Source organism: Hippocampus guttulatus, chromosome 10, assembly GCF_054856545.1.
Source record: "Hippocampus guttulatus isolate MCC_2025c chromosome 10, RoL_Hgut_1.0, whole genome shotgun sequence".
Classification (NCBI taxonomy): Eukaryota; Metazoa; Chordata; class Actinopteri; order Syngnathiformes; family Syngnathidae; genus Hippocampus; species Hippocampus guttulatus.
The window spans coordinates 13377868-13588291 of record NC_141270.1 but is presented as its reverse complement, the minus strand read 5'-3'; the positions used below and the strand labels follow the sequence as shown (position 1 = coordinate 13588291).

The 210424-nt window shown below is 42.4% G+C and overlaps 6 protein-coding genes across 18 annotated transcripts; 2 read left to right on the top strand and 4 right to left on the bottom strand.

Moving 5' to 3' along the window:
- Positions 1 to 13122: 13122 nt before the first annotated feature.
- On the bottom strand, positions 13123 to 19032 carry npas4l (neuronal PAS domain protein 4 like). The gene is made up of 8 exons (XM_086122404.1): positions 18855 to 19032; positions 18642 to 18787; positions 18446 to 18551; positions 17418 to 17676; positions 17214 to 17323; positions 16253 to 16394; positions 13958 to 15126; positions 13123 to 13872 (listed from the first exon to the last, which is right to left on the bottom strand). Exons 1-8 carry the CDS (start codon positions 19030 to 19032, stop codon positions 13844 to 13846), a joined length of 2139 nt encoding a protein of 712 aa, XP_085978530.1. The 3' UTR covers positions 13123 to 13843.
- A 4202-nt stretch (positions 19033 to 23234) lies between these two features.
- On the bottom strand, positions 23235 to 50292 carry klhdc3 (kelch domain containing 3). 2 transcript variants are annotated; one of them, XM_086122202.1, is made up of 11 exons: positions 50204 to 50292; positions 46198 to 46418; positions 45007 to 45183; positions 42900 to 43015; positions 42682 to 42753; positions 42006 to 42219; positions 41794 to 41880; positions 39390 to 39498; positions 29662 to 29735; positions 27483 to 27561; positions 23235 to 25868 (listed from the first exon to the last, which is right to left on the bottom strand). In XM_086122202.1, exons 2-11 carry the CDS (start codon positions 46349 to 46351, stop codon positions 25802 to 25804), a joined length of 1149 nt encoding a protein of 382 aa, XP_085978328.1. In that variant the 5' UTR covers positions 46352 to 46418; positions 50204 to 50292; the 3' UTR covers positions 23235 to 25801. The 2 variants fall into 2 exon arrangements, with proteins under 2 accessions (XP_085978328.1, XP_085978330.1); XM_086122204.1 differs by lacking the exon at positions 27483 to 27561.
- A 13893-nt stretch (positions 50293 to 64185) lies between these two features.
- Positions 64186 to 92181, top strand: mymx (myomixer). 8 transcript variants are annotated; one of them, XM_086122341.1, is made up of 35 exons: positions 64186 to 64412; positions 64495 to 65006; positions 65378 to 65461; positions 66917 to 67033; positions 69923 to 70069; positions 70822 to 71013; positions 72058 to 72141; positions 72641 to 72759; positions 72838 to 72952; positions 73032 to 73109; positions 73205 to 73320; positions 73973 to 74135; positions 76689 to 76813; positions 76900 to 76996; positions 77385 to 77534; positions 77640 to 77789; positions 78079 to 78335; positions 79213 to 79345; positions 79875 to 80060; positions 80368 to 80520; positions 81162 to 81379; positions 81662 to 81842; positions 81972 to 82124; positions 82254 to 82619; positions 82794 to 82904; positions 84349 to 86220; positions 87293 to 87397; positions 87488 to 87562; positions 87653 to 87739; positions 87817 to 87908; positions 88035 to 88120; positions 88193 to 88256; positions 88344 to 88555; positions 90588 to 90746; positions 90833 to 92181. In XM_086122341.1, exons 1-35 carry the CDS (start codon positions 64307 to 64309, stop codon positions 91066 to 91068), a joined length of 7101 nt encoding a protein of 2366 aa, XP_085978467.1. In that variant the 5' UTR covers positions 64186 to 64306; the 3' UTR covers positions 91069 to 92181. The 8 variants fall into 8 exon arrangements, with proteins under 8 accessions (XP_085978467.1, XP_085978462.1, XP_085978466.1 ...); XM_086122336.1 differs by lacking the exon at positions 87293 to 87397 and having other exon boundaries at positions 64376 to 65006; positions 82254 to 82428; positions 82540 to 82619; XM_086122340.1 differs by having other exon boundaries at positions 64376 to 65006.
- A 4706-nt stretch (positions 92182 to 96887) lies between these two features.
- Positions 96888 to 101320, bottom strand: ntpcr (nucleoside-triphosphatase, cancer-related). 2 transcript variants are annotated; one of them, XM_086122507.1, is made up of 5 exons: positions 101170 to 101320; positions 100216 to 100378; positions 100037 to 100139; positions 97858 to 98088; positions 96888 to 97367 (listed from the first exon to the last, which is right to left on the bottom strand). In XM_086122507.1, exons 1-5 carry the CDS (start codon positions 101201 to 101203, stop codon positions 97299 to 97301), a joined length of 600 nt encoding a protein of 199 aa, XP_085978633.1. In that variant the 5' UTR covers positions 101204 to 101320; the 3' UTR covers positions 96888 to 97298. The 2 variants fall into 2 exon arrangements, with proteins under 2 accessions (XP_085978633.1, XP_085978634.1); XM_086122508.1 differs by having other exon boundaries at positions 97858 to 98067.
- A 1021-nt stretch (positions 101321 to 102341) lies between these two features.
- On the bottom strand, positions 102342 to 104840 carry map10 (microtubule associated protein 10). The gene has a single exon (XM_086122506.1). The coding sequence runs from the start codon at positions 104717 to 104719 to the stop codon at positions 102461 to 102463; it is 2259 nt and encodes a 752-aa protein (XP_085978632.1). The 5' UTR covers positions 104720 to 104840; the 3' UTR covers positions 102342 to 102460.
- Positions 104841 to 105883: 1043 nt separating this feature from the next.
- On the top strand, positions 105884 to 194726 carry sipa1l2a (signal-induced proliferation-associated 1like 2, genome duplicate a). 4 transcript variants are annotated; one of them, XM_086121871.1, is made up of 22 exons: positions 105884 to 106045; positions 137424 to 139188; positions 142494 to 142627; positions 146505 to 146693; positions 153113 to 153287; positions 153658 to 153761; positions 154476 to 154633; positions 155173 to 155749; positions 160979 to 161253; positions 166547 to 166801; positions 167693 to 167839; positions 169216 to 169319; positions 169400 to 169488; positions 170352 to 170725; positions 173347 to 173625; positions 174428 to 174481; positions 175684 to 175822; positions 186279 to 186498; positions 187770 to 187901; positions 189906 to 190023; positions 190725 to 190800; positions 193160 to 194726. In XM_086121871.1, the coding sequence occupies exons 2-22, from the start codon at positions 137688 to 137690 to the stop codon at positions 193304 to 193306; spliced, it is 5247 nt and encodes a 1748-aa protein (XP_085977997.1). In that variant the 5' UTR covers positions 105884 to 106045; positions 137424 to 137687; the 3' UTR covers positions 193307 to 194726. The 4 variants fall into 4 exon arrangements, with proteins under 4 accessions (XP_085977997.1, XP_085978001.1, XP_085977998.1 ...); XM_086121872.1 differs by lacking the exon at positions 174428 to 174481 and having other exon boundaries at positions 105885 to 106045; XM_086121874.1 differs by lacking the exon at positions 187770 to 187901 and having other exon boundaries at positions 105885 to 106045.
- The last annotated feature ends 15698 nt before the right edge of the window (positions 194727 to 210424 follow it).

Genomic DNA, 210424 nt, shown 5'->3' with positions numbered 1-210424 from the left:
GGGTTCGGTGAATGTGCATATGAACCGGTTGGGTTCGGTACCTCTCACAAGGTTAAGAACCACTGCTCTAAACTATCCATTGAGGTGTGAAGGGCTGTCTCTACAAGTACCCTTCCACTTATTCCAGGATGTAGCATAATCATTAAAGACAATGAATGGATGAATATAAAGATACAATTGTCATTATCAGGATCAGTTTTCTGGAGAAGCACAAATTACATTGCTTGGTGGTATTTATAAAGCATATTTTCTCCACTGCTCCAACCTGCACATGAATGAATGAACACATTATTATCCCATGAGCAGCTACTGTATGCAAAGTTTTCACCTGGTCTGCTCGACTGCACAACCCTCTCGTTTGTATTCCAAGAGCAGAATTTTCCTATTAGGGGCAGTTAATAAGATGCTAAGTCTTTGAAATTTCAACCTCAGCAAAAGGACGTTGAGCATTTTAAACGCATTAACATGCCCCGTGTGAAGCCTGCGAGCGCTTGGAGTGCAGTTGTCTCATTTTTGAGCCTTGCTACTCTCTTCTATAATCTGCAGACTTTGATTAAGTATAATTAATACATTACCCCTCGTGCCAAGTAGAGGGAACAACATAATCTCCTCAAAGTTCCGACAAGACTGCAAGGAGATGAACTCAGCTGAAGCCATTTTCTTTAAAGGGATGAGATCAATTGTAATTCCCCAGATCAAGTGTCACCGCTGATTTCATGCCTCCCAAGTGCAAGCCACCGCTGGTGTTCATTCACTATGACACTAGAGGCATAAAACGAGCCTGTGACTTTTCCGCTGGACATATACAGCATGTTCTAACTGGAGCTGATCGATAGCAGAGGAAAATGCTCAAAGTACTGAGGGTGACTGGATGTCTTGCTCCGGGACACGCACACGCCATACAGCCCTCTCAACCTGTCAATCACTTTGTAGATTCACGACACGGTGTCGAAATGAACATCACAACTTGACTTGATGCCTCGAAGAAAAAAATTCCACAGTAGTGTTCTGAACTGTTGATATATTGAGACAAGCATTGACTTTAATGCTGTTATGTGTTGAAACTGTCTCCGAATTTAGCAATAACGCCACTAATGGCCTCATTGTGTCAGTCTGGTGAGACAAAGTTGAAAGACAAACGTACTCTTTTATTGCGGTTATTAGGCAACAATTTGACTATTCACCCCATTGTGCCAAAATTGACACAAGCGTTTTTTTAAAAATATATACAGCGGTGTTTGCCTCCTTCCTCTTTTCTCATTTTTGGAGCTAGCATTTTGTGTTATCTTTGACAAATACCGGTAATTCATTTGTTTGATGATCTCAAACATTTAAGATAAGATAAGAAATCCTTTATTTGTCCCACGATGGAGAAATTCCCAAGTTACAGCTGCAAAAATATAAAAGGGAGAAGTGTGACAAACAAGCAAAAAAATAATAAGAAGAGAGGAAGGGGCAAACACTTTTTCACACCACTGTATAAGTGCCATGTTGTGAAATCGCAAAAGATGTAGCTATTGTGTTGTATTGTATTGCATGTCTTTGCAGTAGAATTGGAGGATGCATTTCTCCAGCAGCTGCCTGTGTTGTTGGGATAATACCGAATAGAAAGTCTCCTATCTCTCTCGTCACAACTCACCGACTCCAATAAACGACCTCAGACTCTGTTGTCATCATCATAATGACCATGTCAAACCGAAAAATAAATACACCCACAGTGGCCATGCTATGGAAGCAATTTGCTGTCACGCTACGTGAAAAGTTTACGTGAGGACTCTGGGCTTGTGGTGGGTCGAATTGCAGAGACTGGAGAAGATTGACAAATACAACGAGGAATTTTTTTGAACCAAAGGCGGTGGGGGTTGAGTTGGGAAAAAGTGGTTGTTCTGTGGCCACGATGACGCTTTTCCATTAGCCCCAAACTGTCCCACACCACACCACACCGCTTGACCTGGCACCACATCACGCTGCTTTTCCAAAAGCACTGAGACGGGGTGGGATCAACTGAAGCGTGCAAACTGCACATCCACACAAAATGAGGCCCCCCCACAGAGGATGGAGCCCCACACACATGCCGTGTTCTAAATCTAGGGAAGGGCAGATGAATGAGATCAGGGGATATCGTGTGTTGTGTACGTTATGATCTCTTTTTACATTGTACAAAGCAGCCAGGACAAAAGCATGTAAAAGTTCGATTTTTTTTGATCACCATCACACTTTGCCTCTTTGCTGTTAACCTTTTGGAGTGTGGTGGCATCTCAAAATAATTACCGATAAATACATAACTAATAGCAACAAATTGAAAGAAGAAAGCATTTTCTTGAAAATGTTGAACTCCAAAACAGACCACGTGATGACAATTTGACTTTGGAGGTCTCACTGGCTTGTCAACCAACTTTTACACATTTCTGAAAATTACGCAATTTACAGCATCTAACTGCTGAGACAAAAATACACTTCTCCCTTTTCTTCGACAGCGCACATCCTAATAATAAGCCCTAAATCGATCATGTTGCGTAGTCAGAATGCACGCTGGAAGAAAAGAACATAACGATAGGCCCACACTCATCTGTCCTCCAAGCGCTTCATTAGTGCGGCGAGTCACCGTCAGTGCACAAACTGAGTGAATGTAAATGTGGTAGAAGGCATCTCTCTTGGTGGCACAGCCCAAGAACACTCCGGGGAGGAAGCTACTATAAATCACGATACGTCACTACCTCAGCATTTATCATGGGAACTCCCAACAGGATTCATTAACTAGCAGTTAGAACTAACCCTTGAGAAATAAAAAATATAGAGGGTCAATCAGTGGGAGGATGGAACATTGTGAAGCCTCCTGAGTCGATTAATTTGCAGCTTTTTTACCTTTTATCCCTCTGTATGAGCATCTGACGGTCAATTTGTGGCCATCGGATCTATTATATATTAAATGAAGCAACAACAACAAAAAGAAAATCTATGTCTACACTCTGTTTTATAAGAGGGTCCACAGATTTGTTTTTGTAACAAAGTTGTGCAAAACTCCAAGAGACAATATATCTCAATACAAATCGTAACAAAGGGGCAGGGGTGAAAGTAAGTTACATTACGTGCAAGACGTAAGTCTTAAGTTGCAACCTATAAGTCTCAAGTAAGTCCCAAATCACTGTGGGAAAAAAATAAATAAAGTCGAGTTGCCACCAAATTTCATGTGCGGCATGTTGCATTCATTACTTGGTTCAACCAAGTCCTGACTCGTAAGTCAAATCGCAGAATGTTGCTCAGTCACAACTTTTGTATAGTAAAATATATACATACTGCATTGGCCCCAATATAAGACGGCCCCGATTATAAGACGACCCCCCCTCTTTTATTTTATTTTATTTATATCTTTAATTTGTATACAAAAAATAATTACAGTACATCTGAAACAAATGATTATAACAATATATTTGAGAGAAAAAGCATGTTATTTTGCCTCATTCAAATCTAAAGTGCAATCCCATTCGTAAATGAATGGCTTCTGTTTTTTGAAATGTAAATGACATCATAACTTGTCCTCAGCTGCCGGTTAACCTGGCCGATCTTCGACCCACTTTTCTCCAGATTGTCACTACGGTTCTCCATTTTCTGTTACCTCTTCTATTATTTTCTTCTCTTTTCCTTCTTACCGCTATTTTTCATTTTTCTTCTTCGTGCTACGGCTATTTTTATTTTTATTCTTCGTGGCAGGGGTTCACTTTGGCCTGGGGAGTCAAGTTCAGCATTCGCTTCAATGATATCTGGCACCATCTAGCATCGTAAATGGGTATAATGTCTGGACCCCGAGTATATGACGACCCCCACTTTTTCAGTCTTATTTCAATGCAAAAACACAGTCTTATATTCGGGCCAATACGGTATTTTCCACGTTTCCACATTTTTTTTCCCATTGTCTCAAAACAATTGATTAAAAAAACTGGAAACGCCTGAATGGTTTGGACAGTTTTTCCAAAACGCCCCACCCCAAGTTCTGTTTCTTACTTGTCCTTGAATGTTCAGAATTCGCATTTTTTACCGGTCTCAAAACAAGTGTTAGTATCCGTGACCTGAACTAAACTGTGACGTTCGCCTACCTTTCTGTGGGTTTTGTAATGACAAATGAAGTTACAAGTTGTCGTTGTGTCTTCATTCCGAAACTTATTCGACATTGTTGCAAAATCTTTGCACTTTGACATCAACAAAATTCGGAAACCACAGAACCTACAGTACATGGGGAACCCTTTCATGCCCTCTGATACCTGATAACATGAGAAGCTGTCCACTGTTGTAACCGCTGTCCCTGAAAGGGTTAAAGCAGAATTGCTCAATACTGCACTTAGTGGATATAAGCCCAGTGATTTCGCTAGTGACCAGTTTGGAGTGTACCGAGATCCACTCAAATTCAGATGGGATAGTCTCAAGCTCAGCCAAGTTCTGTAGCTCAAAGCTCTACACAGTGACACAAGCAATTAACCAATGATCATCAATTCATGAGCTGTGTTTTTTCACACCTCTTATTGCAATTCATCATATATTGTATAACTAGTGTTTTGACCCAAACACTGATAAACAGTTCGAGCCACTAAAATGTACGCACGAAAGATATATATCTTTGGTATCGCCCCACTATTCCCTTTACAAAGTTCTAGTCGTGATTTGCAAAAGAAAAAAAAGGCATGTCATTGAAGCGTGCAGTGACATTCTCGTGTCGCACGTCATTCATCATTTCACATCCTCATCCTCCAAACAGCAACTGGGTCATCCTCAGGGTGACCCCATCAGGCTGAGTGTTTCACCCGACTCGAACGTCTCTCAGAGTGACATGTTTGTCTTTGAAGTACACGGTGCCACAGCACCTACGGTAGCTGCCATTCCACATCATCCATATGAGACGGATGTACTCAGAAGTATTTAAATCATCATCTAGATATACGTAAAAACAATACGATATGTTTTCGTTTCACACGTTTGAATCATGTGCAACCAAAAATCAAGAACTTTTTTTTTTTTCAGCAGAATCCTCGATCAATTTGTTGGGTATATGTTGTAATTTGATGAGACAATTATACATCGATATGGTTTCACAGTCATAACGGTCCTTTGAGGGAAACCATAACTACAATGTGGCCTGCAGCAAAAAAAAACGAGTTTGACACCCCTGGAATCACAACGCCATGTGTACAGCAGTTTGCAGCGACAGATCTGTCTGCTACAGAGTGCCATTAAATTAATTAATCAAATGAACATTTTCTCCCTCTTGTGATTGTTTCTCATCATTTATCAACGGGACATTTTCAAGTTGCATTCAGCTGCTGAGCTGTTTTTTTGCAAAATTGGATGGTGAAATTGACTGTCAAATTCGGCTAATTTGATAACTCTTAATTTGTTCTTTTATGAGCCCTTTAAAGTGGACTGGGGAAATCAGTTTTTCTCTTGAGGCCCAACTGGGTTTGTGTTCTTCCATTATGACCGAAATGTTTCTGTGCATGTGATTGTGCGGAACTGATGAGGTCACTAAGTTCTCCTGCTAATATGCATCGTATGTATGCATGAGCTTCCACATTGGAGTCATGTTTAAACACCCAGACCAATATCGCCATATTAGTGTAGAACGTTGACGCATGCGTAATTTTGATTGTACATGTGAAATGCAGTCGTATGTATCCATGACGGCGCAGTGATCAAGAGTCGTTTCCTCACAACCAGTGGGGGATTGTGAAAAGTAATAAAAAAGATGTTGTTTCCGTCAGCAAAGCCGAATTAAGTCTGTTTGAGAAAGAACTTGTTTGTGGGGTGTCATGGAAGGGAAGTCAACCACCGGCCATGATAAAGAGAAGTTTGCTCAGTGATCTCTGGCCTCTCACTTGTTCAAAGGTCTCCATCTGAGACCAGTGATGTCAACAGCTTTGGAATGAGTTTATCGATCCTTTTGGTGTCCCTGACATTGATGCTGCTCTCCCAGCAGGCAACAGCATAGTAGAAGGCACTTGCTAAAACATATGCAACATCTTGCTCCACACACTGAAGGACATGAGCTTCCTTGGGAAATATAGTTTGCTGATTCTCCTAAACAGTGTCCATGTTGGTGCACCATTAAGTGTACTTTCAAGTTGAGGTAAGATCGGGCCAAAACATCCAGCCCGACCTGACCCGGCCCGCGGGTATTAAAACCCGACCCGGCCCGAGCCCGACCAATTAACTTGATTTGCAGGCCGGAGCCCGAAGCAAACCCGAAAATTCATATTTTATTTGTGAGGACTCGGGAGGAGGAGGGGGTGATTTATGATAACAGATTAAAGCCTGTCTTTAGTAAAGAAATCTAAGTTAAACAAAACTATATAAACATTTACATCTTTTATATTTCTTTTTCTGCAGAGGGTACATTAACCGACAATTTTCCATCATTGGCGGATTTTTTTAAGAATTGACGGGGAAAATTTAACGCCGTCGGCCATTTTGACGGGTTGAAAATTGGGCCATTTACCACAGTAGCAGTACATCCTTAAGAATCTAGCGCGGCACTTTAAGAGAGAGAAGAGAGACAAAGAAGAACAATGACGGGTGGATCATAGACAGAGACAGGATGGAGTTCTTTGAATTGTCATTGCAAGAGTTTAGTACAGTACGTGTTGTGATGAGGCGACTTCTGTTTTGTTTTTGTTTTTTTGCGAACCGCGGTCTCTCGTGGCCAAAACTATTCACGGCCTTGAAACGCCTCAGTGCACTGTGTGATGTTTGGGTAGCAACATCACAGTGCATTGTTATATGTTTATTTTAAAAAAGTCAGCGAGTGAGAAGCCCGGCCCGACCCGAAGCAATGATTGACATTTTAGGCCCGGCCCGACCCGAAGCAATGATTGACATTTTAGGCCCGACCCGACCCGAATTTTGGGTCGGGTCGGGCTCAGGCTTCAGAGCTTACCTCTACTTCCAAGTAATCCCATTGACCTCCCCACGACAGTGGTCCTGGTCCTCTTAAAGTCCACAACCAGTGTCTATAGTTTTACTAGTGTTCCAGCTGAAATCCCTTTCTTTGGGATTGGTACAAGGGAGGAGGCTTTTTATTTCATAAAGCTTAGGTGTATTTTCTCCAGCTGTTTTCTCACCTGGACATCTGTCGCTGTGAGGGTTTGCCACTCTGGTGGAGGGGGAGTGAGATGGGGATGCTCAAGGATGGTGTAATGGTTACTTTGGAGACTGGGGGAGGAGGGATGAAGGTAATGTGTGTGTGTGTGGGGGGCACATGAACAGCAGGGGAGCCAAACTATTGAAAGTAATTCAACCGATTAGCCCTCTCCAGAGTGCTTCCCTGCTGCAGCTGGCCTTTACAATCACAGTAATGCATTCACCCCTGGAGGTGAAAATTAAAGAAGATAGGATGTATTTTTGGGACTCATGGATCAACAATTACACAACACTTTACGCACTCTATTTCTTGTTTTTCTGTCCTTTTTATGAAACCATCGTGTTTCAAGGGGTCAGCCTTGTCACCCGCAACTAAACCAGACCTCATTCCGCCACGTATGCTGTTGTTTCTAATGGCAAGTCCAGCTTTCATTTCCATTAGGCTCAGAGACAGAGGCAGAGTTTTACGACAGCTGAGGTGTTGCAGGCTGCCTCGAGTCATCTTGCCAGCGAATGTATTTCTGACAGTGGTCTGTATTTTGCCCAAAAAAATGTCTGTATTTTGGTCCCCTCTACCTCGTCACCCAACAAGCTGGCTCCCACCGGCATGTGTGCGCTGCGGCTCACTGCCTCTACTTGTGGAAGCAGAGGCCAATGTGTGTATTCACACTTGATGGGTGGGCAGGCATTCCAGAGAGACCTAAATATTTTTGTTTAAACGATAAAAAGTTTAATGCCCATCATGTCGCCTTAAAATAAACACTACATGGACACATTGGCAAAGAGCAGTAGCCGAAGCATTTTCAGCGCATGAATTCAACGCCGACTCCTGATGTCTCTCACTAGGGCACGCCCATTCCAAGCGCTCATCCAATAAACGAAAACTACACTGAGTATATGAATGACATTTTATAAAATGAGTTTGTTCATTATAATTCACTTTAATAGTTTTATTGTTTTAATGTAGTACAGTGGTGAGATAGGAGTTTAATTTGTTCCGTGACCACGCTTATAAATTAAGACTTTTATCTCAAATTGTAACGCTTAATGTCAATAACCTGTTCCGACCTCCCCCCAATAAACAATCAAAATGTTTTTCACTCTATCATATTGTAGATGAAATAATTATTGTGACAGAACATATATTTTATGAAAAGCTTTTGCATCGAGCTGCGTGCCCGCGATACACATCAAACATTGATGTGCAGGTAAGAAGCACTCTAGGGCTGTTTGTTTTCATCTCCCTCCCGCAAACGGGAAGTGTTGACTCTGCACGACTGGAATCCGGTGTTAAATGGGAGCTGCGCTTTCAGGCATGGTGACAAGAGGAACTCGCAGGATCCTGCAGGAAGAGGCTGTAGCCTATTTTGGGTCTTTGTGTTTAACCCAATTAGAGCGTCTACATGCACCGGCTGAATCGACAGCAGCCACGCGACTTGAGAAGTGGGACAGAAGCATAATAGGCACGGTTACGTGATTGAGCCAAGACAATGGCTTGTTGTTTGTGGAAACACATGCGCCGACTGTTGTCTTATGAGAAGCGCGAAGAGGCAAGTCGTGCAATAACACCAAGGGATGGCATGCCGTACTGCGCCGCGACCTTGGCGTCACGCGTCCTACAATCCCACAGCAATTCCCTTTTGCAGCAAAGCTGTCAATAAGGCCCGCAGGCTTTGATGAAACCCCAATAAAAAACATGAAGCCGCTAAATAAACGAAGCGACGCGAAGGAACACCTGGGGCACTGCTGCGTGGGAGCTTGTCCAAACACAATAAAGAAAGTACACCTTTGTGAACGGACAGCAGGGAGGCGGCAGATCGAAACTGGACTGATTTTAGTAAAGAAAACTCATTCGTTGAGCACCTCTGTTTTAAGTCAGTGTAAAGTGAAATCATGGATTTGTATAATAATACATTTTGCATACTTACTGAAAACTATGTAGGAGTGAATTGTGGAAATATAGGCTTAAACAGCATGAGTCGACCCTTCCCTGCTAAAGACGAGCTAGAGGTGCCCAGTGACGTCGTTGGTCAACCAGTCAGCAGTCAAACTGTCCCAACGAATGAGTGCACGGTGACTTGCATGTTTATTTTATTGACTATCTTCCACAGAAACTATTCAATGTTGAATCCTTGTGTGATCATCTTTTAAGCTACAATCGTTACCAAATTGCATGCTTACACTGCTATTTACAGTAGTATCACAGTGAAGTTAGCAAGATTTGTGTTTATGAACAATTTGAGTTACGCACAAATTTTCCATAAAAAAAAAAACTACTGTATCTTGCTAAGTGCTAGTTTTGGGGTCTATTTGTGGAAGGAAGAAGAATGATCATCTCTTCGGGTCTTATCTTAAGCTTTTTTGAGTGGTTGCCCTGTGGTGGTCCTGTCAGAATTGTTACAGGCCCCGTATAGTCATGATATAATGAGTATTACATTTCATATTTTGTGTATTTGTCATTCAAAACAATGATAGGGGATAGTGGCAAAAGTTAACAAAAGAAATATTTTTCCTGCTTTCAGTCGACCAACCCCATACATTCAACACATTCGGTGGAACATGTACGTGCTTGTACTGCATGTCCAGTACATTTAAAAAGTGTAAATCATTGACATGAAACACAGGGTTTGAAATGAATGGTGGCCTCTGCCAACAAACACACGTGAAACATGCGCTGCGCATTTCTGTCAGTCGTCAGCGAAACGGAAGTCCGCCAGTGATGGACTCAGAAGGTCCGTCGATACCAACCCGGTTAGTGACAATTACAGTGACAGACACTTCCGCCGGTGCTTGGGCCGTTACTTTTTCATAGTTTCCCGTCATTTGTCATTTTTGCCAGCAAAACGGGCAGCCGTCAATGACGGATTGATGGACCTTTTGTCAAAACCTACGGAATGCCCAACTCTGTTGAATACATCTCTGGCAGTATCAGTCATAAGTGAGCAGAATGTTTGATGCACTTCTTGAATTCGTTTGATCTTCTCTGTTTTTCAGAATTTTCGATCAAACCACTGCCCACACTATCCAAAACTAATGCAGCCGCACTCGTCTTTTCATGCCAGTTTAGCGGGAAAACAAACACCATGGAGACACACGGTAATGCCAGCTGTAATTTTCATCCTAGTATCTTTTCTTTTGTGGTGTCTAATCTTAAACCTGGCAGGTGGAGAGAGCGCGTGTGTGAGATGATGTGTGTATATGCATACCTGTCAACTTTTCGTAGCGCCAACCTGTATAAACTACCAAAAGAATCCTTATAAAGAGCAAAAAATCCTTATAACATACCAAAGCATTTTATGTCAAAATAACGGCAGAAAAAAACCCACGAAATTTTCAATTGTATTTATTGTAGATCTCCATAACGCAATGTCTAATCATCATTCTACTTAGTGGCATTACTGTGTTCAGAGTTGTATTCCTGCGTTACTTTTTTCACCAACTCCAAATCATTTGGAGTTGATGAAAAAAAAAACGGAAATTTTCAGAATCCGTATGATTTGTGCGATACGGCCATATACGTAAGATTCACCACAAAATCTGTATGAACTATGGCTAAACCGTATGAGTTGACAGGTATGTATATGCGTGTGTGCCGAGCTGCGTCGATTAAGAGTGAGTCCCGGTGCCTCAGAGGAATCCCTGCAGTGACTGAAGCAACAGATGTGGATGCTCGTTGGGAAGTTTATTTGCTATTTTACCCTTCACAGAACATCACTCCTAATTAGCTCTCCATGGATGCGAGTGGGCTGCTGGACTGTTGCCTCATCAATTGACTCAATGGCGTGCCTTCATGCGGAATGCTCATCCACACACACTATAAACACACCCAAAATCAGATGTGAGCGGCTTCAGCTCAAACATGACCCCAATGAGGAAAAGCAGTCGGCCTAAAGCAAATGGATGACATATTTCAATGGCACCCTCATAAATGGTAAGCTGAAGACAGATTCACCATTAAACTAAATTTTTGGCACTTTACGCCATCTGGTGGTCATTTCATCTTGACTCATGGGGGAAGTCCTTGTTTTCTTATCGATGTCTGGCCAATTCCTGCTTTTGTTTGACCTTGTGTTGCTAACCGAGGGGTAAATCATGCTGCCAAGTCAACTGAGGCTGCTTTATTGTCATGGCTGCTTTAGGTGTTTTGTTGGAAAACTGCACACTCTCTTAAATTTAATCTAACGTGCTTGTTCGTTGAATTTTGGAGGAAGCCATAGCATCCAGAGAAAACCCACAGAAGCACAGGAAGAACTTGCAAACTCCATACAGGAAGGCCTGAGCCTAGATTGCAAACCCTAATCACAGAAGTGTGTGGAAGATGCATGCTAATCTCTCTTCCATTCTCATTAAATCCATGCCTCTGAGACTGCGGGCTGATAAAAAAAAATAATAAAAAAAGCCCAGAGGTTGTGTTGACGTCTTCTTTTTCATGATTCCAAAATGTTTCCTACTCGGGGTTTCTTTCCTCATAACATTTTTTTTTAATTATTGCATTGTAAATAAAGCTTTTCTCCTTCTATGCTGACAAATGAGTCTTATTGTGTGTTTACTCCTGTCAGGTGTCCGTAAAGAATCCGGACAGAACAAGGATTCCACAAGCATACACGGAGATAAGAGGCTTTGAACAAAAATATCTTTATAAAAACGCAAGACCGACAAAATACAACTAAGGACGCTGGTAACAAAGAACGAGGAAAGGGTGAGAACAAACCAAAAATGCTTGAGCAAGAAAAACGTAAATTGATTGTGAACTCAAAGGACAAGAAATCCAATACACAGAGAACATACATCAAGAATACATAACGAGAAAAATACAACAACAAAAAAATATTGGCAAGAACATCATTCACACTTGGCAACAGATTCATGGGCAAGGCAATAATCCAACTGTTGACTGTCAGTGAAGCTGGCTTTTTAAAGGCAGTCGATAACGACGCCTGACGTCGGACAGGTGTGACTTGTATGACGCCTTCACTCCAATTGAAGACTGAAAAAAACCCCAAAACAAGGTAGAAGTATGTCAACTCCTCTGTCATGACAGCACTCTGCTCAGTTTGTTGATCGTGGATACAATTGGATACGATATAACTGCTGCGTAGAACCACTGTGCCATCATTTTGACAAATGTCCCGTTTGCTGATCCTGATTCAAAATCAGTGCCGTTAAATGGGACTTTGTTCCTCCAACCACACCTCTTTTGTTGCAGTCAAACACCGCATAGCAACTCATCATTCTTTTGGGCTCAGATATAGGTCATCTATTCAAACACTCAATAAGCCCCCGAACAAAACCATGCATAGATTGAACGCACTGCGGCTGCGGCCATGTACAGAGGTGTGTGATGTCATGGGAAAACAATCATGAGGGGATTGTTTCACAACTCTCTGCAGCATTTCTACAGTTTCTTACCTTCTGACCCACACCAAACAGGAATGAAGAGCTGTCAAAACAAATCAGGGACAAGACTGTAGAACCATCAGCAAAAGATTTTCTGAAAAGTTGAAAATGATTGTCTCCATATCCTCAAAGTACGAAGCAGGAACTTGTAAATGAGCTGAAGGCAATTGAGATGTCAGCCTCCGGGAAAACAGGAACAGAAACACACTCCTCCGTATTGGACAGAAATATTTCAGTGGCTGCAAAGAACAAGAAGGCACATGGACAGATGTGCCTTAAATTTGCTAGTGAACCTCTAAATTACTTAGAGAAGACTCGGGCGAAAAAATTGTGGTCAAAGCAACCCCTTAGCATCAATTTGCCCGAATTTTCGTGTTTTTCAAAAAAAGGATTTAAAAAAGATCGTGATCATCACGGTCATATTGTCTCGATCTTCGTTAAAACCGTGACTTATTATAAGTTTGACTTCACTGCTTTTTTGGTCACTGCGTGACCAAAAAGCAAAGAGACCATGTAAATGAAACACCCATAACTACCTGTACTTCAGAAAAGAAATCAAAAGAGTCGTAGAACAATGACATTTGTTTTCGTCTTGTTTTATTTACATTTAAAAATATGAAGCACGAACAAAGGGTGAGCATTTATTTACAGTACCATTTAAGATGTGAAACATGATACACCACTCACAGTTTGGTTTGCCTTAAACAGTTAAGGGGTTCAACTAAATGAATACAATTCATTTTTTGGGAAATCCAGAATTGGAATGCGTGTTGAGACGTACCGCTGAGGTAGGTTGTAGAAACAATCGTTATTTTGATCACGGCATGAAAAATGAAAGGTATTATTATCTCCCAGTTTCACACAAACATAATGACAATAAATGCTCGCCGCTAAAAGGTTCAATATAAAAATAAATTTAAAAATCCATCGAAATGAGCACTGTTTTCTTTCGAACCCTCTTGTGGCAATGACAGTGATAAAGTGCTCAATAGTGAAGCGTGGCCACTTAGGAGAAAATATTTCCATTCTGATGTTTTGTTTTCACTGTGGTCAGACATTTTAAAGTACCTTTTTCATAAAAAATTAAAATAAAATAAAGACATTAGCTGGAAGAGAAAGAAGACAGCATTTTGCAGAAATTAAGACAAATCTCAAACTGTGGAGATACTTGACATTCAGACATGGACATTGGGGAAAAATGATATTTTAGTACAACATGTCCTTTAAACATCTTTGCGGTGCTTTTCTACGAATCCGCCGAAGGACAATTTTCCTGACAATATGTCATACAAAGGGCAGCGTCCCAAGTCACAGACTTATTTCAGTACAGGTTTTCCTCAGCAAGTCTGTCTGAAATAAAAAAAAAAAGAAGGTAGAAAACAACATTAGCCAAGATTAACAATGAGTCTTCATGAGTGCCCCTGACAGAACTTACCTTGCTGCAGGTTACTCTGCAATGAGCGGTTGAGTTGATGCAACTCAGTGTTTTGGTCATGACATCCCAACTGCAAAGTGAAAGGATCTAAAGCGACGTTTGGAGCCAGTGAGTTCTCTGAGGTCGTCGGGCTGGGACCTCGCGGATCAAAGTGTTGTGAGGCGCACGCGGTTTCCTGATGGCAGTTGAAGTCGGGAATAGCAGAGCCTATCTTTGCGACCATATCCAGATCATCGAGGAGGCTCTCTAAAACGCCGTCATTCAGCAATTTGGTATGTAGGGTAGAGGGGATAGCAGCCTGAATGGGCCACTGATGTGAGCAGGAAGAGGAGGAGGAGGAAGAGGATGGCAGGCAGTCAGCGCTTTGGATCAGATCGAGGGGACCAACCATGTCAAAAGTAGAAGCCAACGAGGAGATCTGCTGAGCCAGAATGCTGATCTCCGCCTGCTCCATCTGGCTGTACTGCTCAGATGTCATGGATAGAGGGGACTGGCTGGGGGTTGGAAGACTGGCAGGTAACATGTACTGGGGAACAAGGTGCACTTGTTGGAGGCTGCCCTCTTGTGGCTGCTCCAATAGGCTGAAGTCATCTTGATGCAGTGCGCAATCCCCGGAGCTCTCACTCATGTCTGACGTTGCCAAGCCGTCTGGAACTAATCTGGCATCGGATGCACAAGCCGGGAAATCATAGCCTGCGGATGAGGGGGAGGCCGGAGACAGAGGATTGAAAGTGAGGAAGACTCCCTGATCAAAGGTGTGCTGCGAGGGGAGGGAGCGGTGAGGTGAAAGGTGACAGGCAAGTGCAGCTTCCGGGTAAGAGTAGGAGGAAGGGGAAGCCTCCGGGCAGGACAGCAGCTGATCGGCGTATGTGTGCACATCCATGTGGAAGACGAGGTTCAGTTCCTCCAGCTGCACAGGAGAGCTCGAGGACGCGGGGCTGTACGGAGGGGTGAAGAACGCAGGGCTGCCCCCTAAAGGAAGGCGTGAAATATCGCCATGGTGGATGTCTTCATCAGACTCCACCCTGACTTTCAAACACGTCTCCTGGCTTTTGCTGTTGGGAGAGCCCTGCTTCTTACAGCTTCCGGGAGGATAACTGTCTGTTGGGGATGATGGCCTTAAAGCATCGTCACTCATTCTCCTCTGCAGAAATTTGGCCTCTGTTTCACTAAAAGATGACAGGATGAATTTTAGAAAAACAACTAACAAAAGAACGTTAAAAGACATTGCGACACAATTACAAAAGACAAACAAACCAGGGAAGAATAGCACCGAACTTCATCTGATTTTGTTGCGACGCACTGTAGAAAATCCTTTCCTAATGTCACATCTGCATGAAAACACTATTCAAGTTCCCTGCGGTCTTGCAGAATCGAAATTCCAGTGCCACTATCACTGTTATGTGAAACGACCACAAGGCCGCAGCAATTTGAACGTATAATTGTGCTGTTCGTTGACTGTTCTATTTTATTTTATTTTCTGTCAATTTATTAATGTATTGCATATACGTTCAATAAAACAAACAAACAATTAATTTAGGGTCAGTGTGCAATTTGTCTTTTCGATTGATATGAGTAGTTCTTGGCTTCCTCAATGACGTTTTAGAGTTAGCCTTTAAATTTGTCTTCCCCCTTGTATTTGGTCCCTCGGGCTAAAGAAAATGGCACTAAATTGGTTTAACATGGTATGAATGATAAAGGCCTATTCTGATCTCCTACATGCGACAGAACATGGAAAACATTTTCATGCAAACCACAGAATGGATGCCGGTTAATTACTCCAACTATATTCAAAGACGTTGTATGTCATGTATTTTCCGTTTGTGTTTGCACAGGTATTTTCAATGAAGTTAGCAGACACTTGAAGCTAGTTTGCGTAGCAGTTTGAACACCCTAGGCCAGGCATGTCCAGCTCCGGGCCTGGAGGGCCACCGTCCTGCCTGTTTTCCAGCTCTCCCGGCTGCAACACACCTGATTCAGATGATCAGGTCATCAGCCAGCTCTGAAGCAGCATGTGAACGTTCTTGATTATTTGAATCAGGTGTGTTGCTCTTGGGAGAGCTGGAAAACAGGCAGGACAGCGGCCCTTGAGGACCGACTTTGGACACCCCTGCCCTAGGTCAAAAGAATTCAAAGTTAGAGACACAAAAATGTTGCAATTGTCACCGGTCCCCTCGATGTCAAAATATTGCTTTACTGGAAGCCAAAGCCCAAAACCAAAAAAAAAAAGGGTCTGAGGACTGTTGTTTTTAACAACACATGGACTTTTAATAACAGTGGAAACATTTGCCACACCTGATGATGAAGTTAGTGCAGCAGATATGTGCAGTCTGGCACTGAGACTCTTTGGTAGCACAAATGTAGCTCCAGGCCCATGAAAGATCTTTGCACTGAAGTCTAATAACCATCTGCACCTTCAGGCTCTCGTCTGCTTGTACTGGAAAAAAAAAAAAAAAGCATATACAGTATACTGTATTTATTATCGTGCACAGTCACAAACACAAATCTGCTCCAAATCACAATTGAGGCGTTTGGATGAAGGACGCAAGAGCCTAGCAGGCAAACTCGACATAATTCCATCACTTATCCAAAACAAATTAAATCTGAATTCATTCTTTAAGTGTTTGACAAGTATGTAACAATGCTTTGTCACGTAGACTCGAAAGGGAGTACCGTGCAAAAGTACATTGCTCTATTCCTAATGGACACATATGCTGTCGCAGGGATTCTAAATTGTGGCTCGTCGAAAAACAACCAAATCAGAAATTTTGTAACCCAAGTACCCACTGGTGTTGATGCACTTACAGTATGTGCATCACTTTTTAGCAAAACCATTGAATTTGATTTCAAGAATATATGAAAGTACATTGTTGCATTTTTTTTAATGTCATGTTTTTTTTTTACATGTTTTCAGGAATAAATGTACAGGTGTACCTCACTACATATACATATTGGGAATTTATTATTATTATTATTATTTTACTACATATAGAGTGAAATATTTTTCTTTCTTTTTTTTAAGATAATTTTGATGATTATAGTGTTAGAATATTTTATGTGACTAATGAAAGCAACGCAGCCTCTGATTGTCTTTGATTAGCTTACATTCCTGCCGGGCCAAAACTGTTGGAGAAATACAGATTTCAAATAGGACCCTAACGCAAAGCACTGTTTGCTGAACAAGAATGCTGACACTGTTTTCCTCCTTAGAGCATGATGAATAATTAATAATAACGCATTGGGCCTTGTCACTTACATAAACGTCTGTGATGGTTCACACTTAAAGATAGATCTTCAGGGTGGACTAGGCTGTACCATGAGCGGCCAACCATTTCTTCCGCCGAGTACCCCATAAAATACAAAACACTGAAAGAAATAAGCACAATATTTTTTAGTAAAAAAATAAAAATATCATGACTTGATATTATTCATTCTCCGAATAGACGTGGCCCGCTTGTACCTGTCTGACAGCCGAGTGAAGCTCATATCAAGTTCATGCACACTGTGGAAACTGGGGCACAAGTGTGACTCAACACCCCCGAGGCGGTCCACTGTGGGGGTGCACAGGGCCAGAAAGAGGGTCTTGCCAGCGGTACTGATGGAGGAGAATGGACAAGGCTCCGGAAAGGACTGGAAGCTGCCTCGAACCAGCATTGAGCAGCTGCTTTGCTGCTGCTTGAAGGTCTTGGAGGTCTGCATGCTGCATACAAAACTCCTCTCTATGGGAATAAGTAGACCAGTTGGAAGTAATAGTGCGCAGTATTTGCTACACAATGTTACTTTTTTTCTTTTTATGACCTTTTAGCTGTTTTTCCTCCGCAAATTGTGGCTATTTTATATTGGGGGGGGGGGGGGTACATGATAAGTCATACCATTGCTGTTAAATCAAAAACATATAAAGTGGATTTGAAAATGTCTTTACACCCCTGTTCAAATGCCAGGATTTTACGATATTAAAAATAAGATCCAAAAATACAGTTTGTGGTTACTTTGTTGTTTGCTTCAGACTTTTTGTTGTAGGGTTCAGAGAGTGGCACTTTTATCCAAACATTGAGAAATACTTAATGAAAAATGTAATATGGTAGGAGCACTTATGCATGCATTATGTCCCTATTTGAAGTGGCATTTTTGTCATTCATCTGGTTCAGAAGTGGGTGGTCCTATGTGCCCCCCCCCCCAGTAGCACTGATGAAAAATTGTGGCCGAATTCAGCATTAAAGTTGGTCCTCCGCAATGTCCATTTTTGATATTCATCAAAAAGCAACATTGATAAGTAGGCTTCATGTTAAAATGTAATTAAAATGTAAACTGCATAGTTACATTACATCTTTCAATTATCTGGATGTGGAGTCTTGAGTCATTTTTTGGGTCCATAGTGGTATTGCGAGCATTGTTATACACACGCAAAATGTGAACGTCGTAAATATCCGTGTTAGGCATGTACACGAATTTCTCTGGTGGACTAGGAGTTCAGTTTTCCTCAATTACCTGATGATGACATCTTTTCATCGTGTCCCTTCAGGATGGGCTCAATAATATCAATGTCCTCACGTTCCACCATGTCGTATATGGTGTCTCCTTGAAGCACGTCGACCTGAGAATAGAATGAAAGGTTTTACCAATTCAGGAATAAAAGGGAACCTTTCTGTTTATAACACGACGCCATATTGAAGCTCAGACTCACCATGGAAAGGCCCAGATATTCCGATACATTTTCCGACACGTAGACCAGCCTCCCTTGGACAGTAGTGACGAGGATGAAACCATGCAAGGCTCGGAGAAAGGCCTCATAAGCGAACGAGCAGGGGAGGGCATCTCCGCTGGGAAGCCCTAAAGGAAGAAACATCTGAGTTCATCCTCAACACTTTCTGAAAAAAGGGAGCTCTTCTCCACTCACCCTGCAAGAGAACCGACTTCCTGATGTAAGTGCACACGGCAGCCATTGAGTGCAGGTAGGAGAGGCGCTTCTGGTCTACCAAGGGGATGGGGAGCAGGGCTCGCATATTCCTGATCTCATGATTGATGTGGTCCCGCCGTGCTTTGGATGCGCCTTTGGTGGATCTGTGAGGAACCATGCTGGCCAAGTTGAAGGAAACTAAAATGGGCAAACTCACCAGTGCCTCCCTTGCATCCCAAAAATGATGTGAGCGTTCATCATTGGCTTGCGTCAAAAGAGAAAAAGACCACCAATTGCCTCAACCAACCCACTTTTAAAAAAGACGCAAGCTGAGTGAGAGTGCACGGGTCTCTTTTCCCTCCATACGACGGCAGAGTTTGAACACGAATGGTTCCTATGGAAACTACGGTGATGAGAAGCTGTCGCGTCTGTAGTGGAGGATGAGGGCTCTCAGCGGACTTGGTGCGTGTGTTGTGTGTGCGTGTGATCGGTATCTGTCCTGAGCCTTTTTATAGCTGCCAAGGCCCTTCAGTGTGGGGGCGTCACACTCAAAAGTGGAGGCTGGGCTTGTGCTGTACCAAGTGGCCACAATGGGGAGAGGGCACCCCGCGTCACGAGGATACGTACAAAAAGGAGAATCATGTTTTGTTTGTTTTTTTTTTAATCCGACGGCTCATGATAAAGAGAGAAATAATTACTTAATTCATGGCAAATTGCGTGAGGATGCATTGTATAAGGAACAGGATAATGGCTGTTTTATGCACTGTACTCCACAGTATGCCTTGAATGGATTATTTTTCATTTGGCGGGATGCCCGAGATTTCTTGAATAAATGAATGAAATGAACTAATCAATGCTGTCGATAATGTCCACTCTCACACCTCATAATCTCATCAATTGCGATCCGGGGCTGTCAAATACACCTTTAGAAAGTGAAAGAAAAGAACGCTCAGTTTTGAATGATACTTTCATTTAACAATGTGTTTATGGTTTATTTGTAAATGTGTAGCGCAACATACTGAGCGCTATTCACAATATTTTTTTCAGTCTCTCGTGTCGCTATTTTGTACCACTTGGAATACATAACACGGCTCTCATGACGATGCAACGCCAACAGCAAAAAACAACAAACGAAATAACTGAGCACTAGCAACTTTGTTAATGTGAACATTTGATACAGTTTCATATTATGGAAGTCATTACCGGTATATTGCAAGCAGTAAAGAAAATGGATGGCTGGTTGGGGTATATTCATCATAATGCTTGAATTAGAACTGGCCTGCACCACATGGAGAACTGTTTTCGACTATTTTGGATGCCTCATTTAACTACGAGAGGTGAGTAAAATAGCAACTCGCTTCTATCACTACTTTTCTATTGTCAAGCACAATTAAATGAATTCATATTGGACATGATCAGATTCTGCGGGTGTAAATAACAAAGTCAACAAACGTGCAGACGTGTCGTTTTGTGAACATCTTTTAACAACCAAAAAAATCATTACGTTGTATTCAGTGTTTGGGTAACAATACAAGCTGTTTGGTAGCAAGTCAAATGAATGTTATTGTTGTTCCGCCAATTTGCAACACAAGTTATCTCAAGACACTTTCCATAGGGAGCAGATACAAGTAGGATCGTGCTCCCCACACTTTGAAGGAGCCCAGCTGAAGACTACCTCAGCAAGTACTTTGGAGACAATGAAAAACTTCCCTTGACAGGAAGAACGGAAATAGAGGAGAAACCCTTTTTTCCAAGATTTAATAAACCACTATAAGTCATTTGAGAAAAACAACAAGACTCACCTCCTGCCTGCCAAATAGTGAGTGCGCAATTGAGTTTGTCTTTGTTAAAACTGTTGTACCTGCACAAATCATACCGAGGGCCAACTACAGCCGATCCCTTTTGCCATTTATAGTATAATTGGTAGATGTTCATCGTGATAACAGTCAGGCGTGGCGGAAACCAATATATTGACTTACAAATTGTTTATTGAGAATTCATAAGGGTATCGGAGATTTACGAGCACTTTTCTAAAGTCGTACCAGTATTTGCCTGAGCCTGACTCCTTTAAAGTTGTTTATTTTCAACCCTCTGTCATCATATTCTACATTAAATCATTGTCATACGCGATATACCTTTTTGGTGTTGGACTAAAATAAAAGTGTTTGAAATAGTCCAGCAATACTGTATTGTTGAAGAGTCTGCAGTACACAGCGCGTGTATGCATCACTGATTTGTGAGGAGTCGTGTCAGCCAATCAGCTGTTTCAGTTTGGCTTCAGAGGGTGCATTAGTCACTCAATTAATCCCCCGATGCAAGCTAACGGTTTTGAAACCGGAACACACCGAGCCTAGTTACTTTAAATGAGATCCTTTAGCAGATGAAGAGATTATGGGCATCACACCCCATGGCAATAGGACTAAAGCACCTTCACACGCAGGAAGCATGTTGTTCTCGACATTTAAATGTGCTCTCTATCAACTGCAGCCATGGCAGTACATGTGGCCCTTCCTTGAAATGTCAGATGTTTTTTCAGGCTCCAGCTTCTATCCCCTTGGGGCTCTTTAAATGCCTCTTTTCACAAATCCCCCAATTTAGCGGCCGCGGGCCGAAAACTAGAACTTGAGTGATGGAATCGGAGCGGGACGCGGCGAGACAAGACAAAACAAACCACTCTGAACAAATCCTCAGTCTGATTCTCAAGGACCGATGGGATCGTCTGAGTCCTAAAGGGAAATTAGAGAGTCATTTGGCCGAGGCTTTCCCCGCATTAACGCCTGCGTCGTGGAGCGAGGAGGGCTCCGGGGCCAGACAAGGGACCCGGCGTTGTCCCGCTTCCTGTGTTCTGTGGGGCCAGGCGGGACAGGGTGTCTCTACTGCCTCACTTTGAGCTCACCCTGCGTCTGTGGCCCGCACTTAACTGTGGAGATAACAGTGACTTTATAGCTGAGGGCTGGTGACAGACAGGAACACACTGCCAGGACACTCCTACTGGTGGCGGAGGCAACGACTGCAGCTGGGTTTCACGCACTCATGACGGGGACGCCCCAGTGCAGCCGCACGCGTCCCAATGAAAGTCGTTTGGCGTGTGAGGTTGGGGGTGCTCGATGTTGTAGACATTGAGGGCTATCAGACAGGGTGACTGGGGGAAGATACAACGCTCCCAAGTTGAACAGGAAACATTAAATTGAGAGGCCAGGGCTTCAACGTCTCAAAGTGATACAAATGGAGTTGAAACAGGAATAGCCAGTCATGAGTTAAAGCTTCCACAAGACGTGAGGTTCATTACCTAAATGGAAGTGATGTATATTTTCAAAATTGTTAAGCTGTGATGTGTTCCATTAGTGTAACCTTGACAGTGACAATAACTGCTGGAAATTATATTCAAGAGCGCAACTGGGAATTTTCAGGCAATTTCCAGTTTGGCAGTGAATACAGGAAGTGTATGGGCCAACATTTCTGCCAGTACATGAACAAAATCTGACCGCATTATACATACACCTGTATATACTGTACATATGCAGGAAATTAAGGAAAAATAGAAAAAGACCCAATGACATCAGTGAAACATGCTTCAAATGGTATGTAGCGTTCCATTGTGCACTCATGCACTGAGCTTATGTAAATAATATGTTATACTTTTATAAATTTCTACGGAGTAGCTGTCATACAATATTTGAAAAGGTTTGAAATTAGTTCATTGCATCAGAAAAGTGTAATACTTTAACACTGGTGTGATCTCCTTATACTGTAACCGGGTTACAGTATATATGATTTTTTGTTGGTGCTAAAGGGTTACTGTAACCTTCTTCCTCCTTATACTGTAACCGGTTACAGTAACCCTTCAGCACCAACAAAAAATCATACCTGTCAACTCATACGGTTTAGCCATAGTTCATACGGATTTTGTGGTGAATCTTACGTATACAGCCGTATCGCACAAATCATACGGATTCTGAAAATTTCCGGGTTTTTTTTCACCAACTCCAAATGATTTGGAGTTGGTGAAAAAGTAATGCAGGAATACAACTATGAACACAGTAATGCCACTAAGTAGAATTAATCATTAATCAGACATTGTATTATAGAGATCTACAATAAATATCATTGAACATTTCGTGGGGTTTTTTCTGCCGTTATTTTGACATATAAAATGCTTTGGTATGTTATAAGGATTTTTTGCTCTTTATAAGGATTTTTTTGGTAGTTTATACAGGTTGGCGCTCCGAAAGGTTGACAGGTATGAAAAATGTTTGTAAGGCTTTTGTAGAAAGTGAGAGGAGCTATTGTCATTGTGATACGGTATTTAGGTCGCATTGCTATTTTCAAGTAAAGTGAGAGAGGTGCAATTTTTCTCCCCCCACAAAAACACAACTGGAGTCAAATTGTATCAGATTTATTACTAAATCATATTGCACAGTAAGTCCTGACCAAATTTTACAATCTCCCCTCAAACAGTAATACCCCCCAAAAAACAAAAGAAAAAGGTGAGCATGTACGTGGATAATTGAACATTGAATACACTTTGCTCAGTTATCTTAGAAGGTTGAATAAGTAACAAATTGATACAATAAACTACAATACCATGTCACTGGCCACAATACAGTCGCTGGTACCACAGTCTGACAGCGTTAGCCATTTGGGAAAGCAAGGCACACCCCTTTATCGTCTTTTCAAACTATACCTTAAAGGGTGGGTGAAATCACAGCCATTAAAAAAGATTAGGTCAAAATATTCAAATGAACACACCTGTAGCATCATTAGCGTTGCCTTACTGGAGGTGTAAGCATCATTATCAGAGAAAATGTGTTGCCCGACAGTGTCCTTAACGATGTGTTTTTGTCCCTGAAGAGTTTCATCACCCATAGTCTTTTACACACACACACAAAAAAAAAGGAAAAACACCATCGCCGTGCAATAGAGTTAGAAATAATATCGAATCACCGATGGCCATTTGGTGTGACATCAGTTTGACATGCTTTCAGTGGCTGGTGTGCACGGATTGGGTGAGTATTGTGCGTGACTTGTCCATGTGAGTGTGTGTGTGAATGTGTGTGTGTGTGCTCAGTGGTCTTTCCTTCAGCGTAGATCAGCACGTTGTCTCCTCTCTGACTGTCCTGATATGCTTTAGTGCCGTAGTCTGTCGTCTTGAACCTGCAATTTAACATACTACGCTCATTTGTAAACATTTACGGTGCAGGCCAGTTAAGTCTGCACTGCGAGGGCCCAGGTTGCCGCAGGTTCTATTTTGTTGCCGTTATTTCTTCTTATAAAGAAAACAACACAAAGATCAATATCAAGATCCTATTGCCCTTGCCGCAAAAGCCTCACAGCACTTCTTGCCCGCCATTCAAAGGTAACACAGTGAGTTGAGGCTGTAAATATAGACCTGACAACTGAAAATAGTCTTCAATAAATGTATTTTAGTCCAAATTAGGTGACACAAAAAGGACAGTGAGGCAGTGATCCTCTTCCTTAATACATACAGTACTGTGCCAAAGTCTTTGTAATGACAATCACGCATGAAAAGAAGTCTGTGCTTGGCCATGTTTGCTTAAAATGTGTTACAATAACTACTTCCTGTTAGGGGGTAGATCACATAGCCAGGAGGTCCCATTGTAATTCATAACATCATAGTAAATAACATAATAATAATTATGACGTAATAAAAACCACACCAAAAGCACCACCCTTTTATATTTCCTTTTTAATGGAAATGGGGTTTGTGGTATTCATGTAATCATTCTAAATGTAACTGTCTCACTATTTACAATGTCAAAATGAGCGCTGTGACAAAGGTTTGTGATCAAGCAAAGTGAGTGACAGCCCAAGATATTTGTCCTGTATATCTTGAGAACAAATAGGCTTGGGACTTCTGTGAGTTATTATTTACTTATTTTTAAAAGAGCAGCTGTTTAATGATTTCAAGTGACTTGTTAAAACATAAAGGGTATTAGAATATAAACCTACTATTAAACATGAAGAAAGTTTGTTCAAGAAAGTGGAAATTTAAGGCAGCCCTTATGCATTTGTATCCGGTCACTCGTAATGGCGCAGAAGACGTGCACGCATGCTCTCCTGGAGTCAATAAGCAAGTCTTGACACCACGTGGATTGTCTAAAAGAGCAGGAGCTTGGTGATGCATATTCAACAAAAGTGTCTGTGGATGACAAATTATGCAATGATACATTTTTTGCATTTGGCACAACAAAGCACACTGGCGGTTGGGGGCGGGGAGGCTAGTTCTTCAGGTGAGCAACAGCACAGTCACAGAATTTCATGTAGTAAGATGGGAAAGTCTTATTCCAAACATTGAGACAAACTATGGGGGAGGGAGATGGACAAAGTGATCACAACTGCCTAGTACAGAAGCGGTGAGTCACTGTAGGGCACTGGGGTGCGCCTTGGGTGGTGATGAAGCAAGATCAAAAAGTTAAGCGTCTCAAAAAGTCTTTTTTTAAGCCAGTACAGCACCCAATAATCAATGTTCCTGAACACCAAAATGTAAAGTCTATTGACCCATTAGCTGCAAATGGACATGGTATGCGTCTACATAAATGTACATTCTATTTCGAGATTGTGTTCAGATTTGTCTCTTAAAGCTTAGTTGTGTTTGATTACATCAACATCAGCTTTTGTTTTTTTCCCCTCTTGTTCGTCCTGTGCTTCAAAGTCTATGATTATCATAGGCTGATTGAAATTTCAACAAAAAAAAAAAAATCATAATAATAATACAGAGAGGGTGAGCGGGTCGAACCCATTTTTCTTTTCCTCGTGTGAAACACCCTGAGCATGAGAAAGTCCACTGAGTCCAAACAAGTCCTTTGTGGGACATTTTAGATAAATGAGATTAAATCCAGCACAGATTTGTATTTGACAAAACAGTCCCTCCATGCTCAGCTGGATCTGGCAGAAAAAAAAAAATCTGCTTCATATTTAGCTATATGTCAGCCATGGGGCGAGACGATAGGCCTGCTGATGTTGCTGTTGGTGGTCATGGCAGACAGTTCCCACCTGGACGGAAGAGGAAGAGAGTTGAATGGTTCTATCATCATCATGAAAGTTTGAATACATCTTTTAAAAATCTTATTATACAGCAGTTTTACTTTAACATGTTTACAGTTGAGCAGTTAAACATGAGCCTGTAAAATTCCTAAAGGTTTTGTTTTTACTTTATTTGGAAGAAATTGATTTTATTTACTTATTTTTAGAATTAAAACAGGTTCGACGTCAACCAGCGTCACAGAAAGGATGTTTACACTGTATTCAACAGATTACAATCCAAGTCACTTTTCATCCAACCTGACACATTTGACCGCCACACTCTTTTCCACATTTTATGTTTCAATGAGACCACATAACGTTCCCAAAAATATTGAACTCATGTGTCATCCCTCAATCAAGAAACGGTGTGACATAAGCGAGATGAGGATGAGGGGAAGGCTGTGATGTAACTTGAGAACCAGGAGCAGGGGCTGACAACGGGGTCTAGTACTGACCTGATGACAGGTCAGAGGTTGAGCTCCAGATTGTTATCACTGGCTCTGGTTTCAACACTCAGTCCCTCTCAATGGCTTTGTTCGTTTTTTTGTGTAGTGAGTACGTGTGTGCTGCAGAGCGGAGATTGGCACAGCGACAGAAGATGCCAGCGAAGGCTAACGGGAGTTAACCAGACTCTTGTGACTTCACAATTTCTCTCCCTCTCACCCACATGTACACGCAAAACACTTGATAGGTTATAAACACAACTCAAAACACTAAAAGGGATCTGATGCAAGGTGGCAGTGATGATTCGAGACAAATGAGGCTCATTGTCAAGTTACACATAATTGCAAAAATCATTTCTATTTATGTAGTGTTATGAAAAATAGGATTTGAAAGATGTGCCATGAAAATTATGGATGGTTATTTTACTGTATCAAATACATCAGCCACAACATGAACAATTTCCAATGCAAGAGCTGCCAATGTATTTATATATCAGAGTCATAAAGATGTGGTTAACAATGTTGCGAGTTGCTCCAATGTTTTCTGTATTTTTAAGCAATTTTTGGCTCTTTGTGGGCCAGGCTGGTCCGTAAGAAGTTGTAATTAACACTTGACTAAATTGATTTGATAGAACGCTCCACCTTTTGATCGGATTGATTTTCACTCGCAGTTGGGTTCCAAAATCCTGATCGTGTAAAGCCGAGTGATTACCCACAGCTGACCCAAAATGAAAGGCTCACCCAGAGTTTTTTTTCTGTTTTATTAACATTCATGTAACTCCACCATTCTCTTTCTCAACACTTTTGTCAACTTGTAACTAATGCCTCTTAATTAGTCGCTCGGGGAAAAAGATCATAGCTTTAATTCATGGATCGTTCAACAGACAAGTATTCTTGGATTAATTATTTCCATCATTCAAATTGAGAAGAGCTTCAAGACAACAGTGACAGAAAAACTTGGGCAAAACCTTGAGAACCCACAGGAGATGTCACTATTTTTGGAAGTCCCTACGATGAAATAGTGCTAAAAGCACAGAACAACAGCATGGACAACTTTATCTCAATTCAATGAACACACACACACACACACACACACACACAAAAACAGAGCCCATGTTTTCGAAAAGGATGTTTGTCAGACCTGATATCATGTGGAAGGCCCGACTGCTCCAGACGGTACTGAATTACAGCTATTTTGCATAATGTCTTCAAATTAGGACCTGAAATAAAGAAAGTGGGTGACTCATAGGGATAGGGACATTAGTGAATCACATTTACAACAGAGCCACGTCACAAAATGAAAAGCAGTCACATTTACCTGTATGTCATGAAAATCACCATATTCAAGTGCCACTATAAACATAATATGAGGCTTCTGTGACTGAATGATTCATTAACATGATAAAAACGTACCTATCTACACAGAAATCGCCCACACCATCCATTCTCGAAAGATTTGCATCGGAGCTGAATTTGTTGCGATATTTAACCAAAAACGATCATGACCAATGACACAACTGAACTGAATGGATCAATGAGCGCTATCGTTATTGAATTTAATCAAAGCCTCTCACCTGGGAACTGGAAGAAATTATTACTATAGCTTTGTTTTTCATTCTAAGAGCACAAGGTCGGGTGAAGCATTTTCCTCATTATGTACAGACAGAACTTTCCTCAATTTGATATTCGTTGGAGAATCCTTCAAATGTACTGAGAGGTCCCAGGTGATCAAAGCCTTCATCTGACACTATAATATCGAATATATCAACGCCCAATCTACAGTCTGGCGAAGACCAGCAAACAACTGCGTAGTGGTTTCTTGTGGAACTCTCTACTTGGTTATAAAAAGATATTACGCCGAGACATCTAACCACTTCGAAAACAATCTCAAGTCTCAAGTCAACTTTATTGTCAAATGTGCTCAATGTGCAACATACAGCACAGATGAAATTTCTTTCCTCTCAAACACAGGAGAGAGAGAGGAGCCGCTGCAGGTGCCCGCGCCGCCATCAACAGAACAGTTAACATAAAGTGACAAAATAATACGACACAACATATAAGACACAGACAGTCGTGCAATCTTAACCACCTTTTCTGCATACATGTTGTTGTTTGAAGCAGTTATAGATGAAAGAGTTGGGCAAACGTCCAATTTTATATCGGTGCTGCCCCGCAAACTAGCATTTACTCCGGAGTAAATTTTTAAACCACCTCCTGAGCAGGGTTAAATTTGCTCCTGTTTAAGCTGTTTTCAGGTTCTACACCGGTATAACGTACGTGTGACCGCTCTACGGGGGCAGCCTCGGTACTACACCGGAGTAAAAGTTGCCGTGTGCACACCCTTATAGACATAAACAACCATTCACGCATACACTCACACCTAGGGACAATTTAGAGTGTCCGATCAACCTACCATGATGTTTTTGGACTGTGGGAGGCAACCGGAGTACTCGGAGAAAACGTGCAAAGTCCACACAGGAAGTCCGGATCCTGCACCTCTGCACTGTGAGTCGGACGTGCTAAGCAGTCAACCACAAGTCAACTGCATGTGTATAATGTAATAATGTATGGCATAGAAGCCTCTATTCTTAACATTTTAAGACATAACCCCCTTTTTGTATTCAATATCTTGTATGTATTTTTTGAAATGTCTTCTATGGAGATCCGACAATGTTATGAGAAAATAAGTTGAAGAATCAAGGCAAAGTCTCAATCAAAATGAATCACCAAATGGAATCAGATTGTTCCACCCAATTGAGAAATGGGATCAGTTTACAGTTGTTGCCTTGGAAATTGTCTTGCATGATTTCACCATCAAAACTTTAAATCCATAGCCATTCGCTCTACAGTTCACCAATTTGAGTGACAGCGTAAAAGCATAAGCAATCGGCACGTGGCAATGTAAGCCACACGGGACTCCAATGGGCATTGCCAGATGCCAGGGAAATATAAATGGCTTGTGTCCCACTACAGACCAAAGTTTTGTCCCCCGACTAGGTTTCTCTTTCACACTGCGACTGCCTGGGCAAATTCGGACTGAGAATCCCTGGCAAGCACATCCTTGCTCTCGTCACATTTGCTCATCTGGTCTCCCTGCATTCTGTTAAGGCCATCCTGTTTTGTTCAAGGTGGCCCAATACATGAGTGCAGAGGAATGTAAACACAGCAGACGGTGTTGTTTTAAGGATGGTCTTAAGACTACATTCATCAGCCATCATTTCTGCTAATAGCCAGACAATGCCCATGTACAGTTGTTACAATATTACATGTTATTTGCAATTATTTCATAAAAACAGATAATTGAGCTCAGGGATACTCACTAAAATCCAAGATGTAGAGGTCCGAATGATCCATGAGGTCAAATTCATCACCCATCCCTTGCTCAGGACAGGGACTGCAAAAAAAAAAAGAACAAAGACAAGAGTTGGTAGTTATCAAAAAAAAAATAAGAAAATAACATAGTTCAACATCCTCTCCTGCTTTATATCTCAACAAGCCTGAACTACAAACACCAGATTTTAACATCATTAATCCCCATGTTATCCAAAAAAAGCACAACTGATTAAAAAAATAATAATGAAAAAAAAACTACAAAAAATAAGAAAAAGCGTGCCAGTCACACAACATCATTCAGCTCTCCTTATCACGGCCAACTTGATTTAAGCCCACAGGAAGTCGAGCAGTGCAGTAAGACAAGCTGGCCCATACAGATAGCCACCCAGACATGTGCTGCCGTTTATATCACTTCACATCTGTTTCCTGCCATGGAAAGATGCACACACACAAGAACAGGCAGAGACACCTGTGACACATGATTTATTGAATTAAAAGTTAGCATTCCCTGGTGCTATTAAAATAGTCCAACCCCCAAAAATAATACTGCTGATATTTTTAATGAAAACAGCACAACTGGCTTTTCAGGTGCGTTTTCAGTGATTCGTTTAAATAACTGCGTATATGACTTGATTAGCATATTCTGATTCTGTTTTTAACCGCAAAAAAAAAGAAAGCAAGTGCATTCATTTCAATTTATCAGATCTCAGAAGTCAAACTTAACATTCAGCCATTTCCTATCATTTTTTTCTGTAATACAAATGAGCCCAAATGTGAATAGCAATCGCTCACTTCTTCAAGAACACATAAATTAAGCGGATTTGCAAACATTTCACAGAGGTCTTTTCCGTTTTGTGTTGGTGCTGATCGCAGGTCTATAATTTGAGCATTTTCATCACACAGAATAGTAAACATGGAGGGAGGGAGATAAATCATGCACAAAGAGGTAATCAACATGCAGGACTGCAATTGGCTGGTAGGGTCCAAGTTTTTACCTTTGGGCAAAGTCATGCCTTCTATTGAATGTACTGTTTTTACCGCACACCCCAACATTGAAGTGTGTGTATTGCGATAGAAAAAGTGGAATGCCTGTATCCCTACTTGGGAGTTGATGAAATTGTTTCAGGATCCCCCCCACCCCTTCTACTCATCAATCTCTATTTCTCTTTCCCGCTGTCTCCACCATCGAGTCTCCCTCTCGCTGCGTGTTCAGGATGTTGTAAGGGGTTTACGTTGCTAATCTTCCCCAAACAAACATGTTTGAGTCTTAAAGCGGCCAGGAGATGTGCAGAGCACGAGCACGGTCGTCCCAGAGGGCCAGCTGTGGAAGTCATTACGCCCCCTGCCCCCAGGAGGTGATCCACCCGGGCTTATAGGGAGCTGTCAACCGAATACCCTCAACCACCCAGTACCATCATCGGAAGACCGGTGACTCTTATCTCTGCTTCCCGTCCTTCATATAGGCCTACTGGCAGTGCCATCACTCAAAGTCATGCATAAAACGTTGAGGGCTGGGTGGAATGTTAGTGTAGACAATGGCACGGAAAACTAGATTGAGGGAATGCATGTTGACACACCGAAACCAAGTCAGGGAAATATTTGGCATACTTGTTGCCCTAATAATTGTTATACTTTTAATTAGATTTAGAGTAGACAGAGTAAAATGGAAACTGCTTCTTTTGCCAGTTAGCGCAGTGAGGCATGTAACACGTGCAGTGAGGCATGCAACAAGCAAAATTTGCAACAAGTGACAAATTTCACAAGGAATGTTAGAAGGGAGTCTACTTTTTTTTAAAAATGGGTCACAACAATGCATCAACAATGCTGATATGGCCACTATGGAACACTTAAGCATGCAACACACAAATAAATAAATAAATAAAGTGCATACATGATACATAAAACACAAACTTGGTATTGTGTCGATGTAACAATAAACATCAACCTACTTTTTTATGCATCTATTTGCAGTGTACCCCTGAAATGTGCCAAGTTAAGACACCACAGAACTAATATAAAGTCCATAAGCCACTCGCCACATATTGTGCAGAGAAATCTATATTTCAATAGGTCTCCTGCTACTGTCTGTCAAATCCACCTTTATTTTCTTCTTGGTCATATGCTCTTGTGTTGTTTCACCATTCACCACTTGCCTCGTTGCAAAGAAACTCTCCAAATACATCTTTTACTCATTTTGCTAGCTTGTGGGTTCAATATTAGCGCTATGCGATCAAGATTTGACATGCGTCAAGAGTCTTATATGGATGCAACAGAGAGAATCCGGTAGCTTTTCCAATTAAAATATGATTCAGTCTCGGCTAATAAATCACAGTACTGTCAGTGATTTATTTAGACCACTGCCCTAATCATACATGCCCTATGGTAGAAAACAGAAGGGCCCAATCTATAGCCTGTTTAACTTTAAAGGGTACACTAAGTCTATCCTTGAGGGTACTGCCCCAGTGACAAGCCACAGGACGCTTAAAGATATAGATTTATCACCCTTTTTATGACAATGTATCCAGGATTCAAGAGCTGCAGAGAGAAGTGAAGGAAGTGGAATAGGTCAAAAAACAAAAGACATATTTGAGCCAGCAACCTTAGCTTTCAGCAGATCAGGAAGCAAAACCAATTAATGTGACATAATCCTCATATGTGCTCTTGGCACTTTCTTTCTAACCATCAACTTCATGTCTTTAATTCTTACCACTGCCTCAAATCTGTTGCTGAAGGTTATGAAAAGTTGAATTCGTGGGAATAACAGCATTAGAAGTAACACCGCTATCTTGAGAACACAATGCAGTACGGTAGCTGTCAACAACTCACACGGCGAGAGTCTCGGCCTTGGATGCTGATGCGAGAAAAAGCTAGAGATAAGGGGATGCTTTGAGGAGAGCAGCAAGAGAAATGACAATTTTCTCGCATACTCATGGACAATATTAGCCTGGGTGTGAAATCCAGCAGCACATTAATGTTTTATTGGTCTTTGTAAAACGAGCCGAAAAAGATCTTAGAAGCAGGGGAAGGAAAAGGGGGGTTGATGGAAGCGGGAAAGTCACAGTGTTTGACTTTATGTGGCGTCCTGGTGTTTGATGGTTCACTTTGTCACTCGATGAGCAAAGTATCACTACGTGTGAAAGAGGTTCCCCCAACCCTGCAGCTTTGGTGGTTCCCAATCTAAAAGAAGCCCGAGTGATACTCCCCCACTAAAAAAAACAGTGCTTGCTATTTCAAACAACACTCAATGAAGGTGTCTAATCACCCCATTGCCGCCCTCTCTAGTAATGCACTGACTTTTCCCCCTAATTAGCTTTCAAAGTAGGCCGCTGAAACAGTAGAAAATCAACTACTGTCCTAAAACTAATGAGGGAAACCCCGAGAGCCGAGGAGCAGACCAAATTGGGAATTCGCATGTGAACACCAAAACATTCAGCAAATGCACCAGCAAGACAAGCAAGTGTTCAGTAGGAAAGTTACAGATGATGTTCTTAGAAATGTTGTGAGCAGTGGACATATCAATCGGTGCGTTTTGAGTAACTTCATTGGTGATATCCTCATTCTTGGAGTGAGACGATCTGCATCCTGTTCCTTTCGCTGCATCCTATTGAACTTTGCTCCTTCAGGACCATCTACCTCACAGGAACTTATCACACACTACAACTTCCTGTAAAAGACCTTATCATATTGAGCAGAAACATTTAATTATTTTTGTTTGCTTTTCAGGGAAGGCAAAAACAGAAAACGAATTGAATCGACCGGGCAAACGGACAACTCGAGCAAAAAACCATGGGGGGGATTATTTCAATCAAAACACAATCTGGATTACATATTCCGCCATAAAGTATAAAACTACATTTTGAGCCTCACTTTATAACATCTATGCACGGCATCCTGGCGGCAAGTACAACCTTGTGCGTGCGAACCCGTATTCAAATGCTATATTCAATGGCCTACTGGACTTTTGAGCAACGGTTAGTGAAGGTATTAAAAGATTCCTTTACTTACCTATTTAAAATGGCATACTGGATTGTTAACAATCCATTTGTTATCACTGCTTCTCAGATTCTCGTCCATTCTTTTTTCTGCCTTAATCTTTTCTGTCTCACCTAGTCTAACCAACATATCTGTGCCCCCTCCTGAGCGGTGGCTGGAAGGTGGATTAAGGCCTGCAGCCCCATGATGAGAGTGAGACACCAATTTCTGCTGGCTCCTGAAGATGCCCGTCTTCAGATTAGACTAAAATACCAGGTGCTAATTAAACCTAAATCTCAAATTCCAAGCCTTTCGTACAAAAAGTAATTCACATCGGTAATGGAACTAAGGCATAAATTGGCACTTATACATACAGTATATATTCTGATAATTTTGCAGTTTTTCTTTTTTTTAAATAATATTACGCTGACACAAAGCTAGAGCTGATGAAAAGAAGGAAGACGTGAATTAGTGTTGTGGGCCTTGAACACAGCTGGCTAACATCTATAGGAGGCAAGAGAGATGGCATATTAAAATGTAAAAAACTGTTGCCACACTCGCCAGCTGCACTTCATAAAATGGTTGTCAAGGCCTAATGCGTTGGACACTCAATGATGATAGTGTAAGACTGAATAATGCACAGCGGTAACAAGCTGTTCTTTTCATGGTTCTTATCACTAACCATATTATGGTATGTCTTTAAACCCCGACTTTTATAAAGTCACAATCGGTTAAAAACAAAATTTGTCAATATGTAATACATTAAGCATTGTTCTTGAGACCGCATCTAGAATCCCCCCGCAATTAAATTCTTGCCCCGCCTGTGACAAGGACATGAAATCAAATGCTGGACTTCTATTTCACGCGAATTTTTACTAGAACAACTTTACAAGGTGTCACCTATGCAGGGTGTTTATTTGAGCTGCCGTGGAGCACTCACCCCTATGACACCAGAATGTATACAGGCTGTTGGTGGGTTAAGGAGGGTTAAGATGCAGATTAAATACTAGCATGCTAATGTCTTTGAAGGGTAAATCACAGAGTTGCTGTGATGTCCAAAGGTCTCGTGCCGCACGCGCGAGATGCCCCAAATCCATCTCAGGTCACCTCGCTGTTTGACAAGTTTTATCTCAGACATATGAAACACACACACAAGCGGAGTGACAATTCTGAAAAGGAAACCTCTGCAACCTACCCTTTGACACCAATGACAACATGTGCATAACTGAAGACTTGATAATTGTGTTTGCATGGAGCCAAGTGTCTCCGGCAACATCTCTTAAAACAGCAAGCAACAAGTGCAGCTGGAATGGCCAATCATGTAGTTTGACCATCAAGTCAAAGTTAAATTTTACGGCAAGTCTTTTGCGTTTCATTAAATACATTGGGAAAGGAAAACCAAAAAGGGCTCGATAGTCGACTGACTGAATGCCATGTTGTGTTTAGTCTAAAAATTGAACTATCGGGTTCAATGGTGATAAGATACGCTTTGGCCAGCTGGACTATCATAACAGCAGCCCCTTCAGCCATTGATAAGGTGCTAAATGGCATTATACGTGATATCGAGGCACCAGGCTTTTGACCTCCTGATCAGCAAAACAAGATCACTGGACAAGACAGAAAATCACTGGCTGAGCAAATTGCTATTTTAAATTCATTAGTAAAATTCCAGCCAGATTAAATATCAGGGTGAGATTTGGGTGGAATAAACAAGAGGTTTTGTGCTGGGATGTTTTGGCTACCAGTGAGATTACCTGCTATGTGGTCTCCCTTGAGCTGAGTCTGAAGCAACCATATAGTCTCTCAAACTGGAAGCATGGGCCAACAACTTGAAAACCATGTACATGATCAAAGATCTTGGTTCTGTTTTACTGCTTGCCCTATGACATGACGACAATTAATTGCTTTAAGAATAAATATAATACGTCGAAATCTGTTTGAAATCTATTCTTGTTCTCATCCGACAATTAAAGGCTCTGTTAGTTAAGCCCCTGTCCGACTGAGGGGTGAACAATTGCAACTATTGGTGAAGGTAGCAAAATATGCGCTCTGTGCTATGTCAGATTGCACCAGGGTTCATTCAAGGTTGCAAATGTTTGCTAACAGTTTTAGCGGGGGGGGGGGGGGGGGGTCTTGTCACATGGGGATGTTGAATATGTTCAGACCTCTCTTGCAACAAGAAAAATACAGGCAAATGCCTTGCGACCGTTTGGCGAACATTTGTGACCTTGAAAAAATCTTGATGAGAACGCAGCATCGGCTGCCTTTATAAAAACTCACAATTGTTCACCGCCAGGATCAGGACTTTGGAATGCAATTCATCAGTGCGCACCACCAAGGTGTAGAGACAAAGAGCATAAAATCGTAACTTACCACACTTGGGATGAGTCACGTCTTAAAGTTAAATAAGACACAAGATATATTTTTATTTCACTTCAATAATGATTATTGCAATATTGAAGGCATTAATTGCACTAATAATAATTTATATTTGATGTCAACCAAACTCATAATATTTATGGCACCAGATTCTCCTTCACAGCTTGGAATCTGTCTGCTCACAGCATGCCAATCTGCCATGCCCTTTTCCCACTGTACCCCACAGATGATGCCCAATTCTCAGCCTTAAAATAATTTGCAATTCAGCCATACCATAACATGTGGTTCGTTCATCTTAGCTGTGACACTCAAAAGTCCAGCAAGATATCGATATAAAGCTGGACTACGTACATTAATTCGCATGGATGTCGATTTTTTTTTTTTTAATGGATGTTTTAGTTTGCAGGGTATGCGGTTAATTGCTTTCGTAGGTGAAGGTCAGTGCAGGTGGAGTTAGTCATGCATGGGTCGTCCTTCGTGGGGCAATGAGCAGGTCTCAGCAAATGAGTGTAACAGAGGTGGAGAGGGCAGATCAAATTGCACTCCGTGAGAAAGAATACTCCCTCAGGTCATAAATCAGAGATGGGGCAGAATTACGCGCCTCTCTGGAGCTCAGCATGCCTGTTTACACTGACGTAAGTGGCACTCAATATAATACCACGAATAACTGGCCAATCAGTTCACTCACAGACAAACTGCACATTTTCCCCAAAGTAATGTGTACCGGTACACCCCATTTATGAAGCATGCTCTAAATTGGGTCAATTCTTGTGTAAAAATTGCAATCAGAGTAACCTGAATTGAGGATTACTTTTTTTTTGGTCTAAAACTTTTGTTTTCTTCTTATTAATATTATTGAAAGCCTAGTGAGGATCAAGCGGTTCGGAAAATGGATGGATGGATATATATATATGTAGTTACTCTCCTGCTGCATTTAGGGCAAACTGATCATTTCACACATTAAAATGCCTTTGAAAGCTGGGCAATTTGGAAGTTTCTGAGTTTTATTGTAGCTCACGGAAGTAATAAATTATGCCCACACAAATCTAGGACTGAGAATAAATATCAACAGAAGGGTTCTGTTTAAGATCAGTGTGAAAGGACAACCAACCCAGGAAAACAAAATGTGTGCCATAAATTTGAACACAATTTCCTTGGGCCGACCTACCAAATGAGCAGACTCCCAAAAAACACAAGCAAGTGTCAATAATTCATGGGGCCTGTGCAAGCATTCGTCAGCAGCGTAGAGACAGATCCCAATAACTTTTTAGGCCTGTTAACTGCCCTCCTGTTGTTAGGTCGTGTTAAAACAAACACACGGTCCAAGTTGCTTGAAAATAGATTGGTCTTAAACAGAAAAGGACCTTTTCATTACCATGTAGTACAAATTAAAAAAAAAAAAATGATGGTAGTAATAAGGGAAAGAAAACAAATGGATGACTTCGAAGCCACTTAGTGTTCATTTGTGCGTCTTACTACGTGTACGCTCGTACTTATGGAGTTCCTGTGCGTAAGAAGCTTACAGGCACCCATTTAAACAAACATTCAATGCCAGTCAATAGAACTGTGTGGTCAACTTGTTTCCGGATTTGTTGAGATCACACTCATTTGTACAGTAACAACAACAACAACAACTTGGGCCAGACATTAGATCGAGTAAATGTGGACCAAAATGAGAAGGTTCCTGATTTGAAGACAAAATTAATAATGATTTAATTCACTTATAATTGTGGTGTTTGATCGCTTTCCAGGCTCGATCAACATCTTTGATTGTTCAGGTGATTCCAACCACATTGACCAACAAATTGTGACCCATCCAAGCCCTATCTGGTCTCGACAGGAAATAAACACTCTTGTGAAATCCAACTTGGGCTAATCCAAAGGGACATGGACATCCAGGGGAATCAAAACAGTGCTTAACCATTTTCTACAACACAAATTGCAGGCTTGCATTTCTAACTTCGCAAGATGCAAGACCACAATTGATTATCTCTGGTCAAATGTCTTACAGTGGTGATCAGTATTTCTCGTTCAATTAAAAGTTATATTGCTGTGATACACGTCTTCACTGTTATTACAGCACGGCTTTATATCAATTTAACACGCTCCATTACACTCACTGGTAGTTCATTTAATTGTGCACTTGCGAAAGTTACTGTAAAAAAAATGGATGTGTGAAGTGCATCAAAGACGTGATTACATCCTACACACTTGCTATTAAAGTTAAGTCTTTTACTGTTGAATAAAGCATAAAAGTAAAATGGTGACCTTATTTGTAGACTTGCATCACCATTAATAATATGAAAATGTTTTTCCAAACATGGCCTGTACAGTTAATATAATTTTTGTCATGGACAGTTTAACTCTCCATTCACTCTTTTACAGTTAAAGGAAAATGTTTGATTGCAGGGATTGCCGCAAAAAGTTGCGCAACGACATATGAAGTCAAGGGTGCTATCACCATTTTTTCCAAGTATTGAACCACAATTCAAAAGAAATGTCTCATTTTCATTTGTTAATTTTAACTAAATTTATAGTTTCAAGTTAATTATGTGACAATTATGGGATTTTAACAAGAGGGTTCCCAACAATTTTATCCATGTATGTAGGTGATGTACTGTAAGTTGTACCGTAATTAAAGCGATGACACTACGGCAATCTAGACGGAGTTATCATGATTTGAAGTCTGAAGGACTTTGGGCCTGTAGACGTAGTGGGCCTGAGAGGACTCTTATCCACAACCTTCCCATCTGCACTATCAAGTTATCCCAGTGGGGTTCTAACTGATAACTCAGCCTCGTGATAACAATAGCCCAGGTCCCGACTACGCTGGGCCATCTAAAAGCCGTTAGCTACCTCGTTACTCCACTGGCTACTGGCCTACATAAGGCACAGTGGCACCTTAGCAGGCACCAGTTATCATTACTGCCTTATGGCCACCAATGAAATTATCCCAGGCTACCGTCTACAGGAGCCAGACCGTCACGTTGGCATGTCGAGCGGAGAGAGCAGTCATTCCCCCCAGAAAAGAAGAAAAAAAAAACCCCTATTCAAACACACTTCACAAATATCCAATGAAAATATTCTTATTCTTCATACAGTATTTAACAAGTATTTTGATGACTGTGTAGAACAGCGACTTCTGGCAATGTTCCCTCTCTTAATTGTATTGCCGTTACGCACCCTCTACTCCCACTAAATGGGATAAAATTTAAATTAGAAATGAATCTACCGGTAATCTATACATCACGTGAAAATAATAAGAGGGTGAGTAATTGTATATCCAGGCATGATTAGTCATAACTAACAGTGAAAAGCTGTATCGACTGTACGGAGCAAAATATTTCAATATTTTTTGCTTTACCTGGTTCCTCCAAAGAGGATGATTCGATCCCCAACCATGCAGCAGCACTGTCGTCTTCGAGGACATGGACCTTTCCCCTTGGGTTCTACTTTCGTCCATGAAAAGGCTTCTGTACAGTTTAAATGTAACAAACAGAACACACTGATGATGATGTTAATTATTTGGGAATACAACATGTACAATACGGTATTGACACATTACACATGCAAACCCGAAGACTGAGCTTCACTGCTTTCTGCACTAGATTAATCATGAAGAGTTGACTTTCTTTGATGCAACTTCCAACATTTACTTCGATGTACAGGTACACCGATTAATCATCAACTAATGGATTATCAAATTAAACAATAGTTCGTTTGATAATCAAATAAACATTTAGATGAGTTAATTTAAAAGTGTCCGAATTCTCTGAATTTTAGCCTCTCAGCGGTAAATATCAGATTTCTGAAGTCTTCCGTGGAACCAGACTGCAACCAGCTTACATTTGTGTTTTTTCAAACCAAGACATTTTACTTTGGAAAACAACGACATCCAGATTCCTCAATTAATAATCGACAGATGAGTCCATTATTGAACTATTTATTACTTGTTCTACTTAGGTGTCCAAAGATAAAAATAAATAAAGAAATACAAATATCACCAGGCGTACCCACAAGTCAGCCCTTTGAATTGCAAAATTCTATACAAAAGTGAGAGGGGTGTTCAGAATTCATTCGAAATCGGTTCCCTTTGATTTAGAGGATAGTTATAGTTAAGAGGCATTATGAATAAATCAAAATATGTCCATAAATATATTCTTAAGTTTGTTTGAAGTGTCTTTTTTATTGAATATTTTAACATATTTAATATATTACCCCCTACACTGCCCGCAAACATTTCACCATCCTGGTACATAGGGATGAAATAATTCCCGCGGGAGACTGTGCTTTGAGAGATAGAACATACACACATGCTCAGCAAAGCATCCGATTAGTTTACTGCATTAAGTATCTTAACATGCAGACTTTTAACACAACTTGACATCGAAATAAAATAAAACAAGAACATAGGCCCTCGCCTTAATAGCACCACACTCTGCCCCATGTTTCCGGTGCTTGGTTGTGTCTGTGTTGTGCAATATTTTCTCCACTTTATAATGAGTGTCTTCACTGTGTTACATGGTATATTTAATGCAAGGTAAATTCTTTGACACCCTTCTCCTGAGTGATACCTCTGAACAATGAGCTGACCCCGATGCTGTGGAAGCGCTCTCCGGACCATGACTTGTGCTATAAGATGTGACTATAAAAATGTCAGGAAAAGACCACTACAGTAGCCCTACTTTATTTGGGATTAATGAGAGACACTTTAAAGGGTTCCAGGCATCTGTAACATCTGTTTAAAGGTGGTCGGTTTATTCTGAACATAGTAACATCCATAGACATAAGAGGGTGAGCACACTTGTAAAACCACATGAGCCTCAGTTATGTGTATTTTTATGTTTCTAGACTTTCTAGACTTTTTCTGTTTGTTTTTGTTTTCTCCAAATGAGTTGTAGATGTGATAGTTTACATTGGCGGTGGAAAAGGTTTTGAAATTATTTAGCTTGGTCTCATTTTTCATAACATAGACACCTGGCATTTGAACAGGGGTGTGAAGTCTTAATATGCACTGTAAGGTTGCGCATGTCAAACAAATGCACTGAACGGTATCATGCTATGGTAACAGGCCCTTAAAACCTGCTGAGAGAATTGGGATTGGAACTAAGATGATGCCATCTAGCGGCTATGACTGCCAAAGCAGACTTGTAATTCAGCCGACAAAGTTGGTTAGCGGTTTTATTCATACTGTACAGCCCGACCGCCAGTGTATGTAGTACAGCACATCGAATATGACCTTTTGTGCATTGCACAGCTAAGTGCAATGAAATTATTGGTTTAATATGAAGGAGAGGCTTGAAGAAATAAGAAAGTTGGTTAATACGATCTTAAAGGCTCAAATCAAGCATTTTCTTTACAACAATAAGTTATATACACCCCCACTAGCCCAGCATGGTATTCAAATTAGTGTTGCATTTGTGGAATATGAATTAAACATCAGCATGTACTTGTTTTTATCCATCCCAAGGTGAAGATAACTAATGTCATTTTCAGTTAATAAAAAGTGATGAAATGGCTGCCCCCTGAGATGGGTGGATTTTGCTGCTTGATTCATTTTCCACACATGCAACATTAATCAGAATATTGTGTTTAGTATAGCGGAGGTGCATAGAGCATAATATTGTAGAGAACATTTTTGACTTCACACTTTCAAGTGACACTGTTGAACGCCATCACTGAAAATGGGTCACAATTATATAGAACTACAGGAAATGCAAACATGACCCCAAGTGAAAAAAAGCAACAGAGATACGAAAAAGCATCACCTGGAGTGAATTTCCAGAGATCATTGAAGTGCTGGTCCAAATCTGCGTTGTAGCCTCCAAATATGTACAGCTCCCCCTTGTAGCAAACTACACGTTCACGGAGACAAGAGAGAGACATTTACATTAATAACATAACACCCCGCCGAGATGAACTTCAAGAATTGTAGCTAAACAGCAGTACAAGTGCTCGGCAAGTTGAAAGAGTTCCTTACAAGCTGAGTGACTCCTGCGTCCATCGGGTAAGAGCTGTGTTGCTGGAGAGCTCAACCAGGTATTGGTCTGTGTATCAAACACTTCTATTTTGTTGCAGTAGATCTCATTGTTGGAGTGGAATGGACCAAAGTGGTCCCCCCGTCCTCCAAATACAAACATTTTTGTCCCGATGATGGTTGCTGAGTGGAAGTCCCGCCAGCTTGCTGGAATGCCCTGAAAGGCAAAAATATATATATAGCGCATTTGTTCAAAATAAAATAATCATTTAATAGGGACAAATTTGATTTCCTATCTTTGAACACCACATCACAGTTAATTGGCCTCGACACTGAGATGAAACTTGAAGGGAAATTGTGCCACCTAGTGGACATTATTAAAGGAAACCAAACCTGCATAACGAGACTTAAAAAAAAAAATATCTGACGGCGCGACTGTTGTGAACTACAAAAAGGTGGTGTAGCTTGAGAAGGGCATAACTGAGGCGCGCAAACATTGCACCTCATGAGCCAGAGGGTGGAGTTTGTGCCTTGCTCAAGTGCATCTCAAAAGTAGTCAGGAAGAAGACTAGTATCACTCCAACATTTATTTATATTTTCTTTCTGCGGCAGGACTTGATCCATGAAACTGCTGATTTTCAATTACTGATCGAAAAATAGAAACTTTTTTTAAACTCACCATGACATCAATTAAAGACCAATGCATGGTAGTGGTGTCCAGCTTGTGGATGTCATTAGAGAAGCAGTCAGCCTAGAGCGCAGCAGAGGAAATGAATTAAATACTTTAATTTTCACGTGTGACAGTGTGGTTACCCAAAATTCATACTGAACTCAATTTGCCAACTTTCACAACAGATATATTTCCATGACTGAAAAGGAAGCTAGTCAAAGACTTACCAGCTGCTCGTATCCTCCAAATATATACATTGCCTTGAACAGAACGCAGGCTGAGTGACCATCTCTTGCCCCTGGAACTGTCCCAGAAATTCTTGGTGTGAACCATCTGTGGGTATCTGCAGCGCAAGGAGAGCTTACATTAATTCCCACCATTATGCGTCAAACTGCTGGTAACAAGTAAGCAGATATTCAGTGAGCGTTTTACACTATGACATTATGACATTGGTCCGTTTATGTACAGGCAGCCAAAATGTCTCTATTTGCGTAAAATAGTTTATCCGACTAAAGGGTACCGTACAAAACGTTTGTTTTACAAACAGCACAACTCAACATTGACAAAACACGCAAACTCCATCCATACGTCCATTTTCTGTAATGCTTACCGGTCGTCCCATGAGGATCGAGGGCGAGATGAACACTACTCCTGCCGTTTTATTTTGATACAACATAATCAGTCTGCTTCCATGGAGGGCTACAGAAATCTGAGAATATTTACTGTTGAGAAGCTGAAATTCCGGGGATTTCTACAACGATCGATTTAACATCTGGTTCATTGTTGACCAATTGTTGCACCTCTAAATTATTTGTTTTTAACATTTGTCAAAGAAAACTTCCTGTGCCAAATAAATGAAAAGCATGTTCACAGCATTGACTCTTCTTACAACCACAACCTTACCTAGTTTTAACCTCAGACTGTCAGAATCATGTGTCACTTTGAAGTCAAGATGGCGCCCGAGTAGGCAGCCGTCAGCAAGTGCTCTCATGAGCCTTGCTTTTTTTGTTGTTTTTGTGTTTGTTTTGTCACTTTGTGTTTGTTGTTACGTCGTGTGGACCTGATGTGGACTTTTTTCAGCATTTTTTGGCCACGACATTCATCAAGGAGGAGGCTCTGTGCTTGGTGGTTGCGCCTTCTCGGCAGCATGGGTATACCAGCACTGTTTTTGACTGGGAGGAATGTCGGCGCCATTTGACTGTCGTTGCTGGACAGTCCCGGGGCGCTTGTGTCTTGCGCCTGGAATGGGCAGCATTTTTCATAGCCCCGCTTTGTTCTGCGGAGAGATCGGTGCTGTTGAACGGTCTGCGTCTGGATGGATGTAAGTCTTGAGGAGCCGACGATGAGAAGAAAGGAGCGTTAACGCGGAGCGCCGATGCGGATTTGGAACTGGGAGTCGCGGCTTGGAGTTTGAAGCGGATTACGTGGGACAGTAGACGTGAACTAATCTCTTTTCGTCAATGGACGCTACAGCTTCGTGTTTGCTTTCAAAACTTAGCTTGTAGCAGACGTGTGCACATTTTCAGCATGACGTCTCTGATCCACTGGTGAAAGGACACTTTGATCCTCTCCTCTTTCATCTATAACTGCTTCAGACAACAAAGTGTATGCAGAAAAGTGGTGAAGATTGCACGACTGTCTGTGTCCTATGTGTTGTGTTGTGTTATTTTTGTTATTTTGACTTCAAAATGGCGCCGCGAGAGTGGCTGCCTTTCCAGCAGCTCCTGTATTTTGTTGTTCTACTTCTTCCTTTGATAACTTTGCTGCTGTGAATTGGGAATTTCTCCATTGCGAGACTAATAAATGTTTTCTTATCTTATCTTATCTTATCTTATTTCAGACTGCCTCTTAGTTTTAATTTTAACCTGCCCATACAAGAAATAATTCATTTTCCTCACAGTCAACATAGACCGAACCCAATTAAAAACTGTGCTATGAAATAAACTGGGGATTTTCTGAACCGCGCCACCCCTAAGTCATAGCTATGGACAATTTGGAGTGTTCAAATCAACCAATATACTACATCTCGAGAGAGAGAGAGAGAGAGAGAGAGAGAGAGAGAGAGAGAGAGAGAGAGAGAGAGAGAGAGAGAGAGAGAGAGAGAGAGAGAGAGAGATGGATGGATGGATGGATGGATGGATGGATGGATGGATGGGTGGATGGGTGGGTGGATGGGTGGGTGGATGGGTGGGTGGATGGATGGATGGATGGATGGATGGATAGATGGTAAAAGGAAACTGCTAAGATTTGTGATCATCATTATTACCCTGATGGAAGTTGCATTACATTCCCTATGGACAGTTCGCAGACATATTGTGAGTGGTATCTACTTACTGACATCGAAGGCGTACAGCACATTGCAGGCTCCTTCAGTGTCATTGCGTCCCCCCCACAAGTAGATGGTCTCATCCAGTAGCACTGCCGTGTGACCATAACGCATGTATGGCACTTCTCGAGCACGCTCATGTCCAACGGGCCTCACCGGGGGCAAGTTCATCCAGCGCATTGACACTATGGCATAAAATGGTAGAGAAATGAATAATATCGTAAAACAGTGTGGGAGAGTTTAGACTTCCCTTGTGCTCCAAGATGATGAAGTTGATACATTTTACTAAAATGTGTTTTTTATGTTTGCACTGCTGTTTCATTCTTGTATAATATTTTACCAATTACTGTACTCATTTGCAGATGTCTACGACAGAAGGTGGAAACACATTTTAAAAATCAATCACAAGGTAGAGCGGTGTGACAGCAGGCAATGCTGCAGAACAGACATCAAAGGGAAGAATTACAGAGCAAGCAACCTGATGAAATAATGAAACAATAGCTGAGAGGCTCTCATTTCCATTTCAAATGAGCCAACTGCATCTTCATAAAGGTTTGCTTGCGCCGCACACACCAAACAAGAAGGCTCAAATTACTCAACCCACAGATGATATTGGACAAGTATTGTGGAAAGACTTCATTAATAGTGAAGCAATTTGGAATTCAAACCAAAACAGGCTTTCAAGAAAAAAAAATGGAGGTCACAAAGTCTTGAGACTTGAGTAAATCTTGCAAGACCTCACCAAACAACTGCTATTGTTAGCTGTCAGTGAATCACTGACTGGCTCGCTGCACTCACCATTGCCACGAGTTATTTTTACCTTATTTACACAATTGTTTAGCTATTAATAAGTTATGTATGCAAAATATTGCCTGTGCAGTTAAAAGAACATATCATATCAATTTATTATTTAGGGGGAAACTGTTTAGAAATCCCAACTGCATTTACACTCAGCACTTTAATTAAATAGACATTTTTTTAAAAATGGAGAACATATGTAAATTTTCATCAAGCACATTCTTGAGTATGACTTTTGACTCTTCAGCCGGGCTTTTTTCGAATTGGCTTTAAAAGTCAAGAGAAGCTTCCATATAGCAGCAACAGTAGACATTTCAAATACAATTTGACAACTTGGAAAAAAAAAATCAAAGTGCAACCCATGGAAACCCTGAGTGTATGGTTAATCCATTCTAATTTACCAGTGTTGAAAACATGCACGTCAATCTGTCGTAGCGTCTCATAGTCCTCCCCGGAGCAGTAGCCCCCAAAGGTGTACACCTTGTGCCCCACGGCCACAGCGGCATGATTGACTCTCCGTGGCCCTCCTTCAAGGTGGACAGACCAACGCAACATTCCACTTGGCTGCACCTCTGCAGAGTTGATCACTTCGCCTCCATTAGGCAAATTTCCAGCATTTAACCTGTGAACACAATAAGAGGAGTTAAGAAAAAAACAACAACAAAAAAAAGACTCCTGGCAACGGCGGTGATGACGAAAGAACTGGTCCTGGACTAGCTTAGCCTTGCTGACAAGAACGAGAACATAAAAAGAGCAAGAAAAAATTCTGAAGTGGGCATCATGTCCTGCAGTGTGAACGTGACCCATCTGATCGCCACAACCAGCTGCCGGAATTAAAACTAAATGTGAATGTAAAATTCTCACCCTTATCTCTGCGGACTGCTTTCAATTCCGCTGAGAGCTTTGAAATCTGCGGCAAATTCCGCGATCGGGGGATCACAAATTCATCTTTGAGGTTCCTCTGTATATACATAAAAACCTGGACAAAATTGAAGGTTGCCTTCCAAAGAAAGAAAATAGCCACAACTGATATAACTGGAATTTGACTAAATGTATGACAAGCCACAATGCTTGTGAAAAAAATGTTGCTTTTTGGTCACATCAGCTCTAATGTATGTTTACAGACACAAAACTGTGGCACACAAAGAAACTAACACAATACTGTAAACCATGGAGGCGGCCCGATTATGTTGGACTGGGTCTAGCATTGGGGGCCTTGGATCGGTGAAGGCTAAAATGAAATGTGGAGATCAACTGGAGCTGGACATTATATGTAGTACCCCCTAAAAAAAATCACAACTATTTTTTTTTCATATCCTCTGATCTACAATATCATGATTTTTTTTCAAAATGTTTTTTAATTGCCAGTTTGAAAGCATCTGTATTATATTTGAAAACTATATGCAAAAGATGAACACAGAAAAAAATGAAAACATTTTTACTCAACAGAACAACAAATGTTGAACAATATAAAATAACAGAGTGAACTAGTTTACAGTCTTGTGTGTTTTAGCAGGTTGGCAAGACCCAAAATAAACAATGTGCCCCTGCGGGAGTACCGGTAATAAAGACGTAGGCGAAAGTCAATTAATTGGCTATTGTAGCAAACATTTCCACCGGGTTGGACAAAGGGAATTTGCTTGCAGTGATTTCCGTAATCATTCTGAAACTGATCACGGTCTCAAATCTTGATCATATCATTGCCCAGTTCTACTATCAAAACAATCAAAAGCAAAGCATCCTGCCCAGTGTCAGAAAGCTTTGTCTCAGTCTCAGTTTGTGGGTTATTCAACAACATAATGACCCAAAATACACAGCTAAAAACACCCACGTATAGCAAAGAACACAGAGGAACACATCAGACTATTCTGAAGTGACTTCCTATGAGCCCACATCTAAATCTTACTGAACGTCTGTGGAAGGTGCCGAAAGTTGCAGTCAGGAAAAGACACCCTTCAAATGTTTGCTCATGAGAAGTGGGGCAAAACACGACTCAAATTGCAAGTCTCCGTGAGTTACAGAACCCGTTTGATCGCAGTGTTTGGCTGAAAAGGCTTGCAGTGTTTTTCTGAAAATCAAAATATTAAGATAAGGGTAATATCATTTTTGTCCAGATCAGTTTCATTGGTGTGTTTTTGACCCATTATTCACAATTTAAAACAGTTACCATGTTCCTCAACAGGTCTCTGACAGTCTTTGGTGTCAATACACAAACGACAAAGGATTGCATCAACCCTAACTGGTAACGCCACCCTGGGTGAATGGTTTTGGGGTGGAGTTGGATCTCATGCAAATGAGGCACGGCACATTCCACCTGCCTGTACGATTCCTTGGTCAGAATGCCATTGGGAGGCAGAGCTAGAGAGTGACGACTGGGTGACAGGCTCAATGTTCTCAAGTGCGCATAAACCTCGCATCAAGATTTTCATTAGTGGTGGAAGCACTTCATCATCAAGCAGTCAAATCACACAACTGATGTGTCAATTCATGCGTGTGTTACACGGATTGATAAACACAACTACCAAAACCCACAAGCAACACCTTGACAACTTCACCAAATATTTGAGTATGTGCCAGTTATTAGAAGTTGATGCTGATCCTGCTCTTGAGCTACTAGTAATAAGTGGTAACGCGACATTTTGCTTATTATACAAGAAACCTTCTGTGTACACCCGGTATTTTGGTGGCTGGATTCTGACCATCTCTTGACAATGGCAGAAATATCAATCCAAAGGTCAAATCAAACTTCTTCCACCTAGTGGAAAATGGGAAAGTCAACCCACCCCCCCAAAATTTGTTACAATAAATTGTATGCAACCCTATTAGTTTAAAAACTGCATTCTGATTGATTCTGATCTGTTCAGACTAGTGAAAGCACATCAAACATATTACTGTAAAAAAATTGAGGGGTTGACTTCCCCTTTAAAATTGCATTATCCATATACTGGAATGGAGAGTATGATTTTTTTTAAGTGGCTGCCTTGATTGCCTGTACTTACGTGCATTTTGGCGACAGAGAGTACAGGCTTCACTATTTCATCCACATGTCGGCCTGTTCTAGCAGGGCGACCAAAACTTAGCATGTCCGCCACCACCCAAAAAAGCTTAATGTGGGACCCTGCTCTAGGTGCAATGCAATGCCTTTCTACCCCACTGTAAACAACAACCACCAAAAAAAAAAGAATTAATATTGACTTCTTACTAATCCAAGGAGGAACCATCCATTCATCCATCCTTTCACTACCACTTGGGTCGCAAATGTGTTGGAGCCTATCTCAGCTGACCAGAGACAGCGACACCCTGGACTGGTCGACATTTGCAAGGCACAAACAGAGATTTCCACTCACATTTATGGACGATTTGGAGTTGAACAACAAGGACAGTTTTGGAATGTTGGAGGCAACTGGAGTACCAGGAGAAAACCCACACACGCAGAACATGCAAACGCTACACAGGAAGGCCTTAGCCAGGATTCGAACCCCCTCCATCAGAACTGTAGGGCATTCCACTCCAAGGGGAGACCCAGTTACAGCAAAACAGTTTGCATCCCCCACGCTCCCCATTCTATTCAATGACCCACTTTCTTGTTGACCTCCAACCTTTGTTTGCACTTAAAAATACATCCCCAAGGGACCTCATCTATTTTGAGGGGAGCACCAGATCTTGGCGACGATTCTTTTATTTCATCACACATACTGTTTATGCGTGCCTGTGTACAATGCACATCCACCTTTGCACAAAGTACAATACAATACATGCTGATTTATATAGCGCTTTCACAACAGCGGCAGCTGTAACAAAGCGCTTAACAAAACAGTTAACATAAAATAAAATAATAAACACAACACATAACATAAAACATAAACAGAAAGTAGAAGCAAGTCAAGGCAATATCGGGTTTGCACAACAGCATGTGTAAACTATGTGTCGTCACCTTCAGTATGTTTATGTACAACGACCTCTTGAGATGCGGTGAAAAAGATCCACATACCAAGGTGTCATAGGAGATCATGTGTCCGATTTAGGAACATGAACATTCTTAGCTAATTAGACTCATTGGAACAGAGCAAAAAGCAGCAACACCTTCCCACAGCCTCGTCCTGCACCTCGTTAGCTTTAACAGTACCTTTTCACTGTCGTGTCTGTGAAGGACAGTTAGGTGGTCACAAACAACTTAGACGAGGTTATCGTTATCTTGTTCCACATTCATGCGATAGTGTGGGACTCTTGCCGACTCGGCTAGGCTAAAGCTAAACTACGCTACCATAGTGAGCGCATGGCCCTAAACCGACAATAAAATGACACGATTTACAACAGCGACATTTATTTGCATATGAGGCAAGGCTGGTCAGTGGACACCGCAACAACCTTTGTGTTCACAGTGTTAATAAGTATCGTATAGCTTACCTTGGAGCAGAGACGTAGGCGGTTCTCTGATGTTTTTGGACGCAGGCAGGCAGACAGGGACGTTGTGACGTGTCGGTAGGTGAGGGAGCGCGCCCCCTAGCGCCCGAGTCACGACAAATCTGTCACGCGCATCTCATAGGAGTCATGTGACAGACACTGCAAGAAACTGCCTACTTACTGTTCCGGTTTTACAGTTCAGTATTCTGGTCCAGCCACTGAGAATGATAATTGTTCAGAGTCAACCTGCATTGCCGGACAAACTTGATCACTTTCTCAGAAGGGGAAACAGGCCGTCTACTGCTTGCCCGTGTGGATAACGTCGTCAGGCCTCATGTTTGTATACAATATGGATATGTCCAAGTCATCAGGGGTCCCCCTACACGGAAGATTTTTATTCCTAATTAAACATTACCACTCGCAGGTCTCTGGGTTGTGCAGTGCATGTAATTTAATTACTTTTGGATTACCTCAATACCAGATGGTAGAAGGATAAAAAATGAACTATATACAGTTATAGGGCGGCCCGGTGATCGAGTGGCTAGCGCGTTGACCTCACAGTGCTGAGGCTGTGGGTTCGATCGTTTGCATGTTCTCCCCGTGCCTGTGTGGGTTTTCCTCGGGTTCTCTGGTTTCCTCCCACATTCCAAAAACATGCATGACAGAATCAGAATCAGAATCATCTTTATTGGCCAAGTATGTACAACACACAAGGAATTTGTCTCCGGTATAACACGCTGCATTAGTATCATTAGTAACAGGCTGATTGAACACTCAAAATTGTCCCTAGGTGTTAGTGTGCACAGATGGTTGTTTGTCAATGTGTGCCCTGCCTACTGCCCGCAGACATCTGGGATAGGCTCCAGCACCCGCCATGACCCTTGTGAGGATAAAGCGGATCAAAAATATATTTATATACATTATATTTGTCAGAGGGTGGCACGGTGTCGACTGATTAGCACGTCTGACTCACATTGCAGACGGATAGGGTTCAATTCCAGCTCCGGCCTTCCTTTGTGGGGTTTGTATGTTTTCCTTGTGTCTGTGAGGGCTTTCTCTGGGTACCCCGGTTTCCTCCCACGTTCCAAAAACATGCATGTCAGTTTAATAGAACACTCAAAATTGTCCCTAGGTGTGATTGTGAGCGTGAATAGTTGTTCGTCTATGTGTGCCTTGCGGTTGGCTGCCGGAAGACAGCTGGGATAGTCTCCAGCACGCCCACAACCCTTGAGAACAGAGATGGGCATTCATAATTGCACCATATAATTTTATTCAAAATTGCACCATATAATTGCTGATGCAAATGAAGGTGCTCAAATTCTTATACAGTATAATAGGGAAGTGTCGACTCAGAACAGATTCCAAAATAGCGAAGCACAAAAAAATTAGGAAAACTGAAATGATGAAAAACCTTTTCATATGTCACCACAAATGAGTTGTACATATTTCTCAGTCTTTGCAAATCTTTTCAGAAATTATCTTCAAACATGTACTGTATAATGCATTTATAAACTATTTGTGAATTCACTTTACAGGGTCTTTAATACAAAGATGATGCACTTGAATAAACTGTAATTCTAAAAAAAAAAGCTTGTATTTGGATAGTCAAATAATTATGAAAAAGTGACAAAAAGTGTTGGGGAGAAGAAGTGGTCTCTCATTACCATCAACAGAGGGCGCCCACCAATTCATCCTTGCGCCTAGGTTTGCAGAAGAGCAACACTTCAACCGTTACCGAGTCAATGTAACATAACACCTCATCTAGTTTTGGGCAAATAACATGAGCAGAAGCTCCAGTTGGCTCGCATACACTTTTGAGCATTCCAATTTAACTATTCATTTTAAAAAATAAATAAATAAATAAATTCCTGGAATAAAAATTATGCCAGGCATAAATCATGACGCTGTCAGGAATAGAGCACAGTTCATTCTAGACTTTACAACCATTTGATAACCTCAAAGAAGGTTCATATTAGATGTGCTGCATTTATTCCCCTCTGTGTGGTAGCTTTTTCTAACACTGCTCTCAATGTGTAGCATTACATCATACATTTTCCTTTCTCTAATGGCTACGGTAATTAAATGAACAACTGACTTTATTAGGTTTGGTATTCATATCTGCCTTTTTTTTTTTTTTTTTTGCTTGTGGTTTAAGGAATTCATCATAATTAACACTTAGGAAACAGTTTTATTGACCATTAACATGGTTTTATGCATTAAAACATTAAAATCACCTGAGAACCTGAAACATACATGACCCACCCTACATTCAGGATGATTCGCGCTTTAATTTTACAAAGCATGACATTGCCAAGGGGTTGGGTTGGTTGAAGGCAGATCATCCTGGTTTCAAATGCAGGGAAGTAGAGACTTGTCCAAGGATTGTGGCACTGAGAAAACATATTACAGCTGCCATGGGACTGCCTGCATCACTATTCAGTTTGATCCTCTGTCGCGGCGCTTTGATTGATACGTTGTGTGCAGGCATTTTGTCCCCATGCCAGCTGCATGTCACGGACAATAGCCACACTGCAAAGCCACGGTTGCCAAAAGCTGCTCCTTTAAACTCTTTATAGGTGATTACATACAAAAGATGGACATGAGCGAAAAAGCTGGAGACCCGCAAAGATCTTAGGTGGATGAGACTGAGTCCGCATAAATAAAGAGGCTTCTCAAGCCTGACGGCTAAAATACACACAAAGAAGCTTATGCAAACCGTGATCACTCAAACTTTCCAAAACCTGTCCACACAGCAGAACTTTTCACACTGTTGATATTACACAATTGCAGTTAGATGATGTTATTGTCTGGAAGACGTCCCGAAAATTTGGGGATGTGGCAAGTACAACAATCTCGTCTGGGTCGATTGCTTTGCGTTTGAGCTGTTACATGTAAGCCTCATTTATCTTCATGATACGGGAAATGATACTGAGGTGTTCACACGCAGTTATCGTTAACATTCATCTTAAGTGTGTTAAGAACCTAGGAAGGGTCATGGAGAACCACAATGTATTCCTGCAGACATTGTAACCCCAATTTTGAGTGTTTCTCTTTGTTGTATTTTTGAATGGCTGTATTTGTTTTCTTCTCATGCATCCTTGCTTTGAAAGGGACAAATGCTTTTTGACCAATTACATATGCATGGACAACAGCAAATTTTAGTCAGAGATGCCTTGATGTGTCCCGAAATGTATTTTTGACAATGATTTTAAAAATGCCTCTACTTATTTCCTTGCACATCAGGATTTTGAGATAATTATTGTTTTGTGTGTTTAAGTGTGAATTGCAAAATACAGATTTGACCATGTGTTCTAAGCTATGCCATTGTGGTATAGAAAATGGATGCTGGCTTTTTGATTGATAAAATGTCACACTTTTTCTATTGTACTATCTCAAAAAAAGACAATGTCAAGAATGCCTCAGTAAGTTCTTCTTGAGGTGCTCAGCGAATGTTTTGTTTCGGTCTGTGGTGCCTCCTTTTTTAAAGGGCTAGCCTGATCGTCACACCTGTCAGCGTTTGCGCACATTGCGTCATGCATCTGATCCCGCAGTGTCCACATTTGCTTAGTGGTGTGTTTCACGGCTTTAATAGCCAGCACATGTGGTGTCTGTCTGTTGTTGGGACTGACACGGAGAACAGGAGTTGTCCAACTGCAGAATGACTCTGCGTTAACAACAACTGCTACAAACCAACTGCTGTTAGGTATTTTGTGGGCAGGAATAGCGATGGAAGAGCTTTGCGATGTTTGTCTGCCGTGAAATCTATAGCACGTAGCCGTTTTCCTTATCGCTAAACATCAAAACCGTCCATCTGTTGAGATGACAAGCAGCACAACCGCCATTGTACAAAATGAACTACTAAGTGAAAGGAGAAGTGCGTGTTGGCGTTCTGTTGAAATATCAAGTACAACTTTATTGTCAAATGTCAAATGAAATTTCTTCCCTCACAAGACAACATACAAGGGGAGCCACTGCGGGTGCCTGCGTCGCCATCAAACTGTACGCACAGTAGAATTGCTGGAATGAGGCACACTCTTGCATTTGATTGATCTCCAAATTCTGCATTATTATTGACCCTCTCCAGAAATGACTCTCCAACATGCAGGCTTTCCATTGCATAATCTCAAAATAAAGTAAGCAGTCCTGCCGTGGAACACAGTCAGGCTTGTATCAGTCAAGGCCACGATCTGTTTATACGATCACACGAAAGGACAAGGAGCTGCAGAATGTGAATGTGCAGACATATTCCCAGGATGTTAAATACTCTGATTTGACTTCCGCAATAGCTGGATAAAGTCAACAGCTACATGCAGTCCAGCATGATGTCATAGAACATGATCTAATTCTGCGGCCAGATGATTGAATCATGCATTTTCCTTTAATTCGTTGCTTATTTAATGAACAGAGCTCTTTGTGAGTTTCTTAAGATGAAGATTGGTATGCACATGTGCTCATTTTCTTGCTTGTGGTTCACTGAAATAGCGCAGCATTAAGAGAAATTAGGACTTGTATAGCAGCTTTTATTGACCAATTACGTGTGAACCAACAAGCGATGCTTTGTAAGGAAAGTCTTTCAGCGGGGGTATGGATTGAACAAAAATTAGTAATTCCACATCTTGCTTATTGGGTATAAAAAGTTGGGATCAGACTGGATGAAAGCTACCGGTACCAAATTCAATTTTAAAATATTACGCGGTATTTGGACTGAGACTGAAAGCTTAGTTCAGTGAAAACAAAAACTAATGGACCAAGACCAAGCTCCAGGCACTCGTCCCCAAAATGTCCCTGTCAGTGTATGAATACAGTATGTGTGACGTAACATTGTAAGGCATTCAAAAGCACCGCTGTGGTGAAAATAGACTTCATAAATGCAGTCTATTTACTATTAACCATACAAATGCAGCTCTGTGGTTTGTCATCTTTGTAGTTTATTCCTAGTGCCTTTAATGCACATACTCGGGAGCAGTTGTTTAGTGTATGCGGTGCGTTTGTGGCTTTGTGTGTCAATTGGCCTTGTGTGTCCATTTCAATGAGCACATGTGTCCAGGAAAGTGCTTCGAAGTTAAGTTAAAGATAATGTGTGCATTATCAATATGCTGGACTCATTATGCTTTCTTTCAGGCCGTGACACCTTTTTTTCCGTGTAGTAATCTTTTTTACATTTCCCGTACTTTTCAAGCGCCATTTAATTTTTACAATCCTAATATACACCGCATAGCGTATGTGTAAAGCCCAGTGTGTACAAGTCTCGCCCGAGTCGCTCAGATTGACTGCAACAGGAGAGACAACTGGTAGCATTTTGTCCTGAATGACTTTAATTATGTGGCTTACTTTCTATTTTTGCCGAAAGGCAGCCGCACTTCTCCCTCCTTCCCCTAAAACAGTTGGGACATTGCTTCGTGATTGCATGACAACTGTTTGAAAGCCAATTGTTTTTTCACGTGCGGTCCAACGACACTTGCCTATAAACACGCGTATTATGCTCCGTCTCTATATGTGTCATACTTTATCTCTCCAGTGTTATATGCACTGCTTATTCGTGCGCTGACTCATCCAACTGCCTTTCCTTGACTGGTAACATTTATGATCAACAACACACACCTGTTGTTGGCGATATTGCATCTTGCCATCTAATCACCAGGAAATATTCTGATACAGTCAATAGTTAGGTGCATCCACATTCCCTTCAATTATACTGTACATATTCGCAATTAGTGGAAGTAGTGCTTTAAAATAGCTTGTAACTGCATTCCATTGCCTGTACTGTACTTGTACACTACAAAAAAAAGTGATCCTAATCTCTTTAACTCGATTTGTCATGATGTTGCTAAACAATGAACTCGTTGTTGAAACACTAGCAAAAAAGGTAAACTATAAAATGTTGGCATAGCCTCCTGACTACCAAATTTGTCCTCTGTAGAGGACATTTTTTAACCTAAATATCTCCCCCCAGTGCCTCCAATCGCATTAACTCCTTTTGTTACTCTAAAGAGGACATTCATTGCTTTCCGATGATACCAAATTTGTAGGGGTTTGAAAAAGTCAGAAAATGACTTCCCTCAGTGCAAGCACTTTTTATGGGAAGAGGAAAAGTAATACTTTTTATCAAACACATTTTGTCTTGAAATGCTGTTGGCACTTTAATTATAAGACTCTTATGAACACGTTAAAGTGTTGTTTGAAGTGTATTTGAGCCTGTTTAAAAAATGTAGTGGGATTTCAAAAATTTATTTTGGAGTAGTCCAATTACTTCACATAGATTGGGGAATTTCAAAATAAATGTGATTGGACAACATTTTTTTCCCTGGTAGTCAGGAGGATAGGCTAATTAGGCTAACTTATAACCCTTTCCCACTGCCGCAAAACCACGGGTAAACACGCATTTTTGGGCAGCGGGAAAGGCTCACTGGCCAGTGTCGATCCGTGTCCACCAGCACACCATGGGAGGCGGGTGGTGATCGCCTCCGCTCCGTATCGCTTGCAGTTTAAAAGCCTGACACGGTAGCTGCCCGGTAATTACGTGATGACATAGGGCGGTACGTGATGCGTCATAACATCGCGCGCCATCGGCCTCGTATATAGCACGCACCCCCGCAATTTCGGCCAAAAATTCACGTCGTCTACGTTGTCTCAGTAGTAGCAAAGAGTTGATCCTCCGCTGCTTTTCGACCATTTTGAGGACGGTAAAAAGCATGATAAGAGAAAGAACACTCGCTTCCATGTTAGTTGTTTACCACCAAGAAATCTGCCGCACTCTCATCTACGCAATCAAAGCGTGGTGACGTAACCAGACACAGAGTGGTGGAGGGGGGCGCAGAATTGCCTTCTGTTGGTCAATGGGAAAGGGACAATATGCCAATTGGTTGCGTGTCGCCACGGATCACTACTATCCACTAGTTTGAGGGAAAAGGGTTCCTATGACGTTAACCAGTAATTTTTTTCATTGCACTTGCACTCATTAGATGAGCTGACTCTGGACCTGTCAATCACAGGGCACATAGACAAACCACCATTCGCACTGACATTCACGCAGAATTGTAATAATTAGCATGTTGGCATGTGGGTGGAAGCGAGTGTACCTGGAGAAAACCCACTCTCGGCAGGGGAGAATATCAAAACTTCACAAAGGTACCGAGATTCAAATGCTAAAACTCGAACCTTTAAGTGCGAACCACATGCTGCCCTCATGGGATAAATGTGAATGTTTATTCGTTGAAATTCTAAACAAGTTAAAACTCAATGTGCTTTGTCACATTTTTGTCACAGTGACAACCTATTTGTCATCTTATTGTCATCTGAGGTTACGCATCGACAAGCACGCATTGCTCAGCGTGTTGTCAACAATGAGCTCATCCATTCCTCTAACGGGAGGTGACATGAGTGAGACGAACAATAAAGCCCAACTCTCAGGTGGGTCCAAGGTGTTACGTAATGCCCCTGAGGCTACTTTGTATTTTAAAGGAGAAACCATTTATTTGCCTGTCTTCAATTAAACCCATGCTGTGATGAGATATCAAGTGTTGACCAAAGTTCATTTCAAAAGGGTCTGCTAATTATTGCTCATTTCTTATTCACCCCATGCACAGAAGATGACAGGGAAGAATGACCTCATCTAAAACATTAAGCTAATGTTGAAAATGAAGTCAAGATGTAGATTGTCTCACTTATAATCTTACTCTTGCAGAAAGCAAATTCACATGAAAGTTATTTTTAACAGAGATGTCATGATTACAGAGCAGCCCCAAGTATGTAAATGTACAAATGCTTGTCAATGTAAATGTATTCAACTTCAAACCTTCCTTATTTGTTTCTGTATGTTTTTTGCATTAAAAATGCTCTATCCTTGGGAAAGTGGAGTGACTCAGATGTGCAGTAATGCGCCCCAGGCAGACCGCAGCACCAGATTAGAGTCTGTTCATGTGATTAATTCATCGCACTACACCGGGTCAACACAACTTCCACAATAAGACTCGAAGGCAGCCAACCTTCCGCTGGAATGACATCACAGGTTAAAGGTTAAGACTCTCTCGAGGTGATTGATACCTTTAGGGGAGTAAAAATAAGACACACGACATTTTCTGTTATACGGGCCTTTGATATGACTAGATTGCTTCCTGCTGCTGTTGCACCATCACCATGGGAACCAACGCTGTTATACATGACGGTGTGACCTCATCCCGCCAGCCTAACTGCCACCTGAGGGTTTCTTGGAACCAAACTCAAAGAAAAGTATGTGCGTGCCCCTGATCTGAACACTGATTTGCAACACCAGCACCAACCATAGTTTTGCACCAAAAACAAAACATTAGTTCCTTTGATGTTTCAACCTACAAATTACTTTTGGGCAACAAATTAAGGACATAAAAGGAACGATTCATCTTACAGTAACAAGAAAAAAAACAAGATGACAGCCTGCTCATTTAATATTCATTTCGCGAACAATTTTGCAGTCAAAGATGGTGGAATGGTTGCCTTCCACTGACTACAGTGCAGGCAGCATGAGTTCAGTTCCCTCTCAGTGACGGTGTCAACGTGAGTGTAAATTTTTTTCATGTGTCCTGTGCCTGACTGATGAGCTGTAGTCTGCCTTTCACCCCAAATCAACTGGGATAGGCTCCAACTCCCCTGAACAGTATAAACACTAATAGAATGAATAGATGGAAGTCCATGAGCACTATGGGAACGGTTGAACGTCAACTATCGTAACCCGTGTTGAGTTGCGTATTAACTCTAAGTCATCATAGGATTATATTTTTACATTTGCCTCAGGAGAACAGGTTAGATGTATGCATCAGGGCGAAATATTGCATTGTCGCTGCTTGCCTTTTTCTGCTATGTGAGGATCCTGGCAGTCTTCCTTTCAAAACAGTGACTAACTTGGTATTTAATTTCATATGATGTCATTCAACACTTGAGTCTTTGTGTGATAAGAATGGACGTGTTTTTAAGAAATGTGAATCAGGACTCAGACGATAATCAAAGTACCGCTGGTGTTAGTGTGCATAGGTGTGTGCGTGCGTGTGCGTGCGTGCGTGCGTGCGTGCGTGCGTGTGTGTGTGTGTGTGTGCGTGTGTGTGTGTGTGTGTGTGTGCATGAACGTCAACTGATAAGCATGTAGTCTCATTAGGGCAAATATAGCCACAGGCATGCATAAATGGTGAACGTTGAAATTATCACAATTTTTGAGTATTGACGAAATAGGATTATTTTTTCTGGGGGGGTGGGGAGGGGGCTGACATGCCTTTAGGCTGCATATTATCTTTATCTAAGACTAGAACGAAGTTAGGTCATCAGCAAAGTTATTTGAGGTGGGCAAGAAAGAAAGGTGATCATGTTGTAAAACGTGGCTTTTGTAATGACTTTTTATTCCCCCTTTTCCATAAAATGCAGCTGTTGTTATGCCATAAAAATGATTAAAATTATTGTATAAAAACGTACAGCATGTTGTAAATGTCTGAGCTGAATTACAACCGCCTGCAGGCAACCTGTGTGAAAGGTCATTGTTAAGATGCGGATGCAGATGTGTGAGCTCAGAATTAAGGAATTTTAAGATGTTGAGACACACTGATAAGCAAAGGAACAAATGTATTACTTCACATTTGAGATGCACCGTTGTTTCCATTATCACGGTTAGAAAACAACCGTCTTTCCACGTAAGTCTTTTTTTTTTTTCAGGGGATACACTTCAGCAGCATAGTGGAACACATCTGGATTTGAATCTTGGCTGGAGTTTGCATGTTCTTCTTATGCTTGTATGTGTTTTCTCTAGGTACTCCAGCTTTGTCCCACATACCAAACAAGGTCAAGGTGTTCCACTACGAGATTTTAAAATACAAACAAAAAAATAACATTTGAACAGGTTAAAAATGAAAGTGCAGAAGCAAAGATTCTTAAATTAAGCCCTCCCACAATACTACTGTGCTATGTATGGAAAAGAAGCCATTGTATTTATTCATGAGTAAATAAATAAATAGACACTTTAATGACCAACAAACATTTGGCTTGTTCTCTAATTGCATAATACAATACTCAATTTTTAATACTATGCATAATACTAACATTTTTTGTTGCATTATTTCATGGTTTATTGTGTCAAATGCTTTTTTAAGATCAATAAATATTCCCACTGCAAATACATTTTTTTTCATTGTTATAAGAAATTTCTTCTGTTAACACAAGAACTGCTGTGGAACACATGCACGCAAGGTGAATAGAAGAATTTCATTTTTCTATATGTGCCCTGTGTTTGACCGGTGACTCGTCCCGGATGTGGAATAGGCTCGACCTTGCCGGTGAACTCAGTAAAAACGAGCAGTATAGAAAACGGATGGATGGAAGGAGTGCATTAGAATAAAAAAACAGCCAATAGCAAATTTGAGTTAAGTCTTTAGATGCTCACTGAACTGAGGTCTCACATGATACGCAGGACAAGCCGCAAATGTAGGCTGACTTCTGAGTTGCCTGACAAATGTACCGAGGTATTACTGTCCATTGTCTTTTTATTCAATTTATTTTACAACCACTTCTATTCTCGTCAAGACTTCAAACAAATCTAGCCTAGGCTAATTGTGATCCGAGGCCCAACTTCCTATCTGTGATGAAATTTGACCAGAGGGCCGATCATGCCTTTGGGATGACATAGAGCAAGTGGAAAAGTACAAACCTCGTCTCTAGCGCCATTGCATGTTCTCCCCTCAGCCACAGTACAGTTATCGCTCTCTTTTCATGCGGGCAGTCCTGGTGACATCACCCCCGGACACATCTTCCAAGTCGTACTTAGTGGCTCGAGGAAAATGGAAGTAAATCTCACAAGGCCTGTGGTGGGAACGCATCAGGACTTTATTATCAACTTGGGCGGCAGTGATATCAGCCATCAGACTACAGGCACATGACTGCTAAACTGAAAGCATCAAAGCTCCAAATGAAGAAAGATGGCACCTTTACAGAAGTTTCAGATCAGATCACAGGTTTAAATTATTATTCACGAATTTAGGCCGCAGAGTTCTACATAAGACTAAGATCTGTGGCGAGGGAAGACTTCCAGAGTAAACAACATAAGGAAGGTGTTACGGTAGCCTAATCGGAATTGGTGGAGAGAGATAGCACACCTGGTTCAAATTTTATCTGACAGTGTCTCTGCAAGCAAAGAACTTCCCATCCTCTATAAATATTTACAGGCCCGAATAGACAACATGCAATGCAATAAAATAAGGAAATGTCATGACGTCTACTTAAAAGTCTTGAACGTGAATTGGCTTAAAGGTGTATTTCATACATGGAAAAAAATGCGAACCAGGAGAAAAAAGTTAACTAGAATTAGAATTCCATATATATTTGAATTTTTTTTCCCACGTAACGTGGAAGAGTGTGTGCAATTTTGCAATTATAATTTAAAAAATCATAATATGTACTTCGATTGTCTGGCAACCAGTTCAAGGTTTACCCCGCCTATTGCCCGAAGACAGTTGGGATAGGCCCCAGCATGCCCAGGAACCTTGTGAGGATAAGCGGATTCGAAAATAGATTGGTGGATAATTAAAAAAAAAAAACATCACTGAAGAAAAAGCAAAATGTCAACTTATTGTTGACAATCGGTTCCACACGTTTTAAGAGGGCGGCCCGGTGATCCAGTGGTTAGCGCGTCAACCTCATAGTGCAAAGGTGCAGGGTTTGATTCCGGCTCCGGCCTCCCTGTGTGGAGTTTGCATGTTCTCCCCGGGCCTGCGTGGGTTTTCTCCGGGTACTCCGGTTTCCTATTCCAAAAGCATGCATGGCAGGTTAATGGAACACTCTAAATTGTCCCAAGGTGTGAGTGTGAGCGTGGATGGTTGTTCGTCTGTGTGTGTACGCTGCGATTGGCTGGCAACCGGTTCAGGGTGTCCCCCTGCCTACTGCCTGAAGACGGCTGGGATAGGCTCTAGCTCCCCCCCTGCGACCATTGTGAGGATAAAGTGGATGGGAAAATGGATGGATGGATGGATGGGCATTTTAAGAGCTCCACCATAAGTACACTTTATACATGTTCTTGTATAATTTACATGAAAGTATGGGGAAGTTTCTTTCTTTCTTTGCTAAGGGAATGGCTGTCACATTGGTAGCAGAACCCAGTGATTTCCCTCAGCAAATCATAGGAAAGGTAATGCAAATTACATTTAGTATGTATACTTCACACAGGGCCTAAGGCAATTGCCTGCTTTTGCCTAATGATTCGTCCGCTATCGCTAATTTGAATCTGCCATAAAGTCAAAGCTTTCCAAGATGACTTCACAGTGAAACCAGATCGCTTTGAAAAGCATCAGTTAACATGTCGACTCCAGAGCAGTCAAGACTACAACAGTCGCTCTGCTGAGTGACTGCTGTAATACTTGATATTCATTAATGTATCATGGGGGTTTATGTTTGAGCCTTACAAACAGTCAATTTTCTTTGTAATTTGCTAACCAAAAGCAGACTAGATTTTTAGACAACCTAAAAGCAGGTATAACTTGGTGGTGTAGCACAATTTTGATGGATATAAACGAAGCACAGGCAGACGGATTCTGAGATCCATTTGACGTGTCTGATGTATGTCATCATATTTCATTCCACTGAATCAGTGAGATAAATAAATTCATTGAATGAATTATTAACATTATCATAAGACTATTTTCATAGCACCCCACTGATCGTGCGGCACAACAATGACAGGTGGAGGAGGGGGACGAAATGGAAGCACAAAGTAGGGTGCAAGGTGGTCTCCAATTGCGCATTTCACATATATGACTGCACCATGCGAAAGGGAAGATATTGCAGTTTACATTTATATATATAAATGCCTGTACAAACACATTTTGTGCGGGCCAATCTCATACACATACCCCCAGCGAGTCCGTTTCTGCTTGCGCAATGTGAAGGGCTATGTGCACCTCGGGAAGAAGCCAGTGTTCCCGAGGAAGCACAACACAAGCACAGGGGAGAACATGCAAACTCCACACAAGAAGATTCGAACCTCTTTAAAACAGACATGTTAAATTCTTTGCCACTGTGCTACCTGAAGTAAAACAATCAAATGAAATAATGGTTGTGTTGTCTAAAATGAGGTGTGTGGCATCGCTCTTTGTTTGCTGAATGACAGCCTCCTAATTATTGAGAAGATGACCTCCTGACTAAGTGCTGTTGTCAAGTCAGAGGTCAGGGGAGCCGAAAGTGAGTGTTCCTTTTTTGGGAAAGTTTTCATCAGCTGCAGGACTATCTCTTTTCCTCCCCGCAAATATTTTCTCTGCCCTCCTCAGTAATCTCCCGCTGTTTAGACATAAGCACCCCAGCCCTAACATTCCAATCCGTCAACCGAACATGTGCGCTGCCATGGGAGTGGTAGTCGGGGGGTCAGCATCTGCTTGGCCGCTATTGGCCTCGCACGTGTGCAACTGCCAGCCGCTCAGAGGCTCAAGGAGATGAGTGACAGAAGGTTGTGTTCCGTGCTGCTCAAGAACCTGCGTGACAACTGTTTCCTGCAGATGGAGGAAGAATAAGGCTGGTGCCTGTGGACTTTACTCTCACTTCTGGGCAGTCGGAGCTCACTGGAGCATCGGATACTCTCTTCTGAAGAGGCTTGTCGACACCCAGATTCTGTTCCTCAAACAGAAACAGAGTAGGTGTGTGTGATTAAGCTGAGGAGGATATTAGCTCATACTGGAGGGGCTCTGAAGAGTATTCTAACTTTTAATTCTTTGTCTCTTTTCAACTGGTTCTTATTTTTGTCTGGAGTTTTGACACCCAAAGGCTTCTCAGACTCCTCCAAGCTCCTGACAGCGAGAAAAAAAAAGAGAGAATGGAGAGCTGGTGACTTCATCCTCTCTTGAACCAACCCTCTGCTCTCCCCCTCCTTCCCGGAGACTTTTTTTTTTCACTCCGAGCAGAAAGTCATTCAGGCAGCATGCCAGCAGTTTTCATCCTGCTGCGGTCCCTGGTTATCAGGCTCCTCAGTAGCAGTCTGGTTGGCTCACTGGTCCAGTCCCTCAGGAGAAGCCTCTCTTCAGCCGTCACACACCTCGGCACAGCTCTGCGCCACGTCTGGGAACGTGTGAGCTCCCAAGAGTCCAAGGAAGCCATCGTAGGCTGTGTGCTATGCATTCTCAACATGCACAAGAAGGTGGACAACTGAGCTCCCCCTTCACTTGCAGTTCAACCTTCCACTTGTCAGCAGCACAGAGACTGGACAAGCAGACGCAGTGAGTGAGGACAGTGTACAGAGGAATGTGAGGGACTTTTCTTTTCAATGTGAATTTGGTCTACAGATTTTTTTTTTCTCATCCGGACACTTACCATGTCTGAGAGCATCGTCAGGAAGATACAGCCCTTCACAATCGGGACTAAGCTGTCAGTCCCCGCCGTGCCCAAATGCCAGGATTTTACAGAGACTTATCTGCACTGTCAGAACCTTGATAACTGCACACTGCAGCAGAACCTGAACTCGCTCTACCTCAGTCGACAGCAGGTCTGCGCACATGGCCCCTGCCTGATCGTGCCCACCGGCCAGCAGGTCACCCCCGTGAAACAGAAAGAGCCCGATATGACCGCAGAAGACCACCTCAACCAGAACGTTGCGCCTTCCTCTGCTGTTTCCAGATCCATCAAGAAGATCACAATCTCTGGGAATAAGAAAAGCCCAGAGAACGCAATTTCAGCCGGACTAAAACAGCGATCCGTTTTGGGATCCACATCCAAAAACCACAACAACAACAACAACATCGGCGGCACATGTCATTCCAACCTTCCGCGGATTGTGGGAGTCGACTGTGACAATAAACCTAACTCTCCGTTCAAGGTACAAGACACAGTCGAGATATAAATAGCATTTAAATGTCAATTTATACTGTTGTATTTAGATGTGCGCCTCTTACAATACTTAGCTATCCATGATTTTATGATTCCAAATGTTTTTCTTTCTTTCTTTCTATCTTTTTAAGCTAAAGCCACGAAATGCTTTTTGAGTATTAGTTGGCTCACTCTATAAATGTATTGGAATCTATTTTCAGGTCGTTAGCCTTAGATTTTACAACCAAGCCCATGCCCCCTGAGGCTATATTACACCTTTCATTGAAACACATTTATGCTAGCTTTGTCATGCTCACAAGCATCCTTACCTTTGCTTTATATTTATCGATACCAACATTTTAATTTGTGTCCAAATTTTAGGTTTTAGTGACTACAAACAATGGCGAGGATTATCCAGCGATGCAAGAGCAAACCAAATCGAAAAGACAGAAGTCCATACAACAGGTAATAAGCTTTGCTCAATTTGATTGTTAAGTCAGCTATTACTCGTGTGTGTGTGTGTGTGTGTGTGTGTGTGTGTGTGTTTTAAATGAGTAAAATTCCATGACTTTTTTCCTTTTTTTAACACGTTTTTTAAACTTTTCTTCTTCATGTCTCAACTGTTTTATTGGTGTTTTGTTTTATTTACAGTATGTGGTTTGCCCTCTACGTTTTCTAATATGGCACATTTGTGGGGCAGTGAATTCAAGGGCAGTGTGAGTCCTTGCGTTTCCTCTTATTTGGCTGTCACGAAATGTAAAAAGTCACCGGTCAGCAGAATAACCCAATCCACTGCACTGTATGTAGTGTGTTGCATGACATTGGGCAAAACGTATTGTTATGTTTGGCCAGGCCCTCGTTGAAGTCATCTCTGTATTCCTGTGTGTGTGTGTGTGTGTGTGTGTGTGTGTGTGTGTGTGTGTGTGGTGCTCTGTTACAGCACACCCTTCAGAGGCAGTGCTCACTGGAAAACATGAGGTCAGGGAAGATGTTAACAAAAGAAAAGACATTGTAAAGTCCACATGGAGGCCGGTAATAATAACACGCTAACACAGCGTTTGCCTTCCTCGTACTTTTAGGTCATTCGACTGGATAACAAATCTTCATTGGCTCGCACACTAGTAACTGAAACAGCATGTTTTCTTGTCTCATTTCAAATAAATAGGTAAAAATCAATTAAAGAAGCAGATGTAAAGTACAAAAAGAAAAGTGTAACCAAAAAGATCAGAACAAAAATCAATTAATGATACCAGAAGTAAAATTCAGGTGTGACCGCCGTAATCTGCAGTGTTAAGAAACATTTTATACAGCAGCATTTTTGAATGATAAAATGGCACAATGTTTAATTTTAGCATAAAAACAGACCAACAGATAAAAACAGGCGTTGAAACTGTGTCTAAAGGCAGAAATTCAAGTATCTGCCAATTTCCACTTCCTCCATGTACCCAGGTGCTTCCCGACTGCAGGAAAGCTTGTCGAGTGGGAGCATTGTGTTCTTTTTAAAAATTTTATATAATGCCGATATGGATGCAGTTTATTTTTTTTATTTTTTTTGTAAAGAGTGGCCTTGGGAAGTTTCCAAGGTCTGACTGACACAAACAACAATGTTGAAATTGTGGGCACTGACGATGTACTGGTTTCAAACAAGCAGGATGATCCCATTTCCTTGTACCCAGTGACCTTGTAAAGTGATTTGTCTGTCTTCATACTGTATTCACTGTGTGATTGACTGGTGACGAATCCAGGCTGGAGTCTGCCATCCACCCGAAGTCTGCTGGGATATGCTCCAGCTCACTGTCCTTCTGAATGGATGGGTGAATGTTGCGATCATGACATTTCTCTTTTTCACAAATCCTGAAGACTAGAGGTATTTGCTTAATTCCAAATTGACATTTAAACTTCCCATTTTCTGAATGGCAGGACAAAGATGCTCAAAGATGTCAGCATCACACACAGAATGAAGAGCCATCAGATGTTACATCCAAGAGTGACTTCTATACTCAGCACACATCTTTCTTCAACAAGGAAGTACTGCAGGTAAATATATAGTACGTAGTGCAAATTGCCTGAAGACATTTCATGTGTTCATTAAAAAGAAAAAAGAGAAAAAAGTGGTGTGGCAACTACTTGTGCATAACATTCCCTTGTGCTTGAACAATAGCAGGAAACTTGGCTGCCTCTGTTAAATGCAAATGAAATACAAATAGAATTGTAATTAATGTCACGGTTAACATCCATCAGCTTTGGGTCCTGTTATTTCCTGCTCTGAAAAGACCATGAAATGACTTTCCACATAATACCGGTTTTTGAAACTACGGTGGAACCTCCGAGCACCCTGAAAGTGGTCCGATTTGATAAATCCAAATTTTGGGGAAAAATATGCCTCATCGAGCCTGACTTCACCAACTCTCCGTACACTTCGGCTAAGGATCCAAAGGCTCAACTTCACTAAATACAGTTGAGATCCGCTATTTGTGCGGAATAGGAACCGGGTCAGTCCACAACGAAAATCCTCGTATATTTGATGCGCTTTGATAAGCATTTGGTGAATCCATCCATTATCAGAACCAGTTATACTCACAAGGGTTGCGGGCATGCGGGAGCCTATCCCAGCTGTCTTTGAGCAGTAAGCCTCTCAAAGGTGCAATTTTTAAAATTTTATTTATATATTGTGGTTAACTTCACCTTTTACTCAAATGTTATCTTCAAAATATAACCTTTTCAGGAAAAAAAGTATTTATTATTATGAGGAAATTGTTTCAGACTTGACGCTGTTTTCTATTTAAAAAGCTTTTGAACTTAGAACAACTTGGAAGACAACTCTGGAGTGTACTGTTCAGTATCCCCTTGCATTTTAAAATTTTATGACCACAGATGTAAAAAGAAGCAAGACTGTGTTTAATTTATTAGCCGTATATTATCCCTTAAATTGGAATCAGGCAAAATATGTACTGCTGCTTATTTTGTCCCAAGAAGTTGAATGAGCGGTGTTCGGAAAAGGGGAGACAAGGAGGGAAAAGCGCCACAAGTGAAGCAATTATTTAGGGATGAGATCATTGTTTGGCTCTATCTCTTCACGCCTATGGCCCTGCAAGGCTTTATGAGCTGCAGAACGGGTCACGTTATTTCATCCCTACTGACAGGCTGGTGGACCTGCAAGTTTGGCAGAAGGACATTTTGTCCAGTCAATCTGTCCAAACATGAATCCATTGATTTGTAGTAATAAGAACTATTGGATGTCGCAAGCTCTGGAAGTGTTTGTCTGAAAAGCAACGCATTCCTGTAGAATATTGTTCATGCTAGCAAATTTAGTTGCTTTTAGCTAAATTTAGTGATTGATGTTAATAGACATTGTGACAATGTGCTGAAATGATGTTTGCGGATGTGTGTTAAGCAGTCCTAGATTTAGATACCTCAGAACATGTCGGGTTTATAAGGAGTTAATCGATCAAGCCGAAAAATTTTAGGTTATTTATCTATTTTTTTATTTTAGAGATAGGGATTTCAAAAAGGCGTAATGCTTGATGCTAAGGTCGCAAAGCCGGTCAGCACATGGAGAAATGCACCATCTGTCTCGAAGGCTGTTCTGCAAAACTTCACAACATTCATCAGCATTTTTCCATGACAAAGTATAGAAACCTGCACTCCCACAGTTGTTTTCAGGGCCAAGCCGCATACCTAGAGCAGCGTAAAATGTGGCTGAAGGGTCAGTACTTTACAATGTGTAAAAATGTACATGCGTTCTTGTTTTTACCTTCAATTGCTAAAATTCAACTTTAGGACTAAAAGGCTGTCTGAAAGAGAGCCATTTTGCTTTCTAAATATATTGACCCAAAGGATGACATCATCAGCAGCTCTGTTTTCAATGTAGTAACAGATTTTTCGTATCATAGAAGCAGCCATACAATCTAAACTGCTAATATCGGCGCTCTTCTTTTTTTTTAGCTTGACTAAGGCCCAATTGTATGTTGGGACCAGTAAGCCATTGTTGTGCAGAGTGGACAGGAAGAAACAAGGGAATCATAGACTTCCTGGATGAGGTCATTGCGAGCCATGAGATCCTTCCAAGATTGAAGCGATAGCAGCAGGCACATTTTGTCAAGCTCTTTTCCTTCTGTTCTACACATAAATACCTCGGATGCCTCAAGGGGCCCGTAAACATAACACAAACCTTTCTGAAGCCAAGTGACATCACACATTTTACTCTTGGGCAAAGTCTTGTTTAGTGGCCACGTCACATGTGGTTGAGATGTTTAATGCAGATGAGGAAGGGAGTTTTTAATATTTATTATGTAGTATTACTCACTTTATATTCCTTTAGGTTCAAAGTGTTGGCATTGTAATGGCTTACTTGTGCACCGAACTGTAATTTGGCGTTCGACGAAATACATAAGAGAAGCTCTGTGGAAAATAAAAGCTTTGCTTATTTCTGGATGCCCCAACGAGGTTCTTTTTTTTCGTACAGGCATAACAAATAAATTATGCATTTTCAAACGATTGGGGCTGTTGTCACCTGCTTTGAGGCCTCACTCTTGACATCATCGGACAGAAAAGTCAGCTCTGCATAAAGCCTTATGCAATCGTGTCCTGGCAGTGACCATGGGAAACGTCTGCTTTGCATAATATAACATTAAGAACAAAAATGTTTCTTGATGTGCCTGAAGCCCTGTAAGCCAAAGCCTCTCTTACCTCCTTATCAGCAGAAATAGCACTGTATTTACAAACATTATACTACCACTTTGTCTTGAGAGGCAAGTAACACATCTGATGTCATGCAAACAGCAGGCGTGGACACTTCTTTAACAGAGGTTGTGCAGTTCAATTCTGTGGGCTTGTATGGAAGAAAATTCCAGAGACTTGGGTTTACTTGTAGAAAATAATAACGCAGATTATAATGAACTGACTCAGAGGAAATGGGCTTTGTAGGCTGAGACATGGAGCAAAAGCAAACTTCGAGACCTGAAGGATGACTCCAAAATTCAGGGCTGCCCCCTGCAGGACTGGGATGAAGCCTCACAGATACTTCAGCGAGATTTTAAGGACTTTGACAACACCCTAATTCAACTCAACCAGGTAGCTATTTTTTCTGCTGTAGTATAGGGAATCCTTACCAGGACAATACAATGCAAAGTTGCTTGTTACGTTCAACGTTTAAGACATTGAAAATTTGAACGCATTCATTAATCACAGTTAAACAGACAGTTTATAATTTTCATCCTCTGAAGACATTTTTTTGAAAATGATAGATTGCAGATGATTAACCTACCTTGGGATTCAGAAACAGACTGCCCGGTAGTCCAGTGGTTAGCACGTCGGCTTCACAGTGCAGAGGTACCGGGTTCGATTCCAGCTCCGGCCTCCCTGTGTGGAGTTTGCATGTTCTCCTCGGGCCTGCGTGGGTTTTCTCCGGGTGCTCCGGTTTCCTCCCACATTCCAAAAACATGCATGTCAGGCTGATTGGACGCTCTGAATTGTCCCTAGGTGTGAGTGTGGGCGTGGATGGTTGTTCGTCTCTGTGTGCCCTGCGATTGGCTGGCAACTGATTCAGGGTGTCCCCCGCCTACTGCCCGGAGATGGCTGGGATAGGCTCCAGCACCCCCCGCGACCCTAGTGAGGATCAAGCGGTTCGGAAAATGGATGGATGGATGGATGGGATTCAGAAACCAACAGAGGGGGATAACCAAGAATTGTAGATTCATTTTTTCCCCCCATGGTTATATCCAAAGGATTTTAGTTGAAATTTAGAAGACCCACGAGCATATCATTATGCTTCCGATGACACGTTTGGTGAACAATGCCATTTTTGTTGGCCTCCATTTCAAAAGACAGGTGATCAGCTGATCTGCAAGCTGAACCCCTCTTCCGATCTTGTGAAGAATCAGCTCAGCCATCTGAAAGACCAATGGAATATTCTGAAACAAACAGCTGCCAGCCAATCCAGGGTCCTGGGAGGTTCCAAAAACCTGCAGGAGTTCAACAAAAAAGTGGACAAGCTCGAGACATGGATTAAAGAGAAGGTCAAGTACAGCGATTCAGTCCTAGAGCAACATGAAGTTTGGCCTGTTTTTACCATATTTTGTATGCAGTATGTCATAGGTGTCAAACTCCGGTCCTGGAGGGCCGCTGTCCTGCATGTTTTCCAAGTCTCCCTGTTGCAACACACCTGATTCAAATGAACAGGTTCAATGTCAGGCTTCCGCAGAGCTTGCTGATGATCGGATCATTTGAATCAGGTGTGTTGCAACAGGGAGACTTGGAAAACATGCAGGACAGCGGCCCTCCATTTTGACAACACTAAATTACAAATGACCAACTAGCAACCACAAATATAAACTACCGGAAATCAAATATTAACTGACAAATTATTCACGAGTGCTCTCATTATCTTCATTTAAATGTCTAAGTCAACATAATTATTCATCTATCAATTCCTACTTTGTGATCTGATCGTATCAACCATTCTTCGAATTGGATTGCAAACACCAAAAAACAGCAGCTCTGCAAATAGCAGTGGTGACAATAGCTCAAGTGACCAAAATGAATGACGCACAATAAAACTTAGAAATGAATGTCTTGGCTCCAAACAGCAATAGGTCTGTGAATAATGTAAACAAAATATAACATAAAAAGTAGGAGTCCTCTGCTAATTCCAATCACCTATGAGTGATATCGGCAGATAGCGATTCCAGTACCGATCATGTGGATGAGCTACACATTTTTTTAATTACAAATTTCAAACTGACAGTGCAGAAAATGCAAACATGTATATAATGATTTAGTTACTGGTTTTGTCTGTAATGTGCAGTGTTAACAAAAGGGGGAGGAGACACTGCACTGCACACAGGTTGGTGTCTAGATGGCTGCGGGTTATCAGTATTTGTGATCGGCAACGATCACTGATTGACATGACAATCACATACTTTTCTAAGCTGTAGGCTATTTCTGTTCATGTCCTTCCTTGATGGTGGGTGTATTGTGGTATTTCTCTGGTGCCTCTAAAAAAATAGCTGGTGTCCAAACTAATGGAGGCTATAAACTCGTACTTTTATGTGTGCCAACAGGAAGCGGAGCAGTCTCTTGTTAATGTCCTGGTTACAAACGCTGACAAACTGCAGCTAACCAGAAGAATTTTAGATTTGAAACAGGTGAGCGTTAGCAATAATTGAGAACAGTGACATGTATATGTAAACAGTGGCACGGTAGTCGACTGGTTAGCACGTCGGCCTCACAGTGCAGAGGTGCAGGGTTCGATTCCAGCTCTGTGTGTGTGAGAGAGAGAGCGCAGATGGTTGTTCGTCTATGTGTGCTACGCAATTGGCTGGCAACCAATTCAGGGTGTACTGCCCGATGACAGCTGGAATCGGCTCCAGCACACCCTTGTGAGGATAAGTGGATTAGAAAATGAATGGCTGGATATATAAACAAAGCATTAACAAACTAACATTCCATATCAAAGTTAATTGTAAATTTGAATACAACAAGGTTAAACAATTTACAGTACGTTTTGGGTATTTTCTGGTGCTTATCCTTATTATTTCACTTTAGGCAAACTTTCCGAGCCATCAATAGTCCAAGGTGCAAAATGAACTTTTATACATTTCTGACTGAATTATATACTTGTTTTGTTTTGCTTCTTTACTGTAGGATGAGCAGCTATACAGAACTCTGCATGAAGAGATCAATCACATGGCTCTAAAACTGGAGAAACAAGGGAAATCAGATAGTAAAAGCATCTCAAGCAGGAGAAAAAATATCAATAAAATGTGAGTGTCCCTCAGGATGAACCAGAATACTAATGGAGTAATAACTACATTTTAACATTTTTATTGTGTAATGTACAGGTGGCTGAAGGTGCAGTCTCATCTGAAAAAACACCAAGACAATCTTCAACTTGCACTGGAAGTGTCTTCATTTTACCAGCAGGCTGACAACACATTATTTGCTATTAATAACATGGTATTCTAATTTATTGTCCTTATTTTTTCACTGTCCAACACATGGAATAACATCATTGGAACATCTGCTTTCATGTCAGATGAAAAGCACATCTGCCTCAAAACAGCCAGGCCTCCTCGGAGAGAGAGAAATCCGTGACATCGCCAGTCAAATCATGGTAGGAATTATTTTTCCCCCCAAATAAAACAGTATTTCTAGACCTAAAGGTGTTTTGCAGACACCCTCTCGACCTAACATATATACGTGTGCTAGATGTTAGATGTGAGTATGTCCCAGCTGTCAAATCTCCACCCTGCCTTGGCTGCCGGTGTAAAACAGAAGCAGAGTGAGGTCAAGGACTGCTGGGTTTCTCTTCAGCGGGTTTTCAGGTAAGTTAGTCGGTCAAGATAAGAAAACTGTGGTAGTCCCGTGAACACAGGTGTCGCTGTGTTTGTCTGTTTCCGGTCAAGGCAAATATAGGTACGGGTACATTTTAAGGAGTTACCAGTCTCAATGGCTGGGGAACCATCAGTGGGCACGGAATTTGTTTAAATCAGTCTCGTGTCCAAAAAAAAAAAGAAGCTAATTTCAAGGTAGACATTGATGTAACAAGTTCGATGCGTTATATCCAGGATGCCAAATTAGTAGGAAAGCCTGATGTATTCAGAACAAGGTTAGGACTTCTACAGTCACCACATCTTAGCCTGAGAGAACACCCATGGAGATTTTGGAGCAACATGAGACAGTGCTCTCCACCACCATCATCAACACAGCAAAGGAGGAAATATCTCTGGGAAGAATCATGCTCAACCCTGCCCAACCATGAAAACTCTTTCAGGCTTACAGAATGTCCTACTGGGGGACTATCTTCAGTTCCCGAAATGACGTAACCGCTGTCGTTTAAGCTGTGTGCCTCGGCTATTTAAATCCAAAATACACAAACACTGGCAGAACATTCACAACCATAATTGGACTTTATTGTAGACTTCGAAAGCCCTGCTGTCAGCACCACAGCAATCTCTTGCTCCGCTTGTCCTGCAGGAGTGACCGGAGAGACCTCCCTCTCATGGGCTCAACATTCACCAGGGAAGACGCTGACCCCTTGACACCAACCCAAGAGCTCCCATGCAACATGGGAACAGAGGCTCAAACGACCAAGGGAAAGCAGGGTGCAGAATGGCAAATTCATGCTGAAGACAACATGGTAAGCAGTGAAGGTATTAAGTTCTGTTAGCATGACCACACTGTGGCTCTTAGCTAGTAGGGGAAATATGTCATCAGTGCCAGCAACATCTGTGGCCACCGCACAGAAAGTGTCAGATGGTTGGGAAAACGCCTTACTTATAGTTTGGGAAGGCTCTTCCTGTATCTGGGGTTAGATGTGAGCACTGATTCCCGATTGACACCCAGCAGGCATGTTTTCATTTCTACTTGTCGGTAATACGCTGCAGTACATTGCCAGATTTCCCAGTTGTAAGGTGGTCCCCAAATAAATGATTTTATACCACACCTTCCTGAAATACTACGGTTATCCCTTTGTAGCAACCACAAGAAGACCCGTCTTAATAATTTCATAAGGTTCTACGAAAAATGTCAAACTCTGACTGTGCAACCATGCTGACAGCCGGGCCAGAGAAAACACACTTTTACGCTCACCTGAAAGTCAAGTGACATAGCCTTTCACTTTATGACAGAATATCCTGACTCAACCTCCTGAACAAAGTACAGCCTTTGTTGTGTTACTAGATGCTGGGTCAATCCATGGTGACTGGATCATGAGCAGAAATTATATTCTGGCAGCCATGTAAGAAATTATCGAGAACTTTATCTGAATCAGGCACGGCCCCGGGGTTTTTTTTCTCTCCTCGGGCTAAAGGGGGTTTGACCATCTGTGTGTGGGCAGGGCTGAGAAAAAAATACAATATTCTCATGACTTCCCTTACTTGAGAGGTCCTCTTGTTTTGTTTTGTTTTTTTGATAAAAGAATAATACACACTAGTGGTGCACGGTTGTAGATGCGTATTCAATGACGTTTAAATTAAAAAACATAACGCGCTAAATAAGATAAGATATCTTATATGACTGTAATTAATTAATCGCAATTAATGCGATAATTTGACACCTTTAGTTTGAATATGCCCAAAAGTAGAGTTTTGGACCTGACCGTCAATGGCGGTATTTGACAGAAAAGACCAAATAGCATACCCGCATCACCTCGCTGTTTTTGCACTTGTCTTCTTTACCCCAGTGAGAAACTGGCAGATTTTTTGCAGGAAAATATAGGTCTGTTTTTTATTTTTATCACAAAGGTGCTGAGATGGACTACAAGCTAAGTCATTCAAAACGATAGGCGCGTTCAGAACTATGTGCACTACTCTGAGAATGGGTGTGTTAAAGAAGGCACGCTCCACTCTCATGACTTTTCGGACGCAGCCAGCACTGGCGCACCGTGTCACCGGTCGGGGCGCTATATAAAAGACTCACCCCATCCCTCCCAAACAGACACAGGGTATAGCTGCAGCACAAACAACGAAAACGATGAGAAAATTGAGAATAATGATTGGCTCTTTCCATTCTAGTTGTTTTCCCCTGCTCTTGTTCCCAGCCTTTGACAGGCCCATTGTAAATGACAAGGGCTATTGGGCATAATGGGCTGGGAATAATGGATGTCTTCTCGTCCTGAGCCGTCACAGCTGTGAGTGTTGACTGCATTGAACTGAACCTTGTGAGTTTGCTTGTTGCTCATCTGCGGCAGCTTCACTCGCTACTCTTTATAGTGCAATTAATAAGACCATTTAACCAAAGCCCAAAAGACCAAATGGCAGCCAAGACAAAGCCAGTCACAACCACCAATAGTTGAAGTCATTTGTCACTTACTTTGTAGCATTTTACCTCAAGGCGCTTGTGTGTGCATAAGCGATTGCAGATGACAGCAGACAGACCTTGGTGTGCAAATACTGTTGATAATGTGCGTTGTTTACAACTATGTCCAATTAGTAAATAGTATTTTTGTTGCCTGTGTGTTCATCGTCATCTGTATGCCGGTGCTTGTGACTCACAAATAGAAGATTCGGGGTAGATGCCAGTAGTACGGTCTCTTTATTGCTGGAGGTAAACACAAGCATCATTTGTTTCTATGGCTAAGTGTAGCCAGATGCTAGGCCTGAAGACCAGATGGACTCAGTGCTAAGTGATAGTTTTTGGCTGACATCACTTCTTAGGAAGACACTCAAGAGGGGATCAGTCAGAAACAGATGAGGTTCAACACTACTGTGGGATCAGTGTCTTGCGAAAAGAGATGGTTGGATGAGGCTTGAAAAGCAGATTACCACTTGAAAAGATTTACTTGCACGATCTGACATCATCTCATTCATAATCTTTGGATGTTGGGCACACTTCACGGGTTGTTTATATGACAAAGGAGGTAGAACAGAAGCAAATGTGTAAGGGAATAGATGTCGACTCCATTCATCCCGCTTGTATTGGGATGTGGGATTTAAATCAGGGGTTACATTTGTGACCGTTTTGGATGTCCATCTTGTTCTGTATTTGTTGACTGAAAACAGTTACGGTTCACTTTTTTGTGGTAGTGGGATTCATGTGAGAAATATTTTTCTGTTTATCCTTGGTCTTGTCATGTTTATTTTCGCGGAGTGTGTCATTCATAAAACATTTGGCAAGCGTCTAAATATTCCTGCTTCCAGCTATGTTGCTAATACGTTTTATCTTGCTTTTGATCATTTATTTTTTTCACCAGAGTACATCTGAATGTTGTGGGAGTACTAAGCAAAGCCAGGCACAGCAAAGTGTGAACCACACCTCTTCACCCATGGGAGATGGGCCTGATGATGTCATCATCAGTCATCAGTCCAGGAGGGAAAGGTAATTTCAGCGGACCTTCACTCCCTCTCTCTTATGTAATATGAGGTCCTTATGTAAGTCATTATATGAGTTGCATGTCTTTCCAGCGGTAAGCTTAGAGGTGAGCCCAAGCCTGCCACTGCCCCGAGAGCCCACCCACGGCTTCATATTCAACTCCAGAGGTTCACTGTGTCAGCTGACAAGGTACACTGACCTCTGCAAGCGACACCAAAAATCAGTTTTTAAAGCTCAAGTCTTTTTATTTTTTAATCCGCTGCATTTCATTCAAGTCATCGCTCAAAGTCTGCACGACATTTGTGCACGCTGTAACAGACATGAGGTCATGTTTCATAATGAGCAGATCTTCAAGTGTTCACTTGAAATGCTCCAGTGTAGCAGGAAATGTCAAGGCTCATTTGTACTCATACAAAGTAGTTTTGTGAGGTCAGGAGCGGAAACACACCTAATTTTCAGTACAGTAGCTGTATTGCTTGTTGCTTAGCCAAATTACAGTGTTCTTTTTCTGTGAACACCTATTCTTCTAAATTAACTTTCCATGTCTTTAACCTGATTGCTTTTCATGTTTTTTTAGACTCTGTCCTGGCTGAAGGAAAATGTTTCCATGGCCACACAAGTGTGCTCAATAGCCACTTTCGAAGGAATAGAGGCAGCCAGGGGGTGCCAGCACGCAGTGCAACAAGAAATCTTCACCAACAAAGACCGGATCGAGGTGGTCAAAAAAGTAAGCGAGAGTTTCTTTCTGAATGACTTTGTGCAACGGATACAATGAGCTAATTTGCATTAACTGATGGTATACATTCAAGTTATCTGAATGACCCATTTTCAGGAGGGACACAGTTTGGTCCGCGCTGAGCACCCAGGCAGCACCAAGATAGAGCAGTTCCTCAGCCAGCTGGAGATGCTTTGGGAAGAGCTGCAGAGGAGGCACCAGAGAAATGCTGTCTTCCTGCAGGCCTCAGAAGACTTGAGCGTGAGGGTAACATTCATCGCATAACCTGTACTCTCAGAAATTATTTTCTTGACCCGAATGGAGTTATGCTAGATGATTGTTTCCGTTTTCGCTTTGAAAGAAACTGAACGTCCAGAGTGTGAGCTGATCTTTTAAGAGTCTGAAGATCACTTCGTATGATTTACATTGTTATTACGTGAATATGAGTTTCTTATATTATAAGGGGCACATTTTTATTGCTCATACTGACCAAAGTTACTCGCAATGAAAAGAACCCCTCTCACAAACTATGACGTTCTGCTTCTTTGCTATAAAGGTTTTTAAAGTACGACAGGCACTTGGAAGCCTGGAGTCTTGGCTGGAGTCTGTGGAGCTTTCCATGAAGGAGTCCTCGCTAGCCCGTGACCCTGAAACAATGTCAGTTGCAGAGCAAGTGAACTGTCGGCTCGGGAAAGAAATAGCCATTCGTTCCCAGGAGCTCGGTGCTCTCAGACAAGAGGTGGAGCGCCTGCAGGGCCACAGTCACCCACACGCACGTGGCTTGCCATCACGTATGGAAGAGGTGGACACAAAGTAAGATGAAGTGTCCTTTCTTTGAGATCTCATTCAATTCAAACGTTGAAGTTGGGGGCATTACTTAATGCGCCGCTGGGGCAGTCAGACTAAATGTTTTCAGTGTTTCCACAATGTTATGCTTGCCAGTTCTAATTTCAATATTTCATTTATTTTGAAGTTATTATTAGGACAATCAAGAAAACTTATTATAATACACATTTTTTTCACAATGTGTTTACCCGTTGAAGCTTTGGCCTCGGTCATTTCTGAATCATAAAGCACATGATGTCTGATCCTTCGTCATGACATCTACTTCCCTACCACACAATGAATGTCAGACTCACCCTTTCCATGCTTCTCACTTTGGTTGACTAATAGCATGAAAAGATGTTGCCATGGGCACTGAGTACAATTTGGGATTCAACTGTATTATTAGATGTACCTATACTCATCAAAAAAGACTGCAAAGAACACAAACTGACTAAAGAAAACAAAGAGTGGTAAAGGTTTCCATTTAGGTTTTTCAGAGTAGGTAATGAGCAGGGCCTGGAATAGGCCCGTCAAGAAAGCTCTCACTAACCCACAGTTGGGCTGGTGTCATTTATTAACCCTGAACGCAAGCAACTTCAAAACCGTTTAATGTGGAAAGATATCATTTCGAATGGTTCCTTTTCACATCTCAAAAGTAAATTCTCCACACATGTGGATATAACCGTACTCTGCTGTAGAAATGTTTATGTGACACATGATTACATCAAAACCTCATTCTTGCAGAGTAAAATAAACTCAGATAATATACGCAATGTGTACAATATGGTTGCTGAAAGGCGCTCGAGTGTGAACGCCTGTGATGAATAAGGTGTGCCTGATTTTCCAGTGTTGCAAATGTTTCCAGGTACCAACGTGTTTTAAGTGCCCTGACTCAGCAGAGCTCCAAGCTGCAGGACAAGCACATGCGGACTGAGTCCTTGAAGCAAGTGGAGCTGGACAAGAGTCAGGAGCCTGACAGTACTCCATGCTTAGTTCAGGTGAGACATATCGAGGAAAAATATTTTTTTTATATATATATATATATCCCCCCCATCCATCCATCCATCCATTTTCTATTCCGCTTTATCCTCACGAGGGTCACGGGCATGCTGAAGCCTGGCCCAGCTTTCTTTGGGCAGTAGGCGGCGGACACCGTGAACTGCTTGCCAGTCAATCACCTGGGCACACATAGACGAACAACCAACAACCATTTGCGCTCACACTCACACCTAGGGACAATTTAGAGTGTTCCATTAACTGCCACGCATGTTTTTTGGAATGTGGGAGGAAACCGGACTACCCGGAGAAAACCCACCCATATGTATATATACCTGTGTATGTATATATATATATATATATATATTTGTCTAACTGTTAACGCTTTGAGTATGACAAGCTCTTTTTGGACGGTATAAAGAATATTTTACGGCACACATAAAACCAACACTCAAAGTAAATACATACCTCATGGGTGTGGGAAAGTTTCTTTTATGAAGTACATAAAGTATAATAGATATTTGTGTATAGCCTCTCCACAGTAAGAGCTCATCAAATCCTGACTTGCTGGGACTTCAAAGCAGTGGTGAGGGTGAGCTAAGCATGGGGGGCTCTGTGGCGGAACTGAGAGAAGCTGCGGGGATGCAGAATGACACCGCAAGGGAAAGAGGACCATCGCAAAGTCACGAGGAGTCCATACAGGAGCTATTGAGCAAGGTGAGAAAGGAAAAGGATAAGTAGAGAAACCCATGGGTTATTAGGTACAAAGTATTTCTGTCGCAACAGCTGGGCAAATAAATATAGCAGCATCTGGTTTGATTTGTGTGCTATGGATTTAAAAGGCCACAAATGAGCATCTTGCGGCGTTTTCTTTTCAGTAATGTGATTTATGCAGTTCACGTCAGGATAGCACATAAACATGCCTGAGGAGACGCCACGTCACCTCCTAACATTTGCAATGTTTATCTCACTGAAGAATAATGAGTTTCATCAAGTTCTCATGATGATTTATGTGCAACCCTAGCAAGCCAGACTGTCTGTGTGCTTGGAGGAGTGTCTCTGCTGCTGCAATGACCTTAACCTGGACGTCCTTGAGAAGGAGACAGATATGGCAGTCCAGTGTGAGCCAGATCACTGTGACTTGGAGACTCTGCAGGAGAGGACCACCCAGCTCGAGGTGACAAGAATATTGTAACTATGTGATGTTCCAAATTCAGAATTGCACCAAAGCTAATATTTGAACAGACCTAATTTGATCTATGAATTTGTGTCTGTTTTCTGCCAGATTGTGTCCCTTCTTAAAAAGGGCCACCCAAACTCACTATTAAGCTGTCTGTGGGTGTTTGTGTGTGTGGGTGTGTCACATCCGAAGGGTACAGGATGAAAAGTGCGCTTTCACACCAAAGATCTGTGGGAGTCATGTGCGCACACGCACGCAAAGCTCTCTGGACCTGATAACATTGTAGCAGAAATGACCTCATCCCACAAACTGAAATAAATGTACCGTCAGCAGACAGGAATCCTATCTCACTGTTCTTGAGGCTCACTGTTGCAGACGGACGCAATAAAGTATTGCTCCCAGAGAACCTTTAACGCGAATAATTACTGCCTTGTCAAAAGAAAGAAAAAGGTGGATCCGATGGCTACTTCACTATTGCGTGATCAAACATATGTGGACCATATGTTTTTCTGCGGTAGACTACACACAAAGCTACGGCGATGAAGCCATGGGCAACGTTACAACTAGTACATGCTTACACAACAGTGCCAAAAATGATGCTAAAATCATCTTTTATTGTGATTCTGCGATCCTCACAGATTGACTATGAGGTTCTCACTGATGAAGTGAAGGAGATGGAGAGCCAGGCTTGTCGTTTGAAGGAGCTCTGCACAGAGAGCATACCGGTACTTGGGACAAAGATTCGGGCAATACTGAAGGTCTGGATGGAGCTGGGGAAAAGAGTGATGGAGCTCAAATCACGTCTGCAAGAATTCTTGCATCTCCAAGACTTCTTCAGGAGCTACCTTTCAATGATGTAAGAAAACTGGAGGGATATGCCAGGTTTTAGGGACAGATGTTCTTGCCATCTTTACGTTTGTGTGAACATCTATAAAGAGTAAAGAACAAAGTTCTTGTGCTTGAAAAGTAATGTGTTCAGGAAGTTGCCACACATTTCCTGCAAGTTGGACATCCTCACTTATGTCCTTTTAGGGTGGAGATCTGGTCATTCTCATATTTTATGAATGACTTTTTCTCACAACTCTGTTCCTTGTCTCTTCCAACACCTCTTACCTTTCTCCCCCACTTGCTTGGATAGCTCATGGACAGAAGACACTCGGTCATGCATCTTCTCAGAAGCCTTGCATCTGAGATCAGATGGACAGAGCCTACAGTCCACAGAGCTTGATGTACAAATTGAGCAGAAGTTTGAGGAGTTTGACGAGCTGGCGGCATCTGGGAGAAATATTTTAGACAAAGAACATCATCTCACTCAGATGGTGAGCTGGGTTTTGTGTGTGTGTGTGTGTGTGTGTGTGTGTGTGTGTGTGTGTGTGTGTGTGTACACCGGTATATATATATAATTGGAATATCATTTTTAATACTGACATCTTAGTAATGGGTTTCAGGTAGGAGAGCGCTTGGAAGAACTACGCAGTATGCTTGGGTGGATTTCTGTGCACTGGAGAGCAAAGAAACAAGAGTGGGTTCTCAAGAAGAGGACGCAGGAGTCCTCAATCGATAACATTTACTCTGAGGCCACATTGTACTCTCCTTCAGAGGTAGATTTGAACAAGTCGCCTGAAATGACAAACATTTTCAACCAAGCTTGTTCAAGAAATACATCTTCGTAGCACACGCGGTGTTAAACAAATAGTACCTAATACTTCTCTCTATGGCTTTTTTAATAGACTACAGAATCCTATGAGTTCTGTCAGTCTCTGAATCTCATCTCAGAAGGAAGAAAACCCAAGGCTGGAGGAGACAGCCAGAACCCGGAACAGTTTCATGGACATGCTCAGCAGCCAGAGGAGAAGCAGTTAGAGGATGGCTACGAGGTGATGAAAAGTATCACACAATGGGACGGTGAGGCCCCCCGATCAGAGTCTCCCACACAATCACTCACGGTCATTCGGGAGCCCAGCAGTTCCTCTTTAGGGGGCATGGTCAACCTCATCCTCCGCTTTGGTAACGCAGGGAACAGCCATGTTCAGATGGTGGACCAATCTGTTTCGAATGATGAGGTTGTTGAGGAGACTTCTGAGCCTCTCCACAGGGTGAGCACACATACTTGATGTTTTTGCTTAACTCACCAAAATGGCTCCACACTGATATGTTGGTCCGCAACTGCATCCACAGGATCTCTTTCTTTGAATATCTGCTGTTGGTTCATTTCTCATTCTGCTTTGGCTTTTTCATTCTGTCTTTTTTTCCCCCACTTTCTCCTTTAGCCGACTCTGCCAGCCTGTAAAAACTTTTGGAAGCGCTGCCAGGGGCTTTTGGAAAATGCTTTGGGTAGTTTGAAGCGAAAGAAAAAGATTTATCGGCAGAGTGCAAATGAGGTAAATTGCAGGGTGTGAATTAAACAACGCATGCTGCGCTTTCAAGTGTGCTGGAACTGCATGCTGTGTGTAGTTATTTACTATGGCCAAACCGTAGTTGGTCCTGCAACTTGCTTCCCTGTCTTGTGATCCATTTTCCAAGCCGAGAGCTGCGAGGAAATATTTGAAGTCCAAAAACCTGAATGCTGACAACGCATTATTATTTTACTCACACCACTGCTACATCATTGTGTCAGTTACGAAGTGTGAAAATATAATTTAATGTTAATACTCAGAATTTTCCACTCACAGAAGTCATAAATGCAAACAAGGACCCAATAAATTCTGCTTTTATGATGCACATTAACTGGAGTGCTATTTTAGCAGAGGACAATAGAGGTGTGTTACTTTTACCATCTAACCATGTACTAGGTGGTGTGACTTCAGATTTTATTGAGGTCATCAATGTGAGCTGGCTGACGGATCGTTCGCTGTCATGTCAACATATTTTCAGCCGAGGAAAAAAAATCCTCTCACATAGTCTGCTTATTGTCGCCCACCGTATAACATATTACATTTGTATGCACCAGACAGCAGCATTGAATACACAGTTAGGTCAACAAAAAAAATATCACTTATTTGTCTTTATTCTGATGGACACTATTTCACCAACATATTTCTTGTCATTATTATGTGTAATAAACACCAATGGTGTTGCGCTGACAGAGTCAGGAAACTTTGCTGGACTTTGGTACAGGACCTCTTTATAAATGGTTTTCACTTTCACACTTTATTGCTTTTGCTCTCTTTCCCAGACTTAACTACAGGATTCAAAGTAGGTTACTTTCATGTCAGGCTCCATTTTTAGTTGTTTTTTTTTCTCCACATTTCCAGATGTCCCTAACACTGTGTTTGTCACTCTAGGACAGTTTTGATTTACAGTACATCAGTAATTATCAATGGTTTTCTTGGTGTGATTGCACCTTAGTCTTCCAAAAGATACTATTTCAGGAATTTGGAAAAGAAGGATAACGGTTACAAATGGGATATGTACCAGAAAACCCGATTACTTTTTTAGTAAAACAGTACAACCAAAGGCTTTTGGAAGGGATCTGGTACCAAATTACCAAGAAGGGACGACAGACTTTCAAAGTCGAAAAGGGAAACAATATGGGACTATTTTAACTGTATCCGACAAATGCTTATTTACTGTCATCTTATTCTATTACCCTTTCACTTTTTTCCTTTCTTTCACCTAGTTATTTTCATGGTAATCTGAAGTTTTTATGTTCCTATGCCGTCATTCATCCTTAGCACATGAAACGGATCATGTTCTTTGCTGTCTGCAAAATGACACCACATACATCTCGGGGAATAAAAATCATTACGTCAAGCATTTTGAGATTCTGAGGGGGAAAAAACTCACATTTTGAATGGCTCTCTCCCTCTCTCCATCTCTCCCTAGGTGAGTACTTACTTACATGTCAAGGATAACAACTCAGCTGTGGCCCCAGTGTATGAGAGCATCACTCTCCCGCCCCAAAAGAACCGGTTGACATCTTCAGCCTCCCTTACTTCCTCCTCATCCTCCTCTTCACCACCCTTGACAGTGCAAGCACCTCAGACTAGCGTATCCTTCCACCCTTTGAATGTCAACAGCTCCATATTCTGCAGCCTCAAGAGAATGGGCAAGAAAAGAAAGAGAAAGAGAGACACTCGCAGGCATACCATCCAAAAAGTCATGGGGGTGGACGAGGAAACAGATGAGCCTCTTTACGCCTGTGAGACAGTCACTTATGACACTCATACCTGGCCACTCAAAGATGGTCGAAGGAAGAAAGGTTCGCCACAGTGCGGAGATGAAATTGATGCTATGTCTGACATAAAGAATCCCCTACTGAGAGACATTGAGTTAGAATGCACTGGAGAGGACACGATTACTCCATACGCTGTTTCAGAGGGACGGGCCACCTCCAACCAAGGGACAGGCCGGTGCAAATTTCTTTCCTTGGGCTCCGTGTTGAGCTTTGACTTACCAAAGGACATGACTCTCATCCCCAGCATTCAGGAAATCATAACAATAGCTCCTCCGGAATCCAATAAGGCAACTGGGACTGATCCAGACCCCAACTTCCAACGGCACACAGCAATGAGTTCATTCAAACAAACTCGACCCTCGCTGGACAACACAGTTAACAGAGCGGAAGTCAGCTCTCAGATACAGACGTCTACAGTTGCTGCCAAAGATTTGGCTGATAATGACGCCATTCTCAACACAACTCCTCCCCCGGCAAAAGACGAGGATCAGATGGGACCTTGTAATGGTTTGTCCAAAAGTCAGTTAAACGTGCAGGATGATGCAGAGCAGGAGTGGGACGAAATGTCATCAGTACTCAAAACTGGAAATGATTACACCTGCAAGCTTTCCCAACCGATTTATGTGAATCAAGCCACTGTGGCCATTAACTCCGCGGCTCATAAAAACCAGTGCCCAAATGTTCGTACACTTATTCGGGACCTCAATGGACACAAGTACCATAAAAGTGCAATACATGCACATGATGAGAACACAGGACAGTGTCTCCACCAAGCTTCTCACATGTTTGTCAATCTCAAGTCAACTGTGAAAGTTCGACAAGACTCTGTGGACTCAGGCATCTCCAGCTCCAGCAGTATCAAACTATATCCTGAGGGGTCATGTGCAGACAATCCCCAGATTACTGGGATGGTGGGAAAGCTCATGTCCCTTCAAGTGGGACGCATTGACTCCATGAAGACGACAGAAAATGTGGGCTTATCAAAACACAGCGAAGACCCACAACAGGAACCTGTCCGCCTGGACCGTCAGCAGTTTGAGGAGGAGGAAGAAGAGCTGGAGGGCATCTGGAAGCAAACTACCAACTTCAGGCAGAGTATCTGTTCAGACATAATGTATCAGCCTAACCAAGAGGAGTCCATCTCATTGGATCAACCGAGTAAGGCCATTCCCAGCTCATCCCCCAGCCAAGTTGCAGCTATGCACTATCGAAACCTGGCGACAGCATCGGAACCCAACCTCCTCGTGGCCGACTTCAGGCTGCCATCGAACACCCAGAGCCTCCTGTGTGGCGACAAGGAGCCGCTACAGATCGTCAAAGACAGAAGGTCCTGGGCAGCCTTTCCAAACAGGGACCAAATTGGCAAGACCTTTGTGGCTGTGAACGAAACAGCCGCAGATCAGTTGAAACTGCCAGATATTGTTGACAATCACAACTATATCTACCAATACAAAGATGGGGAAGAGGAGGAAGAGTCAAAAGGTGGTGAGGAGATGGGCAAACGCACACCTAGTTCAAAGGTGAGGTCATTAATTGATTAACTGCCAGCACAGGAGACTGCCCTAAATTGTAGAGCCAATTCATCTCACTGCCGAGAATGTGACTTTGTTTTATTTTGCCTCACTCGCCCACATTTTCCCAGCGTGAAAGCCAAAACCAATGTGAAAAAAAAGAACAAAAACAAACTTGTTTTCTTTGGCACTACCAAGTAAATCAGCTCCCAAATTTAATAGTTTTTAATAGTCTTTAGCTGATGCAGCACTACTCATTCAATGTTGGTTGTAATTAGCATGAAAGCTATTTCCAAAATACTGACCGCCACAACGTTCTTTGTCCGCTACGTAATCACCAACCACTTTAAGTAGGAGTACTTTCTACTTTTTCAATCTCTTATTTAAGTACAGTGCAGTGAGAAAGGATTTGATGCCTTCTCAACGTATTATTTTTTTCATTGTTTCCCCACTTTAATGTCTAAGACAGGGGTGTCCAAAGTGGGTCCTCAAGGGCCGCTGTCCTGCCTGTTTTCCAGCTCTCCCAGGAGCAACACACCTGATTCAAATCATCACGATTGTTCTAATGCTGCTTCAGAGCTGGCTGATGAGCTGATCATCGGAATCAGGTGTGTTGCAGGCGGGAGAGCTGGAAAACAGGAGCTGGACATGCCTGGTCTAAGTTCATCGAATATAGATATCAGACAAAGATAACCCAAGTAAACATAAAATACCATTTTTAAATGGTGAAAAAGTACTTGCTCCTCCAAGCCCAACTAAATCATGATTATACTGTGGCTAATCACATTGTTCAGTTCATTTGCACTGACCACCACAAAGCCTGATTACCCTAAGACTCATCCAGTAGATCACAAAGGACCAAAGAATGCATAATACAATGCAATTTAATACTAATCATCATAGAATAATCGCCATTTCAGTTAAACCTTAACAACGCATCTTGTTTCAAGAAAGAAAAAGTGAAGACTTTACATTGTCCATAGGGGGATGTCATGGCTGTTCTTGTGTTAAAAAAAGTTGCACAGTCAAATCTTTCATAACACAAACAAAAGAAAATCAAATCAAATCTTCTTCTCAACATGGCCAATCAAATGGCTTCTGTTACCAAGGAAATGATGTTCAAAACCTGGACACCATGGATATGCAGGATGAGTCAATGGCCACAAGATGGCGCTGCGGTACCCTAGTGAGCTTGAAAGCATCGTTTGCATCAGCAATAGGGCTGTTTTGATTGAGAGCAGGGATGAACCTGAATCATTTCATAACCCCTTTTTAGAATGAAAATCCGGAGATGCAAACAATGGAGGGAACTCTCGAAAGGAAGCAAAAATGTCAACTTGGAGGAAAGAAAGTAAGAAAGCTTCTATTTGTTTTTCAAGTGAGCACGGTCAGCAAGTGTCAAGTCCCCCGTCAGCAGCGTGCTCATATCTTATTTTCACAGGCTGCCTCCAGAGGCTGGAACTCGTACCATACTGTTTTATATCGACACACCTTATGCTTCTATCAGGATAAGAAGGACACACTAAGAGTAAGTACAGTAGCCATGAATAATTAAAGCAGACGGTAATAAGCGGTCAGTGGTGGTCAGCCTTTGCTGCCTTACAGACCTCCACATGTGGCTTGCCGCTGAACCTCACTGGAGCTGAATGTTCACCTGCACCAGAGTACACCAAGAAACCAAACTGCTTCCGTTTGAGGTAAGAACGGAAAATATAATGCGATAATTACAATGGTTGACGATCCCAGAGTTAATCAAGGAGGTTAGCTGTGCGCACGTAGTGGATAATTGAGTTGATCTGGAACCTTTGTTTTGTGGCCTTCAGGCTGCGTGATGGCTCCGAATATCTCTTCAATGCCTCCTCACGCTTTTTGATGAATAAATGGATGAACAAAATACAAGTCAACACAGGTAAGTAAATAAATAGATGTTAACATGACTGTTAGTGAGGTGGCAATGTCATTTCAGTCTTTGTCTTAAAAGGTGGAAGTCAGTCTGTGTCTTCGCTATCAAGCAACCCAGTAGATCGAGACATCCCCATTTCCTTGTAAGAAATGATCCTGCCCAACCTAACACTGCTGCTTCTTCAACTAATAGTCTATAATGGAAAGAAAACATCTGTCCCTCCCAACAGAAGCCCCCCTCTGTGCTCAGGCTGCTACGGTCTGGCCAAATGCTACTGCTCCTCCCAGCATGATCTCACCTCCACGTTTCCCAGATGGAAACCCCCGAACCGAGCCAAAGACATGGTTGTCCTCTCCAGAGAGTTCATGCGCATGCCACAGAGTCACCGAAGATGTTTGGGGGAACATTCGACCATTTCATCCACACACGGACACTCCTGCAGTAAGCCCCTCTGTCCCTCTACATGCTAAACACTCAACTCCAAAAGTATAGGAACAGGGATTCATCTATTTTTGCAATCGACTGAATGCTAAACATACATATGAGACCAGAGGTCAGAATTTCAGCTTTCAGTTTCAGGTATTTCAATCTGGATCTGCTCGACAACTTCGAAGATGGCATTATGTAAAATGGAACACTCCACTTTTAGTGGAGCAAAATTATTGGGACAGAAATAAAGCAAAAATAAAGGAATTGGCATCACTCTCATCGTATTTTAGTCATCATGTAGTTTTGTTCCTGCATTGTGCTTCGTTCTTTTTAATATTATGAGCCTCAAGTTAGCTAATCATAAACACCTCCCTTTTAGTCTGATGTAGTGATGTTCTACCCCAAGGAAGGCTCCAACCACAGCATTTCTCTGACAGCGTCAGTCAAAGTCAGCATTTTGAAATCCTTGTGTGGGTGGTACCAAGCGCTCCAAAAATGTGCTTCATTTTGTCTTTTTTTTGTATAAGTAACGCTGAACACGAGCATATTCCTTATCATTTAACACAGCTGGTACTTTAAAAGGACATTTAAATGGATAATCCTTCTTTTGTTGTGGTTTAGATGGCTATAATAGGTCTAGTCACTGCAGATATGTAGTTCTACAGTAGGGGGAGCCCAAATATTGTTTTACTGCTGGTTCAGTGGTTCTCCAATTGAACCACTGAAAGGGCTTGGTGACGAGTTTTAACACCGGCCATGTCATAATACTGTATTAGAATCATTTTTATTTTTATAATTGTTATTGTTGGGATTGTTACGGAAAAGTGCAGATGCAAAAGTAGATATTGATAAGTAAATGTATAAGTATATATTCGGTACATTGTTTATTCTTAAAAATTAATACATTTTTTATTAATCATTCTTGTATTAATCACATCTTGGTATAAGATGCACAACGACGTATTTATCAGTATGGTTACTGAATTGGATAGTACGTATATGGCATTTGATATATTGTGCGCTGTATATGTAAATATCGTATGTTCTAGAAATAGCAGAGAAAATTAACAAAATATTTGACATTTTAATCATATAATGGAGATTTAAGGGGCAAGAACAGATAATAATAATAATAATAATAATAATAGATTTTATTTATAAGCGCCTTTCAAGACACCCAAGGACACTACAATAACAAAAAACACAAAACAATACGGGTTGAGCAGCACATACATTTAGACTTCTTCCTACTCCTTTCCAAACACTTTTGTGTAAGTGCGTAATTCATGTCTGAGTAGATCGTTGTGTAACATTCTCTTGGGTTGCTTCCATTGATGCTTTGTTTCTGTTGTATGTTTTGAAGTTTTTTTGCCCTCACAAGTGAACTCATATTAACAGTATGTTCTTTATGCTTACAATTTCATACATGTTCAAGAAAAACAAGATTCAATTCAAATGGATCGTACATAGATGTAAAACAAAATTACTTTGCAACTAAATGTTTGAAAAGCACGTTGGTTGTACTTAAAAATTAAATAAAACCAAACTGTGCTTCACAACTGTAGAGTAGTGGAATGTAAAAACTATTGCTGTAAATCAATGTGACGTGATGCAATTTGAGCAATTCATTAAGTGATTCTTTGACATACCACAAGAGGGAGCCTGCGCACCGCTACCACACTGAGAATCCGTATCTCAGTTCAATGTGATTTGTCAAGTCAAGTCAGCTTTTATTGTCAAATATGCTCTATGTGGAACATACAGCACAGATGAAATTACTTTCCTCTCTCAACCACAGTGCAAACATGTAATGCTAAAATTTACGTTAAAATTCCATAAGACATAAATATATAAATATGTTAAATAAAAATAAATAAACAAATAGCAAAAACAGACAACCAAGGGCACTGAACCAAGTGATTATCGTATATTCATCGTTACTTGTGTTAAGTGCAATAATCGGATGTCAGATGCTGGGGGAGGGACTACTGCACATTTGCTTCTTCTCTGACTTTACTGTTATTTGCTGCTTGTTCTTCCACAGAAGAACAAGATGATGTTGATAATGATGACTGTAAGCAGATGATGACTCACAGACTTCAGGGAGGGAGCGGAGACAGCACCTCTTCCCCCCATTGGTCCCCCCCACGCAGCAATCAGGACTGGCTGAGCAGCAAGTGTCGCTCCCACTCCTTCACTTCTGGTTAGTTTTCGCCTATTAACCTCAATGACCCTGATAACGCGTCGTCTGCGCCTTTCTTGACGATTGCGTTCTGTGTGGTCTCCTAGCAACCTATCAGAAGATCAAGCCGACGCAGCAGACCTGCAGAGGCCCGGAGAAAGGGTCTAACTATAGTGTGACGCTAGTGCTGGGAGACAAGTCATCGGACAGAAAGATCGGTGGCGCTTCGGTATCGGTGGCTGGATGGCAGCAGGACAATTGCCCTCCGATGAGTTACACCGGCCTGGCTCGGTCTCGCAACAAATCCGTCTTTAAGAAGCTCTGTGGCAAAATCGACCTGTGACTTTTCACCAGAGTGGCCCTCATGTGCAGTGCACATGGTTTTTTAATGAGTATTATCTACTACTGACTGTATTTATATCCAGAGTTGCTACCGCAGTTTTATTTGAATGTGTGAGATTGTATTTGTGTGTGTGTGTGTGTGTGTGTGTGTGTATTATTTTAATTGCACGATGTAGTTAGAGTGTATGTTACATTTGTGTTGTTTGTATGGGACAACACGGTAAATAGTGGAGTTTGCATGTTATTTCTGTGCTTCTGTGGGTTTTCTGCAGGTACTCTGGCTTCCTCCCACAGAAAAACAAAACAAAACATGATGTTGGGTTCACTGAATGCTCTAAATCAGGGTTACCAACATGGTACCACATAGCCAGCCCCCGAGGACCGCATGAGTGGCTTATATGGGCCTGTTCCAAAAATTTCTCACTTGGGTCATTGTGATTCCCTAGGAAGGATGTAGAAGTGATAATTTCAAAATGAACACATTTGAGATTCGTACAGTAGAAATAAACTGTTGCATATTGCTGATCATTTTTGTGAGAAATCATTAACATGATCAGTGTCCTCATATACATAATAAGCATGAATTATTCATGACATAATGAAAGGCACATTGGGTAAATTTGATATTTCAGAAGTCTTTATAAAACTGGCAGCCCTTGACATAAATCAGCACCCAAGAGGTACCGGTAACTCAGTTTCACGAAGGATGGTGACCCCTGCTTCAAATGTTCTATTGAGTGTGAGTGTGTTGAAATGTGCTCTATGATTAGCTGGCAACTACTCCAAGGTGTTCTCCACCTCTCACCCAAAATCAGATGGAATTGGCTCCAGCTCTCCTAATGAAGTTTACTGGGAAAAAAAGATGGACAAATAGATGTGTTGCTTGTATTTTATCAGTGTGCGTACATAACAGCACTGCAGGAGGTCCATTTTGAAAGAACATTTGCATACAAGTGATAACACTTAATACATTACAGTAGTGCCCACCATAATTGTTTCCCTCCTGTGTGTTTTGCACTAATTAACACTTTTTTTTCATACAGTTACACAGTTTGATACTGCTTGTTGTTGGTTTGTCGCAATGAAATTTCATTATAAAACAACTTAATGATAATGATTTGGTGCGGTTCAGTCTGTTGTTATTTTTATTATTATTATGAATATAAGAATTATTCATCATTATTAGTATGCAGAGATATTTATGAATTGTTCAGAAAATCCTCAATCCTTTAACCTCTTCAAGATAAGAAACAATTGTTTTAAGACAATTTTGACAGATTTGAAGAAAAATCTCCTCTGATATCTCACATCTGGCCTTATGGTGCATAACAGCTGCTCCAAAACATTTTCTCAACAGCTAATACAGATGTTTTGGCCCAACAACTGATTCACCTGTCATTTGCAAAAGATTTGGCACTTAGACATGCATTCGCACATGCACACAGCCACTACAGTAACAGCGGAATGGAGACAGACTGCAAAAGATCCGTATTTGCGGTCCAAATTTGCCAAATTCATCTAGCGAGAGCATCCATCATTGCAAGTCAGTAATCTGTGAACCATTATCAAGTCTCACTGTGCTGACTGCAGCATGACTCACAAAATACAATACAATACAATACAATACATGCTGATTTATATAGCGCTTTCACAACAGCGGCAGCTGTAACAAAGCGCTTAACAAAACAGTTAATATAAAGTAAAATAATAAACACAACACATAACACATAAAACACGGACAGTCATGCAGTTCTAACCACTTTTCCATCACACGCTTTGTTGTTTGAAGCAGTTTGAGATGAAAGAGGAGAGAATCAAAGTGTCCTTTAACCAGTGGATCAGAGACGTCATGCTCAAAATGTGCACACGTCGGCTACAAGCTAAGTTTCAAAGTCAACAAGAAGCTGTAGCATCCATTGACGAAAAAAGAGATTGGTTCACTTCTCCTGTCCCATGGAAATCCATTTCAATTCCAAGCGGCGACTCACGGTTCCAAATACGCATCAGCGCTCTGCGCCAACGCTCCTCTCTCCACATCCTCAACTTCAGCAGCCATCCATCCAGCCGCACCAACGCCGACTGTCCAACAGCGCCGACATAGCCACTGAACAAAACGGGGTTGTGAAAAATGCTGCCCATTACAGGCGCAAAAAACACAAGCGCCCCAGGTCTGTCCAGCACCGACAGTCAATGGCGCCGACATTCCTCCCAATCAAAATCTGTGCTGGTACAGGCGTGCTGCCGAGAAGGCGCAACCACCAAGCACAGATACTTCTCCTTTGACGAATGTCGTGGCCAAAAAACGCTGAAAACAGTCCATATCAGGTCCACACGATGAAACAACAAACATGTGACAAAACAAAAGACAAAAACTGCAAAAAAGAACAAAAAAGCAAGGCTCTTGAAGAGCACTTGCCGAAGGCTGCCTAGTCGGGCGCCATCTTGGAAAAAAAATGTACATGTGATTCAACATGTCCATGCGTCAAATCAATGTACACAATGTGTAAAGAAAAAAAAGAAAGGGAAACCAGGCTTTTTTTGCTGAAAACTGAAAACAGAAGAAGGTATGGACTCGGTTCTCCCTTTTGCAGCTTCTTTCGACAGCATCTATGATAGCAGCTTGTTGCATTTTGATGCCTACGGGTATGTCTGCATGAAATTCTTCAACTCACTGAAAAAAAACATGCCGATCTAATCACAATGAAAACGATCTGGCACCTTTTGTCTGTTTTAAATGACAACCACATTCTCTGCAAACCTCAGGGACAAAAGGCCATCGATTGATCATCTTGCCCTCGATCTTTGTACCCTGACCGTGAACTCTGGCCTTTGCGTCATCTGCTGACAACTTCCATTGCTTCAGCCATTGCTGCAAGGGCTTAACCCCCTTTTCCCTTGCTCACATTATAATGTGCGCTGTGTCACCGCCACAGGCGCCACTTGTCGCTGGATTAAAGGCTCAGGGGTAAGGTGCGGGATAAATGCGGCATATAATATAACAATCTTCCTTGCATACTTCAGCATCATGACAGATGTCGTTTGCCCTCTTTGAGTGAAGGATAAAATCACTTGTGTTTAGATTAATAGCTGCTTGCTATATTTATATTTTATGAATTAAGCGGGAGAGGCTGCGCTATTCCACACTGCTTTGAACTCAACCTCAAAAGGTGGAGTTGGATTTGAAAGTCAACGCTATCTGCACCCGCTATATGCCAATACCTTTGGTAATATCTGTGGCCCCGTCTGGTTTCAAATCGAGAGGCTTCATAAAACGAGGTGGGGGGGGGGGGGGGGGGGTGAATAAGCTAAAGAGCTTTTTTCTTTAGCCTGGCTCTGGTGATTGACACAATTGGATGATGCCGTCTAATATGCCTTAGCATATTCCACAAGTTTCCATGGACATACCGCACAACTGTCCAACAATGCCCAGTGTCCTTGTCCGATACACCACTCGCACTCCAACTGTGTTGTTCTTCACATGGTTGCTTGCACCGAACTGTAACCTCCGAACGGAGGCGGTTTGGGATGGACCCCTAATAGATGCATTGTTGTCACGGTTTGCATGATAGTGGAGTAGTTGGAGGACCCCAAAAAGCAGGGAGGCAGGTAGGAGCAGGGTGGATTGACCAAAATGTATTTAACAAAATGCTGAGAAAACTAAATCCAAAACAAAGTCCTGAACACAAAAAGAGTCTAAAGTATCAAACAAAAACCATGGCTGAAGTAAAAAACGAACAGTAACAGACACAGCAACAGAAACCGTGCTGTGGTCATGCTGGGAGTCCTTTTAAAAGAGACCACTAATGACACAATGACCAACAGGTGTGCAGCTGCAGGTGGAGCCCTACACCTGTTGGCCACAAACAGAACCATGACAATCGTATTGGATTGTATAGATAGATACATGATTCCCTTGGTAACATGAGTTAAGCCTGGTGTTCACCCACTTTGCACAGATGAGGTAAGGGGAAAGTGGTTTCAAGACTGGGTAATCCAGTTTCAACTATAGCGCGTTAAACACCGGACATCTGCCCAACTATTTTCTGACTTCTTGCTGGTTCATTGTGACTGGGCGTTATGTACCAATGCAGAGTCCAGATCACGCACTGTGCCCCCTCCCATTGGAGCATAGGTTGGGAGTTGCTTTTTCCACCCCTCTTCCTACCCCTTGCTCTCGTCAAAGAAATCTGAGCGCCGTTTGGCGACTCATCCCTCTTCCCGCTCCTGTTTCCCTTTGTTCGTGTCATTGTCTTTTCATGTTCCTTTGATGTCCAAAAATATGAGATGTTTTATTTTAAATGGAAAAATGTTCAAACTGTATTGTAAATAGTCTGAAGATTTTCAAATACAAGTATTAAATAAGAATTGGGCACTTGGAGATTAAATGCAAATCCAACGTGTCACCCCCCACTCCCCCAAAAAAAAATCAATCATCATCATCCAATGTACAGCATGGCATCTAATCATATCATAACACATTAAAAATATCCAGACAGCATTTGTAGGATAAACCTGGCAAAGGTCTGTATCACTCTGACATAATCCCCCTGCTACCATGCAGCAGGGTACTGACAATCACATGCCAATCAGGAGCGGTGCCTCCCACCGCACCGTGGACTCCAATTGCCCACTATGTATGTGCCAAAATGACACACACTATCATACCGCAATGGAAGATGAGAAGCGGCACCATTGCAATGTTGTTTTGGAGTGCCAACTATCGGAGAGATGTGAGAGGTGGTCAAAGAGCAGATGCTGGCGCAGCAGCATGTCTGACGCACATCACAGCGGGCTGCTCTCACTGCAGCTGGCCTGACAGCTTACATCACTTATGCAAGCGATATTAAAAATAAGCCAAAAGTCTAGTTTCACTTTGAAATGACCGGGCACTCTTTGGAGAAGAGGCCAATATTCTTGCTAGATTTCTATTTCAAAAACGTCAATCCACTTGACAGATTAAAAGCTCACACGAGAGTGAGGTTTTTCGGATTCAGAAATTAACTTGATATATGCTCTTGATATGTGCCTCTGTATCTGCTACTGTCGATTTGAAAGTATGAACTCTAACAGCCAAGAGGATAGGGCCTACATATACTGTATATATGCACATATATACTTCCATTTTCTAATCCGTTTATCCTCACGAGGGTCACAGGCATGCTGGAGCCTATCCCAGCTGTCTTCAGGCAGTAAGTGGGGTACACCCTAAACTGGTTGCCAGCCAATCGCAGGGCACACATAATAAACAAGCATTCACTCATACCTCGGGGCGATTTAAGAGTGTTCAATTTACCATGCACATTTTTGGAATGCGGGAAGAAACTGGAGTACCCGGAGAAAACCCACACAGGTATGGGGAGAACATGTCAACACCACACAGGAAGGCCAGAGCCTGGAATCAAACCCAGAGCTTCTGCACTGGGAGGCGGACGTGCCAACCAGTCGAACACACGCGCCCACACACACACACGCACACACACTTATGCACCCTTCCTTCAGTACCAACGAATGATCATGATTTAAGTTTCAAAATTCTGTATTTGCAATTATGAGTGAAAAAAAAATCACGGTGGAAAAGATGATGCATTTTTGTTTCATCGCACTTTCAACCCAAGGACAAAAATGACATGAATCTTTGTCCAATGTTGCCCTCTCAGGTGTCGTTATAAACAAACACAATCCGAACACAGTGTCATAAAATTGTTAACTGTGTTCTGCAGTACCCCCATTTTTTTTAATCCAGCATACATGCATCGGACAGCAATCACACTAATGTATAGGAACCAATTATGGAAATTGCAACGAAAACCACAAAGCAGCTAAGAACAAAAACATTTATTTTCCTGCTTTCCAACTGATAAAGCATACATGTTAAATATTGTACAGTATGTTGGGTGAATTTTAATGAGCACATCCTCAAAGTGACCTGAAAACAAAAACCTGCTGTCTATAATTGGGAAAATTCAAAATCATTACATGTGTCTGCATTGTGAAGACCAGCAATTTGATAACACAAGGCAAGGTGCTATATGATCTATCAATTTTTCAGCAGAGAAACCATTTTGAGGGAGCATAATACAAAACTAAATTGTGTACTCATTGAACGGCTGGGTGATCAGGTCACAAACCTGTTCTGCTACATGGAAGCATACTTTAACAACAAAATGAGGTCTCAATTGCATGTAATTGCATGTTTATCTTTCAAGAGTTGTTATCCTCGTGTTAGCTTTGCTATTTTAAACACTCCTGAAGAGCTGATAGAATATCTTGCAGAATGGCGTTTCTGTTTTCCCTCGTCACCTGGGCAGAAGAACAAACAAATACAATGTTACTTTGAGAAGTTATAAACAGGCGCTACTTGATGTTAAACGCAAAGTATACAATGCAGGATTATCATGCTCAAAGGTGGAAATACTGTACGTGACCTTTGTGTGAGAGAAACAGTGAGTCATAAAGTACATAACGCCTTACTGTAACCTTGTGCAGGATAAGTATAAGTACTGGTACTTAACATGACAATATCCGTAACGGAGTGTCCCTCCATGATAAATTATCTGGACATTTCAGCGAAGCCTTTGTTGTTTAATCAGTCACGCATGATTTGCTGTTAATCCTTGTCGGACCTCAACAATGCAATGCGTGGCTCGGTGCAACACACCATAGACTGTCGCATAAGACCTTGTGTAAACATGGTCCTATCGCTTCTAAAAGCTCTTAAAACTGACCTACATATCCTGCTCTCCCCCACCCCTTTTCCTAGCGAGTGTACACTATTTGTGTTTGTACTCACAGTGAAGACTTTGACATCGCTCCTAATCCGCACCTCTTCCACCAGGCCAAGCGGTTTCCCCTTGGGAATGGGGATGGTGCCCAAGACTGTGCAGGAAGAGCAGTCTAGTGTCTGTCTCACCGCCTTGATGAACGGCTGGCTAAAGAGTTCCATTTTGCCAATCTCATCAATGACAAACACCTTCTTGCCAGTCCCGTCTTCCAAGGCAACCTGGACACAGGACAGCACTGACTGTAGGGAAAATTAACGACTAATTATTCACTTATTGTAGAGCCGGGGTGCCAAAACCTTTTGGACCGAAGATCAACTTTTGATCAACCAACCTCCCGGGATCGCCCCTTACCGCGCATGCGCACGCACACACACGCATGCACGCCATGATGAGAAACAGCCTGACACGGAGGCATGCGATGCACTTTTGCAGCCTGTTCACTATCGTAGCTCACACGTACCATTTTAAAGTGCTTCCCTGGGCCCTCTAGATTCCTATTCTTTGCCTGTGCCCTTAGTGAATTGTACACGAAGCAAACTCTGAATGAGAATCATGACGATAAAAGATATAGCACAACAGCTCCGATCACAAGTTGCAATTGCAGACTGCTGAGCGCTAACAACTTCCGTTGACGTAATCACGCGCCACTGTAGGTTCAAGATTGACCTGCTTTATTTTATTTATTTATTTTGTGAAAATGAGACTGATATGATGATTAGGGTGCAGTGTACATTAACACAAAAAATATATTACTAAAACGTACAAAGACACACAAATGGTTGGGTTGTTTTGTTTTTTTTCCTCATCTACACCCATCTGATCGACTTGGGACCAGTCCTCGATCTACCGGTCGATCAGGATCGACGTAATGGGCACCCCTGTTGTAGAGTAACAGCCTGGAACTAGTTCCTACGGCATACACTTGGAACAGCGATTTTGCACTTTTGGCCTGTGTGACCGGGAATTGTGCCAAGTTGGGACAGGATTATAAAGTTTAGCACCCGATGCTTACGTCTCCGCCCTGTTGTGTTGAAAGCAGTTGTTGCTGTCTGACATCGCCACAAATGTGCAGGTAGTACACAAAACTGCGGGATGCCAGATTGGAATGCAGGAACACTAATGTGCCATCTTTGCTGGTCAGTGTAAACTGACAATTTAATTTGCATCAGTCAAGTCAAGTCAAGTCGGCTTGCAATAAAAGAATGGGAGGAGCACTGGCTGAAATTTCAACATTCTATTTTTCCATGCCAGTATTGCACATCTGTCCATTTTCTATATCGCTCATCCTCAATAAAATGGTGGACAAGCTGGAGCCTATCCCAGTTGACTTGGGTCAAGAGGCGGGGTACACCATAGGCTGGCCGCCAGTTAATCACAGGGCACATACATTCAAACAACCGTTCACACTCACATTCAAGGCTATGGAAAATTTTGAGTCCGAAATTAACAAAACATGCATGTTTCTGGAAGGTGAGAGGAAGCTGTATTCCCTGGAAAGAACCCACGCAATAACTGGGAGAACACGCACATGCAGGAGGGCTTGAGCCCACTTTTGAATCCAGAACATTAGAATAGTGAGACAGATGTGTTTTATGGAAGCATTGTTTTATGGACTGGAGGGGTTGTTGTGTAGTAGTAGATATCTGGGGAGGATTCCAGAAAGATGGTTCAACAATAGTCTAAACACGAGCAAGAAGGTTAAACAGCAGTCTAAACCTGCGATCTGAGTTGAACGAATTAGGGCATTTACATGGAAAACCCGTCTCGACTTACAATATTTTCTAGTTAAGAAATTTCTTCCAGAACCAATTAATTTCATAAGTAGAGGTACCACTGTATGTGAGTTAGGCTGTGAGCACACAGAAAATGGTCTGCTGTGATAATACAGAAACATTGACAAGAGATAAGAGGAGAAGGCAGCACCATGACACCTTCCTTTAAAGCTAATGTGTAGGCGGCACAACGGGCTCACTTTACAAGCAGGATATTCATGGTCAGTGACAGCCAGACGGCACCACTGCTCCTAAAAATGTCACTCTGGAATTTATGTGTTTGCAGGCTTCCAATTATGCACTCTGGTTTGCGAAAATCAAAAGGTTTGATGATTTGTTAAGCAGGAATAAAAGGCAGTGTTCTATGATCTGTTGACGAGGGTAATTATAACAGGCACGCCAGTGTGTGGTGTACCTTCTTTAAGAGGGGGAGTGCCAGGCGTTCAAATGAAGGTAAATCCACAATATACTGTCCTACTGTGTACTGCCGTCTGCCGTGAGACTCACCAGCGATGTCACTGTTGGGTGAAATGCGTCCTGGGGTTAATCAAACACAACATCAAAAAAGAGCAGCTTGTCTGACATTCCTGCTACCTGATTCTGGACAAGCGGCCTCTTTCTCCACTCGCTGTGACCACATCAAACCCCACTCTGCGGCCTCCTTCTCTGACCTCTTCCGTGTAAAAGCCTTCCACCGAGTGGCCCAAGGACACAAGCTCATCACACACCTTCTGGACCAGAGTGGTTTTACCCACACCTGCAGCAAAAATATTGGTCAACTTACTGATATATTGATATATGGGTCCTCACTATTCAGTATGATGGAGTCTTGTTCCTATGGCAGTGACATAACCGGAAAGGCCCAGATTTCCCACCAAGGCATTTTGTGAGTAAACTGAAACAAGAACGTCATTACATTTTTATGATATTCTTGTCTAATGGTGTGCAATGAGATTTTGTCTTTAGATATGGCTGGATGTATGGATGGAAAAGGGTGCCATGGCTCAATAAAGGTTGAGAAACACATTGAAAGACTTATGCAGTAATTAAGTTTAATTAAAATAAATATTGATATTGGAAACACTTGTCCATGACTTTAAAACAATCAAACAAATAGCTGTAGCTTTGAGTGTTTTTTGTACCATGTAGTGACGTATATTTGTTACAATAGGTCGTAACCTCTAAATTCGATACCGTCGTAATCGTAAAACGAGGGCACCTGAATTCCGCTGACAACATTGTTAATGCATTTTTTCACTTAACACATCGGTATGATGTGGCAATTAGCACATTGTCAGGGAAAGACTGACTACCAAACTCGCTCTGTTGATCAATTTCCTTTTATTTTGTGTATTTTATTGACGCGATGGGAGGGGGGTTAACGTAATTAATTACTGGACCAGTCACTCGTAGAATCTGATTTGATTTAAAAAAAAAACGACTGTATTGGCCCCCATTTAAATTATGTTTTCGTGAAATAGTGGCGAACACGAATCTCAGTCAGTAAGTTTCCAGAGAGTGGAGTGAGTGCAATGCCTTAATAGTTACCTGGCGGGCCAGTCAAGAAAACGTGCCTGAGCATTTGATCAACGGCTTTTGCCACGCCGCTTCACTTCCGTAAACAAACTTTGCGCATGCGCAGAAGGTTCACGAAGACGTTTTAAAACGCACACAAAACATTGTACGTGTTAAAAGTAAATACCGTAATTATTTTTGCGAAGTCAATTTATTTTCTCAATATATCAGATATTTTTGACATTCGAGCAGTTTTCATTCAATTGTCTATTTCAAACTTCGTTTGAGGTGAAACATGAAAACAATGGGATTGTGCCTAAAAAGGAAAATACATTACTGGTATATAGTTTCGCTCACGAAATACATAATAGGAAGAAGTTATGTCCTTAGATATGTACTAGCAATGCAAATGGATTAAAAAAAACAAAACAATCTAAAGCACTTAATATACGTGCCATATTACTTGCCATATAAAATTAAATATGGATTTTACAGATTGGACTGTATGCCAAAAGCAGTAATTAACTAAACTTCATCTGAGAGCATTCACTGCTGTGCATTATTTTATGGGATGTAATCACCATTTTACACGACTAACAAAATGTTAGGAATATCCGGTTTAAGGTCAAATTTAGGATCAAATTCGGCTTACGGTAAAATTTAGGATCACCCTAAAATTGACCCTAACTTTTGCAGGAGAACTTTATTCAACCTCCTCTGAACTTCTGAATGTGGGCTACACGTCCAACCCTCCAGTGTTTCTTTACTTGCATAACACACTTCTCCAATAAAGAGGTGACCAAAACACACTTGATCCATGAATATGCCAACTGGTTGAACTAAAAATGGTACAAAGTTTTTAAAGTCTTCTTCATTATGCTGTTCACATTTTGACATAATGACACCAAGATGACCCGTAACATTTACTCAACATTACCTTGCCATTGCAAGGCTTCAAATTTCAAACACAAATGTCTTCTTTTTTTTTTTTAATCGCAGCAAAAGAAGTGACAGACTGCCGGCCACTCATTAGTGGTCAACCCCGCACACTGTGAGACAGTTCAGTTGTTTTCAGCCGTGTTGCTGTAGGTGCAGTGGGCCTCCAAGAACAACAGGTTGTACAAAAAGCACAGTACCATTGAACAGTTGGGTATGTGTTTAGAGGTCAAAGTGAGCCCACCTGAAAAATATTTGAAGAAATTGAGCCTTTTTCTACATTGTCTTTATTTCAAATACAAATGTACACATCATGTGTAATCAATACTACGTGCAATCCTAGAAGCCCATTAGCCCTGTGTCCATATATGTAGTAGAGACATTGTGTTTACAGTGTGTAACCGGGAAGTTTGAAGGCCACAAGCTCAGATATATGTTGATACTCTTTTCTGAAGTCCAAAGATCCAAGGTCGTCTTTCAGTTCTTCAGCCTCCAGTGGGTCACAGCATATAGAATCTGAAGAACCTCGCCAAACGAGGCTGCTGTTCTCACTTTTTTGGCCCCTTGCTGACGTAGCTTCAGAACTGTCATCATTTGCCTGTTTCTTGGTGCATCGCATTTGCACAGAGGCCGCTCCATTCTCATCAGAAGAGCAGCTGAGTGCAGAGTCTCTTGTTCGAGGCTGGATGAGGTGTGTGCCTCTCAATACCCGCTGTACGGGGCTGTGACCTCTCATTGGTGAGGGGAGGAGGGGTTTCTCCTTAAAGGGTTCAGAGTCCAAATCTGAAGTGTGGAATCCATGGGGAAAATGAGGCTTGGATTGGGCAGGTTTGGGACTAGTGGTTGTGTCTGCATCACTGGCCTCAAAACTGTTAAAGTCATCTGCGTAGTCCTCTTCTTTGTCGGTGTCTGACAGTAAAGACCTGCGGCTACTATGTCTACTACTTTTACAAGAGCCCAGTTTAACATCTTGGTTCTTTGATTTAGTCCATGTCAGGATCATTTCGGGAAGCTTGTTGATTGTGGCATCATCATCATCATCATTGACACGAGGGGGGGAGATGGATGCAGTTATTCTGTCTTGCTCCGGATTTTCCAACTTCGATCCATCATCATGTTTTACCTTTGGTGTACCCTGCACTGCAGTGACAACTTGCATGTTTTGTGTCTTTTTCATATTTTCTTTGGGAATAAAACCATTACGCTTAGCTGATTTCTTCCCTTTACTTGTACTTGACTGTGTTTCATTGGCTGTGTGTGATGCCATACAGTCACGATGCTTCACCGCTGTGCAGTTTTTCTGCCGCCTTAAATTGTACGTTTTTGTAGTTTTGTACACTAGCTTTTTCCTGTGTTCTTTACTCTCAAATAAGTTATCACTTTGCTTCTTTTGCAGTGGTCCTTCATGTTCAGCATTCATATTTTTGGGAGAAACTATTCCCGGGCAATGTAAATGCTTTGAATGAAGACTGTGGTCCACCTTGCTTTCTTGCACTGGCCTTGTTTTTGGTGTGATCACTTGTCCATCTGAAGCTCCAAGAGAATCTCTTTTATTAATCCAATCCAAGTCTGGATGATTCAACACAGACTGCTGGTGCAGGTTATGGACATTTAACTGTGACAGTTCAAAAAAAAGAGCATTAAGGAGAGGCAGCGGTCTCAGAGCTTCCTCAAGTACTTTTGGAACCACACTTTCTGATGTTTTAGGTGTATTTTGCAATAACAGGTCCATCTCTAAGGAATTTTCATTTTCAGAGAATGTGTCTTTTTGCGTTAGCACTGTTGAGTCAGGTTCAACTAACTTGTACTCATTTTCTTGGGTGTTATGTTTTTCCTTGCCAGAATTGCAATAGTAAAGACATGGGGGACAAAACACAGTTAGGTCCTCCTCAAAACTCCTCTGTTCTTGGACTGTGTGAAGAATGTGACTTATTGGGACACGTTCAGTCTGAGTGGATGCAGCATGTTTATCCATATCAACTCCACCATCATCAGAACTGTCCTGCGTGGGCAACTGGAATCTCATACAGTCAGAATTGTTTATTTTATTTGCTCTCTTCTTTATGATGCCTTCTTGAGGACACTGTTCTCTGGAAATCGGGATCTTTTTCGTCACACGAAGCGGTAGGCTGACTCCCACAGATAGCAGTTTATAACTCAGAGAAATGACTCCAACCGGCTCCTCTGCAAGGTTGTTTACACGCACAAAGCCCCTCTCTCCATATGATGAGCAACTAGTAACATCGTGTTCCATGGAGTCATGTCTGATTCTGTCCATGATAGAAGCCAACGAGATGAGGGACGTCCCGAATAATTTCGGTATCTCGTCTTTCACATCGAGAATCATAACATAGACAGGTGTGTTGGTGAGTTGCGTATGCAGGGAGTCTAGATTCATTTCGAAGAAACACGACTTGCCTCTGTTAAACGAATATACCAATCGCTTGTTATTGTCGTGCTGAAGTGTATCATCTCCTCTCAGTTCAGGGGGATAAATCAGCAGCGTTGGGAAGTCCAGCAGTCGTATTCCAACAGCAAGCTCGTCAGAGATTTTCTTTTCACAGTCAATACAAATATATTCCACCAAAAGCTCAAATGAAAAGAGAGTCTGTTGTTTCGGGTTTCCATCTGGTTGTTTTGACATCATAGCAGCGACGTGGATACAACACACAGTACAATAAAATCAGCGACGATTCCAGTGAGCATACTCGCTAGCTGCTAGCTAATGTAGCGTTCAAGTCGTCGGAGTTTTGCATGCTCTCTGCCGGAAAGAAAGCACTGGGCTACCTCATCACCGCGGATATCCGGTCATTCCTAACATTTCAATAAATTGTTGCTAAAGGTTGACAAAAAGAGTCAATACTCCCTGAGGGGTGTTACCCACAGTGTGAGTTGTATAAATATGCCACCTCAAAGAAAAATAAATCAAGGGCGTTAGATATTACTTTAACAATGTTTATTATTGTGGCGACTTCCGACTACCTCGTAACTAACTGAGCAAAAAAAAAAAAACAGAACGGTATTAATAAAACTACATAATAACAAGTGTGCAAAACGTATAAAACATGAAACTAAAATGAAATACTGCAAACAGATGACGGGGGTGTACTAATTTTAATAAATCTCTATTCTCGTTTATACTGTAGCCATGACACACTATTTTAAATGATCAAAATGGGGTATGTTTTAAAGCTAGTGATATTGTATGTTTTGTGTTCTGCCAAAAAACAAATAAGGATTTTATAAATGTATGCGTGATTTGCATTGAGAATGAATTATAGTAGATCATGAGTAAAATAGCAACCGCTACAATTGACCAAAGGCGGACTACAACTGTCGCAAGATTATTCATTTGTGGGGACTCAATGAGAAAAGAAGTTTAACGGACCATAATTTGCTGAGTAGTTACGACTACGAGGAGGAATTAATTGTTTTCAAAGGAATTTGAAGGAATGCTACAAATAAAAACAAAATGTAAATGTTTTAAAGTTACATTATGATTAACAGCACATATACACTATCTAGGTGAATATTTATTCCGATTTTGAAAGCGCTCATGGTGTTATTTAGTCAGACGGTGTCACTGTGGGATCAACAGAATTTCTGGCCGGCGAAAATAAATTTAAGGAGTATTGGTAATAATTAGGTCAGTTTACGCATTAATACAACCGTCTTGAGATTAATATGTAAGCGAGTCCACATTGGTTTCGCTTCGGCACACGCACACAATAGGCGTCAGCGCGCACGCACAAAACATAAACCACTTCACCAACCGACACATAGGGCAGCAGGAGTGCCGGTGGGCGGGGACTTTCTCCCGGCGTGCTGTCATCGCCAAGCGAAGTGCTGCTGGATGTCTGAGCTCGCGTCAGTCTGGAGGCTCAGGCTGTAAGAGAAAGAAAGGTACGAACTCGTTTGGCGCTTGGCCGATAAGGATACTTTGTTGGTGATCTGGTGACGTTCTCGATGTAAGGTAAGACAAGGAGGTTTCCCCCTTTAAATGGATCACGTTCTGAGCATATATGGTTCATATACTATACACGGAGAAAGTGGTGATGCAGCTGAAAAGTGTGGAGTGCTTGCGAGATCGAAACGGTAGAGAAACTCAACCTTTTAGTGCGGGAATTGTAGCCAAATGGACTTTTCGGCGTTTTAATTGTCAAATGAATGGTTTGTATCTCTTGCACAAATTTCTGCCTAGAAATAAAATGTTTCCCCTGTATTTCATGTACAGAATATAGTTATTCTGACAAATAATGTTACATTGAAATCATATTTAGCATAGTTGTTGGTGGTGCCGGGAAAGAATGTTTTACTCCTTGGAAGAGAAAAAAAAAGAAACAAATAGATGTGCCTTGAAATATTTGTGAATGGGGTTTGTTTCGTGGAGTCAGTTCTTGCTTTAAACGTTAGAGGGCGACAAAGATTTCATTGCCCGTTTGTTATTCCAGCCTTTAAACTCCCACTATTGAAAGACAATTTGACAGTTAAATCATGTTTTTTTAGTTATTCCGTAAAAGTTAACTTGGGCTGGGCTGTGTTTCCCTTTCTTTACTTTGGAGTATAGCCAGTATTGTCTGTCAAGGAACCATCATCAAGTTGATTCGCCCATGAATATAATCTGTCAATTGCCCGTGCACAATGCATGTCTCATTGCTGAATGGCTCTGTGCCCTCTGTCCCCCGAGAAACTCAACAAGTCCAGTCATGTTTGTGTTCAATCAACCATACTCGATGATGTCTTCCTCGAAGAAATGAAAGCTCTACAAGATCTAAATTCCTAATAAAGATCTTCAAACAGTAAACTGAAGTTGAAATGCAAATTATCGTTGCATAATTTAATGTTTTCTGATTTATCTCTCTCTGGTTTAGCAGTCTCCATCTCAGCTCTTCAGGCAAACAAGCATATTTTTCCTTGTTTCCTACTTACTGCTTTCATTAAAGCACGATGCATGTCATAGTTTGATGTCTAATAAGTATTATTTTGGTTGTTTACCTCAGACATCTCCAATATATTACATGGCCTTACTAATGAGTTGGGGTTCTTGCATACGCTCATGTGCAATTTTACTTGAACGTTTGTCTTGGAATGCCTACATTTTATACACTTTTGGAGGATAAAAAAAACTGCCTTAACTGACTGCCACAAGCACACACGCGCTACCTTTGAGATGCCGTTGTACAGTCAGCATGGGGTGTAGTCTTTTCAGTTTGATTTAAGATATGTTCCAATAGCGGGAAGAACAAGGCCTTGAAGTGGAATTGTGTTCATATCTATTTCTAAAAACACCTTCTGCATGAATAAACAGAAATTGATAATTGAAGCAGATAGATATGCCTTAAAAAGAAAAAGAAGTTATGTGCAAAATGTGTGCTCAGGTGAACAATAAGACACCTGTCAGGTTCGGCAGAGAGACGGCTTTCTGTGACATGCCTCCGGGACATTTCAAGTTATCATTGTAGGGCTGTTTAGGACTGGGTGCGGCCTTAGGCGTTGGAAACGCCCCTCTAGTGTTACACTGCTTGTGGGTTTGAGACACACTATTTCCCTATTAAGATGTTACCATAACGCAGAACTGTTTAGGGAGGGTTTTGTTGTTGGAAAGTACCTGACAGGTATGTCTTCTTGTGAAACCACACTTCCTGAAGCACCTGGCACCTAAGCTTGGTCCTGTACTCCCTTTGTTAGTTTGTTTTCCCCTGCTGCTGTGCTGACTCATCATGTTTTTTAAATAAAGCTCTATTGAGGTATATTGGTGTAACATAACGCCCCACCCCCCTCAAAATTCTCCTGCACCCTGCACACGTGATGAGGATCAGGAACCTTAGCCTGTTCGTGGCCAACAGACCGGCTGGCTGGCAGAGAGTCACAATAGGGCCTCCCCAACCAAATCTTGTTGATTTAAAAACCAACCAACCAGGAGCCGCTGATCACATGCTCCCTGCTCCTGTAGTGAGAGCCAGACGTTCTCCTCATCTTTTTGTCAGCTTTTGTTTATATTGCAGTCTGGAATTATGGAAGATTTAAAGCCCAGTTATCACTGTCAAGGAAAACAGATGCTGTCATTGGGTTGTGTTGTGCTATGTACTGGCTTTGTGTTCCACCTGGAGTCAGCATGTGAAACAATGTGGATGTTTTACACTCTGCAAAACTAGAAAAATGTGCTGTGGCTCTTTAGAAATCAGACTTTTAATACAGATAATCATTTATCCATCCACCGATGTTCAAATGCTACATATCCTCATGAGGGTCGCGGGTGACCTGGAGCATATCATATCTCAGCTGACTTTCGGTGGGAGGTGGCGGGGACTCTGGACTGGCCACCAATCTATCTCAGAGCACCCTCACATTCACACACCTACGGGCAATTCTCTTGACTGTGAGGCAGACGCACTGATGATCATTTTCTTCATTAATTTATCATATGAAGCAGCACTTGGAGATAGTTGTGCTTTGAGATGAAGGCTGACTGACAATACTATGGCATCACAAAATGGCCATGCTGATATCACTATCAAATGTTGTCATGTACCCGTGCGGATGTCAATCAGTATAATGGTTCTAAATGTGTAGTTTAGCAGCTTGTGCATTAAGTCTCTATTTGAGCACTTTATGTGACAGGTATAAATTGCAATACATTATGCATCGCTTCGGGACATAGTGTGTGTGTCGTTATATGGCGCATGACGTCTCTGATCCACTGGTTAAAGGACACTTTGATTCTCTCCTCTTTCATCTCAAACTGCTTCAAACAACAAAGCGTGTGACGGAAAAGTGGTTAGGACTGCACGACTGTCCGTGTTTTATGTTATGTGTTGTGTTTATTATTTTACTTTGTTAACTGTTTTGTGAAGCGCTTTGTTACAGCTGTCGCTGTTGTGAAAGCGCTATATAAATCAGCATGTATTGTATTGTATTGTATGCTGGTTTATTTGTGTACAGTAAGCGTTGGTTAATCTGGTTCTGCTGATATGGTTAAGCCTCAAAGAGGATTTTTAAGAAGAGTTAATTTAGGGGTGGCAGGAGCTCATCTGGGGGGGACTTGTGCCTTTGGAACCAGAGGATAGCTACTAGACCGTTGAGGTGCCCTATCACGCAATGAACAAAACTCAATTCCAGAGTGCAAAATCTGTAAGAGTACTACAGAAACAGAAGGGATCAATCTCAGGTAAAGACAGTCATCAAAAGCCTGCTAAAGAATTACTTCTTTTATTGTGACGGTGAATTGGATCATTCATTGACCACATTGAGATGCAGTTAATAACTCTTTCAAAAAACGAATATCGGCAATATTTGAAAGGCCATGTAAACATGTGCAAAAAACAGCATATGTTCATACTCAGAGTTTTAAAATCCAGAATAAGAACCCTGATTTACCCCTTCTCTAACCCGAATATTTGCTCATATAAACGCAATCGGAATACCTCCATTGAAAGGAACACTGGTTTGTGTTCTCTGAAAGCCCCATCTGTAAAGAATCTTTTGAGTTCAAGCAAGCACTGTACTTGTACACGCCGGCGATGTCATCTTACGTTACCACTCACAAAGCGAGCCTAACTTGAACACATTGATTTCTCTGCAGCATTTTTACATTATTTTCTGTCTCCACAGCAACAATTACCCAGTGTGTATACAACCGCACATAAATGTGAGTATATAAGTCTGTGCGTCTGGTGCGCAACTCACCAAAAATACACAAGCAGGGGTGAATGAATGAATTAGCATGGCCAAAGTCAGACCAAGTACAGATAAACGCTTTTGGAGGGAGGAGGAATCATGAAGATAATGTGTTTTATTGACGGTATAATGTCAGAAATGCCATCTATTTGCATTGTGAGATTATCCGTATGCCGCCGTTTATAATTGATCGCAATTCACATGTATAATGTTAATTGCACGTTAATTACACGTAACTATGTCTGCTCACATATGTAAAAGGGTTATTCTGAATGTTTCAGAAACCAGAATTTCCCCCTCAACCCGAATGTTGAAGTCATGTAAACATCTTATTCCTGGCTACCTGGGCTGTGTCTTATAACTAGCTGCTGTCTTTGAATTGAAGCTTCTAGTTGAAATTTTGCCAGTCAACCAGAGGCTTATTTCTGTTCCAGGCACAAGCCGCGCAATGGCCAGAGGGAAAGTATTGCTTGATGTAGCAGATGGTATAATGACAAATGTCAAGTGGTGATCATGCCATCCATGGTGAGGAGCCTGTCAACCTCTAGCGATGCACTGTAGGGATTCAGCGAGACGAAGGAGACGTTGGGAAGCGACGTCAAAGGGGAGGTTAAAGGTTTGAGCCCCCTGCCATCCCTGCCTGCTCATGCAAGGGATGACTGCAGAGGAGAGAGAAAAAAAATATGGCTTCTCATGTTTACAGCCAGAGCTCTACATTCATGTTGGAGTTGATCCTGCTGACAACGAAAACTGTATTTCTTCACACAGTGACAATACCAGGAAAGAGTACTAGATCGCTATTTAAAAACAAGGTGTCAATGTGAGAGGAGGCCTTTTATGCTTGAGTTAGAGGCAAACTAAACATCCTGTCACCCTTTGCTTGATCAGCAGAGAATTGTTTCTTGCGTGTTAAATAGGAATGGCATGTATAATTGTCTCAAATTAACAGTTTCTATTTGTTTGTCATTTTATTCACACTACCTATCAATATTGAAGTGCAGTTGTGGGTGGAACTTAAGTTTCCACAGGTCACGTCATACAGATGCACCTGCTGATACGGTGCAACAGAAGCAGACAAGCATGAGAGCTCTTGACACATTTATAACTTGGATGCTGTAAATTCAGGTAACTGGTGGCCTGAAGTGTTTTTTTTTATTTGCTGAGAAGAAAAATGAGGACTTTAATGGGAGGAGTTTATTTGTTCAAGTCGGCAACACACCCAGCGATTAACACTCAGTCTATTTGAGCATAGGCTACGATTTGAGGATGTACAGTAAGGACCAACATATCGATTTGCAACTTTGTGTTCTTACTTTTTGCCATCTTGCCAAAGCAATCAGCTCAAATCTTTATTTTTTTTATAGCGCAATCTTTTTAAAAAAATTTTGAATCCAAACTCAATCATGCAACAGATGGCACCATGATATAATGCTGGCAAGCGCATTACTTATCATAAACAAAGGTGAACATAAGGTCATCTGAGGGCCTCTTTACTGCTGGACAAACCCGTAACAGCTTCTAATTCTGCAGTCCTGCAAAACCAACAAAAGCACCAAATGCCATCTACTGGGTCAGTGGCTAAATTGCCACGAGTCCGAATTTTTGAGGATTCTTTGTATTCCATGTCAGTATTTTCACAATGTCACTCCAAAAGATGCCACACTTATGCATTACGGATTTACGAACGTGGAAGAAAGTGTGTCCTGCCAAGATTAATTACCTACACGTCTGCGTCCCTTAGGGACTCATTAATGTCCGTATCAGGAATGTTGGAGGAGGGAAAGGCCGCTGGAAGTTGCTGACCCTCCCAACATGTTTTGTCTTTATGTCTATTCCGCAACAACAATAGAGTGAATAAGCCCTGACTAGTCATTAACCTGGAGGCTGCAGAGTCCAAGGACCAGTCATGAATCTTTGGGTTAACATGAGTCTGTGTTTCAACCGGCTCAGATAATGTGGCCAGCCTTCACCGAGGGACAAGAGGTGATTTGATGTGCATACCTCCTCCCCACTGTTGCGAAAAAGGGTTTTGTGATGGAGCTGACAAGACGTCCAATGCCTCTCTGCCTTATCTGTCTGCTCATTGTACACAAGACAACGGCATGAAATGCAATGTGAACATGTTCCTGTCTATGAACATTCAATATACCAATCAACCTAGTCTTGGTCATGGAAACCTTTCTCTCTTCAGCTCACAAGTATGGATGAAACGGTCAATGGTATACTTGGAAACTGCTGTTATTTTCAGACGGTTAATGTTATCATTGGGAGAGGAGGTAGTGAGGCATGCAGAGCAATGGTTGGAGCCAAATGTTATGGTGCTATGTCTGTTTTCTACTGTAAAACACATTGGAAGTAAAAACCAATGAAAGACAGGCTACCAACATGTGCCTGCAAAGAAGGAGGCAAAAATGTGTATGTAAAAAAAAATATATTTATGTGTGCGGTCCGGTGATCTATTGGTTAGCGCATCGACCTCACAGTGCAGAGTTCTTGGGTTCAATCCCCGCTCCGGCCTCCTAGTGTGGAGTTTGCATGTTCTCCCCGGGCCTGCGCGGGTTTTCTCCAGGTACTCCGGTTTCCTCCCACATTCCAAAAACATGCATGCCAGGCTGATTAAACATTCAAAAATTTCCCTAGGTGTGAGTGTGAGCATGGATGGCTGTTCGTCTCTGTGTGCCCTGCGATTGCCTGGCAACTGGTTCAGGGTGTCCCCAGCCTACTGCCCGAAGACGGCTGTGATAGGCTCCAGCACCCCCCGCGACCATGTGAGGATAAAGCGGATCGCAAAATGAATGAATGAATGTTTTCATATACTATACTATACATGCAAAGAAAACATGTCATAGGGCTGTCAATTGTATTTTGATTTTCAAAATAAAAGGGTGAATCCAGTGATATTTATTCAAATTACAGTTTTTAATAAATTAATGAATTGGTTTATTTCAAGGTTTATGTGTTTATGTCAAGACTTATGTGATTGAGTATTTTATCATCTTTACACCTTTGAATCCTCAACATCAGTCGGTAGCCTTTTGCTTCAAACGGAAAGGGGTAAATGGCCATCGGACGACTTATAAAGTGTAAAAAATGCTTTTTTTTTGATGGAGGCTGATTAGCAAGTCCAATGGAGCAAAGCCATGACCGATGTGCCATGAAGCGGTCAGCCGTAGTGCATGTCCGTGTATTTGGATATTGCTGGCATAGACATCTTCACTCAACACCACCAGTGAGTGCATCCATTATATGAACGTCAAAGTACAGTAAATAGAACCAAAATATATTTTACGTGGAAATTCAATCCCCGATGTAGGTGACCCGTTATAAGTGTGCACCTTTATGAAGTGGGCTGCAGTTGAACAGTACTGCTGTTATTTTTTTTGAAAGTTTTTGTGTTGTGCTGTTCTGCTTTGTGTGCAACACTGTTGGGAATGTGGAAAACTTTTTTTGTCACAGGAAGGAATTTTCTCCCTGAACAGCCCTTTATCAATTGTGAGAAAGTGTCTGGTTTTTTTCGTTTGGTCCTTTTATGTTGCCAGCTGCCCGACATGTGACATATTAGCGGTCTGCTTATGGTCTGTAGCCTGTTGTTTGTAAAAGCACTGACGAAACACATTGGTAAGAGGATGTTGTTCCTGTTTGTTTTCACCGAGCCATAAATCAGACGGTGATGGATTTTGTTTTATAAAGACGTGTTTTTCTTCAGGGAACTAAAACAACACAATGGTTATTTATATGTTCATTGTCACACTGTTGTAATAGTCATGGATTCTGTTATTCTATACTGTACTTGAACAGCATGGTAGAATCTGAATTCATAACAACGTTCTTTCATTGTCTGAAGCTGTATTTTCCAAAGTTATTTTTAGTCATTATTTGTGCTGTACCTCACCATTGTGGTTGAAGTTTGACATTACCCAGTCGTGGGCTTTGGCTTTGAGATGTTGTCTTTCACTGGGACATCAATACATTTAACTCAAAATCTATTCACCACAGTATAACAGTGTACAATCGTTATCTAACAACATGCCAAGAAAAAACTTTAAATCACCAATGTTGTATATTATTTGTAGGCAAAGTCAGCCATCTTTTACTGGTCACAGTGTTGAGAGCTACTGTATGTGATTATATGGTCACTGTGAAAGTGACAAATACATCCTTTTGCCATCGCCAAGCCAGCTAGCTTCAAGCATTCTCTGATTTATCCTCACAATGCCCACGTTTTCTTTTTCTTCTTTTTTGGGAAAGTCCACCTTGAAAAATCATTTTCAATCATGTACAGTCATCCGCTCCCGGCTTTATGCAATGAATCCCACACGAGTCACTCTGAACCAATCAATGGACGGAAAAGTGCTGACCTACTCGGAAGGATTCATGCAGGCTCTCCTTTACTGAATCTGAATTCTTAAGGAATAAATACAAATTAGTGTTGTTTCAATTGTATGGGGTGATAGAGCAACACATAGAAGCTGAAGTCTGATTGGACGACAAAGATAACAATACAGCAACCCACAAACGACTTTGAGCTGCGCTGCCAAGACACACGAAATTGAATAAAGACAAAAGACTGTTGGAAATCAATTCATACAATATTTTGACAAATTTCTACAAGATCTTAAATGCAACTCAGCGATTTTGATAATGTTCAGGCCTGCAGAGAAGGCCTTTAAGGCCCTGACGGCACACCACTGCACGCACCGTGAAACCAGCACATTAGTAGCTTAGTATTGAAACAGGAAAATGGCTGTACTTGACTTAGGACTAATGGCATTGGCCTATGAATATGTTTTGTTGTTAGCAAAGGAGCACGAGTCGCATGTATGCACCCGAGACTTATTTTAAAAAAAACGTGGAAGGAAAGGCTAAAAGTGGAGGAGTTGAGCTGACACTGGCAGTCGTCCTGTCCCTCTCTTTGCATGTGAGGCTACAGCAGCATATGTTTGAGAGGCATCGACTCAGCCAAGCGGTGCTAATTCAATGCTTGAGCAGTATATTCCATGTCACTCATTTCTTTTTTATCCCACTTTGCCACACGATTTTGACGAGCAGGAACTTTATGACTGTGGATGGACGAGCATGATTTGGAGTGACAGTGGGATGGTTTTACCACCCTCCACACACACACACAAACACACCTCCAGTTTCTGTCAGTTTGGTCAACAACAACTGTTCTCTGCTTCCCCTCTACTAAGGTGTATTCAAACCTGGTGTGGATATTTGGATGTTTGCCCCAGTGGGTGGGAACCCGGTTGGATGCAGATCCAGGGGGGCAACACATCTGACATCAAATGCTACTTTTTAAATGTTGAACTTGGCTTGAAAGGAGCATCAATGCATTCCGGGGAACTGTCACCAACAATACGATGGGAGCTAGTTTGATCAAAGAGCTACTGAGGGTAGAGTATTTTATTCATTCCAACCACTCATTACAATACTATAGCTTCTGTGTGTTCCGTGCCCAGGCGTTTTTTAAAACTGGTTGCCAGTGGAACCTCGCTGCAATGTAAACAGGACTGAAAGGCCACATGCAGTTCACAATGCCGCATGCTCAGCCAGGTGCTTTGAAAAGGACCACAGGAGCAGCTGTATAACCACATCAAGCTGACAAAGTCTTGGGATCTGCATTTGAGCACAGCATGCAAACATCAGAGGTCAAAGTAAGATGATGGATTTTTTTTTCTCGATTGTGCTGACACTGTCGCAGACTCTTCAAACACACTAAAGCGCAAACTCCTAAATTACTCACTGAAAATATTTCTAAATATGTGACGTTCATCAGGTGCACGTAAACAATCTGATTGTCAGCAGCTCACACACAATGGATGTTCATTTGTGCAAAGTGCTGGAGACTTTGGACTTTGGATGAGGGCAGGGTGTAAAGAGAAGCTTGAGTCTTTGTTAATTATTTCCTGTCATTATGTTTAATTGACATTGAAAGGCACTGTGAGCTTCTCCGTGGGCAAGGTTCAAACCGAGCCCCGGAAAATGCCTTTCTTGACTGCATGAATGGCTGCAATGTCGTGTATATGTTTTCTGTGTGTTTTGTTGTTGATTCAAAATCAAAAACATGTCCTTGTTAAAAAAACAAAACAAAACAGAAAACGCTCATGAACAATTGTTTTGCAACTATTTCAAAAACTCAGAAAAATAAGATCCTGTAGACATTTGCATCAGGAATGTCTTTACTTGGTTTAGTTTTCATTTGTGGTACTTTTCACATTCTTATGGATAATATATAACTATAAAGTTGCAGTGTGGAATTGAAAAAAATGCATGCACCATTCACAACATTATAATGCCCTGCACAATCCAATGATATTCAATAAAGGACTGTATCAAATATTTAGAAAGTGAAAGAGAGGGATTTATTGAACAAAATGTTTAATGATGTCACTACTGGTGTTTGAAGTAGTGTTTTAAGTGTTTCTTTTTAGCTCTCGTGTGACTGATTGAGATAACAGACTCGGATTTCATTATAATAAGAAAACCTTTATTAGTCTAGCAATGGAGAAATTCCCAATTCACAGCAGCAAAGTTATGAAAGGAAGAAGTAGAACAACAAAATATAGGAGCTGCTGGAAAGCCAGCCACTCTCGCGGCGCCATTTTGAAGTCAAAAATAACACAACACAACATATAGGACACAGACAGGAAGTACAATTCCACAACACTGCAAAACTACAACCACAGTAATAAACATATTGTTCGATGCGTACTTTTCTGACAGTGAATCAAAACATTACCTTTCTAATGGCAGAATATGGGATACATCTTTTGTATTGGATATCACTTCATTGTTCAAATGATCCAAATATTGTGCTGGTTGGGTTGAATGTGATGGCAAATATTGCCCATGTCAACTAAGTTCTTGACAAATATTATAACCCTTGACGTATTCAGCAAACACACAAATGTTTCAATGTTAATTTTGCTGATAACCGGGAGAGGCAGCTGACCTGCGTCCAATGTCTTTTGTACGTGCTACATTTTTTTCCAAAGAAAGAAAGGAGTGCTTCTTAGGAATGCTTTTGTTAAACAAATAAAAGAAATAATTAGGGCCCCTCTTTTCATCTTTTTCTCGTGCAAGGTCACGTCCACTCAATGATCCCAGACTGCCCATCAAACACAATTCTTAACTGCATGAATTTTCCACGAGTGAGGTCTCCTTGGGGAAACAAGACTGACGAACCCTACTGTAGGGAGGTGTCTTGTGAAAAGAGACGTTTGGATGGAATAGAGCCATGCCTTTCACAACTGTTCCAGGGGGGGGGGGGGGGGGTCGCCCCCCGCCCCCTAAACCCTGTTTTTTTTATTTTTTATATATCCTCAATTTATATTGCTTCCCTCCCGAGCTCACATATTATCCTCATCAGATCGGTGGTTTTGGTCAGTTCTCAAGGTTAGAGGTCACTCAATCACTTGGGGGGGGGCCCTCACGTCAGCTCACATCATTGCACTTGGCTTTTTGTGGACAGATTGAATCCATCTGCACTTATCTCTCGAGACACTTTACCCATTTAAACTTTCAGGAAGAGGAGGATGGGGACGTGCATTGTGTTGACCGGGGAAAAAAAAAAGAACAAGCACATTCACATGACTTCCTCTCCGATGCACTTTTTATGGGTTTGTGGTCTTGTCTAGCTGTCGATTTCTCCAGTAATAGCTGCTTCTCAAGATACAAATCCACACAAATGTACATACAGTTGTTGAACTCATTTATTTTACTCGGGTCAATAATGTGTTTCCAAACTTCCAAAGGCAAGTGGAGAGAACATAATAAGGTACTGTACTCGAATTCTGTGAGCATTGTTGACAATTGGTGAAAAACAGAATACAGCACTTTGCTACAGCCAGCAGAGGTGCTGTTTAAATCGATTTCAATTAGTTTGTGATCTGTAGAAGAACATGACATGAGTTATAGGAATTTGAGTTGCATCTCCATTGACCCTCACTTTGATACCATCATTGGGGAAATAATCCGACACAACAGGGCACTGTCAGTGAAGTAGGAGTTCAGAACATTCACATGGAATGTGCCACTCCATAAAAAACAAATCAGTTAGTTATGAGTTAGTCCAAGGAAAGTAAATTCTATAGTATAGTATTTTTCTTGACTGGTGTCTAGTGTGATTAGTGTGTAGTCTGGAGGTACAATGCACATTAATGGGGTCCTGTTTGCATATCGTCACCGAATAACATAACTGCCTCACTCATCTTATGTCATTGATCTGTTTTTTTTTCCAACATCTGCACTGGACTATGGACAAGTCATTTCCTGCAAAAATCTGACTGACAAATAATCGAGTTAGACAGTTACAGCTAACATATTAGGTGGTGCACTAACTTGGATTGGCCCATCATCAAGACTCATGACGCAAAGTTCTACTTTTGTCAGTGGTGTGAAAGCATATTGAACATTTTCGAGAGGTGCAGGACATGGAAAAGGTGTGAAAGCTGAATTTCCCCTTCAAAGAATCTGGAATATACTGTACAGTAGGTTGTTGTTGGTCCGATGCACATTGTAATTCGGAACTTGTTGGTGCGATCGCTTGAGAGCCTTTGGTGTGTACTTATGCGTAGGTGTGGGTGGCTCCCAGTGGGGGATTAGTCTTTGACACCCTTTCAGAAGCCAAACCTCACTTTAACACACCCACCGCATGCCATGCCAGCTGCAGCTGTTGGGCCTCATTGCTCGAGATGTAGAGAATTCCTCACACTCTGCAATTAGAGCTGCAGATTGCTGAATAGCGCACATTGCGATGTCCTAAAATGGTACTTGGTCCCCATTCTGCCACTAGAGAACAGAGAGTAAATAGGAATTGATGAGAGCCAATCATGGCAAACTGGGCCAGTCTGTCTCAAGACTGACAGATTGCGTTCTGTGCAAGCTGCTCCTTGCGCTGTGCTGTTAACACCGGCTAAAGAAACCGAAGTGTGGGAAAAGGCCTCATTGATGGGGTGGGTTTCTCACGCCTGACTGAGAATGTTCGCTTGCCATCGAGTCAAGTGGTGCATTGTGATCTCCACCAAAGAAATGCAAATATCTCGGGAACAGATGTACTACTTCTTTTTGCCGGTATGTCAGCAGAGTAATCCCTCACGGCGATGAGGACTGTGTTGTGTGGACTCTGGATGCTATATTTAAGTGTTAACAAGGGAAAAGCCATGTCACCTTGGCATATGTAATGGTTGCTCGCCATTCACGGCCCTTTTTTCAATAAGGCTGGATGCTCTCGGCGGAGATAAATGGAGGCTTTTGTGGCCTTTGCCAGAAGGAGAGCTCAACAATGCAGGACACACACAGAGCATGGTCTTTTCAAGAGAAAACTGCTCAAAGGAGTATTTCTTTAGCCACTCCTTCCTTTTTCACCCACACTCTTCTTTACTTACTTCTGCTTCTTACTCACTTGCCAAATCGTTATCCCCCTCCATGAGAATCGAGGCTCACTCCCATAATGTTTCCATAAACAGTCCGGGGGAATGGAAATAACTCTGGCCATTTCCTTCCATCCACTCTTCCCTATCTCCATTTAGCCCTTCAGTCATTATTGGTGAGCTCTGGACAGTACATGTGCTCAATGCCCCTGATAATGGCACTGTGGTTCATACGTCTCCAAGTGCACTTTTAGATGTATAGTCTACTTAAAAAAGGATCTTGATCTAGATGATTTTATTGTGTGCAACCACCTGATGAAATAAAATGGAGTCAATTCAACATACCATTTATTTTTCAGTGTATGAGAGGGAGTACTTTGCCAAAGCAAGGAAGGAATTTGTAATCACGACAGTGCAATTTCCAGACTGGCAGGTGAATGTTCCAATAATTACAGTCCCATTACAAGCGTGCACTCGCATACCTCCCGTAACTAATTTATTTTATTTTATCTCTCAACAGAACATATATAATGAGCAATAAATTCTTTCATGTCATCATGTCTTAATTCAAGACCAGAGTCTTTAAATCCCAAGTCCAGGTCAAAGCCTCAAGTGTTTTAGATGTAAAATCACAAGTTGTTAAAACAGTGACTCTAGTTGACTCAAGTCCAAGACTATGTTCTCTTTGCACGATATGACGTAGAATTCAGATTCTTTCGTCAAGTCTGATCTTTTAATGTAGTCGTTCACGTTACAAAACATCATCTAATGTGAATGCAATGCACCCGTGAAGTGTCACGCATGGACACAACACACGACGTTATGTAGTACGGTGTGTTTACGGAAGTAAGTTTGTCCCCTCATGTCGGTCTCAGTCCAGACACATTTGTGGCAGTTTCACAGATTTCGTGCTGGTACTGACCGGTTCTCCATTCTCCATTTATCAGTTCTACACTATCTTCCTTTAGCCTCTATTTTCGGCTCCATACACGTCTACAGAGTGTCAACCCGAATCTATCTAGCAACCGGCTTTCTTCTTTGGCGTTTGTGTGTTTCTCCGGCTTTCCTCCCACATTCCAAAACCATGCATTGTTGGTTCATTGGACGCTCTAAATTATTCCTAGGTGTGATTGTAAGCGCGAATGGTTGTTTGTCTATGTGTGCCCTGCGATTAGCTCGCAACCTGTTCAGGCTGTACCCCGCCTACTGCCCGAAGACATCTGGGATAGGCTCCAGCACCCCCCGTGACCCTTGTGAGGATAAAGCGGATCGGAAAATGGATGGATGGGTATGTAATCATCTTTACCGATGAAGCATATCATCGATGCTGTTCAAATGTCAGTAAGGATTGCTGTCTGCTAATTCACGATTGATCAAAGTTTGTTTTGGTGACTGCTTTAAGAGCCAGTACCTCTCATGGGGTTTCTACTGGTATCAAATGTGTGTTGAACCGTGAAGCGATGTACACAAGCATATTGGCATGGATGGATCCTGAATGTGGCATTGCAATAACTGCCCAAACCAAGAACAGATGTTTTTTTCTGTAGTCACGTCATGCTGACTGGGACAAACCAGTGTCCACACCTTTTCAACCTCACGCATGGTTATGTGAAAGAAAGTGAAGATAAAGTATTTTTGAATGTGTGTTTTCATTTAGCGATTACTAATTATTTTCCCTTCTGTTCCCCCTCATTTGTAATTTATTTTAAATCATTTTTTGGTCTCTACTTTGTTATTCCACATCTGTGATGGTTGATATGTTCTGCCCTTGCACAACCTGGTGTGTGATTCTCCACAATGGTGTGGCACTTCATTACAAATGAAGATACTTCTTAGTTTCTATTCGGCATTTTACAGTTCAAGGGGGAGGCAATGTATTTGGTAACAATCGTAAATTCACTTCAACACAACTGTAAACTAATATAAGTATAATTGTATGTCTTAAGGTTATGTTTAGACAATGCTCCTATATTAGATCGCATTCGATTGTACAAGTGCACCTATGGTTATGTTCAGTGAGTGCATATGTCCAATCGTACAACTCTGTTCGCATATTCACTGGGCTCCTGCTCCATTCTCTCCTTTCCTTCCTTTTACTTCTGTCTTTGTTCATAAAGGATGTCTGCTGTCACTCATGGCAAAAAAAAAAGTTGCCTAGCAACATGATCGAGGGACTGTTTACCCTCCACCGCTTCACCTCGTGCCCACAGCCCCCTTGCCTTTCATCCTCTCTTGTGCAGAATGCCAGAGTGGAGGAAAGTGGTGGCAGCTTCACTCCCTCCCCTCCTCACCATGATGAATCCAAACAACATTTACAGAGCACACTGAGAAGTGGATGAGGGGATGGACAGGAGTGGCAGTGTCCTGCCTGTTGCTTGCCAGCTGTTCAGCTTCTCTGCTGGAAGAAAATGCCATTTCCCTTAACAGCTCCTCTTCCACTCTGCATAACTAAGGAGAACCGTGTCCTTCCGCAGCATGCTGTTATCAGCAGGACTAAAAATACTAGACGGCAAATACATCACATTCCTGCCTATCGTCACTCATACTCGATGGAGGCGGATACAGGTGTCTTTGGTTCTCTGTAAATCATTAAATGGACCCTAGTGGAAGCCATCAGGCTAAAGTCTTTGTTCCTCACCACATTATGCAGTTCTACTTGTTTAAGTAGTGCAATTACGTAGCAACCCCCAATGACTTCCACACAACCATATTCTGTTTCTTTGACCCCGCTGTCGACAAAGGGATTCATAAATTCTCCAAAACCGCTAAAAGATGAGGGATGGCAACATATTTAAAGATTGTCATTGCTAGTGAATATTCATCATGATGATTATCTTGCTGATAGTAAAGATGTGTGCATTTAAAATAGCATGACTTTTTCTCACTTGCAAGCATTTCCAAACCGACAGCTATAATCATCAATCATCTGTGTTTTTATCACAACTGTTTTTGTAGATGAGAAATTAGAAAGTGTGTGAAAAATGAACCCCATTGGAGCAAGTTCTCTGTGTTAATTAATGTAGCCAGCCCTCAACCTCACAGTAAAAGTATGTCTGTGTAAATACTCTGTTACCCAGGTCATGGTAATCCGCAAAAGTTGAATCATGGCCACTGAGCTTGAGCTTGTTTGTCGACAGGAACAAGAACAACTCCAGTTGCCTTGATTCAACCTTTTTGCAGATCACAGTAAAATGTGCTCCTTTTGAAAAGCCGCCTTTGAATTTGGGTCAGGAAAGTATTCAACAAACCCCTCAACTTCTCTGTTTATTTAAATCGCAGAGCCTTTGTTTCCATTTCTGCAATGACCACCTTTGCTATGTAAATGACCCATCAGTATTCTTGAGTTTGTATGTTCCTACACAGCCTCTGCTGCAAGTGCGCAGGCTGATCAAGAGTTTGTGTGTCTGGTAGGATGCAGTGACAAGAAAATTTAAGTGTTACCTCTTGGGGCTTCCCGCCCCATACATCAAACTCCTTCCTTCGCATTCACTCAAATCAGAGCTGGGAACATGCCTTCGGAGGCTGGATCAAAGCAGAATGTGGCACAAAGATGCGTACTTGCTGCCATTCATTCATTCAACCAGATTAAAGTCTGTCATTTCCTGCTATTATCATGCTCCCGCCTCCAACCAGTCAGAGACGGAGCAAAACAATCATGAGGAAGTAGTTGGAATTTTACTGTTTTTTTTTCCCAGCACACTAAACCCCAATTATGTTTTAGTTTGGCAAATGAGAGATGGATTAGCTGCTGGAAGTGAAAGGCAATTGGGGTTGGGGTTTTCATCCATATCGCAGTGTATCGAAATGTTCCACCACTTACAAGGTTATTGTTCACATAAAATGGCATATGTGGCTTCCTCCATCTTCTATAACTTGAAATGTCAGCTGTCAGAAAGAATTTTGAAGGTCACTGGCATCTTTCCTCAAGAAAACAGTACTTTCTCTCTCCGTCCTTCCTGTCAGGCAGAGGAGCTCTGAATGTCACCACCCTACACTTACACACACACACACACACACACACACACACACACACACACACACACACACGCACACACACACACACACACACGCACACACACATACACACACACACATTTCCAGACAAGGCCAGCAGTATTTCTGCCCCCACACAGGGCAGCCAGCTACTTTCTCTCACATATGCTAATGCTAATGTGTCATTCAGCTGTTGGTGGCTTTGTCACAGAGGGAGGTCGAGACTTGTGTGCATTAAGTTGCAGCTGTATGCAGTTCGCCAAATTGACTTCCTGATGGTTGCCAGACTTGCACTTTAGCCTCCCAAACTTTTGGGACACACTATTTTGTAATAAGCAGACGAGTGCTCCAATCTTTTCTTTTTCTTTGTTTTTTTTACCTGACTTTTGTTTTGCAGATTCCTTTCCCCAGTGTGTTGTTGGGTGGCTTGTACTCAACAAGTGGCTGATGGATTTAATGCAGAGATGAAATCTATATAGGGTGCTGTGTGCTCATTATCTTGGTGGCTTGCAGAGATTTACATCCTCACCTCTAGAGATTTATGGCTTGAGTAAAAAGGACGCTTGTAAGTAAGTGAACATGTCAGCTGTTGGTATCCACTGGTCTTAAATGTAGAGGTTAAATATCCATCTACACTGGCCTCCGTTCAGTGCTCATGTATGTTTATAGGCGAGGCGAGGCAGCTTTATTTACTGGTATATAAATTTATGTTGCACATTTTATACGCGAGGTACCTCGTGTGCATCATTTAATTAGAAGTGTAGCATTTAAAGGTATTTATGAACAAAAGATTTCAAGGCACAAGCAAGCAAAGTAAAGAAATAAAAATAGATGAGTAGGTTAGTCACTTCGTGTTAAACAAGTGTATGTGTTTTGGCAGAGGCAACACAGGAACCTCTTGCGCAGTTAATAAATGTGATTCATCCACATCTGTGCTTACTTGTGTCCACCTCTCTTCCCTTCACATTTTCCGCTTGACTAAACTTACTCTTTTGTCAGTCTTGGAGCTTTCAACTTGTGACCTGAGGGCTGAATTCTATCTCTTAAAGCTGCCAGGTTTACGTCAACAACACCAGGCAAAGTGAGAAAAACACACTTTGAAAAGAAAATTACTTGGCATCATTGTGATTCAGCAGATATAATGTTTTGATATCCCATTACCTTGAATGCATTTTTGTTCTATTGCACATTGCAGACTGACTCTGCAGAATAGACCCTTCTCATTCTTGAGAAAATGTTCGTTCTTGAGCACTTTTTAGTGCTAGTGCTAACTGTTTTCTAGTTTGTAAGGCAATAATCTAAAATCACTGGGCCATGTATAAATGATTGCCTTTTTCAATTTTAATAGTAATACAATAAATTTCAATCTACCTGTGATTAAATGGCAGTGAGATTATTTATTAGGTGCCAGGCATTAGCCTTTGACTAAATTTACATTGCGTGGCTTTGGGGAAAATAATCAGTCACTTCTGAACTACCACATTCATGCCATTGCTTGCGTGGAGCGCAAAAATAATGCACTTGGGTAGTTCCTCTGCTGTATTAGCTCAACATGGCAAACCTGACCTCATGTTTTCCTTCAGACCTCCATCTATTGGCATTGAATGAAGAGAAACAAATACTTTCTTGCACACAATTGACAATATTCTTAATTGATTAATCAGTTATTTTATGTAATAGGTACCCTGGCCCAAGTGCTAAGGATAAATGCATATGTATATTTCAGCCACCTAATGTTCAGCTGATGGCTCACGCAATGCTGCCTTTTCATGCCCCTCCAGTGGTCAACGTTGCCCTTTGGTTTGTGCAGTGCGGGTCAACCAGGGCAGTGCTGTTTAGTTCTGGGTAATTTGCTTCATCAGTTGTGCACCACTTGGCTTGCAAGTGCAGCCACTTTTGTAGCTGAAGAGTAGGGACATAAATCAAATTTATCTGCACCACTCTTATCAACAATACAAAATATAGAACACAGACATAAGTTATAATGCTTAAAGGAATAATTAAACTTTTCACAGTTCTATTGACAGCTTGCCCTATTTGCAAAATGATATTGCCATTCTCACACCATGCATTTCTGTCCTCCTTGTTTTTTTTTGTTTTTTTTCCTCACTCCGTCCCGGGGAGTGCACTGGTGACAGGCTGTCATTATGGAAGTAGCTGGGTGGGCAGCAGGCGGCTGGGGATCAGCAGAAGGGGAGATGTCTGCAGATCGAAATAGATAGTGGTTTTATTCCGGAGACCCACCAGGCCACATCAAAACTTGCATGTCTCTCTCTGTCTTCCCATTGGAGTGAAGGCTGTTGTGGCTAGCCCCCACTTCAGGGGACAGATGGTCCCTTTTGGAGTGGGGCCACAGAGCTGTACTTTCTGTTTACGGGGGCTCTGCTGGAGCAGCCTAAGATGAACATAGTCTCCTTCTGTTGTGAACATACAGGAAGTGCATCCTGCGAGAACTGAATAAACAGGGAGAGTAACAAAAACTATGCATGGGGGTCTTAGTTGTGATACGAAAGCAAAAGTACCTGTCGCAAAGTCTTAACATTCACCAGCGTATGTTTGTGATTCACACCTGGTTTGGTTGTCACAATTATTGTAACCTATCCGTAGTTCCAATAGTTTGTGTTGATTTATTCGAATACTATGGACCTCTCACTACATCGCCCACTGCGGTTCATTAATGGCCCTTGATGTGGCAGCAGTATGCTTTGTCCTCATGTGAATAAACAAGAAAAATCTGTTGTCCTGTCCGTTTTAATTCCCGGCTCCCGCTGAAACAACTATTGAACAATGGCAATGTGCTGCCCGGCAGGCGCTGGGCAGATAGCCAGCTGGCTGGCCAAATGGGCAGGAGACTCCCTTTTTCAATCAGGCCAGGAAGGGGCTTGATGCTCCCCATTGCTCACAGCATCCACTCTTGTGCTAATTTGGAAGACAAACCACAAGCATTTGCCTTTTAAATGCACTCACCTGCCTTATCAACTTGAATCTGACACCCAAATGTGCCTTTGGTTGAATTATGGGTAAAACTTCTGGTAAGAATCGAAATTGCCATTTTGTATGGTTATGAGTCCGTTTTCTATGACAATGTTGGAATGCCACTTGTCGCTGCTTATAAGAGAAAAGATTTCAATCCCAATTTGTAAGTTTGAACTCTGTATTGTAAGCATGTCTCTAGCAAAGAGCCATTTAGGGGTCTAAATATTACCGTAATAACCATACACAAGGCACATCAGATTTTTAAGGCGCGCTGTGAGCTTTGAAGAAAATGGAAGGCTTTTAGTGTGGAAAATACGGTACTTGATGTTTGCAACCACTTGAAAGAAGCAGAGCTTCAGAGATTGAAAAGAGTAGTGGGAATGTAATTTCTGCTCGATAAATACTTACTGTTCCGTGAACCAAATGAAATAGAGTCCAATCACTTGTGACCCGTGTGCTTTAGACTCATCTGAACCAGGCACATTCCAGATTGAGCTGCTGCTGGCTAAAAAGCACCCAGAGGAAACACACACTTGTTCATATCACTCGCTCTATTATAGGGCCTATTTGAAATAACCACCAGTCCAGACCACAAAGTTGAAGCAAAAACAAACGGCTATCTTTTGTTAAGTTTTACGCTTGAGAGCACAACTATTGAACGATGAGGTGTGGCGAGATCCCTGCAGAGGGGATATGGGGGGTGAGGGGCTGGCGTAATGGCAAACTTGGCATTGCGCTACAGCCAACAGGAGTAAATTCCTAACGTGCACCTCCTCATGCTTGTCTTCCAACTGTTACAGTACTTCCATCTGTAGACATCCCAGTAAGTTTTCCATGAGTTTTGGCAGTATTTATACTGAATTCCCGTATCCGCCAATTTCCTTTTTGTGCAAATTCCGGTCTAATCCTCAAGATTTCATTCATTCAAACCATGAATTTTTAGACAGAGCGTGCAAAGTCTTTTTTTGAAGCTCATGCAAGAGGAAAGACTCTCGAAGACGCTTACTGAGTTTGTTTGATGTGTTCTCCCATAAGTCTGTGCACCTGGGGATGGGCATTAGCCAATGTGGGTATTTCCCCACTGTGCATAAGGGAAAGCAGGCATAGGGGGAATTATGAGACAGTCAGTGTATACTCTGTGGTCTGACCTCTTTTTTTTGTTTTGTTTTTTTGGTGTATCTCTTCTGCTTATTGTTCTTTGTCTGTCATGGGGTCGGCCAAGGTCAGTGTGTGCTGCGCTGTAAACAAAAAGTCTCCGGCTCCTGCTGGCTTGCTTTGTTCGGTCCCTCTCTCCCTTTAAATAACCAATTATAAACACGCACATTCCAGAGGGTGTCATCTCATCTCTAGTGATGGGATGATCTCATGATAAGTTTTTGGGTGAGCCATATCAAAATGACAAAAGAGATAATGTCATGTCAGAGAGATTATAGTGGACAGCAGTTTTGCTTGGGCTACAGGAGCAATGATGGTCACGGTGTGCTCATGAATACTGTCAAAGATGAATGACCGTTATTGATGTTTTTTTTAATTTTTTTATTTTTTTATTAATGGTTGCCTTTTATTAGCCGTTTATTAGCATACAGTTGAAACCTTGGAACACAGTCTGACTCAAAATATTTTTAAAAATCATCATGTGTGTGGCTCTGGACATTGCAGAATTCCACAGTTTACCCTAAACTAAATGGTTAATGTATGTTTTATAAGACTGATAAGGTGCAAGATTGCATTGGTTCATATGCGGCACACAATTTAGAAATCGTATGAAAACCTGTAGTTACTGAATTGTATTTAATCAATGCTCAAATATAGCACACAAATAATGTTTACTCTTTTTTTTTTTTTGGTCCTCTTTTTGACATATTCATATAAAAAGGGCCATAAGATTTACGCGCATCATTCCAGTAGCTGAAAAAGATTGTTTTGGGTTTTGCCAGGGATGGATCAATATAATTCTCTTCCTCATTTTCATTGTCTTTGCTTTGAGTGTATCCTTCTTGTTTGTGTGAGGAAGGACATACTACTTGGCACACATTAGCTCTAAACTGTGCCTGACAGAATGCATTTCAAATTAAGTTTAGTGTGTCTCCCTCGGATTGAGATGATGTGATATGTGTCACGGTTTTGCGTGGTGGTAGTTGGAGGACCCCAAAAAGCAGGGAGGAGCACGTTTGACTGTCCAAGATGTATTTAACAAAAATACAAACAGGGGTATACTGGAAAAAACGAACAGAAGTACCCGAACAAAATCCTGAAAATCACAGCAAACCAAAGTAGCAAAAAACCCAAGACAGAAAACAAAACGTGAGCGGAGCATACAGATACTCACATATACACACTCACAATGACCCAACAAAGACTGACAGAACTCAGGGAACGAAATACAAGCAAAGTGCCGAGAAAAAGAGAAACACCTGGTCAAGACACGAAGGGTTGAGAGAGCTGATTGGTTAAACACAAGGGACACTGATGACGAGAACAGGTGGCAACAAAAAGGGCACATGAGGAAAAAAAAAACCAAACGGGACCTAAACAGAAACATAACAATATGAAGGCGATGGATGGATGGATTCGCCTCTAAGATTGGTCCACATCAGTCACATCTATGTATCCTCGTTTGTGGTTTCAAGGTGCCAAACCATATCTTCTATTTAAAATAAATAAATAAATATATATATATATATATATATATATATATATATATATATATATACAGTGTATATATATATATATAAATTATATATACACAACCTTGCCTGACCCCCTTGCCTGGAAGATTTTTGTTTTTAAATAGTAGCACACTGAGACCACCAATTTACTGTATAGACTCAATAAACCCGAAACTAATTTCACTAGCGTCCATACGTCCCTCTAGGCTGTGACACCCATCTCTATTCACACTAGCCTTTATCATCTCCATACTGGTCCCTGGAGGCTATACTAGCTCATTAGGGGTGTTTGGTTGGTGGTCTGCCCATAAAGAGAATCTGGAGTCCGATGATCAGGCTGTTAACCGTTCACACATGCAGTGGGAAAAAAAAGTTAGGGGTTGACCATTATTTGCATGGGCCTAGATTTTTTGCTGTTTCCAGCTACATCAGCTAAATTCAATTTAATTTGTTTATTTTTTTTTCAGGGCGGGGGGGGGGCATCCAATGAAAGGAGAAAATGCATTTTGCGCTTTTCTAGGCCCACATTTTCACTGAATCAGTTTCTGTGAACCAAGATATAAAATACTGAGGCATCTTCTTGTTCATAGACTGTGGGATGATGGTAAATCTGGTTTCTCAGACCAGTGATATGTAGGTTTTACGGTGAGGATTGCCTAATGGACAGCACTTTTTAAAAGGACAAAGCCATGGTAGCTTGTCAAGGGGCTTCTTTTGTGTATTTGAATCTTCTTAGAACAGACGGCTGTCAAAGGATTAACTGACACAAGTTCATCTGAAAAGTACAAACATTGCATTTGGAAAGAGTAATCCAAGTACAAGGAAGCACATTGTGGTCTGAGCTTTTGCTGTCCTGTACCTGAGGTACATTGAAATGTCTCCCACATGTTGGCAAAAACTCCCTCTGCAACTGTAATGTGGGACCATTGCTTGGTTGTCATCTCATTATGGTATGAAATGATATTAATGGAACTTCAAGTAATGTCCATCTTCATGAGGGTCACAGCTGTTGTATGCCGAGATGCTGGGTAAACACTAGTCTTTTTTTTTTTTGGTGCCTTTTTTGAGCATATAAACAACGCACATAATGCCTCCGTCGACATGATCACAGCTGCTTGTCCCACCTCCCCGACGGACTTGCGCCCATGGCCTGAATCTTGACAGAAGCACGCAACGATTGGGCAGGGTCTAGTCGGTGACAGACTTGTAGTGTGACATCTCACCAGGTCCGAGACACAGAACGATATTTAGCTGTTAGTCTGAAAAAAAAAAGTGCATAGTCTGAGAAGGCCATTTGTGTGTCCTCTGAAGTCGATGGTTTTATAACAAATAAGTATTACTGGTAGTTGATCACAAAAACACAAATTACTTGTCTAATGAAGAGAAAACGAAACAGCCTTCACCTGTTACTCTCAGGTAGACACTTAATTTGACCTCATCATTTGAAACTTTACAATCTTAATTCCATTGAGAACTTAAAAAGTGAGCCACCACAGAGTTTTAAATCACCTCCAAGCAGGGTGAAAAATCAACACCCTTTGCGGTGTGAATGTGATCTCATTCAACTGTGGAGTGACTTGGAATGTGGCTCATTGTTTTAATTGTGGGTTTATGGAGGACTCAAATGGTCAGTGAAGCACAAGCAACATGCCCTTGGGTTTGTTTGCTTTGCACTTGGATTTTCCCCTTCCTGGCGGGTTTTGACGAACATTGTGTGACACATCCAAATGTCTGACTCGCCATCGCCTGTCATCATGAAACTTTCAAAGGCCAATAATAAAAGCACAGAACAGCTTGGAATTTGCTTGCCATTGCAGTGCTGCCTGATTCACTATATGATGAAGTCCATGAGGTGGAAAATTGGTGTAATCATCTTGGCCTCTAACCTACATTGCACCTTAATTTGGCTGTGGGAGGAGAGGATGATTGCATCAAGGCTTGACCCCTGCCTCTGGAGGTCAAAACATGTTTGGGACGAGGCCGGCTTCTACTTCCTGCCAGCTTGGAACAGAGGCACGTTTAATACATATAGCTTTATTAAAGAAAATTGGTCATGATCACAGGTCTGTGATGACCTCAAGGTTAAAAGTAGCCACACAGCATATTAGGAGCTAAACAAACATGTTTGACCTTGATCCTTGGGTGAAAGGTACAAGGGAAGATGCTACATCTATAACTGAGAACGTAATTACAGAGAATTGAGCATTTCAAATATTTATCCCCCCCCCTCCCCCCCTCAATTGTAAATTTTACTTGACAGGCAATCTGAAGGCTGTTTCCCTAAGATAACCAAAATACTTTATCACACAAATGTCTCAAACCCAAAATCTATCTTGCAGTCATTATCAGCGTTGACACTTCTAACAGAGAGAAATGCCTGCAAATTGATATCCCGAAATTGGACCTCGTACATCTTTGGATATAATTCAGGTGTAACATTATGATTGCAGTGTAAGCAGACAGCCGTATCGTTGTGACCTAGAAGCCTTCCAAACTTGTAATTTGTGTACACACACACACACACACACACACACACACACACACACACACACACACACGAGCGTGCCTGCGGTCAATGAAAACCACAGGGAAGTAACCACTCGAGTAATGTTGAGGTCACACTTTTGCTTTTGCACCATTGTGTATATGTTTACATGTTGTACGGGTCTCAACACATGTGGGTTGTTCTGTCATTGTCTGTAAGTTGTTATACGTCAGGTCTGGGTCACTTTAAAATAGATATGCTGTGAATAGACGCTCCAAAAATCTGATATATTAGATTCCAGGATTATGACGTGTAGTGTGTATTTCAATATTAAGAAATGTAGATACTCTTGTTCATCCTCAAGGGAAATTCACTTTTCCGGGAGTTTCCACAATGAAAACAGCACAAGACAAAACAAGAATGTATCACTAATAACACTGAAAATGAGAAAGATAAAAACTAGCATCTATCAAAGTCTTTTTTTTTAAATCAAATACAATAAAATAAAAATCAAGTTCATAATTCCCTGCTATGATGTTGTGTGTAATGAATTTTGTATGTGGTTATATATTACATATTTAGTATTTGTTATTTTGGGTGGGTGACTTCTCTTGCTTTGGCATACTGCAAAAGTGATCAATGAGGAGTTTGTCAGCGCTGGCTGACATTATGTTCTGCTGCGGCAAAGAAAAATGGTGCATCACTGACAGATGAATATTAATCTCAGGATTGTGGCGAGAATATGTTAACTTTCGTCACTCTGTTTTATTATGTGCCCAACTTGTAAAGCTACATTGTCGGAGGATTATTTTAAGATCCTGCAGATCAGATGGACTGCGTTCTACCTCAAAATCAATCAAGATATCTGACATCAGAGCATGAAAATGAAATTAGGGACTCTTTTAGGGAGGATTTGATGGCCGCTTTGCTGGCGACAGCAATAATCACAAGTGCAATGATTCGATTCATTGTGTCTGACGACTTACTGCCTCTTTTTGACATTATCATTATTAAAGTAGAAAGGCCGCGAGAAATAGGCTGGGCTGTTAACTTTTATCGTCCTCCCTCAAAACTAAATGATGGAATCAAAGCAATAATGAAAGCTGTTTTTCTTTTTAACGGCTCCTTTTTTTTTGTTGTTGTTGTTTCTTCGTCAGACTACTTTAACCAAAAGATGTTGGTTTTCTGACTTGGCTACTGTTTCAAGCTCCTGCACTGTACAGTGAGTTAGTTACAGTGGACCTCAGGGGTCAAATGCAATCCATTCCTGGATGCTGGACCTCCATTTCACCATCCAGCCCCATGGTTTGCTAGCCCTTGTGTTTTAAACGTCCATAATAACTGTACATTATTTCAGCAATAAGGGCCTGTCATCTGCTGCCTCCTTACAGCACACGCTCACATGACGGCATGAACAGAAAATAGCCACCTACAAGTCACACAATAGACAGATTCTGCTGACCATGGTTCCTGCCGCACACTCCATTAGGTGAGGGTGTGGCGTCTTAGAGGTGGAAGGAGACGCGGTACAACTGTGTCCACGAATCACTGTCAAAGAGAAATAAATTAATAGAATGAGGGGAGGGAAACACAGACCACCATGTTCATTGGTTTATGCCGCCTCGTCTCCCACATGAAATAAAAGCCCTCTCACCCTGTCCTGACCCTCAGTGGCAACATAAACAAGGAGAAGCAGGCAAATTATGACTGCTATTTGCCTGACTACTCTGTGTTCTTTACATCACATTCACTCGCGGGCAGGCGACACTTTCAAGGTGCTTTGCTTTCCAATGAAATAATTATCGATTGACAAGGTCTGTTTTTTTGTGCATTTGCATTCATTATAGGCAAGGCGAGGCAGCTTGATTTATACAGCACGTTTCGTACACAAGGCAACTCAATGTGCTTCGCACAGATAAAGACACGACACCTACAGGCATTTAACAAACCCAACAGTTGACTACATTCAGAAGCAAAGAACCGAAATCAAAAGTAGTTTGCAAAAAAATTACAAACTTCTTTGAAATTTAGCTTGTAGCCGACGTGTGCACATTTTGAGCATGACGTCTCTGATCCACTGGTTAAAGGACACTTTGATTCTCTCCTCTTTCATCTCAAACTGCTTCAAACAACAAAGTGAGTGACGGAAAAGTGGTTAGGACTGCACAACTGCCCGTGTTTTATGTTATGTGTTGTGTTTATTATTTTACTTTATGTTAACTGTTTTGTTAAGCGCTTTGTTACAGCTGCCGCTGTTGTGAAAGCGCTATATAAATCAGCATGTATTGTATTGTATTGTAAAAAGAGTGTTCATTGACAAACACACTCATGCGCAAACACGCATTTAAACACCTGATGAGAAAATTCAAAACATTTGTAAGTACTGGAAAGAAATAAGCATTTCTAAAATAACTAAAAGAAAGAAAAAATGTTTTAAACGTGTTTAGAAGACATTGATCAAAAGTATTGGGTTGGGGTTGGGGGGGGGGGGTGACGGGTGGGGGGGACAACGTGTTTAACATGGATTTAAAAGCACTTACGCTTGTAGCTACTTCACTTCTGTTGGGAATTTATTCCATTTGTGTGCAGCATAGCCGGTAGCTCCACAATATTAACGTTGAACTCTGGACTCCACTAATTGACCCAAATCTGTTGTACTAAATACTGTCTTTTATATTCCCTTGTGACTTTGCTGTTCGGTTATGACAGATTCACTCTGTCATGGATTTTAATTTGTGACCATAAATTCCATGTACAGTATTGGAGTTTTACCTCGCTAATATGTAAGTTGTCTTGCCAATTTTCTTCCTTCTAAGTTGGAACAGTCAGGAAAGGCCTTTTTTGTTTTGTTTTTAATTTGCTTAAAACTGAGACACTCTGACGCCAGCGCATGACTGAGGCCGAGAGAGAGAGAGAGAGAGAGAGAGAGAGAGTGTGTGTGTGTGTGTGTGTTCGTAAAGGCAGTTTTTGGGCAACGTTCCGTCATTCTCGTCTGTTGACAGAGTGCGGAGCATACTCCAATGGCATTACCGTATTTTTCGGATTATACGTCACTCCTGATTATAAATTGCACCAGCCAAAAAATGCATAATTAAGAAGGAAAAAACATATATAAGTTGCACTGGAGTATAAGTCGCATTTTTTGGGGGAAATGTATTTGATAAAATCGAACACCAAAAACATACATGTCATCTCGAAAGACCATTTAAAATTAAAATAACATAGAGAACAACAGGCTGAATAAGTGTACGGTAAACTAACGTTACATGACTGACATGCGTGGTAATGTCAGTAACGACGTACCATATTAAGAGTTATTCAGATAACTCTAGCATAAAGAACATGCTAACAAGTTTACCAAACTATCAGTTTCACTCCAAATCACTAAATCCAATGAAATCTTCATCCTCTGTGTCACTTTTAAACAACTCCCCCAACTTGGGAGGTAGATGATGCCCCGCTTCCTTTTCTACGTCACTTACGTCAGACTCATTGTCGATTTATCAACACAGGCCAAGAGCGCCCTCTTGTGGTTTAATCTGAAATGACATAATCATGTGTTAATAATTTTACACATAAATCGCTCTAGAGTATAAGTCGCACCCCCGGCCAAACTATGAAAAAAAATGCGATTTATAGTCGGGAAAATACGGTAATTCATGACTACATCCTGCTGCTCTGTGTATATATATATATATATATATGTGTGTGTGTGTGTGTGTGTGTGTGTGTGTGTGTGTGTGTGTGTCAGTAAAATGCCTCTGTTGTAGTGTTACCATTGATCTAGGTATTTGTACAGTTCAATGTGTCAGTGTGACACGGCAGTCTTGGGGCAGCTCTGCGTTTCTGTTTTTTTGTTTTGTTGTTGTTGTGTAATAGTAGCATGATCGGTTTTTCTTTTCAGGGTGTGAAAATAGCTCCAGATTTCCTAGAGACTGTGTGTTTGCTGCACAATATGGTGTATTTGTGATTACCGTTCTAATCTTTTACATGTTAGTATTGGAATACATTTGTGTTATTACTGGCTTATTGTGTGACTGTCTTTGACTCTTAAAAAAAAATATTCTTCCAATTTCTATTTTTCTTTTTTTTTTTGTTAAAAAAAACAGTTTAATCACTTCCTCTACCTTAACCAGCGCCTTTGGCATTGTTGACGATGTAGTTTGTCATTCATCAGTTAGCAACAGACAGATTTCCCAGACCAGTCTTTCTTTTTTTTTTTGTGTGTGTCGCAAATTGCTGGCACATGACACACTGCCTGTGTTGAATAGCACCGGCCATTTGGTAATTGTAAAAAAAACCACTTTAAAGCAAGGCAAGCCAATAGAACACATTTGCTTGACTATTTTCTTGTAATTATTTGTTAAACTGGGATCGCACGTCTACGCATTTGGCTAAAGTGGACAGACATGCTTAAATGTTGATTATTCTTAGATCGGAGCCATGTTTTCATTCCAAAACAGTGTCTCTCTACTTAATGGTAGTATGACAGAAAAAACAAACAGTCAAGAAAGCAAAGTAAAGTTTTGGGACCTTGATATCCAGTTACCGGTACTTGAATTATTCAAGGACCCGTGTCACCCTCAAAACCCTTTTAAATGACAGTTTTTGCAGCTCGGAACAAACTCCAAGTTTAAACCCATGAACATAACATCATGTATTTTATCATCTTATCTATTTTGGTTTGTAGTTCTGGAAGAAATAACCCACACAAGCCCCACAGAACAAGACAACATCATTTAGGTCAACATAGAAAGTCTGTGGTGACAAACTGTGTTGGCCTCTTTAAGAACTTTCACTTTGTGCTGTCTGATAAATATTTTCACAGAACGTCCTCCCCTGAGGATTTCTAAAACGCCTGAAGTATAGAAGAATAGACTGAAACTTGTATCTTGTCAAGTGGCTGCCCACAATAGAATCATCTGGATTTCGATACTCTCCATACTTTCAGTAGATGAATACCGTAATTTACCTAAAAGACGTACTGGATCCCAAAGGTTTTATTGTGTGCAACCACTTGCCGAAATAAAGTAAATTCAATACACCATTTTTTCCAGTTTATCAAGGATATAACAGTAAGTGTTGTCAAAGTTCTATTTTTGTCAGCTTTACGTGATTATGCTGTCTCTCTAATTATCCCATTCAGTGGTTCAATGACAAATTACAGATACATATACTGCAGCTTTTGTGTGGGACCATTTGCAGTCTTGTGGAACACAGCTGATGTTCACACAGCTGGTATGGGGTCTGTTCGTTACTCAATGCCTCATTCACAATTGCCTGCAATGTAGTCAGCTGGGATGGGCACCAGCCCCTACAAACAGGATAAGCGGACATAAATGAGCTGGCAAATTGTATTAAGAGGGAGAGCCGTAATGTAATTGCAGCCGATTCACTATTTTACGAGACTGTTTAATTCAAACGTCATTAATGTTCCTTTTGTTTATTCTCTTAGTTAGCTGAAAGAGGAAGGATAGGATAAACTTTTCTTGAAAGTTTACGCTCACACAGGGACATCAGGAATTTTGTCTCATAATATATTTCTGTTTATAAAATTTACCATGTTCAATTTAACTCACGGGGTCTTGTTTTCTTTCAACCAGCAAAACTGGATGAAAACTGTTACAATATGCAAAAACATCCCTGCTGTATAGTTTGCATGTTTGATCCTGCAGGCAGTATCAAATATTTGTACATGTAAACATGTAGCTGAACATCTGACTCCTGGTACTGCAATTCGCTTCATCGCCTCCTGTTACTTATTGGGCAAGACGATATACATCTGTTTAGTTACCGGGCCATAATTGAACCAAGTCCTCTCAAATACTCCAATCAGCTACATTTGGTCCTATACTGTACACTATCAAATTCTAAAAACAATACAGCCCTTGATTTAATCCAATGTTAGCTGTGCAAAAACTTTAGGTCAACGCAGTTAGCTGTATCATAACGAGCAGGATCTACTTTTCTCCTTGTTTTGCACAAAGACGTCCCAATTTAACCCTACGTATTATCCAAACAGAACAGCGTGCAAACACTTTAGGTCCTTATAAGCTGCACCAGAAAAAAACTGGATCTGCTTCACCCCAATTTTTGCTCAATGATGTTAAATATGTGGTAGCACAGAAGCTGTACGTGTTAATATTTCACTCTGTGGTTCTGTCCCCTTTACTTTAGGTCCACTTCTTCCAGCTGTCGTTCTGAGTTGGCGGCAGGCTGTGAGCAAAGGTTCCACTCTGCAGTGCCTCGAAACTCCTCAGACGCTTGTCTTTCACATCCAATTGATGTTTGTCAATTTTTGTGCCAGTGGCCTTTTGAGAGGTATGACAACGGCATCTCAAAAAAGAGGCCCCTCCTCATTCATTCATCATTGAGCACGCCGAGCGATATCATGAAGAAGGGTCCTGGAAGTCCGCTCTTCAAGGAGTCTGCTTGCAAGATATGAGTATTTTGAACCCGGTGACGGATAATAAATCAAACCTGGTGGGAGTCGTGGGAAGCCCAGAAGAATACCACAGAGGCATGCAGTCAGAGGAGTTATTTCGCAGAAAACCTAAAACCCTCAATGGTAGCATGGGACCACCAGGCTCCAACATGCAGGGCAAGCCTGACGGTCCCGGCAAAATAAATGGTAATCCAGCCATGCCTAAAATGGGCGTCAGGGCCAGGGTAACAGAATGGCCACCAAGAAAAGATGGATGGGATGGACGGCCATCACCAAACTATCAGAGTGTGATACCAATATTTCAGAACGGCCAGCAGGACCATACTGTGGAATTAACTGCGCAAGATGAACCAGGGTGTTTGGAGGTAGACTACTCAGATGTGAAGTATACGTTGAGTGACCTCCTTAGCCACTCGCCATTGAAAGGCCTTCACCCTATTCGTCAACGCAGCAACAGCGATGTCACAATCAGCGACATTGATTCTGAAGACGTCGTCGACCAGACAGCTGTCAATCCAAACACCGGCGCCTCTTTACATCGTGAATATGGAAGTACATCCTCTATTGACCGCCAAGGTTTAAGTGGGGACGGCTTTTTCACCATGCTCAAAGGCTACAGAGTGGATACCATGGACCACCGCAGTGTACCACCCCTGGGTTTTCCAGAGTTGTTGCGCTGTGATGCGTCCCTCTCCCCCAGTTTACAGACAGCAGCCCAGATTGCCAGGGGAGAGTTTGTCACAATTCCAGGCTACGACTATATAGACAGCGCTCTCCTCTATAGCAGAGAAAGGGAGAAGTCCTTCATGAGGCGTCTTAAGTCAGAGTCATCCGAAACATCTTTGTTTAGGAAATTGCGGACAATTAAGAGTGAAAGTGATGCTTTGAGACTCTCTCTGGAGGATGATCGAAGACCACTCAGCTTTCAAAAATGCTTTGCTCATTATGACGTTCAGAGCGTTCTTTTTAACATTAGTGAAGCTGTTGCAAGCCGAACTAGCCTGAGCCAGAGGAAAAACACCACGACTGGAGCTTCAGCCGCTTCCGCTGGAGGCTTGTCCAGTGTTGGGGCCAGTGCTCTACCGGGACCAGGACCAGATGCTGGAGTTATGGGGTGTAGTAGTGGAAATTCTGCCTTTTTTGAGTCACCACTAGGCAGCAGGGAAGACTTGAACCCAAAGGAGAACTTGGATGCTGATGAGGGGGACGGAAAGAGCAATAGCCTCGTGTTGGGCTGCCCGCACTTTCGCAACGAGATCGGAGGTGAAGGCGAGAGAAAGATTTCACTTTCCAGAGCCAACAGTGCCAACTACAGCGGACTATCAGAGAGCTGCTCCTTTGAATCCTCGCTGAGTTCCCACTGCACCAATGCCGGCGTCTCTGTACTCGAGGTGCCTCGAGAAAGCCAGCCCATCCATAGAGAGAAGGTCAAGCGCTACATCATTGAGCACATTGACCTTGGTGCTTACTACTACCACAAGTTCTTCTATGGAAAAGGTAAGACATTTTTCTTGACATTTGCCCACCAGTATTGCTACAAGTCTTGTAACACAGTCTATCATTTTACCAGATGCTGTTTTTCTTAACAAAAGCACTTTCCTCCTTTTTTTTCTTTATTGTTCTAAATTGACCATGTATAATATTCTTGCCCTATGAAACTGTGTTTTGAGCTCATAGAATTGTGTTGAAAAACACACACACAGAGGTAGAATTAGGTAAACGGACAAATTCTAGACCAACAATGACCTGACCTGACCTGCAGAGCAAAATACAATTTTGATATTAGTCTGTCAAGTGGCTGCTGGCTCACAGTGAGGTAAAAATTGAGACAATATTCTAAGCAGAGCAAAATACAATTTTGATATTAGTCTGTCAAGTGGCTGCTGGCTCACAGTGAGGTAAAAATTGAGACAATATTCTAAGCATAGCATGCGAGCGACAGATGGCACACTGCCATTTCTGAGGTGGCAGAACTTAGTTTTGCAAGCTAATACCTATTTCAGTATGCTTAATACGCTCTCATGAAAGTCTTTAATTTGACATGATTGTGTTACAGCAAATACAAGTATAGTGATCATTATTCAAAGACTGTGCTGCAACAATAATAGCATTAAAAATAAACAACTCCTTGGAATATATTTCCTTGAGGAAAACACCCATGCAGTGGGAAAGCAAGTTCTCCACTGGAGCAGCCTTAGCTCATCATATCAGATATCTTATAATCTTATATATTAGGACTAGAACAATAGCTGGCTTGTGTTGGGTACATGGAAGTATGTTTCTCTTCCCTGAGAGAGGAGCGGTCATGTCCTCTCTGGACATTGCTAGGTTTTGTCATGTCTGAAGTAAGAGGTGAGTGAGAGCCTGTGTTGCAGCTGTTCCCAAGGGGGGCAGTTGGCTGTGAGGACCCTTCCTATGAAAGTATGGGGTCAGTGAAACCACACCGAGGTCCCCGATGTCCCCATTAAAACACCTGTGAGTATGGCTGTAAATACCCATGCCAGCCCAACCCATCACATCATTATATCCGTATCTGTTTTCCCACTGCCTTAGGGTTGACTGCGCTCGCGGATTGAATTTCCCAACCTTAAGCCACACAGAAAACAGCTGCTTCACCTTTTAACACTGGCAGATGCCTGAATGTCCACAAAAAAGTACTCTGCTTTTCAATTAAACTCAGAGTGTCCGTTTGGAACTTCACTCAAAGCCCTCCTGGCAAGTTTAATAAGACTATTACTGTATGTTTGGCTGTACCATTGAACTTCCTCGGATAATTGTTGACTGTGAAAGGCTCCTTCCGTTCCTCACTCTCCAAATGGTTCTGTTTCGAGTGTTTGACCTCTCTGGTAATTCAGGCCGCCGCATACTGTATAGTGTGTCGAGCTGAAGTAGCACGTGCAGCTGTCACTTTGCTTTTCTTGCCCATCTCTTTTTGTAAAGATGACACTTTTTCACAGTTTGACTGTAGCCCTTGCCCTTTTTATGAGGTGTTTTACTGGAGAGACAAGTCTGTCATCACCTCAGACAGACACACAGTCATGCACAAACAAAGATGCATGACGAGGACTCAATCTGGCTGCTGAACATTGATCTCACTGATTGCTTGAAGCCATATTTGCATCAGCAGGAATGGTATTCCCCAAGACTGCCCGAATGAAAAGTGTTTTTCCATGTAGTCAAAGGCCAGGCTCTCTTTCGGGACCTGGTGGTCACATCTTGTAGAGTGGAAGTCATTAAACGAATAAACTTGTCACGTTTGCGAGGTGGTGGTGGACCCCAAAAAGCAGGCAGGAGGGAGGAGCAGGGTGTACTTGAAGAATTGTATTAAAACAGAAAACTAAATCCAAAACAAACAAAGTCCAAAGTATCAAACAAAAACCCATGACTGAAGCTCAAAACTATCAATAACAGAAACATGACCAAAAACATGACCTAAACATGACTGGCAAACAAACATGACAGCAGCAAGGAGCAACAATGACCCGACAATGAGTGGTTGGGTGACAGTCCTTTTATACAACTAATTACCTAATGACCAAGAGGTGTGCAGCTGCATATATATATATATATATATATATATATATATAGAGAGAGAGAGAGAGAGAGAGAGAGAGAGAGAGAGAGAGAGAGAGAGAGAGAGAGAGAGAGAGAGGCATTTGATGCTGAAGTGGCTTGTGCATTGCATGTGCAAGGTGCCAGGAAGAAGACGAAGACAAACTTGAGGTATTATTTGACATGACAACCCAAGCCATCTATTGTGTAACCTTTGGCATCTTGTCAACAGCAAGTGTTGTGAGCCAGTGACATGTTACGGAAAAGTGTTGACAAAGAAAAAAAAAACTCAGCTGCAGTTGACACCATTAATAATCACATGCGTCTTGGCTTTCTACCAGCATTTGACCTCATGCCTTGCAGACCGTTCCATCCCTAACAAGTGGTAACTCAATACATATGTATTATTCATAATTAAATGTGCAATACAAAAATAATAAGGAGCTGTGCATTTAAGATGCATTTACGCAAACCATCCGAAGGAATCTTATCATGAGCATGGACCACAGAATCCTTCATTTTCTTTTGCTTCATCAATTCCAGAGGTAAAACAATAATATAACCTGGACTCACCAAACTCCTACAGTCTGAAATGAAAATCCATCTAGATCCAGTCCGTTCCAGCTCTATTTTTCATTTTTATTGTTAGTGTTATTGTTTTTTTTTTTTAAACATTAAATTCAAGAGTACCTTTTTTTTTTTTTCAATTTCAATGAATCAATGTTGTCCAATGTTTTAGGTCATTGGTTATGAACCTGGGTTCGATCGAATCGCTCTCAGGGGTTCGACGGAGCCTCTGCCATGGAGGTTAAATTTTATTTACTTTTTTCTGGTTTTAATAAATGCAATTTTTATGTCTTGAATTTGTGGAAAAAAATTCCAATGTTTATTTTTCACTAATGAAGGGTTCGGTGAATATACATTTGAACTGGTTGTACCTCTAACAAGGTTAAGAACCACTCTTTTAGGTGATGTGTCCTGTTGTATAATTGTTTTGTTCTGTGAAGCTCTTTGTTACAGTTGCAGCTTCCGTGAAAGCGCTACATCAACAAAGATGTATTGACTTTTAAAGTTCAAACCTTTTACATCAATAAATATTGTGTCAACGCAAAAACGGAGCTTTTATCTTTTGATCAGCTGCCAAAGAAGTCTTCACAGATACTTGAGAAAGGTCTGGAATACATGTCAATGATGAACTGTTGAGATTATTTTGGTCTTTTTTTTTTTGTTTGTTTTTAATGTGTCTCCAGAGCATCAAAACTATTTTGGTGTCGACGACCATCTGGGACCTGTAGCAGTCAGCATCCGCAGGGAGCGGCTGGATGACGGAAAGGAGAAAGATGGAATGCAGTACAACTATCGAGTCACCTTCCGAACCAGTCAGGTAAACATAATTCTCTGATGTTTGACCTTTCTGTCCTGCTTAGTGTCATAAATCAGTCTCGAACTTTTACAGATCTGTGGTAGAGACACCTATTTCCTGTAAGAGTATTGACTTGTCTTCTGGACATGCTTTTAAATGTTATTCCCCACGTTGCCTTCGGCACACGTTCAAGTCAATGCGATTATTCAGGCGGTACAAGGGTGTTCTCAGATGAAATGAAACCGCTGGTCTACAGAGGTGACACAGAGAGAGTGTAACCGTGTGTGATCAAAGCACCTACCTGAGTTGATACTGCTTTTTTCATATGGTGAATACAATCTTACACAATCAATTTTGGATTCAAAAACTACTGTTGCTGTACTACCTCAATTGAAGACAAAGTGATTTGAATGCTACAAAAAAAAGAAAAAAAAGAAATGCTTGATGAGGATTGCAGCATTGGTTTGTTTATTGTATCCACCCAAACATAAATGACATTTAATAGTTCTGACTTTTTTTTCCATGGCATTGGGGAGAGTTAACAATTTTGGAGCAACATACACCTGATTGGTTAATGGAATTTACGATTTAGTATCACGAACAAGGCAGCCTGGTGGGCGACTGGTTAGCACGTCCACCTGACAGTGCAAAGGTGCAGGCTTCGATTCCGGCTCCGGCTTTCCTATGTCAAGTTTGCATGTTTTCCCCGTGCAGGCGTGGGTTTTCTCCAGGTTCTCTGGTTTCCTCCCACATTCAAAAACACACATAGCAGGTGAATGGAACACTCGAAATTGTCCCTATATGTGAGTGTGAGCGTGAATGGCTGTTCGTCTGTGTGTGCCCTGCGATTGGCTAGTAACCAGTTCAGGGTATACCCCGCCTACTACCCGACGACAGCTGGGATAGGCTCCAGCACGCCCGCCATCCTTGTGAAGATGAGCGGATTAGAAAATGGATGGATGGAGTGTCATAAACAAATGGAGGATGCATCTCCCTTTATCATTAAATGCACATTTTTATGTGAGTCTGTTTTTAGTTCATGATAACCTACCAAAATGTGAATTTTAACACATTGTCAAGATGGCCTTGTTGCCAGCTTCTGCCTATATTATTTTTTTCTCCTTGTTTCTTCAACATAAGAATAGACTGTATTTCATCTTAGAGGCGGGAGTGTGTGGTCTTGAGTAATGATAGTAAGCGGCAGGTCTCTCGGACCGAGCCTCGATGCTGCCATGCCAAACAAACCGGCCGCCTTGCTCGACACCCTTAGTGAGTTATTACGGCTTCCCTTTGTGACAAGGCTGTAAGTGTGCAAAAACGCTTCACTGACCATGAAAAGAAGGGGAAGCTCACGCTCCCCAAATCTACATTAAACACCCAAATGAATCCTTTGGTTCTATGTCTGTCATGGCTCAGTTAGTCCGTCTTGCAGATGCTGTCACTTTGCCACTGGCCTTGCTTGCACGCGCTCCCTCACCCATGCTCACACAATGTCATCAGTCCACAAACTGGAATGCTCTCTCTCATGGTCCCTGGTGGTTCAAGAACTCTCTCACTGATAGATGCTTGGTGGTCTCAGCCGATGAATAATTCAGGTGTAACAGATGTGTCAGGCAAAGAAATGTCACCGATATCCAGGACCAAATTTAGGTTTAGGCGACACTCCCTCGATAAAACAATGTATCTGGGTCATGCGACCCCTGCATGTAGCACGCAGTTTTAACTCCCGAACCAGTGGAGCGTCTATTTGCATGGGATCCTATCATTAAGCCCCGGCGTTCCTTGCTGCTCTGTCCCACTCTCGCTTGCTGTTAAGTACTCTACTTTTCAGCATGCCTCTCTCTCTCAGGCACCCATTGACTGCTGACATCTAAGTCCACAGGCCGTGCAGTTCGGAGCGGGGATTCATAGGTGTAAATGTGTCTGTAATGTTCCAAGCAACAACACGTCGTTACCGGCAGCGCGCTTTAAAGCTGTTTGCTTCAACCATTACCGGCACATTAATGGCCGTACCACTAAAATGCCACTTACTATGCAGTGTTCAGTTAGACTATTTTAATTATTTACAATGGGAGGTGGTAATGCTGCCCATTGGAGCTGGAATGAGCCATTGCCCTGAATAGTACGGCATAACATGAAATTGGATTAGAACCGGATCTCGCAACAGCTCGCATGAGCGTACCCATTTTAATATTGGTACAAAATGTTTCAAGCCATCATCAAATCATTGTGTTCCAGACTTACTGACCTACTTGGAAGGATAGCACACAGAGACCTCATCCTAATAGTTTTCGGGCTTTAGATACACCTGTATGATGATACAGATACAGAGAGCCAATACAAAAATTATGTCTTTAAAAAGATAGTAATGCTCAGTTTTGATTGAAATGGACAACATGGATATTGATTGAAGACTATGGGCCGAATTCACGCATGGATTGCATGGCTTTTGCATGGAGCTAACTGGCAAAAATGGAACAAACGGATTCATTCACCATCTAATTCACAAAGCAGGCGCAGATTGTGGAATGCTACTCTAACGGCGCTGCCAAGCAGAACGTGTCTTGGTGCGCCGGCGGTATGTACATGTATTTAAATGAGATAATATGCATATATTTGGTGGGGAAATTGCTCACCTCAATGCAAATGAGCCTCATTGAGAAGCAACCTCTAATTCACTAACACCAGCTTCACGCAGTTTGAGTGACGCAAATAACCTTGAAAGAAAGCTGGTCGAAACTTTGTTGAAGCCTGATCATGGCAGTAGTAGCACAGAGAAGACATCGTCATACCAGGCAACTCCCCACATGCAGATCATGCATTCTGCATAGTACACCATGCGCCGTGGGTGTTGGGCCTCATTTTGCGCGAGGATACTAATTGCGACCTGCACCATCTGACCAATGTGAAGACCGCTCTGACATGCCGTCCTAAATTCCCTCGTCGACAAAATAATTTCAGACCATGAAAGACGGCTGTTCAGCCCAGGCATCCTTTGCGCGTCACATGCGATCGCTCTGATTTGCTGTTGACTGGTCATCCATTTTCAAATGATCACACCAACATTTTATATTTTATGGACATTAAATTAATCTTCATCACCTTCTTCTCCATTGGCGCTCAGTGCAGCTTAATGTCGCCTCATGGGGGAAAACATTAATGTCCATTACCTCTAAAATATTGAGCCGATACTTTTGATATTTTCAGAGATTTATTTGGGCATAAGCACAGATGTGCATGCCATTTTTGGTGATGACTGCTTACCGTTTTCTGACAGTCCTATTCGCACCTCCTAAGTCAGGACCGCAAGCTCACGTTCTGAAAATGTCATCTTTCTCTTCCTAATTGCCATTGTTCTGCCACAGTGACACAAAGCCAGCAGTTACTTTGTCATGTGTGGCTTATTGCAACCAGGGGGACTTCAGGAGCAGACTACACAGATGTCAAACTTTGTGGGCGTGTTTGCACTGGTATATCATTAGCACAATATCCTTTGTGAGTAGGATGTTTAGGCGGAGCAAACTGCCAGCAACTGAAGTTCAATTCAAGGTGCTATCAGCGGCCACAGTTCATTTTTAAGATAAGATAAGAAAAACTTTATTTGTCTCACAATGGAGAAATTCCAAATTTACAGAAGCAAAATTATGAAAGGGAGAATTAGAAGAACAAAAAGTATATAAATAAATATACATTATAAAATATAGATATAAGCATATTAAAAATGGGTGAGAGGGGGGTTTGGGGTTGCACTTAACAGTAATGTTGAATATAACTTGACTACATCAAAAATACATCTGTTTATATACTATTCCTCCCCTCTTATTGATTAGGTGTCCCCAATATTGTGTCCAGTCTATAGAGTGTAATTGTTGAGCCGTTTCCATCTCTATCCTGACAGTTGACCACCCTTCGAGGAGCCATTCTGGAAGATGCAATCCCATCCACAGCGCGCCATGGGACGGCTCGTGGGTTGCCGCTTAAGGAAGTACTTGAATACGTAATCCCAGAGCTCAATATCCAATGCTTGAGGTTGGCAATCAACTCCCCTAAAGTACCGGAACAGCTGCTCAAGTTGGATGAACAAGGGGTAAGTGCAAACGTGTTTAGTCAGTGATCTCATTCAAGAGAACATGCTTGTATGGAAAGAAGTCTTCCAAATAATTTGATATGTTGGGGAACGTTCTGGGAGCACCTCAGCATTCATTATTAACAACACAGGCACGGAATGTCATAACAGAATGTCGAACCCATAAAACAGAAGCTGGAGTAATGGCCGTGCAGAACGAGGTTAAACTAATGAGAGATGCGATAACATGGCTCTGTTGGAATGCTACTACTCAAGCAACCCTAGTCAGAGAGGTTACATGCAGAGAATGTGGGCTAAATGGTTACTTCAAAACCCACAGTCACGGTTGACCACGAAACAACTAGTAGCTCAGTGTTCCAACATCCACAAACGGCAACTGCTGTCACAACTTGAAATTGATGAGGTACAACACAGGTTCCATGGTGAAGGGCCCCAGGCTGCCAGATCAGAGGAGGAGGTCATACCAGAGATTGGGAGGCAAGCCCCAATGACTGCAGATGATGAGAGAGAGATGCTGAGCGAGGCAGCAACTGACCTGAAAGCTAAGATCATGGCGAGAATGAAAGCTGGGCAACCTAGAAACCGATTACAACGGCTATGTGAAGTACCACCTGAAAGTCTCATGGAAAGTGTGAATGCAGCACTGAGGGCGATCCCTACCGTAACGATCACGGAAACCAATGAGCTGATATACGCTTCAGCATCAGTGATCCTAGAGATGCTTGGCTATAAGAGCAACCATGGAAGCCATGAGATACGTTACCCACCATGGAAAAGACGGTTGGAGGCTAAGATCAAGGCGGCTCGGAAAGATGTGAGTCAATTGACAGAGGCCCAGAGAGGTGTGATGAAAAGGCCGATACCCGAGAGGTACATCCAGATGACCATACCTAAAGCACTCGAAACTGCCAAACAAAGGCTCCAAGCCTTGTTCAACCACCGAAAGCGGTACACGAAAGAGGATGAGGCCAGACGAATAAACACCTGCGAAAGTGTACGCTCAGTGGCAGGGTCCTAACAACAGAGCTGACCCACCAAGACTGGAAACTGAAAGGTACTGGAAAGGCATATGGGAGAAGGAGGTTGCACATAACAGCAGTGCACAATGGCTGGTGACCCTGAGAGAGGAGCACAGCAACCTCCCTGAACAGAACCCAGTTACCATAACAGTGGCAGACATACAGGAAAGAGTCTCAGCACCAGGCCCGGACATGGTCCACACCTACTGGCTAAAGAAACTCACAGCACTCCATGAGCGCCTAGCAGCACAAATGAACCAGCTGCTGAGGGATGGGACTCACCCAGGATGGCTAACTGAAGGGCGAACAATCCTGATCATGAAGGATCCCTCAAAGGGTGCAGTCCCATCCAACTATCGGCCAATAACCTGTCTCTCCACAACATGGAAGCTCATGTCAGGCATCATTGCGGCTAAGATAAGTGGACACATGGATCAATACATGAGCGAAGCACAGAAGGGCATTGGTAGAGATACCAGAGGAGCCAAACATCAGCTCCTGGTTGACAGAACAGTCGCACAAGACTGCAGGTCCCGACATACCAACCTGTGCACAGCCTTTGATTATGACTCGATGCCACATACATGGATCACTGAATGCTTGGAGTTGTATAAGGTGAACAGGACCATAAGAGCCTTCGTTGCGAACTCGATGAGGATGTGGAAAACCACACTTGAAGCCAATGGCAAGCCACTTACCCAAGTGTCCATCAAATGTGGCATATACCAAGGTGATGCACTCTCCCCACTGCTGTTCTGCATAGGACTGAACCACCTAAGCCAAGTAATCACCAAGACAGGCTATGGATACCGCCTCAGAAATGGAGCTACGATCAGTCACCTCCTGTACATGGATGACATAAAGCTGTATGCTAAGAGCGAAAGGGACATAGACTCCCTGATCCACACAACCAGGATCTACAGCAGCGACATCGGGATGTCATTCGGGCTTGAGAAATGTAGTCGGATGGTGACTAAGAGAGGAAAGGTAGTCCACACTGAAGGGGTTTCACTCCAACAATAGCAGACATTGAGGACAGCTACAAGTACCTCGGTATACCACAAGCCAATGGCAACCTCGAAGTGGCAACAAGGAAAGCGGCTGCGGCCAAATACCTCCAGCGAGTGAGGCAAGTCCTAAGAAGCCAGCTCAATGGCAAGAATAAGACCCGGGCAATAAACAGCTATGCCCTGCCAGTGATCAGATACCCTGCAGGAATAATAAGGTGGCCAAAGGAAGAGATTCAGACCACGGACGTTAAGACCCGAAAGCTCCTAACCATGCATGGAGGGTTCCATCCCAAATCCAGTACCCTGAGGCTGTACGCAAGCCGAAAGGAAGGAGGCCGGGGACTAGTGAGTGTGAGAGCCACCGTCCAGGATGAAACATCCAAGCTCCATGAATACATCAAGGAGAAGGCTCCAATGGATGACGTACTCAGAGAATGCCTCAGACAATGGGGAACAGAGGATGAGGTGCTGAAAGAGGGCCCATCATGGGAGGACAAGCCCCTACACGGGATGTGCCACCGGACCATAACTGAAGTGGCTGATCTCAAGACGTCCTATCAGTGGCTAGAGAGGGCTGGCCTGAAGGACAGCACAGAGGCACTCATCCTGGCTGCTCAGGAGCAGGCCCTGAGCACCAGAGCCATTGAGGCCCAGATATACCACACCAGACAAGACCTAAGGTGTAGGTTGTGCAAAGAGGCACCTGAGACGATCCAACATATAACTGCAGGGTGTAAGATGCTGGCAGGGAAAGCCTACATGGAACGCCATAACCAGGTGGCTGGCATAGTCTACCGAAACATCTGTGCGGAGTATGGACTGGAAACCCCAAGGTCAAAATGGGAAACACCTCCGAAGGTGGTGGAGAATGACAGAGCGAAGATCCTGTGGGACTTCCAGATCCAGACTGACAAGATGGTAATGGCGAACCAACTAGATATCGTAATCATAGATAAAGGGCAGAGGAAAGCCGTTGTAGTGGATGTAGCGGTCCCAAGTGATGGAAACATCAGAAAGAAGGAACACGAGAAACTTGAGAAATACCAAGGGCTCAGAGAGGAGCTGGAGAGAGCCTGGAAGGTAAAGGTGACAGTCGTGCCTGTGGTGGTTGGAGCACTCGGGGCAGTGACCCCCAAACTAGATGAGTGGTTGCAACAGATCCCGGGAACAACATCGGACATCTCAGTCCAGAAATGTGCAGTGCTGGGAACAGCAAGGATACTGGGCAGAACCCTCAAGCTTCCTGGCCTCTGGTAGAGGACCCGAGCTGAATGAGGGACGGACACCACCCGAGGGGTGAGACGAGGATTTTTTTTTTTTTTCAAGATGCTGAGATTCTCCTTAGGAGTGACAAGGATGGACAGGATCAGAAATGAGGTCATCAGAGGGACAACTCAGACAGGAAAGTTTGGAGAAAAAGTTAGAGAGGCCAGACTGAGATGGTTTGGACATGTACAGAGGAGGGAGAGTGGATACATTGGTAGGAGAATGTTAGAGATGGAGCTACCAGGTAGGAGACAGAGAGGAAGGCCAAAGAGGAGATTCATGGATGCCGTGAGGGAAGACATGCAGGTCGTTGGAGTCAGAGTAGAGAACAGGGAAAGATGGAAATTAATGACTTGCTGTGGCAACCCCTGAAAAGGGACACGCCGAAAGGAGAAGAAGAAGAAGATGTACAGTATATATATGTATATGTGTTTACGCTGACCCGAACACATGTATTCCTAAAATCCCAATCCACTTGTGCAGTTGACCATATTGGGCTGACAATATTTAGCAATATATTTCATATCAACTGTCAATGCCATTGTTTCCCCAACTCAACTGCCGTTGAGGGAACTTTCAAACATGTTGGAGATCAAAGACGGCAAAGATCACACTTTAAAATAATATAAATCTTAAATGTGTGGTTCCTGCATTGATTATTTTTACTCTGGTTTGAAGTTACACCTTTCATACCATCTGTGCTTGTGATGGGGTATTTTGGAGAAATGGTGCAGGATGTCCCCTGATATTATCAAGATGTGAGTGGTCTTTTAGTGATAAGAACAAGACATGTCTTAGGCACAATGGACAGGAAGAGGTGTGCAGGGATTAAGCAGCATTGCGCTTGTTTGTCTGCCTATTAGAGATATGGCTCCTTATCATTGGAATTACAAATGTTAGCAATAAGCTTTCTTTCCAAATGTCAGGGGACAGCCTCTTAAAATGGCGATGAGAGTGGCATTTCCCTCTCATATATGTTTTCTTTTTCTCGCTAGAGTGTAAACAGGAGTCACTTATAAAATTGACCACTTTTATCTTTAGCATCTTTATTTGTACACACTCCTGCTTTGATCATTAAAATTATCTTTGTGTAAATGTTGAACAAGGTAAGCAAAATGGATTTCAAGCAACTCAGCAATATTACAGGAAAGACTCCAACTTTTACAGTCTTTCATTTTTTTTGTACATTTTGCACAGTGGATTGTGCGGAACTGTTGTTTTTTTTTTTTGGGGGGGGGGTTGTATGTCTATCAGATTCTACTCGGTGTGTTTTGTTTGCCTGGCTCGTGAGAAAAGGCCTTAACGGTATTTATATGTTCAGTCGTGCTGAGAGAAAATCCCTCAAAGCAGCACGTTCAGTTGCCAGGATGAAAAAGGAGATCAAACGTAAATATATTGTACATGTGTGCAGATGGACTGGAAAATGCATTAGCTGTTCGAGATTTTGGGATATGATTTTAGATTGTCCGTCGTAAATTATATTCTAAAGTAAGCTATTCATATAGTCATAAAATATCTGTTGCCTCCATCTGGAAAATGACAAAACCCTTTTATTTTTATGTTACATATACTCAAACAGTGTATATTTAATTTTAAAAAGGACGGGTGGGAACAAGACTGGAACGAGCATCTTGGTGTTACAGAAGAAAATAGAATTCTTGTAATTATTTACTGCCATCTTCGATTCATATCTTTTTGAAATATTTGAACGTCATCTCAAATTCCTTTTTTATCAGATCGATAGCTTCCACTCATCCTTGAGCAGCATCCTGAGATATAATAGACTTAAATGAGATTTGTTCACCGGTTCAACAACGCAATATATCAATTGAGGCTACTATTTTTGCGTTTCCCGCCCCTTAAGAAAATCAAGCACCTGCCATCATATTTAAACATGAGGATTAATAAAACAAATGCCCCCTTATTTGTTCGGCACAAGTCCCTCTGTCGTTTTTAGTGTGTCTAAAAAAATAATGTGTCTTTCTATTTTTGTGGTTGTGTACTGTTGAGAGAGACGGACCTTGGAGATTCATTTTGTCTTACAGTGTTTCATGAGTTGGAACCACTTCAGGAAAATCTATTGGAAAATATAGTGTAGTATTAGCTGGATCCCAAGAGCCTTACCGGTGCGCTTGTGTTTGCACTTTTCAAGCGCTGACCAAATCCCACCACGTGAACGTAATTGTCCTTGCCATCGGCCAATGTCTTAACAAGAGTTAAAGGTGATGTGATCCCAATAAATGTATTTTTCTTTCCCAAAGGCAGGAACTTCATCTTGCCATTGCCACTGCTTGACATGGTATAATAGCCTTCTGTTAGTGCTGCCACTTTAGTGCGCAGCAGATTGCCTGATAGAGAAAATCACCATGACAACGGTGTCAGCAGTACACCAGGAGCCGATGACCTGTAAGGGAGGAGAAAAGCAATTCTACTTTGTTGCCATTACTTTTCACATCCACAACAACCCTTTTCTTTTTTTTTCTTTTTTTTAATGGAAAGAGTGGTTGACCCCGGCAAGTTCAAGTGAAGATGCGGGCAACAGGAGCCAAATACTGAGGCAGGCGGTCATTTATTTTACTTCCCCTTTGACTCTTTGTTTTGGTCAGGTTCAAAGAGCAGTGAGCCATTCAAAAGTGATGCTGGTGGAGAGGGCTCCACATGTCATTTTGACCTGGGCAGTGCCAGTAATAATACCCGCAGTCAACACAAAACTAACTGTAGTCTTATATTTTGACTCTGTCAGAAAGACTTTGCCATTTAAACATGTATTTTACCCAAGCCAAACGGTACCATGAGAATAAATATGACAATACTGTATTAGTCTAAATAAGCTCTCAAGAGGGATCAACTAACTTGAAAGGCATGACACGGTGTAGCTTGAAGTTGTCGTAGTTCAGATTTATGGTCTGCATGTAGCCCGTGTGATGTCATAGCTACCCTTTACAAAGCAGGCATTCAGATCTTTTCTAGGTTATGAAAGCCATCGCATTAGCTGTGACGTGACGAGTGGGCACTCTCGGCCGTTTGAGTGCATCATGCAGAGCATGCACGGGTGTATTGTATGCTACGCAGCCGCAACATGAAGTTCTACTTACTCTCTGAGTGCGTATCCCTCTCTTTCCAGTTAAGTTTCCAGCACAAGGTGGGCGTACTGTATTGTAAGGCGGGCCAAAGCTCAGAAGAAGAGATGTACAACAACGAGAGCGCCGGACCAGCACTGGAGGAGTTCTTGGATCTTTTGGGCCAGAGAGTTCGCCTCAAAGGCTTCGCCAAGTACAGAGCGCAACTCGATAACAAAAGTAAGACAAGGCACTCATGTTGGATGGTGTAAAGAAAGGGTATTTACTTTTATCTGAATTAGGAAGTGGTGTAGCAATCAGATGTTCATCAAGAAGCATTTTAACTGATAAGTGGTGCCGTGATGCAATTGAGGCAAAATGCAGGGTTTGGTTTATTCTTGGGGCAGCTTAATGCTGTTCAACATGGCAGCGGAATTTTCAGAATGTTCAAAGTGAGTTCATTCTCTGGCCAATGATAACATAAAATATGAACATATAGAAATAATCGATGAAGTGAGTCTATTTTACCTCAAGGCCAGAATTCCTGTTTCTAATCTGAATGCAATTCCACTTTTTTTTCAAGACTGAATTGTTTTTGTGTTTGTTTCAGCGGATTCCACAGGCACACATTCTCTCTATACCACCTACAAGGACTACGAGCTAATGTTTCATGTCTCCACCATGCTCCCCTACACACCCAACAACAGACAACAGGTCAGTGGACGCCGCAATCGTCAGTTTGGTGTGTCTATCTTGCCAACCAATTTGACGCTTTAGTCTCTAAGCAGCTTCATGTTTGGATAGCTTCATTCTTCCTCCTGCCAGGCGTTCCCCATTCCCCCCACGAGATCATTTTGCCACACTAACGACCTATCAGTTGAAACTCTCAGTATTGCCATGGCAACGGTACCTCATAGTAGGATTTTAATCAATGCATCCCCAGGAGCAGGACCTGCCCGTCTACACTAACAAGAGAAATTGAATGATTGTGGCCGTTGCTTGACAACCATTGGTGCCATAATTCTACAATCATAAAGGTCCACAAATTGAGTTGTTACACACATTTCTGTGTTGACATTAATACACAGGAAAATGCCTTCAGACACTCGTGATTTTGGTTTCTTATTGTATGTTACAAAGTTGAGTCACTCGATTTAAAGCTCAATTTCAGCTTTATCTAAATTGACTTAATACTGAAAATCGGTTCACAATTCAACGAACGAGGCTGTTTAAATTAGGCTTTGGGAACCGACGTTCTCTATCCTAAAGTCCTCGACTTACTGTGCTAATCCTTTTGTGAATAGAGCTCATATTCGAAGTTTAAAAGAAACTAAAGTCATATGAAGATCGGTAAATAAAGACTGCCTATCTTATTACTGAATGTGTCATCCCCCCTTGTATTAAACTTCCTTGTTATCTTGTCTTTAGTTATTGCGGAAAAGGCACATTGGCAATGATATCGTCACCATCGTGTTCCAGGAGCCCGGGGCCCTTCCTTTTACGCCAAAGAGCATCCGTTCTCATTTCCAGCATGTGTTTGTCATCGTCAAAGTTCACAATCCATGCACTGATAATGTCTGCTACAGGTAAATGAAACAAGCGTGCCTCTGTGCCTCCTTGAAAGCTATCTTTTAAGTGCGCAGTGTGTGCGACAATGTGTCAAATCAACCAATAATTGCAGCGATCGTACTTTGGAATGAGAGGCAATTAAATATCCTCAGGACAAAGTAGCCGTGTTTATCCTTGGATTGGCTTTGCCTGAATGTCTTCATGCCACATTTTCTAATGCCGATTCATTTGTAAGCGTAATGATCATTTTCTACTCGTTGTTCCGTTTCCTGCTGTGGCTTCGTAGTAGCTACTTGACAGTAGAAGAATAATAAGTGAGTCTTTTGATCTGCTCAATAATGATACAGTTGTTATCATGACACCTGGAAATTATGATGAAAAAAAAAAGTCTTCTCTGAGTGATTTTGAAGTTGACATAAAATCTCAGCATTTGTTGACAGAGGAAGATTAAAATGAACTGGACTATGTCTCACAGTGATATCATTTCCACATTTTAAATAGATGCTTTTTATGTTAGCAATTGAGTTAAAGCATTCGTTTCATGTTTGTTTTCCAGTGTTGCCGTGTCCAGGTCAAAAGATGTGCCGCCATTTGGCCCCCCGATTCCGAAGTCTGTGACCTTCCCAAAGTCTGCAGTTTTTAGGGACTTCCTGCTTGCCAAAGTCATAAATGGAGAAAATGCAGCGCATAAGTCAGAGAAATTCCGAGCCATGGCGACCCGTACGCGGCAGGAGTACCTGAAGGACCTGGCGGAAAACTTTGTTAGCACTGCTACGATTGACTCTGCTGTCAAATTCAGCTTCATTAACCTCGGGGCCAAGAAGAAGGAGAAAGTGAAACCCAGGAAGGATGCACATGTGCTCAGTGTTGGAGCCATCACGTGGAGCGTTCGGGCCCGTGACTTTGGCCAGTCGTTGGATGTGGACTGCTTGCTCGGCATATCCAACGAGTTCATTGTGCTCATTGAGGAGGAATCAAAAAATGTCGTTTTCAACTGCTCTTGTCGCGATGTCATTGGATGGACCTCAGGGATTATGAGTATAAAGATCTTCTACGAGCGCGGGGAGTGTGTCATGTTGTCTGCCCATGACAACTGCGGAGAAGACATCCGGGAGATGGTGCAAAGATTAGAGGTAAATCCATCAAAGCCTCAGCTACGATAATTCTTTCAATTTAAAGTCCTTGTTCTTGAAAATCAGTTGCGATGATTTGTTATGCTCCAAATGTTTCCATGGAAGCCAAATTATAATTCGATGGAGAGCTTCGTGTGTGTGTGTGTGTGTGTATGTGAGTGTGTGTGCAGAACACAAGTCACAGAGTGATTTGGATGTCATTCAAATTTTGTGTGTTTGACAACCTTACGACCTGGTTGCTTTGTTGAAACATGTCACACAGTTCATAAATAATTGGATAATTGGAATGTGCCTGCTGTTATACATTATGGTAATCTGTGAGCATGCAAATCTAGGCTTTAAAGAATAAATTAATTTTAAAAAAATCATCAAATGATGCTATCTGAATTATGGGAAAAAGGTCTGCACTGATGTTGCCGCATTATGAGCCAACTGTAGCTTTGTTCTATCCACTCTATAAAAGATTTTTATTCTGGATTTACAAAGATGGAACGCAGTTTATCGCACAACTGTTGTTTGGTGTTGGTTTCCAAATTTGCTAATACTCATTCGGGTTAGTTGCATTGGCAAGCTCACAGTCATTAAAGCCCTTGTTGGCATTTACGAAGATGCTGCTACCACTACATCCATTCAATTTCCATAGTGCTAGTCCTCATCTGGGTTATAAGTGTGCTGGAGCCTGTCCCATCTGATTTTGGATGAGAGGCTCAGAACACCCTGGACCACTCTCCACCCATTCTAGACAAACGATTCTTCACATTCACACCTATGGACGGTTCAGTTTTTAATTAGCCAAACATGCGTGTTTTTGGAATAAATTCATGTGGGAAGAAGCCAGAGTATCTGGAACAAGTACAAAATGATAATGCAATCCCCACCAACGTAGGGTGGCGCTGAGATTTGAACCCCGAACCTCAGCACTGAGAGAGCAGACGTGCTAACAATGCGTCCACTGTGCCACTGCTATTCACACTCATTTGACGTTATGTAAATTTTGTGTGCTGATTTAAGGGTCATGAATGGCACAGTGCAGTCTAAAGAAGTAGCCCTCTGGTACTTGTCATTAGCGTTTCACAATAGCAGGAGGGCAAATCACACAGTGTTACCTTTTGTAGGAGAATCGAATATCTCAAACTAAGAGTCTTTTTGTACCATTCTATGTATTTCTGTGGTAACGCAATTCATTCTGCCAAAATAACTCTGCCATTGTAGGTTCACCGCAATCCCTTTTCCTACGTCTCATATGTTTCGACTCGAACATCATTTTCTTCATTTTATGAGTAATACTTTAGTATCACCCCATTCCTCCATTTTTTAAAAATCTGTTTAGCCTCAAAATGAGCAGCCCAAAGAGGATTTAAACCCTGCGAGTTATTTTTGGCTCAAAGTCATCACTCACATCCAGCTTGGTGCCAATTATTTGGGTCACATATTTAGATGTGTTGCTCTCACCTCAGTGAAATCATTAGGGGAACAAATACATTATTAAATGGAATTGACAATCAATATGGATGAGATTTGGGGCTATTTTTTAATTGATAAATTTATGAGGGATGCATCTTTAACAGGGCACATCCCAGTTTGGGGAGAGGAAATACGGTCACAGCTATTGGATCTGAGAGGCTAACAGTAGACAGCTGTGACTTGTGACTCCTTTTCAGAGTGAAACATTTAGTCTGCCCATCTCCATTCTGTTTATGTTCATTGCTGTGTCATTTGGGGTTTAGACAGTACAACATGCTTTAGTTCTGGCCACAGCATTGATTCCTTCAGTCCAGTATGTTGTAGGAACTGAACACCAGAAGATCTTCTTTTAATTCCCTCAATTCAAACCTGAAATGTATAAACACTAACACAATGATTTGCAAATGTTTTCAATTGATAGTCAGTTGAATATATCAGGCACAAACCTGTGAGCAGAGCTGTGGGGTTCGATCCGGCCTAAAAACATGCACGGCAGGGTAACGGAACACTCAATTGTCCCGAGGTGTGAGTGTGAGCACGCATGGCTGTTCGTCTATGTGTGCCCTGCGATGGGCTGGCAATCGGTTCAGGGTATACCCCGCCTGCTACCCGAAGATAGCTGAAATAGGCTCCAGTACACCCCGCGACCCTTGTGAGATAAGCAGATCCGAAAATGGATGGATGGACAAATGCTGGGGAAAAAAAGATATTTTCCTTTTATTTTCCAGAGAAATTCTTGACCCTAATAGTAGAACAATAGCACAGTTGCGCAGAGATTATAAATGAGAAGGGAGAAGTAAGTGGTAAAAATATGCAGCCTAAGGACGCAGATTTTGCATAATGTTAAGGCCCCAAATGATTGTAAGATTCTGCAAAGTAGTCTCCTGAGTGAGATACATTCATCACATGAAAGAACAGAGAAGGCCAGATTGACATCTCCTCCTCATTGGCCATGTTAATCTCACTCACATTCGCAGTGCTCTTATCCGTGGGATTTGTGACGGATATTTCCCAAAGATGAAAAGTACGACGAGCAAGCAAGTGCAATCTGTGCTTGCCTTATAAAGTGTACATCAGTAAGGTGACCCTGCCCAATTTAATCCAAAAGGTGTCCATCGTTTTGTCCTGGAAATTGATCCAATTCGGTTTTCAGAGTAAGAGTTTCCAGACAGTCGAGCCAGTGATGTATTGTGAAGCAAGTAGATTGGCCACGACAAATCCGTGCAGCCTGTGTGAGAACACTAAAAGCTTTGTGATTGTGATAACATCCTGCTCTCCAGGGTGTCGGTGCGCTTGGGGGCCTCGTATTTGGATTTTATTGAACAAGTCATCACAGTACTGCGTGTGGTCCTTTTCTTTTCACTTTCCTGTGTGAGCATGGATAAAAAATTATATGAACGATGAAAGCATTCTTTTTTTTTAATATATTATTGTACATATTGTGGCGCTAAATCTGCTCGGATTTGGATTGTAGAGGTTATAACATTTTAATCTGCTCTACTGCATTGTAATGTTTTGTTTTGTTTTTTTTGTCACAAAGCTTTATGCATTATGTATTGCCCTTGAGATTATTTTTGGTTCAATCTCTGGTCGCATGCCACATCACAATGAAACTAATTGGCTGACATCGGTGACAAGTCTCTGCTACATTCAAGTGACTAATGACTGCTAAACAATGATTAGCCTTTGTTTCATTTTCACCCATTGAAGCGTCATGAAGAATTGTTTTACTAGCAGGCAAAGTTTTGACCAACATTTTAACATTCTTAACTAGATTTAAGACTAAAATGGAAGTTAAGAAATTTAACAAGAAAAGGTATAAACAATAAATCACGTCCTCCAACCAATGATGAACTTTGTGTCACATTTTGCGTGATGGTAGTTGGAGGACCCCAAAAATCCGGGAGGCTGGGAGGAGCAGGGTGGATTGACCAGAATGTATTTAACTAAAAATACACACAGGAGTACAATGGTAAAAAAACACTCAAGTCGAAGTACTCAAAAAAATGCCTGGAAATCACAAATATCAAACCAAACTATAACAGGAAACAAAACATGACAGGAGCACACGTATGCTCACATACTTACAGCTCACAATGACCCACAAAGACTGACAGAAACTCAGGGAACTAAATACAAGCTAAGTGACAAGACAACGAGAAACACCTGGACAAGACACAAAGGGTTGAGGGAGCTGATTGGTTACACACAAGGAACACTGATAACGAGAACAGGTGGCGAAAAAAGGGCACATGAGGAATCAAAACCAAACGTAACCAGACCGAAACATAACACTTTGGTACGGAGGATTACTGGTTCGGAGATCAGTTAAGTCACATAACAAATCTGTGTACATTGAAATTTTCCTTATTTTATTATTGTTTTTTTTTAATCACTTTTCCGTATTTTAGAAGCAAGGACAACAAAAATCTATGCTCAGTGTGGTGGAAATAATTTCCGGTTCCATGGTTTTGTCGGCATACTTTTTCTTTGCCAACAAACTTTAATTTTCCGTCGTTATTAAACTTGTCAATCATCCGGCATCAGTTTAATACATGCCCCTGTGCAGGTAGTCTTGCATTTGCCGGTACCTGGCAACAGCATGCAGTATTCCTGCAAAAGTGACACTACTTCTTCACTCGGAGGTACAATTTGAAATGCAGAAAGTCTATTTAAAAAAGTCTTACCTGTGCGTCACTGAGAGAAGGACATAGGCACGTTCGTTTTATGGGCTGACTAAAAAAAGAGCTGTTTGGGAAACTATTAGACAGGCTCAGTGAATTTCTAACAAAGAGCAGTATGTTTTCCATTGATGGCCTGAAAAACTTTCCACATATTCTTCTCACACATTTTTCTCTAGACCCTCAGAATTTTAGAGCAAAATAGTTTCCTTTTTTTCCCCCATGATGGTTTTTGCAGAATGACAACTTAGTCTGCGAATCTTTTTGTTTTCCCCTTAGTTTTCCGTTCTGTAAAAACCTTGTTTGTATTGATTTAAGCACTCGACTATGATTATAATTATTAGCCAATGGGAAAATAAAATGATGAAGAAACTAGTGAATCCACATCATACCAAACGTATTCTGTGTTTCACTTTGAGGACACAGTTCATCTGTAAGAGTCCACGATGGTTGTTCCGGCTCCACTCGCACAGCAGGGTAGGATTTCTGCTAGTGTGAGAATCTAGTGAAGTGTTGACAGGCCAAAGTCTGAGTTAATGTGTCCCTGAAGCCAGCTGCCACTCTGAGGTATATTGATGCAGTCAACCACAACTGAGCCGGGACTAATCTGGCGAGTGATTAAAGCTCATTGAGTGCAGTGTGATTTCTTCTCCAGCGCTTCTACAGAAAACACTTTTGGGAAAGCATCCAGTAACACGGTGCATTCATGCTGGAGTGAGACCTACGAATAGCTTGGTCAAATTATGTTGTCAAGCTAAAAATAGATTGTGTGCTTTTATCCTCAGCCTCTTTTTTTTTTTTTTTTGCGTTTACTTCGATAATGATGCTGAACTGGAATGGGTTGACTGAGCTTTGTTGTAAGGCAATCTAGCGTTAACACCTGGAATTTGTTTGCGTTATTGACAGCATGCAATTACGAAATCAATCCAAATCAATGGAATGTAAGCCACCATTTTCCCTAAATGGAGTCACTCCAATCTGATAATTGCGCTCATATTCAGATGCATAAAAAAAAAAAACACGTAATTTATTCCAGTGATTATATTGCACATAATTATCCGACTGACTTTTATTCTTGTTTAAGATCACGACCAGAGGCTGTGAGACGATAGAGATGACTTTGCGGCGCAACGGCCTGGGCCAGCTCGGTTTCCACGTCAACTTTGAGGGAATCGTGGCTGATGTCGAGCCCTTTGGCTTCGCTTGGAAGGCAGGCTTGAGACAGGGCAGCCGACTGGTGGAGATCTGCAAGGTAGCTGTCGCCACTCTCACCCACGAGCAGATGATCGATCTGCTGCGTACCTCCGTGGCTGTCAAAGTGGTTATCATCCAACCATATGAAGATGGGACCCCTCGAAGGTAAGAAATCCAACTTTATCTTGTGTTCATTGTTACGTAGTGCTATTTTGTTTTTGTTTTTTAACTTGCCGTGCACGGAGGACATTGTCATGTTAGTCTATTAGTTTGACATTTCCTCTCATATTTGAGGTACCGGTAATTAGTGGAGAGAAATGCTGACTTGCTTGTCACTTGATGTTGACAGCTGCTTCCCCATGGAGTCTCTTTGTTTGTTGCTGTACCTGTGCCACACTCGCAAGCAGCGTTTCACGCTAATAATAATGGGAAGAACATTTTGATAAATGGATCAAGTCTTCCATGCTTCACTTTTGCAAATAGCTTTTTATTTCTGTCCTCCCCCATTCTTCTCTTCAGCAATTACAGTGGGAGGGGCTGGCTTTTGGGGAACATGCACCCATGATGAGATGCCATTTCCCCTCAAATAAAAAGAGAGGAACATATTTCAACATGATGTGATGAGAATAAATGGACTGTGTGAGAATGCCTATTCTCTGCGAGAGACAGTCAGCACCGTGAGATCACCGCTACGCCAAATTTGTCTCAATTTCAAGTCAAGAACAAATAACGTTTCTTCCTTTGACCCAACCCAAGCGTAGAACCGTACGAACAGTAAGAAACATTTTGAATTATGACCCTTCATCTCCCTATTTCGACAGTGAGATTATCATCTAGGTTTCGAAGATCTCTCGGGAAACCTCATATTCATAGTCTTCCGTAAACTTTGCTTCCATTTGCTCACAAATAAGCAAGCCCAAATTGTCTCGTGGTTTGTTGCCATTTGCAGCTATTCCTAGAAATAAAGAATATCAGTGTGAGGAAAAAATACTGTGCAGGAGATCAACACAGAATATCCATCCATCCATTTTCCGAACCGCTTTATCCTCACTAGGGTCGCGGGGGGTGCTGGAGATACCTATCCCAGCTGTCTAGAGGCAGTAGGCGGGGGACACCCTGAATTGGTTGCCAGCCAATCGCAGCAACACAGAATATACCTTATGATATAGAGAAAATATGAGGAGGTTTGATGAAAAGTAACATGGCATTTATATTTGTTTGGCTTGATCGCTGATTTGGACTTCAGTCTTCTCATCTGGCGACAGAGGGACGGCATATTTGTTCTCCCAGATGGTAGCCTAATATTCTTCCTCTTTAAACCCAACACAGCAGCTCCTTTGACTGAACCGCTGGCTAATCCTCTTTCCAAAATCAGTGATCATAAACGATGATACGGTCGTAATTGCAGTTCAGGGAAACTGAAAGTGTACAAAACAATCATCCCAACAAAAACTGGTTCAGCCTCTGAAAACGGTGGTTATAGCATAGGACACCGAAACTCTTGGCTTGAGCATTGTGCCAGTTTCAGCTAGTTGGCTCGGTTTGGATGATGGTCATTAGCAGAGTTTCAGACATGATTCTCTCTCCAGCAGATAGCACAAGCTGTGCATTGGGCCCTCGTGTAAGTGCCTACATGGTGTCACGACACTAAACATGTTGAAATGTATTTGATGCGGACGTGGTATTAGCAAACAGATGTATTTGACAGATTAGTGGGTATTACCATAAAACAACATACTGGTCTGTGCTTTGGAGCTTGACTGGGGTATCCCCCTCCACGACCTTTGCCAAAGACACAAATTATTGCTGGCTCATGAGAACCAAAAGCAGCGATCTCAAGGTCTTGTGAATATTTTCCCATGGCTTGATCAAATCAAGAGGCTTGGTGTGGTTGGGTGAAGAATCGTGAGGAGTCCCAACTCTCCCTCTTTTTTATTTTATTTATTTTTTTAAGTTGCTTAAGTGTTGCAATCAACAATGAGTGCTCTGCTTTTTCTGCAATGATCTCAAAAGAAAGGAATTCAGTTGGGGCTTGTAGGGCCCACTCAGTCCCCCGTGGCCTGAATGATGGGGCGACCTGAACAATGGACTTGGTCTCATGCCCTCTCGACAATATAACCTGCTTCATATGCCCTCTATGACACACGTTTCCTTTACCAAATGTCATTTGGAAGGAGAGAGTTTATATAGCCTCTTTATTTGTGATTCTTGTCCTATCAAGGTTGATCTTGTTATGTCAGTGTTTTGGAGCTGCTTATTCTTAAAACTGTTCGAACTCTGTCTGAATCTAAAGCAGATATGCGTTTGACCTGATTTGTACATAGGACGGTGTTTCCGTACACTGGGGGCAAGATGTGGTTTGAGTCCAGGGCAGCAGCACAAAAGCCTTGTCCGTCGTCATTGCACTGTAAAATGTTGAATCCATTAGCAATCCATTTGATTCGATCTATGATTGTATCGGTTCCTGTGATCTCCGTATTTGATGTTTATCTCAAATTTAAAGAGGGCTCAACCTGCTCCAGACCTCTGCGAATCAGTATTACTTGCGATATTTAATTGGCCACTCATGACCTTTACTTTTGAAGTGCCATCACTGATTTTCATCTGGACTCAAGTTAAGCCGGATTTCTCACTTGCTGTGATGACACTCTGTGAAAGGAAACACTGCTAAACAAAAACATTCACAATCTGCTGCTTAATCCCTCCACATTCTACTCTGGAGCCCTTCTTTCCTTTTTGATCACTTGGCAAAGAAATCATTGAGAGGCTTTTTTTTTTTGGCAAACGTATTCACTTTGGAGCACACCTTCCTAATGAACCTCAGGACAATGATGCTCTAAAAAGGCCTGGTGGAGGTCATAACCTCTCTGGCTCTTTGCTGTGACATGGACTGTGGGAATGGATTAGCATGTCTTTCAATCCTTGGCCATGTCATTGAAGTGACGGCTGTCTGACTGAGGTCCAAGGTCCTGTTGTCACACTCATTTATTCTATTTTGTTAAGCGCCAATGGCTGATTGCCCCCCACCACCCCCCCAAAACTGGTCAAGTAAGGACTAATGTTGTTTTGGCAACGTCACTTAAAATGCTTGAAACTGTCACATTACTTCCTCCAAAGAAAGACATGACAACATGGTGGGGGGGGGGTGCAAATTGTATTTATTATATTTTTCTATCAGCTCATGTTGGCCAGTGTGGTTAAAGTTAGGCCTATATAGCCTTTAAGTAAAAGTTTTGGAGATCGAGAGGAAGCAGACCATGTCATTTGTGTCTACCAGTCTGTTTTTCCTACACCATGCTAAAGCTCAGATTTAGTGCTGGTTTCCTGCCGTTGATTTATACACAGAGAGACGGACCGTTCCCCCGATTTATTTCAAAGGCAAGAATCACTGGTCCAAGCTGATGGTTGTTTTCAACTGTGAGCCTGGCAGGCACTGAGCTGTAACATTAGATCATACCTTGTCACTTCTTGATCATTCTTGTGCAAATAGCACGGCCAGAAACAAAAACGGAGACCTTTTGCCATTGACAAGCTGTTAACCACGTTTAGCCTTTGAGGGAGTAATTGTGGGTGGCAACCTGGCATTATCATGTACACATACTTCATCAAGGTAATGAGTGGGTTAGCAGTCCTGGAGAAAGAAGTGTAGCAATGGTGAGGATTTAACACCTTTCCTCATTCCCGCCACTTCCTCCATCCCCGTTCCCGCCCCTCAACTCCACCCAGCACTATTAAAAAAAGTTGAGCGATAAGAGATTTCAATATCTTCAGTAATACAACACAGAAGCAAATGTTTCATCCATTCATTACGTTCTATACCACTTGCCCAGAGCTCCAGATATCAAAACGCTAAAGTGGCAAGGTCCATAATACGGGGTAATCGGCATTAGAGGATTAAGTCTGGGAGAGTGATCTGAACCACTACACTACCATCACCGCCCCTCTCCAGTTAATGGTATAACAGAATGTAAAATGCTGCTGTGTCAGCCATTATTTACAGTTCCATACGTGAAACTTATGATGCACGCTTCATACCACACATGAAGCCAATCAATTATTCAAAGCATAAGATCTGGAGGATGTTATTGCAACCACTTCCAGTACTTCACGATAATGGGATGTTGATATTGGCCATATGGGTGTGAGCTGGGTGACAGTGTGGAGATGGAAGAAGTGGAGCATGATTTTAAGGCTGGCTCATGTGACACCCATATCCCCGCTCGACTACCCAGTTGTAAACAGCCAGCCAGCCATGGCCCAGTTTGATGAAAGCGTCTTACATGGATTACTTTTCCCCTTCACAATCAGTCAATGAGCCCTCCTCAAGCCCCTCTGTTTGTGCTTTTGTGACCGCAGCTATGTATACATAGATTTCAACCCTCAGTGCATTCTGGAAAATAGACTTTAGTGGGGTAGGCAAGTGCAATCATGAGGGTCATGCTTGAGATGTGGAAAGCTTGCATGTGGAGAGCTTGCAAAACATCCAGAATGGTTAACCCTGACCCGTCACCCTGTAATCCCTCTCCCCCCAAATATACGCGTAGCTCACACTCCACCAATAATGTTGCATGAACCAGCATCCGAGGTCTGTCTATTTCAGAGACTTTCTCTGCTAATCACAATAATGGCATCTTGATGGCCATAGAAAAGGTCCCTTGGATTGTCAGCTTTAATATTATAGTCAAAGCGTTGGTGTATGTATGATCCAATCACATGTGTAAAACAAAAAACAGTAAACAACTCACCTTTTTTTGTTGTTGTTGTTTGGTAGTACGTATTTGTTATGCATTTTGATAACACATGGTATAATAATCCATGCCATTATTGTAGCTATGTAATTGTATTTATTAGTAACGGTATTACATCAGTTAAATTAACCGTATTATTTCAATTGCCAAATGCAGATAATATTTAGGAGAAATATAATGATTTATTTTTTTATAGGGAAATATTTTTCATGCACAGCAAATTACCTCTGATTTAATTGTAGATTTTTCTCATATTAACTATGCACCAATTTACATGTTAATAAGGCTTTGATGTTCCATGTTATTTGTAATCAAGTCTTGAGCTCAAGCCTCAACTCCGCAGAACCTTTTAGCATCTTTTAGCATAATGTTTACATTATGTTCCAATTCACTGCTGTCTCTCATCCCGTTTTGCAGGGTAGCTTTATTAACCTGAAAGAAAAAAAAAACAACAGACAGTAAGCCACAGTTTGTAAACTATTAGCACTTAGCTAATTGGTCATCAGAAGTATAAACGGTGGGTTTTCTTCAAATGCTTTTTCAAAGACCTCTGATGAGATGGATGATATAAATGTTAAAATGTAAATTGTTAACAGCTTTTACCCGAAGCAATTATTAGCAACTAGTTTCATTAACAATTCATGCTGTTGCTTCCATATTCCACAGACTCGTGGCTTACCACGAACTGTCTTTATTGAACTTCTTCTCAGGGGCTGCTCTGAGCTGTATCGTATTCCCATGGTGGAGTACAAAGTCGACAGTGAGGGTACACCCTGCGAGTACAAGACACCCTTCAGAAGGAACACCACCTGGCATCGGGTGCCCGCGGCGGCTGGAGCTCCTCTGTCCAGAGGGTCACCCACTCAGGGTCCTGACCGCCTCCAGTGTCAGCAGATCCTACAGCAGCATCAGGCCGCTATCCCACGAAGCACATCCTTTGATAGGAAGTTACCAGATGGATCCAGGTACTCTCATTGTCATTTTTAAAAAGTTGATTACGTATAAAGCATCGCTTACATCAGAACTACATTCCTCTTCCAGGGCAAGAATCATTCCTTATATACAGGTGGAGGGTAGTGTGTAATTATATAGAAAATGGATGGATGGTAAAATGAAACTCATGAAGTGGTGTTTTTGTGTTGGGTTATCACATGAATATGAATGGAACAGTTTAGTCACCACGATTTCACCGCGTCTCTTTTGGATAGAAGCTACCGGTCTAGTTTTTCAAATAGCATCTCCATCCAGCCATGCAAAGCAGTGATTTGTTCATCCTAATGAAAGCCCCACAGTCATGATAACCTTTTCACAGTGTCAAAATGACCCCCTGTGGTTATGCCTGTTCTGACTGTACTGGGATAACAGTCACCTCCTCTGCCTAATCACGGGCTCTGTCAGTGGGAGCACTCTATTTTCCATTCTTTCTTTTACTCCGTGTACGACTCCCTTGCACCTCTGCGCCCCACCGAAGAGGAGGTGACGGCGACGCTGGCACGACACAGCTCATCTCAGCCAATTACTGCAGAAACAAAGAGAAAATTCCACTCTAGACCATCAAATGACGCAGCCCAAGGGGAAGTGGTAGTAGAGGGGAGATATGAGGCAGAGGAAAAAAAAAAACATAGGAAAGATGAAAAAATTGAATTTCATTGATACACACTTTTTAAAAATACGATCTTTATAAAATGTGTGCCGTATTTGAATGCAGCATGGTTTGGGAATACATATGCTTCATTAATAATCATAGGGTTAAATTAATACAGTAACTATCCGGGGCATCACGGTGTGCTCGTGGTCAGCATGTTATTGGATAACTTACTTATGCACTCAGATTTGAGCCCTTTGTTGTTCTGCAGAATGATGCAGGATTTGGAGAATCCTCAGGTTACTTCCTGTAACAAGGGAGACCAGCATTACCGCAGCTCCCCCAGTAACCAGTCCTCCTCCAGCGATCCAGGACCCTGTGGCAGCAGCTCCTGGTCCCAACAGCCTGCATATGATGGGTATGTGACCACGCAACTGCTCCTGCTTTTTGCACCCCATAGTTTAATCCTAGAGTTATTTGGAGTTTTGTGATAATCAAAGCTGATTTTTTTAAATTGCTACATTAATAATAGAACATATAAATTTTCAAAATGGTGATGGTGGAATGTTATTATTATTATTATTATGAGGGAAGAGTCCATTAGAAGTGGATTTTTGTTTGCAAAAGATTTCATGTCTAGCCTACATTCAGCACAGAATTTGAATAGACATGATTTACCTGATTGAGTCCGTTAACCTGATATTTATTAAAAGAACAAGCCTTCTCATGCTGGTTTTCTGTTTTATCATTGATGCTGATAAAAGCTGTCAAGTATAACCACTAACTAGCAAAATAGTCTCATCCTGTCTTTTAGCAAACACAGTTGTCAAGATAGTACCGGTAATTCCTTTGTTGGCTGAAGTTAATAAAACAGAATGGACTTGTCGTCAGTTAAGGAAGAGCCTTAAATTAGCTTGAAAACTGTTCATTCACACAGAATGTCTCCCTGGAAGATCATTGTCATTGTTCTGAAATAAGTGTTTCTTTTTTTCTTTGTAATTTCAGACCCTCTTTTGCTTTTGTTCTCAGAACACTGAAATGAAATGATAAAACCATTATAAAAAATGCTGACTCTAATTTGAGTCAGATCCAAGCCTGATGAATTTGGAGAGAGTTATACAATTAAAATGGTAGGTTTGGAAATAAAATAAATGAATTATACCTCCAGTCAAATCCAAAGAGACCAGTAGGTTGACATTTTGTTGACGTTACTTCGATGTCATCTGTTTTATCGTGATGTGTTGAAAAATGTCACATCATGCTCATTATGCAGGCCAAGCAGTCGACCTGATACTGGCATATGTGCAGACTGCTTTTCTAAGAGGTTACAGACCATGACAAGAGGCCTTGCACCACACTGCTGCCTTTCTATCAGCAGCCTCAAACGTGCACTGAATTTGCAAGGATCCGAAGAGGTGTGATCGGTCAGAGCCGACACCGTGCAGAACAGAACAAGACACATTGACTAGTCCATTGATCTTCAGCGTAGGTCGCTGGGGAAAAAAATAAATCACAAAGCAGCGTGACCGCAGTGCAGTAGAGGGAACCCCACTTTGCTCTGATAGCTTTAATTCTACGCCCTGTTGGAAAAATTGGCTCCTCTTTTTGTCAAGAGCATGATAGTTCCTGTAATGCTGAGTCATCTGAAAGGTCTTTTGTTTGCTTCTGAGCTCAAGTGTTTTGGCTCTTAGTGATTGCAGACTAATTGCATTACCTCCACAGAATCTCTTGAAGCCTTACTCCTTGTGGAATACAATGCTCACACTGCCTCCTTCCTCATGTTTTTCTCTGCAGATGTCCCTCTCCTATCCTTCATGAGCATACAGGAGACGTCCAGGGGGGCGATGGAGACATCCACAGGGAGAGAGAGCCCACTCTGGAGAGGACCAGGTCGGCAGGTGAGTGCTCGAATCAACCATTAAAGCAAGTAGTGCAGATTGGATGATTTTGTCTACTTTTAATTTATGCCCATCTGCAGAGGCCAAGTGGCACATACCCGCCACAAAGATCCTGAACCCTTTAAAGCAGCGAGAAGGAAGCAAAGACTCCCCCAACAAGCTCTCCAGGGTAAAAAGTTCAGATGTCTCTTTTGATTTGACATGTAATGGACATATTTCGAGATCAATTACTTCTGAGCAGTGTTTTGGGTGACAATGTCCAAGCCACCCACCCTTTCACCTCTGATCAGACTCACAGTAAAGATCAGCATTACTTTCTTTATTTGATGCAACCACGGACTTCAATTTGTTGTTCATGTTGTCCCTTCTAGCTTCCCTTTACATTGATCTATTTCCACTCATTAGCTCATTTGGTTATGTCCTATCTCCTCGCTTCCTCTTTCATTAGACACATTTCCCCGGAAGCCTGAATCTATTCAGTACAATAGCCCTTCTCTCAGCTGTGTATATGCATTCACAAGAACCAAGGCTTTCAAACATCAGCTGGTTTTACATCACCATTCACTTGGGACTGTACAGGATTTGCCCCAATGTGCTCGCCATTGTTTTTTAAAAGAAGACTACTGTAGGTCTTTTTGATGTAATATGGTGTGATTTTAATTTGCCCCACCACTTACCACTTTGCAGTCTCTAAAGAAGCAAATTGAACAAAACATGATGGCTCATGTTCTCATTTTAGTTTAAAAAAATATCAAGAATTATATTTAGACTGTTGTACTAGTCAACTAAATAAATGATATGGCTGTTGATTTAAGTTGAAGTCACAGTACTTCAAACTAAGTTATATGCTACCCCAACTAGGGCCACTTAGGGTGAACAGGGCTGACATTTTCTTCCGCAGAACTAGGACAAAGAAAGTAAGAAAGAGTCAAATACTCCCGTTTGGTGGCTGTAATACACATTAGAACACTCGGAAGAAATGTTTGATCTTGTCTGATGCACTGTATATCTGTGATTCTCTTGCTGTCCTAGATGGGCGATAAGAACTCGAGCCACTCGAGTAGCAATACTCTGTCAAGCAACGCGTCCAGCAACAGCGATGATAAGCACTTTGGCTCCGGAGACTTGATGGACCCGGATATGCTGGGTCTCACTTACATCAAAGGGGCCTCCACGGATAGCGGCATCGATACCAATCCCTGCATGGTCCCTGGGGCTCGGGTGTTGATGCAGAGCAGGGTGGGGGAGCTGGGACACCCATGGGTGTCAGAGCACCATGAGGACGGGGTATCTGAAGAGGACCATGGCAAACCATACCTGCCACAGGGTTACGCTTCTGCCTTAATGGCTAGTAATGTGACAGAGGGAAGCATCGGCGACCTGAGCGAGATCTCTTCACACTCGAGGTATCACACATCACCTAAATTACATGATTATTACATTTAATTGCACTGGTTTTTGGTGTGGTAACACAAGTTGTTTAATTAGTTTCATATGGTGGACAACTTAAAGCAAGTAGAACATCATGAAGTCGCGGACTCAGCATCCACTGAAGTGATGAAATTTTGTATGGGAGGGATGCCTCTTCTATGGAGATTTTAAGAGAGCATTTAAATTGTTCCCATATCCGTATATCAATTACTCGCCAGATGGCTGTCGGCTTCACACTCGCTTGCAAAAATTTTATAGAACCGTGAAGAGTACTCCTGCCACACTTTAAAATGAGCTGAACGTGTTGTCATTCAAATTGATGCATTCAACTCGTTGGAATTTTCGCAAAAATGAGCCTGCCATCATAAAGACAACAGCAAAAGCAAAGAGTTCTCTCAGTGGGCAATGCAAATCACAAACAATGAATGAGAAAAAAGATGCCTCCATACAGGTCATGAGCGCTCAGTGGAATGGTTTGATGAACCTGAATGAGAATCACATGCAAGTCATCCTTCACAGTAACCAGATCTAAAAAGCAACTGACCAGCTATGTGGAACAAAATACCGTCAAAATTCCAAATGGTGAACAATGATTTCAATGATGTTGTGTCAACTTACAGACTGTGAATAATACGTTGGAAGTCCAACATGATCTTTCTGATGCAGGGCCAACACTATAAAATGGCACTATGTTGTCATTACACATGAAATAACACCTTGGTCAAATAGGAGTAGAAATAAGTTGAAATGCATGGTTGGAGACAACCACAATATTGCTCTGATGTCATATCAAGTGAAGGAAAGCACTATCAAGCCATAGGAACGGTTTTTGCCATGAGATGAGAACTCCAGTGCTGTTATGAACATACAAGATCTGCCCCTGTTCCAACCAAAACCAAGATCTGTGGCCTAACAAATGCATTGTCATATAATAATCCTAATGTAATTTGGATGATGCATCGTCTTATCTACTTGGATAAATTTGTCAGAATTGTTGAGCAAAACATGAAACGTCTCATGTTTGTGGTGTTTTGTGCTTGGCCAGTTTGAGGTCATCCTACAACACAGCCAAGTATATTTAACACTTTAAAATATTGATTTGAGGAAGCCCAGGAACAAAAGGGGATAAACAACTCAAACTTTCTTGATGTTATTGTTTTCTCTGGACCATGACTTGAGTCACTTGTGGTTTATTTCGAGTGTGTCAAGTTATTGATCTGACCACTGAGATAAAACATACAAACTGTTTCCCCGTTATATGGTTTGCCATACAATATCCGTGCTACATTTGCCACCAAGAAACCCCTTCCCTCCATTCAGTTCAACAAACACACAGACATGAGGATGTTTTCTTTTCTGGCTCTGTAGCTAGACTTTTTTCCCCATCCTTGCGCTCTACTCATGACCCTCAGTCTGACTCATCCAGCTGTGTTGAGGATTGTTGGTGGAGCGGTTGTCATTCCCAAGCAATGTCGGGGAGTGTTTCCACACATTCCTGTCCAAATGCCCTCACTAGACTGCTACCCATCTGGGAAAGAGGAGGGGTGTGAAGAAGACTAGTCTAGCACTCAGTGGTTACAGTCGCTACGAAATAGAACCGAGGTTTCATGTGTTTATGGCATCCATTACATGGTTATCTTTGCATTACATGCTCAAATTAGTAGCATGTGGGAACTATCCCAACTCTTCTATCTGGAATAACATTCAGCATAAGGAACTAGTTCGTACCATCACAGCACCATTGACCACCCGATGCTTTCCATCTTTTTCATGTAATTGTTTTTAACCATTCGAACCAACAGTGCAGCAGCAGGGGTGTTGCCCAGATGGTCATGAATATGCAAATGGGGACTATTGTCAGCTAATGCCAACTTTAAGTTTTAAGTTACCAGTAACCAGAAAAAGCACATTTTAATGAAACATCTCAATTTGAATCATAGTCCAATTTTCTGATTTCCAAGAAATATTTTTTGTGCATTGTATCTTATCAATAGGGGACAAACTGCTCATTGTTAATGAAATCGTAATCTTTCACACTGTCTGCATATTAATTAACAGGAGAGCACCGGCGTCACTTTACAGCATGCCAGACTTATAAATTGAAGCCTTGTCTGGAAATGCTCGTACTTTTATTTGACTTGAATCATCATTTTTTTTCCTGACAAATGTATCATGCCCACCATTAGTCTTCACTGACACAAAAGTGTTTGTCACTGCTCTGCAGTACAACACAGCGATTACACAATCACATGAGAAAATTGCACATGAAAATAAGTAACAGATACAACTTTGATGAGTATATTATACCAATATCCACTACCACATGTAACAGATGGGGAGAATACAGTAGACTCTTATTTTTTATTTTTTCAAACGTATGCACTGGAGGTGGATACACTATGTTGCAAGACAATAAGAACACAAGCATTTGTATTATTCTCATATAAATTCTTCCAGCTGATATTCCCTCAAGTGGAAGTGTCATTTTCTCATCTCATGTTTGTTTATGCCTTGATCATTTTTTTGTCTGCTTTGTCTGCATGGTCAACTTTTGAGTTGCATTATTTGTTTTCTTTTGTTTTGCTTTATGGCTCAGTGGCTCACATCACTCTGGCAGTCCATTGGCGCGCGGTGCCAGATATTGTATGTCCGCCGACTCCACCAAGGTGTACACCATCCCTCAGACCAGCAGCTCAGGTGCAGAGCCCGAGCCGCAGCCTGGGCCAGGCCCTGATTATGGCCTGGATCCCAGCTCAGAAGCTTGTGAACAGACATGTTCACAGCCAGATGGCAATCTCCCAGTGAAGGCAACTGATAATGATGGTGATGATGATGCTCACAGCAAAGAGGAACCTCCCAACATTTCAGAGTGTGGGTGAGTGTTTGTGAACAAGATGGAGAGAGAAATGTGATTTTGCATGAGAATCATTGGTTACAGTTGACTTTTACCACTAATGACAACTACATCCAAGACCCATTCCAATACAAGCACCCCCACTGTCTAGTGGACTCCCAGTGTGCATAAACTCAGCCTGATTGAGGCAGACAGCTACGGAATAAATACGCTCAATGAAGCCGCGGACATAATACACTTGGCACATGTCACTTGTGGTTATTGATCGTTTCCGAGAAGGCGGATCCCTGCGGACTGCCAGTCTGAGCATGTAGCAGATCTCTTGTGGATGCAAAGGAGATATCCACACATTGCTACGGGATGGCAAGTACAGAATAGTCATGGGGAAGGCAAAAGCGAGATCGATGCATGCCATCACTCGGCCCGGTTGAAGCTTATTCCCTACAAAGGTTCACTGATGATCAAATGAACTTGGAGCTTCTTTCAAAAGAAAAAGGGAAATCCTTGCTCCAGATTTTAAATAATTTCATTTACTCTACAAAATTTGGTTTTTAAGAGCTATGTGATTGATCACATGTGCTGAAGTCATCTTCTGCAGGCTTATGAAAAAGGTCCCTAATTCAGTTATCCTCCCCATTGGGTTGTTTATTATTTATTTTACCTAACACAAGTTTGTCTTATTGATGAATGGTGTAATATTTTTTTTCGGATATTGTTCGAACATAATGAAGTTTCTCTTGACCTGCTCCAACACTAGCCCGTATTTGTAATGGTGCTCCTAATGCCATTTTTTTTCTCTTCCACTAACTCCTTCTTGTTCCAGAGGAGCTGAGAGCTTGTTAGCCCTCCTTCTCGAAATGCTGTCTGAGCGTGCAAGGTACACAATCAGTGGAAATCAACCCTCTGGCCCGAGCTCTGAACCATTGTGACCCTCCCCCATATATACAGACACACACGCACACACACACACACACCGCACCCTCCCTTTTCCCAGACTGCCACATCACTCCCTCAAGACTATTGCTTTCTATAAGTGGAGGTTAATGACTTGTGTATCAGTGGCGGTGGCATTTCTACTGCAGCATAATGCTTACCCAAAAGTCCTTGCGTCAACCCCCTCAGCCACTACACTGTGAGGTTCCAACTGGATAATGACAATATCGTTATACAAGGTGGTTGAGTGTTTGGCAGGTTAACATACTGTAAACATTACACTCTATTGTTATTATTTTACAGGATTGCCAGCGGTAGCAGATGTTTTACTTGAAGCTATAATGAATACATTTATAGTTATCCCTCATATGACAAGGTTGTGCCCAAAACAATGAGCAACACATTTGTCATAGTGACTGATCAATGTCCACAGTAAAGAACCAGGACAAAACACAAAAGATGGTTCTACTACAAAGTATAGCCCAAATAATTACATAATCTTTTAGCGGGAGCTGTGGCGTGTGAATGGTCTCCCTCTGTGCAACTCTTAACACGCGTGCACGTGTCAATGTGCAAGCGTTGTAGCCAGGCTCGTGTGTTGCAATTTCCCACTGCAGCCATCTTACACTCTGCCAAGAGCAGTGCTGACACTGTATCATCCTCACTGGCTGCTCACTTAAGATGACTTCACCGGATAGGTCGCTCAAATCTGAGTGTTCGCTCTCAAAAGCATTTGAATGTCCTCAACCGTCCACAAACCAAAACATGCCACCTCTTCTAAGTCCCGCAGCTCTTACATCTTCCTCTAGTGGTGTCTGAACACTCCTCCAGAGTCTAATATTTTTGCACTTCTTTCTGGATGTCATTCATCTGCAAACCCCGGTTTTCTCCCCTTCCCTCCCCTCCTTCCCTCTCACGGTGCTTGTCTGTGTTCTTCACACTTTTCGGTTCTGCTCCTTCACACACTGTTGAAGCCTGATGTTGGCATGCTAAATAAGATCCACCCCAGTTGCCTTGTGTGATACTGACATAGTTTCTTCAATATCTGACCCCAGGCTGCCTGGCCCAAAGCCTTCCCTGTAGGACGTGGCTTGCATGACCCTGCTGATGAGCTCTGCTGTTGTGTGCCCTCTGTTCTGACTTTAGGCAACTGTATGCACAAGAGGCCGCCTGCCGCCTCCAGGCCGCCGATCGGGATGAAAAATCATTACAGAGACTTTCAAAGCAGGAATACGTGAAAATGATGCTACCCGACAGTCCACCAGGAGGAGGCAGGGGTCAAAAGGTAAGGCCACCAACTAGTCTTACTATATCTTGCGTGGCGTGAGTGCAAATGGAACCTGTTAAACTTTAACAGGAGAAAACACAGCATTGTAAGGATCAAGCTCAGATATGAGCAAACGCCCCCGTAGGCTATTTTCCTGGATTCAGAGCTTGAACCAGTGCAGATAACCTCTAACCACAGAGACAGAAAAAGCCGAGCAAACATCTGCGGCTACAGCTCCTCTCTCCTACCACAGCCTTTATCTTGGTTGCTATTGACAGGTAAATTCAATTTATAACAGAGCCTGAGTCTGCTCTATTGGGATGTCATGGATTAAAGGCGCAGAATGGAATGATGTTTGCTGTTGCTGGGTCTTACAGACTCGATTAATTGCATCAATCAACCCCCCTCCCCCCTGCACCCTTCCTGCTGTCCTCCATCTATTATCTTCCTGGAAGGGACCCTAGGGATGCACAAATGGGTTATTTTTGGATGGCACTCAATTCTTGTATAAAATCCACTTCCTCTCATGAGAGGAGGAAGACACGCAGCCTTGTCCTTGCACAGAGCATCTTGGCGCACTGATTAGTTGGTCATATTTTCGCACATTAGCCTTTCACTGTAAAACAGCACTTTTCTGTTGTAAAATGAACACAGATGTGTCCGGGTTGCTCTTTGTCCTTTCCCTTCATTTTCGTTCAATGTCTAAGAAGAGCTCAACAACAAACCCAAAGAAGCAGTCGAAGTTTAGATTGGAAGCCTTTATTTGCACACATTCACTGCCTGAAAACGTGCACATGTGGAAAAGCAATCTGGGAGGGAGATGCATGCAAGAGGGCGCTGGGCCAGATGTCTAAACTACTGTATATAAACCATGTAAGGAATACATACGTCTCTTTTGTTGGGGGTGAATGTTTTCAATCTTCAGCTGGCACAGTAATGACAATGTTGGAAAAACCATCAGATTGTTTCTAATTTCATACAATGTGATGTGATTGGGCCCCTATGTAATCAAGGAGAGTAATACAGGAAAGGTTAACGCATGTGTCACTTCCAGCAGCCACCCGATGCCATTCTTTGTATGGGTGAGCAGGTGCTGAAAGATTTTCTTTGGCAGCCACGGTGTCCGCCGGGATGTCCCTTCCACAGACAGGCTGACTATTGTGCAGCTGACGTAAAGGAAAGGCCGTTTGCAGCTTATTCTACCGCTCGGCTTCTCTCGTGGGAAAGAAACTGGCAACTGAATAGGTGGTTCTCCAACACATCCTCCCATGTGGCACGTCAAAGGGCTCCATATGCCGCTCGTTGGCTTTGTCCATTGAGGAAAAAGTCAGATAAATTAAGGGAAAAAAATAGGTGGATGTGTTAGTGTGGCCGATAAGAGCACGGGCTAAAGAATTCATCATAGCCTAAAACAGCCTTGGAATTTTGGGCAGTGATGCTAAGCATTGGCACTTGGAGACAGCTTAAACTATTATCCATCCATCCATTATCTGAACCACTTTATTCTCACGGGGGTCGCGGGCATGCTGGAGCCTATCCCAGCCGACTTCGGGCAGTTGGCGGGGTACATCCTGAACTGGTTGTCAGCCAATCGCAAGGCACACATACTGTAGACAAACAACCGTTCATGCTCACAACCACACCTAAGGACAATTTAGACTCATCAAATAACCTAGCGTGCACGTTTTGGAATGTGGGAGGTGTTAGGGTTTGGATGTGACCCCAATAGCACGACAACAGGCAGGTATCGTGGAAGCCAACACTTGGCGTAGTTTATTTAAGAGTCTTCACAAAGTCACTCGGGAAGAAGCACGAGGAGTCCACAAGGAAATGTCCACACAAGGAACAAAAAGCTGCAGGAGATGGCAACAGAGTCCACTGGCGTGGTGACGGCACGAACTTGCACTGAAGAATGGTCTGCGAGTCAATTTGTACCAGTCCAAACGAGCAGATAGGCAACAGGTGGGTGATGAGCTGACGAGTCTCAGGTGTGAGGTGCAGAGCACCCTGGCTGAGGAGGCTGCCTGGCCGGCCCCTCCCTAACAGTACCCCCTCCCCTACGGGAGCCACCCGGCGACCTGCCAGGCCTGCCGGGATGGGCGCGATGAAACTCAGTGATCAGGGCAGGGTCCATAATGAGCCGGGAAGAGACCCAGCTCCGATCCTCCACGCCGTAGCCCTCCCAGTCAACCAGATACTGGAATCCGCGCCCCCGGCGCCGGACATCCAGCAGTTCACGGACCTTCCACTGGGGGTGCCCGTCCACAAACTCGGGGGGGGGGGGGGGGGGGGCCGGGGTCGGAGGCAACAGGGGGTCGACAGAGACAGGTTTAACCCGAGACACATGAAAAACAGGATGGATCTTCATAGAGGGAGGGAGCTTCAGACGCACTGCTGCAGGACCGAGCACCTTCTGGATCACATAGGGCCCAACAAACTGGGGGTTGAGTTTTTTGTCACCCGACTGAAGAGGAAGATCCTTGGATGACAGCCACACCTTCTGCCCAGGTCGGTAAGCCGGTGCTGAACGACGATGACGGTTGGCACCACGACTGGCACGTTCCGTCGCACGGAGCAGAGCGGATCGGGTGACCTCCCAGACACGGTGACAGCGATCCAGGTGGTTCTGCACCGAAGGAACTGCCACTTCAGACTCCTGTGCAGAGAAGATGGGTGGCTGGTACCCCAGAGATACCTCGAGTACAGCGAGTTGATAGCATATTCAACCCAGGGAAGAAACCGGCTCCAGGAGGCAGGCTTCTTCGCGGCCACACAACGAAGGGCGGACTCCACGCTCTGGTTCATCCTCTCAGTCTGTCCGTTAGTCTGGGGATGATATCCTGAGGAGAGACTAACAGAAGCGCCTAACCCCTTGCAGAATGCCTGCCATACACGGGAGACGAATTGGGGTCCTCGATCAGAGACAACATCCTTGGGAAGACCATGCAGGCGGAACACATGGGCCATGAGGAGCTCCGCAGTCTCTGAGGCCGACGGTAGTTTAGGCAGGGCCACCAGGTGAACTCCCTTGCTGAAGCGGTCCACCACCGTTAGGATCACAGTGTTACCTTCAGAAGGGGGAAGTCCAGACACAAAGTCCACTGCCACATGGGACCAGGGTCGACTGGGCGTAGGAAGTGGCTGCAGCAGACCTGCAGGTGCCTGGTGGGAAGCCTTGCTGCGAGCGCAGACAGTGCAGGCCGTGACAAATCCCTTAACGTCTCTCCTCATGGTGGGCCACCAGAACCTCCGAGCCAGGAAGGTGTAGGTACGATGGACACCTGGGTGGCAAGCAAACCGGCTAGCATGGCCCCACTGGAGTACCCGAGAGCGAACAATGTTCGGAACAAACAGACGGCGAGGAGGGGCGTTGCTTGGAGCAGGATGAGAGCGTAAAGCACGCTTGACAGCAGCCTCCAGGTGCATAGTTACCATGCCTATCACCCTTGTCTCAGGGAGGATGGGGAGGGGTTCCTCTGTAGCAGGCTCCTGTGGGTGTTGTCGGGAAAGGGCGTCTGCCTTAGAGTTGCGAGAACCAGGACGATAGGTAAGTGTAAAGTCGAACCGACTGAGGAAGTTGGCCCACCGCGCTTGTCGACCGCTGAGGCGCTTGGTAGCCCGGATAAATGTCAGGTTCTTATGGTCCGTCCAGATGGTAAATGGCTGCTCTGCTCCCTCCAGCCAGTGGCGCCACTCCCCCAAAGCAGCCACCACCGCCAGCAACTCACGGTCCCCAATGTCGTAGTTCACCTCAGCAGGAAGGAATCGGCGGGAGTAGAATGCACAGGGGTGAACCTTTTGGTCAGTCTCCGACCGTTGAGAGAGCACAGCCCCCACCCCGGTGTCGGAGGCATCCACTTCCACAATGAACTGTCTTTTGGGGTCAGGATGGAGAAGAACGGGGGCACTGGTGAACCGCTCCTTGAGCAACTGGAAGGCGGAGCGAGCAGCAGGGGACCAAACAAACGGTTTGGACCGGGAGGTTAAACTGGTGAGGGGTTCGGCCAAGCTGCTGTAGTGACGGATAAACCTCCTGTAGAAATTAGCAAACCCTAGGAAGCTCTGTAGTTCCTTCCGAGATGTGGGATCAGGCCAGTCCACTACCGCCTGGATCTTACGAGGATCTGCTCGCGTCCTGCCACCTTCCAGGATGAAACCAAGGTACTCAATAGAGTCTGAATGGAACTGGCATTTCTCAGCCTTGACAAAGAGCCGGTTACAAAGGAGCCGCTTGAGAACCTGCCGCACGTGTTGCACATGCTCCTCTAGAGACCTGGAGAAGATGAGAATGTCATCAAGGTAGACCACAACAAACCGGTCAAGCATGTCGCGGAGTATGTCATTCATGAGTGCCTGGAATACCGCAGGGGCGTTGGTGAGGCCGAACGGCATTACCAGGTACTCATAATGGCCACGGGGAGTCTTAAATGCGGTCTTCCACTCGTCCCCCTTCCGGATCCGGACAAGATGATAGGCGTTTCTGAGATCCAGCTTAGTGAAAACAGTAGCCTGAGTGAGAGGCTCGAGGGTGGAGTTCATAAGTGGTAGGGGGTACTTGTTCTTGATAGTTATGTCGTTCAATTGACGATAGTCGATGCAGGGTCGGAGGCCACCATCCTTCTTCTTCACAAAAAAGAAGCCAGCTGCCACCTGGGAGGATGAGGGCCGAATGAGCCCTGCCGCCAACGACTCCGAAATATATTTGTCCATCGCAGCCTTCTCTGGGAGAGAAAGACTATACAGACGACTGCTAGGGAGGGTAGCCCCGGGACATAGGTCGATCGCACAGTCATAAGGCCGGTGTGGGGGGAGAGACTGAGCCCGAGCCTTGCTGAAAACCTCCCCAAGATCATGGTACTCGGGAGGAACAGATTTGAGATCGGGAGGGGGGACACAGGGGGCCTGGTGGAGCAAGGTACTATTCGCGGCTCGTAGGCAATGGGCGTGACAGGAGGGGCTCCATTCCAGAATAGTCCCGGAGGACCAAGCAATGTGTGGCTCATGTTGTATGAACAAGGAGCGGCCCAAAATCACAGGGACTAAGGGAGATTGAATAAGGAAAAACCGCCGTGTCTCGACATGGTTACCGGCTATGGTGAGAGAAACCGGGCAGGTGCGTTGAGTGACGCTGGAGAGACGATGTTCATCGAGCGCGAAGGCCTCGAGGGGTCTCTCCAATGTCTCTACCGGAATGGAGGCCTGAGCAACAAATTCAGAGTCCAGAAAACATTCATCAGCACCTGAATCAAGGAGAGCCCCTACCGTGAGTTGCTGGTCAGCCCAGGCCAGAGTGACGCTGATCAGGTGATTCAGTGGGGCAGGACGACGGGAACAAGTTAGACGGCTCACCAGGATCTCCCAGGGTCCTAGTGAGCCTGATCTTTTGGCCGGTTGGGGCAGCCTCTGATTAGATGTCCCCTTTGACCACAGTAGAGGCAGAGGCCGGCTTGGAACCGGGCCTCACGTTCAGTTGGGGTGAGACGCGTGCGTCCGAGCTGCATGGGTTCCTCCGCTACTGTGGCCTGGGATGTAGCGGGGTATGTCGGAGGGGTAGTGGAGAGGAGAGGGGTGGCTGTCATGTGGTTTCTCAGTGTCTGGGGAGTGACCAGAGATCTACTCCATACTCGATCACGCCTTCTCTCTCAGAGCCATCCATCGATACGGATAGAGAGATCGATCAGTTCATCGAGGGAGGCGGGCTCCTCCCGGGTGGCCAGCTGGTCCTTAACGGCGTCGCTGAGGCCATTCCAGAAGGTTGTACGTAGTGCCTGGTCGTTCCAGCCACTCTCCGCAGTAGCCAGCCTAAACTCCACTGAGTAGTCAGCGACACTGCCACTGCCCTGCTGGATACTACTCAGCTGAGTGCCAGGCTCCTGACCGCGGATGGGGTGGTGGAACACCTTCCTTAATTCTGTTACAAAGTCCTTGTAGGCTTGACAGAAGCTGGCCCCCATGGACCAGGAAGTGGTGACCCACTGTGCTGCTCGACCCGTGAGCAGATTCATCATGTAAGCAATACGTGTAGAGTCAGTTGCAAACATGCTGGGTTGATGGGCAAAAACCAGCTCACACTGCATGATGAATGTGCCGCAGGTCTCGAAGTTGGTACCTCTTAAATCATAGCTGCTTTCTCGAATTTCGAAAAACTTCTGAATGTTTTGGCAGAGCAGGTTATTGTGTGCTTTGTACATTAATTGGGCAATTTTAAAGTCAACCAGGTCATAAAATTTCATCGTATTTAATTTGATAAATAGTGGATTTGTGGGTTCCGTATATTTTGATCTATTAATAATTCGAATTGCTTTTTTTTGTAGGTTGAGAATAGGGAGTGTGTTTGTTTTGCAGGCATTTCCCCATATTTCCACACAGTAGGTCATATATGGTAATAATAATGAAGTGTACAATGTGTACAAAGATCTCTTATTTAGCACTTCCTTGGTTTTGTAGAGGATCCCTACGGTTTTGGCTATTTTTCTTTTTACGTTATCGATATGTGGCTTCCAACATAGTTTTGAGTCTATTACTAATCCGAGAAACTTGGTTTCATACGCTCTTTCTATCTCAATTGAGTTTACCATAATTTTAGCTTGGTGTTTGATTGGTCTTGTGCCAAAAACAATTAACTTCGATTTTTTCAGGTTAAGTGACAATTTATTTCTGTCGAACCAGTTTTTTAATTTGTTTAATTCGTTTTCTACGGTTGTCAGGAGCTGTTTCAGATTTATTCCAGAACAGTAGAAAGTTGTATCATCAGCAAATAGGACACATTTAAATTGTTTTGAGACCTTGCAGATATCATTTATATATAAGATGAATAGTTTTGGACCAAGCACTGACCCCTGAGGAACTCCGTGAGTGATTTTTAGTTGATTCGTTTTTTTATTGTTGAGTTGCACGTACTGATATCTGTTTTCTAAATAACTTTTTATCCATTTATAAGCTACACCTCTAATGCCATATCTTTCTAGTTTTTTCAATAATATACTGTGATCTATTGTGTCAAAAGCTTTTTTTAGATCTAGGAAAACCCCAACAGTAAATTCTTTGTTGTCTATATTAGTGGCTATTGCTTCCACAAACTCCATAACTGCCATTGAGGTGGTCCGCTTTTCCCTGAAGCCATATTGATTCTCACTTAACAGCGCATGCTTTTGTATAAAGCTATCAAGTCTGCGAGAAAATAGTTTTTCTAATATTTTTGAAAATTGTGGTAGTAGTGATATTGGTCTATAATTTGTAAACCGATGTCTTTCTCCACTTTTATAGATTGGAATAACTTTAGCAATTTTCATTTTTGATGGAAAGATACCAGCTTTGAATGACAGGTTGCATATGTGCGTGAAAGGTCGCACTACATATTCTATAATCTGCTTTATTATTGTCATGTCAATATTAAAGCAATCAGTTGACTTTTTATTTTTAAAAGTTTTTATAATATTTGATACTTCTTCTTGTTTTACAGCAGTAAGGAACATTACTTCAAACAAGTTTGTTGGATCAGGAATTTGTTTTGCTAGGTTACTGCCGATGTTGACAAAATACTCATTAAATTCAGTTGCTATTTCTGAAGTTTTTTCCAAAATAGTATTTTTGCCTTTGATAAAATACTCTGGATAATCCATTTTTTTAGGACTATTTCTGATTACTTGGTTAAGTATCTTCCATATTTCTTGTGTGTTACTTTTATTCTGCTCTAATAGTGCATGATAATGATCTCTTTTACTGGTTCTTATAATATTTACTAGTTTATTTTTATAGGTCTTATATTTTTTTTCTGCTTCTTCAGTTTTCAATTTTAAAAAGATGGCAAGTTGCCATCAAATGGCCGTGGAGCGGAGAGAGAGGGCTCAGGGGGAACCGGGTTGGTTATTATGGCGTTAACAGGGGCTTGGACCACTGGAGTTATTGCGGCTGAAACATGGGGAGTAGGCGAGGCCTGCGGTCGGTTGGTGAGTGCTGATGTCAAGGCTTGTAATTGCAGCAGAACCTCCGCCTGTTGTCTCGCCAACGCCGTCTGCTGGTCAGCTAAGGCCTGCACCACAGGCTGAAGGGGCTGGATCTGAGTCTGAAGGTCCTGTAAGGCGACGGAAGTGTCCCGTAATTGCTGGGTGTGGGTAGCGGTCAGGTGAACCTGGTTGGCGAGAACATCCTCGATCAATTCGAGACCAGACTTGTCTGTGTCGGCTGGGGTCGTCATGGCAAGTTCGTACTGTTAGGGTTTGGATGTGACCCCAATAGCACGACAACAGGCAGGTATCGTGGAAGCCAACACTTGGCGTAGTTTATTTAAGAGTCTTCACAGAAGCACGAGGAGTCCACAAGGAAATGTCCACACAAGGAACAAAAAGCTGCAGGAGATGGCAACAGAGTCCACTGGCGTGGTGACGGCACGAACTTGCACTGAAGAATGGTCTGTGAGTCAATTTGTACCAGTCCAAACGAGCAGATAGGCAACAGGTGGGTGATGAGCTGACGAGTCTCAGGTGTGAGGTGCAGAGCACCCTGGCTGAGGAGGCTGCCTGGCCGGCCCCTCCCTAACAGGAGGAAGTCGGAGTACCTGGAGAAAACCCACGCAGGCCGAGGGAGAACATGCAAACTCCGCACAGGAAGCCCAGAACCCAGAATCAATCCCATGAACTCTGCAGCTGTGAGGCGGACATGCAAACCAGTCGACACTTTCAAGTGTTAAGTTGAAGATGTTTTCTATTCAATGTCAACAGCAGCTTCAGGAATCACCTCTTCTGATCAAAGCTCTAAAGGCAGTAAAAATCTGGCCTCTGTAAATCATTAAAGAGGAAGTAAATTCAAAAATATTGTTGAGGGTGTGCATGGTTGTTCGTCTCTGTGTGCCCTGCGATTGGCTGGCTACCAATTCGGGGTGTCCCCCGCCTGCTGCCCGAAGACAGCTGGGATAGGCTCCAGCACCCCCGCGACCCTAGTGAGGATGAAGCGGTTCGGAAGATGAATGAATGAATGAATGAATAATATATTCTATGCTGATATATATATTGTGTTTTTGGAATATGAATTAGTCAGTAAAATCTACCCGTTTTTATCCACATCAGGTGGTGGCCATTTGGCCTCTTGCTGTTGACTGAAAATGACATCACAGTGGCAAAATGAGCTCCCCCTGAGATGGAAAACAAAGGTGCATTTTGTTGCCTAATTCATATTCCATTTAATCACAATACAGAGTATATAATAGTGGGGTTGCATTGTACATATTATTATAAAAAAATTTGGAGTTGACTTCCCCTTTAAGCTCTATCGCCAATGGTTTCATTGACCTTTAGTCTATTTGTGTGCGCTGTAATCAAGGCTATTTTTGCTTCACAGCAGGGAAAGTTCTGAATGCTAGTCAACATTTTGATGAGTAAGAACTTCACAGGGTTTTACAGCTTCCAATAAGGCAGAGTTTGTAAGCGCCTTTGAATTCCAGTCCCTTCGCTTTAAAGATGTACAAGCAGTTTGTTAGCTTCGCACTGCGGTGTTCTTTGACAGCGCTGTCTTTGAAATGGAGATGGCTGGGTGTTGGCTTGCGTCGATGCCAGTCAGTGATGGTTACAGAAGGGAGGCTGTAGGCCGACATTTACTCATCTGGCTGACAGCCCTGCATATCATTTGTGGCTACTTTTGATGCCTCTCCAACAATATTTATGTAAGCTAAACGGAGCAATGACGGATTGGGTTGCGCTGTGTGGTTTTGCGTGTAGAGATCCCTGTCAAAATTCTGGCCATGGCCTTGAAACTCTGTATGTATCCATTGTGGAATACTGCTTCCCAAACAGACATCCCCTCAGGAGGAAAATGCTTTTCCAACTCTCCTTCCGTGGTTGTTCTTTAACCTTGCATGGTGATCACTGCACCGGCCTATGAGAGTCCATTCTCAGTGTATTGTGGCAAGCACACACACAAAGCAGTTTGCATGGTATATGCCTTCGAGAGCAAGTGTGCAGTCGGCTCAGCAAAAAGGTGATTTAGCAGACTGCACTATTGGCAGTACCTTGATAAAAGCCGATGCTAGAAGCATCTCTTGCATTATGTTATTTTGTTGTAGTATATTTTAGATTTCAGCAGAACAGAAGCTCTGATTTGTTTGAATTCATGCTTCTTTTTATTTTTTTTATCTGAACTAATATATAGTGAATTTACTCAAACGGTCATAAAATGCTTTTCATAGAATGTTGACATTCCTGTAATACAAGTATAAAAACTAGTCAACCACTCTTAAATATAAAATGTAGAAACAATACAAGTTAACTTTTAAACTGCAAGTGATTTTGAGGTGTACATTACATTCTTCATAAACGATGGGTGTTGACTTTGGTTGTTTTCGACCAAGCAGCTCATTGATTACTGTTGTTGTTCTCGCTGTTATCTCCTTCACCACCCACTGTTGTTTAAAGCGCTAAGTGCTTTCCGATTCTCGGACACTCCCTTTTGATAAGTTGTTCTTTTTCTTTGCTCCACCCAGCTGTCTGTGACAGGAAGTCTGTCGCCGCGTCATTCCCTGTACCGGACGTTATCGGATGAGAGTGTATGTAGCAACCGCAAGGGCTCATCGTACGCTAGCTCCCACAGCTCAATGCTGGACCAAGCCATGCCGAACGACATCCTCTTCAGCACCACACCACCTTACCACTGCACCCTGCCTCCTCGCATGATCCACAACCAGCCGCAGTCCAACCTGAGGAGTAAGTACAAGCTTGGTAGAGAAGGCACTGATTTAAAATGACCAAATATTTACTACAATTGTATGGTTTTGAGCAAGCGAGTCATCTTATTGAAGTGCCTCTTCTCAATAGCGAGACTTGGCTCCAGATGAGAGTCAGCATATAGATACTTGTTTGAAGAGCCACTTGTATCAAAACAATTCCAATGGCCCCACCAGCAAAACACTTGAACAAAACTCCTTGGCATCACCAGCTAATTGGAAGTGTGTGTTAGGTGGCGTGATGCCTACAAGAGGCTCGCTGCACCGTCTGCATCGAGCTGACAGCTGTCACTGCTGGATAGTTTTGAATATATATTAGTTAAAAAAAAAGTATCATGTGTCTTGCTTGCACCATTGCGGGTCTTCAAGCTCAGCTCCGACGTGAACATGTCCATGTTTCCATGCTCGTGTGTGTTAGACGTGATGCTTCATTCACTCATCAGTCACTGTCTGCTTCCCCTCTCTGTCCCTCATGTCTCATTTCCACATTATTCCTCAGTTGTCTCTGGCTGCCGCTGCTAGTCAGAAAACAGCTTTTTGGTTTAGGTGGAGGGGTGGGGGGGTGCTTGGCTCCTTAGCCTTGTGGAGCTGTCAAACTGATGGATTCCTGATTGTTTTGAAGGGTGGTGAAGACGAGTGGTTTCGCTTTTTCCATTCTGAAATAGCCCAATTTAGTAAACAGCGAATCCCTCAAACTGCTGGCTAAATAGAACGGAAGCATCGGCTCAAGATCTCTCTCGGTCTCTCTGCGCTTCCCATCTTATGCTTCTTGAAATGGCTCTTTGGAATGGTGGCCTGCTGATTGCATTGGATTTTTTATTTTTTATTTTTTGCGCCAAGGCTTGGGTGAAGACGGGTTCAGGGAAGCTTGATCAAAATAGGACTTTCACTTTGACAGGTTATCTATTTCCTCTCTTAGTGTTTTCCAATTGTTATGCAGAGAAATTGGTTTCATGTCACGCCACCCAGCTGTGCACAGTCTGTCTCTTTCAAGTTACTTTGCAGTTCAAGTCACTTAAATGTCAGATGCTAAAGAGCTGTTGAGCTAAGCTTATATGAAAGGCAGCTGTTGTTAATATACATCCTCAAGAAATGAGATTCCAACTCCCACCCCCACCTCGATGCCCACTCCTTCCCTAACCCTTCACATATGCCGTGCTGCAAATTGATGGGCAACTCCAGATCAGTTTCTGAGCCTGAAACTCAGCACCAGGCCCAGACACTGATCTAGGCACCCGCCTGTCTCTGCAGATGAGTTTTGGTTCTCTGACGGCTTCTTGGCAGACAGGTCCAAGTTCAGCGACCCGGGCCTCATGCCCCTCCCAGACACTGCCACAGGCCTGGACTGGTCTCACCTGGTTGATGCAGCAAAAGCCTTTGAAGGTAACCTGCCTTCCTCCAGCTGCTAGCGCCCCCTAGACACCACCTCGCCTTCCCTCTTTGCTGCTTAGCTTATGTGTTTGTCTGTCTGCAATCTGCAAGAACTTTCTCTCTTGCATGTGTAGGTTTAGAAGAGTGTTAGGCAACCTTTGGGAATTGTTTGCATTTTATCCTCTCCTCTGAGCCTCATTCTAATTCCTGTCAAGCAATTTTGCTTGGAACTTGAGCCTATTTTGACACTGCAAGCCCAACTACTCACTACTCAGTAAGCAATCAGCCTTCAGGTGGATTTTGGCCTTTTTTCTACAGCATGATAGATTTATGGAAATTGGTTGTGTGGCTTCTTCTCTGCCAAGACCAAAAATAGTGCGATGGTGCTCGACTCCTCTCTGCCAGCTTATATTATGTATTAAGCAGAGCAGCATTTGCAAACTTGTTCTGATCTTGAACAACAAAAATACTAATATGATAATAAAATGATCCTGTTCCTGTCCTGTCCTCGGTGGTTGCAATGTGTACTGTATTAAAATTTGTCAACTCGAATAAAGAAGAATATGACGCATATCCCTCATGAAAATTATATACCCACCCCCCAATATTATAATAAATTGTTGTCTTCTCATAATGGTCAGAGCGACTGGTCCCTGTCATATCAAAGAGCATTTTAATGGCATTTAAGAAGTGATGACACGTGTCATCATTTCCTCTTGGTCAGCATCATGTTCTTTTTTTTTCTCACCATTTTACGAGCCTGCTTGTAGAGTATTCCCCATTTGTCTCAGAAACGCCAGCATGCCTGAACTCCCTCTGACCCCGAATTAGTCCCCGAAGCGGGCAATGTAGCATGTGACCACTCGTTTGTCATCATTAATAAGAACTCCTGATTCAGATTCCTTACTGATACATTTTCTGCTGCATTGCCCTGCAGCAAACCATTTAAGTGGAATAGAAACAGTGAGGATGATGCAGAATGTGACAGGCAGCCCTATCGGGTGCGAAAGGCAGCGTGTACAAACCGAGGCTTGTTGTAGGAGCAGAATGTGGCTGGAGGCTCTTGTTGTGCCATGCGTGTACATGTATGCTTTACTGCTTAGAGCAATGCTTTTACCCCCGCTGCTCACTTGGACCCCGAGACACTCATGCAGAGCAGATACAAAGGGGGGTTACTACATCATAGCAACAAAAATATTCAGTTTCAATTGCCTCGTTTCTGGAAAACAGCACAAACGATTACGACACACGGGTGTAATATACTGTCTATATTTTTTCCAGTCAAATCCAATAGCTACTGTTTGTTTCGTCTGTTTGTCTGTTCAAGATGGACTCTACATCCCCAAAACCCTCAAACTGCTCTTCTGTGTCTTTCGTCTTTCAAACACATATGTCGAATATGAAGAAAATATTCATTCATATGTAAATGAAAGCTTGGTGTCCCTTTCGTAGCTCGTCTGAGCATCCACCTCCAGACTCAATTAGCTTTTTTGTCTTTGACTGGATTAGTGCTACATTAAAGGATAGGGGGGTTTCTTAATCTCTCCTGTGAATATGTAGATTCCCCTATCTTGTGTCTCACACCACGGGCGCAGGACGGAGACTCTGCGTACTGAAGAAAAGAGCATTATGCCTCAAAAACTGAGCAGTCCCGAGCATAACATGCTAAATTTGGCTTTTCCAGTGGGATTTGAGGACGCTTAAGAGCCTGATACGGGAAAAGAAGCATGCCTGATTCTTTTCAGCCCATTAAGAACCAAACAGCTGCCAGAGGAAAACTCTGAGACGTGGGATGGACTCAACGCTCTGTTTACCACCTTGTTCCATATTGTCTGCATCCTGATCACTCTGTGGGAGTGCGAGAAAGTCCATGTTCCCCTCTCCCCACCCGCCCACACCCTTTTAAACAAAATCCTTGCTTCATACTTTGCTTGAATGAGTTGCTCTATCTTAACCGGGACATGTGCTTTTTATAGCTGAACCTCTGACCTAAATTGTTTCCTACTGTGTCTGTAGACCAGCGTGTGGCATCTTTCTGCACGATGACAGATATGCAGCGGGCCGAAGCACTGGAGCTATCTCGAGAGCTGACCAGACGGGTTGTGGAGGCTGAAGGAGCGGCCCTGGACGCAGAGTACGTACTAACATGAACATTCTGTATAGGCCCAAGCAAAAACTTTGTTTTCAAATGACTTCATCTCATCATCCAACACTACCTGTACTTTACTGTGTGTATAAAATGTATTCCAGTATACTTGTAACTACAGCACAAATATTTAGTCTAATCTGCACAGTTATCGCATTCACTGCCGCTGCCTGTTATTGCCGCTTTTGTTCTAATTCATGTCTGCAAAGATAGACTGTATGCATAGAATAGTATATTGTTTACAAAATATGTGTTCCTTTGTTGCTGTCACCGTCCCACCGGTAGTATTGGTGCCGTTTACTTTATTTTCAACTATTTGCATATAGTTTGTTTACGCATGCATGTAGTTTCAACATGCCCTGCTGCTGACTGTTGTGTCTGCTGTTTATATCAATTGTGTTTGCAGTTCTCAAATCATTCCATAAACTGCTCCGAAAAATGAAAATCCCATCCCTAAAAATATGTTGGATTTTATTTTTTTAGTTAAAGACCAAACCTCCAGTTTTAGGATAATCAGAAGAATACTTACTAGTACTTACTCTTAGTGTTCTCAGTCCACTGTGTGGTTGCTTACATCGATATTTTATGATGTATAAGTACCGTATTGTTTTTGTCTGCTGCAGTACAGTAATTTCCCCAAAGGAGACAAATAGACTTTTTGTTCCTCTGTTCTCTCTTTCACTCTGCAGCGTCCCATCGACACTCACAGGCAAAGTGAACCAGCTCGAGGTGATCCTCAGGCAGCTGCAGCATGACCTCCGAAAGGTAGCATCCCCTAAATCGAATGTATAGCTTCAGCGTTTCATCGTTACGTTTGCTCTCCATCTCCATGCAGCCTAGCTCAGAATAGACACATGAGTGCCCTGTGAGGTTCTGCCCAATGGCAACTTGTCCTTTTCATTCAATAGGCTACTTGCCCCTTTGTACCCTTCCTTCATGTTTCCCCACCTCTAATCATTCCGAAATGGGGAGGAAGTGCACCTTTATCAAGCTAAAAAGGCTGCTTTGCAATGTTAATATCTCCCTTTAATGATGACAACCGTTTGTGCAAGGCTTTCATCCACCTCTTTTTAAGAATTTTTAATTATGCACTTCTTCCTTTCAGCGGTTAACGCGTCTGAGGCGGTTTAAATCTCGCCTCTGGCTTTCCTGTGTGACGTTTGCATGTTGGTGCATGTGAATACATCGGTTAGGCTTTGGATAATTGAAGACTCAAATGTGTCCGTCCTTGTGAATGAGCACGTGAGCGGTTGTTTGTCTGTGAGCGCCCTCTAATTTGGTTGGTGACCACTCCAGGGTTTGTCCTGCCTCGTGCCCAAAGTTAGCTGCGATAGTGTCCAGCCCTGTCATGAGCATCGACAAAACCTACAGAAAATGGATACAGTGATCCCACGCTATTTCGCGGTTCGTTTATCGCGTTCGTTCAGTACATTGCGGATTTTTTCAAACATATTCATAAAAATAAATAAATAAATATTTATAATAATATACATGTAGTACACTACTGTATATGTTGCTCTATGTGACTCGGTGTTGTTTTGCTGACTTTCGCAGCTTCTCGTGGACCGTTTGCGCACTTTTTGTGGATTTAAATTTTTTTATTTTTTATATGTTTACTGTATTTTGTTATTCATAAACTAACCTAACTTATACATGTTTAAATCTATTCGTATACAGCATTAAGTCATGATAATTACTTAAAAATTTACTTCTACATGCATGTATATCATTAAATTTGGACTTATAAATATTATGTACATGCATATATACACATGGAGGGGGGGGGTCGCTACTTCGCGGATTTTCATTTATCGCGGGTGGTTTTGGTCCCCATTAACCGCGATAAACGAGGGATTACTGTAGATGGTTATATTACGACAGCTTGATGGACTAGTGGTTGGCACATCTACCGCATGGTTCTGAGGTTGAAGGTTCAAATGTCAGCACTGTTCTTCTGTATACTACCGTCTGCCAAAACTGAGCGTGTGTTGATTGCGCCCTGATGTCAGGTCACCAGTCTGACTAACATAAATGTTTTTTATTGAATATTATTATTGTTGCTTGAATATTTGATCAATTATTGTTGAGAAAGCAGATCACAATTATTATAGGGGCCCCTGGCCTCAAATGCAGATGTCTCTGCACGGTAAATGAAATATTGTGTGCTTGAAAAAATAGATATATATCCATCCATCCATCCATTTTCCGAACCGCTTGATCCTCACGAGGGTCGCGGGGGGTGCTGGAGCCTATCCCAGCCGTCTTCGGACAGTAGGCGGGGGACACCCTGAATCGGCTGCCAGCCAATCGCAGGGCACACAGAGACGAACAACCATCCACGCCCACATTCACACCTAGGGACAATTTTAGAGTGTTCAATCAGCCTGCCATGCATGTTTTTGGAATGTGGGAGGAAACCGGAGTACCCGGAGAAAACCCACGCAGGCCCGGGGAGAACATGCAAACTCCACACAGGGAGGCCGGAGCTGGAATCGAACCCGGTACCTCTGCGCTGTGAAGTCGACGTGCTAACCACTGGACGACCGGGCCGCCATAGATATATATATATTCTGATAATGATTATAGTTTGTAGCTAACACCAATTTACAATCTTAAATGGGAAGACAAGTTAAAATAAAATCTTTCCAAAATATTCTATGTATCCCCATTAGTCTAAACATTCTGATGAATATTGCGGTTGTGGAAAATGAATTAAGCAGTAAAATCCAGACGGTTTTTTTTATCCATCTCAGGGGGCGGCCATGTTACCACTTGCTGTCGACTGAAAATGGCATCACAGTTGCTTGGGGCTCGGGCAACGACCAATCACGGCTCATCTGTTTTCTGAGTTTGGTCATGTGACGTTCGCTAGTTGAGCCCTCGAGTCCTTTCCCATTTATTACCTTCACCAAGGAGACTTGTTTCCATCAGCTTTAGTTTGCTTCTGTGCAATTTCCTATCTATCATTTAAACCATCCACATAGCATTATTCTGATAAGAAAGTCTTCCCATAACGTTTGGTGAAAATTCACACATGGACTTAACACACACATCTCCTTAACTAACTGGATACTTTTTGGTCACTGACCAGAATGTGTATGCGCGTTTGCGTGTGTGTGTTTAGGAAAAGGAGGACAAGGCGATGCTACAGGAGGAGGTACAGCACCTGAGGCAGGACAACATGCGGCTGCAGGAGGAGAGCCAGACGGCGTCGGCTCAGCTCAGGAAGTTTACCGAGTGGTTCTTTCACAGCATCGATAAGAAGCCCTGAAAACGGAGACGAACGAGGTGGACGCCGCACACTCAACTCGAACTGAAGGCTCACCACACAACAAGTGAATTGTGTTGTGGAGTCTCTAGAAAGAGTGCAAGTGTGGAGAGACTCGCGTTATGTGAACAGGCCTCCTCGTAAACAGTGCAGAGCCGTCTGTATGTGACATAAACAGTTTCTCCATCGCGCCAGCTGAGACTCCTCCTGGGAAATTCCCTCATCTCCGGCTGCGGGGAGGAATTCTTCCATGAGATCCTCTTACGGTCGTGGAATGTAAAGCTCATTTACTGTCGTCAACTTGTAACCTACCTACGCTACGCACTGTATGTCACGTCAGTCTACTGTACCTGCAGCTGTACTCGGCTCCACACTCCGTCACAGCTGCTCCGGGAAGAGGATTTTGTGAAGTGGTACACACTCAAGAGGAATCAACTCCTGGGTGAAAAGTACAGCCGGAGGAATAATGAATGTACCTCATCTTGAGACTTTTTGGTTTCCCTAAGTGACTAAAAGAAAGGGGGTTTATCTGCGCCTCTTTCGTCCTTGTTATTTCAACTCAACTCCACTTTTTGTTGCGTCAGTGTTGTGATGACGTGTCACATTTCGGCAGCGGTTTTGATGTTCAAAGGTGCTTTTCCTTACACACGATTGTCGGTAGTCTTCAGTCACTGTCACGCTGTCCTAGCAATAACAAGTTGTAGTTATGAAACTGTGTTAGGAATAAAACTATGGAGAGGTTAGCACAAACATTAAACGGTTGTACTCTAAAGCAGGAGATTGTGCCTAAAACTCTTGGGTGTAAATCGGATTGTTCCTCTCGGCTTTTCTAAACACGTCTCGTCTGTGGCTCACTGATAGAAACGTGTGTGTTTGTGAGTGCGCCCCTGTGTGCGTGTGTGTGTGAGCGTGCCCGTGTGTGAGACTCGGTGTAGTTTATCACAGCAAAATATGTCCGTATGCAGTGGTTTTCAAGAGCATCATAGCAAGCGCCAGTAAACCACAATTACAATGCCAAATGTGTTGATTTCTGTACATATCGGCCACAGAAGTGTCTTGTATTTAACACTGTTATTTAAGTTTATTTAACCTAAAGTTGTTTATTTTATTAAGGGTAATGGATTTTCTCTTGCTGCACTAAGGAGAGATAAAGCTCTGTGTATGTTGTAAAGTGTGTAGCTGGGCAGGGCTAAAAAAAAAAAAATACTAAAACAAACAAAAAAAACCAACAACTATATATTTAAATATATAAATGATGACTTTGGAGATTCCAACATTTGGATGCTGCTAGATTACAGTTTGCTGGTTTGTTTGCTTTTAAACATGTTGCTCCGTCTCATTCCCGGGGAGGGGGAGACACTGGATGTTGTTTTTGTGTTCCTTTTTTTTGTTTTTTAAAAAAAAATAAATGTAGATGGGAATATTTGGGTTTACGGTTTCTTTTATTCATTTAATTCATTCTAGTTTGGAGTATTAAGGAACCAATTACACTTCGGTGAGGATCGGGTTTGAACAGTCCAGCCACCGGATTCCTAATGACCAACTGTCTGTTTTTCATCTGGCATGGACCAAAATACAATGTGTCTGCTGTCTATGGAACAAAAAGGACCCTAGTGTCCCAAATCAAAATTAATTTATGGCTTTCAATTTAATCATTTGACTGATGACCAGTCCAGGGTGTACCCTGCCTCTTGCCTAAAGTCAGCTAGGATAGCATCCAGCTCAACCAGAACAGTATAAAGACAAGAGCAAAAGAAAATGGATGGATGGTCATTTGCAGCATTACTAAAAGGATCAGCAATGGCGGTCTTGAGTGGTAATGGATCTGTGAATCTCACAAGGTCAACAAGACTTCAAAAAGTGCAAGCAGAAAAATGAAAAAAAAAGTTTTGTTGGGTTGCAAAGAGCAATAAGTTGAAAAGTGTGTCTTTGTATGGTGGTGCTGAAGTCATTTAGCATCGCCACTGTCTCTTGATGCCCTTATGGAAAAACAAGAAAAAAAACGCTTCCAGTGCTGTTCTTGGAAAGAAAATATGTTGTTCTGATAAAAATGCTGTTATTGAAATATCCTTGCTAATCGATTTCGGGGTTGCAATTTTTTTATGGCTTTCAGAAACGGATGAAAATTGATTTACAGCAAAATTGTTTGGTTGTATTGTTGCCAATCCAGCTGTCAGGCCTTGCTTACGATACCGGATATGAACTGTTTGATTAAAAAAGGATACACCAGCTGAAAATGTGTTGCACTAAGACACAAACCGTCATAAAGTAAGTGAGCGAAGCATTTGCTTACACGGAAAACTAGTTGGAATGAGTCACGTGTTCATTTTAGGTAGTACAAAATAGATGAACACGATGTGTTTATGAGATGTGAGTGGCTTTAAATAATTGGCAGCTGTTGCGTTCGCTGCAGGGACAGCAAGAACCTCCTGAATAATTAATCACAAGCCCCTCTTGAGTGTGCACAGAAAAACAATACAATTTGCCTGCCACTTCCTTCCAGGAGCTTCCAGCCGGGGCTGCCGGAGTGTGTGACCTGGTGTGTGATGTCCTCGGACAGCTGGAGCATTATGCCAAAAGTAAGAGTGCGGCATCTTGTCCTGTCTTATAAGGGCGCTTTTGGTCTTTCTATTACACGCATTTATGATGGGGCAAGAAAACACGCTCATCATACATTTAGCGCACTGCAAATGAGATCATGACGTGGGGAAGAGGCTTCCAAAATGAAGTGTCATGGAACAAACCTGCAGAGGTCATGTTACCAGGCCGCCTGCGTTGGCTCCCTTGGGAACCTCGTGATCGCTATCTGACCTCAGTCCAGCCAAAATGGCAGTACGGCCGTGTGCGTGCATGTGGAGGCGCTCTGGTTTTGAGCTGTGAGATTAAGTAGATAATCTCCATGCGTGTGCACGCTGCCAGGACAGCAGATGGGGGGGGGGGGGGGGGGGGGGGGGGGGGGCCGGGCTGGACCAAGGTGCAAGTGTTGCCAGTGTTGGTTCAGATGGGGGAGATTTGCAGGCGGGCGCTATGATCGGGAGTTCAAGCGGCAGCTAAAGACAGGTGCCAAAGGGAGAGGGATTCGAAGAAAGCTGGATTCCAATTCGTACTCGGAGACAGCCATGCTGACAAGCAGAAAAGTTCAATCCAATTGGCTAAAAACCTCATCTAACTAGATAGTGAGACCGTACAGTCTAGGAAATATTGATTGTAATATTTGATCGTGTCAGCAGTTTATTGAACAAACCTAAGCATTTTTCGGCACACAGACACACACACACACATGCACACACGCACTTAAAAGCTCTCCCCGAATAAGCAGCTTTTGAGAGGGACACTGTTGTCCCTCAGCAGATGCTCGCCTGCTGTGAGTGTCACCATTGTTGGGATCATGTTACCCAGAATAAGACTCAAAGTGCCCAAAGCACAGCTGGCATGGTGTAGAAGGTGAGGGGACGGCCACTAGGAGGGGGTTATGTGTCTTTTGACCTGGTGAAGGTCACCCTATGCTAATTGTTGGCATTGTATCAAATACCTATCTGTATCAGTGTACAACTTTAGTCCAAGCAAAACAGCAACAAGGTACATCCATCCATCCAATCCGAAAGTTCAACCCGGGTTTCCAAATTTTGCAAAAACACACTTTAAATAATCAACCCATGTGAGAAGATACTGTCCAATAGAATTTTTGGGGCCTAATTCCAAAAGTTATCGAAGCCACAGTGAAGCATTGTGGAAACAGCCTCATGCTTTTAAGCTATTTTCCTTTATTCAGCTCAAACTGGGGCACTAGTCGAAGTGGAAAGACCAGTTCCAAACACCACGCGCTCTTGGCACAAAACCTTCAGGCTAATGCTAACAAGAATCACAAAAAAAAAAAAAAAATCAGGAAAAGTCTAGAAGAGTACCTTAACTTTATTTGTCACATCCCCAATTACATTATCTCAGTTGCTTATCTCAATTTCTCCTCTCACAAAGATGCCTCTTTTTAATTGAGTTCTGCAAGTTGTCGATCACATGAATGTTGGAAAATGTTTGGCAGTCATTTGTCTTGGTCTCATTTTTTTTAGATCACAAAATCCTGCCGTTTGAACAGGGTCGTATTGACTTTTTATATCCGCTGTACTTCCCTCGGCAGTGAGAACCGTATACACCGAGGAAAGCGGGGAGCCTCCGGTAATCCTCTTGGCCGTAAAGTCCTGTTGGAGCGCTTTCTTGTCTGCCGCTGTGCAGCTGCATAACCACACGCAGATGCAGAACGTTAGCATCCTCTCGGTGGAGCATCGGTAAGGAAAGAACACAAGCAGTTTCTGTGTGAGGTTGTTGTTTCTGTGAATCCTTCGGAAATAGTCTCGGCTGTGACTTTGTGATGATCGCTCTGGTGTGAATGTTCCAGGTCAGGTCGTCCTCTTTGTGCATACTCAGGAACCAGATGTTAGAAACACTCCTCAAGGAGTTACCATGTCTGTTTTGTTCCTTCTAAAGAATATTGTAATATTTGATAAAAGTGAAGAAAATTTGAAATTTGGTTACAAAATGAAAAGATTTAACAAGCAGCATAAGTAGTCACTCTTACTTTGCTTTAGTGGGCCTCATAAAGTGATGCACCGGCGTGTGTGTGTTTGTGTGTGTGAGTCCCGCTTACCAGAGCAGCGAGCAAATTGACTGACGGGAGAGGGAAAGAAGCAGCACGACTGAATATTGATGAAGTATTTAATCAAACATGCATGGGAATGGCAATTTATCCAGTCCGGACACTCAACTACCATGGCCATTTTATTTATCAAACAATAATCCGATGTAGTAATTATCACAATAAGTGTAGCTCCTCGGCTTTATGTTTGACACCTACCATTTTAGAGTCTTTAATAAATCCCTCGTGCCATGTTTTGGAGGAGGCGAAGTATGCAAACACACAGCAGCATGACCAGAGCTAAGATTTGAACGCCAAAGTTCAGAGCCTGATGTAGTCGTGTGAACCACTCAAAACCATTGGGATCCAGACTTAAACCTTCCTGCGGGTCGAGTCTTACTTCGAACATACGAACTCTGGCTGAAACATAACCCTCTTGTCTGTGGCAGGGACAGAACTCTCAAGTGTTGTGTGCCTGGGAGGCTCAACAGCAGGATTAAGGCTCTCTCAGCAGGACTGCTTATCTGTCATCTCTCCACATTGAAACTCCCTCCAGTCCTCTGGGGAGCAACCAGGCCTCATCCCTGCACTCACAGACAGACAGAACAGAGAATGGGGAGGAAGAGGAAGAAGCTCATCCAAAACAGCATCCAATCATCTCTCCATCCACCTCTCAGGTCCCAACAGGCCGTCGCTTCCACACGTCAATCAAGTCCCAGGTCAAGCGGCCTCCTTATGAGGCCAATGAAGGGCAGCAGCCTATAAGCGATGGCCACCCTGCCGGCCCGCTCGGCCTCCAACACATCAGAAGGATTGAGAGAAGAGGGAAAACCTTTCCAAAGGTCACCCTTGTCTCTTGCGGTCAAAGTGTAAATGAGTTGAAGAAACAGGAACGAATAGATACAACAGGATGGAATTATCTCGGTGTGCATGGATGTCCTTGTCTCTTGTCCTTTTCAGCCTTCGAGCGGCGAGCAATGGAATCGATTCTCAATTGGCCTCCTCCTCTTTCAAGCGGGTGGGCTCCGCTGAGGAGGTCTTCTTATTCTCCACTTTTTTTTTTTAACATATTGATTTTATGCAAAGTTGCACTAGTCTGGGCCCTGGCCCGCATGGTGATTGGAAGGGTCATGAGAATATCGATGTCCACGGGTGCATGCGAGGTGTGATAGTGGGGGCGTATCACAGTGAATAACAAACAAGCCCCACTGACCCATCGTCAGCTGTGAAAGCTTAAACTGGAGCTTCAATCGATCCAACGCGTGGGAGCAGAAGGTCAGATGCAAATTGTGATCAAGTGTTAGTGGAATGAAAAATCCCATTAGTCATTTTTACGTGTGCTTTCCCATCAAAGCGTAAAATAGGAAGCAAGCTTTGTCCACATGAACAGATCGGTTATTACCTCATTGATTTTTCACCCATATAAGAATTCTACACAAAGTGCTATGGAGCTCCATCAAACCCGCCACTGCACGCCATTACTGAAGTGTCATTGTCCCATTTTGACTGTTGATTTAGCACCGTGGAGGAGTACTTAGCAAATCTGCCTCATAGTTCTGAGGTTCGGGGTTGGATTACCAGGTCTGGCCATGCTTTTGGGGCATTTGCATGCTTGCCCAGCGTTCGAGGTGTTTTACCACACCCTTCTCCCACAATGCGTAAACATCTATGTTAGGTTCATTTAAGTCCGTGAATTGTCTATTGGTGAGAATGTATGGATGTGAGTGTGAAAGGTTGTTTGCCTTGCTTGTCTGGCAACCATGCAGCATGGAAGTGATTGCGAAAGAAAGTTGACGGATGGATGTAATCCCAATTCAGATTTCTTACATTTGTCATTTAGAGTTGTGTGTTCTCCTTTTGTGTACGCCTTCCCTGTGTCTCGTTTTTCCTTGCACTTACTGTCTGTCAACCCGCCTCTGGCCCCTGTCTCCACACTATGAACCCCGGTAATTAGTGTGGCTTAAAATCTGAAATAAAATGCTAGTACACTGCTAATTCTTGCTTCGCACTCTCTACCAGTAGTGTGTCTTTACTCCAGCTCCCCCCTACATTTCAAAAATATCCACCCATCGATCCCTCTATTCAACTACTGTATTTTCTGTTCTGCTTACATGTATCTTCACAAGGGTCGCAGCTGGACCCTAACCCAGATGACTGAATGAGAGGCGGGATACACTCTGGACTGCTTGCCAGCAAATCGCAGTGCACATATAATCAAACACACACACACATACCTGTCAACTTTTCGGAGCGCCAACCTGTATAAACTACCAAAAAAATTCTTATAAAGAGCAAAAAATCCTTATAACATACCAAAGAATTTTATATGTCAAAATAACGGTAGAAAAAACCCCCACAAAATTTTCAATGATATTTATTGTAGATCTCCATAATACAATGTCTGGTTAATGTCTAATCATCATTCTACTTAGTAGCATTACTGTGTTCAGAGTTGTATTCCTGCGTTACTTTTTTGGAAGGTTACCGGAAATGAAAGCATTCGAGTAGACTAGCACCATTCTGGGCAAAAGCAAACGGAACTACCCGTTAGGGGGGGGAAACAAAACCCGGATATTTTCAGAATCCGTATCATTTGTGCGATACGGCCATATACGTAGGATTCACCACAAAATCCGTATGAACTATGGCTAAACCGTATGAGTTGACAGGTATGCACACATTCATACCAACAGACATGTAGAGTCTTCAGTTAACATCAGAGACATGTTTTTGGCATGTGGGATGAAGCTGGAGTATAGATGCAATAGATGTGTAAGTCCAGATGTGAAAGGAGTGTGCAGTAATGTGCCAGTAGAGCAACGATGATGACGTAGTTAATGTTCCATACTTGTCTCTTCAATGACAGTGTAGCACAGTGTATGATTTGGACTTGGTAAACTGGAATAAGTGGACGGGCAAAAACGACTGTATCAGTGGTTCAGGCCAGACGAGCAGCAGACTTGGCAGATGGGAGCAGCCATGTGTCAGCATTGATAACCTCAAGCTTGTGGCTCAACAACGGCCAACATCTATTTTAACATCTGGCTTTTCGGCTATTCGTCTGCTCAGTTCAGTTCACATCTCTTGAGTCCCGATTGCAGGACTTCATGCAAACCGAGGCTTTTGAAACCAGTTTTTCAAATAGAAATGTTAGCATTATCAGCGAAACTGTATTAACCGTAAAGGCAATGGTTAAAAGCAGCCCTCACTGTGTATTAATTGTGGGTTCGAATTCGGGCTCCGGCCTTCCCGTGAGGAGTTTACATGTTTTGCCCTTGTTTGCGGGGGTTTTCTCCACATACTCAGGGTGTTGCCCACATTCCCAAAAACACGCATTGGTAGGTTAATAGAACACTCTAAATTATTCATAAGTGTGATTGGAAGCGCAAATGGTTGTCTATGTGTGCCAAGCGATTGGCTGGCAACCAGTTCAGAGTGTACCCTGCCTACTGCCCGAACACAGCTGGGCTAGGCTCCAGCACGGCCTCAACCCTCATGAGGATACACGGTTCAGAGAAGTGATGGATGGATGTCTTATATGTTTAAAAAAAACAACAACCATATGATCTGACAGAAGGATATTATCAAGCTTTCTAGTGTTGACCAAAAGTCAGCTGGTGTAGACTTCAGCTCACTCGTAACCCTGACTGGGATAAGAGCTGAAAATGGATCAATTTTGGAATATGGAGGGATTTCGTTTTTTTAAATGCTCAGCGATACTTTGGTATGTATGTATTGTTACGCAACACTATTTCTACAATCATTGGACAGTTTTGAATCTCAATTTTCATTGTATTAACTTGATCTGCAGCTCTTCCTGTTTGACGCGATCACTGAAGATGCAGATTTACTGCACTGATTTATTGGACAGACACTTGAGAGTGCTGACTGAAAATGATAAAATATAGCACATTAAATCCATGATAAATACATTTTGCATCAAGACACCTGCTCAAATTATGCACCCATTTTCTCGAACTCGGATCCTCAGTTGGGTCGTGAGTGAGCTGGAGGCTGCCAGCGCTGACTTTGGGCTGCTGGTGGGTTACACTCTGGACTGGTCACCTGCCATTTGCGGTGAAATGATTCATTTGAAGATAATGACCATATTCATCAATTATGTTTATTTCTTTTATATTTATCAAGCCAAACATAAAAATATAGACAAGGATGAAAGGGACCTTTTTGGAACCAGGGGGGAAGAAGTGGGCTAATTTTATTGTCTGTAAAAACAAATAGTAATCATTTTGAAATTGTTGGCTCTATGTAATCTACAGTTAAATAGTGAAAATTCATATTTCATGGGCATTCAACTTTTAATGTTCAGCTGTAAAATGGTTCCCCTGAATCGTTCATTAACCGCTTCAATAAATACAAATTAACGTTCACCTTTTCCGGTTGAGTGAGTGACAGCTCAATTTACGAGTTGGAAATAAAAAATGAATATTACACTCGAGTGAGATGAAGGAACACTTCAACTAAATACTCACCTGATTTTGCCCTTGAAATAACATCTAGAATGCTTCAGTGTGATATTGTTCATCCAAAGCAAAGTGGGTCATTAAATTGAATGAATTGATTGTGTGTGTGTGTGTGTGTGTGTGTGTGTGTATGCAGCAAGCAGACACGGAGCTACAATTTTTTTTTAGCTCATGTTACACATGCACGTAGTAATTAAACCCATGAAGGTCTTCATAAGGACTCTTGACCCCAGCAATTATCTTGCATCGATTCCCAATGCGATCAATATTGTAGAACATAAGAAGGAAATGTAAACACTCATCTTCTCACGATGAAAACATTCAATCTCAGAGAAACAATGCTGTTCTCACCAGGGGACAGCTTGCTGTCATTCCCTGGAGTAACATCACACCCTTATGGTGCTCCCGATCTAATTGATGTGTGTGATTACCAAGACTCGCAATCAAGCAAGTCAGCGCTTTCATCACTGACGTTGTGCACCTTTCTCATTTTCATCAGCTTGGAGACAAACATTTGTTAAAGGCATGAAACCAAAAATGTTTTGGGTTTTTTTGCCCTTTCCTCTTCTCTGGCTTTTGGCGGATGTAATTGTGGCCTTCCTCTCCCGGTGCCTAATCATCATCCTCCCATCTCCACAGCATGCGACAATTCCGTGGTCCCCAGTGCAGCTGGAGCAGCTCGAGCCACAAAAGCATCTTTGAAGAGCGAGGTCATATATCCATCGCACCACCCACAATGCATTGCCCCACAATAAAAGGCCAGTGTTAGGGAGGGGCCAGCCAGGCAGCCTACTCAGCCAGGGTGCTCTGCACCTCACACCTGAGACTCGTCAGCTCATCATCCACCTGTTGCCTATCTGCTCGTTTGGACTGGTATAAGTTGACTCTCAGCCCATTCCTCAGTGCAAGTTCGTGCCGTCACCACGCCAGTGGACTCTGTTGGCACCACCTGCAGTTTCTTGTTCCTTGTGTGGACATTCCCTTGTGGACTTCTCGTACTTCCCCCTGAGCGTTTAAGTCAGTCCCAGTTTTCTCCCTGAGTTAGGGTTCGTTTCCTGTGGACATTTTCCCTGTGGCTTCTTCGTGCTTCCTCCTGAGTGACTTTGCTAAAACTCTTCAATAAACTACGCCAAGTGTTGGCTTCAACTATACCTGCCTGTTGTCGTGCTATTGGGGTCACATCCAAACCCTAACAGCCAGATCAACAGGAGGAGAATACACAACAACGTAGCCCGGCGTCGGATCAGCCCAACGCAAACTCTTGTCTAGCGCCATCTAAATTGACATCACGATGAGTTTAAACATAATATTGTGATGATTAATATTGCGATTGTGGAATATGAATTAAGCAAAAAGGATTCACCAGTATTTATCCATCTCAGGGAGCTGCCGCTTGATGTGGACTAAAAATGACATCACAAGGTTCAGGGCTCATCTTCCGAACATCACGTGACCAAAGCCAGAAAACAGTGTAAACTGGGACAGTTGTTACATGACCCCAGAGATGTCATTTTCAGTGGCAGCCCCCCTGAGATGAATATAAACGGTTAGTTTTTCTGCCTAATTCGTATTCCACAAATGCAATATTCATCAGAACGCTGTTGTGATGAGTGGGGGAACATACTGTAGAACATGGTACTGTACGTAAAAGCCGAAAAATGTGAATTGCACTTGGAGTCTGTTCAGTTTTTGCGCTTCATTATTGAGAAGGGACAGTTTCAAGCGCACCCAGCCAAGACTCGGACAGTGGTACATTGGCCTGCGCCATCAACCCAGAAACAATTGCAACGGTTTTTGGATTGTGCGAATTTCTCTAGGTTTATCAGGAATTATTGCCAAAAGGCAGCACTTTTAACTACGTTAACCTCTGGAAAGACCATGTTTAAGTGGACAGATAGTGCTGACGCCGCCTTGAAAGAATTTAAGAAATTTTTCACTAGCTCACCAGGACAATCTCTTCCTAACCCCAATTTGTCGTTTGCTTTGCTGAAGTGGGGGCGGTACTGTCCCAGCAACCTCCAATTGACCAGAGACTCCACCTCTGCACCTTCTTCTCCCTTAGACTCACACCTGCCGAGGCCAACTATGACATGGGAGGCCGTGAACTTCTGGCTGTAGTTCTAGCGTTCCAGGAATGGGGTCACTGGCTAGAGGTTCGTCCATGAACTGTGCCAAAAGCAAAGTTTCAATTTCAGGAGGGCCTTTACTTTTTACTTATTGGAGAAAATTCTAATGTGAGAGCAGGCTGTTTCCCAAAAAGTTTGTTCTCTTACTTTTCACTTGATGTGTTCCATCCACGATGTTGAGATGCTACACCTTGGCTGACAGATGCAAGAATGTGTGTGTGTGTGTGTGTTTGTGAGTGTGTTATTTGCCCTTAGCTGTCATTCTCCTCGATGGATTGCGCTGCACTTGCAAACACAAAATGAACATTGTTACATGGCTTCACCCATCCATCCCAGACACACAGACAGATTTCTGTTCTTGTTCATGCTTGTAGTTTTCATTTCAGGATCTAGTCTGATCCAAAGGGTCGAAATCGTTCTAGGAATAATCTATCACCGGAAATGATTCCAAGAATTTAAATAAACATTTTACTGAGAGAGGGACATCTGAGTCTTTTAACCCAGATAATAACCTATAATACAAATAATCCTGTTGTTTAAATTCCAGCCCAGACCACATTATGTCATGATTCGGTTTAGGGACCAACAGGTGGCACTGTAGGGCTCCCCCGGCAGCTGCACACCTGTTGGCCATTTGGTAATTAGTCGTATAAAAGGACTCCTGCCCGAACACTCGGTGTCGGGTCATTGTTGCTTCTTGCTACTGTCATGTGTGTTGCTGTTTGCACTTAGTTTCTGTCATGTTTAGTTCATTGTTATGTTTTAGTTTTAATCATGGTTTTTGTTTGATACTTTGGACTTTGTTTGTTTTGGATGTAGTTTTCTTTGTTTTAAATACAATTCTTCAAATACACTCTGCTCCTGCCTGCTTTTTGGGGTCCACCACCACCTTGCTACGTGACACATTATTATCAAGTGGAATTGGATTGCGATGAATATCTCGACAAAACAGAAAATAACTCTCAGATTCTAATGCATTTGTTTGTTTGTTTGTTGTTATTGTTTTTGAAGGCATGCCCAGGCAGTTATTTAATTATTAAATGCAAATGTTGGCAATGTTTCATCCCTCCGCTGTTTCCAGGCATCATGGAAGCATCACGGAGGCATCGTGATGCCAGAGTGTGTTGGATTTAAACAAATTGGCGCACTGCTCCTCCAGTGTGTCACACTATGTGCAGAATGTAGAAGATCTAATCGGCAACCATCTGCTACTACAACAGCCCTGGCACCTGGTTGCGTACCAAAGTTGCATGAATATTCACACATTCACATCCACGATGACCTGTGCAGAAAAGCATCTTCTTATTACGCTCACATGCAGTTGGCATGTTAATAATGTGTTGTACCAGCATTCTCAGATTTTAACAGAGATCTAGCAAGTCAGTGAGAAAAAGCTAAGATGTTTTCCATCCCTGATTTGCTCGGAAAATGGCCAGGCCATTATAAATGTTATAAGTTAATCCATTTGCTGCTACTTTTCCTCACTACACTTAAAACCGACCGGTTCAAGGACCATGTTAAAAATGTTAGTGTTGCCTTAATACCCCACAGTAATAACTGTGTCGTCCAAGAACACTGATAGAATATTTCTTACTCTAATTTCCAGGTGTTTACATACACCCTCACATCCTACTACCGTATTTTCCGGAGTATAAGTCACAGTTTTTTTTATAGTTTGGCCGGGGGTGCGATTTATAATCTGGAGCAATTTATGTGTAAAATGATTAACACATTGTACACATCACGTTAGAGGGTGCTCTCGGCCTGTGTTGATACTTTCCACATTGGCGGTAGCTGAGAAAAACAACTGACGATGACTCTGGCGTAAGCGACGTAGAAGGGGAAGCGCTGCATCTTCTACCTCCGGAGTTGGCGGAGTTGTTTAAAAGTGTCACCGAGTATGAAGATTTCATTGGATTTCGTGATTTGGAGTGACACTGATGGTTTGGTAAATTTGTTAGCATGTTCTTTGTGCTATAGTTGTGTAAATAACTCTTAATATGTTACGTGAACATACCAGACACATTCACAATTCGTTGTTTAAGCGTCATGTAATGTTAGCATATCGTACACTTATTCAGCCTGTTGTTCTCTAGTTTTATTTTTATTTTAAATTGCCTTTCAAGATGACATGTATGTTTTTGGTGTTGGATTTCATCAAATAAATGCGACTTATACTCCAGTCCGACTTATATATGTTTTTTCCGTCTTAATTATGCATTTTTTTGGCCGGTGCGATTTATAATCCGGAGCGACGTATCATCCGAAAAATACGGTAATCAAAGATTAACAGGGAAAAGAGAATCAGTTTAGCTCATTGGAATTGGACCATCCATCTCTCCATCCATTTTCGGAACCGTTTTTTTGGTGTAATGTATTTTATGCTGCGTTTTCACCAAACACAAAACAAATTTATAGCGCAGAGTGGTGAAAGCGCCATGTTTGTCTTTTCACACCACCATCTTGCAGCACCTTTCCTGAAACAATTGTCTTTGTCTGAGTCTGCTGATGATTAAATGCGGTCACGGTCACGGTCGCATGAGTTGACTTGACTTCTTGGTCTTTGCACTCAGTCTAAGCTCTTGCACACAGAGCTATTAGCGCATTCCTCAGATGAATTTGTGTCATTCCCAAGCAGTGGCTACAGAACTGTTTGCCCGTATTGAGGCACACAGTCACATAGTTAATTCCGATATATATCACTGGTTACAAATGTATGCAAGTTGCATTTGATAATCCTTTGAATACTTTTGGTACAGTCTGAACACACTGTGTAACTCAGGAAGCAATGATTTGAAGATCTCTGAGAGATAACATATATAAAGATGAATTTCATGATGAATTGTCATTTTAAAATGTGTTTTAAAAAGTGAGTTTTCAAAATGCTGAATAAGCTTTCAGTTTCAGCAATCTTTTCGATTTTGAGACCAAAAAGGTCCTCACCCGTTAAAGTTTGCATTCAGGAACCTGAGGGGGGTGTCCTAATTTTGATCTCTATGCCTTTTTACAGGCTGGCTGAGATTGTTGGGGCCATCCCAAAATGTGTATGGCTAATCTAAAGATACTGTCAGCACCTAATTAGCGTAACGCCGGATAAAGAGTGGCTAGAGTGCAAAACTATCATCTTGGTTTGGCCTATAGGCAGCAACCCCTGCCAACTAGCATTTCTGCAAGCTTATAATCGTGACACTTTGTTGTGCAAGGAACTAAATTTAGACCCCGCACTTACTCTGAGTTTTGCATTCGATTTAATTAGGATTTTCTTGTTGTTGTTGGTGTTTTGTTTTTTTGGTTTGGTTTTACCCAACCAGCCCATTAGCTAAAATGCACATCCATACATTTTCCAATCCGCTTATCCTCATGAAGGTCGCGGGAGGGCTGGAGCCTACCCCAGCTGTCTTTGGGCAGTGGGCGAGGGTACACCCTGAACTGGTTGCCAACCAATCGCAGAAGCTAAAGGATATATTGTTATCATAACATTGCATATGATACATTTACAAAGTAATGGAGATTTTTTTTAAATTGAAGGGCGATACAAAAAAAGTATTGTAGCTGACAAAGATAACAATCCATCAATTTACTATGCCACTTGTCCTCATTATGGCTGGGTGCAACTGGAGCATACCCCAACCGACTTTGGGTGGCAGCAGGGAACATTCTGGACCTGTCGCCATTTATGTGCTGCATGAGTACAGGGGAACAACCAATCACGCTTGAGTACCTCTGCAAGAACGGGCAGACCACGCAAACTCGATGCAGGAGTGCCTGAGTGCAGATTTGAACCCAGGAGCTCTCGACCTTGAGACAGAAGGGGAAACCACTAGGTCACTCACTCACAGCACTACCTGAACAGATAATGTAGTACTGTACTACCCCCCCCCCCCCCCCGCAAAAAAAAAGTTTCCAGTACAAGGGCTGTATAAATATCTATTTTTTGCTCGCAGTTTGACTCCCACTTTCTCGCAAGGACAGTCAGTGAATTGTAGACAGGATTTAATGACTGCAAAAGTTGCAGGAAGTGGGCCAGTAAAATCCAGTCCCAAGCAGCATAGGAAGCGAGCAGAATGAGGCGGGAAGAAAAGGAGTTAATTTGTGTAGACAGTTGAAAAGAACAGTTGGTGTTCACCAGTGTCATGTTGTGATACGGCATCAGAGGAAGCTCTCATCTACAGCCAAAACCTACAAAGACCCTGACAGTGAGACAGCATAAGAGGGAGGGAGTGGACATGAGCTCAAGGACAAGGTTGCATTGAAGGAAGCAGTCCAATTGCAGTGCCACTTTGGGTGACTTTGCAATGTTTCTTTGTCTTGCTTTCTCTCCTGGCTCCCCACGTTGTCAGAGACAAAAGGAAATCAGCTGATGTCTGCTCAAACACAATGACCTCAGGTTTTGTTTCCTCGCGAACCTGCCAAACTGCAAGGAAAAAGATAGGGACCGACAAAAGGCCATTGTGTGTGCGTGTGTGTGTGTGTCCAAGTATTTGTATTGGAATTCCCCAAAGGCAGCATTTTACACTCAAGGCTGGGGTCATGTAAACAACATTTTTTAAAATGAGTAAACACTGCAAATGTTTATGTGGAAGACATATTAAAATGGTTCACCATTGACGATGTGATAATCAAAACAACAATATTGTTCATGTAAAGAATTCTCAGTCGATTTAAAAATACTTTTTTTTTTTTGCAGGTACATGATATTGACCTGGTCAAGCTATAAGTAGCTCACATGCTGGAAAAGTGTAGGCACCCCTGTTCTACGCCCATGAAATGAACAACTAGGATGGGCAAAGATACAGAGCATCTTTCGATGGACAGAGTGTGGCCACCAGAATGCACTTTCTGGAGCACTCCCATGTCCAAACCCAGCGGTAAGTCACTCCCTTTAAATGGGTTAATTGCACCAAAGTGAGAAATATGGTGTGAAAATTGTACTACCGATGTATATTTTTTAAATCTTGAGGCCATTTTGATAAAAGCATGTAACAGACCTGTTCATACATGTACAAATTTCAATTGCAAATGCAAATATTTGTAAAATCGCTGAACCAGAGGTTTATAAAAATAAACGTCATTGCACATGCTCTTTTTGCCCTTTGTCAGTTGTGTTTTGCGTCCTTCGACAACACAAATGGCAGAGGAAGCCCACAGGTACGCTTACCTAAGCGTCACTTGTTATTTAAGTCAGTCAGGACAGTTTAGTAACGGTTCATTGGCCATGAAGCAACAACCTTCAGTTCTATTGTGGATGTATAAGCCAATGTATATGTGATATGTCTGTGCTAACTTCAGTACAGATTTATTATACCATAAATGTGCAGTACATTTTATTGTATTTATCATTCGACTGTCCTGTCCTGATTGGCTGAGAGAAACATATACTGTTTGACCGTAGTGAGGCATGTGTGGTCCATTTTGAAAATTCACCCATTTACCAAATATGGTTGCTTGCCTTAAGCAACTTCTGGGTCAAGCCTGTACCCAAGAGGCAGATTTACTAATCTTGGAACTCTTCTGATTGAAGAAAAGAAAAAAACTGAGTTTGCTGGCAGCCATATGAAAACACAAAATTTGACAACGAAATGACCCTATAAGTAGGCTTTAAAGCCATTTTAAGACAGGGGCCCTGAAGCAAGATTGAATGTTTTCACAGGCTTGCTGAACTAAAATCAGCAGTGTAAGCGATGACCAGTACACCAGTACAATTCTCACAGAACAGAGTAACAAGTTGCACAGCATAAGCTGATTTTTTTAAACCAAATTTCCAAATGGTTTGCATACTAGATTCTGTGTAAAAATACTATGAGACCAAAAGTATGTGTCTATCTATGATGGTAATTAACATCATAAGTTAAAGTGGTGTTTGTTTTTATTAGCACAGCAGACC

Bases quoted from the DNA above. Each gene is read 5' to 3' on its own strand.
- ntpcr (XM_086122507.1), bottom strand. From the start codon at position 101,203: ATGCTCAGGCACGTTTTCTTGACTGGCCCGCCAG. The intron at 100,379-101,169 runs GTAACTATTAAG...TTTTTGCTGCAG, and splicing joins TTTCTTGACTGGCCCGCCAG to GTGTGGGTAAAACCACTCTG. The intron at 100,140-100,215 runs GTAGCAGGAATG...TTCACCCAACAG, and splicing joins GGCCGCTTGTCCAGAATCAG to TGACATCGCTGGTGAGTCTC.
- map10 (XM_086122506.1), bottom strand. From the start codon at position 104,719: ATGATGTCAAAACAACCAGATGGAAACCCGAAACAACAGACTCTCTTT.
- mymx (XM_086122341.1), top strand. From the start codon at position 64,307: ATGCATTCTCAACATGCACAAGAAGGTGGACAACTGAGCTCCCCCTTC. The intron at 73,321-73,972 runs GTAAGTTAGTCG...CTTGTCCTGCAG, and splicing joins TCTCTTCAGCGGGTTTTCAG to GAGTGACCGGAGAGACCTCC. The intron at 76,814-76,899 runs GTAATTTCAGCG...ATGTCTTTCCAG, and splicing joins CATCAGTCCAGGAGGGAAAG to CGGTAAGCTTAGAGGTGAGC.
- sipa1l2a (XM_086121871.1), top strand. From the start codon at position 137,688: ATGAGTATTTTGAACCCGGTGACGGATAATAAATCAAACCTGGTGGGA. The intron at 153,762-154,475 runs GTCAGTGGACGC...TCTTGTCTTTAG, and splicing joins CACCCAACAACAGACAACAG to TTATTGCGGAAAAGGCACAT. The intron at 190,024-190,724 runs GTACGTACTAAC...TTCACTCTGCAG, and splicing joins GGAGCGGCCCTGGACGCAGA to CGTCCCATCGACACTCACAG.
- klhdc3 (XM_086122202.1), bottom strand. From the start codon at position 46,351: ATGTTGCGTTGGTCTGTCCACCTTGAAGGAGGGCCACGGAGAGTCAAT. The intron at 45,184-46,197 runs GTAAATTAGAAT...TTTATGCCATAG, and splicing joins CGTGCATGTTTTCAACACTG to TGTCAATGCGCTGGATGAAC. The intron at 42,220-42,681 runs GTGAGTTTAAAA...TTTGCCTTTCAG, and splicing joins GGTCTTTAATTGATGTCATG to GGCATTCCAGCAAGCTGGCG.
- npas4l (XM_086122404.1), bottom strand. From the start codon at position 19,032: ATGGTTCCTCACAGATCCACCAAAGGCGCATCCAAAGCACGGCGGGAC. The intron at 18,788-18,854 runs GTGAGTGGAGAA...TTCTTCCTTTAG, and splicing joins GAAGTCGGTTCTCTTGCAGG to GGCTTCCCAGCGGAGATGCC. The intron at 15,127-16,252 runs GTGTGGCAAATG...GTCATCTTTTAG, and splicing joins TGCACTAACTTCATCATCAG to TGAAACAGAGGCCAAATTTC.